This window comes from Dama dama, chromosome 5, assembly GCF_033118175.1.
Source record: "Dama dama isolate Ldn47 chromosome 5, ASM3311817v1, whole genome shotgun sequence".
NCBI lineage: Eukaryota > Metazoa > Chordata > Mammalia > Artiodactyla > Cervidae > Dama > Dama dama.
This window is the reverse complement of record NC_083685.1, coordinates 113950883-114209301: the sequence shown is the minus strand read 5'-3', so window position 1 is coordinate 114209301 and position 258419 is coordinate 113950883. Positions and strand designations below refer to the sequence as shown.

Below are 258419 nucleotides of genomic sequence, written 5' to 3'. Positions count from 1 at the left end.
AAGGAAGGCAAGAAGAAAGAAATGAATGAACCACGACAAGTGGGAGATATTCTGGTCCCCATTCTAGGGCTGGGAGGAAGGACAGAGCAAGGCGACCAGTGTGGGAGTTCCAGCGGTGAGTGAACAGGCAATCCGCCGTGTGCATGGCCCATTGGACTGGCGAGCAAAGGGGTAAGCTCCTCCCCTTCCCTCTGTAGGGAGAATATGGCGGGACTGGTCCAGGGAATCATGGGAGATGGGGTGGGCCGGGCAGGAGAGGGTGGGGAGGATGTAGCTCTGGGGTCCTGAGGCTCCTTCAGGGGAGACAGGAGACCTAGCGGGGAGACAGAGCACTGGCTGGAGAGTAAGACCTGGCTGGAGTCCTAGCTTTGCTAAGCCGCTTGGTAGCTTTTGGCTACGTGGTCTCCCCAGTTAGGCCTGTGAACTGAGAAAGTCTGATGACGTGGTCTCCGGACCTGTTGTCCTCTTGTTGTGGGCTGGGAGCCCTGGGCCCTCAAGAGACATCAGTGGCCACAGGAAGTGAGTGAGATGGCGGGGGACAACAGGAGCGGGGCTTGTGACACCCCAGCTGCTGCGGTGGGAGGGGCGGTCACTACCAGGAGCCTTTGATTCCCCAGGAAGAGCGCCCCTCCCCTCCACTGCCCCCAGCCCCTCTGCTATTGCCGCTCCTCAGGTTCAGTTACCAGTTCACCTTTCAAATCGGCCTCCAGCCCGTAACTTTACTGGAGAAAATGATTATGTGATTATTTCAACCTTGCTCCAAACACCGTTTTAATTGGTTCTGGGAAAAGGCGATTTGGGCACTGGAGGGGCCATGTGGGGGCAGGCAAGGACGCAGCGGCAGACTGGGGGAGTCGGGCAGCAAGCCCACCTGCCCCTGAGCCTTGAGTGGCCATAGAAGCTTCTCAGCCACTGCCCAGACCCCACCCTCTCCCTGATGCTCACCCTGCATCCTGGGTTAGCCTCAGCCGGAAAGGGGACATTGGTGCTGGTGTTAGTGGGGGGCTTCCCAGGCAAGCATGCTGGGGGAGCAGACAGGATCCCACACCCCCATTTCCTGCTCAAAGCACCCCCCTGAGTCTCTTAGAAAACTGCTTTTCTGCCAACCTTCTTTCTCTGCCTCCAGCTCCAGTCCACCTGGGGATAAACTTTTGCTCCAGTACTAGCCCTGAGGAAGCAGAATTGGAAAGAACACCTGATTCTTCAGAAGCCTGCAGAGCCTTCTAGCGGGATTTGGGATTATCTGCTCCAGGGATCACTCGGCCAATTTTCCGCCTGTTAAATAGTTGAGATTTGACTACCGGCTAATCTTTCTGAGCCTCAATTTCCCCAGCTTGTCAAAGAGACAGTTGGTCCCAGGTGGCCCTGAAGGTCCCTCCCAGCTCTGAAGCTTGACGTTGTGTGCTATGCTAAGTCGCTCAGTCATGTCCCACTCTTTGCGACCCCATGGACTGTAGCCCACCGGGCTCCTCTGTCCATGAGATTCTGCAAGCAGGAGTACTGGAATGGGCTGCCGTGCCCTTCTCCCGGGGCTCTTCCTGATCCAGGGATTGAACTGGCATCTCTTAGGTCTACCTGCATTGGCAAGTTGGTTCTTACCACCAGCGCCGCCTGGGAAGCCCTTTCAACTAATCCTCTGTGTGTGTCATCCATGAGGCTGGGGAAGTCCAACCCTAGACACTCGGTGGCCAATTCCAAGGGAACCTGTGGGCTCCTCTAAGCCTTGCAGAGCCCTTCTTCCCCAGAAGCTATAAGGTCCCTCTCCATCCCTGGGCCAGAGCTCAGCCAGGTGCCAGGGAGAGAGATGGAGCCTGGGGTCGGAGCAGGGGGGCAGGGACGGGTGTGCCCACAGTTGAGGGGTCTGGAGGAGGGACATGGGAAGGTCCGCCGTGTTAAAAAGTGATTTATTTATTATTTATTTTTGACTGTGCTGGGTCTTTTGCTGTGTGCAGGCTTCCTCTGGTTGTGCTGAGCAGGGGCCACTCTCTAGTTTTGGTGTGCAGGCTTATCACTGTGGTGGCCTCTCTGGTTGTGGAGCACAGGCTCGAGGGCTTGTGGGCTTCAGTAGTTGTGGCACGTGGGTTCAGTAGTTAGAGCTTACAGGCTCTAGGGCACAGGCTCAGCAGTTGTGGTGTTTCGTTGGCCTATGGCATCGTGGGATCTTCCCAGACCAGTGACGAAACCCGGGTCTCCCGCATTGGCAGGCAGATTCCTTATCAGTGAGCCGCCAGGGAAGCCAGGCAGGTAAATGCTCAGTCACTGGACCAGCAGGGAAGTCTGAAGGTCCACCTTTGACTCCATCTCCATGTGTCTCAAGGAGGAACTTTTACCCGTTGCCTTAACAAACAACAGGTTGGCACTTTAAAAAAAAAACTGCTTCCAAGCTGCCATTTTGGAGACAGCACCCTGGGGAGCTACTCACAGCAGGAGTGAATGTGCCCCCCTGCACATCACCCCCAAGACGTGGGCACCTGGGATGCAGTGAGGACTGGCCAGGCCATGGTGGAACCCAACACCTGCCAGTCATCAGTAAGCATTCTCCGGGCACTTGGTGGGCACAGGCGGAGGAACGGTGAGGCAGGTGCAGAGGATATAGAAACTGTCCATTAAATCCATTCACCAGTTATTAATCACCTACTGGCTATTAGGTATGGGACCAGTTCCTCCTGGGGGAAGCTGACAAGCTTCTGAGAGACAGGACATCCCTTCCCAGAATAACCTGGAGCTTTGAGACTTCACAGAAAAGATGGTGGGGAAGAAAAGGCCCCAGGTACTCAGGAGCCATCAGTCTCAATAGGATGAAGCCAGGTGGACTTCCTGCAGGAAGTGTGTCTGGGCGTGGTTTGGCTGTGGGGAGGTTGGTGGGCTTTCTGAGGGACCACCCAGCTGAGACGCACTGGGAGAAGGGGCAGGGAGAGAAAGAAGGTAGGCATCATGTTCATGTTCGCATTTTGTGCCTCACAACTCCCTACCCCAGGGGAGGGGGTGAATTTTATGATCTCCATTTTACAGATTAGGGTCCTGAGCTGAAAAACAGGTTCAAACACTTCCGGGGTCATGCAAAGCTATAAGGGACAGGAAGCAAGGTCTGCCTGTGCCCCACAACCTGTCTTATCTGGGGTCCCCTGGGCTGCCCTCACACTGAGAGCACCAGCAGGCAGAAGCCCAGTGCTCTGTTGGAAATCAGAAACCTGGCTCCCGGAAGCTTCTGGGATCCAGGAGGCTGAAGGAATGAGATCTGAGACAAACAGGTCCCCACCCTCCTGCTCAGGAATGGAGTTTCAAAGGCGCAGATCACAGGGGAAAATTATATTGTCAAAGAGGAAAACCGGCGCTGCCATCCCTCCTTCACTCATTAATTTCTGGGGAAGTATGAGCTGTCAGCAAGCAGCGGCCTCCAATTCAAATTACAGAATTTGAATTCTTAATTTCTCCTAATCCATCAGTGAGCTGCCTTCCCGGGCTAATATTAGCAGCGCTAGCGAGGCTTGTCGCGGAGTCACTGATGTCTCCCCTCCTCTGAAGAAACCCCTAATCGATAGGGCTGGCCATGGGGTGGGCCCCTCAGAGGCAGGCAACCCCCCTCCCCACTCCCTAGCTGCCTCCAGTCCCAGCGAGAGGGTGCGGAGTTTGGGGAGGCCCCTGGAGAGCAGAGGAGAGGTAGAGAAGATGGAAGAGATTTGGCACGCGGGAGGGAGGGTGAGATGGGAAGAAAGACAAAATTAGTGAGACTCAGAGACGCAGGGGCAGAGAGTGATGGAGAGACCAAGCCAGAGGCCCCAAGAGATGGATGGAGACTGAGGTGGAGAGGAGGGAGGGAGCCCTCGAACCCAGGGCCAAAGCGCACACTTTGACTTTCCTCTGGGAGAAAACACAGCAAATCCAATGCAAAGCCCCATAAGATTCTCACAGTGCCATGGAGAGCATTGTGTCCCAAGGAAAACAGAGCCCCCAGAATGCTAAGCCCACTTGTACCAAGGAGTGTTGTGAGACACAAGATGTGAACATGAACGTGCCAGTTCCCTTCTTTCTCTCTCTGCCTCTCCTCCCCGTGCATCTCAGCTGTGTGGTCCTTCAGAAAGACCACCAACCTCCCCATGGCCAGATGGGTTCAGACCCCCTTCCCGCCAGAAGTCCACCTGGCTTTGTCCTCTTGAGACAGATGGCTCCTGAGCGCTTGAGGCCTTATTTCTTCACCATCTTTTCTGTGAAGTCTCAAAGTTCCACTTTGCCTAGAGGAGTTCTGGAGTCAGACGCTTCAAATCAAATCACAGCGTGAAGGCCTCCTCTGCCAGGAAGCCCTCTTGGTTTCTGTCCAGCAGCATCATTTCTTTCCAGATCCCCTGGAGAAGGGAAAGGCTACCCACTCCAGTATTCTGGCCTGGAGAATTCCATGGACTGTACATAGTCCATGGAGTCGCAAAGAGTCGCACACATGACTGACTTTCACCATCTCTTTACCTTTGGGTAATAGCGCCCTCCCCTGGTCAACTACTTGGGTGCTGGAGGCACTCTGTACCACTACTCTGGACAGGTGGGGGAAGCATGGGAGATGACCACCATTTGTACATTTCTTCTTCTTTAAAAAAAGTATTTTTTATTTATTTGTTTGTTTTCTTTTTGGCTGCACTGGGTCTTTGTTGCTGCACTGGCTTTCTCTAGTTGTAGCAAGTAGGGGCTCCTCTCTAGTTGTGGTGCCTGGGCTTCTCATTACAGTGGCTTCTCTTGTTGTGGAGCATGGGCTCTAGATCTCGGGCTCAATCATGGTGGGCCATAGGCTTAGTTGCTCCATGGCATGTGGAATCTTCTTGGACCAGGGATTGAACCTGTGTTCCTTGCATTGGCAGGCGGATTCCATACCACTGAGCCACCAGGGAAGTCCCATCTGTGCATCTCTGATTTATCTCTTCAACAAGGCCAGGAGGTGAGTCCTATTATTACCCTTGTCACTGGTGAGAAAACAAGCACATTTATGCCATTCACCCAAGGTCATGGGGCAGTGAAGTAGCTGTGTCAGAATTTGAACGCAAGCAGGCTGACTCCAGAGCAAAGTGTTTAACACCATGTGACAGAATGTTGGGCGAAAATCTTAAGGAATTGTACTTGGTGTGGTCCCTGTCCTTGCTGAACTACGGAAGGGTGAAGGATACGCCAGGCTGGCCTTGTGGTGTCCTCACAAGACCCTGGTTCCATCAGCCAATCGTCTTATTAACATCCAGACAGCCTCATACCTTCCACCCCCTCATCCAGCTCACACTACCGCCTTCTGCCTTCCTGTCTCCCCAGATCTGACCCTTCATCCAGGAGGCCTGATTCATGTCGGCCCTTCAGCCAGTCACCTTCCTGCAGCCCTGTCCCTGATCCCGGTGGCCTGTCCCTCCCTGACTGTCCTTGTTCTTTCTGTGAATGTCCTGCCTTCTTGGCAAGTTGTGAGCCTCTCTGTGCACAGCCTACATACCCTCTGATGTCCTAGGGCCCAGCCTTGCCCGCTTGAGGACTCAGTAAATATTTGTGGACTTATCAACTGATTGATTGGTGCGGTCAGACAGGAGGCCTGGGACAAAGATGCCTGAGAACTAAGAAGTGTCCCTCTCACCCTGGGCCCAGTGTCAGGGAGCGGGAGACACACAGGTGGAGACTCCAGGGCCCAGCAGGTATGAATGGCCTGATGTGGACAGTGAAGCTCTCTGCTGGCCCTCAGGAGACCTTGTCTCCCCAGGCTGGAGGATTTGGGGGTGTGAGAGGGGAAGGGAGAAGAGGGGCCCCTCACCTTGGGAAGGGAAACTTACAGGCAGCCCTTGAAGCTACCCGCTCTCTCCAGGAGGCTCTGCCCAGGATGGGAGGCAGACTCCAGACTCTTCCTCAGGGTCATTGTCTCCACCCCTTTCTTAACTCTTGCTACACCTGCTCTCCTACCTAGCAGGCTAAACCTGAATTGAACTATTTTGAGCCAAACCTCTGAATTATAGATGGTCTGGCCAGTAAGCCCGCCACTCCAGATCAGTGGCAAGGGGAGCTGGGAGGAGGTGGTCGCTGCTTTCCCTCTTAGTGTCAGTGAGTCTGTGCAGGTGCCAGGTGGAGTTCGAGGGGGTGGCATGCCTGGGTGGGTGTAGATTTGGTGACTAAGGAGTTGTGGGTGTGCATGAACAATTATGGGTAGGAGTTGTGGGTTCTCAGACGTTTTCCTGCTCTCTGAAGTTCCAAGATAGTGGATCCCTGGGCTCTGAACCTTGTGGACCCCAAATCTTGTATCTGGCCAACAACCAGGATGAACGGAGGCCCAGCTTCACGTGGGATGATGACACAAGTCATCCCGCCCTCATCCCGCCCCTGCCTTGGGATCCTCAGGGGTCAGATGGACAGAAGAGATGACACTATCAGGGCCAGATCCAGGAGAGGCGAAGGAGGGGCCGTCGACTGCCTGAGGACAACAGCAGTAGGAGCATCAGGACCTCCTCTGGGTTCCAGCAGCACACACACCGGGACTCACTTATATGTCACAACACTTGCGTTGTTGCTGTTCATCGCTCAGCCAGGTCCAACTCTTTTCGACCCCATGAGCTGCAGCACGCCAGGTCTCCCTGTCCTTCAGCATCTCCTGGGCTTTGCTCAAGTTCATGCCCATTGAATTGGTGATGCCAATTCAACACTTCTGTACTCTACTCCTGTTATCCCCATTTTACTGATGCCAAAACTGAGGGTCAGAAAAGACTTCCTTTCTCAAGACTGCACACATAGAAATAGCAGAATCAAGATATAGACAGCTAAGAAAATAATAAGGCAAGTCACAGCCGAGGAGAAAATATTGGCAATACATATATCTGACAAAGGTACAAAAAAATACACGTACACGTGACAATACACGTATATCCAATAAACGTTCACAACTCAGTAACAAGAATACAATCTAATTTTTTTTTTTCTTTTTGATCACACCAAGTAGCTTGCAGGATCTTAGTTCCCTAACCAGGGATGGAACCCAGGCTGCATTAGTGAAAGCATCGAGTCCTGAGCACTGAACTGCCGGGGAATTCCCCACAAACAATCTAATTTTTGAATGGCCCAAAGAAGATACAGAATGCCCAATATGCACACGAAAGAGATATTTGACATCACTCATTATCATGGAAATGCAAATTAAAACCACAACAACTACCACCACACATCCATTAGGAGACTAACCATGCTAAGTGTTGGTGAGGTTGTAGAACAACTGGAACGCTCATAGGCCAACAGTAGAAATGTTCAATGGTACAACCACTCTAGAAAAGTTGATCAGTTTCTTTAAAAGTCAAACATACAATTACCATAGGATCCAGTCATCCCACACACTAAAGAAACATCTTCACACACAGATTTGTACACCCATGTTTGTAGCAGCTTAATTCACAGCAGTCCAAACCTGGAAACAATGCAAGTGTCCATCAACAGGTGGCCAAATTGTCATATATTCCAACAGTGGGACCATACGCAGCAATAAAAAGGTATGAACTACTGGCAAAACAACAACGTGGATGAATCTCATAAACATTATGAAAAGTGAAAAGCAGCCAGGTGCCAAGAGTACATATTACATAATTCCATTTATATGAAACTCTAGAAAAGACAAATCTAATCTATAGTGACAGAAAGCAGATCAGTAGTTGCCTGGGGCTGGGGGGAGGGTGGGGATCGACTGGGAAGTGGCACGAGGGAGCTTTTGGGGATGATGAAAGTGTTCTATATCCTGATGGTAGTGGTGCACATAAATTTGTCAGAATATCAGACTGAATACTTCAAATGTGTACATTTTATCATATGCAAATGATACTTCAATAAAGTTGAAAAAAGAAACCCAGGTAAGCTGAACTAAAATCCACACCTATAACTATTATACCCTGTGTCTCTCGAGGTCATAGCGGTTCAGTTAGCAGGCCACTCAGGCTTCCCAGGTGGCGCTAGTGGTAAAGAACCCACCTGCCAATGCAGGAGATGCAAGAGATGCAGGTTCCATCCCTGGGTTGGGAGGATCCCCTGCATGAGAAAATGGCAACCCACTCCAGTATTCTTGCCTGGAGAATCCCATGGACAGAGGAGCCTGGCAGGCTACAGTCCATGGGGTTGCAAAGAATCGGACACAACTGAAGTGACTTAGCATGCAGCATGCAGTGGTCACCTCAGGCCCCTTTGGGCAAGAGAAAGGGCCCTAGTTCTAAAATTGATTACCTGCCCCCTCCGAAAGCAAGCATCCAGCTTTCATTGGCCTTACTGTCCCTCACCCTCCCACCACCATCCCAGGTGCCTTATAGCTTTCTCTGTTACCTTGGGAACTGACCACCTGGGAGTCTCTAGTCTCCCCTTGGGACCCCTCCTTGAGCCATCCAAAAGGAAGCATCTCTGTAGCTTCCTAAAGTAGCATCCTGATGGGTGGACTGGAAGCCCTCAGAGAGACAAAGCTTTTGTTTCCTTCCATATCAAGAGGTCCAGTCCACCCCTGTATATTCCCTCTCCCATCCACCACCCAGGGACTGGTAATGAGCCTTCAGTGTAGTGGGAGGGGGCATGGGCACTCTGCTCTGGGTCAGGTACCAGGCTTACCCACTCAGGGTCCCCCAAGAAAGGCCAGTGTCCTGGTGCTCAGAGCCCTCAGACTTGCTTGCTATGGTCATCAATCATTTATTGAATGCCTATTAAGTACTAGGCTTTGAATTAAGCCCTGTGCCTGCATTTTCCCTGTTAATCCTCTGGATAAGCCTCGGAGGCTGGAGCTACTGTTGCCCTCATTTTACAGATGGGGAGGCTGAGACATCGAGAAGGTCAGTGAGACCACACAGCTAGCAGGTGGAAAGGAGGCTGACAATGGCCAATGCTGTTAATTTCCCAGCAATACCTGTACCAGCCCCATCTGAATCCCTTGGGGGCAGTTTAAAAATACAGATTTCAGGGCTTTCCTGGTGGCTCAATGGTCAAGAGTCCGCCTGCCAGTTCAGAAGACATGGGTTTGATCCCTGATCTGGGAAGATCCCACCTGCCACGGAGCAACTAAGCCAATGTGCCACAACAATTGGACCTGTGTTCTAGAGCCCATGAGCTGTAACTACTGACCCACGTGCCACAACTACTGAATCCCGAGCGTCCTAGAGCCGGAGCTCCACAGCAAGAGAAGCCACCACAATGAGAAGCCCGCACACCACAGCTAGAGGGGAGCCCCTGCTTACTGCAAATGGAGAGAAGTCCTGCACAGCAGTGAAGACCCAGCAAGTAAAATAGAAATAAATAAACAAATACAATTAGTTAAAAAACACAAAACCCAGGATCCAGTGGCTAAAACTCCATGCTCCCAATGCAGGGGGCCCAGGTTCGATCCCTGGTCAGGGAACTAGATTCCACAATCTGCAGCTAAGAGTTCACCTGCCATAACTAAAGATCACACTTGTCACAATGAAGGCCCTGCACAGCCAAATAAGCAAAATTAAAAAAAAAAAAAAAAAAAAAAAACAGATTCCTGGGCCAATCAGTCCTTTGCTGTGTCCTTATTTCCTCTAGATTCTCAGGAGTTTACGCGGGGAGAGAATCTACTCTGCCCGCCACAGCAGCCTCCAGACTGTGATCCATTCCCACCCCTACCCCATCCCCACCCCCAGGTGCCAGGTGTCAAGTCCCACGTGGCTGGGGGCATTGCCAGTTCATCTGACTGAAGAGGGAGGCAGGGCCGAACCTGGTCAGGGCTGGCTGGGGTCGGGGGCCGGCAGAGAAAGGAGATCTACAAATAGCAGCAAATTGCTCATTGATTTCTGTCCTGTTGGGGGGAGCCCTGGGACCAGCAGGAGCGGGATTGTGTTTTAACTAGAGAAGTGGAAAGGGCCGCTCGGCTGAAGGCAGGCTGGTAAAGCCAGGAGGCAGGCCCCCGAGCCTCAAAGGTACCAGGGCCTTGACTGTGTGCCTGGGAGAGTCACACCCCCACTTCTGTCTGTCCCTGGGGATGGGGTTTCCTGGAAGACAGGCCCCAGAATCTAACTGGTGTGACCTGCCGCAGGGAAGAGTGGGAAAAGACACAAGAAATAAACATCCCACAGCCAAAAGTGCCTGCTTTGCCAAGATGAGCCATATTTCAAACATCCGGCCCCATCAGGCCCTGAAGCACACTCGACTAATCACACCAATGCTCTGATTTGGGGATTAGGAAGTAGTGTTCAGGGACGCTCCTAGAAGCCTAGTGATTAGGATGCCAAGCTTTCTCTGCCGTGGCTGGGGTTCTATCCTTGGTTGGGCCGCAGGCTGCATGCCACCGCCAGAAGAAAGAAAATAACGTTCATGCCGTGAAAGAGTATTCAGGAGGTCCCCCACCCACTTCCTTCAGTTTCGCCTGCATGCTAGGCTTCTTAGAACTGGTTCCAAGTTCCCCCCAGGGTCTCCCAGCTTCCCCTCCTTGTCTGTAAAGCTGTTTCCTTTTCTTGGAGGGTCTTTTCCATCAACTCTCCAGGAATCCATGTCTTATGCAGTCCTGAAGACCCAGACTCAACTAACTGCTGCCTCCAGCTAATACCTCCTGGCTGTTGGCAGCCTCCTTCTTTTCTTGACCTCCTATGGTCAGACCCACACAAGACCCACACTTCACTCCTGCCATCTCCCTTGAGTGTGTGTGAGTGTGAATGTTCACACACAGAGGTTCATAGGAGGCTGCACTCCTGTGGTTTCTTCACCAAGAGAGTGGGAAAGGAAGGACCTGACCATCAGGGGCCAACATCTTTTTTTTTTTTGACTATGCTGAGGGGTTTGTGGGATCTCAGTTTGCCGACCAGGGGTCAATCGAACCTGAGCCCTCAGCAGTGAAAGTACAAAGTCCTAACTGCTGGACCACCAGGGAATTCCCAGGGGCCACGTTTTAACCACGTTTAAGGGCTTCCCTGGTGGCTCAGAGGTTAAAGCGTCTGCCTCCAATGCGGGAGACCCGGGTTCAATCCCTGGGTTTGATCCCTGGGTTCAATCCCTGGGTTGGGAAGATCTCCTGGAAAAGGAAATGGCAACCCACTCCAGTACTCCTGCCTGGAGAGTCCCATGGTTGGAGGAACCTGGTAGGCTACAGTCCACGGGGTCTCAAAGAGTCGGACACGACTTAGTGACCACTTTCACGTTTTGACCATGCCCATCATCCTCATCCCCACAGCAGATGGCACAGCGCGCGTTTGCTCCTTGCTCAGTCTTAGGCCTCAGAGAGTCATGGAGCTAGAAGGTACCACAGCAGCGGGGTTTCCCCCCACAGTTCTGCAGTAAAGACTCCACCTGTCAATGCAGGAGATGCGGGTTCGATCCCTGGGTTGGGAAGATCCCCCGGAGAAAGAAATAGCAACCCAGTCCAGTATTCTTGTCTGGAGAATTCCATGAAGAGAGGAGCCTGGCAGGCTACAGTCCATGGAGTCACAAAAGTCAGACACGACTTAGCGACTAAACCTGCTCAAAAAATTCTAGTGATGGAAGGAGTCCCGGCATCACCCTAAGAGTTTCTGCCCCACCGTCTGGGGGTGATAGGTATCTTGACTCCTGCTCAGCCTTCCGTTTCCTTCAGTTCCAATTCCTTCAGCTCAAAAAGACCCCCATGTTTTCCCTGATTTGCCCTCTGTTCCGAGCCAGCAGACCCTGGGCAGCTTTCCACCCCTGAGAGCCCACCCTCCTTTCAAGCCATGTCCCAATCCCCTCCATGCTCACCCCTCCAACCTCCTGGACAGGCAGTGACTCTCCTTGAGTCCCCAAGATGGGGCTAGAGAGCGGAAAAAGGGTCCAGAATACAGGAGACTTTACCAGGCTCAACCTTGGGGCCATGCCCAGGAAGGGAAGGGAGGAGCCCAGACATCACCCCTCAGGGTGCCTGGGGCAGCAACGTTCCTTGAGGGAGGAACTGAGCCTCCTCATTGGGATGACGGGGAAACTGAAGGACATGGACTTCCCTGGTGGTTCAGTGGTTAAGAACCCTGCCTGCCAACATAGGGGACACGGGTTCGATCACTGGTCTGGGCAGATCCCACATACCGAGGAGCACCTGAGTCTGTGCACCACGACTGCTGGGCACTCGCTCTACAGCCCCGTACTCTGCCACAAGAGAAGCCACCACAGTATGTAACCTGCCCATCACAACTAGAGAGTAGTCCCTGCTTGCCGCAACTGGAGGAAGACTGCGGGCCGCAATGAAGACCCAGAACAGCCATAAATAAATAAAAATTTTTTAGAAAAGAAAAACTGAAGGACGTGACTTCACCGTGGATACAACAATATATCAGAGTCAAATCCAGGATCTGGTTTACCATCTGGGGTATGGATTCTCCTGGGCCCTGGTACCAAGGATGGTAATAGGCAGGGATTGTAGTTGGCTCACGCGGGTCCCTGGATGGGCCCTGCAGAGGATGAGGATGGACAGACAGCCGCCCAACCCTGAGGCCAGGGCTGGACCAGAGCTTCCAGGGACAGAGTGATTTCCTGTCACTTGGCCCCAGAACAGCTGCTCCCTCAGCTAATTAATGGCCCCAATTCTGAGGATTTGATGAAGGGGGATCACACGCAGTGGCCTGTTGGAATCTCTGCGGAGCCTTCCATTAAGTAGGGGCAGCAGGACAGACAGGAGGGGATGGGCAGCACACATGCCACATGCTGATAACTGTGCCCACTGCCCCCTCTCATCTTCCTTCCTGTCCTCGCCGTTTCTTAGCTCCGTGCTTCCTCCTCCCCTGGTCCAGGTCAGCGCCCATCCCCTGCCCTTACAGGCCCCCTCTGCATCTATCCTCCTCCACCCCTTCTCAGAGCCTTCCCTGACTTGTTCTCCTTGGAGTCTGGGTCTGGGAGGAGGTGGGCATGGAAGGCGCCCCCTTCCAGCTACAGGTCACATCAAGGGCGGAAATCTTTTTTTCTGAATATTTATTTATTTTTTGTTATTTTTAACTTGGCTGTATTGGGTTTGTTTCAGCACAGGGGATCTCCGATTTTCGTTGAGACAGTCATGATCTTTGGTTCTTGTATGTGGGATCTAGCTCCCTGACTAGGGATCGAACCTGGGGCCCTGCATTGGGAGGGCAGAGTCTTAGCCACTGGACCACCAGGGAGGACCCAAGGGAAGCAATCTTGGGACTTCTCAGCCCAGCCCCAAGCCATGACCTTCCATAGATGGTCACTTCTAGCAACTAACATCCTAACTTGGGAGTTGGGAGGTTGATGGAGGTGTCCAGCAAGCAGCAGCCAGACTTCTCTGAGGATGGCTCAGGGACACTGAGAAAAGCCCTTCCCAATCACACTCTGCAGTGCTGGCTGGGAGGAGTCGTTGGACTGGTCAGATGGAGAGGAACAGGACAAGACAGCCAAAGGAGCCATTGCGGGCCTGACCGGATGGGTCCCAGGAGCTGGCTGCAGTTCAGATTAGTGCTGGTCAGGGTTAAGGCAGTCTAGCTGTGACCAGTAGACATCTGAAGAGCTGCAAAAGCACAGAGTCCAGCAGAAAGCAACAGCAAGTAATCAGTGATGGGGTGGGGAACTTGTTAGGGAGCATCTTACATGGTCAGTGAAGAGGGGTCAACCCAGGTGGTTAGTTTGAGAGATCTGTACAGAGGGTCATTCCTGGATGTTGAGGTAAACACGTTGGTGATGTGTGGCCAGTATTAAAAGAATGTATTAGCTTGCCTGTTTAACTTACATGCAGAATACATCATGCAAAATGACAGGCTGGATGAAACACAAGCTGGAATCAAGATTGCCTGGAGAAACATCAGTAATCTCAGATATGCAGATGACATCACCCTTATGGCATAAAGCAAAGAGGAAGTAAAGAGCCTCTTGATGAAGGTGAAAGAGGAGAGTGAAAAGCCTGGCTTAAAACTCAATATTCAGAAAACTAAGATCATGTCATCCGGTCCCATTACTTCATGGCAAATAGATGGGGAAAAAATGGAAACAGTGATAAACTTTATTTTCTTGGGCTCCAAAATCACTGCAGATGGTGACTGTAGCCATGAAACCAAAAGACGCTTGCTCCTTGGAAGAAAAGCTATAACAAACCTAGATAGCTTATTAAAATGCAGAGACATTACTTTGCCTACTAAGGTCCGAATAGTCAAAGCTATGGTTTTTCCAGTAGTCATGTACAGATGTGAGAGCTGGACAATAAAAATGGCTGAGCACCAAAGAATTGATGCCTTCAAACTGTGGTACTAGAGAAGACTCTTGAGAGTCCCTTGGACTGCAAGGAGATCAAACCAGTCAATCCTAAAGGAAATCAACCTGAATATTCATTGGAAGAACTGATGCTAAAGCTGAAGCTCCAATACTTTGGCCACCTAAGCAAAGAGGAAAAGACCCTGATGCTGGGAAAGATTGCAGGCAGGAGAAGAAGGGGACAGCAGAGGATGAGATGGTTGGATGGCATCACCAACTCAATGGACATGATTTGAGCAAGCTCTGGGAGATGATGAAGGGCAGGGAAGCCTGGCATGCTGCAGTCCATGGGGTCGCAAAAGTTGGACACAACTGAGCAACTGAACAGCAAAGCACATTGATGTCAGGCTAATAGGAGTGGCAGATATTGGACAGTTGGTTGGGTCATCAGTATTCAGACCCTGGGCTGGGTTGACAGGTGGTCAGTACTGCTGGGGATGATCATTTGATTAGTCAGTGTTAAGAGGTAGATGTTGGGATTTCCTTGGTGGTCTAGTGGTTAAGAATCTATCTGCCTGCCAGTGCAGGGGACACAGTTTTGATCCCTGATCTGGGAAGATCTCATATACCTCAGAGCAACTAAGCCTGGGTGTCACAACTACTGAGCCCATGCACCACAACATGAGAAGCCACCACGATGAGAAGCCTGCACACCGCAACTAGAAAAAGCCTGAACTCAGCAAGGAAGACCTAGTGCAGCCAAAATGAAAATAAATAAAAAAAATAAAGAGTAGATGTTGAGAAGTCAGTATGTGAAGTGAAAGTGAAGTCACTCAGTAGTGTCCAACTCTTTGCGACCCTATGGACTATAGCCTACCAGGTTCCTCTGTCCATGGGATTTTCCAGGCAAGAATACTGGAGTGGGTTGCCATTTCCTTCTCCAGGAGATCTTCCCAACCAAGGGATTGAACCCGGGTCTCCTGCATTGTAGGCAAACATTCTGAGCCACCAGGACAAAGTGGTCAGTTTCTACAGTCTGAGGGCATGGCACATTCTGTGTGACTTTGCATGGTAACTGATAAAGCAGCCAAGCTCAGCTCCTGGCTCCCTGCCCCAGGGCCTCCTCCAGCCCCAGGCTATACTCCTGGTTCAGTCATAGCAAAGCTGTCCTGGGGTTGAGGTGGGGGCTTAGTCTCGTGGGATTGTGGCCAACCTAGAAGCGATGCCTGGGGCGTGGGGGATGGAGAAGGTTGGCAGCTGGAGTGCTTAGGGATGCAGCAAAGCTCCACAGGGGCTGTGGGCCTCAATGCCAGGATGCTCATTGATGAATCGATTCCCATTATTGATGCTGCTGGGAGAAGTTTCAAAAGATGGAATCGGAGGAGAGGATGGGGTTCTCATGGAGAAAGCGATGGCGTAGCCTGGCCACTCAGAATACAAATGAGACCATCTGCTCACCTGGCCCTTCACAGCTGCCCCTTACAGTGCTGAGGGGGAGAGGAGGAGGATGTGCTCCTGGGCATGTAATGAGCTGCAGATGTGGGTGTTGGGGGACCCCTGGTAGGCCGTGAGATGCCATTCTTGAATGGAGCACCCCAGCTTTGGAAAAGCCACAGATTTGCAGGCAGACGTGAAGGGAACACCAGGTTCGCATGGACCAGTCACAAGGAGATGGATTTTGGCTTCCAGTGGGGAGAATTTCTCCAGAGGAGCAGGCTGTCTCCATAAGAGAAAGCTTCCCTACTTCCGGAGGCACTGAAACCATGGACTGGAGGTGTCCAAGTAGAGTTTGGAAGACCCTCCTCCCAAAAAAGATGGTGTCTGGGGCACCCTCCTCCCACCAGCCCTGCCCCTATATGGTCATCAGGGTCCCCTGAGTGATGTGAATGGTGGGAAATGACCATAACCAGCCAGGGGCATTTGGATGGTTCCCGTGAAGAGCAAGGTGTGGTGGCTCTGTTGACCATCCTGGCTAAGGGACCAGGCTGAAGGAAGAGTGATAACTTGGGAGAGCTGCTCCCATGGGTAGCAGGTACCTGCAAGGAAAAATCCGGTGGGTCCTCGGGCAGAAGCCAGGAAGGGACAGGATAACTCACTGCTGGGAGGTGGGGCTGGGGGTGGGGTTCAGGATGGAGCCGAAGCTAGAGCTGCTGCAACCATCAGATCACAGAGCTGGAGAGGGAGGAATCTGATGGGGGGAGCATGATCTCTGCCTTAGGTGAAGGTTGGTCTAATGGGGAAGACTCAGTTCCTTCCCTGGAAGCCCAATTTGATGAGAGAGATATAGTCTCTGCCTTGGGGAGCCCGCAAGTCTAAAGGGGGAGACAGTGCCTAGCCCTAGAGTATCCATCCCTGGGGAGGAAAACAAGAGGCAAGTTGTCTGATTGGAGCAGACAGGCAGTGCCCCAGACCTGAGAGCGGAGGCAGGAAGGTGGAGGCCAGCATGGCCCCAGGTCTGCAGCTGACAGGGCTCAGGGTGAGACCAGGCATGCTGACTTCCTGTCTCCACCTTTCCAGTGCTGGCCTAAATTCAGCACTGCTGGCTGTGCCACTCCCCACCCCATCCTCTGCTCACAGTTCTGTCCCTGATGAATTAAAGATGTTCAAACCAGCAGGAGGCCAGGGCTGCCACTCCCTGGCAGAGAGGTGGCATTCTCCAGGTGTGTCTCCTTTACGGAGCACACGTGTGCATACCACACCTGCTTGGGGTCCATGCCCTCTTCCCAGGGAGGCCCGTGGGTCTCCCTCATCCCCTGTCGCCTGAGCATCCCAGCCACAGGAAATCTCCAGGGGGACAGGCTTAAATGGGGAGACACGCCCTCTGCATCAGACTCAAATCCTCAACCCAGCTGTGCTGACAACTTGCTCTGGGACTCTGGGCAAGTCCCTTTCCCTCTGTCCCTCTGGACAATGGGTGGATTGGACCCAAAGGCCCCCTGGGTCCCAGTAAGCACTGACCCTCTCTGAGCAGAAGGAATGATACAGAGCAGTATCTTGGGGCTCTGCCACTAAGTGACATGTGACCTTGGGCAATGATTTTACCTCCTGGAGCCTCAGTTTTCTGTAAAATGGGCACAAGAAGATAAAAGGACACAAGAGCTAAACCGCCTCCTGGGGTTGTCGTGAAGACCAGGGCGATAAAGCCAGTAAAGTGCTTGGCACGCAGGGAGTGCTTGGGAAACATGACTCGTGACTCCTGATTTTTGTTTCTCAGTTTACTTTAATACTTATTTTTATTTATGTATGTATTTGACTGCATCGGGTCTTAGTTGTAGCAAGTGGGATCTAGTTCCCAGACCAGGGATCGAACCCTGGGCACCCTGCATTGGGAGGTCGGACTCTTAGCCACTGGCCCACCAGGGAAGTCCTCATGGGACTTTTGTTATTGTTGCTATTATTTCCTGCCCAGGAGCAGCAAGGTCTCTGACACTCTTCTCTGGACCCATTCCCCCCTTTCCAGGCAGCTCTGCCACTGCTGGGCCTTCTGCCCAATCCTTGCCCCATGTGATCAGCTCCCAGACAGCCCACCATTCCATTCTCACAAGTGCCACCTGCCCACAGGCCCCCCTTCCCAGGAACAAGGCTGCACAGCCCCCTCCCTCTATACCGGCTACCACTCAGAGGGTCTGGTCCCCCTCCCAGCCCCCTTCTTCTGCAATTATGTAGAGCAAACAAGAGCAGCTGATGGGAAAGGAGCTGCTATTAGCTTAACCTTTCGGGACTGGAGCTGCTGGAAGGAGATGGGGAGGCCCATGGGAGGGGGCTTTTGAAGCAGGTGGGGCCAGGGAGAGGAAGGGAGGCAAAGGCGGGGGCACTAGCTCTGAGCTCCTAAAGGGTAGGATGCAGGCCCTGAAAAAGTAAAGAAAAGGGGGGGTGGCTATAGAGAAGGAAAGGAAGATGTAGAAGTGGAATTAAGGAGATGAACGAAGAAATAGTAGAAGAGGAGGGAGGCAGAGGAAAGGCGAGGAGACAAAGCCCAGCCCAGAGAGCTGTGGCAATGGCCCCTGTAGGCTCACCACAGTCCCCCAGTCTCAGAGGCTGCAGATAGGGTTACTCCATCTGACACTACGGAGAATTGTAGGATGAGGATTGCTGGAGCTGTCAGAGACTTCAGACACTGCACAGTCCCACTCTCCCATTTTACAGATAGAGAAACAGGCTCAGAGAGGGCTTCTGCATTTCCCAAAGTCACAGTGAATGTTCAGTAAAACCAGGTGAGCATTCAGGCCCCTGACTCATGACCCTGAGCTCCTCCTTTCACATCACCTCCCATCTGTCCATTCTTCCAAGTGGGCAAGGCCCACTTCGCAGCCCGAACAGGCTTAAATAGGGTGAGAGCGACCCACAGAGGTGAGGAAACAAAACCCAGAATAGAGAGAGTCCCACAGAGAGACCAAGTTCCCATTGGGCAAGACATGCAATGGCCTCTTGTCTGTACGTTTAATATTATTAAAGTGTGTACAGCATGTATAGTGAACAAGCAACTCCTTCCCTGTGAATCAAGGAGGCTTCACGGAGGAGGTGACTTTGGTCTGGGGCTTGAAGGATGAATCGGAGAATGTTGTGACAATTGCAGCTTGCCCAGCAGGGTTGGCTCAGGTACAAGTAGAAGCTGGGGTTTCAGGGGAGTCCCTTCCTCCTTTCTCCTCTGGGAAGGAGTCCTGGGGAGCAGAGTGAGGCAGGAGTGCAAGGAGGTGGAGAAGGGACCTCGGCTAAGTGCAGGCCTCTCCCTCAGAGGTGGGAGAGGTGATAAAGGGGGTTCCTGTGAAATTGGTCTGGAGCTAGGGAGGTGGTCAGGTACCAGGGGGCAGCTCCTGCCTGTCTTCCCAGCTGTCTCCCCTGCCTCTCCCTGCCCCGTTCCGGTGGCCGAGCTAGGAGGGGGTGGAGAGTAGGGAGTCAGAGATTTGGGGAGGCTTCTGGGGTGCATGAGAGTTCTTCTGCCTGACCTTGGCTTGACCAGGCCCTGAGATTGCCCTTGACCTTTCACCCTGCAGCCCACCTAGGGGATCGGGGGAGGAGGGCAGGGGGTAGGGAGGCTTGACTCACACTTAGCCCACAGCCTTGGTGGCGGTGGCGAGACAGCAAGGAATATTTTTAGGAGCTCATTAAACAGGGAAGAAAGAAAGGGAAGGGAAGGGAAGGAAGGAAGACGAGGATTATGCATTATTTTTCATCCAAGTGACAGCTCTGAGCATCTCCACTGGAACTGTCATGCAAAAGAAATGGCATGTCTAATATTATTACGGAACGGGAGTGAGCGTGCGTGTGTGTGTGTGTGTGTGTGTGTGTGTGTGAGCACGCGTGCCTCCGGTGTGCACCTCTGTGGGGTGGGGGGCCAGCAAGTGAGCCTGAGAGTGACCACGTGTGTGAGAGCGTCGGGTGGAGGGGGGTGTGTGGATGCAGGAGGTGGCGTGTGTCACTGTGGGAGACGAAGCTGGAGCTGAAACTGTGGGAGAAACTCTGTGAAACTGTGTGTAATGGGGCGTGCAGACTGTGTACAACTCTGTGTAATTGGCTGTGTGTAACTCTGGGTGCGTGAGACGTCGCCGGAAAGCTTGCACTCCTGAAAACAGTGTGGGGCGGGGGCGGGGACCAGGGGTCTCGGTCATCTCAGGTGAGGCTGCACAGATGGGAGGGGGGAGTGGGCGTGACTCAGAGTCAACCCCCCAGAAGGTGATGGGAAATGGGAGGGTGAGGGCAGCACTGGGACCCCCAGCCCCCCACCCCCTCACTGTCCCCTCTCTGGTCCACCTGACTGCCCGACTACACCTGCCCCGTGGGTGTGAGTGCCAGGTTCTCTCTGAGCCTCAACTCTGCTAGGTGCTTCAGAGGGTCTCCTAGAATTTTCACCCCTTCCGGTGAGGCAGGTACTGTTATTACTCCCATTTCATGAGTCAGGTGCTCCCCAGGGTAACTGAGGTTCAGCAGGGTCAAGAAACTTCCCTGAAGTTGTTGGAGCTGGCAGGAAGCAAAGCTGGGATTTGAACTGGCCTCGGCTGAGTCTCCACTTGGCTTCACAGGACTGAAGAGCTGAGTGCAGGGAGTCGAGGTTAGAGGGAAAGGGGTCAGCCTGGGGGGCTGTGACTGTGAACTTGGGGTTCCAGGAGCCTTCCCAGGACTTCTTTGGGGCTCTTGTGGGGGCCTGTCTCGACCACGGGTATTCAGTTTGGGAAGGGGACCCCGGAGAGCTGGTGGGATGCTCTGGAGCGGCTGGTCAGGCGGGGAGTAAGGAGATTCGCGTCCCTCAAGTTACTGAGCAGTGGCGCAGTCCACGCCGACTCGGTAACTAAAGCCAGCCTCGTAAGTGGCTAATTGATTTCTGTTCTCTGATTAAATGTGCAGCGCTTTACATGGCAGCAGAAGGAGGTCAGCGCTCCCCCCACTTCTCCAGCGCCGCGTGCGGAGAGACAAAGAAATTGATTTTCCAATCGATGCTTTGAGCAATGATTAAATGTTCTCTGCACAGCGGGCCTAATGAGTCCCCGAGGGGCGTGCCGGTCCTTTAATTAGAGACTCCCATGGGGGCCAGGGGTAGGGGCTGCCCTAGAGAGAGGATCGGGCCAGGGGGGGCGGCCTCACCACCCCTGCACGGGTGGGCTGTGCCTCTCGGGGACCACCCTCACCTAAGAGATGCTCTCTAGAGGTCCCTTAACATAGACTCTCTGTGGAGGGGTCCCTGGGTGCTCAGGCCCATGCCAAGGCCTCCCTGCTTCCGCCTGCCCCCAGCATCCTGGTAGCCAGGGTTCTTCTTTCGGTCAGTTCAGCTCCTGCGTCCCGGCAGAGACCCGGACCGGACAGGAAATGCACACCCCGTAAGCGGCTGCGTTTTCATTGCGCAGCCGCCCCATTGGAGGAGCGGACTAAAGACTTTAGAAATTCAAATGAGGCTCTCGGGGGAGAGCGGGGCTTAAACATTCCCCTGCGCAGGCGGCTTTATTGAAGGAATAAACTATATTTGCAAAGTAAGATATTGAGGCTGTCAGTTTCTCTTAGGGATATAATGAGATCCTGGGAGGGAGAGAGGCCAGCAGGATGGAGCTCCCGAGGGCGGGAGCCGGAGTCAGGAGCTGGGGTGAGCCGCCTGCCGTGGACCAGGCAGAGCCCCTCATCCTCCCCAGAAATTCTGTGACTGCTATCTGGTGAAACTCAGCCCCTCTCCCACCCCATGATCCTCACCTCCCCTGTCAGGGCTCCTGAGAGATGTTAAGGCAGGAAAATAGAATGGCCCTGCTGGCCATGGAAACCCCAAGACAGCAGAGCCCCCCAAAGTCCCAGACATACACACATGCTTATCCACCAGCTCTCCTCCCTTGTGTAGAGCGCTGCCCTCTGAAAGCAGTAGAGGGCAGGAGTCAAATCTCTGGTGGGGCCAGTCAAAATGGCCATCATCAACAAATCCACAAAGAATAAATGCTGGAGAGGATGTAGAGAGAAGGGAACCCTCCCACACTATTGTTGGTAATGTAAATTGGTACAGCCTCTATGGAGAACAGTATGGGGGGCTTCCTTAAAAACTAAAAATAGAACTACCATATGACCCTGCATTCTCATTCCTGGGCATGTATCTGGAGAAAAGCATGATCCAAAAGGATACATGTACCCCGGTGTTCATTGCAGCACTGTTTACAATAGCCAAGACATGGAAGCAGCCTAATGTCCATTGACAGAAGAATGGATGAAGAAGATGTGGTACATATATACAATGGAATATTACGTGGCCGTTAAAAAGAATGAAACAATGGCATTTGCAGCATGCATGGACCTAGAGATTGTCACACTGAGTGAATGAAGTAAGTCAGACAGAGAAGGAGAAATATTGTGTGACATCCTTTAAAGAAATGATACAAATGAACTTACTTGTAAAACAGAAACAGACCTAGACTTAGAGAATGAACTTAATGGTTGTGGGGGGTGAGGGGAAGGATGGGGGCAAGGGATAGAGAGTTTGGGATGGACATATACACTCTGCTATATTTAAAATGGATAACCAAAAATAATAATAATAATAAAATGGATAACCAGGGCTGCCCTGGTGGTCCAGTGGTTAAGAATCTACCCTGCAATGCAGGGGATACAGGTTTGATCCCTGGCCCAGGAAGATCCCACATACCATGGGGAAACTAAGCCCCTGCTCCACAACTACTGAACCTCCTCTCTGGAACTCAAGAGCTACAACTACTGAGCCCATGGGAAGCAACTACTAGAACCTGTGTGCTTCACAACAAAAGAAGCCACTGTAATGAGAAGCCCACATACCACAACTAGAGAGTAGCCCCTGCTCACCAAAACTAGAGAAAGCCCAAGCACAGCAATGAAGATCCAGTGCAGCCATAAATAAATAAATAAAATGGATAACCAACAAGGACCTACTGTATAGCACATGGAAGTCTGCTCAATGTTATGTGGCAGCCTGTGTGGGAGGGGAGTTTGGGGGAGAATGGATACATGTGTATGTATGAGTCCCTTTGCTGTTTACCTGAAACTATCACAACAGTGTTCATCAGTTATGAGTTCAGTTCAGTTCAGTCACTCAGTCATGTCCGACTCTTTGCGACCCCATGGACTGCAGCACGCCAGGCTTCCCTGTCCATCACCAACTCCCGGAGCTTACTCAAACTCATGTCCATCTCACCAGTAACGCTATCCAACCATCTCATCCTCTGTCATCCCCTTCTCCTCCTGCCTTCAATCTACCCCAGCATCAGGGTCTTTTCCAATGAGTCAGTTCTTCCCATCAGGTGGCCAAAGTATTGGAGTTTCAGCTTCAGCATCAGTCCTTCCAATGAATATTCAGGATTGATTTCCTTTAGGATTGACTAGGTTTGATCTCCTTGCAGTCCAAGGAACGCTCAAGAGTCTTCAACATCACAGTTCAAAAGCATCAATTCTTCAGCGCTCAGCTTTCTTTTATGGTCCGACTCTCACATTCGTACATGACTACTAGAAAAATCATAGCTTTGACTAGATGGACCTTTGTTGGCAAAGTAATGTCTCTGCTTTTTATATGCTGTCTAGGTTTGTCATAGCTTTTCTTTCAAGGAGCAAGCATCTTTTAATTAGTTATACCCCAATACAAAATAAAAAGTTTAAAAAGAAGACTCTGGTGGGGGCTGGGTCTGAGTCAAGGCTCTGCTATTTGCTAGATGTTGATCTCAGGCAAGTTACCTAACCTCACTCTGCCTCAGCTGTTTCATCTCTAAAATATTAGTACCTGCCTTATTGGGTTGTTGGGAAGGTTAAATGAACTGTTACATATAAAGTATTGATAAGTACATATAAGCACCTATTTTGTGAATGACACTCAATAATAGTAGCTATTACTAAAGAGGTGGGGAAGATGGAGAGGAAGGTAGTGACCAGTCAACCCCCTTCCCTCCAGGAGGCCCTGCCTTACTCTGATCACCATCACCACCATTGTGATCACCACCTCTTTCATCACCATCACCAGCATCTCTACCACCATCATTGCTGTGACTCAGATAGAGTCAGACACATAGCTTTGAGATTGAAGGGATGATCAGAGGGGTCAGAGAGAGTGGAACTGTATGGAATGAGTCCTTCCAGGCTTCTTGGGGGAGGGAGCCTTGGACAATGTGCCACCTGGGCACCATTCTTTGTCTCCTCTTCCCTTTTTCACTAATTCCTGGGGATCATGGTGGAGCTACCCATTTTTTTTTTCCCCAAGCAGGAGACTAAGATCCAGGACCAGGAAAGGATGAAGACCAGACCCCCAAGCTCACCACCTCAGAGCTCAGACAGGGGTGAGGGTGGAGGATGTCAGTTTCCATCCCTCCAGCTCAATGCCAGTCAGGGTGGCTGCAGCCCAGTGAGCAGGCCAGAGGAGCCCACGGTCAGATCTGCGGGAGGGGTGTCAAGTGTAACGGGTCAGGCAGCAGCTGGGCATCTGTCACTCTCACTCTGAGGCTGGGGAAGCAGACTGGAATTGACAGTGTAGAGGGTCAGGAGGACGGATGGTAGATACAGAACCTGCCCTCGGGGCCTGATGAGGGCTGGATTCTGTGCCTCTGTCCGGGCTGCAGGGGGATGGACTGGAGGTCCTTCCATCCTCCTGAGTGAGACCTCTGCCCCTGCTGAGATCTGGAACAGAGAAAACAGCTAGGCTCTGATTCTCACTGCTGCATGACCTTGGGTAAATCAATTAACCTCTCTGGGTCTTCATTTCCCTATTTGTCCATGTGGCGTAAGAAGGAACCTGGGCCTAGGAGTCAAAGGACCCAGGGCTTAAGTACCTTTCCATGTCTTACTAGCTGTGAGCTGGTAGCCAGGTCACTTGTTCTCTCTGAACTCAGTGTCCTTATCTGTAACAGGAGACAGCGATCTCTGTGCTCTGCTGTGGAAATGAAGTGAGCACCACAGGGCCTGGTACGTAGTAGGCCCTCAACAGATCAGCGGGAACTGAGCTTCTTCCAGCTGTCAAAAATCTGAGCACAGGATTCTGAAATGAGCTCCTACTACTATCACTACCTCTACCACTCAAACTATTATTACCTCCACCACCACTTCCATCATCATCACCCCACCCCCACCAATACCATCTTTACCTCCACCGTCACCTCTACCATCACCACCATCACCCTCCATCACCACCTTCACCATTACTGCACCATCCCCATCAATACCATTTTCACCTCCACCATCATCTCCATCACCAACTTCACCAGCATCACCATCCCCACCGACACATCATAGCCTCCACCATCACCTGCATCACCACCTTCACCATCACCACCCTCACCAATACCTTCATCACCTCCACCATCACCTGCATCACCACCACCACCACCACCACCCGCCAATACCATTATCACCAGAACTGTCACCTCCATCACCAACTTCACCATCATCACCACCACCACCATCCCACAACCACCACACACACAGGAATGCTTGTTTATACTTGAGAGCCAGAGAGCGGGGACACAGAATGAAGAAAGGAGCTGTGTTCTGGAATGTGCAGGTGGTCCAGGAGGCAAAGCCAGATCTCTCCAATCTTCTTAGCTGCAAATAAGAGGCTTCCCTCAGAGTAGAACTGGACTCCCTGGGAGGACTGCATGAAGTGTAGATTCCTGGTACAAGGACTGTCAGGACTTCCCAAGCCGCAAACCTCCCCTCAGTTTCCTCTCCCTGCCAGCGAGGAGAGAAGCAGTGCAGACTTCTGGCAAAGGAGCAGAAGAAGAGGCTAGCATGAGTTGAGGCCCCCACAGTGTGCCAGGCTTAATATACTTAATGTTAGCTGTATTGGTGCTTTATACACTTAATCTTTGGTGTTTTATATACTTAAACTCATTTGATGCTCAGGGTACCCCTGTGACAGGTTTAAGTCACTGCATTTTATTTATTTATTTATCCATTAGTATTTATTTAACCATGCCAGGTCTCAGTTGCAGCACACGGGGTCTTCGTTACATCATGTCGTTGCAGTGCAGACTCTCTGGTTGTGGTACGTGGGCTCGGTAGTTGTGGCATGGGGGCTTAGTTGCTCCGTGGCACATGGGATCTTAGTTCTCCAATCAGGGATCCAACTGGCATCCCCTGCAGTGCAAGGCAGATCCTCAACCACTGGACAACCAGGGAGGTCCCTGCATTTTAAAAAGAGAAGGAAACTGCGACTCAATGAATTATTTGCTTGAGGTCACCCGGGCAGTTGTTGTCCAAGCTGAGTCAGTCTCACATTTACACTCTTTCCGCCATGCTTAGAGGGCATGGCTGCCCAAGAAGGCAGACCTGCAGAGGTGGAGAAGGATGAGAAGGGTTTTGATCCTGGAATGAGAGAGGGATTCCAAATGTAGTGTCATTTTCACAACATTCGGCTGCAAGAGCAGGACATCTGGATTTGTTGTTGTTGTTTGTTTCTTCAGCTTTTTTTTGGCTGGGCTGGGTACATGCATGTGAGAGCTTAATTCCCCGACTAGGGCTCAAACCCACGCCCCGTACATCAGAAGCACAGATTCTCAACCACTGGACCACCAGCTAAGTGGTGACAAGAGCAGGACATTCTGGGTTGCCAGGTGGGATCCCTAGATGTTACTTCCTGGCCTCCTGGGGGCACCAGGCTTTGTTGTGCATGTGTTTATCTTCTTTGATTGACTCTAAACACACATGTGGGTTTCCCAGGTGCCTCAGTGGTAACGAATCCGCCTGCCAACGCAGGAGACTCAAATTCGATCCTGGGGTCAGGAACATCCCCTGGAGGAGGAAATGACAACCCACTCCAGTATTCTTGCTTGGGAAATCCCATGGACAGAGGAGCCTGGTGGGTCAGAGTCCACAAGGTCACAAAGAGTCGGACACAACCGAATGACTGAGCATGTACGTATTCACGCAAACACCATGCAGGTTAGAACCTTGCCTGGCATTTGCCCTGACTCCCAGGATGCCGCACACAGCCTGGCACCTGCGTGAATAATGGTTGTTGAGCAGATACATGAATGAATCCATGAAAGCATGAATTAACCAGGACCTCAAAACAGGGGTGGAAAGCTGCACTGACGATTAAAAAACAGGAAAACAGCAGTCGGCCTAAGTTTCTCCGTTTTTCAAGCTTTTCATTATTATTATTTGTTTGCCTTTCTAATTTTATAGAAATGGTTGCTCCCAGATGGCAGAGCACAAATTGACTGATTGATGCCCCAGAACTAATACCCTGAGACGGACCCATGGCGAGCAGGATGATTATTTAACTCAGCACCAGGGGCAAAGTGCGGGGACGTCATTGTGCGAGCGGGAAAGCAAGTGGAATACAAGTTTATGCCAAAGATATGTTTAGTTCCTCCCCATGACTTTCCTCCCCTCAAGCCCCTGCCTCAGGTGCGGGTTCCTGTCCACGTCTGCTGGGTCCAGGGAATCCCGGGAGCAGAGTAGGCCCTGCTTCCCAAGCACAGGCCGGAGGGCCTGGGCAAGGTTCGGTTTCACTGCCTGGTTTGGGAGCAGGGGGATCTGGTTGCCTCCCTCCCCCTCTGTGGCCCTGAAAGGTAAGGACAGCCCAGCAGGTCACTGGCCTCATCTGGGTCCCTGTGGGTGATGAGATGGGCACTGATGGGTGAGTTGGCAGCCAGGCTGGAGTGGCACAGCTTGCTGCCCTGGGCACTGTCTTCCCTGCTTGTCACCACTCCCGGCTGCCCAAGCAGCAAAGCAAAACCACAGTGACAAGATCCAGAGGGGAGAGGCCCAGCTGGGGGTTGGTGCTGGTCTCACAGGCCACTGGAGCAGCAATGTGACAGCTTCTCACAGAGGGAGGGGGCCCTCTGTTCCCAGTTCCCCACCCTGGCTGCCTTGACCCTTGTCCATCTCCGTTCCCTTGGCCTGCCTTTGCCTCTGTCTTACTTCAGTTACGGGCTGTTAGCAGCTCTGAGGGGCTGTTAGTCCACACCTACTCCCTCTTCCTCACCCCCTGACCTCAGGGCGTATTCCCTCCTGCTACACACACACACACCCACACACATATACACACACACACCTTAGACAGGAAACAGGAGGCTCTCTCCCAGGACCTCTGATTAAGACTTGTGAGGAGTAACTGGGATCTGGGACTCCAATGGGTTTGTGAGTGTGAACCTGTGTGTGTGTAAAGCAGGTGTGTGTGAAAGCAAGCATCAACATGGATGTGGGAGTTAGAAAGTGTGCTTGTGCATGCCTGCATGAGATACTGAATGTACAAGTCTTGCAAGACTGTGTGTGAGGGCAGAGTCAGCGTGGTGATGGCTGCGTGGATGCACCAGTGGGCTGGGGTGAGGGTGGTAGGATTTGATGATGAGGGAGTGACTCTGAGGGTGGAAGCAGAGCCCAGAGGGTGCGGGTGGGCAGATGGGCAGATACATCCTCTGAGGTAGGGTGTCTCAGTGTGGAGGCGGCTGCCCCCCACCCAACGTGATCACCACCATCTCTGCCACCCCGGCTGGGCTTCCTCAAATCAGGTCAGGGGGTGGGGAAGGCGGGGTGAAGTCGCTGAGCTCCACACAGGGCCCCTGCCCGCTCCTTGGGCCTGTCAGCCACTGATCAGTTCCATGTTCCTATAAATATTTACAAATCCCAGCTGCTGAAGAACAAGACATTCTCCACCAGCTGGGGCTCCCAGCCTGGAAGCTGAAGGGGAGGGAATGTGGGGGAGGAAGAGGGGGCTGCCTTGGAGAGACAGGACCCCCAGGACCCCCAATTTCAGCTCCTAGTTAAGCCACAGGTTAGCCTAGGCACCCCAGTGTCTTCCTCGGGGAGTATGGAGCCAGAAATCCCCTCCCTGAGGCCTCAGCCTCAGGAAGCCTGTACCTCCCCCACCAGATGGAGAGGGGGGCCTTCACAGCCAACCTGCTGCCTCCTATTCAAGTCTCTCATTCGAGGTAAGGGGAGGGTGCTGTTCTATGCTTAGTCGCTCAGCTGTGTCCAACTCTTTGCGACCCCATGGACTGTAGCCCACTAGGCTCCTCTGTCCATGGGGATTCTCCAAGCCAGAATACTGGAGTGGGTTGCCATGCCCTCCCCCAGGGGATCTTCCCAACCCAGGGATCAAACCCTGGTCTCCTGTATTGCAGGCAGATTCTTCACTGTTTGAGCCACTAGGGAAGCCCAAGGGGATGGGGGTCTTACTTTTTTTTTCATGTTTTGGCCACTGTGTGCTCATTCAGGATCCTAGTTCCCCAACCAGGGATCAAACCCGCACTTCCTGCCTTGGAAGCACAGAGTCTTAACCACTGGACCTCCAGGGAAGTCCTGAGGGGCCTTACTTTTTAAAAAACACAGAGAATTTTCCCCGAGTCCCTGGAAGGTATTTTTTCTCTCCACTCAAAATCTTCCCCAGGACAACAACCTTATTAAATCCATCTGGATCTTTCTAAATTGAAGGTTGGAGGACTCGCTGTTCAGTCACCCCTCCCCATCACAAGAGCCCCCTCAGTAGCCCCTGAGGACAGCTGAAGCATGCTCATCTGATCTCACGTGCCACCCATTGTCACTTTCAGAGCTGGGCTGCTTGTGGGAACTGGGAGGAGGAGGGGCTGGGTGGGACCTGTCGACATCATGGCTCAGGCTGGTGGTCAGCTATCCTGGTGAACCAGCTCAAGAGAGTAGCCCTTGTCAGGCAGAGATTGATTATTGATTACTGAGAGATTGATTATTGATTGTTGTCTCTATACCCAGCACCCAGCAGGGGAGTCAGAACACCACAGGTCTTCCAGCAATTGTGTGGAGTCATCAGTCATGTGCCTGGATGTCCAAAGCAAGTTTTCCCAGCTTCCAGCTCCTAGTCCTACAGGGCATGTGCCTGAGGAGTGGCCCTACAGTCCTGGGTGTCTGGGGCGTCCCAGCACAGGCAGACAGGAACTCCTGTAAGCTGACCTCGCTTCCTCATCTTGGCTAGAATTTGAGATTTGTTCCTACTGGACCTTTCTGGCCTGTGGGACTCCCCTTGGCCTTGCCCAGGTAATACCTACACCCTGGTGTAGGTTTGTCCAGGAAGTCAAGACACTGTAGTGGGAGAAAAAGAAGGACAGGGACCCCCACAATATTGTGGGGGCTCTGGCTGCTGTGTGGAACACCCGGCTGGAAACACAGACCTAATGCAGCGTTGAAGTCAGGCTGGCAGGAACTGCTGCTGTGTGGCTTCCCATCTCCCCCTTGGGGGCCCAGACCAGCTGTTTTCACTAGGATCGGGGAGCCCAACTATCCCAATTTCACGAGATGAGAAGAAAGGGCTGGATGATGCTGAAAACGGCCAACCTCCTTAGGCCAGAGCTGTGATGAGGAGGAGGGGGAGGAGTGCAGGGTTCAGGGGCCACAGATGGGCACTTTTCTGGGCAAAAGGCACCCGGCCCCACCCTCAGAAAACTGTCTTTCCCAGCTGCCAGAAAGGAAGATCAGGGGCCAGGGTGGTGGCGAAGGGAACAGAAGGAAGACAGCCCGGAGCTGGCATGCCCTCTGGAAGAGAAGTCCAGTGTTGGCAGTGGTGTGGGAAGAGTTAAGAATATTCCTAAAATAGTCCAGCCAGAGCCTAAGCCAGCCGGCTAGTGCCTCTCCCGGAGAGCAGATCTATAGCAGGAAAAGTCAGCCTGCTCTGTGCCCACCGCCTGCTGCCTGGCTGGGGTTGCTAATTAAGCCTCCCTCTCTCCACCAGTTCCTCCTACTTTAGCCGGTGGGGATGGGACTAAGCGGAGGGGCCACATCTTCCCAAGAGACAGGGAACTCCTGATGGGACCAGGAGTCTTGTGGCCAGACATCCCCCTCCAAACACGCCCCAACCTGGGGCACTGAAAGGGTCAGCCTTTGAGGGGGTGGGGACCCCCCAGAAGCTCATCGAACACCAGCTTCTCCTAGCTCTGTGCTCCCCTCCAACTGGGGCCTCTGAGAGTAATGTTGGGGCAGGGAGGAGCTGGGCTGCCTTGTTTCAGGGCAGGACCAGTTGCAAAATTTACCAGCCCCAGAATGAAATGAAAATGTGGAGTTGCTTGATTAAAAATTGTTAAGAACTTCAAGATGGTGCTAGCAGAGCATTAACCCAAGTGCAGGTCCCTTCTGAGTGCAGGCCTCTGTCAGTAAATAAGTTGCATGTCCACGAAGCTGGCACTGTCAGGGTGAGTTTAACCAACATTTCCTAAACACCCACTGCTCTGTTCCACTGCCCTTATAGCTCTGCCACCTCAGAGATCCCCTCTCAGTCACTCCTGTTCTCAAATGTACAAAGATGAGGTGCTCAAAGACCCCTCTCTGAACATAGAAGAGAGGCTGGGTCACCTCCCACCCCTGGCTGACTTAGACTCTCCAAGAATACTGCAGCCAGAGTTCCACCCCCTTCTCTGAGCTCCACCCTCCACTACTACCCTCAGAGGGTCTTTGGGGATCACCCAGGATGTGGGTGAGCAATCAATCCTCTTCTCCTTGCTCCCTGACCCCCACCAGTGGGGTCCTAAAAAGAGCCCTTGCGGGTCCCATTTGACTCTGTCTCAGACTGGCCGATGACCTTGGGCCAGCCAGTTCCCCTCTTTGGGCCTCAGTGTCCCCATCTGTCGAAGGAGACTTCTCTAAGACCTTTCTAGACCCTAAGTTCTAGTTCTCCTGGGTGAGAATGCAATGAAAGGTTTTTTCTAGGAGAGGGAGGGCTTCCCAGGAGAAAGCCCTCCACAGTCTTCCTGGGGAGCAGGAGGCTTTCTCCCTTACACCCCCATCTTCAGGCCTGGGGGTGTCTTCCCCAGGAGGCAGGAAAGCCAGCTGACCCCCATCAGCCAGGTTCCTCCTCCTCCTCCGCCCTCTCCCCAGGACTCCTCCTCCTCCCTGCCGTCCCCCACCTGGGTCTGGGGGATTTGGGGGCTCTGGGGGAGCTGAGGCCTGCCAGAGGGGGTGGGAAGCCCGTGCACTGTGCTGGCCAGGCAGGGCCTTCCCTCTGTTGCCTATCCAAGAGGCTCAGCATAATTGCACTGCCTGTCACTCCCGCGTCCCGCTATCTGTCTCTCAGGCTGACCCCGCGCACCCGCCATTATATTGGTTCCTGTTGGGGCTGCAGAACCTCATTACTTATACATGCAGCTGGGAGACGCAGGCTGGGCTGAGGGGAGACGGCCCCTCCGATTAGGTCTCCCCTCCCACAGCCGAGGCCTTTTCAGCGCTGCCTCCCTGGAGCAGGATTGGGATGGCCTGCCCGTCAGAAAGGGAGGGCAAGGGAGGAGGCCCAGGGCTGGGCAGCTCCCTAGAATCTTCGGGCAGGAGAGCCAGAGTCCTTTGGCAAAGGAGCATCTGAAAACCTGCGTGTGACCTGGGTACCTGGGCTCAGACCACTTCATCCTACTCTCTCCTCCTAGGATACGGGGCTGGGAGAGGGGCTCCTGAAGGAGGTGCCCACCAACCCGAGTCCCAGCCTGGTGTGTCCTGCCTCCCCACCAAGTGATAACACAACTTCCATTCTCCCAAATGCCCCCTCTCTAAAGAGGGGCTACAATTATGGAGGCTTTTCCCCTGAAGGATCTGCAAGTGCCTGAGTTGAAATGTCACAAAGGGATTTTAAATATTTTAACAGATGACAATGAGGAGTTTTCTTTTAGAGAGAACCACAGCCTCTCAGAGCTGCCCTGGACAATTCTCCAGCCCACAGAAAGAAATGGAAGCCCTAAAATGTGATAGACTTCTCCAAACACACAAGGCAAGTTGGTGGCCTAACTGGGCATCGAGAGCCAGTCTCTGCCTCTTGTTGCCCAGTTTCCCATTCTGCCCAAGACAGGACTGTAGACCAGTGGCATCAACCAAAAACCAGAAATATGCCCTTTTATACAACTGAGACTTAACTCGAGCTGTTCTTTATCCCTAAAGGATCTATCCTTGCTTTATCCACCAGGTGTGCACCCGCTGGGCCGAGTGGTGAGGAGCCCCCACTCAAGGTCAAACAGACCCAAGTTCTAATTCTGACTCTCTCTCCTCCTAGCTGTGTGATCCCAGGGAAATACCTTCACCTCTCTGAGCCTCAGTATCCTCATCTCCAATGTAAAGATGACAATGCTTATTCCTTACACTTCCAGTGAGTATTAAGTGAAAGAGTACATAAAGTGTCTGGCACATGTTGGTACCCAGATAATGGCAAAAACACTCATCCACCCTTCATTAATTTCATAAACATTTCCTAATCTTTCCAGAAATCTGCAAGTCTCCTGCTCCCTGTTCCACCCCCACCCCATCCAGATCAGGCCACTATCAGGTCTCACTTCTGTTTTAATCCCTCCTCCCCACAGTAGCCAATGTGATCCTTCTAATCTGAAAAAATCTGATACCACTCACCCGACGCTCTTCAGTAGTTTCTAATTGCCCTTAGGATAAATTATACATCTCTTGTCACAGCCCATGAGGCCCTGCGAGCTTGTCCTTAGAACATGCTGTTCCCTTTGCTTAGAATAATCTTTCCTCCCTCCCTCCCTCTCTCCTCCGTCTCTGGCAGCCATCCTCTTCACCAGAGCTATCCTTTAATCAGGGTTTAACTTAAAGATCACCTCCTCCAGGAAGCTTCCCATGATTCCCCACCTCCAGATGAATTTAGGCATCACTGCTGCGTGTTCCTATAGCATCTCACACATTCCCAGGCAGGACATCCAGTTAGATAGCAGTAGTTTGTTTAAGTGTCCAAGTTTCTACCATATGCTGTAACTACACAGGGTCAGAAGACTTTACATGCTCATCACTAAATCTTGTGATAATATGAGATTAACTAATATGGGCTTATAGAATAAATGGAGGATGGACAAATGGATGAATAAACAAATGGGAAAAATAATACCTCTCCTATAGAGTCCTCTGGGCAGGGAGTTTTCCATGGGTACTTCAGAATACCTAGTGCAATCCTCTACCCAAGCCTTAGTTTCCTCAGCTATAAAAGGGGGGAAATAATAGTATGTACTTGGTGGGGTTATTGATACAAGCTATGTAATAGTTAATATAAGCTATGTAATAGTTCTTAACTTATGATTAATAGGCTGTTAAATTTAAATGAGATAAGCCACGTAAAGTGCTTAGAACAAGATCTCATACTTAGGGATGTCCCTGGTAGTCCAGTGGCTAAGACTTTGCTCCCAAAGCACGGGGTCCTGGGTTTGATCCCTGGCCAGGTAACTAGATCCTACATGCTGCAATTAAGAGTTCCCATGCTGCAACTAAGACCTGACCCAGTCAAATAAGTAAATAATTTTTTTTTTTAAATCTTGTACTTTACGCATGGCTGATTCATGTCAATGTATGGCAAAAACTACCACAGTATTGTAAACTAATTAGCCTACAATTAAAATAAATAAATTAATTTAAAAAATATCTTGTGCTTAGTAAATACTTTTTTAATTTTTTTTTATTTTTAGTAAATACTTTTTAAAAAGTTAATAATTATCATAGTGTTTATCATTTCTTTCTGCCTGTTTCCCGTGCCAAAGTGTGAGCGCCTCAGGAATACTGCTTAGGTCTTGATCATCTGGGGACGCGCCACCACTACCACCTCCCAGGGCCCAGCTAGTTGCTTTCAGTAAGTGTTTACTGAGTGAACAAATGAATGCAGATTTGCCAGCCCATGAGTCAGGGCACTGCACTCCCTTTCATCACTCAGAAACCCAGACACACACGAACGTAAACAGTCTCTTACACATTCACACCCACTCACATTCATTCAAAGAACCCCAAAATACCACAGAACAACCAGCCAGCTTCCTGATGTCAGCCTTGCATCAAAGAAGAGCCTTACCCACTTTCCTGCATCCACCATACTCCCCCACAATGCCCAGTACTCCCGCCTCACCTCTGGAATGATGGGGTCTGTAGGAGGAAGGAAAGCCAAGCTGGACCTTTAGCTCCCAGCATGGGCAGTATCCCAGCTACAGATGGCACTCCCCTCCTCCCTTCCTTGGGGCTCACCTCTTTCCTCTGCTAAAAACCCGGATCCCTGGGCTTGGCATGTGGTTGAAGAAGAGGCCTGGGAGCCAGAACTCCTGGGTTCCTTCCTCATTCATCTAGTCTTGTCTCTGAATCCAGGTGCATAGTAGGCCATTATCCTCCTCTCCTAGCACCAGCACAGCAATTTGTAGGAAAAAAGGCAAGAAGAGTAGACCCCACGCCCAGAGTGGTAGAAGGGCCTTAACATGAAATAATTATATTAGCCACCCTTTACTGGGTGCCTAATAAGGGTCAAATACTGAGGCCAGTGCTTTGCTACCTTCATGATAACTCATTTAATCCTTACAACAATCCTTTTCCAGAAGAATACCTTTGAGGCGCTGCTAGTTAGCCTAAAATCACCAGCTGAGACTGGCACGCAGGTCTGGAACCCCAGAATCATCAACTGTCAGGATTTAGAGGGTTGGGGGTGGGTGGGGTGGAAGGGCTGGAGGTCCTTAGGGATGAACCTGGGGAGAGGGGTCCCCAGGCAGCACCTGTCCCCCAATCAGCCAGGCCCTGGCGTTCCGGTATGAAGGGGCTCTGAGCGCCACGGCGGGGGTCCCTCTCCTGCCGGGGCCGGGGCGGGGCCGGGGCGGGGCCGGGGCGCGACCCGCTAGCCCCGGGAGGCACGGGGCGGTGGCCCAGGCTCACAGGCCAAGATGGCTGTTAATTAAAGTGCTGGCACCAGCTCCTCTCTGCAAAGTTTGAAGCCGTTATTTTCCACTCCAGCGAAGCGGGGAGAATCCGGCTGGGCTGACAGAGACGCCACACCGCGCCGGGGGAGCGGGCGCTCTTTTGGGGCGGGGGGCGGGCCGCCTTGCCACGCCGATCGCGCCCTGGGACACCCGGGCGAGGCCGGGGGGTGAGTGCTCCCGCCCCTCCGCTTCCTCGGGCGGCCAGCCGCAGTTTCACCGGCGGATTCTGGAAGGACTCCCGGTGGCGGACTAGCCCCAGTGGCATAGCGGAGGAGGGACCCGTGTGCGCGCGAACTAGGGGGCGGGGGGAGGGGGGATTGTATATATCACACGCCGATGACCGCACACTTGTCCCTCGGGTCACCAGCTTGTCACTCTTGGGGGGAGTCATACTGGGAAAACCTCCGTGGGAGACGGGAGGCCAGACAGACAGCAGAGAGTCAGGACTACTCTTCCTGAGCCTGGGGAGGTCTCACTGACTTCCTCCTCCTGCGCTCGAAGTCTACCTCCCTTTGGGCAGTAAATGCTATCCAAAGACCCAACAGGAGGGTTGGAGGGGCTTGGGGTCAGGCTGCCAGTTTGAATGCCGGCTCTGTCCCTTAATAGTTGCCTGACTTTGGGCAGATCTCTTAACTTCCTAGAGCCCCAGTGCTCCCTCTGAAATGAAAATAATGATGGGCTTTTCCTCTTTGAATTGCAGTGGAGATCTGCTGTGATGGCGTATGTAAAGCATTCGACACAGGGCCTGGCACACTGTCAGCTCTGAATAAATGCTATTGATTGCATTTTTAGCTCCTTCCATGGTGAGGGGATCACTCTAACCAGGCTCAGCTGTGCTTGAAAGGTCCTATCTCACCACCCCTGAGTTGACATCCTCTTGTCCCTTTCCTCCTCCCGGCGCAGGTGGGGATAATCAATCCCAGCTTTGGGAAGGAAGAAAGGAAAGGGGCTGGAGGGTCATCTTTTAGCAGCAGCTAGTGGCCTCTGAATGGCAGAGCCCACCCGGGTAGACTGGATAGAGGAGAGTGAAAGGAGCAGTGGAGCAGCACGAACTGGGCTTCAAATAATGTGACAAATATTTTGATGGAAGCAGACGCCTTTTAGTTTATGCAACCTAAACACTTTACTGCACTTGAGGAAAAGGATTGCCTCATACAATCTGATGGAGAAAAGAGTTATAAGCTCAGGAGGCTGGAGGTGGGGAAGGAGGGTGCAGAGCCGAGGAGCTGGGTAAGAGCAACCCCTCCTCTTGGAGGCCGGGATTGGGGGGGTCACCACCCAGGACATGTCTGTACTGGTCAGAATGGAGAAATTACCTGGGGTGCCCACTTTCTCAGTGCTCCACTTTCCCCCTTGTCTAAAAGCAGGGAGGAAGGAATTGATCAGAGGAAGATGGAGGAGTCCCTGGCCCCATCCCCAGGAAAAAGCAGCCTGACCTGGCCTGGAGCGCAGGGAGGAAGAAGCAGAGGTTAAGGAGGTGTGGGTAGAAGATCACGCTCCTGCTGGGGTAATGAGGTCCTGGGAACATCCAGGTGCAAAAAAAAAAAAAAAAAAAAGAGGAGGGAGCAGCCGCGGTTAGTACTTGGAATTCTGTGGGCACCCTGACAGGCGTACCGGCCCACCCCCATCACCCAAATGGGCGATCTGCGAGGCCCGAGTGCGGACTCGCCCCATCGATGCCCTCCTGCCTTCCCCTCTTCTCCCCGCTCATAACACTCTTCCTTGTCCTTCCTTCTGGCTCCCCACTCCGTCTTCCTCTCAATCGCTCTTTGTCCCCTGAAGACCGAGGCGCCCTACTGCATCCCCCGCCTCCTGCGGGCAGTGGCCCCTCGCTCCTCTCCCTCTGTTTCTCACGGTTTTCCTCATACCCGACCCTCGAGGCCTCTCCTCTCCCAATCACCCTCGGCGCTCTCTAGCTCTCCCTATGGCCCCCTCTTCCACTCGTTCTTTGGTCCCTACTCTTCCCTTCTCTAGGGCAGCCTCTCCTCTGTCCCGGACTCTAGCCCCCTCTCCATCTCCGACGCTCAGTCTCTTGCTCGCCTTGGGTCTCGCGGCTCCAGCCCTCTACCCGGCGGCCCCGCCCCGGGCCCCGCCCCTCTAAGTGGGCGGAGCCACACATCTCACGACCCAATTAGGCGCCGGCCCAGCCCTCAGCCCCACCCCTCGCGGCGCAGAGCGGGCGGGGCTGGACCGCGCGGAGGGGGCGGTGGTTCCAGCACCGGGAGGCGGGAGGAATCCAGCAGGAGGCGGCGGTCGCCGCGCTCAGTTCGGCCGCGCAGCGGGAGGGAGGCGCGAGGCAGGAGCCGGCGGCTGGGCTCGGCAGCGCATCCAGCGCAGCGCGGCGCCCCCGGCCCGGCCCCATGCCCGCAGTCCAGCCGGACCGCCCTTGAGCGCTGGCGCCTCGCCCGCGCCCCCCGCCCGCCGGCACCATTGCCCCGACGGCGCGGCCGGGCGGCCCGGCGCTCCCCAGGCTCCGTGCCGGCCGGAAGACGCTGCTAGCGGCCGCCGCGGGCGTGGTGATGCTGTTGGTGCTGGTGGTGCTCATCCCCGTGCTGGTGAGCTCGGGAGGCCCGGATGGCCACTATGAGATGCTGGGCACCTGCCGCATGGTGTGCGACCCCTACCCCGCGCGGGGCCCCGGCGCCGGCGCGCGGCCCGACGGCGGCGACGCCCTGAGCGAGCAGAGCGGCGCGCCCCCGCCCTCCACGCTGGTGCAGGGCCCCCAGGGGAAGCCGGGACGCACAGGCAAGCCAGGCCCTCCTGGGCCCCCCGGGGACCCAGGTCCTCCGGGGCCTGTGGGGCCACCCGGGGAGAAGGGTGAGCCCGGCAAGACCGGCCCTCCCGGGCTGCCGGGCGCGGGGGGCAGCGGCGCCATCAGCACGGCCACCTACACCACGGTGCCGCGCGTGGCCTTCTACGCCGGCCTCAAGAACCCTCACGAGGGTTACGAGGTGCTCAAGTTCGACGACGTGGTCACCAACCTCGGCAACAACTACGACGCGACCAGTGGCAAGTTTACGTGCAATATTCCCGGCACCTACTTTTTCACCTACCACGTCCTCATGCGCGGCGGCGATGGCACCAGTATGTGGGCGGACCTCTGCAAGAACGGCCAGGTGGGCCCGCCGGGGGCATGGGGCTGGCCTGGGGGCAGGGCACCCAGGGAGCCCGGGGCCCACGGGTACGGACGGGCGCAGATGGAGACCCGGAGCGGCTTAGGCGTTACAGGCGGGGATGATCCAGGCTAGCGGGCACCCCTGACTCCTCGGCTCCTGGGCGCCGGCTCCAAGGCAAGTGCTGCTGGGCACCTGCGGCACGGAAATGCGGGAAATACATCCAACTAATAATCAGAGCGCAGGCCGCGCGGACTGGCCCATGGGGGCTTGGCCGGTGGGAAACAGCATCTCAGAGCTAGGATTCTGGTTGATACCAGCTAGCGGTGAGGGGCCGCATCAGGATGGGCTCTGGGGAAAGGCAGCGTCTGCGCCCGCGGGCCCTTGGGCGCACCGCTAGGCGCGCAAGCGGAGAAGGCGAGCTGTAGGGGATGTTTTGCGCACAAAGGCAAAGGGAGCCAAGCGCACAAAGCCTTAGCTACAGTACGTCCCCCGCCCTTAGGAAGGGACCATTGGGCAGATCTGCCACCCTCTGCAAAACCCGGGGCTGAGCGGCCCCTTCCCACTGTGTCAGAGCTAAGCGCCCCAAAAGATGGCCAGAAGGGAAAAGTTTTTCCTCCTGAAGCAGGACAAAGAGGTGGAAACTCCCCCTCCTCTTTGCCTCCCAGCTGCAGTTCCTGATTCCTGGGGTGTCAGGGGATCCTCTTCCTTCCCAATCCCCATCGGAGAGACCAGAGTGGCAGGCACCAAGCTCATGAAATCTTTGGTACCTGGGACCAGCGATGCCTGGTGTTCTCCTTGGAACTGCTGCCCCAGGACCAATCTTGACCTAACCCTGCCCCAGGGTGACAGTTTTACCACCTCCTTTCGCTTTGATTCCCTCTCCCTTCCCAGTGCTCCCAGACCACAGGTGACCTGGGGCCCCTGCAGTAGTCAAGCAGAGCATCCTTGTGGAAGCAGGTGCCTGTGAGGATCAGAACTAAAGCTTTAGTGGGAGTTGGGAGGGAATCTCCTGTGACTGAGACCCAAGATCCTGCTGGAACCCTCCCACTGCAGCACTACCCGAGGTGGAACCTGTTTAGGGGTGGGGAAAGGACAGGCCTGAGAGTCAGCTAAAAGCCTACCAGGTGCTTGTAAGTCTGCCCGTCTCCTCCCTCCCCTGCCTGCTCTCCCTCTTGTTTCTGCCTCTCCCCTTCCTCTTCCTCTTTCTCCCCTCTCACCACCTCTTGTACTTGCCTCTCTCCTGTGTCTACCAGTCCGATCTGTCTCTCCCTTGGTTTCTGGTCCCCCACTCCTGTGTTTAATCCCCCTCTTTAATCCTTGGGTGTATCTCTCCCACTTGTGTCTGTCAGGCTTCCTGTGTCTCTCCTCTTTGTCCTTCATTCTTGACCAAATGGGAGGCCCCAGTATCCAGTAAGGACTCTCTCTGCAGATAGCCCCACAATTCCCCTTATTAATCACCAATAAGGGATTCAACAAAGTCACCTTCATCAATGGAATTTCTTCCTTTCCCCAAGAAAGTTTGGGCTGGCACCAAGTCGAGGTTTCAGGGGGCTGGGACCACAGCTTGCCTGGATAGGGAGGTGGTCACCAGGCCACCAGTGGGCCCTACTGGGCTCCTCAAGAAGGTGCCACAGGGCCCCAGAGGGGAGACAAGAGGAGGCCCCAAAGATGGTGGGTGCTGGGGGCAGGTGTGCTTGCTTCAGTCACTGGGAGGTAAAACTGACTCAAAAGGCTCTTCCTACCCCTCTAGTAGGGGCAGGGCACTGGCAGAGCCTGACAAGGAGGTGGCACCACAGGCTGGTAGAAGAAAGGAGGTGACTTTAACCAGGGGTTTCAGAGACCCAGTATTTTAACAGTTACTCAGACCGTTTCCTGCCCCCCTCCCTCACACACAAATCCAAGACAGACAGTGGGGTGATAGGCCCTGGACCTCCCCCACATCCTTTGTGACTTCTTCCAGATTGTCCAAGAGACTCATTTCCTCTCACTAGTCATTCCATATGACTAGTTCTGAGCTCCGAGTAGGAGCCAGGTTTGGGGTTCCAGGGGTCCAGTCTGTTTGCCCTCCAGGACCTCATGGTCTGTGCAGGGGAGACAGTAGTGACCACACAATAACATGCCCCAGGCATTATTGTGAGGGAGAGGAGACCGGGAGCCCACTGACACTCCTGTCCTCAGATATGTTGGCTGGAGGGAGTGAGACAATGGGCCCTAGCTCAGACCAACCTGGTCAGGGGAGAGGATGATGAACCTAACCTGGATCCCCCAGGGGAGAAGACACAGCTAGGGAGAAAATGAAAGGTCAAGTGTGGGGACAGGCCGGCTCAGAGGTGGAAGAGGACAGTCAAGCCAGCAGGGAGCAAAAATGACAAGGCTGGGCAATGGGTGGGAACAGAAGGGAGGAGCCGGCTCCTCCCGCGCCTTCAAGACCAGGGGCAGCCCTGGGCTCTGTGCTTTTCCTTCCTGGCTTCCTGCCTGCAGAGAGACTTCCAGAATTTCCTCTAGAAAGCAGAGCCGCATCTGGGCCCTGGTCTTTCCCTGGGCAAGATGGGGAAAGCGGGGAGTCAGCACCTTCCTGCTTGGTGCCAAGGCCCTCTCCCTAGGGATAACTCTGAGTCACCGCTGCACAGCCAGATGTCAGTAAGGCTGGGTCATTACGACACAGGGCCCTGAGGAGCCTGAGGAAGGGACTCTAGGCTGGAGCCGGTGCCCTGAGTGAGATAAGCTCCCTGGGGTTCCTTCTAAGATCCACAGTTCAGATGGGTCCCAGAGGATGTGAAACTGATACACCAGGCTAGGGAATGGGGGCTGTGGGAGGATAGTCAGGGCCTAGGGAAGGGGTGTATTGCAAATGGGCAGGGACTTGGACACCAGAGTCTGAGTGAGGGGGGAGGTGGTGGGGTGTGTAAACTTGGGACTGTGGTTCGAAGATCTGACTGGGGATCAGCCTCGCTGGTGGGGGGATATGGTCTCCCTGCCCCGCCCCCCCCCACCATCTCGCCGCTGTCCTCTCTGGCCTCTAATGCCTTTCACAGGACAGAGCACAGCGCCTTGCACAGTAGGAACTCAGGCATTGTGTGAAAGCACACAGGGGCCAGGCTGGCTGCCCGTGGGAGCCACACCTATATACCCAAGACCCCAGCTTTGCTCTGGGGGCAGCGGCACATTTCCTGGGTTCTTGGCCCCTATCCCACCCCCACTCCAGACCTCTAATCAGACCAATGCCTCAGTTTCACTTATTGGCAGCCCTTGAGGAGGTGCTTCTATCGCACCCCCACATGACAAGTCCCACACTTGTGTTCCCACTTCCACAACAAAATGAAATCCCCAGACTTCCCCTCGCCCCCCAGGAGGGACTGGATGCCTCTGCTGTTTCCAGTCTTGGGCAGAGAATCAGGACCCCTGGGTTCCATTGCTGGCTCCCCCACCGTCTACGGATGGAAGAGCATTAATTCTCCCTGCCTCCATGGATAATTAGGATAATCACAGCAACAATCATGGTGATGAATAAATAATAAACATAAGCATAACAGTTCTGATGCCTGTCACATCACCAGGAGATTCCTGATGACAGATAACTGTATTCTAATGGATCTGGCTATTAAGAAGCACACTGTTTTAATGAGTTAAGGCTAAATTAATCTGGGTAATAAAAATAATTGTTATTAGAAGTAATTTATTAGCAAAGATAATGAAATGCATGTGTAATAATAAATACCACCAGGATTAGGGCCCAGGGAACAATACAGAAGTTGGCTGCTTGTTTTCAGCTCCTTCCTAGTAGCTCAAAACCCCATCAAGATTAAAAAATTTTTTTCCTTTGCCATCAAAAGGCTTTTACAATGGTGGCAGTGGGTGAGGGAGGATCTCATCCATTTTCTAAACAGAGAAACCGAGCTCCTTAGACGGCATCTCTCCCTCGTTTGATTTCCCCTCACCTTTAGCTGGACCAGGAGTTTTCCCAACTAAGTGCCCCCAAACAATTCCCTCCCAGGTTGGATGAGATAAGCTTGAGGGGTGAAAAGGGGCTGAAGGGATCTGGGCTTTCAGTGGCAGACTGCACTCAAATATGTCGGGTCCTTCCAGTGCAACATTGTTGCTGACTCAGCAGCTTTGGCACAGCAGGCCTACAGTGCTCCCTCCTGCCTAGAAGGGGGGATGGGTCCCTCTCCTGATCTGGCTTGGTCCAGCCCTGACTATCAGCCTTTGGGGGTGCTGCCTTCGGGGAAGGGGCAGGATGGATAGGGGCTGTTGAGGAGCCTGGCTGACAGGACCCCACTCAATGCAGACTCTCTGCCCATCCTCCACTCAGAATATCCAGGAGAGGCCCCAGATCAGAGGGCTCAGGACTTGCGTTGGCCTCAGCAGTTGGAAAGGAATGCCTGGAGAGTATATGTCCATCACCCCACATCCTCAATATCTTACGATTATAGCTCTCCCCCACCAATGATGTGTCAGGCTTCAAATCCAAAGGCTGGCACTCCCCTGCCCCTCCTGATGCTCCTGCCTGTCCCTCCCCTCCTCCATCGAAACAAGGACCAGCAAGGATATCAGAGCAGACTGAGGATCACGGAGGGATTTAAGGTTTCAGAAGGGATGATTCCCTTCTTCCCATCCACTTCCTTTCTACCACCTTCTACCACTGTGGGGTGATGCTGGAGGAGCCAGAAGTCCTCTTGGGATGGGGTAATAGTCACAGGTGTAGCTATAACTCCTTGAGGTGGGATGCAGGCCCAGCCTGAGCATTGGGTGGGGAAATGATTCCCAGGCCTTCCATCTCACTGTTCTGGTGTGAAAGACTCCAGAATGGACTTCAGACAGGGAGTCGACACAGAATGGACCTCAGACAAGGAATCCACACAGAAGGTCTCAGTACTAGGATTGTTGCTTACTAGCACCTGGTATTGATCCAGGCCTGGACCTATAAGGCCAAGGGGCACCCTCCTGTCCAGCCACTGACATGAGAATGGGTGGATGTGACTGAAATGTAAGCATCATTATTGCAATAAACCAGAGGGTGGGTGGCAGGGCAGGGGGATTTGCTTGACTGTCAAGTGGTCAAGAATCCATATTCCCATTGCAGGGGGAATGGATTTGATTCCGGGTTGGGGAACTAAGATTTCATGCCACATGCCCCCCCCCCCCCCGGCCCAAATATATATATATATAATTTTTAAAAGAAGAGAAAAAGGAATGATGAGAGGGGGTGGCCCTCCATCCCTTGGGAGTCCAGAGAATTCCTCTCTGCAAGCAAGAGTTCCAGGCTGGGGAGTCCTGAAAACACTGCTGAGGTCCTCAATGGGCCAGACAGTGAGTGGGGCTTTCCCAGTGGCTCAGACGGTAAAGAATCTGCCTGAAATGCAAGAGACCCGGGTTTGATCCCTGGGTTGGGAAGATGCCCTGGAGAAGGGAATGGCTACCCACTCCAGGATTGTTGCCTAGAGAAATCCCTGGACAGAAGAGCCTGGCAGGCTACAGTCCATGGGGTCGCAAAGAGGCAGACACGACTGAGTGGCTAACACTTCAGTGGGCCAGACAGTGAGACCTAGGGGAGTTAAGGAAGCCAATTACACTGAATTACATTGCCAGTTCAGACCCAGATTACACCTGCCCTAGAAATCCAAGGCTCCTCTCTAACCCCCTCCCAAAACACACAGGATTGCAAAAGGGCAGTGCTGGGATGATGGGAGGACAGCAGGCTGAGAGCCCTGATGGTGCTGCAGGTGGGGCTCTGGGACCCTTCAGATTCTCTCCCTGCCTTACCTCTGACAATCCCCCTCCCTCCCGGACCCACTTTTCTCCCTTCTCCTCCCCTACCCTCTCACACATACCCTTACTCTCCTAACGGCCCAACCCCCGCAGGTGCGGGCCAGCGCCATCGCCCAGGACGCAGATCAGAACTACGACTACGCCAGCAACAGCGTGATCCTGCACTTGGACGCGGGGGACGAGGTCTTCATCAAACTGGACGGGGGCAAAGCGCACGGCGGCAACAGCAACAAGTACAGCACCTTCTCCGGTTTCATCATCTACTCCGATTGAGCTCCTCCATCCCCTATCCCCCCGGGGATCCCCCTCCGGGTGGGGTAAAGGATGACCCGTCCTCGCCCACCCCCTCGCAGCCCTCCCGGCTCTGACGCCCCTGGCCCGTCCCCAACACCTTCCGGGCCGCAGCTAGCCCTCCCGCCGGCTCACCGCACAGCCGGGTCCAGCGCGCCCTTGTCCTGGTTCCCCGGGAGGCGGTGTTGACCGTCCCCGCCCCGGCCCGCGCTGTATATTTGTACAGTAGGATTGTTTATTGCCCACCCTACCCACCAGCCCGCCCCAGCAGGGGTGGGAGAGAGGCCTCGGCGGGTTCCTCCCTGTGATGCGGATGCTGCCCACCTGCTCTGGGGATGCGCCGCCTGGGGGAGGGGTTGGTTGGGGGCTGGATGGCTTCCCAGCTACAGCCCTTGGCCGGCTGCTGCCCGTCTGACCAAAGCTATAATAAAACACTTCCACCCCGCTGGCTTTCTGACTGTGCCCTGGAGAGGAGTTGCAGGAGGGGACTATGAACCCTGCACTCCTCCAGACGGGGAATGAGTCTACTGGAAGTTTCCCGTGGATCTGGGAAAAGCCAGAGTCAGAGGTGCTCCAGGAAGAGGTGGGCCAAGGGGCCCAAAGCCCACCATGGCCCAAGAGGGTCCGGGCAAATGGAATAAGAGGCATAGGAGATAGCCTAGTTACATCATCATTTTCCCGGGTGGAAAAGCTCCATCTCTTTGACCTTGAAAGTCTATCAGCATTGCACAGGCACAGCCAGGTTTAAATTGGGAGACCTGGGTTCTGGCCCCAGTGCTATCCTGTAGGATGCTGGCTAAGTCACTCTCTTCTGACTCAGTTCTGGGTTAGTGATAGCAATGAAAGAAACAAGCTTAGTATTAAATGCTGGTTGACCTTGGCCCAAGCACTTCACCCCTGGGCCTCAGTTTTCTCATTATAATGAGAACTATCTCACTTGATTGTGGGTTAAAGAGGTATCATGTATGTGCTCAATAAACACAGCTTTTATTATTTATACATCACTTTAAAATTTGCCAAAGGCTTCCTGGTGGCTCGGATGGTAAAGAATCTGCCTGCAGTGCGGGAGACCCGGGTTCAATCCCTGGGTCGGGAAGATACCCTGGAGAAGGGTATGGCTACCCACTCCAGAATTCTGGGCTGGAGAATTCCATGGACTGGCAGGCTACAGCCCATGGGGTGGCAAAGAGTCCAACACAGTCCTTCCAACACACATTTTCACATACCTGAAGTGAAAGTGAGTGACACTTTCTTCTCATTCAAGTCTTCTCATCCAAGTCTTCCAAGAGCACTGGGAGGTTGGATGGGTAGATTTTATTCTTCTTCAAAAGAGGTTAAATACCTTTTTAAATAAGACACAATCACTATGTTCTTGATTACACTTGAATTCAAGAAGCCCTTGCTCGCTGGAGACAACACACCAAATCTCTTTGCCTCGTCACTGCCTTCCTCATCTCCTATAACTGGGGCCATGATGGTTGCACACAGTTAGGGCATTGCTAAATTATAATAGCTAATACTTAGAGAACATCCACTTTGTGTCTGACACCATATAAGAACTTTATAAATATTATCTCATGGAAATGTGTATGGGGTGGGAGTGGATTGGCAAGGAATACTCCCAAGCCCTTTAACATGGATGCTGTTTTTATATCCGTTTCAGATGAAACTGAGGCTCAGAGGATAAATACTTTGTCATAGTCACAGAGCTAGGAAGGAGCAAACATCAGTATTTGAACCAAAGACCATCCTCTTACCCAGCACACCATATATCATAAAGATTTGGGGTTTCCAAAGCAGAACCAAGGAAGGGGGGCTTGGAGGCAGCCTAGTGCTTCCACTCCAGTGCTGTCCTGTGGAGGCTTGATGGGATTTACAAGCATCTGCCCTGGGCGGCAGCCATGGGTTGAGCCTCTTGGAGAATCCCAAGGCTCTACACTGAGGGAAAGTTCCCATCTGGCTTCCCCCTCCCACCCCCTGCTGGCTCAGCTGGAGAGACAGGAAGGAGGGGTGGCCTCCCTCCCAGCCAGGCCCCATGTATGGACCCTTGTCATGGCTGGCAGACTTGAATGACTTTCTTTATCCTCTCTCCTCTCCCCTACTTCCCCCTACTGCCAGCTGTGGCCATTTAATAAAATTAGCTTAATACTTGTTCCTCCCCTGTGGGGTCTGGAGATTGAAATCTGCGGGTCCCCACAAACCCAATAAAACCCCTGGCAGGTCTGGCTGGAAAGAGAGTTTCCTTGGGAAGCCTGATTAGATTAGCCAGCAACCCCCCACTCCCTCCCCCCCCGCCCAGTGCCACCCACAGCCTCTTATGGTTCTTTAATGGCCGCGCTGGCCCCAAATTATCCAGTCACTGCACCTGGGAGGCTCCCCAGCCCTCTCCCAGAGACCACAGGTACTGGCCTAGGACTCTGCTACAGCGAAAAGCATGTTAATCATTTCTGAAGGGAGTGCCTGGCTGACTGGCTTTTCTTTCTGGTGACTGGCCGATCCTCACGTCACTTTGAGATGGGACTAAGATCTCCACATTGCAGATGAGGAAAGCATGGTCTGAAGAAAATCCGTGACTTGTCTACGGTCAGGCTGCAAGTTTGTGACGCAACTGGGACAGGACTGAAGCCAAGGACTTTTTTTTTTTTTTTTTCTGTGCAGGGCACCAGGAGTGTCTGGCAGTGCCGGCTGGTTGGGGAGCATCTCCCCATCAGACAGGGGCTCCCTAAGGGCAAAGTCTATTTTTGTACCCCTCAGACTTGGCCAACCTGATGACAATGACTTTGTCTCTACCCTCAGAATGGGAAACTTGAAGGCGAGACTGTGCCTCTTCCATCAGACCGGGAGTGGGGGGTCCTCAAAGATAGTGCTTTGGGTGAGTTGAGGGTGAGGTGCGTATCCCCAGAGACTGGGGATGGAGGGGGGACAGTTTCCCAGTTGCAAAGAGTATGGCTGCCCTGTCAGCGGCTCCAAGGGTAGACGCTGTGCTTTTTCTATATAACTGGGGCTTTCTGAGACCAGCCCTGGGACTGGGGGTTCCCTGAAAGCAAGCGTGTGTCTCCCCTCTTCCTCAGTCAGGGGCATTTCTGGCACAGAAACATTCCATGGGGCAGGGCTGGCAGGTGGGAAGGAGGCTGGATAGGCAGAATGGCGGTTCCACTCTAGAAGAAGGAAGGAAGACTCCTCCCCAGGCCGCCTCCCCTTTAAAAAGATGTGTGATTAATTAATGAATAATCTCCCTGCCAAGGGAGTGTGAGGGTGGCAGTGCCCCCGGAGCTCACCCTCATGACAAATGGCAGGCCATCCTGTGCCCAGACGGCTCTCAGCCCTCGGAGTCCATGCCACCCTGGTTTCTGGGGTCATGGGGAGCAGAGGAGGCAGCAGGAGCCCACCGCTGGGGGCTACCCTAATTGGATGACTTTGCAGGAAGGCCAGGCAGGTGCGCTCAGCTCTCCGCTTCAGCTTGCTACAAACACATCTGCCAGGGTGAGGTCTAGGGGTTAATTGCCTCCCGCCTCACTCCTGGTAACCGATATTTCATTTACTGCTCGGAGGGGAAGCTGCCCAGAGAATCAATCGTGGACAAGCGTCCAGGAGACAGGGGAGCCTCGGAGGCATGGGAGCTGTTTCCTGGAGGATCTCAGCACCAGAAGAGGAGGCAGGAGGCAAGGACCAATTGCTCAAGGCTACTCTGGGGCTCACCCACATCCTACTGACCCTGACAACAGCTCCAGGACCCCCATGAGCTGGGAGAACACCACAGGGGTCCAGAGGCTGTGCTACTTCAGCTAGCTGTGTTGTTTACCCTGCTGTGGTCCCTTCTGCATGTACTTATCTAGGTGCCCCCATAAGTGGTAGCAGGTTAGATGCTGTTAATAAGGTTATTTTCACAAGCGATGAAGGTATATTTGAAAAGCGGAACTGGAGGTGTGAGTGCCTCGCTCCCTTCCAGGTAACAAACCTTAAAATCCTACAAATGAAGTGATAATAAAGTGGAAGTGAAAAGTCTACACATGTTTGGGACTGGGAGCGCGTGGAAGGGTTACTGAGAGGTGGCAGCTGGGGGGCTGAGGGAAAAGGGACCAGAGGGCTCCCCACCCCTGTGCTTTTCACATGCTCCCTATTTGCCCCATCTGCCAGAACTGAGAATCAAAGCCACAGAATGGGTAACTCCCATTACACAGCTGGAAAAACTGAGACTCAGAGAGAAACTCCAGGTTGCTCAGGCTAGTTAAGGGCCGAGCTAGAACCGAAGACAGCAGGACTCAACAGACATGCAGCAACTGGAGTTAGAAAAACTGGGCTCAAGTCCTGGCTATGTTTCAGGAAAAGACACTCACTTTTCTGAGCCTCAGTTTCTCCACCTGAAAAATGGGCCTAATAAAATCACCCCTTGCATTAGAAGAACAGAATTTCAACCACTGGATGACCGGGGAAGTCCCATGAGAAACTATTTGTATGTTATTAAGCAAATTCTTTTCTCTTGACCTCTGTGATCCATTTGTCAAACAAGCTCACTCCCCCTTTAAACCCCAGCTTCATGTCACTTCCTTCTGACATCCTTAGATGTTTCCATTATAGCCCATCTCTCACGTCATTGTTAGTCCTTGTTTAATAGGGTGATTTCTCCATAGACTACGTGCTCTTTGAGTGTAGGAGCTGGGTGTTTATCAACCTCCCTATCTTCTTAGCCCACTTGTCTCATATTAGTAAATGCTTGCTGAATGAATAAGAACCCCCATTACCACTTCATTGAATGTCTGCAAGTTGCTTTACCTATATTATTTCTAATCCCTGTAACAAGCTAAATGTTATATTCTTTTTTAAAAAATAACTGCAGAAACTGAGGCTCTGAGAGGCTAACTGACTTGCCCCAAAAGATCAAGCAAATAAGTGTCCCCTTTCCACTGCCCATAGGAGGGCCAGCCTTGGCTCCTTGCCTCACTATGACTCACCTCATCCTCTCCAGCTAATTGTTAGGGGCAGAATAGGACCAGGAAATACTTGGCTACAGGGCACAAAAGGTTCCTATTCCCCTGGTGGTTCCTGAGGACCCCAAGCCTTCAACCACACTCCAAAGTTCTGTAAAAACGCATATCCCTGTGAGGAGGGAGGGTATCCTTAAGCTGGAAGTCATTCCTGCTTTTTATTGGCTGTACTGTGTGGCTTGTGGCATTTTAGTTCCCCAACCAGGGATGGAACCCAGATCCATGGCAGTGAAAGCCCTAGTCTTAACCACTGGGCCACCAGGGAATTCCCTGAAAGTCATTCTTTGACAGTTTTATTTCTTTTGGGTAGCAAAGATGGCAAGAATATCCTGGTTTTCTTGTAGCTTTATAATAACAGCATCTTTGCCCTGTTGTCTCATTTTATTCTCACCAAACCAACAGTGTTAACCCACTGAACAAAGAGTAGTAGAGAAGTTCAGGTAGGTGAATGGAATTTGGGTCAGATCAACCAGTTATTATATAGTGACTCTACCATCCTGATCCCAAAAGAAAGGCAAAGAAAGGCAATGCCAAAGAATGCTCAAACTACTGCACAATTGCACTCATCTCACATGCTAGTAAAGTAATGTTCAAAATTCTCCAAGCCAGGCTTCAATAATACGTGAACCATGAACTTCCAGATGTTCAAGCTGGTTTTAGAAAAGGCAGAGGAACCAGGGATCAAATTGCCAACATCCACTGGATCATCGAAAAAGTCAGAGAGTTCCAGAAAAACATCTATTTCTGCTTTATTGACTATGCCAAAGCCTTTGACTGAGTGGATCACAAGAAACTGGAAAATTCTGAAAGAGATGGGCATACCAGACCACCTGACCTGCCTCCTGAGAAACCTGCATGCAGGTCAGGAAGCAACAGTTAGAACTGGACATGGAACAACAGACTGGTTCCAAATAGGAAAAGGAGTACAATGAGGCTGTGTATTGTCACTGTGCTTATTTAACTTGTATGCAGTGTACATCATGAGAAACGCTGGGCTGGAGGAAGCACAAGCTTGAATCAAGATTGCTGGGAGAAATATCAATAACTTCAGATATGCAGATGACACCACCCTTATGGCAGAAAGTAAAGAAGAACTAAAGAGTCTCTTGATGAAAGTGAAAGAGGAGAGTGAAAAAGTTGGCTTAAAACTCAACATTCAGAAAACAAAAATCATGGCATACGGTCCCATCACTTCAGGCAAATAGATGGAGAAACAGTGGAAACAGTGGCAGACTTTATTTTGGGGGGCTCCAAAATCACTGCAAGGAGATCCAACCAGTCCATCCTAAAGGAGATCAGTCCTGGGTGTTCATTGGTAGGATTGATTTTGAAGCTGAAATTCCGATACTTTGGCCACCTGGTGTGAAGAGCTGACTCTTTTGAAAAGACCCTGATGCTGAGAAAGATTGAGGGCAGGAGGAGAAGGGGATGACAGAGGATGAGATGGTTGGATGGCATCACTAACTCAATGGACATGGGTTTGGGTGGACTCTGGGAGTTGGTGATGGACAGGGAGGCCTGGCGTGCTGTGGTTCATGGGGTTGCAAAGAGGTGGACATGACTGAGCAACCGAACTGAACTGAAAATCACTGCAGATGGTGATTGTAGCCATGAAATTAAAAGACGCTTACTCCTTGGAAGAAAAGTTATGACCAACCTAGACAGCATATTAAAAAGCAGAGACATTACTTTGCCAACAAAGGTCCAACTAGTCAAGTCTATGGTTTTTCCAGTAGTCATGTATGGATGTGAGAGTTGGACTATAAAGAAAACTGAGCGCCGAAGAATTGATGCTTTTGAACATTGATGTATTGAAGAAGACTCTTGAGAGTCCCTTGGACTGCAAGGAGATCCAACCGGTCCATCCTAAAGGAGATCAGGTTGAAGGTGGGAGGAGAAGGGGACGACAGAGGATGAGATGGTTGGATGGCACCACGGACTCAATGGGCATGAGTCTGAGTAAACTCCAGGAGTTGGTGATGGACAGGGAGGCCTGGCGTGCTGTGGTCCATGGGGTCGCAAAGAGTCGGACACGACTGAGCGACTGAACTGAACTATCTTCGTAGTAGATCTGCTAGGAAACTATGCCTCCTGCTTTCTTGCATGCCTCGACCTGCTTATAGTCCTGTGTCGGGGCAGATCAGACTAATGAAAGGGTGGAGCAACTAGCTCCTGACAGCCACCACTGCTTCATCCTAATCAGACTAGATAGCTATCCCCTTACATATGATGACGCTTAAGACGGTTTTCCATCCATGCTCTGATAAATCGGAAGGGCAGGATATTTGTCCCATTTTATAGATGAGAAAGAAGCAGCCAGAGAAGCGGAAGTGACTTCCACAGTCTCAGCACTAATTGACGATTCCGTCACTAGTGTTTGGAATCAGACTTCCTGACTACAATACAAGGCTCTCTCTTCCACCTCCACAGAACCCGGGGTTGGGGATCCGCTTGAGTGCGGCCCACCAGAATCCAAGCAGCTGGCCGCTGTGGAGGACGGAGACAGTGCTGACCAGCGGTGCCCTGAAGTGTCGCTACTCATATTCAACAGTCTGTCCATGATAATCCTGACACTGTTAAAGCCAAGTGGGCCATTCTCTGCCTCCGCCGGGTTGAAGTTCATTCTTCGGATGGTCGCGGAAGAGAAGAAACCCTGGAGAGCAACTGAAAATCCCTTTTTGGATAAGTGGACGCCGACTTAGACCACAGAAAATGTAGGTTTGAAAACGTGTTTGACTTCTGGCTGCTGCATTTGGTGACGAACTCAGTCCCAGGGGCAACTGAGACAGGCCGTAACTGGCCCCCTAGGTGCCCCTACCTCATGCTGATTTCTGCTGCTCCTTCCGACAGGTCCAGCCTCAGGCACTCAGCCTCTAACCTCCAGCAAGCAGGAAGGCGAAGTGCGCAAGCGCATTGTGGACAACGGTCGCCGCCGCCGAGCTGTACTTTTTTTCTTAGGAAACAGCCAATCAGCGATCCGGGCGGCGACCAATGGGAAGCGCGAAAGAGCAGACCCGGCTAATTTGAACACGCGGCGCGGGCCGGAGGTTGGCGCGGGTGGGGTACTTGGGGAGGGGGCGATCTCCGGTGGTCCGGGTTTCCGGTCTGCTGCGGTGGGACCCTGCAGCGAGCGGCGACACCAGCGACGGAGAACCGACGAAGGGTAAGCACTGGCCCACTGCTGAGCCGGTTCCGCGGGCTCCTGCGCTCAGGTGGACGCGCCGACCGAGCTGCTGGCGGCGGCGGAAGCTGGAGCCGGGCCTCTGTGCTGTACACGGAGGTGCAGCCTGAAGACCAATCAGGTCCTGGGTGGTCCTCTCCGAACACTGCGTGGGGCGCTGCGGGGAGAAGTCGCTTCCTTCGATGCCTGCACGGGAGATCTGGACCCTCTGCTTATTTGTACGGGATCTTGACTGGGGTCCGCATGTCTGCACCTCCGCCCAGCACTCTGTACATCCGCTCTAGGAAAGGTCTTCTTACTCACACGTAAGGAAGAATTGGGTCCTCCCGCGCGCTAGGACTGGAGACGTGGGACTCTGCACATCTGTATGGAGTAGCTAAGACCCTCGCTGTACATCTATGCAGAACTGTTTGCAGAGCTGTGCCAGGGGCCGTAACTTAGTTACTGGGGCACCTAGTAAATATTTGATTGAATAAAGGAAGGGGTGAAAGAACGTCCGCATGACAGAACACCAGGCGTTCTGCTGTTGTTTCTAGGATGCCCTTTCTCTTAGCTTTGACTCTTTAAGGTACTGAAGTGACACGGAAAACATAAGCTTGGTCTGTCATGGGAAATAGGTTTTTTTGTTTGTTTGTTTTAACTTCAGACTGTGGTTCTTCTGGTATCAGGGGGAAATGCCAGTAGGTCATATCAATTCTGGTTATGTTGGCTAACATTTATTGACTTACCAGGTTTGGGTTAACTCATTTAATCCTCACAACAAACCAATGGCAAAGATACTTATATTTTACAGGTTAGGAAGCAGAGAAATTAAGCTTAGCTCTGAGGAGAACATCCATAACATTTTTCTGTATAAGCTTCTCCTGGATGTTACCCTGCTTTCTCCAGTCTCATCACTATCCTTTCTGGTCACCAAATTCCATGCTTCAAACAACTACCAACATATCCAGTCCTTCTCTGCCTATTTCATGATTGAATTCTTCCACCCTCAGAGAGATTTTAAAGTGTCTCAATTTGTTGCTCTTTATATTTGTTATCCAGCCTAGCTCCATTTTTTTTTTTAAGAAAAGAGTATGCAAGTAGCATATATTTAGAGGTCTTTATAAAAATTGTCTCTATCTGGCCACAAAGTGAATCTAAAGAGTTTTCAGAATACTGTACAAACCATATTCTATTTCCACAAGCAGTTAAGCTTAAGATACAAAAGAAAAAAGAATAAACCCACAGTTGGATTAAAAAAATTTTTTTTAATGACTCGGTCAAATAGGATATCATTATTGTAATTAAAAATAACTAGCATGAAACAGTGATAATGCTATTTATAAAACTTGGGTGATGCAGTTAAAGAACACTTAGAGGTAAATTTATAGTCTTAAATGCTTATATTAGAACATTTTCTTTTTCAAGCTCAAAGTGAGGCAAATATCCAGTTTTAATAAGATAGAACAGAACAACAGAATAAAAGTGTAGAAAATAAAACGAGTTAAGGGCAAAAATTAATGAAATAGAATTTTACTATATAATAGAGATGATTAACTTAGCCAAGAACTGTATCTTTGAAAAGACTAATTAAAAAAGCCAGACCTCTGGTAATATTAAGACTAAAGAAGAGAAACATGAAAAAAATGACCTTAGGAATTAAAATAGGGACATAACTTTGGTTACTCAAAGATTAAAAGAGAAAGACTTCAATGGGAACCGTTTTTGATGATGCTTTTGGGCAAATTTCTAAGAAAAACAACTCACCAAAACTGATTCAAGAAGCTATGAAAATTTTCAACAAACCTAGGACTACAGAAGAAATTTAATTAGTTTAAAAACTACCTTCTGTGCCATGCCGTGCGGTGCTAAGTCACTTCAGTCGTGTCCGACTCTGTGCGACCCTATGAACTGTAGCTCGCCAGGCTCCTCTCTCCATGGGATTCTCCAGGCAAGAATACTGGAGTGGATTGCCATTCCCTTCTCCAAGAGATCTTCCCCACCCAGGGATCCAACTGGCTGTTTACCTCTAACCTAAGCTGGCAGGTGGGTTCTTTACCACTAGCGCCACCTACCTTCAAACACATCAAAAAACCCCACCAAATTCCACCAGAAATATACAGGCATCTAAACATGTAGAAGCTCTCTCTAAAAAAATAGAAAACATTTCCAGTCTATTTTGTTATACCAAAAATGAGGCAAAGAAAATTTCAAGTCATTCTCTTTTATAAATGTAATCGTAAAAATCTGAAATAAAATATTAGTAATCCGAAGCCAACAATGTATTAAAAATATATTATGATCATATTGGATTTATCACAGGGATGGGAGAATAGTTCAGTGCTAGAAGATCTATTCATACAATTTACATATTTACAGATAAAAGAAAAAAAATTCATTAGGTACAAAAGTATAAGTCAATAACCATTTATGTTTTTTTTTAATGGTAAGCTGGAACTAGAGGCAGGCTTCCCTGATAGCTCAGTTGGTAAAGATTACACCTGCAATGCAGGAGACCCTGGTTCGATTCCTGGGTTGGGAAGATCCGCTAGAGAAGGGACAGGCTACTCACTCCAGTTTTCTTGGGTTTCCCTTGTGGCTCAGCTGGTAAAGAATCTGCCTGCAATGCAGGAGACCTGGGTTCGATCCCTGTGTTGGGAAGATCCCCTGGAGAAGGGAATGGCTACCCACTCCAGTATTCTGGCCTAGAGAATTCCATGGACTGTATAGTCCATGGGGTCGCAAAGAGTCGGACATGACTGAGAGATGTTCATTTCACTTCGCTTCAGAAATAGAGGCAAATCTCCTTAAACCAACAAAAAAGTGAAATAATAGGAACATTGCCTATAAAATCAGGAAAGAGACCAGACTGCTCACTATTGCTGCTTTCTTTTTTTTTTTTTCAGTCTGTATAATTGTATTTATTTATTTACTTTTGGCTGTGCTGGGTCTTCTTTGCTGTGCAGGCTTTTCTCTAGTTGTGGCAAGCAGGGGCTACTCTCTGGTTGCGGTGCGGTGGCTTGTCTTATTGCAAAGCACAGTCTCTAGGGCTCAAGGGCTTCAGTAGTTGCAGCACATGCATTCTATAGTTGTGGCTCCCAGGCTCTAGGGCACAGGCTCAATAGTACAGGCACGAGGGCTTAGTTGCTCTGCAGCATGTGGGATCTTCCCGGACCAGGGATCGAACCCGTGTCTCCTGCTTTGCCAGGTGGATTCTTTACCACTGAGCCACCAGGGAAGCCCCTATTGCTGCTTTCAAAATTGTACCCAAGGTCCTAGCTAGACAAGAAAAATAAATGTCCTAGCCTGCAAGACAGTAAGAATAAAAAATGATTAGAAAACAATAAACAAAACTGTCCTTAGTTACAGTTTTGTCTATTTAAAAAAACAAAAGAACACAGTGCTATCTCTGCACTACCACCCATAGAAAGAATCAGTCATCTTTGGACGTTTTTCCATGGTTACTAAGGTGAGGGGAAATAGGACCTGCAAAAGCCCAGATAGAGGGCAGAACAGCCTTGGATGAAGAGCAGTGCCTCTGATGACAGGACAAAGTCAAGTTCTGGCCTTGCCACTTACCACCCATGTGACAATGTTCTTCCTGAGCCTCGGCTTGCTTTGTAGAGCAGGGATGTAACAACTGTATCAATAACTACAGAATGAGATTCTTGTGAAAGTTAAATGAAACACTTGTAAAGCACTCAGCATAGTGCCTGACACACAGTAAGTGCTCAATAAATGTTAGCTATTATATAATCGTAATTATTTCTAGGCTTTTGGCTTCAGCCTGCTTTTTCTGGCCTTTATTCATTCATAGGACAAATATTACACAGTAACTACTGTGTTCTGGATTTGGTTCCAAGTTATCTGGGGGTGCACAGACTACATCAGCAGAGGGTACTAATCTCTTGGAGTTTAAGGACAAGAAACACTGTTAGAGTTGTGAAAGAGCAATGAAGGGAGCCACAACAACTGCTATAAAAAGTACAACACCCAAGGTTAGGCACCTGCCTTCTGAGCTCCCAATGTCTGCAGGCAGACCCCCTCAAGTCCTCAAGCATTCTTCTTCAGGGGCTTCTGAGGAGCATGGGTTTGTTTGTTCTATCCGTCCCTATGGTAGTAGGCAGAGGAAGCTACCCTGAAAACAACTGAATCTTGGCTTCCCAGCCCCAGCTTGGCAGCAAACTAGCCTTCGGGTTTTAATGAGCTGCCCCGGGTTAGAAACAGGACGTGACTGTGGCTCGCTCAGAACCCTGAAGATCTTATTAAAGAATCATCTCCCTTGTACTTTGGGCTGAAATGCTCTTTCCAACTGAGGATCAAAGCAAACTTAACAAACGTTCTCTCATTAATCTCCCATCCCCCTGGGGCAGGCGCAGATCAGTAGCTGTTCTCTCCAGCTCTCAAAGGGGGAAGCTGATGTGACATCCACGAGGTGTGGCTGGTGGAAAGACCTCCCCAGCAGTCAGAGACCAAAGCAGAGACCAGGACCCAGGTGTCCTGACTGCAGCCATGCCAGTGTCACCCTCCTCCTACCCCACGCCCCCAGCACTTTCTCTGTAAGAAGGAAAACATCTCATTAGGCAGTCTGCCTCTCTGGCCCTCAGGAGGCGGAGAGGAGAGAACTGTAAAGGTTAGGCGCACGCTGCTGCCAGTGCCCTTTTTAATTTCCTGCTTTGAATGTGACGCTGCTCTGTGCTTCCTCCTCAGCTAATACCCTCTCCACGGAGCTGGGACTGGCCTTAAGGCAGCCAGTGTAGACTTGGACAGTGGGACCAGGCACCCTCTTCCTTCACTTGCCTGGTCACAGGAGTAGGGTTCCTAGGAATTCCCTGGCAGTCCAGTGGTTAGGACTCCATTCTTTCACCTGCCAAGGGCCAAGGTTCCATCCCTAGTCAGGGTACTAAGATCCTGCAAGCTGTGTGGTGAAACAAAAAAAAAGTGAAGCTCCCTGGAGGTGGGAATGTGAGAATAGGAAACAGGCATTCTGAGTGTGGAAAATTAGGTCCAGTCCATTTATCTGAAAGTGTTTGCAGAAGGCATAATGCTAGTTACACGAAAGGGATTATAATTATTATACAAACATAAGGGACTGTTAACAACAATGTGAGCATGAGAGCGTAGTATATAATGTCATTATGAGGCAGTGTAGCAGGCTCTATGGCCAGAATGCCTGGGTTGGAACCGGGATTCATCACTCAATACCACTGGGATCTTGGGCAAGTTTCTTAACCCTTTCTGTCTCACTTTTGTCCTTGAAAAATGACTATGAGAATAGTATCTATTAGGACTTGCCTGGCAGTTCAGCAGTTAAGACTCTCTGCTTGCACTGCAGGAGGCGAGGTTTTGATCCCCTGGTCTGGAAACAAAGATGCCTCATGCTGCCAGGTGTGGCCCAAAAGTAAAAAATAGATAAATAATAATAATAATAGTACCTATCTTGTGGGGTTGCAACAGAGTCAAAAGGAGATGAAATGTGTAAGGCGTCTAGAACAGACAGAATGGACACTTACCTATTATGTTTATTATTGTGATGGCCTGATGGCTGAGATAGGACTAGAATTAATTAGACTCAAAAAGATAATCATTGGTTGACATCTCTGTTCTGTGTGGGGAAGAAGTTGGGAAGTTTAGAGGTGAAGGACAAGGGTTTGAAATCAACTCAGTTCTGCCTCTTCCCCCAAGGAAAACATGAGTTGTTTGCTGGAGTATTAGGTAGAAATCCCACGTTTCTTGGCTGAATGACCTTGGTAATGGTGACCCGTTGGCAGAACCTAGTCTTTCCTGGGAAAGCATTCATCTATTCCTATCCCCCCGACTTCGAACAGCCCCCCCACTGTTTCTCATCCCTATTAATATATTCCTAGACTTGAGCTGAACTTTTCCAGGAATATCTGTGATTCCTGCATTCCAGAAATTCCATCTCGACCCTTGGTAGGCTGGCTTGAAGGAGAAATGAAAAAAGCACACAGAAAGGTCTGAGGGGAATTCAAGAGGGAATACATAAATAAGCTTTTGGCATGACTACCAGGGCAACATTAGGAAATCTATGCATGTCACCCTCTACACTAACAGACTAAAGGAGAAACACTGTGTGATCATCTTAGCAAGTGCCAAAAAAGCATTCCATAAAATTTAGCACCCATTCCTAATGGGTAGTGGAGGGTGGGGAACTAAATATAGAAGAGCTAAAAATAGAAAGTAACTGTCATTATTTGCAGACTTATCATCATTTAATTGAAAAACCTAAGAGAATCAATGACAATCTAATAGAACTCATAAGGGAGTTCAACAAGGTGGCCAGATACAAGATCCGCATATACAAGATCCGCATACAGAAATCGGTAGCTTTCCTTCATTCTGGCAAAATGAATTAGAAAATGTAATTTTAAAAAGAGCCTATTTCCAATATAGCAAAGACTGTACAGTAACTATTTGTAAATCTATCAAGAAATTTACAGAACTTATGTGAGGAAAATAATAAAATTTTACTAAAGATTATAAAGTTGTGAATGATGAAAAGAGATACGATATTCCTATAGGGGAGACTTCATATTGTAAAGGTGCTAATTCTCATATTAATCTATAAATTCAAAATAATCCCAATTAAAATTTTAGCAGGATTTTTCATAGAACTTCATAAGCTGACTCTAAAATCATATAAAGATAAGCTGCCCAAGAATGGCCAAGAAAAAGAACAGTAAGGTGGTAAGAACCACAATAATTACAACAGTGAGTTACTGGAAAAGGAGAACAGAATGGGAAATCCAGAAACAAGTTCATGTTTATATGAGAATTTAGTTATGTTAAATGTGGCATTTAAATTAGTGGAGAATGAATGCACTGTTTAATAAATGATCTTGAGATAATTCCTTGCCATTTGGAAAGAAAAGATATTTAGAAATATTCTCATACCATTCGCACACACAAAAATAAATTCCATCTGGATAAAGACCGAAATGTAAGAAAGGAAAAGTATTAGAAATATTTTTAAAATGTGTTTATTGCTTTGGGGAAGGACTGTCTTCTTATATGTGACATAAAAATGACAAAAGAAGAGGTTGACATATTTGACCATTTGAAAATTGGAAATTTCAAGTATGGCCAGAGAAGGATATTTCTTCAGGAATGCTTGGTTGGGGTACTTCCCTGGTGGTCCAGTGGCTAAGGCTCTATGTTCCCAATGCAGGTGGCTCAGGTTCAATCTCTGGTCAGGTAACTAGATCCCACATGCGGCTAAATAGTTTGCATGCCGCAACTAAAAATCCCACATGCCAAAATGAAGATGGAAGATCCTGCATGCTGCAACTAAGACCTGACGCAGCCAAATAAATAAATAAAAACAAATATTTAAAAAAAAAGAATACTTCATTGATTTGATGCCAAGAATAATATCAAGTAATTTACCACACTAACAAAATAAAGGAGAAAAAAAACATATAATCGTATCAGGAGACGCTGAAGGAACATGAGATAAAGTTCTAGATATTCCTGATAACAACTCTGAGTAAAAATAAGAACAGATGAAATTACTAATATGATAATGACCTATTTGTCTAAAAGTCAAAAACTAATATCTAAATAGTGAGGCAGTAAAGATCAAGATCCTTTAAGATCAAAACACGACAGGGGTCCCTATTATCATTGTTATCATTTAACTCAAGGGAATGCAATAGACAATAAATGAATTTATTTATTATTATTATAATAATTATTATAATCATGGAGAAGAAAGGGTAAAAAAACTTATTTTCTGATATACTATTGTGTACTTAGAAAACTCAATAAGCTCTAATAAGAAAACAGTTGGAATTAATAAGAGAGCTTGAGGATTGTAGGTAAAAGGCAAATATGTAAAAATCAATCATGTTTTTCCCTACTAGTGTTTACCACCTGGAAATGGAGATTGGGGAAGATATTCCATTCATAATAGCAATTAAGTCCATAAAGTACTTGGGAATTATATTAAAAGAACAATGACATTAAAAAAAATATGACGGAAAATATCTGAATCTACAAAAAATACCTGAACAAATCAAAAGGTAATAGCTATGTTCTTATATGAAAACATCTAATATAAAATAAATATGTAAATTTAATATTAATTCCAATTGTAATCCCAACTGGGTTTTTTGAGGAGGAATTGGTTCTGAGATGGAGATGGAATTGATAAAGATATTCTTAAAGTCAAATAGAAAAAAAATGATTGAAAATAGCCAAGAAAATCATGAAAAAGTAATCTGGGGGTAGGATTAGGTTTTGCCTTGCTGGATAAGAAGCAACTGTGGGGACTTCCCTGGTGGTCAATGGTGGGTACTCGATGTTCCCATTGTGGGTGGCTGGGTTCGACTCCAGGTCAGGGAAACTATATCCCGAATATCACAACCAAGACCCACTGTGGTCAAATAAACGAATAAAAAAAGCTTTTTTAAAGGAATGGTGTTCCTTTTAAAAGGAACTATGGTGTTAGCACAGGAATAGACAGATTAGTGGAACATAATAGAGGGCCCACCAATACAGTCACTTGGATATGGCAAACGTGGTATTTCAAGAGAAAAAGAGATGTGCTGTGCTGTTCTTAGTCACTCAGTCGTGTCTGACTCTTTGTGACCCCATAGACTGCAACCCGCCAGGCTCCTCTGTCCATGGAGATTCTCCAGGCAAGAACACTGGAGTTTCTACACCCTCCTCCAGGGGATCTTCCCAACCCAGGGATCGAACCCAAGTCTCCCACTTTGCAGACGGATTCTTTACCGTCTGAGTCACCAGGGAAGCCCAGGAATACTGGAGTGGGTAGCCTATCCCTTCTCCAGGGGAATCTTCCCTACCCAGAAATCAAACTGGGGTCTCCTGCATTGCAGGCGGATTCTTTACCAGCTGAGCTACCAGGGAAGAAGAAAGATATTTGTTAGTAATTGGTGCTGGCGTCAATATTTTTATTCTCTCGAGGTATAAAACGGAGATGAGCTGTAGAGGAGGTGGGAGAAGACCCCTGAATACTAGACTGAGGGATACCCTGTCAGGCCTGAGTCAGATTGGTCCTCATCTCCATCGCCTCTCTGCCCAGGTGTTGCCATGGTGATGGCGGTGGAGGACAGCATGTTGCGGGTCGTGGTGCGGCTGCGGCCCCCCACTCCGAAGGAGCTGGAGAGTCAGCGGCGGCCTGTGGTTCAGGTGGTCGATGAGCGGGTGCTGGTGTTCGACCCTGAGGAGCCCGATGGGGGCTTCCTTGGCCTGAAATGGGGCAGTGGCCAAGATGGCCCCAAGAAGAAGGGCAAAGACCTGACATTTGTCTTTGACCGGGTCTTCGGTGAGACGGCCACCCAACAGGACGTGTTCCAGCACACCACCCACAGCATCCTGGACAGCTTCCTCCAGGGCTACAACTGCTCAGGTGAGCCGGCCTCCCTTCCCACTGGGTACCAGATGAGAAAGGCTCTGGCCCTGCCTTCTCTGTGGGCCCCTCACTCAGTCTTCTCCTGTGTGGGGGCCACTCTGCTGGGCCCTGGGATACAACAGGTCAGACAGACAAGGATCCTGCGCTCTGGATGCTTACAGTCTAGAGCGGGGAGAAGACACGTCACAAAATCACACTTGCAAGTAGGTGCTTGTCAACTGAGCTCCATTAAGTGAGCGAAAGAACTGTGGGCCTTCCATAGAGGAAGCTACCCAGGCTGGAGAAGGTGCTCCGAGGAAGGGACGAGCTTCCACCCATGGTGGAGACCCCCATGCCCTCAAGTCCAGAGGCCTACAGGGGGACCAGGTGTGGACATGGAGAACTGAACAGCTGGGAACGGGGGGCTGCGGGTGAGTGGGAGCAGTGCAACTGTGCATACAGAAGGAAGGAAGGAAAGGGGTTTGAGGAGGAAGGAGGGGCGGACCGGATGAAAATGTACCGGGGGAGCCCGCTCACCACCCCGCTCCCGACTCTGTCCTCTCTAGTGTTTGCCTATGGGGCCACCGGGGCCGGGAAGACACACACCATGCTGGGAAGAGAGGGGGACCCTGGCATCATGTACCTGACCACCATGGAGCTGTACAGAAGACTCGAGGCCTGCCGGGAGGAGAAGAGATTCGAGGTGCTCATCAGCTACCTGGAGGTATGGCTCTTGGTGCCCCAGGACGGGGCAGCCTCATCCCTCATTCTCACAACCACCTGAAGAGGGAGTGGGGTGGAGTAGGCCGGAGGGGCAGAGGGTAGTAGGAAGTGGGAAGACGGGGGCCCAGAGGGCGGACACAGCTCCAAGAGACTGCGCATGAACTGACCCTACTCGTCACGGAACGTCATCTCACAAGGGCCACTCACCAAGCTTGTCTTGTCATTGTCTCTGGCCCAGGAGCTCTGCCCTCCCCCAGCCCCCTAGGGGAGAGACAGCCTTTCCACCACGCCCCTCCCTGGCTTCCTTTCTCAGGTGTACAATGAGCAGATCCACGACCTCCTGGAGCCCAAGGGGCCCCTAGCCATCCGTGAGGACCCCGACAAAGGGGTGGTGGTACAAGGACTTTCCTTCCACCAGGTAAGACTTGGGCTTAGGTGGGATGGGCAGCCCCACTGGTCGTCCAGGATCTCCTCACCAGGCAGTTTGGGGACGTCCTGGATCCTATCAGGGTGGCATTGGTTCCGAAGAGCAGCCCTTCTGTTGGGGAAAAGGCCTGGTTGGAGAGACTACAGCCCCCTCCCCTCATGTCTCCTCTGCAGCCGACCTCAGCTGAGCAGCTGCTGGGCATGCTGACCCGGGGGAACCGTAACCGCACGCAGCACCCCACAGACGCCAACGCTACATCCTCCCGCTCCCATGCCATCTTCCAGGTGAGCAGGGGCCACAGGCCAGGACCTGAGTCTGGACTCCTGGTGGCCAGCACCCCCTCACCCCGGCCATCTGCCCCCAGATCTTCGTGAAGCAGCAGGACCGGATCCCAGGTCTGACCCAGGCCCTTCGCGTGGCCAAGATGAGCCTCATTGACCTGGCGGGCTCAGAGCGAGCATCTAGCACCCACGCCAAAGGGGAGCGGCTGCGGGAGGGAGCCAATATCAACCGCTCGCTGCTGGCCCTCATCAACGTCCTCAACGCCCTGGCGGACGCAAAGGTAAAGCCGCACAGAGCCAGGCTCCTCCCCAGGGCAACAGCCCAGTGCCAAGGACGAGGGTCCCTCACTCTATCCCTGGGTCAAAATTCCCTGGTGGTCCAGTGGTTAGAACTCGGTGCTTTCACTGTAGTGTTCAGTCGCTCAGTCGTGTCTGACTCTTTGCGACCCCATGAATCGCAGCATGCCAGGCCTCCCTGTCCACCGCCAACTCCCGGAGCTTACTCAAACTCATGTCCACCGAGTCAGTGATGCCATCCAGCCATCTCATCCTCTGTCATCCCCTTCTCCTCCTGCCCCCAATCCCTGCCAGCATCAGGGTCTTTTCCAATGAGTCAACTCTTCACATGAGGTGGCCAAAGTATTGGAGTTTCAGCTTCAGCATCAGTCCTTCCAATGAACACCCAGGACTGATCTCCTTTAGGATGGATTGGTTGGATCTCCTTGCAGTCCAAGGGACTCTCAAGAGTCTTCTCCAACACCACAGTTCAGAAGCATCAATTTTTTGGCTCTCAGCTTTCTTCACAGTCCAACTCTCACATCCAAACATGCCCACTGGAAAAACCATAGCCTTGACTAGACGGACCTTTGTTGGCAAAGTAATGTCTCTGCTTTTTAATATGCTGTCTCGGTTGGTCATAACTTTCCTTAACTGTAGTGGCCCGGGTTCAATCCCTAGTTGGAGAACTAAGATCTTGCAAGCCCAGCAGCTTAGTCAGAAAAAAAAACAAAACAAAAGCAAAAATGGGGACTTCCCTGGAAGTTCAGTGGCTAAGACTCCACGCTCACAATGCAGGGGACCTGGGTTCCATCCCTGGTCAGGAAACTAAATCCCACATGCCACAACCAAGACCCAGGGCAGCCAAATAAATAAATAAATATATATATAAAAATACCCCCAAAGAACCCCAAAGCTACTGAGTCCCAGCCTGGGTCTGTCTAGTCTAGACACTCACTCCACGCCCACCCACTGTCCCCAGGGCCGAAAGTCTCACGTGCCGTACCGGGACAGCAAGCTGACCCGCCTCCTCAAGGACTCCATCGGGGGCAACTGCCGAACCGTGATGATCGCTGCCATCAGCCCCTCCAGCCTGACCTATGAGGACACCTACAACACCCTCAAATATGCCGACCGGGCCAAGGAGATCAAACTCTCGGTGCGTGCCAGCCGGGACAGCCAGCCTGGGGTGGGGGTGTAGGGGTGTTGGGGAGCCCCCAGACTGGGAGGAGGAGGGGACAGGACCCACCGGCTTCCTCCAGTACGTGGAGCGAGCATTCCCACAAGGCCCAAAGGAGAGGTGACCCAGTCTTCATCCTTCAAATACCACAGCACTGGGATGGCTGCAGCTGAATTATCTCAAGAGGAAGGCAACAGAAGGGAGTGGCCGAGTGTCAGCCAGTGATCTTTGTCAGATTTGTTTTTAGCAGCAGGCCCTTATTTTTGGTAAAACAACGTATAATGCAGATAGAAGCAGAGTTGCCCAGTTTCCCCTGCCTCCCCCAGGGAGCCCTGGGCCTCCCAGATCCACTGCTGCAAAGCCCCTGGGCTGAGGAGAGCGTACGGGTCAGGGAGCCCGGGGTCTTGGGGTCAAATGCAAGCTCTCCTCCTGCTGTGTTACGTGAGCCCCTGGCCTCCCCATTTCCTCAGTCCTGAGGGTGAGCAGCCGGGGTGTGAGTGAGGTGCCTAGCAGTGTCTGGCCGTTGGAAGTAGTTGCCAAAAGCTGCTTTGAATAAACAAACAGATGTCTCTCCTGTGTCCCCACCTCAGCTGAAGAGCAACGTGATCAGCCTGGACTGTCACATCAGCCAGTACGCCACCGTCTGCCAGCAGCTCCAGGCTGAGGTGAGGAGCCGCCTGGGGAGCTCGGCTGGGGGGCAGGGCACTCGGGGGGCAGGTCAGGAGCACTGGGGTGTCACCAGGGTGCTCTGCCACCACCCTGCACCCAGCCGGGGCTCTGAGGGGTTGGGCCGCTTTGTTCCAGGTGGCCGCCCTGAGGGAGAAGCTCCAGGTGTATGAGGCAGGAGCCCAGGCCCCACCGCACGACCCTCCACGGTCCCCCAGGCCAGGCCCTCCACATCAGCCGTGAGTTCTGCCACCCTATCCTGCCCCATCCTTACCCCAGCCTGTGGAGGGCTAGGATTCCTCGATTCTGTTCTGGCACCTGGGGTTAGGAATTCTCGTTCAGTGCTCAGCACTCTGATTGTCACCTAGAATGTTCTGTGCTGGAGGAGTAAATCACACCCCAGTCCATATAAGCAGCATCTGCTATTCACAAGAAGGTGTGTTCAAGGGGTGGACGTCATTGTTTTCTGGGCTTCCCAGGTGGCACTAGTGGTAAAGAACCTGCCTGCCAATGCAGGAGATGTAAGAGAAGCAGATTCGATCCCTGGGTTGGGACGATCTCCTGGAGGAGGGCATGGCAACCCACTCCAGTATTCCTGCCTGGAGGATCCCATGGACAGAGGAACCTGGCGGGCTACAGTCCATGGGGTCGCAAAGAGCTGGACATGACTGAAGTGACTTAACGTGCCCGCACGTCTTTTTTTTCTAAACCAGAAAATCCTTGACTCCTTCTTCACCCTCAGCTACTACCCACCTGTTACCTGAGCATCCAACCCCTTACAGACTCTACCACCTGAAGCCACAGAGAGCCTGCCCCTCCCTGCTGTTCCCACCTGCCCCTGCTTCACATCTCGCAAACCTCTCCTTTCCTCCTTAGCCTCCCCAGCCAGCCCTGCACCCCAGAGCTCCAGCCAGGGTCAGCAGTCCTTCAAGAGGAGAGCCTGGGGTCAGAGGCCCCAGGGGAGAAGGTCATGGATGGGAACTCCTCACATAGGGAGCAGCCCCTGGAGGACAAGGACGAAGGCCTGGCCAAGGAGGTAGGGCTTGGAGCTGGTGGAATATTGGAAGAAAATCCTCTCCCCCAACTCTTGGGTCCCTTCAGCCCTGGCTTCTCTGCTTGGATGGCTTATATCTCAGTCATCCAGAGACTTTCAGATTCTGTGCAGGAAGAACTAGTCAGATCCGTTGTGTCTGAAAGCAGGGAGCCTGTGTTTCCAGAAGGGGAGGAGGGAGGGAGGACATGAACTGGGAGAGAGAAGGACCCTTCTAGGACCAGGTGGTTCCGGGAGCTGTCATTCCCGCTCTCGGAGGATGGGTGGGTTTCAGGAGCTATGCAGGTAAAACGAGGGAGGCTGCCCTGGGCTCTCTACCTGTGACGCTCTTCCTCTCTAGATTCCAACCCAAGTGCCGGAACAGAACCTCAGATGCCCATCGCCCAGGTCCCCTGACCTGACCATGCAGCCCAAGCCAGTCGTGGACCACCTCCCACCACCAAACCTGGACAGGGATCATTCTAAGCAGTAGGTATTTTCTTGCTCCTCTCCAGGCTCTGAGGCAGGAGGTGATGGGTCCAGGCACCCTGGAAGGAGAAAAGTGAAAGTTGCTCAGTCATGTCCAACTCTTTGCCACCCCACAGACTGTAGCCTGCCAGCCTTCTCTGACCCTGGAATTCTCCCTGTAAGGAGAAGTGGTGCCAAGCATATCATAGAAGCTCTGTTTGTGTTTTAGTTAAAGAGGCAAGTCTTTTTTTTTTCAGCTGCCCATTGCTGCACATGGGTTTTCTCCAGTTGTGGCAAGCAGTGAATATTCTTCATTGCAGAGGCTTCTCTTGTTGTGGCTCATGGGCTCTCAAGAGCAGGCTCAGCACTTGTGGTGCACATGCTTAGTTGCTTCAAGGCACGTGAGATCTTCCTAGATCAGGGATCAAACCCCGTGTCCCCTGCATTGGCAGACGGATTCTTAACCACCACACCAGGGAAGTCCAAGAAGCAAGTCTTTTGTCATCCAATTGTCCCATACCTGCTGTCAACAATTTGATATTATCGCCTACTCTGTTTATGTAGCAGCCTCTCTATTTATTACTCTGTGTAGCTGGCAGTTTGACAAGAGGGAAGCAAAACACCAAATTCCATGCAGACAGCTGGCGGATGCCAAGGTAGGGCAGGGCTGCCTGGGGCTGGAGCTATGCTTTCCAGTCTAAGGGCCAAGCTGCCCGTGCTCAGCCAAGAGAAGCTGGGCGGCCACTGAGGATGGGAGAGCCTTCCTGAGTCAGGTGTTCGTCGTCTGTCTCATCGACAGATTGACTGAGGCTATTTCTCCTCAGAAGTAAATACAAACCCAGAGAGAAATGGCTTTTGGACCATTCTTTCTGTGCTTAATAGAGAGGTGCTGCTAGTATTTTCTTCCTTGGCCCCCAGAACATAAATCCTCTGCTACTTAGCTTTGCTGCTGCCAACCCAACACCTCCCTCCACAGCACGCCTCACGCTAGGCTGTGTATTTAAAGCTTCTGGACAGAAGGGCCTGTTTAATTTTATTTCTTGTTGAGGAGTGTCTGTTCCCGACTCAGCAAAAATGCTGCAGCCTGAATAATCAGTGGCTTATTATCTGTCTCCTGCTGCCGACTCCCCAGGGCCTAGGAGTGGCAGGAATGGACTGGCGGGATGCCCCCTGGGCCCTCAGGGAACAACCACGGGCTGCCACTGATGACTCGGGGTCTCCTGGCCTCCAGGGTTCTCGTTTCTGCTTTGCCTCTGATTTTGTGGTTTCTGACAAGTGGCTTCAACCTTGGCTACGATTTGGGCATCACAGTCCAGAGCTAATAATGTTGTTTAGTCGCTAAGTCGTGTCTGACTCTTGCTCCCCCATGGACTGTAGCCCACCAGGCTCCTCTGTCCATGGGATTTCCCAGGCAGGGATACTGGAGTGGATTACCATTTCCTTCTCCAGGAGATCTTCCCGACCCAAGGATCCAACGTGTGTCTCCTCCGTTGGCAGGCGGGTTCTTTACCACTGAGCCACCAGGGAAGCAGAGCTCATAACAGATACTAATAAAAGTGATGGAAGACCCAAAGTATCAGGGGTTGCAGAACATTCTAGATCCGCAGCCCCTGATACTTGGGAACACCCTAACAACCAGATAATCGAAAATAATTTCACTTTGACTTTAGAATTTAGAATCTTAGACCACCGGGACACTGAGTAGATTTTAGATTTTCCAGTTCAGTGGTTTTTCAGAATTTTTTTTAGCGGCAAAGCCCTGTCTTCAAATGAAATCTTATCCTGAGGTCTAATATGTAGAACAGATAAAGCAGAGCTGTTCCATTAAAAATGTCCTCTGATGGATTTCTTGAAACCTAAATTGAAAACTCGTGATATAGACCAACTCCCCATTTGCCGGGGCTACAGGACGAGAGGGACAGAGTCAGACCTGGGTCATCTGACAGCCAAGTCAGAGCATTTGTCCCCAGATGCCCACTTTTCTCAGTTGTCTTATTTTCATATAATTTGTGGCTCAGGCAGATATAGAATGAGTTTCTGCGGTGTCCTTTTTAATTTATATCCTGCCTTCTTTCAAAGGGGCCTGGAGGCTGCTTTATAAAATGAGTTTGGGCTCCCTGTGCACACACTGAGGGCAGAGGAGGGGGCTCAGAGATGCCCAGGCAGGTAGTGCTACCCAAGGATGAATGATTGGCCATGAATAATCCCCACCGAGATAATTGTGTTTATTCTTTTATCATAGGTGTGCCTCGCAGAAAGAAAATTTGCTTTATTAGAATCTAAATTTACAACATCAATAATCACATTACCCTCATAATTTCCTTTAAATAGCCCCTCAGTGCATGCGAAGTACATATTAATACACACACACTCTTTCAGGATCCCAGTTGTTGAATAGAAAGTGCAGGCTGAATGCATTTTTGAGGGTCTCCTCAGAACCAAGATCAACATGGCCTGTCTTATTTAATTCTCCTCTTATCCTAATGAGGTAGATGGCATGATTATTATTATTACAGAATATAATAATTAGCTAACCTTATAGTGCTGAGTATGTACCAAGTACTCATTAAATGTTTTATATCCAAAATAACCCACTTGGGGACTTCGCTGGAGTCCAATGGTTGGGACTCTAAATTTTCACTGCTGAGGGCCCGAGGTTCAATCCCTGGTCAGGGAACTAGGATCCCGCAAGCCTCCAGGCATGACCAAAAATTTTAAAAATAAGCCATTTCATCTTCCCAGCAATCCTATGAGGTAGCTGCGTGTGTTATCCTCATTTTAGGAATGTGGACACTGAGGGTGCGAGGTGATCCAAGGTCACACAGCTGGGAAGTGTTGGAGCCGGAATTTGAGCTGTTGGTCTGGCTTGAGCCGGCCTCTTCCCTGCGACCTCTCATGGTCCCTGGGAAATGGACTTACTCAAGACCACAGCACTCGCAGGTGGCAGAGCTGAGAGGAAACTCAGACATTCTGAGGCCACTTAGTGCCCTTCCCCTCCTTCCTGAGCACTGTCTTTGTCAGGGCACATATTTAGTGAGTGAAGCTCCCACCATGACCCACGGTCATCTCCGCCAGCCTTGGTCTTCAGCACAACTGGGAGGGTGATGAGGCTGGCCAGGCAGTCCCGTCAAGGCAGAAGGGGTCCAGTGCACGTGTGCTGAGGCGGGGCGGGGACCCCCTTGCCTCTCTTCCAGGTTGGCCCTGAGGGTGCTGTGCCTGGCCCAGCGCCAGTATTCCCTGCTCCAAGCAGCCAACCTCCTGACCCCCGACATGATCGCAGAGTTTGAGACGCTGCAGCAGCTGGTGCGAGAGGAAAACGCTGAGCCTGGAGGGGAGGCTTCTGGGGAGGCTGGCCCAGCCAGGAAGGCACCTCTGGCTCAAGACCTGCGTTCAGAGTCAAGTGAGTCTCAGCCCTGCTCTGCCTCCTTCTGCCAAGGCCAGAGCCTCAGATACATGGTTTGGTGGGAGGCTGGACCTCTGGGATCACGGGCATCTGCAGAGAGAGGCCCAGGAGTCACTCAGACCTGAGGAGTCAGGCACTCCTGCCTGTCTCGTGTCTCCCCAGATTCTAGAATCTCTCCTCCCTTCAACCCCTGATCCCTCTCCACACCCTCCTCCTCTCTGCCCAGAGTCTGCAGGATACTCGGGCCCCGTGACTTGGACCATGGCAAGGCAACTGAGTGGACTCGCACACACTCTGGGGGTCCCACCCAGGCCAGACTGCACTCCTCCCCGGGCATCTCGGGAGGCCACAGAGAAGAAGAGGAGGAGACCGAGCCCCTCGGAGCCAGACAGCCCCCCAGCCCCAAAACTGGGGACCAAGCGCCAGCGCCAGTCCCTCCTGCCCTGCCTGAGGAGGGGGACCCTGCCTGAGGCTCGGCTTCCATGTGGGCCCAGCACCCCCACGGGGAAGAGGGCCCCCTCCCCCTGCCCATCTCCTCGCTTCTGCCCAGCCACCGTCATCAAAAGCCGGGTGCCCCTGGGCCCTTCCGCTCTGCAGAACTGCTCCACTCCTCTGCCCCTGCCCTCTCGGGACCTCAACGCCACCTTTGACCTCTCCGAGGAGCCCCTTGCAAAGTTGGGCTTCCACGAATGCATTGGCTGGGACAGTGTGCCCCAGGAGCTGAACAGGCTGGATCAGCCCTTCATCCCCAGGTGAGTCTCCCTTCCAGCCTCCCAAAAGGGGCTAAGGGGTTAGCGAGGGCCAGAGGTGCTGCCAAAGGGAAGAGGAGACAGTCCGCTCTTGGACTTGACTCTACGTCTCTCTCCCTTGGGTCTGACCAGCATCCAGGCCCAGGGGAGCAGAGGATGAGTTTCTGTCGAGGCATGGCTTCTCTTGGGGGTCCTGCCTTGTCTATACTTCAGAGCCGCCAGCTCTGTGCTGGTTTGTGACGGACCCACAGTAGCTCAGAAGCCCCCTGCCAGCAGGGAGTAGGAACTAACCCTGGTGCCCACCCCACTCTGTTTTTCTGCATCACTCAGGCCTGGCCTGAGTTCTGTGTTCCTCTGAGAAATACGCGTTTCCAACCCTTCACCCCAGATCCAGCCCAGCATCTGGAACTGGAAAGGGAGGGGGATCCTGAGAAAACTTTATTCAGCATTTTCCTGTGGAAAGCTGCTCTACCCCTCACCCTCTGCCCGCATAGCAGGGCGGAGGAGCAGCGGCCAGCTCAGGACCGCAAACAGGCTGCAGACTAACCTGGACTCGGGAGGCCAAGGGTGGCAGGCTGCCCACTCCCCCATCCCTCCCACAGCCCGAACCCCCCTCTTGGTAACAAGCTCAGAGCCAGGCAGGTGGAAGGGTGAAACTGTCTGAACTCCAGTTCCCCGGACACGCCACAAACTGACACCTGGATGTTCTCCCAGAACAGGGCTGTCACTCAGCTGTCAGCCGAGGCCGAGTGAGGCAGGGAGAGGAATCCGCCTCCTAGGAGGAAGAAACCTCAGAGGTCATCCTGTCCACCCTCCCGGCCCTGCCAGCCCGGGCGCCGGAGGGGGGAGTGGCTGGCACCCATTTCTGGTTCCCTTCTGATCTCTTTGTCTCCCTCCCTCCCCAGCGGCCCCATGCCCCTGTTCACCATGAAGGGCCCCAAGCCAGCATCTTCTTTCCCTGGGACCTCAGCCCGCAAGAAGAGGCGTGCTGTGAGGTGAGGTTGGGGGGATGTGTGGGGTGGGGGCAGAGAAGGAGCTTTTACCGGGGCAGCAGATGCCCAGGCAAACTACAGGCCCTGCACGTGTGTGTGTGTGTGTGTGTGTGTGTGTGTGTGTATGTGTGTACCCCTGGGAGCCAGTAGTGTGGGGGGGTCTTGTGAGCAGGGCCAGCATCTGACTGTCTGACTGAGGGTCCCAGGTTCCTGCTATTACGGGATTATACTAGAGGTGGGTATCTCCCTCCTTTGGTAAAGGCTGCAGGCCCCCTCCCCACGAGGGAGACGTGGAGTGTTCACTGGATAACCCAGGCAGTGGACTGCCCACTCCCCACCTCTACTTCCCTCCCAAACCCCACTCAGCTCCCCTTCCTTCTGATGCTCAGTCTCCCCCTGCTCCCAAGGCTCGATGTCTAGCTCTCACCACCACCCATCCCCCCATCCCTGCCCCTCCTAGTCCACAGACCTGGCTGTGACCTTCCCACCCTTCTTTCTTGCTTCCTTCCTTCCCCGCTGCAGTTCTGCTGTCTCCCGCTCACTGGGAGTCGCCCGGGGCCGCAGCCGCATCGCTCGCCTTCCCAGCACCACCCTGAAGAGGCCAGCTGGGCCCCTGGCAATCCCAGGTGACTGGCATTTGGGGGCAGGATGGTCTGGGCCACAGTGGCAGATGGAGACAAGAAGTAGGAGGGGGCAGGGTGGGCCGAGACCCGGGCGAGAGGAGGGCCTAGGGTCCTTCCAAGCATCTCAGGGACCCTGGTAGGAGGGGAGATGTGGGTTTTGGGGTGGGGGAAGGGAATGGTGGGATGTAGCCTCATTTTCTCCTTCCTCCCGACCTCCCCTCATCCAACTGGCCTGCAGAGCCCCCCTCCAGTCCTCACTACCCTGGAAACCAGAAGAGCCAGAAGGAACTGATGGGGGTTAAGGGAGCGCTGTCAGCTGGGAGCTGCTCCGTCAAGGTGTCCTGACCGCCTGGCCCCTCTTGGTCCCTGGAGCCGCCTGCATCAGGAGCCCTGACCTGCCTTCCTGGCTCAGAGCAATTAACGCCAACACCCTCTTCCTTTATTAACAGTCCTCCCCCAGCCGTTCATTCTGCTACTCGCCCTCTTTATTAATCTCTTGTTACACTCAGCTTCTCAGCGTGTATATATTCATTTGTGAGTGTTAACGTGTTGCTATTTTAAAGGGTGCTGTCATCATCCCCCCCTAGTTTATAATGCCCTCCAGGCAGGAAGCTAGCTATGGGGGGCTTTGTTTCCTACCCTCCTTCCCCCACCCCCCAACCCCCCATCTAACACAGGGCTCTGTGCAGTGGAGGAGGGGTCAGCATGGGAAGCGGAGCAGATGGGGGAGAGTCCCAGCTTGGCTCTTTCTGGCTTTTGAGAGAAAGGCCTCTTCAGCCCCATCCCCCCAGCCAAGAGCCCAGCCCCGACGATGATGCCGATAATGGTGACTTGATTTCCAAATAAAAAGAGTTAATCATTTTTACCCTATTGTAAACAGGATACACACTCAGTGTAAGAAGAAGTGTAAACCTTAATGCTACCACCTCGATGTAAGAGTTATTAATACTTGGGTTTATATCCTCCAATCCTTTATTTCTGCATATACACACACACATATATATTGGTGGATATATATATTTTTATTATAATGATCAATAAACCATCTCCATCCTTGATGTGTTTTCCTCTCTGTATACCTAGCTAGAACAACAACCTCTTCTGACTCTTTAAGGTCTCAAGAAACTCTTTTTTGGCTGTGTGGCCTAGGGAGATGTGGGATGTTAGTTCCCCGACCAGGGATCGAACCCTTGCCCCACTGCAGTGGCAACGCAGTCTTAACCGCTAAACTACCAGAGAAGTCCCGAAACAATCTTTTTTTAAATTTTTTTAAAGAAGCGTCTGAGTATAACAAAATCCCCCCTCTGCCTCCTTTAGCATCCTTCCTGGTGGGACCTGCCCCTTATTCTGCAGCACCACCCTCTACTAAAGGTCTCTCTTAGTGAGTGAAGATGTGATCGTACTTGAAGGCTCGTTCTATCCTCCTACAACCTGGGTGTGGGTTGCCCGGAGTTCCACCGTCAGGGAGAGCGTCTCAGTGGACCCCAGGTCTTAGTAAGACTCCAGGCTGAGCCCCCACCTGCTTGAACCCACCACAGTCCTCCTCCCTCCAGCTCCAAAAGTCCACTCCCCATGTCATTTGTGGCTCTCCTCTCTACTTATTCGGATTGCGACAGTTCAACCCAAGTTTACCTAGTCTCCCCAGGAAGACGCGGCTGACTGCATGAATGAATAGCGTAAACAAAATTACAGGAATCTTGTGTTTAAATTGCTTCTGAAAACAAACATGTTAAAGGCATTTAGCACTTTGTGAGTAGTGTGTAAATAATGCCGCTAATTTCAAACTGCTCTGGGGGTGCCTCCTCCCCTTCTACCTGGGGCACCCCTCCCCGCTCAGTTTCCATGCCTTTTTGGAGGAGCGGAGCATGCAAAGGGGTACCCTGCATTCCTACTGGCTGCAGACAGCTCACAACTTCACGACCTTACACGGTATAATGAGGAAATGGACAGAAAGGTTAACAAAACGTGCCCGGAGTTAGATGGCAAGTGGCAGCTTCAGGACTCAGACCGGGGTCTGGTTAGATCTATGCATGACAACGAGCTGCTTCCCTTTAGAAGTGAGCAGACATCATTTCTTTCTGCAAGCCGGGGATTTCCTCCTCTCCAATTAGTCTTAATGAGTTTTTTCCCCCTGTGTGCCTTGATTCCCACAGAAGCAGTCACTGCCTCACATCTGGAGCCCCCAGCAGCGTGGCATGACGCCTTGACCTCAGGAGGCCTCGCTTCCTGATGGTTGGATCGACATTGAATAACTTCCCCATTTCCTGGGGCCTTCACACACATTATCTCATTTGATCATCACCATCACCCCTGCAAGTGCAGAGGCGCAACGGGCACAGAGCAAAGCAGCTGGTAACCAGGGCCAGGAGGGCAAGCTTCACACAACAGGCTCTGTTGCAGGAGGCGGAAGTCACTTGGGCTGGGGGCCGTTGACAAGGGGAAGGGGTCACTCTTGACAAGGTTGTTCTGCAGCCAACCATTCGCTAGGCAAACACTTGTGGCTCTGTGGTGCAAAATGTGCTCTCAGGTGACCCATTAAATGTACAAAGACTCCACAATGGAGTTAAGCACGTGCCCTCAATCACAGGGGGTTGGGCTGAGGTGTCCAGCTCAGAAGGAGGCAGCCTGGCTGGTTCAGGGAGCTGGCAGGGGCTGGAGGGGGGCAGGCAGCAAGCCGACAGCCAGCTCCCAGTTGACCTCCGTGGGCAGTGATGACACTCTGAGATCGGATTGTTCTCGCGTAGAGCCATCCATGAGAGGCAGCAATCGATGGCTCCCCCATCCGCTGCCCTAAGGCCCCCTCCCGCTTCAGCCTACCTCTTCAGCCTTGGTGGGGAGTGGGGGCTTGCTCTACTTCAGGGAGTTCAGAAGTTTTCTCTTCCCCTGATCTTCACACCCACCCCAGGCCCCGCAGCTCAGGACTGGGTCCCACCCTAGGGCACGAATTCCTGCCCCAGTTCAAAGACCCAGACTCAGTGCCAGGAAATGCAGACACAGAACAAGACATGTCAGGATAGAGTCCTTGTCAACTCAAACCTCCATCAGTGTTGGGACCTGTCAGGAGGGAGGGACTGGGCTTTTTCCACTGGGTCCTCCCCACCCCCAGCCATTGGCTTGGGACCCACAGGGAACTTCATCACTGCATGGGGATCCTCTTTGGCAGCTGCTAAACTCAGGCATCCTGCCTCCCAGACCCCTCCTCATCGGTCTTCAGACTCCTCCAGAATGTTCCTTTGGCTCTTGGCTAAGTTTGGGGGATCCTGGTTCCCAGATAGAATCTAGGTCATGGCTGCCTTCTCCTTCTCCATGTTTTTTTGTGACTAGGGACCAGGAGGCCTTGGGATGGAATTTGTGGGAGGGAGGGGGTAGGAAGGAACCAGTCTTGCTCAGGAACCTGGAGACCATGGCTGTATCTTCCAGCTCATCCTGGGGCTCTCCCCAGCTTGCCCGCAGCACTGCCCTCTTAGCTCATCCTGTCCATTTGGAAGACCACTGGATTGGAAATAACACGCTGCCCGCCAGCCCTCTCCTCCCTCCAGGGACACATATGGTCTCCGCCTCTCACCGTCTCAAAGGGACGCAGTCAGCCAGGGAGACGGAAGGGAGCATGGAGCAGAGAAGATCAGGAAAAGCAATTAAAGAGCTGGTCTCAGAGTTAGAGGCTGGGAGGTGGGGGGCAGGCTGGAGCAGGTCCTGGCTGGGTGGGGAGATGGGGGCAGAGAAGGGCCCAAACTTATTAACCCCAAAGCAGCAGCCTGGCCCCTGGGTCTGTGAAGGTGAATGAACTAATGCCTCCGAAGGCTGAGGGACCAGAGAAGAGAAGGGGAAGAAGTCTAGGTGTTCAGCTGAGAACCTTTCTGCAGCCACAGGAGTTGGATGTTTCTAACCTGCAGGGCCAGGCTGGGCACAGGCTCAGGATGGGAGAAGGAACTGTCCCTGGCCCAAGCAGCTGTCCTCCAACAGAAGGACATCGCCTGCCCCCAGAAGCTCCCAGCTGACAGTGAACCATGGATCCTCTGATCAGAGAGCTCCCACCCAAGGAGAGAGGCAGCTTCTGTCTGTGGTTGCCTGAGTCTGAAGTGGGAGACAGACCCTACCCTTAGATGCATCCCAGTCTGATGAAGACATAGATCTAGCACTGGGAAGACCCCATCTACTGGGGGCCTTGTCCTTGGGAAGCCTCAGGTTCCAGTGTAGAAGAGACCCATCCCCGTGGGAGATGTTTGCACACCAAGAGGTTCTCAAGCCAATGGAACTGTGGGGCTCAAGTCCACAAGGGCTGGGAAAGGGCAAAGATGGAAGGATAGAGCCCACTGGGGGAGTCAGGGAGATGAGGAAGCAGGGTGGGAAACAGCCTCTCTTCAGTCTCCGCTAGGACAGTGGGACCTAACTCTCACATGTTCCCTGGGAGACCCAAAGCTATAAACAACTAGTGGTCTGGGGGTGAAGAGTGCTGACTCCCACCTTCTCTTGACTGGCCGCCTCCTCCTCCCACATCCTGTCCACACGACCCTTTGTGGGGTGCCCCTGCCCACATGCTGTCCCTGCCCCAACCCCAGTGGAGTTGACAGGATGTGGCAGCTTCCCTAGAAGACCCAGCTCCCACCCGTCCAGGCCCACCCCATCAGAGATGTGCTAACATGGAGACAGGTAAAGCACCTGGTTGCATGTGTGCTAAGTCACTCAGTCGTGTCTGGCTCTTTGCGACCCCATGGACTGTAGCCTGCCGGGCTCCTCTGTCCTGGGATTCTCCAGGCAAGAATACTGGAGTGGGTTGCCTTTTCCTCCTCCAGGGGATCTTCCCAACCCAGGGATTGAACTCGTGTCTCAGGTACCTCCTGCATTGGCAGGTGAGTTCTTTACCACTAGCGCCACCCGGGAAGCCCCTGGTAGGTGTTATTAAACGGAAGCCAGGATTTGTTGAGCACCTGCTGTGTCCAGCTTTCACTGATAGTTTTTCTTACAACTACCTTGGAAGTAAGTTTGTCTAGACCTCATTATACCGATGTGGATAACGGAGACTCAGAGAAGGTTCCTGAGTCATCCACAATCACACAGCTACTGAGTGGCCTTGCTCTCTCCCCTAGAGGGCGCTGCCATAGCAGTCAGAGGCAATTCTAGTGACCCCTCTGGGTGACGCACTTTTGGGTTTTAGAAAGCCAGAGACCAGCTTTCTTCCTGCCTCCAAAGAGCTATGGCCACCAGGCCGCGCAGATCTGGGCAGCTCAGCACTGCCATCTAGTGGTCACTCAGTTCCCTTCCTCAGGGATGGGTCACAGAGTGGATGGACTCTGGCAAGGGGTTGGCCAGAGACCCATGTTCCCTCCATCCCACTCACGCTTGCCAACCACCATGCTGTGTCAGGCACTGGGAGAGCAGCAGGGAGTCAGTGGGCAGCAGTCGAGGGACAAAAGAGCCCCTTGAATTGGAGGCTGGCAAATTTGGAACCCACTGGGCACCTTCTGTGTGGGTGGAGGCCAGGGGGAGGGTTGATCTGTCCCGGAAGGTACTTGGGCTGTAGACAGGAGGTCATCCTGGAAGATTCTGATGTAGAGGATGGGCATAGTGAGTGGGAGGTCATCTTGTCCCCAACTCAGCTTGAATTGTCCCCAACTCAGCTTGAAATAGGACCTGATTTGGCTGAAAGCTGTGGGGAGGGGTGTCCAGGTGTCCTCTTCCCAGAGCCAGCAGCATTCTGCTGTCCAGTCCAGAAGGCCATCCAGGGACTGGTCTGAGGCTTTGGATGACGAGGCTTCAGATTAGGGAAGCAGGAGAGGAGGTGCCATGGAGAATGAGGCTTCAGCCAGACTGGGAGGAGGCAAGTAGAGGTAGAGGCTGGGAGCTATGTCTACCTGGAGCAAATGTGCATCACAGTGTAATCTAGAACAAAGAGAGAGAAGGGACAGAACTGTGCAATGATAGGGCCTGGTTACATCCATGCATGGGCTTCCCCGGTGGCTCAGACAGTGGAGAACCTGCCTGCAATTCAGGAGACAGACCTGGGTTTGATCCCTGGCTTGGGGAGATCCCCTGGAGACGGGAATGGCTACCCACTCCAGTATTCTTGCCTGGAGAATCCCATGGACTGAGGAGCTTGGAAGGCTATAGTCTATAGGGTCACAAAGAGTCGGACACGGCTAAAGCAATTTAGCAGTCACGCATATTCATGCACATGGTAGAAAACCATGCAACTGTTAAAATAATGATGGAGATAAATATTTATGGATATGAAAAGATGTTCACAACATATTGTCGAGTGAAAAAAAGCAAATTACAAAATAATTTGTATAGCATGCGCCTACTTTTTAAAAATGAATTTATACGTGTAGAAAAAAAAAATCTGTTTATATCTCCAGGTGGCAAAATGATGGCTAATTAATTTTTTTGTTCTGCTTATCTGTATTTTCTGATTTTTCTACAATGCATGTAAATAAAAATTAATGAAGTTTTGACAAACGACCATGGCCAAATCTGTCCACCACCTCTTTGCTTCTGTGTGTGAACATCAGATAGATAAGGGCTGAGTGTAGGGATGGGTTTGAAGGAGAGATAGGGGTTGAAGACAGAGGGAGAGGATGCAGGCAGGTGACGGGGGCCCAGTGAGGTGGCTGAGGCGGGTGAAGAGGGGGGCCTCACCTGCTGCTGCTGAAACAAGCCTGTGTTTCACAAAAACAGTTTACTGAGCGTTCCTGACAAGCCCTTTCTGCTCTATTACAGCTTTTTCCTCCAGGACAGCTTCGCACTCATTTCAACCAGATTACATTTGAACAAAGAGAGAAGGCCACACTGTGACTTGCCTGGCAAGCTGGAAGCACAGCCACTCCAAGCCACAGAGAGGAGTCGGGACAAGGGTTTGTCCCCAGTCTTGTTCTTCCTTTAAGGTCACTCCCCAACCCCATCCTTCCTCAGCTCCCCAAACCACAACATGATCAAGGCACTGGGTGCCCCCTTCTCATGATTCCCCTCCCCATGATACTACTCAGGCTCAGCATCAGACTCTGCTAAAGAATTAGGCAGTCCCTGGTGGTCCAGTGATTAAGACTGCACTTCCAATGCAGGGGATGCTGGTTCGATCCCTGGTCGGGGATCTAAGATGGCAGATGCTGCGAGGCACAGTATCCAACCCCCCAAAAATTAGGAGTGGTGCTCATCTCCTCTCTCTGCCTGGGACTAACAGGGAAATCTCGTCAAGCAGCCTGTAAAACATGCCCAAATGAAGAGCATCTCCCCTGGTGTGGAGGAAGGGGTATTGCTGGGACAGGGGCTCAGGGGCTGAGCTGGCTCTGAGAGCAGGGGAGGGGACTAGCAGTCAGGCCTTGTCTGCAGTGCTGGAGCCCTGGCAATACTGGGCCACCCCCCAGGGCCTCTCCTGGTGCCCACTGAATGACTCACCTTGGCACAGACACAATGGTTGGGGTGGGCACAGAGCCTGCTCCCTGCGGCACCCCAGGTCCCCTCAGATGCTTTCCGAGAAGCTCTTTGAGCAAGGGGCTTGGGCTGCGCCCTGCCAATGGGCTGGCATCTTGGGATGAAAACAGCACAGCCCCCCGCAGGGGCTGCCCTCGCTGAGCGACGCCCTCACCAGTGGTGGAGAACAAGGGTCCATTCAGCAAGCGCCCAGGAAAAGGGATCGGAGGCCCAGGCATGGACAGTGGGCAGCAAGAGGGGGTGGTGCAGGAGAGGAAGGCTGCCCGCTTCCCAGAAGTCCAGGGGCACAGATGGGCCAAGGGCCTGGGTGGACCTCCAGGCAACCAGATAGAAGGGGTGGATGGATCTGAAATCTCAAGGGGCCACAGGGCACTGGGCCCAGGCTCCCTGTTCAGAACCACTGGCTCCTCACTTCCCAAACCCACTCATCCCCAGAAGCCTTTCCCAGCCTTTCAGCCTGATGTGTGGGAACTTGAAGGAGATAAATCTCCACTGTGAAAGTGAGGTGAGGGGGGGCCAGGGGAAATGGGCTGTTACAGGGACAGAGATGGGAGTTGGGACAGCCAGCTCATTCATAAGTGCTTTGTGGAGCTGTCAAGGCCTAGGCTCCAGGAGCGGGTGCAGAGAGGCTGGGTGAGCCCAGTGAGGCTGAGCCCGGAGCTTCAGGGTGGCCCGAGGAGCGTGGGGAGGGCCTGGGAGTGTAGCACCTGCCCCCTCTGGCCCTGTCAGGAGCCCCACATTCCTTCCATCATCCCCTCACTGCTAGATAGAGGCCTCGATTGACCCTCCAGACAAAGGGCTGGTTCTAATTCCAGCCCACAGCCCCGCAACTCCAGGGGATGGGGAGACAGCAGGAATGTGGACGCCTGCCTCAAGAGGGGAGGATGGCAGGAATCTGCTGGGACTGAGGCTGTCAGGAAATCTAACACAGGCTGTTTCTTGAGAGTCGGGAACAGGTTTATTCTTCATCAAGTTCCCAGTGCCTACCAGGCACTGGAAGGAGAATGCTGAGGGAGGGCCTGGGTCATGGGATCTAAGAGTTAGAAGACAGGTCAGGGGTCATCTGGTTCAGCCCTTCCCTGACCCACCGTCCCAGAGAAAGGGTCTGCTTGCTCAGTGGTCAGGGTTCAGACACAGCATCAGCCCCAGGAACTGCCCACTAGCAGCTCTGTCTGGAGCCAGACCGGGGCTGGCATGCTCTGGTGGCCCTGCCTTGGGGCACAATGGCCTCGGTGGGGTGAGAGGCGCTCTCCCCGTGGCTGGGCTGTGGCCCAGCACCACCCCCTCAGGCTATGCCAGGGGGCGTTGCCAGGGGCAGCCTGGGCCGTGCCAGGCCGGTCCCTCCTCCTTAAAGCCCGCACATCTCAGGAGCGGGCAGAGCCAGGCCAGGATGGAGAGGAGACGGGTCACCTCAGCCGCTCGCCGCTCCTACGTCTCCTCCTCAGAGATGGTGGTGGGGGGCCGCCGCCTGGGTCCGGGCACCCGCCTGTCCCTGGCTCGAATGCCGCCTCCACTCCCGGCCCGGGTGGACTTTTCCCTGGCCGGGGCGCTCAACTCCGGCTTCAAGGAGACCCGGGCCAGCGAGAGGGCAGAGATGATGGAGCTCAATGACCGCTTCGCCAGCTACATTGAGAAGGTGCGCTTCCTGGAGCAGCAGAACAAGGCGCTGGCTGCCGAGCTCAACCAGCTGCGGGCTAAGGAGCCCACCAAGCTGGCCGACGTCTACCAGGCAGAGCTGCGCGAGCTGCGCCTGCGACTCGATCAACTCACCGCCAACAGCGCCCGGCTCGAGGTGGAGAGGGACAACCTGGCACACGACCTGGGCACCCTGAGGCAGAAGTGAGGAGGGGAGCCGCAGAGGGGCCTCCTGAACCAGGAGGACTGGGTCCTGGGAGGGGGCGCCTGCAGGTCTCAGGCAGGGGCTCTGCCTTCCTGTTCCCCGGTTTCCCGCCTCTAGGAGGGAGGGCAATCCTTGTTCCCAGATGATGGAGGGCCTGGGACAAGGCCCAGGGTCTGATTCCCGGGGATCTGATTCCCTAAAACTTTCTGCCAGAGAGCCAGGGTACCGTTAGCACCTTCTTGATGGGGAAAGCTGTGGACAGTCAGGGACCCCAGCAGGCAGGTTCTCTGAGTTTTATTCACTGCGGGGCCTTGTGACTGCACAGGGAATACACTTATTCTCAGCTCTGTCTAGAAGAGGAATTGGAAGAGAGGATGGGGGTGCACCGGGAGGACTGGGCTGGGGTACAGGCAATAGGGGAGACAGCAGGCAAGCCTGGCTTCAGAACACAGGTGACTCTGCCTGACCCCAGCTTATGACCCTAGTCAAGGTGCTTCGACTTCACAGCTGTAAAGTGGAGATCATAATAAACCCATTTCTGAAGGTCAGAGGAAATGCCAGGGGCATGGTCCCTGCCAAGCTGGCAGAGTATGCGTGTGTGACTTCGAGTGCAAGAAGACGTGTGTGTGTGCGCGCGCGCGTGTGTGTGTATGGCAGGAGTGAGTATAGGTTGATGGAAGCGCCTGTGTGAGCAGAAGCAGGTGCAACAAGCCTGATAAGGCACCTTGGTAATGACTTAAGCACAGGCTCTTGTCTGCTCACCCTTCTGGCCAAGGCTCTGTCTAGAATCCTTCTGTCCCTCACTCCTCCTTCTGCTCCACTGGTCCTGGGGGTGGGGGAGTATCTCTCCGGCAGGGAGATTAGGGGAGGGGTCCCCATAGTCGTCAGAAGAGCCCAGACCCAGAAGTGTGTCTCCCTACCCCAGGCTCCAGGATGAAACCAACCAGAGGCTGGAGGCTGAGAACAACCTGGCTGCCTATCGACAGGTCAGGGTGGTGGGGAGGGATCGGGGAGGGGGAAAATGTTGATGGCAGCCCACCCAAACACAGTCCCTAAGCCCAGCCCTCCAGAGCAACGTGCTGCTCCACAAAAGGAGGGATCAGATTAGACCAGGGAGCAGAGAGGACAAGTCTGGGGTCAGAGTGGCCCTTTGCCCCGCCCTGCTCCAGGAAGCAGATGAAGCCACCCTGGCCCGTCTGGATCTGGAGAGGAAGATTGAGTCTCTGGAGGAGGAAATCCGGTTCTTGAGGAAGATCCATGAGGAGGTAAGATCAGGAAGGAGGGGCAAAAAGGCCAACACAGAGACTGGAACTGAGGGAGAGAGATGGGGAGACAGAGACAGATATTCAGAGAGAGAAAGGGACAGACTGACAGAGAAAGAAAATGAGAGAGAGACAGAGAAAGAGAGGCAGAGAGAGACGGAGGGAGACAGAGCTAGAGACAAATAAGAGAGCACCCCCAGCCCCTGGTAAAATGCACCTAGACACACACTGCACTTAAAGTGGGCCCTGTTGCCTCATTCTTCTTCACTCCGGCCCTGTGAGATAGAGACTGTTCCAGTGTTATCTCCTTTTCACAGAGGAGAACGCTGAAGCCCAGAAAGGTTAAAGAACGTGCTAAGGTCACAGAGTTGGTCTCTGTGACTCCACTCCCTCTGCCATCTGTTTCCATTGAAATGACAGCCATACATTAAAAAAAAAAAAAGACCCCACTGAGCTCTGACTTCAGATACTAGATTCAGAATCCATGGGCTCAGGGAACCCAGGAATCTATAGGCACACCCACATCGCAGGGACTCAGACATTCTTTCACGAGAACACAGACATGCTTCCAGCGCTCCTGACTTCCGGGCCTGGGAGGAGGACACCCCAGGGCCCCCAAACTAACCTGCTTCTTCCCTTATCCTGGACAATGCCATTTCCTCCAACTAGGAGCATCCCATCTCCCCTAGTCAATGTCTGTATCCAAGGGGCAGAGAGAAGAGGGCATGATGCTATGGGGAAGCCCCAATTGCAGCTGGTCCCTGAGGCCTGGCAACCCTTCTCTCACCCTGGCCAGGAGGTGCGGGAGCTCCAGGAGCAGCTGGCCCAGCAGCAGGTCCACGTGGAGATGGATGTGGCCAAGCCTGACCTCACAGCAGCCCTGAGAGAGATCCGCACACAGTATGAGGCAATGGCGTCCAGCAACATGCATGAGGCGGAGGAGTGGTACCGGTCCAAGGTAACCCTGACTTTGGGGCAGCCTGCCTCCTCCAGGCAGCCCTCCTGGCTCCATACAAAAGAATCAGGGAAGGAGGGTGGAGGAAGCTGGGAGAGGATCCTCTCTGAGTGACTGACCTTCACCAAAGAAGTGAGGCGACCTGCCCAGGGTCATACAGGCACTATTACTCCCAATAAGTACTTATTAGTATCTGTTGCTATTGACTACTAGCCAACACTCTTGTGTTTTAGGCTCTGTGCTTTGCAAGGATTATCTTACCATGAAGTGGGTACTGTTCTTTGATAGACAAGAGAACTAAAGTCCAGAGAGGTTAACCAATTTGACCAAAGTCACACAGCTCCTAAGCAATAAAGCTGGATTTCTAACCCCAACTGTCTCATTTAAGAGCCTGTATTTTTTTTTTTAAACTGTTTATCTGGGGGGCTTTTTTTGGTCATGCCTCAAAGCATGTGGGATGTTAGTTCCTTGACCAGGGATCAAACCCATGCCCCCCTGCATTGTAAGGGTGGAGCTTTAACCACTGGACTGCCAGGGAAGTACCAAGCCCGCATTCTTGATGCTTCTGCCATCTGCATCCTGGGTTATTGAGCATCTACTGCATGCCAGGCTCTGCCCAGCATACAGAGACAGGTCTGACCAGGGAGATGAGATGTCACTCAGTCTAATGTCTATGGAGAACACAGCAGGGCAGGGTTTATATGCAATGTAGGGGCAGGAAGGATTTCATGGGAGGGCAGTGGGGCCAAGCAGGACTGGCAGTCTATGAACATAAAGAGAAGACAGAAAGGGCATTCACGGTGCAGGACACAGCCTGAGTAGAGGCCATAAAGCACAGAAAAGTGGGGGCCTGGTGATCCCGGCCCAGGGCATGGAGCTGAGGAGTGTGAGGGGCAGAAGTCAGTGATGGTTCTGAGCAGGTTAAGGCGTGATGGAGCCATGAGGGATTCAGTGCAGGCTGAGGGAGAGAGGGTTATTAGAACCTGGTCTCTGCTCACCAGAGCTCCCTGTGTGTGACGGAGGAGGACAGGGTTCAGTTCCGAGGATGGAGCGGCTGGAGAGTCTGGGCTCTGTGGCACCCTCTGCTCATTCATGCGTTCCCTCATCAGGCACTGGGCTAGATGCTAGAGAAGCAGCAGTGTCGTCTGTGTCCATGGGCCACAGTGACTGTGAATAATCCCCCCCCCAGTGCAATGGCGTGGGGTGGGCTGGAAAACAACCCGACCGTCTGGCCCATCTCCCCGATCCTCCAGCCTCGTCCCAACTCCCCGGGCCCACCAAGCTCCCGCGATATGAGGCCCCAGATCGCTCCTCAGCATAAAGCCCTCTCCTCATCTAGTTTGCGGACCTGAACGACGCCGCCGCCCGCAACGCGGAGCTGCTCCGCCAGGCCAAGCACGAGGCCAACGACTACCGGCGGCAGCTGCAGGCCTTGACCTGCGACCTGGAGTCCTTGCGCGGCACGGTGAGCACCGGCGGGGCCGTATGCGGGGAGGGGGACCGGGACCCCGGGCCGGTGCCTGGCACCTACAGCCCTAGCCGATGCTGGAGAAGGACCGGCTGGGGTCGGAGCTCTGAAAAGTTACTTGGGGCGGGGCCTCGGGGAACTGTCCGGCTCCACCCACAGAACGAGTCCCTGGAGCGGCAGATGCGCGAGCAGGAGGAGCGCCACGCGCGGGAGGCGGCGAGTTACCAGGAGGCGCTGGCCCGGCTGGAGGAAGAGGGGCAGAGCCTCAAGGACGAGATGGCGCGCCACCTGCAGGAATACCAGGACCTGCTCAACGTCAAACTGGCCCTGGACATCGAGATCGCCACCTACAGGAAGCTGCTGGAGGGCGAGGAGAACCGGTGAGCCCAGACCGGCCGCCTGCCCTACTGCCCCGCCCGAGTCGTCTTGCTCCCTTCACACGTGTATGTGTGCTCGGACATGTCCAACTCTTTGCGACTCCCATAGACGGTAGTCCGTCAGGCTCCTATGTCCATGGGATTTCCCAGGCAAGAATACTGGAGTGAGTTGCCATTTCCTTCTTCAGCGGGTCTTCCCACCCCAGGGATAGAACCCGCGTCTCTGTTTCCTGCTTTAGCAGGTGTGTTCTTTACCACCACGCCACCTGGGAAGCCCCATCAGGGACTGTCTTATTCAGCCTCGTGACCAGCCCCCTCCTATCCCAGTGCCCAGCACAGTGCTCGCCTAACATACAGTTGGTATTCATAAACGCCTGATGAATGAATGGATGGATTCAATTCAGCCAATGTTGATCAGGTCCTAGGGTAAGGACTTGGGTTATCTTCCAAACTAAGAGGCTCACTCCCCACCCTCCCAACAAAGACTGGACTTCTTTTCTGCTGACCAGTCTCCTCTGCCTCCTGGCAACTCTCTTCACCACTCTCCCCTCCCCTCTGTCATCCTCGGAGCACTCACTCTGTTTTGAATGGAGATGTTCCCCTTGCTTATAACATCCAGGGCTCTTACAGCCCAAGGGAGTGTGTTGGCTGCTGGAGAAGCTAAGATATGGGGGTCCACCTTTCCTGGCAAGGAAAAGGGCCTCAAAGCTATCATGATGACCCTGGACCAGGATCTGGCCTGGGGATGTCCTCCAGCAAGCTGGTCACCCCTCTCCTTCTGCTGTTTTTCAGCATCACCATTCCTGTGCAGACCTTCTCCAACCTGCAGATCCGAGGTCAGTAGAAGAGGGTTTTGTGGGCAGAGTGTTGGATTCCTGCCCCCTCCCCCAGGCCTGTGGGTTGCTCTTCTGGTCTGAGGCCAAGGACCAGGGCAGAGGAGCCCATTGCTCTCTGTGGGGACCTTCATTATTCCCGGCAGGACTTCCAGCCAGAATATACCATCCCAGAGCATTCCAGGTGGGGCTTGCAGCCACTCCTGTCCTGCTCTGCCCTTTGTCCCTCCTCCCATGCCCACTCCCCATTCCACTGCAGAACTGAGGGTCTTAACCTCTCTCCTGTCTGCAGGTCCCTGTCCAGCTGAGTGTTTGATGTTTGTGTGTTTTTTTAACTGCTTGTCACTACAGGGGGCAAAAGCACCAAAGAAGGGGAAAGTCACAAGGTCACAAGACATCTCAAAAGCCTCACAATACAAGTTATACCAATTCAGGCTCACCAGGTTGTAGATGGAGCCCCGCCGGCTCTCGGTTAGCTGCCTGCCTTTTAGACATGGTGCTTTTCTCAGCTTGATAGGGAGCAAACTCACCAAGCCCACTTTCCTCATCTTCTTGGTCTCCCTCCTCCCAGGTTTCCCTAAAGGGCCAAGTCTGTTGTCATTTCCCCAGAAATCTCAGTGCCCGGTCCAGGGCCTGGCACAGGGTAAATGTTACATTAAAGTAGTAGAGTTGGCTCATGTTCAAGGTGCTAAGTCCTCAGGTACTCAGCTGAGATGCTCTGGGCCTCTAAGCAAACACCAGCTTCTACCTCACCTCTTCTCCATCACCAGGAGGGCCCCTAGAGTCTCGTGGTGCCTGGCGGCCAGGCTCTTGGCTTGATTCCTCTGTCCCTGAGGCTCAGTTGTTCAGCTCAGGGCTGATTCAGCCCAGAGGATTATTTCCCTCTAGACTGCTGCTCTTGGAGTAAATAAAGTTTTATGTCCCCTGCTCTTAATATTAAACATTAGTGAGTTTGACATGTTATATTTTTCTCTCTGCAGGGGGGAATAAATTACTTCTTACTTGTATGTGGCCCTCAAATAATTCTCCGCTGAGGGAAAAAATATTTCTTCTGGACTAGAAATTTAGGAACACTAGCTATGCATGTCCTAGGGCTTAGTTCAGCATCAGAAGAGTTAACCAGCAGACCAGGTAGAGGCAATACATGTCAGACAGAAGAGAGTCCTAGAAAAGTGGCAGAGAGAAGCAGGAAAAGGGAAGAGGGACGGGAGAGGGACCCATGTGTATAGAACACGAATATGTGCCCATTGTTTTACACACATTATTTCAGTTAACTGACTCATTACTTCCACCTAGAGAAGTAGGCAGCAGCATCCCCATTTTGCAGATGAGAACAGTGAGGTTGGAAGAGGTAAATTAACTTGCCCACAGTCGTGTGGCTGAGCTGGGACTCGGAGCTTTGGCCTGCCTGGCTTCAATAACCACATGCTCTTCCCTTGGCATGATGCTGGGTTGTCAGGGAGCCAGGGGCTAGGTGAGGGACTGCAGAGGGGCTGAAATGCAGCCAGGCCAGGACAGCAAGCAGGGCAGTGAGGGCTTGCTTGGCACTGTGGGGACTTAGGAGGTTGCCAGCCCCTCTGGGAGAGCCTAGGACTTCTCCGGTTGGATAGGCTTTTGTACTTGCGATTAGGAGTCTCAGGGGGAAACTGAGGGTGGGAGAGGATGTCTAGGGCCCTGAGAGCCTACGGATGCCTCCTCTCCTCATATCTGCAGAAACCAGCCTGGACACCAAGTCTGTGTCAGAAGGCCACCTCAAGAGGAACATTGTGGTGAAGACCGTGGAGATGCGGGATGGAGAGGTGAGGATGGCAGGTCCAAGATTCTGGCCCCAGCAGGCTCTGGGAGAAAGCCTGGACTGGCGTATAGAAGGTTCTTGATAACTCCCAAGAGTTCCTCTGGGAGGCTCTGCTAGAGGGGAAGGAGCCCGGATATAATTCCATTCCCCAGTCCCTACACTAAGGGGAGCCTAGATGCTTAGGCCACTGGACGGGGTCCTGACTCTGGCTTTCTTTCTCCCTTTCTCACCCTCAGACTCAGGTGCCCCCACAGCAGGCCTGGGGCAGAGAGAAAGAAAATTAAATTTAGTAACTTTCACTCCCAACTTTCAACTTTCAGCTTGGTGAAAGGGACCTGGCAGAAGAATGGGAAGAGAAGATTGGGCATATCCCCTCCCCACTGTACCAGCAACAGAACTAGCTAATCTTACAACAGCAGCTCACCACATGCCAGGCAGATGTTTGCTAGATGTTTGACAGAATTAGCTCGTTTCCCCCTCTGACTGCTGCATGGCGGTTACCATCATAGAAAAGTTGGAAGGCTGGGAACTTGTCCCGGGTCACATTGCCTAGCCGTGGTGGACCTGGAGTCTGTGTGAGCTCCTAACTGGCACGTTCTCTGTCCCCTGCAGGTCATTAAGGAGTCCAAGCAGGAGCACAAGGACGTGATGTGAGCAGGACCCATCTGGTGGTTACTGCCCCACCGTTTGAGGGGTCTGCAGCAGGAGTCGGGGTAGCTGTCCCTTCTCTGCTAGTTAATTTCCCCAGAATTGAGTTCCCACCCAAACCAGTTGCTCCTCTTCCTGCTCCATCTCTATGCCAGCTTGCCACCCTAGGCTCCATCAGCATTAAGCCTGTCAGACAGCACCCACCCCACACCCAGCAACACTAACAGGGCACTCACCCCAAAGGGCGGCCTGGAGGGGCACAGCCAGCAGCTTGAGTTAGAATTGGGAGGGAGGAGAAAAGGCGGGGAGGGCAGGGAGACCTCATAAATCACCCTACCCTCCGTATCCTGAACCTTTGTTGTCATGGCAACTGTTGCCAGAGCCGGAGGTGTCTGGGGGTATCTGGGAATGGGGCCTTTGAGTTTCCTTGGGCTGCTGGAGGAAAACTGAGAGTCTGAGACAAGCAGAGGAAGTCCCCAGGGCAAGGTGGCCTTGGCTAGAGGCTTATTCTTCTAGACTGACTCTGACCAGTCTGAGGGTGGGTGGGGCTATCCTGCCAACTGGGAGAGTCAGCAGACAGAATTCCTGGCCTGCTCAGATCACAGAGGGGCCTCCTGAGCAATGCATGAAGTGTCTCAGCCCCACTGAGCTGCCACGTGGGCATGCCGTGGGCCCATGGGAGCTTGATTCTCTGCACTTGGGGGAAGTATAGTGTAAGTGCAGAGGAAAGGGGTGCTGGGAGGGAGCAGAAGGGGGCCTTGCCCATTGCTGTGGGTACAGAGAGGTCAAGCCCAGGAGGACTCTGGTACAGGCTGGAGGGGGCAGGTAGAGATGGTGGGGGCAGAGCTTGGGATGATGCTAGACATCAGAGTGGGGGTCGTGGGTGAGTAGTTACACTTGGCCTTTGGGTCGTGGGAATCAAGAAAGTGATTCATCCTCAGGATGACACAGGAAAGGAAGAGGCTGATGTTCATGGGAGCAGGGCCTGCTATGTCCCAGCTCTCAAGGCCCTTCCCTTGCTGCGTAAACCCTGTCCACCCAGGCCTGTGAGCCCCTACAACTGCCACCTGACCCCAGGAAACACTGCTAGGCGAAGCCTCTGTTGCCACCCAACCTCCTCTCCCCACAGTGATCACTGCTCTTCCCTAAACCAAGGCCCCTGTAGTCCCCTCTTAGTCAAATACAAAACATACCCCCCTCCCCATGTTTTAGGTAGCACTTTATTTTATGATTTGGAACCTGAGGCCCATGCAGAGTGAAGACACTGGTTTGTGTTCCCGCAGCCTGGAGGCAGGAAAGCTTGGGGCAGACACTTTCACCCTGAGCACCTGTTCTGCTGTTTGCAGGGAGACTGGTGGGCATGAGATGATCAGTGCCCACAAGTGGGGCTCTGAAGCCCACTCCAGGGGCCCCATCTCCCTCCAAGTCAGAGGGACTTGACTGCATACCCTTCCCCCACTCCCTCCTGCCACCCACTGCTGCTAACCTTTGGGGCACTGTGGCGGGCTTTAGTCACTGACATAAATGCAACAAATAAAGACAACTGCTGTGGCCTTCCCCAGAGTGGACTCTGATCTGTTCAGCAGAGGCTGAGGCTGGGGCAGAGGACAGGAAGTAGCCTCAGGCAAGACACAACTTGCTTCTTATCACTGATCATCTTGGGGCCCCCAGCATCCCCAGAAGTGGCCACATGACAAATCCCACCTCCAACCCTGCTCTGCTCTCCAGCCCTGGTGCCCCACGCACCCACTGCCTTTGCTTCTGGCTCCTCTTCTCACCCCCAGCTCCCAGGCTGGGTGCCATCTCTCAGGAAAGCCCTGAATTCAGTCTCCACTTTCCTCGCCCATTTCCCCTGTCCTGGTCTCTACCTTTATTCCCCAAACTCACCATTTCTACCTACTGGTCCCGGGATGAGGCTGGGAAAGAAGGCAAAGAGGATATATACTAGGTACCCCAACTCTTTTCTTCCTCTCTCTGCTACCTTCAGTTCAAACAGCACCCACTTGGCAATCCACGAAGGCAAGAAAATAAAGCACATCAAACACAGTCAACACCAGATAGGTGATAAATATTAGGTTCACTTCTTCCTCCTCTGAGCGTGAAGTCAGAAGACACATGCACTCAGACTACTTCCATCCTGGACTCAGTTCCCCATCTCCCACCTGCTAAGGCTTCCCTGCTTCCCAGATGAGGTTCCAGACTTGCTCACGAAAATGGGGGGCAGGTTCACATGCCCCGCCCCCAACCAGAGGCATCTGGTACCATTTAACAAACACATTTGAGCACAGCTGGTCTTCAGAGCTGGGGGAGAGAGAGCCTGGGGGAGAAGTTGGGACAAAAGCGGAATAAGTAACAGCAGCAACGACAAAGGTGAATGCTGATAAAGATGACTGTGATGAGCATGTAGCCTATCAGAAAGAGCCCCAGGGCGGCCCGAGTCTCGGGGTCGGAGAAGGAGACCGGGTAGCGACCTGGAGATGTCACGCCCAGTCGGAACCCCGCAATGCGCTCGCCCTGCCGCCAGCAATAGTAGATGCCCCGGTCTTCCAGCTGGGTGAAGCGGATGTGGAGATGGTTGCCGTGGTCGATGAACACCCTCATGGACCCGTTGACGCCCTTCAGGTACTGCGTGCGGTAGAGGTACTGGTGGTCCTTGTCCCAGGCCACGGCGTGCTCTGGTCGGGCCCCGGGGCAGGAGATGATGAGTCCGTGGCCCAGCCTCTGCTGGTGGAACTGAATGGGCACCTGGGGCAACCAGGGCCGGCTGCCCACTTTGGACACATAGTTGAAGATGGCCATCACGCCCTCCTGGACCTTCTTCTTCTTCTTGCAGGGCATCAGGCAGCTCCGAACCAGCAGCTCGGGGTTGTGGTCGCTGGCCTTGGCCCGGAGCTGCCTGGGTACAGCCCTCGAACCACAAGACACCACGTTGGGCAGTATCTTGCGGTAGCGGGGAGAGAGGTCCGGGCTCTGCAGGTAGCACAGACCGATACGCCACTGCTCCCCGCGCACCCCGCAGCGGTCGCAGGGGGTCCACTCCCAGAAGGTGGTGAAGACACGGAGGCTCCCGTGGTACTCGTCTTCCAAGGGCTCCTGGCCCTGGTCCTTGAAGGTAGCCACCATCCCCTCACTACTCTGGATGTCCACGTCGTAGGCGTAAAAGTAGTCCCCCTTGCGGGTGCCGCAGAAATACAAGCCCGAGTCCTCTGGCTGCGCCCGGAAGACCAAGAGGCTGAACATGCGGATGCTGAAGCGGAGCAGCATGTCGCTGCCCACGTGCACCTGGGCTGCCTCCGTCAGCACCCGCCCATCGAAGTCCGTCAGCACTTTGGTGTGGCTGCTGCCCAGGTGCTTCTGATAGTACCAGACGACAGCGGACACCTCCTCCGGCTTGCAGGGGCAGGGGAGCTCGAAGCTCATGTCGGCCAGGTAGGCCGCGTTGTCAAACATCAGGAAAGCCGGGCAGGGGGTCCTCTGAAAGATGTTCTCTTTCTCCACTATTTCAAAGGCCTGGAGGCTCCCCCACACCCACAGGAGCACAGTGGTGTGGGCCAGGCTCATGTCTGCGCAAGGGAAGGGTCAGAGTGGGCAGGGCAAACCCGATGCACTAAAGGCCTATGGGGCTTCTAGAAATCACTGCTGGGAGGAGGCATCTATATCAGGAAAGGATTAAGCAGCCAGGAAAAGAAGCAACAGTCTGCAGAGGAAGCTGCCATAGGCAAGGCAGTTGATTCCCAGTTAACATACAAGATGCCCTTCCATGTTCCAGATGTGATCTTGAGGAGAAAACCATTCTAGAATCTTGCTCCCTCTCCCCTTTCTAGAACTCTAGCATTCTAGAACACTGGGTCAGGGGAAGCCAGAGAAACAAGGGCCCAGGTACAAGTTCGGGAAAATCTCTGCCCTTCTGCTTCAGGCTCTGCCCTGCCTGCCTGCCTGGTGGAAAGGTCTTCCCTTTGGTTAATCTGAGAGTTGAAGGAAACCCTCCCACCTGCACGTCTGGCCATCTGAAGATAACTGGGAGGCTGGCCAGGCCTGAACTGAAGGCTTGGGGCTTTCTCAGGCCCAACCTGCATGGGAACTCAGCCCCTGGAGAAAAATATTCCACCTCAAATGAGGTAGCATTTGATCATTTATTGACTAAATGTTCATTCATTGGTTTCTGATGATGAATACTCTTGTTTAAGGGCTATGGAAGATGAACTGGGAGATTGGGATTGACCATATGTACACTACTATGTATAAAACAGATAACTAATGAGAACCTACTGTATACCACAAGGAACTCTACTCAATGCTCTGTGGTCACCCCTAAATGGGAAGGAAATCTAAAAAAGAGAATATATATATATGTATGTGTGTGTGTATATATATATACACACACACATATAAATTATTCATTTTTCTATACAGAAGAAACTAACAACATTGTAGGGCAACTATACTCCAATAAAATCAATTTTAAAAAAAGAACTATGGAGACCATGGAGGATTTGTTAACCATGGAGGATTAACAATTTTGTTTTTCCCTTGTTTTGAGTGGAGGCTGCAATGGGTGGTACCAGTGTTTGGTTGGGTACTCACCCATATCTCAGGGCCATGGGCTAGCACACTGGCAGACTCTAAGGGTGGGAAGCAAAAAATCTTTCAGCTTGGCCCTTGACCATCCTGTGGATCTACAAAGTTCAGAATATGAAGCCCCCAAGGGGCTGGGGAAAAGGGAAAATTCAGTTCCTGCTTTGGTTGTGAAAATTCTAAATCCAAAAGGGAATCAGGTGTGGGCTTCTGATTAGAGTCCTGCAGAGCCCCCAAGACCATCAAAAAATGCCTCTGATGACCACTGGGGGCCTCTGAAGGTAAATGGTCCCATCAATCCATCTGGTATAGCATCAGCAGCTCTTGCAGCAGACTCTCCTCCTCCTGAAGCCCACCCGGCTGCTCCCCCAGACCTTGCTCCTCCAGGCTGGGGGTGCCCATGGCCTGCAACTTCTGAAATAAGGCTCTGCAGCTCTCTCTCTCCGCACAGCTCATCAAGCTCAGGTTCAGGGTGAAGCGCCTGGTGCTGGCCAGGCTGTGCAGGATCCCCAGCACCGCCCAGCGATCTGCAGGCCTCACGTGATCGGCCAGCGCCACCAGCATCTCCCCTAGAAGCCCGAACCCCACGTCCATCTGGAAGAGGCGGCCCAGCTTCAGACCCCCGAGCTGCAGCAGGGCCTCGTAGCGCTCTGGCCCACTGCGCAAGTGTCGCCGCCAGTCGCGGTAGAACTCGGCTGAGGTCTCAGGCTGGAAGAGCGTTTTCTCCTGGATCACAAAGGAAGGGAAAGAGAGTCCAGAGCTCTTCCAGCTGCTCTATGACAGCGAGAGTGAGGGGAACCCATGGGTTTTCAGCTCTGGTATTGGTCTCTGAGCACTGGCAAGGCCACAGTCCTTGTAGGCCTCATTTTCAGATGAAGGAACAGGGGATGGGATGGGAAGGGAGGGTCCCAAGAGGAGAAAATGCAGGCCATGATGTGAGAGTCTCAGCTGTACCAGGACTTTCCTACTGATGAGTGTGGACATAGCCCTGTTCTACAAGAGTAAGTCAGACTTCACTCTGAGCAGGGTGGGGGTGGGAGGTATTTGGAAACCTCAGGAGGAGAAAAAAGAACTCAAGTGTTCAGGATCTGACAGGCTGTATCTCCTTCCTAACCCTGCCAGAGGATCAGACTCTCTACCATCTGACCCAAGGCAGGGCACCCCAAATCTGATCTGGGAATGCAAGCCAAGGGCTGATGGACAGGGGCCTGTCAAGTCCACATTTCTGACTTGATCTGGTAGGTTTTGGCCTCATCACCCACTGGTTGCTTTTCTTTCTGGAATTGGAGGGAGAAGGTTTGCTTCTGTTGGGTTTACATGAGACACAAGGAAAACATATGTGTTGTAAGAAGACAGGATGGGAGGGTGAGGGCAGAGACTCCTGCTGGGCCTCACCTACCAGGGAGATTTCAGTGGTTTCATCCTGGGAGGGCCTTCCCTGACTAGTGTGACAGTTCCAGGGCACAGGCCTCTTTCCTCCCATCTTGTCCTTCCGTTCCAGCGGCTTCAGATGTGATGCAAGGACGATACCCCTATGGGCAAAGGCCAGAGATTAGGGGATGGACCTTATGCTGCCTGTAAGTATGAGGTGGCTGGACTCTGCATGAAAACAGGCTGGACCTGTTGGCAAGCCCATATAAGAAAAATAACAACAGCAAAAGTAACTGATAACTTTTGAGCACTTCCCATGTGTTAGGTATTGTGCTCAGAATTTTATGTGCAATAACGTTTAATCATGACAATGGTTACTTTTTCTTACAGATGAGGAAGAGTGGCTCAGATAGCGAAAATAATTTGCATAAGATCACACAGGTAGCAGAAGGTAGGGCTAAGACAGCCCAGAATGGTCTGACGCCAGGTGTATGCTCTTATCCACTATAGTAAACCAGAACAGGAGAGCCTGAGAAAAATGGCATTAAGCTGACCTGAATTCCTCATAGGAAGCTACCTTCTGTTCCACTGCCCGTAACTTGGCAGCATTCTCCCGTTTGTACTTCTCATCAGCAGCGAGTGCAGCCTGCAGCTCTTTCTCCAAAGCCTCGAAGTTGATGACATCATTCCTTTTCATGGCCCCTGCCTAGCAAGGCAAAGGAAATGAACGTCAAACAGAAGACGAACATCAGGGATGAGGGGGCGGTGGGTGTTTGCATCTGGATTCTTTGCCAGCCAACAAAATGACCCCAAAGCACTCTGGACATCGAATCACTCATCTTGGGGGGTGTTACAAAAATCTAGTTCTCTGTTTTACAGAGGGGAGCTGAGTCGCACAGTGAGGTCTTGCTTAAGATTTGTTGTCGCCAAAAACAGTCCTGACTTTCAATTTAGTGCCTTATCTTAATTTTGCTCTCTGCCTCTGAAAATATTTTTTAATTGGAATTTAATTGACATTAAATGTTATATTAGTTTCAGGTGTACAACACAGTAATTCAACATTTATATACATTACCAGATGATCACCACAATAAGTTTAGTTACCATCTGTCATAATTTAAGAGTTATTACAATATTATTGACTTATTCCCTATTCTGTATGTTGCATTCTCATAACAATATATTTTATGGCTGGAAGTTTGTGCCTCTTAATCTATTTCATCCATCCCCCCCGCCCACTTTCCCCTGTAGCAACCACCAGTGTGTTCTCAGTATCTGTGATTCTTTCTGTTTTCCTTGTTTTTAGATTTTGCATATAAGTGAAATCATGCAGTATTTAACTTTCTCTGTCTTAAAATACCCAGTAATACTCTATAACACCTTAGCATAACACCCTCTAGGTCCATCCATGTTGTTTTAAATAGCAATTTTTCATTCTTTTTTATTCTGCCTCTAAAAATACTTTAGTATTGGTGCTTTGGCTGAGGAAGCATTTCGATTTCAGAATTTAGTTCCTTCACATTTCCACAAGGACTCACTATATACAAGTTGCGATAGAGGCCCTCACACAAAATCAGAACTACTGTAAGCTATTCTTGAGCCCAGGGATAAAAATTCACCCATTGCTAAGTTAAGTATTAGTCGTTCTGTCCTGTCGCAGCTGAGACCCCATGGATTGTAGCCCACCAGGCAGCTCTGTCCATTGAATTCTCCAAGCAAGAATACTGGAGTGGGTTGCCATTCCCTTCTCCAGTGTATGTTCCCGATCCAGGGATCCAACCTGGGTCTCCCACACTGCAGGCAGATTCTTTATGATCTGAGCCACCAGGGAAGCACCCACCCTTAAATGTCCTTTAATGAGGAAAGATACTTTCCACCTGAAACCAGATGCAATGACTGAGCAGGAAATCAAGTAGACGCGAGAGAGGAAGGGGCTTAATGATTCCCGTACTTAAATCCCTCTGTCCAGCCCAAGGCTGTAGCATAAATCTCTAGGTACTTGGGCAACCTCTTTAGTTCTGTCTATGTACTTCTGCAACTTCCGCGTATCTGAGGCTGATTGATTCGTTCTATAAGGAGATCACTTATACGAATTTTAATCTTGGATCCACATTTACCGCTGTGAGACCCTTCTGAACCTTACTACTAGTGCTCCGAGCTATTAGCTAAAGATCCCGTGGCGAAGTCATCCCCACCAAGCTCCTCAGTCCCTGGGATTTCCCAAGGCAAGAATACTGGAGCGGGTTGCCATTTCCTCCTCCAGGGCATCTTCCTGACCCAGGTCTCTAGCACTGCAGGCAGATTCTTTACCGTCTGAGCCCCCAGGGAAGCCCCAACACGGAAGCAGGAGGTCTAAAACCAACTCTCCACCCTAACATGGGTAAGCGAAAGACCAAGAAGTAGGGTGGGCTGGCCAGGAAGTGAACTCAGGTGTCCTGACTTCTGCCTAGTTCTGAGCCTTTCCCAGTCACTGAAAATCTAGAACATCTAATCCTCCTGCCCCCTGACCTTCACTCGAGCAGCCGGTTTCCTTTCTTTCTTTGGGGATGCCCAGATACTGCCGGACGAAGTTAGCTCAGCGTAGACCACGCCCAGCAGCTGTGGTTGCCCAGCAACTGCTACAACAGCCTCCCACGTGACTGTCCCGAAGGTCCCCGGTCAGGGTGGCCCCGAGGCGCCTGATCAAATTCACGCCTCGCTCTCTTTGGAGCAGACCACGCCGTGGTTTGGGGACCCACAGTTCGCTTCTCAGGCTCCTGTGTCCGCAGCTGGGATTCCTCCGAGCTGGTCCACAGGCAGAGGGCTGCCCTCCCAGGAAGAAACGCGACCGCGGCGCCTGTGGGGTCCTCCCGGACGGCGGGCGCAGGCGGTGAGGCGGCGTGGGGCGGAAGCACGGTCTCCAGCGGCCGACTGGGAATTTTTGGCTGAGCAGCGGGAGGTGAGTGGTGTTGGTTAGCGTCAGGGGAGGCTTGCTCTGGTGAAATGAGAAATTAAATGTCAGATCTGGAGGAGATGCTGTATGTTATATGCCACTTTCACTTTACAGATGGGTAAATTGAGGCGTGGAGTAGGATAGAGAATGAAAGCCCGCCCCTGCCCCCCTCCACCCCCCGCCAACCGATTCCTGGGTTCCCTGCGTGTCGTCCGTCTATAAAACCCTTTCCCTGGTCAGGGGTCGTTCTTGCAGTGTCTATTCCCCTATCTTACTCTCTCTTCCAACTTTGCCGCCTTCACTTCTCTATCAAGCTCCCTCCGTCCTTACTCTGTGTTCCTTTGAGAGCCAGCATTGTAGCGGGAAGCTGCAGTGAAGTTTGGTACCGAAATTCACTAGTTTTGTGCAACTGTGGGCAGGTCGGCTGTCTTCTCTGTGCCTTGTTGGAGCCATGCATTTCGTCATTCAGCAAGTGCTTCTGTTTTGTTCCAGGCACCCTTTTAAATGAAAACAAAAACAGCCCTTGCTTAAACTGCAGTTGGAGAGGTGAGGGTAAATACATGAATAGATACTTGTCAGCTAATGATAAATGTTAATAAAAATAATAAAACATTTAAAATAGGCGTTGGAGAGTGTGTGTTGGGGGTAGTTTTTTAGAGTAACAAGGGAAGGTTTCTCAGAGAAGGTGCTGTTTTAGTAGAGACCTGAGTGAGATGAAGGAACAAGGTATATATGCCCAAGGGAAGAGCATTTTGGAAGAGAAAAGTAAGTGCAATGGCCCTGAAGCAGAAATGACTTGGATTATTTCATGAACAACCTTGTATAGAAATTTCTGCAGTCATTTCATGGGTTTCTTGGGAGAATGAAATGTGCACAGAGATGATAGCTCTTTGGAAATAAAAAGAATATACATATGAAAGTTTCCGTGATAATTTACATTTACTTATTAGTAGTGGAGCTCTTAATTCTCTGTTTTGTCCACAATCAGCACTCAACAAGGGGCACTGAAGGAGGTGGAGGGATTACCCTTGTGGAAGAAATACCAATATCTCAAAACTGAACGTTCTGGTCCGTCAACATTTATCCAGTGCCTACTTATGTGAACTGCTGTCTTGGGCATTGGCACATGGGCACAAGGAGCACAGGTTTCCTGTAGTCAACAATGGCCAAAAAAGTTTTTTTTTAAGCTAAAAAATACAAATAGAACAGACAAAAAAATGGCTAAAAAATAATGCCAGCTGACATTGATTGATCCTGGAATCGTGATGAATTCTTTACACAGCCTACTTTGTTTAATTCTCAATAACGCTTGATGTGATGAAAATTAATCACTTTATTTTCCAATTGAAGAAACAGGCTTGAAGAGGTGAATAACTTACTTAAAGTGACATAGTTGTCATAGTTATTAAGTGACAAAGTTTGGGTTCAAATCTAGGTCTACCAGTTCCAGAGCCCTGACCAGTAACCCATGCTCTGGTCTGTTGTCTATTACTTGTAAGCTGTAGAGTTGTTGTTGAGGGTAATTAATGCAGTTAACTACCGTTAATGACAGAAGTAAATGCTGATAGAGACACAAAAGGCTGTAGCATCATAGGTGAGTAAGAAATTGAGGCTCTAGGAAGACTTGAAGGAAATGGTCTTTGAACAGTTATTTTGAATAGAATTTCAATACTTGAAGTGGAGATAGCCCACAGTATATTTATTAACTGCAGAGAGAAAACAAGTAACTTTATACTGTGGAAAGGCCTGGTAGACACCACCATAATCAAATGGTTAAGTTAACATCACTGATGGAAGAAATTAAAATCATATGCCACTTGTTAGGAGTTGCACTAAACAGAGCACAGCCTCACTACTGTGATATTTTTACCAAAAAAAGAAGAAAGAAAAAGAGCAAAGCTTGACTCTAATCATGAGGAAACATCAGACAAACTTAAATTCAGGAGCATTGTACAAACTCAATAGCCTATAATCTTCAGAAGTGTCAAGTCATAGAAATCAAGGAAAGGCCAAGGATTGTTCCAGATTGAAAGAGACTAAAGACATGATAGCCAGGTGCAAGCATGGGATCCTTTGCTGTGAAGGACATTAGTGGAACAATTTCTGAAACTTGTATGGGGACCTGTGGATTAGGTGTAGTAATGTGTTAGTATTTTCTGATTTTGATGGTTGTATTGTGGTTATGTAGAAGAATGTCCTTGTTTGTAGGAATCACATGCACTAAGAGCAGGGGTTGGCAAACTTTGTCTATTAAGGGCCAGATAGAAATATTTTAGGCTCTGAGGGCCATATAGTCTCAGAGGCAGCTACTCAGCTGTTACAGGGTGAAAGCAGCCACAGACAGTATAAAAAACAGCCCTTGCTTAAACTGTAGTTGGAGAGGTGAAGGTAAATACACGAATAGACACTTGTCAGCTAATGATAAATGTTAATAAAAATAATACTGGAACATGTTCCAGTAAAGCTGTTTTCATAGACACTGAAATTTGAATTTCATAGAACTAATTGTCATGTATCATGAAATACTATTCTTTTGATATTTTTTCCAACTGTTTAAAAATATTAAAAAAAATCATACCTTCCAGGCCGTTATGAGAACAGCCAGATTTGGCCACAGGCTATAGTTTACCAACTCCTGCACTAAAGTCTGAGGAGGTGATGAGACATTGTGTCAGCAACTTATTCTCAAGTAGCTTAGCAAAAAGTGATGTGCACTGTTTTTGCAACTTCCTGTATTATTTTAAAATTAAAATTCTTTTAGTATTAAAAAAAAAAAGTGGTCTGGGACTTCCCTGGCAGTCCAGTGGTTAGGACTCCATGCTTCTACTGCAGGGGGCATGGGTTGGAGCCCTGGTGGAGGGGAGGGGAAGAAGTGGGCAAAGTGTATGTAAACAGACACAGGATTAAGACAGAGAGGAGGGAAAAGTACAGGGCTTTAGAGGAGCAGTTGGTGGGTTGATGTAACTGGAGAGGAGAGCGTGTGAAGGGATATGGTCAACCGTAGGCTAGGGTGGAGGCCTTGGTTCCCTCACCAGCATCTGACTTTTCTCTTGTTGAATTTTAGCACCATGGATACTGACTTGTATGATGAGTTTGGGAATTACATCGGACCGGAGCTTGATTCTGATGAAGATGATGATGAATTGGGCAGAGAGACCAAAGATCTTGATGAGGTAAAACAAATATATTACTTTTCCTCACCTCTGTTTTTAAGAAAGCAAGGAAGTAGTGAATCTTCTGTGCTCCCGTAGTAACCTGTATTTCTCTCTAACGTTGTCCTTTTTATAATTATTATGATTTAATTTGGTTCTTACACTGCCCCTAAGGAAGCTTGAAGTTCCAAAGGAGAACATAAGGTAATTTCATTGGTAGGGTGGTTTTATATTCTGAGTTCTAGTTCTTCAGGTAGTAGCTCTTCTTCCATTTGCTTGAAGTGCATTTTGGCTATCATGAATAGTTCTAACCTAGAAAAGGTAGTCAGCTCTTTCAAGGGCTGCTGACCTGGGAGCTCTCTCATAAGCTCAGGTTTTAAAGATGCATAGGGATTTCCCTGGTGGTCCAGTAGTTAAGAATCACCTGCTAATGCAGGGGACATGTGTTTGATGCGTGATCCAGGAAGATTCCACATGCTGTGGAGCAACTAAATCCGTGCGCCACAACTACTGTGCCAAAGCTCAAGGGCCCTTGAGCCACAGCTAGTGAAGCCGGCCTGGAACAAGAAGTCTCTGCACCACAAGGAAGAGTAGCCCCCACTCGCCGCAACTAGAGAAAGCCCGAGAGCAGCAACGAAGAATAAATAAAATAAAAAATACATAAAAGCAGTAGAAAGGGAAGACACAGATTCCCGTGCTGCCTCTTCAGGAGAGTTACAGAGGAGGAGGCTCAGAATGGTTTGAGGTTTGCAGAAGACACCAAAGGCGGCTTTTATGTTGTAACAGTGTTTAGAACAAAATGAGTAAGAAGTACACTGATGAGTCCACTGCCCCTTAGTGGAGGCTTGATATTAATGGGACAGCAGAAGAGCAGGAGACAAGTCCTGACTGCCATTTGTCATCATCAGAGAAAGTGTCCTTCAAACCAGAGAAAATAGAATAAACACTGGAAAAAGAAAATTGAAACCATGTAGGTGAAAAGGGAGTAGCTCGCACCTTTAGATGAGTTCAAGTCTCCAGGCCCCAGATGAATTGTATCTTGGGTGGGATGGTGGGGGAGACATTGCAGAGGTAGGCTGGTAAGCTTAAGAAAATGAGGCGTGGTTGTGGTGCTAAAAAGTGAATCGGGCAACTCCTACTTTTCAAAGAGGAAGATGAGGTACTGCCTTCAGAAACTACAGACCAGTGAGTGCTATGCGGCCATGGTAAAAATTATAGAAGGAATTTTAGAACAGATGACTATTGAACACTTAGGAAGCCAGGATGAGTTTTATACTAATAAATTTCTCTTGATCCCATTACAGATATAAGTCATAGGTATGTTGTGGATATTATGTGTATCCTGATTTGGGCAAGGCAGTTTTTTTTTAATAAACCAGTTTTTTCTTTTTAAAAATATTTTAAAGAGATTATTTTTCATTATACAAGTAACTCACGAATCCAGTTCAAACTAAATAGGAAGACTTCCTTGGTCCTCATTTCATTTCACTCCCTTTCCCCACTGTAATTCATGACGTCCTTATGGAAAAAGACAATGGACTGAGTTACAGTACAGTTTGGAGAGGTCCAGCCAGTTAACAGTGGAATACTAGTTACTGGATCCAGAGAATACTAGTTACTGGATCGCCACCAGAGCTCTCGCGACACGCCCTGGGCACGCATGCTCGGTCCTGTCCTTTTCAATCTTTTTATCAATGATTTAGGTGAAGATAGAGAAGAGAGGCATATGAGATTGGCACATGACATAGCCAGTGTACTGGCTGCATGCTCAGTTGCTAAGTCACGTCTAACTCTATATGACCCTATGGACTACAGCCCGCCAGGCTCCTCTGTCCATGGGATTCTCCAGGTAAGAATACTGGAGTGGGTTGCCCTCCAGGGGACCTTCCCAACACAGGGACCAAACCCGCTTCTCTTACGTCTCCTGCATTGGCAGGCGGATTCTTTGTCTCTGAGCCACCTGGTATAATATATATCCTGGTGTGTGTGTGTATATATGTATATATGTATTCTGGTATATAATATACTGGATAAGAGAATCTAAGGTCAAAGATTCTTGAACTTGAATCTTTGAATACTGAGCTAAATGAAGTCCACGAAGTCTTTCAGTATTTGTTAAGCACTTACTATTTGCAGAAAATCCTGATGCACAAGGGAGCCAAGGCACTATCCATGCCCTCCAGGCACAGGCTCCTTGCCAGGAGAGATGAAGTACAAGCAAGGTTTATGATAGGATACAGGGAAGGACAAGCACTGTTTAAGTCCTAGTAACTTGATTCTGTAGGGACGTCTCTGGTGGTCCAGTGGCCAGGACTCTGTGCTTCTAGTTCAGGGGACCCTGGTTCAATCCCTGGTCAGGAAGCTACATCCCACATGTCACAACTAAGATTTCACATGCCCCAACTAAAGATTGTTCAGTTGCTGAGTGGTGTCCGACTCTTTCAGACCCCATGGACTGCAGTACGCCAGAATTCCCTGTCCTTCACCATCTCCCAGAGCTTGCTCAAACTCATGTCCATTGAGTCAGTGATGCCATCCAACCGTCTCGTCCTTTGTCATCCTCCTCTTCTCCTCCTGCCTTCAATCTCTCCCAGCATCAAAGTCTTTCCCAGTGAGGTGGCTCTTCCCATCAGGTGGCCAAAGTATTGGAGCTTCAGCATCAGTCCTTCCTGTGAATATTCAGGGTTGATTTCCTTTAGGATTGACTGGTTCAATCTCCTTGCTGTCCAAGATCCCTCATGCTGCAAAGAAAATCCAAGATCCCTCCTGTGTGCTGCAACTAAGACCTGGCACAACCAAATAACAATAATTTTTAAAAAGCTCATATTTTTAGTAATAATAAGTAAGGAAGGGTCATACCTGGCTAGATTGACCATGAAAAATACCTGAAGAAGTCACGTTCAGAGTGGACCTGAAGAATGGGTAGGCATCTGTGGGGAGAGAGAGAGTAGAATGATTAGAATGATTAGTGATCTCCCAGTCTGGGGGCAGGAACTAGGGGGCTAATGACTAAAGGGTACAAGGGTTTTAGGTGGGGGGTGATACAAATAATTTAAATTTGATTATGGTGATGGTTACCCAACTGTGAGTATACTGAAAACCATGGAACTGTAGGCAAATTGTGTGGCATGTGACTTATATCTCACTAAAGCTGTTAACAACAACATAAACTAAAAATAAAAGCGGGGGGAATGGTTAAGCGATGTTTGAATGTTTTCACCTCAGTCCAGAGGGTTGAGGGAGTCATACTCTAGTTGAAGCTCCTCAGTATCATGGCTTGGGCAAGGCTCTCCCCTTGTTGAATGAACTCACGAATTCCTTTCTGTTTGATTCTTACACCCGTTACCACACGAATTCTAATGTACACATGCTTTTTTTATCTGTAGAAGTTAGAAAGTGTGTATAGTTGCATGGTGCGCATGAATTTTTCTTTCAATCTTTGTTTCTTTGGCTGCACTCTTAGTTGTAGCACAAGAGATCTTTGAGCTGTGGCATCTGGAATCTAGTTCCCTGACCAGGGCTCGAACCCAGGCCTCTTGCACTATGAGCACAGAGTCTTTGCCAGTGGACCACCAGGGAAGGCCCTGTGCACATGTGTTTTTAATGTAGGCAAATGGTATCGTGTTGTCTACATCATTCTGTTTCTTGCTTTTGCCGCTCAGTCTCGTGGTGAGTGATGTAGTTTTAGGATCCGTCCCTGTTGGTATGTGTCTGTCTAGTTTGTGGCATCTGATTGCTACTCCATTCTCCCTGGTGTATATCACCCAGGATACCTGCCAGCAGCTTTCCCTCGTCACAGATAACACTGCAGTGAATAGTCTCAGGTATATCCCATTGTGCTCCATGTGACCATTTCTCTGGGTTATATTATATTCCCCAAAGCAGAGTTGCTGATGATAGGATTGTATATATGCTTAATGTGTTTATACTGTCAGGCTACTCTCAGCGTGGCTATACTCGTCCATATTCTTTATAGCAGGGTGAGAGTCCTATAGCCTCCTAGTCCACATAGGTGCGTAGACTTTTTAAAAAACACTTTTTATGGAGGTGTGTAACAGTGAAGAGCTTCCCTGGTATCTCGGCTGGTAAAGAATCCACCTGCAATGCAGGAGACCCCAGTTCAATTCCTGTGCTGGGAAGATCCCCTGAAGAAGGGATAGGCTACCCACTCCAGTATTGGGCTTCCCCAGTGGTTCAGATGGTTAAGAATTCCCTGTGGTGTGGGAGACCTGGGTTCGATCCCTGGGTTGGGAAGATACCCTGGAGGAGGGCATGACAACCCAATCCAATATTCTTGCCTGGAGAATCCCCATGAACAGAGGAGCCTGGTGGGCTACAGTCCATGGGGTTGCAAAGAGTTGTACATGACTAAGCGACTAAGCACAGCACAGCAGTGAAGAGATACATAGGATTTTAATAATGGAGACAGGGAAGAAGGAAGGCTGTTCTAGAAAGGAGTGGAGTTTTCAGGAACCAAAAGGTTTCGTTATTTCATCGTAGTCCTTTCTTGACCCCAGAGCTCCCTTCCATTACCTCCCATTTCCCTATTTCCCAATTCAGCTCATCTCCGAAGAGTTGTTACTTGCTGTCTCCAAATCCTTTTCTCCCTTTTTTTCCCTCAAACCCACCTCTGTTCTTTGCCTCTCCCATTCCACAGAGAAGGCTGTCGTCAAGGTTATCAGTGACCTCTGCATCAGACGCCATCCTTACCCTACCTGACCTGCCTGCAGCATCTGACCCAGCTGATTACTCCCTCTTTAAAACACTCTTCCCTGGACTTCCAGGGAACCTCTGGACTTCCCTTCTCTCTTCTGCCTGGTCCTTCTCAGTCTTTGCTGCTGGTTTCTCCTCATCTCCCTGACCTCTTCACTGTCAACAGGTCCCAAAGCTCCATTACTGATACCTGTTCTCTGTCTGCACTCACTCCCCTGCTCATCTTATCCAGTATATCAGATACCTTCTGTTAACTGAGGACTCTCAAATGTTATCTCCTACCTGGACTTTGCTCTTGAACTTCAGGTGGTATGTCCAGCTTCCTATTTGGCATCTCTATTTGGTATCTAATATAACATCTCAAACTTAGGATGTCTAAGACCTAAATACAGAACTTCCCCACCCCCTGTCTCCTGCTCCTGCCTCCGATTACTCTTACTGTCTTCCTCATCTCAGTAAAGACAGTACATTCCCCAGATCAAAAACCTTGCCTCTTTTTTTTTCACTCCACTTTGAATTCACTAGAAAATATATTTGACTCTATCTTTAAAAATATATGCAGAATCCAACTTCTCCTGACCACCTTCCCAGCTGCTTCTCTGATGTAAGTCACTGTTAAGTGCCATCTCTCTCCTACTTCACTGCAGTAGCCTTCTGTCTAATCTCCCTCCTTCCAGTATATTCTCAGTATGAGAACCAGAGTGATTCTTCTAAAACAAAAGCCTGACTGTATCACTCTTCTGCTCAGAACTTCTGCTAGAACCGGATCTCTCAGCCTTGCTACCATTGACATCTGGGGCCAGGTAACTCTTCGTTGCAAGAGCTGTCCTGTGTTTCATAGGATATTGATCAGCATTCCTGGCTCATGCCCACTAGGTCCCACCCGACACACACCCAGTCCTGAAAACCAGAAATGCCTTCAGATGTTGCCAAAATTGCCTTTGTTGAGAAGCACTAACATAAAGTCAGATCACTTAGAATGATCCAGAGGATCCGACATGATCACCTGCTGTGTGATCTCAGCTCATACTGTTCTCCCGTTATTTACTGAACTCTCACCATCCTGTCTTCCAACAGGAAACTGGGCTGTCTTGTGAGTAAGTGCTATTATTATTGGAAGTATTCAGCGGGGGCAGGAATTTGTAGAAAGACTCCCTTCATTTGATGGAGTTGGCTGCGTGCCAGGCTATGAATTGAGCACAGAGTTGACTAGTTCTTACAGGGCTTCTGTCCTGTAGGATTCCTGATGTGAGGCGTGGGGCAGGGTCCAGAAAAGTGCCTTCCAGCTGCATCCACTTGTGACCAGTGGCCCTTAAGAAAGGGTTAGTTTTGTTTTTTTTTTTTCTTGGTTAGGATACATAGATTTATTTCTTTGTTATATCAGCTGACAGGGCCTCTAAGCAATTCCCTGGTGGCTCAGTAGTAAAGAATCTGCCTGCCAATGTAGGAGACTCGAGTTCAATCCCTGGGTCGGGAAGATACCCTGGAGAAGGAAATGGCAACCCTCTCCAGTCTTCTTGCCCGGAGAATCCCATGGAAGGAGGGGCCTGGAGGGCTTCAGTCCATGGGGTCACAAAGAGTCAGACTTAGGAACTAAACAAGAACAATCTAGCACATGTCTAGTGCCCAGGTCTTGGTTCCGTAATACCACTTTCCAGTGAAGGAACTGTGACTCCTTAGATAAATGGCTAACTCTGGACAGGAAAAATATAAGATGAACCTGGAGCATCTTCTGGTGCTGTAAAGTGAGATGTGTTTAAAAACAACAACCACACAACAATAGAGACATATTGAAGGGACACAGGAGCCAATTGTTAAGAGCTCCCAGTGACCAAAGATGCAACAGTTTGAACAGAATTGAAGTATTACTGGATTCTTCCCCAAAGTATAAAATGAATATTCATGAGCTCATAATGGTAGAAATTAATAAATGAAGAGACCAGTTTCTTTCCATAGAATTTCAGTTAACTGATGTAAACATTCCACCCCTAAGAATACCACAACTCTGCACTACTCTGTATAATATAGACACCCAATAAGAACCCACTGTGTAGCCCAACTTCACCCAGTACTCTGCAATGACCCGGATGGGGATGGAATCTGAGAAAGAGTGGATTTGTGCGTGGGTGTAACTTACTCACCTTGCCGCACGGCAGAAGCCAGCACAACCCTGCATTCAGCTGTACGCCAACAAAAACTTAAAAACGCAATTCCACTCTTCTGAAGTGTAGGCTGCACACAGTGACTTCATTCCAAAGAGCACAATATTGGGGAAAGAGGGTAACTTTACAGTGCAAAAGCCTGCAAACAAGACGGCTCAATGATCAAGGTTAACATCAACAGTAATAAGTCATGTTGAGAATATATATCTTTGATGTGGGGTGAAAATGGTGCTGTCCTCTGTGGTCATCCTTTCAAAATCCCTTAAGGTTTTAAGATCCCCCGATCCTACTTATGAGAAAAACTCAATCAGATATATTGAGAAACTTTCTATAAAATGCCTTACTCAAAACTGGAGGCCATCAAAAGCAAGGAAAGTCAGAGAAGCCTAAGAAGACATGATCAGTCAATGTAGTGTCCTCAGTGGGATCCAGATTGTTTTTCTTTGTGTGACTTCCTAGGCACTGAGCCACCTTTTTGTGTCCCTTTGGTGCTTGTAGAATTTATTCCCCTGGGGTTTTGTTTTCATTACTTGGTAGCACAATGGCTGTCAGACCTCTGAGGTCCCAATGAAGGAAAGTTTCTCACTCAGATCAAGGCGTCTAATAACTCTCTGCACAGACTATCTGCCACTAATTTCCTGTCTTCAGGGTTAAGGGTTAAGAATGCTCTACTTTCAAGTCCTGCGGCTGCATTTGCCCAGAGTCCACAGCTGGCCCCTCCGCACATGTCCCAAGAAAGGGTTCATTTGAATCAGGAGAGTCTATGCCCATGACTTACAGTCTTCTCATTTTGGAGGATCACGCAAGAGTAGAACCTGCCTTACTGACTCCTTAGTGCGGAACTCAAGAAGCTGTCAGGCGTGTGACGTTATTGCTTTTAACTTGGGTATGGTAGTCAGTCACTACCAAGAGGGCATGCCTCTTCCAAACTCCTTCCCACTTGTGCTTTCAGATCGATGAGGACGAGGACGACGATGATGTTGGCGATCACGACGAAGACCACCCTGGGATGGAAGTGGTGCTGCATGAGGACAAGAAGTACTACCCTACAGCCGAGGAGGTGTACGGTCCTGAAGTGGAGACCATCGTTCAGGAGGAGGACACCCAGCCTCTCACAGGTAAGGCGGAGGCGTTGGGCTGTGAAAGGTGAAATCAAAATTGGAAAACTTCATTTGATAGCCAGAAGCAGTCTGAAAAAGTTCAGTGAATGAACTGACTAATTTTTCTTTCAGGTCCTATTTCTGGATTGAGATTCAGTTAACCCTGCTTTGATATTCAATAAAACAGCTCGTTACTAAACAAATATGAGTTACTTCTTTATCTAATATCTGTTTAGGTTCCCCCTCCAGTCTGTTATGTTTTTCTTTTCCCATCCAAATAATGCCAGTTCCTTTAACCAGTCCTCTTAATGGTTATATTCCACTTCCTTAATAATTTCCATTGATCTTCTGGAAAGTAGTTGCATTTTATAAATTCAGGGGGAGTTCTGAGCTGCATCCACCTCATCCTGTCCTGTATCCAGTCCCTCTCCCCTTCTCCTACAAAATGAAGTCCAGACACCTCAGTCCACAGCTCAGGATCCTTCACTGTCTGGTGCCAGACAGCATTCCCAGAACTTTTGCAACCTGAGTGGTCCTCGAGAATAATATAAATTGGTGTCCTGTATCATCCATTCCAAAAGCTGAGTCTCATGGAATAGGGCCATTTATTTTTATGCTTTATGCCTACCTGTACATCACTCCCTTTTTTTGTTTTTCCCTTCCTCCTAGAACCCATTATTAAGCCAGTGAAAACCAAGAAATTCACTCTGATGGAGCAGACATTACCTGTCACGGTGTACGAAATGGAGTAAGTTACAAGGTCTTGCGGCCTCTGCACAAACATCGTGGGTTCATTTTCTCACGGAGGTTGGAGGTAGTTTGTGGTTGAGTAGCCAGTGAGTTGGGGGCCAGAGGCGGTGAGAGCAGCGGCATCCATTTGTGCCCGAGTCACTTTACTGACTTCTCTCGGTGGCCAGGTCAGCTCTGTGGCTACCTGCTGCCAGATCTAGTCTGACAGCTTCCAGCTTTATTTGGTAGGTAAAAGGGCACATCCCTGAACTGTTCCTTATTTATTCATTAGTTTATTGTTTAGAAATTGAGGTACAGTGTTGTGTTAGCTTCCAGTGTATAGCTCAAGTGATTGAGATTCTTTTCCCTTGTTTGTTATCACAAAATACTGAGTATATAGTTCCCTGTGCCATACAGTAGGTCCTTGTATAGACTAGTGTTTATATGTTCATCCCAGACTCCTCTAATTTATCACCCTCTTCCTGTTTGGTAACTGTAAGTTTGTTTTCTATATCTGTGAGCCTATTTCTGTTTTGTAGATTCTGTCTGGCTTACTTCACTTAGTATGGTAATCTCTAGGTCCATCTGTGATGATGCACCAGTGAATTATTGTGAAAGCAAAAATCACTTCCTACAATTTGCCAAAATTTTCCATCATCTTATATGGTTGCTGAGATATTTAGGCTCAATCTTAACTTTCTTCGTGGCTCTCCTACAGATCTCAGCTGTTTTCTGTTCTTCCAAACCTTTAGTTTGGTATTGGAAGCCTGCCTCTGAGACAGACTGGGTATTGTAATTATCATTGTTAGGGCCACCAGAGCCTATTTTGACTTGGTAAGGTTGCTAAGTGTTTTGGGAACATAACAACTCTTTATTTTGAAAAGGAGGCACAAGTAGGTATATGTGTGTAGAATAATTTAGACTATTCATACTGCAAACTGTTTGAAAATATTTTTTTTTAATATTTTCATTGATGAAATGCACTTATAAGGCCGTCATATTGAGACGCCTGTGACCCATTATTAGATTATGAAACTTTATAAACAAACAAACAAGCATGTTGACATCTTGTCTGAAGGAGTGAGGTCCCTTCTGAAACAGTTAGCTCACTTGCCATTGTTCATACTTTTCTTTTTTATTTTCATTTATTTTATTTCTGGCTGTGCTGGGTCTTTGTTGCTCTGTGTGGGCTACCTGCTGCCGGTCTAGACTGACAGCTTTCATTTTTATTTTGCAGTTGGTCTGAAAGTCGCCCCTGGCCAAAAATACCTAACACACCTTTGTGCCACTCGCCCGTTTGAAAACTTGCCAAAGCCCCCTTTTCTCTTTTCCCTTGTCCTTTCAGCTTCTTGGCAGATCTGATGGATAACTCGGAGCTCATCAGAAATGTGACTCTCTGTGGCCATCTGCACCATGGCAAGGTAAGCGGGCTTTTGGCTACTTGGAACAGGGTTGCTCTTCGTTTCTGCTCATTTTTTTCGGCCCTTGGAGTCACATGTTGGGATCTGAGGCCTGAAGGCTGGACCTCCTGACTCTGGGGTCCTCTGTGCCTGTTGTGAAACTGAGCTGTGAAATTCCAGCTTTTTCTGAGCAGCAGATGGAAAACTAAGCCACTGGCATGCCTGAGCCTTATGTCTACATCTGGATAGAAGAGGAGAAATTGAGCCTTACTTTGATTTTGATTTTATAAGTTTTTATTTCCTGGGGGATACTTGTCTAAGAAAGATTTCATCTTTCATTTGAAAATAATCCTGTGGCTTCATTGTTGATTCTTTTCTGTGCCATAATCCTCCCTGCTCTCCTCTTCCTCTCTCTATTCCTAAGTTATACAGTGTACTAGGGGGAGGGTAGAATAGATTTTCCTTGGTGGGTGGCAGAACATAACTTTCTCTTCCCTTTCAGACATGCTTTGTAGATTGTTTAATAGAGCAGACTCACCCGGAAATCAGAAAGCGCTATGACCAAGATGTAAGTAGAAATCCTGTTCAGGGTTTAGGATGAACCATTCAGAATATACAGGGATGGGTGTTTCTCTCCTTCCCCTTCCTTCCACCTTGCCACTCTCATTATAAATATGATGCCCTAGGATTGTGTGCCCTATAATGTGCTGCCTTATAATTATAATTTCTATGACTAGCCCTTAAGAAAATGATTTCAGCTTTCTCAGGAACATAGAGAATGTTAACCTGCAGTATTTTGGGGTGATCTGTTCTTCACTTGGGATCGCTTCTCTGTTCTGATATATCCTGACTTTTATAGCCTATTCTTTCCTGTCATAGTATTAATAGCCTACTCTATAAATATAATACAATTGGACCTTGTTGCTTTCATGATAAATTTAAATGCCTGTGAATGAGGCCAAGTGTGGCTGCAAGTCTCAGTGCAATAAATGTTCAGTCTCCACCAGACTGACTGTTTTGATGTGCTGGGGCTCCATGAAGGGCAGCTGTATCTCTTTGTACCACTGTGAAGAATTCAGTGCATTTGGTATAATTTAGCTCTTCAGCCGTACCTGGTCTTTAATGACTTCCCCCACCCCCCAAGAAAACACATCCAGGAGCATTTTCTATCTGGCAGGGCGCCAGTCTCATTGTCTGAAATGTCTGTAGGGACACCATGTTATCTTCCATCTCTTCTCCTGAGGGAGAGACCCTCGAGCAGGGAGGTGGTGAGGGAAAGTGATTGATGGTTTGTGTGGGACAGGAGTCTGAATTCAGGTGATTACCACAGTTCTTTATTATTTTTATTTTTAGCTGTGCTACACTGACATCCTCTTTACAGAACAAGAGGTAAGTGTGCCTTTGGAAATCTGATTGTTGTTCACAGCAGTAGTAGTTTTGTAGGGAATGTAGAGGAGCCTTTATGATAATGGTAAGGTCCATACCACTGCCCCCTCTCTCACTCCCACCCCTCACCTCTTTATCTCCTTGCTTCTCCTAGTCATCCCAAGATCTGTAACTTGAAAGAGAGTTGGGTAGGCAAACTGTCGGGTACAAGGGGGACCTTCGTATCCTTGGCTGGATATATTTAGCAAGTGCCAGGAGATGTTGAGAACATTTATGCTGTAAGTTTTGCAGAAGCTAAACAGGATGTTTCGAATGACATCATCCTTAAAGTCTGCTGTAAGATGACTCCGTCCGTATGTTGATCTCTCTGGGAGTAGCTTCTCTTAGTGAATGAGTTCGTCTGTCTTTGTGCTTTTCTGTCCGATTAAAGGAGTGAGTCTACATCTTTGTCTTTGCCATCCCACCTGGTTGGGCTTTCTTTCCATCTGGATCTTTGTCCCTCCCCTCCAACCCCTTCTGTTTCCCTGTCTCCTTTATTTCTATCTCTGTTAAATGACCACATGGAAAGCACAAGAGTATAAGTATGATTAGCCAAAGGAACTTTAAACAGTCCTGGCATATGTTAAGCACTCAACAGATATTAGCTGTTGTTTTTATATATATGAATATATTTATATATTTTTGTGACTGAAGTTGTTTTAATACTTTCTGTTACAGCTTTTATTATATATATCTTATATATATATGGTTTGGTTTAGTCACTCAGTTGTGTCCAACTGTTTGCGACCCTACAGACTGTAGCCCACCAGGCTCTTCTGTCCATGGGATTTTCCAGGCAAGAATACTGGAGTGGGTTGCCATTTCCTTTTCTCATATATATATATATATTTAAAAACCTAAAATACCCCAGATGATTTCTTTTCACTTATATGGATGGTGCTTAATTATTTCTGCTCACACTGTATGAGGAGGGTAAGATTTTAGGACTCTGGATTCTCTACGAAAGTTTAATACTGCTTTGCTGGACTTCCCTGGTGGCTTGGGCAATAAAGAATCTGCCTACAATGCAGGAGACCCTGGGTCAGGAAGATCCCCTGGAGAAGGGAATGGCTGCTCACTCCAGTATTCTTGGAGAAGCCCATGGACAGAGGAGCCTGGCGGGCTACAGTCTATGGGGTTGCAGAGTCAGACACAACGGAGCGACTAACACTTATTTACTGCTTTGCTAGCTTGTTCATTTATTTTTAGCTTTTTGTACTTGAACCAACTCCTCCCCATCCCCCGCCCCTAATGCTGTTTAACACCCAGGTAGTTCATCTTCAAGGTCATTCTGGTTAGAGGCCTAGGTAAAAATCACACCCATTACAAGGAGAGACATCAGTATAATTTACTAGCACCTGGAAAGACCCAGGAGCACCATGAACCCCTCTTGCATAGGAAGAAGCCTTGGTCACTCTTGCCCTCTTTCTCTGCCTTTCAGAGGGGTGTTGGCATCAAAAGTACTCCCGTGACAGTGGTCTTGCCAGATACCAAGGGAAAATCCTACCTCTTCAACATCATGGACACTCCAGGTAGGACATCCCTTGTCCTTTTACCTTCAGAACCTTGTCCAGTTTGTTTCTCGTGGTCCCACACTTTCCAGAACAGAGTGTTACATCTTTGTTTTTATATTTCCTCGCCTTCATTGAGATAATTTTCTTTTTTTAACTGTCTCTTTTGCATCTAATGAGTTAATTAGCAAGCACTGTACTCCAGACCTTCTGTTTTGTTCCTCTCTTGACTCTGCTCTACAAGATTTAAATTTGGGGGAATCTTACAGTCATGTATTCATTGGGGCAGCAAAGCTGAGTCACACATGGTCCTGGGCTCAGGCAGCCTCAGTCTTTTGAAAGAGACTGGGGGAGCACACACCAGTGGCTGGGGGACTTGCAGGTTACCATGGGAACAGGTTATCGTACATTGCCCTGTGGCTGACTTTCTCTTTGGAAAGGCCCAGCTCAGGGTTTCCCTTTTTTTTTTTTTTTTAAATTTTTGTCCACAGCATGTGGGACCTTAATTCCCCTACCAGGGATTGAACCCACACTCTCTGCATTGGAAGGTAGAGTCTTAACCACTGGACCACCAGGGAAGTCCAAGGCTTTCCCTTTTTTAAATAGGAAAATTTGGGTCTTGACAGATCGGCCTTCTTTGCCCCATCAGATGCCCACTGCCCTCATACCTCTCAGCCCCTGACTCCCGGCCCGCACCCACCAGCCACCTTACCAGCAGCCAGCTTCCGTGCTTCAGGCCCTCCTCTGCCCTTTTTCCTACCTCCAAGTTGTCTTCTGTCTCAAAGAACTCAACTCACTGCTGAGACTGGTTTAGTCTATGAGTGTGAATGCCTTATGCCCTCCTTGGTGAAATGCTTCCTTTGTGTTTGAGGGTCTCCTGGATTAAAGCTTAATCCAAGCTTTTAGTGACTCTGATGTGGAATTTTATACTCTGCAGGGAGCTGTGGGGAGAAGAGAAAGAGAATATTCATGGGTTCGTGTGCTTTGCAGCCACACCCCGCCCCCAACCATGTACAAGTTAATTGTGCCTCATCCTGCCACCACACAAATTGTGACTTACTTGGTATTTGCTTTCCAGGACACGTGAATTTTTCTGATGAGGTCACGGCTGGCTTGCGCATCTCAGATGGAGTGGTCCTTTTCATCGACGCTGCTGAGGGCGTGAGTCTGCCTCTTAGACCCCTCCTCCCTGTTATATTTGCCCCGCATGGTGCCCAGAGCTCTGAGTGAGCTGGGAGCTAGAGAATGTGAGAGGCTGTGGGATTAAAGTTAACGTTTGCTGTAAAAATGAGGGCAGCAGATGAAAGTCAAAATTGGTTCTCAGGAGTCCCTCATTCCCTACCCAGTGAGACTCAAAATGATCCCCAAAATGGCAAAGATAAATAAAAGGGAGGGAGGAGAGTTTGAAATGTTAATGAGCTTGTCTAAGGTAAAGAGAGTTTGAAGTTAAGAAATCCAGGGTGTCTTTTATATTTCTAAATAGAAAGATTCGGTCATTTGACTTAACCTCATTCATGTTGTCATCAGTGAGATAGCCAGCAGAGGGAGCCAGAGTTGCCCTTTTTTAAAATTGACTTCATTCTGGAATAATTTCAAACTTGCTGAAAAGTTGCAGTAACACAGAGAACTCACCCTCATTTGTAATTCTCTCTCTGTACATATACATATGCACTCACATGTGTATGTGTTTTTCCCTTGTACCATATGAAAAGGAAATATTTCAGAATATATTTCCTAAGAACAAGGACATCACTTAAGTAACCATAATAGGCTTACCAAAATCGGGGAACTTAACGTTAATACAATTGTTGTACAGAAATTTTCCTTTAGACCTTAGTCCCAATAAATGTCCTTTATAGAATTTTTTTTTCCTAATCCGGGATGATGCATAAGATTTCATTTTCATGTGTCTTTAATTGGAATGGTTCTTTTATCTTTCTTGGTCTTCTATGACATTGGCATTTTTGGAGAATATAGGCTATTGATTTTTTCAGTTGTCTTTCAGAGTATGTTCATGGCTATTGGGGTACATTACTTCTAAAACTTCTCACTGAACACAGATAATATACACCCATACATAACTGTTTCTATACATACATATTAAAAAACATTAATGTAGTAAAAAAGGAAAAAATCAGTTTATCTTCATACCCACAATTCTTTTTTGTTTGTTTGTTTCATTTGAGCCTTGAGGCTTGTAGGATCTTAGTTCTTAATTCCCTGACCAGGGATTGAACCTGGGCCGACTAAGTGAAGCACCAAGTCCCAACCTCTGAACCATCAGGGAATTTCCCTAACACCCACAATTCTATTTCAGCCCCACAGCTTCCTCAGCCTTTCTCGGTTCCTTCTCTGGCAGTGAGAAACTTGCCTCCCAAAGTCATCAGTGTATTTATTCACTTCTGAACCCTACAAGGTCACCCTTAAAATTTCTGACTCAGTTGTTGAACAAGATACCCTCTGCTTCCCCCTCATCATGTGTTTCCTCTCTTCCACAGTCTTCATATTTTAGAATAGAACTTTCTTTGACTCTGCGCTGGCCTGTTCTGTCCTCTTTGCACTCATCCCCACCTTCTGTGTCTCAGGTGATGCTGAACACAGAGCGGCTGATCAAGCACGCGGTGCAGGAGAGGCTGGCGGTCACCGTGTGCATCAATAAGATTGACCGGCTGATCCTGGAGCTGAAGCTGCCACCCACGGATGCGTACTATAAGCTGCGTCACATTGTTGATGAGGTCAACGGATTAATAAGGTAGAGGAGCCCCCGGAGTAAACCTCCTGTCCCCGGCACTCTGGTTTTTATAAATCTTAACCTTGAACACCTCTGGGGGCAACTCTGAGCTCTTGGCATGCATTGATGAGCTTGTTGGACACAGCTGGAGGAACACTCTGTGACTCTGCAGGGACTGACGCCCCAGCCTTTACCTCATTAACGCTGCTCCTTAACCAGATCAGCAGCTCGCCGCACATCCTCGGTTTATTACTGCGGTCAGTTCCCTGAGCTCTGGAGTCAGTCTCATCTTCACCAGCCAACCATGTAAAGTTGGGCAGATTCCTTAACTTCTCAGAGCCTCAGTTTCTGCTTCTATAAAAAGAGAATAGTAGTATTTGCCTAATGAGATGTTACAAGAAATTAAGTAGATAGCCGACCTGACATACTTAGCACAGTGCTCAGTGATAATAGCTTATGGGCGAATAATGTCAGCTGCTATTATCTCATTAGCACAGACTCAGTAAGAGAAGGAACTGTTGGCTTTTGTTTCTTACTGAAGCTGCTTTTCAACAAGATGGATTTGGGGTTTAGGTTAATAAGTATGAATGGTGGTTGGGAGACCTTGGAATACAGTATCATGGTGGCTTTGAAGAATAGGTTAAATATTTCAGGACAGTTTAACCTGTAGCGGAAAGATGTACAGGATAACTTCTTGAGGCCCCTTGCTTGGGAGGAGCCTGTCCAGCTGAGAAAACTCCTCTCCACCTGAGGATCCAGGACAGACCCCTCGTGCCCTGGGACAAGTTCACCTTTAGGAACACCCCCAGTTTGCAGTGCTGGTTCTCAACAGGGATATCTTCTCCCTGACACTGGAGAGGCTGAGAATGACTGGAGCCCAGTGTTATAGCCAGCGTCCGAAAGATGAAATGATCCACTTGTCTGAAGACAGGGCAGGGGTTGTGTAGGACTAAATCATGATCTACTAGAATAGGAAGTCAAGAAGTCACATCTCAAGTCCCAAACAATATGAAATATCACCATAAATTATGAAATATTCATAAATTATGAAATATCACCATAAATACATTGTTTAGAAATATGGAGGTAAATGCTCCAGAAGCAGCTTTTAAAGAAGTTGAAAACACTTGCCTCCGGGGAGCATAACTTGGGAGTGTGGTAGGGGAGTGCTGTGTAGAAGCCAGTACTTGTATTTCTAGATTAAGAAATTCCATAAAGCAGTGTGTCAAGAAGGCTAGGGTTGATTCCTGTGTGCTGTTGGTTTTCTTATAAATGCTAGTGAACTTGGGGTACTGTGGCTTCTGCACGACTTTTAAGACTAAATGTTTTAACGGGAGTTTGTAAAGCAAAGCCAGACAAGACCATATGAGAGTGGGGAGTAGAGTTGCTTTTTTTTTTTTTTCATTCATTTATTCATTCATTTACTTATACTGGTATTTCTGTTTGTATTTGTGAAATTGAGATTTCTCAAATGTACTCCTGTCTTATCAAAGTAGCTTCATTTCCTGTGTTCTGAGGTGTTTGTCCTCCAAGTTTCCCTTTGTCTGGCGCAGTTAACTTCTCCAGGATCGTGCAGTGTGTTTCCAGCTCTGGAAAATCATCTTGTTACCCAGAGTTAGGGAACAGCTCCATCATGTCACTTTCTTGGAGCCGGCTGTTGGCGAAGCTGTGTGTGTTATGCAAACCCCTTCTGAGGCGGCCGCTGGAGAGAGGCTGTGATACCGAGCCCTGCCCTTCACCCTTTGCCTCGTGCCCGCACTGCAGCCCAGCCCAGCCCCACACTCAGGGTCATCTCTCTTTCAGCATGTACTCCACGGACGAGAACCTGATCCTTTCCCCGCTCCTGGGCAATGTCTGCTTCTCCAGCTCCCAGTACAGCATCTGCTTCACGCTAGGCTCCTTTGCCAAGATCTACGCTGACACCTTCGGTAAGCGCTGGCTGGCAGTCTGTCTCCCCAGCCTCCCCAGAGTCCTGTGTGCGTTTCCTGCTGAGCAGTTCAGAAATGGGCCGCACGCCAGAGTCCCTGCCAGGGGACTGTATCAACTGTTACCAAGTCACATTTGGGGCTCTTTTTGGCCCCGAGACTCTCTTCTCAGGCTCAGTGGTCTCCAAACAGTAGAAGGATAAAGGTGCCTGGGAAGAAATGGGTGAAGAGGGGGCTCATACCAGGAACAAGAATCTCCTCAAGTGAGACAGGTTTTGTCAAAAAGAAATTATCCATGCTCCCAAAGCCATGCAGGCCTCTTCTTCAAAGATGGAATCTCTCTCACCAGTGGTGCTTCAGGCTGTCTTTCCAACCGTATCCAGGCACATAAGGGGCTTCTTTGGTGACTGAGTCAGTAAAGAATATGCCGGCGATGCAGGAGACCCGAGTTCAGTCCCTAGGTCGGGAAGATTCCCCTGGAGAAGGAAATGGCAACCCACTCCAGCATTCTTGCCTGGGAAATCCCATGGACAAAGAAGCTAGGCGGGCTACAGTCCTTGGGGTTGCAGGAGTCAGACATGACTTAGCGACTGAGCCACCAGCACCACCAGGCACATGGATGTTTCACAGGCCTACTTGAGAACTCGGATTGGATTCACAGCCCCTGGGACACCCAGCAGAATGACTTTATATGTAGGTCCCTGGAACTGGAGCTCCCGAGCCCTGGGGCCAACTTCCCAACCCTCAAGACGGTCCCACGTGCCCCACCTCTGGGCCTCCTGGGGCGCCAGTGTTTCTGTTCACACAGGCCAGTGGTCCTGCCTCACACAATGTAGAAATGTTTGCTCTGGTGAAAGTAAGGGGCCAGCTGAAACTTGGTCTTTTTTTTTTAACGTGTACATGTTTACTGCATCCTTATTTGGGAGGTGAAAAATACAGTCAAATCTAGTCAAAGAAACAAAATTCACCCATAACCTCATTACCATAACTACTGCAAGCATTTAGATCCAGTTTCTTCTTTCTCTGTTCAGTGTTTTACATCTGTGAGATCTTATTTCATATAATATAACTGCATAAGATAAATATTTACTTAGTATTAGATCATAAGAATTTGTTAAATCTTACCCATAAATACTATTTTGGGACTTCCTTGGCAGTCCAGTGGTTAATACTCCATGCTCCCAGTGCAGGGGATGTGGGTTTGATCTCTAGTTGGAGAACCAAGATCCCACATGCTGCACGGCACGTCCAGAAAAAAAAAATTTTTTATATAACTGCCCATTGGTCTGCTGTATGGATGTCTACTTTCTCATCGTTAGACATATATTTTGGTTGTTTCCAGATGGCTCTTCCTAAAAAAAATTGTTAGATGGACAGTAAATGAAGATCATCTGAGCAGGGTTCCAGTTTATGTTTCTGAATGATCTTTGAATCAGCATATGAAGCAAAATCCAAGACTGTTTATGTAATTATATTACATTGATGATTCAGTTTCTGACTGAAAATGGCCCTGAGCCTCAGGCGAGATTTATTACTCATCCTTTGAACCCAGTGTTTATGCAGACACCAGCTCTGGGCCCCAAGATCATTCTGAGACACCATGTATGGGCTTGTAGAATGTCAGCCCTGGAAGGAGTCAGATCATTGAGTCCTTCCCCATCATTTTCCATGTGGGAAAGCTATGCCCAGGGACACAGAACTTATTGGTGGGCTTGGAACTAGAATGCACCTTATGCTTTTTCTGTCACACCATCCTGCCAGAATTGAAACCATGTCCTCCTACCAGGATTACAAGGCATGGTGAATGATCTCTGACCTCAGGGAACTTCCTCCAGTGGGTAAACAGAACTCCACAGTGATGATCGACAGTAAGGTGGTGCGGGCAGAATGCTGGTGGCTGCCGTAGGCAGCTGGGGCTGAAGGAATTCAACTCCAAAGGCCCAGGGGTCTAAGAAGGCTAAAGGAGAGGGGGCTTGGATGGTAGAGAGTAGGGAACCAGGGGTTCCAGACTCCCTGGGTTGGAAGAGGAGGGGAGGATGCAGGAGCAGCTGTTTGGGAACAATGGATTCTTCATCAAGGAGAGGCATTCAAGCAGGCCTGGCAGCTTGGGTTGGGAGCACATGGAGGAAGTTTGGAATGAGGAGTTAAGGAGTTTAGACTTTATCCTGTAGGGAATTAGGAGCTAATAAAGATTGGGGTGGAGTGGTGTGTGCAGGGCTGGCCTATCTTTGGCCAGAGAGGAAAGGATGTGGGAAGGGACGTTTCTTTACACATTGTCACCAGTATCAGATAGAGGGTTGGGAACATTAGCTTGGTGTTGACTGTGAGATTGAGGGTGGGGGGTGGGGGTGGATTAGAGAGATGTTCACTCATTCTTTGTGTCAGTGTTTGTTTAACTTCTGTCACACACTGTGCCTGGTTCTTTGCCTACACAGTTCAGTCCAGTGATTATCGTATAGTGTGTGTTAAGTGCAGGAGTAGAGGCGTGTAAAAGACGCAGTGGTTCACAGGAGAGGGAGAGTTTCAGTAACTAATAACATGGAAAAGAAAGGAAAGTGTGGTCAGCGAGCCCTGGACTTAGAAGATCTTGAGTTTTAAAAGCCACAGTTGCATTCTTATTCTTACTCTTGCTTCTCTTCCTGGGCTTCATGCTGGCTCAAACGGTAAAGAATCTGCCTGCAATTCAGGAGACCTGGGTTCCATCCCTGGGTTGGGAAGATCCCCTGGAGGAGGGCATGGCAACCCACTCTGGTATTCTTGCCTGGAGAATTCCCATGAGGAGCCTGGCAGGGCTATAGTCCATGGGGTTGCAGAGTCGGTCACGACTGAGTGACTAAACACACATAAAGATTCGGTTAGGTAGGGATATAGAGGGATAAACCATATATTTCCTGTTAATTTTTTGAGGCCTTGTGGGATAAACAGTTTTTCTTTAAAAAAAACATAAAAGCCACAATGGCTTGGTTCAGTCTGGTGAGGATTAGCAGTTGCAGTCAAGCTAAAAATTAAGTGAAAATAAAAAGATGACACAAAGGTGGCCTTGGTGTCTTCTCTCCAGAGAGTGGGGAGCTAGTTGGAGCCTCGATATGGTGCTGCTGCTGGAAGGTTGCCCGTACCTGCAGTGGCGTAGAGCTTCCGTGGATCAGGAAGGAATGCAGGAACTCTCAGCATCACTGCGGAAGGGACATGTTTAGGTGCATACAGAGGACAGAATTTAGGCAGTTGAGCCTGTTCCATTAAAGGGAAGAATATAAACTGTACCTTTGTCCATAGCTCAGTCATAAGCTGCCTGGAGATGGAGCTACCTGGGTGCTCATTTTGGCTCCAGCATCACCTTGTCAGCTTCGGGCCAGTCCTGTCCCTTGTGCTTCAGTATCTTTACCTGCCTGCCTGGATAGAAGCGGATGTCTGGACCTTGGAGAGGAAGGTGCTAGAATTCCTCCTATGGTTTTTCTTACAGGTGACATTAACTACCAGGAGTTTGCTAAAAGACTCTGGGGTGACATCTACTTCAACCCTAAGACGTAAGTAGAGTGTGGGAAGTGGACTCTCTGGAGGCGTGATCCATCCTCCCAGTAAGTGAAAACAGACAGAGAACGAGTTCCTGCCACGAAAACCTGCTTCTTAATTAAACATGAGCTACCTTCTTGCCTCCTCTAAGGCTCCGAGTGCTGCAGCAGGGTTTGAGGCATTTCCCTTGAGGTCCCCACAGCTCAGCCCAGGCGTGTGGGAGGGTCGTGACCCATGCCCTCTCAAGGTGTCCCTGTTTGGAGGTTTGATGACCACACTCATTCTTTCCTTTCAGCTTGGCTTTGCTCAAATTCGGAACTTAGGAAGTACACCCTTGGGGTTGGTGACACTGCCTTCTCCCTCCTAGATCTCCCGTAACTCTTGATCTCTTTAGGCGGAAGTTCACCAAAAAGGCCCCAACCAGCAGCTCCCAGAGGAGTTTTGTGGAGTTTATCCTGGAGCCCCTCTACAAGATCCTTGCCCAGGTGAGTGTGTCGGGTTCCCTAGCTCAGGTCTGCCCTTCTAAGCACAGGTGGAAAAGCTGATTCTCCCTGACCCTGCTTAGTTTATATTACTCAGCGTGAGGACGGTCAGTCAATCTTCTGGATCTGGAACACTCCAGTCCTTTTAAGTGCAGTTGAGATCAGAGTAAAGGAGGAAGATAGAAAAGACAGCTTAGAGAAATTTACAAAAATTTTGACTATTCCAAAGAATGTGATACTTGAGAAATAATAGTTTCAGTTACAGGGCTTTGCCTTACAGATATAATTGTTTCTCAAAGTCCTCCAGTTCTTATTTTTATACATACATAAAAAATACATATGTATTAAGATGTATATATACGTTATAGCATTATAACATCAGGAAAAGGGGGAAAAAAGCTGGCGATAAGGGTTCATCGGTGAGAATCTGTTGAAAGAATTATGGTACATCCCATAAAATTAACTATTTTATAGCCATTAGATGAATCATTGTATGAGCTTGATTTTAATGACTATTTTGGGCATGTATGTATGTGATGTTTGTCAGATTGAAAAGCATGCATCAGATGGTGGTAAGGATGTAGTTAAACGCATGGGATGCTCCAAAGAAAAGAATATAATGTTGGCATTTGTATGAATTTGTGCTCTCTGAAAGGCAGAACTAAAAGGGCAATAACGTTGGAGAGGAATTTTTCATGCAGACCTTTTCTCCCAAGACAATTACACTTTATAACTGTGTTATGTGTTTATGCAGGTGTTTAATAAGCACTGTGCACAATGAACACACACATATACACAAAATGTGTGGGGCCATTCCAACTGACAAAATAGTGAAAACATAGCAACAAGACAAAATAACACGATTAAATTTATTAGTGCTGGAAAATACTTCGTATCTTGTGTCAGACCAGAATGGATTAATAAAAGAAATTTATAGCGCCTGTCTGCACAGAGACCTTGAGTCTGCTGGAGATGATTTAGCTTGGCCCCATCCTGACAGCCGATAGACTGCTAGGTGACCTTTTTTGGTTCCTTCCATTGCAGTGATCCTCTAAATCTAAGAAGTCTCTAAATAGGGAAGGAAGGGTATGGATTCCCCTAGTGAGATGAGATGATGCTTTTCAGACACCAGAGGGCAGCACACACACCGGTCTGTCTGAGAGAGCCAGGTTTATTGGCTGGTGTGGGCATTTAACCAAGCTTGTACCAAGATTTCCCTGAAACCCAATCGGTATCCTTGCCCAGAGCTCTCCGTGTAGAAGAGAACGCAGTGCAGTGACCCTTCCTATTGCCCTTTTGCCCTCCCTTGTCCTCTGGGTCACCCAAGCTGACGTGTTGTCTGATGCCATCACAGGTGGTGGGTGACGTGGACACCAGCCTCCCGAGGACCCTGGATGAGCTTGGCATCCACCTGACCAAGGAGGAGCTGAAGCTGAACATCCGCCCCCTGCTCAGGCTGGTCTGCAAAAAATTCTTTGGCGAATTCACAGGTAAGGAGCTCGTCGTCATCACCATCTCCTCCACGTGTATCATGGGAACTCTTCTTTAACCCACGGTCAGGATACCCGTCACCTGGGTTTTTTTCCTGAGCTGCTTTACTTAGTGGATGGTACCAGGAATTCTATCTTGGGAAAACAAAAGCAATTAAATTTCCCTTCCAGGAGGAACATGCAAAAGGGAATGGAGAAGCAGGTTCTGAAGTTGTGGTATTTTTGCCAGAGGGCAGTCGAGAAGGTAGACTCGTAGGTGTCATGAAATGGTGGGGAAACCCCCCAGCTAGGACTTGGGAGATGAGTTATAGACGCAGATCTCTCTTTCCCCAGAGCTCCTCTTTATGGTGTTTTAGTTATGCAGGAGGCAGGTGCTGTAGGAGAACAAGGCCTAGACTGACTGGGAGATGACCTGAGTCTTGATCTTCCTCTGGCTCAGTCCCCTGGGGTCATCCCGGGTTAGCCACTCAATCCTTCTGGGACTGATTTCTCTTCTGTAAAATCACGGAGGCAAAAAAGGTGATGGCGCAGGGCTCTCTTAGCAATCGCTTGGTTCTAAGTCTGTTGGGAATTAGGTATCTGAATCCCTCAAAGTGTATAATTTTGATGGTTCATTCTGGGCTGGCCATCCATCTGACAAAGGAGATCCCAACTAAAAGCAGATGTGCTATCACCCCAAGGTGCTAATGGAGGTTCTCTCTTGTATGGCTTATTGGCTGTTAGGAAAAGAAAATAGCTATTTGAACAGAAACACATGCAGTGTTTCCCGGAGGGAAGAGTTAATTCGGAGATTGTTCTAAGCACATCTGTAAAGAAGAGATGAGGTACTTATTCGTGTAAGTGCTCAGCAAGTGCCTATTCACTGAAGGTCATGGACTGATACGGATATTTTCAAGTTTTTGTCAGTTCACTTTCAAGGAGCCACTTAGACCTGCTTCTTGCTCTTCCCTGGCATCCATGTGACTCCAAATCCTTTAGCAGCGTGCGCCCAGGAAACAGGGTATTGTGTCTGCCCAGAATCAGAACCGTAGCTTTTAGAGCTGAAAGTCAGTCTCTCACTGTTAGTTTTCTGACCATCATGAGTGGATCAGAACTCCCCACTCCCTTTCCCTGTGAGAGTTCATACTAATGGCCATCTCTTCTCCCTCCGCAGGCTTTGTGGACATGTGTGTGCAGCATATCCCCTCTCCAAAGGTGGGCGCCAAGCCCAAGATCGAGCACACCTACACCGGTGGTGTAGATTCCGACCTTGGCGAGGCCATGAGTGACTGTGACCCTGATGTAAGGAACATGACCCCCCTGTTCTCTGATTTCCATCCCTCCTTTGTGGGAACTCTTTTTTCAGTTGCAGGAGTAATCCCTTCTCCATCCTTGCATGGCCCTCCCCCTAGGCATAGTCAGACTGACCTGAATTCAGAGCCCAATGTTACCACTCCTGGTGATGAGATCTTGGGAACGTTGTTAAGGTTTTCTGAGTCTGAGGGTTTTGGTGTATACAGTGGTAATAATTTGTATGTGGAAGTTATGAGAAGTAAGTAAGATTTAAGAAAGGGTTGTGATTGTGTTTAGCATGGTGCATGACAGATAGGAAAGATTGAGCAAATGGTAACTAATCTCACTGGTCCTGGCTTTTAAAACAATCTTTCCCAGTCATTCCTCAGGCATTGTCTAATTTCTTGGCATAAACATTACAGCCAGTTGAGAATTATGAGTTTCTTCTTTGAAGAAATCTGGGACCAGTTAGTGTTGTAGTCTTGCAAGTTGACAGTGTTAGTTTGCCATCCTAAACCTGCTTCTCTTCCCCAGTGCCCTCATCCCCCGCAGGAAGAAGGAAGAGGTTTTTTTTTTGCTATGCCTATGACATGTCTTAATTCAGCTAGGGCTAGGCCTTGGTTGTAATTTTTTCAGGAGATCACCACGTTATCTTCTCAGTCTGGGCTGCTTCCCCATGGAGCTCAGGTCATTGCTGACAAGGGAGGGGGAGACGGTGGAACTTATCCAGCGTGTGTGTAGTTGAGGCGACCCTCTGTCCCCATCTCCAGGGTCCCCTCATGTGCCACACGACCAAGATGTACAGCACAGATGATGGAGTTCAGTTTCATGCCTTTGGCCGAGTGCTAAGTGGCACCATCCATGCTGGGCAGCCTGTGAAGGTACTGGGGGAGAACTACACCCTGGAGGATGAGGAAGACTCCCAGATATGCACCGTGGGCCGCCTTTGGATCTCCGTGGCCAGGTACTGCCATCCAGAGCCCCTAGACGCATGCCTGGGCCTCTGCACTGGGACTGCCCCGGCAAGCTGGAAGGGGTGGAGGGGTGGTCCTCCTTGGACACACAGAAGCTGCTGGCTGCCTGTGATGGGGGTAAGGTGACCCTCCCTCAGCAGACGTGTTGACTTCTAGCTCTTACTGTCCGAGGTTGCTGGGGTCACAGGGCAGCTACTGTTAGGATTGATGCCAAGACTGATGCCAGGAGACCTGCCTTTGCCTTTGGGATGCTTTGAATGAACTCCTGTAGCAGGATTTCTGTGTTTACTCATCTCAAGCCTCTCTTCCTCTTTTGTGTTCCTTAAATTGTAACCTGCATGTCTCTTCCCCAAGAGACATTATTTCCCAGCCTCCACTGGCTATTCTTTGACCAAGAGAGACAACTTTGCTGAATCCCTTGGAGCATCCCAATCTGCAGAATTAAACTTCACTTGGACCTGGGGTCTGCTCATCAGTTCATCAGCTTAGCATTATAGCTAGAGAGCAGAACCGAGCCTGGCCTGTTTCTAGGGTGGCTGTTGCGTCTTGCCAACAGCCCCTTCCCCCACCCCCTCCAGATGTACTCCATTCTCTAGAAAATTAAAGAGTTAGGGGGCGACAGAGGATGAGATGGCTGGGTGGCATCACTGACTCAATGGACATGAGTTTGAGCAAGCTCCAGGAGACAGTGAAGGACAGCAGTGCTGCAGTTCATGGAGTCTCAGAGTCAGACACAACACCTGAACAGTAGGGGAGTTGCAGTATGCTCTTTGGTGCTTTTGGCTTCTCCTTACATTCCACCCCTGAGGCAGTGCTTTGCTTACCACACACATCCAGCTTGAATTAGATTTGCCTGTGTTACGCTCATGAAGTACCTTGCCCTTTTTTTTTCATGGCACCTTCAGTTTGTAACTACACATATGTGTGGCTATATGGTTGTTTAATCGCATCCCTCCCCTGGTGGAATGTATCTAGCTTTTTTGTTTTTTTTGCTGACTCTGCTCCTGGCTCAGTTTCTGGCACGGAGCTGGTGCTCAGTTAAGTTTTCTGGAATGAACACCCTGCTCCCAAGTTTCATTGCCACTTACTGGAGGCTGTTCCAGGTACCACATCGAAGTGAACCGTGTTCCTGCTGGCAACTGGGTCCTAATTGAAGGTGTCGATCAACCAATTGTGAAGACGGCGACCATAACTGAACCCCGAGGCAACGAGGAGGTAGAGTTTCTGAAAAGGCAACTGGGTTGGCTTAAGCTGGAGAATCACAGGGAGCCCCAGCACATGTGAACGACAAGCCGCAGAACTCGAGGGGGGCGTGAACCAGAGTCACTGCTGCTTCCTGCTGCCAGGCCTCAGCATGGGCTCCACCTTCTAGATCCTGTCCCCCTGGATTCTCCTTGGACTCAGCTCCTAGGAAGTAGGAGGGGGGCTCTCTCTTGCTTTTTTTTTTTAATATTTATTTATTTGGCTGCATCAGGTTGTAGTTGCGGCATGCAGGTTTCTTGTTGCAGCATGCAGGATCTTTTATTGTGGTGCATGGGCTTAGTTGCCCTGTGACATGTGGGATCTTAGTTCCCTGACCAGGGGTCGAACCCATGTCCCCTGCATCGCAAGGTGGATTCTTAACCGCTGGACCACCAGGGAAGTCCTGGAGGGGCTCTTTTTATTCTACGTCTCCTTTTTCTGCCAGCATACATGGGAAGACATGGCCCTGCAGGTTGCCTCCAGGCACCGCCCTGGCTCCTGGTGGGGGGTATAGTTCACCCCCCAGCAGGCCCTCAGCTTCTCCCTGACCTCTGCACCATCTGCACCTGCTCAGGCCTGGTGTCCTCATGGCTCTGCTGTATTTTGGGTCTCAGGCTCAGATCTTCCGGCCCTTGAAGTTCAACACCACATCAGTTATCAAGATTGCCGTGGAGCCAGTCAATCCCTCTGAGCTGCCCAAGATGCTGGACGGCCTGCGCAAGGTCAACAAGAGCTACCCGTCCCTCACCACCAAGGTAGGCCTGAGGCCACAGCTGCTGCCGCGCCCCAAGAGCCCTGGCAGAAGGGCCTGCTGGTGCCACCGCTGCTTTGCATTTATCAGGTGACTCTGATGCCTAGAAATCACACTTTGAATTGATTTTCCAAAAGATATACAGGGAAGAGTGAATCATTCTGAGCCTGCCAACATACCTTTTAGAGGAGTTGGCCAGGGCTAAAGGGTTAGCTTATATCCACAGACACTAAATGTTTTTTCCTAAATGGCTGTGATGAGAATTCAGTCCATGACCTCACACCCAGTAGCACTGTGCTCGGTGGTCCAGGTGTCTTGAGGACTGACTCGTAGGTCGCTGCTCCCCACTAATCCTTCCCAAGGGGAATGGAACCAACACAGTAGTGGCTTTTCCAATAGTGGGCTCAGCACCTCCTTCCAGCTTCTAGCCTCGATTCTGTCTCTGTCTGCTGTGGCTGGCACAGGAGAGTCCAGCCTGTGACCCCCAGGGTTGTCGTGTTTTCAGGTGGAAGAGTCTGGCGAGCATGTGATCCTGGGCACTGGGGAGCTCTACCTGGACTGCGTGATGCACGATTTGCGGAAGATGTACTCGGAGATCGACATCAAGGTGAAGCAGCTGCTGCTGTCTTGAGCGCCTGCTTGGCCACGAGCTTGGCTCACAGCTCCAGGCTAATTGTTCAGGCAGCCAAACCCGTGATTCCCTGGGAAGGTCCAAGGGGAGAGGGGTGCAGTATGGGAGGTGGTCTGCGTGGGAAAAGCAAGAACTTGCTCCCGGCATGGGAAGGATTTGAGATCTGGTTTGCCTTCTTCGGGGGGTATTATTCTCAATGTCTGCGTTCAGAGCCAAGGCTCCCAAGCCGAGTTATTCTTGGTCTTTCTTTTTTTTTTTTTGATTAGTTGGAGGCTAATTACTTCACAACATTTCAGTGGGTTTTGTCATACATTGATATGAATCAGCCATAGATTTACACGTGTTCCCCATCCCGATCTTGGTCTTTCTTTAAGAAAATAGTTGCATGACTAACCCATCTGTGCTGATCAGGGCTCAGCATGTATGGTTTCAAGGAGGGAGCGGGGACTGGCTCTTCTGGATTCCCGTGAAATCTTAATATAGCCTCTGAATTAAACTGCCTGTCACACAGCCTTGGTCTCCCAGTGGACACACTGTCTCCAAGGCTGTGGGGGCGGGTGCGAGTGAGTGCCCTCAAGTGCCCCCTCTTAGCCAAGACTGGTGCTCTGAAAGACACCGGGTCCCGATAGGGGGACATGTGGGCGCTTCCAGGAGGAGCCATGCTGCCCGGGGTCGTTGAAGATGGAATGGGCGCTCACCAGTCAGTCTCTCGAGCCAGTGCTGACAGACCCACAGGTGTCAGTGAATGCTGGTGGGACAGCTATATGGGTGTTGAAAGATACTTTGAGGGACTCTTAACTAAGGCCCTTATTTGATCCTCCACTTGCTTTTGGCTCAGGAACATGAATTATGCACTACGCTCAATTTTCCAGGCTTCTCCTCAAAGGTACAGACTTTTAGTCTGAGCCTGCTACGGTGCTTGTCACTAGTTCTGATCAGGACGGGTTCTCACAGAGATAGTATGAGGGGAGGGGAGCCTTGCAGTCCCCTTTGGCAGGAGGTTGTCCTTCCAAGAAAGTGACACCTTGCCTGACAGTGTATCTTGTGTCTCAGGTGGCTGACCCTGTTGTCACATTTTGTGAGACGGTGGTGGAAACGTCCTCCCTCAAGTGTTTCGCTGAAACTCCCAATAAGAAGTAAGTTGCAGGGGGACTTCCCTGGCGGTCTCGTGGTTAGGACTCCACACTTCCATGGCAGGGTGTGCAGGTTCGATCCCTGGTCGGGGAACTAAGATCCTAGATGCCACGCAGCACGGCCAAAAATAAAAGTAGAAGAAGGACGCTGGGGGTCCTAGTGATCCTGGGACTCCCAGGGTCGCTTTCCCCTCCCCCTAAGCCCACCCTAGCCACAAGCACTGTGAAAATAGAGACCCTGAGTCTGGAGATGAGGGTGTCAAGTACCTGAGTTTTATCCCAGCTCTCACATCCCTTTTGCTTTTGTTCACAATACTGTGGAATTACTTGCCTTAGTTTCTCCCAGGGTGAGTGTCTAAATGGCCACTTCTCCTCTCTGTGTAATGTGACTATCTTAAAATCTCCCCTAGCAGCAACTCTGCTGTTTGGCTGGTTAATATACTAATACTGCTTAAAGCTTTAAAATAGAACATTTCTCCCCAAGCCTTACTTTTTTTCAAAAGTGATGGATTCAAGTGAAAGAAGACAAGCCCTTTCTGCTCTGCTCTGCCCCCACGGCTTTCCCTGATGTCACTGCCTTCGCTCCTGCCTCTGTCACCCTCTTCTTGGGGACGACCCTCCTGCCAGTCCTGCTGACCCTCCTCATTACCTGTTTCCTTTCTGACCAGGAACAAGATCACCATGATCGCCGAGCCCCTTGAGAAGGGCCTTGCAGAAGACATAGAGAACGAGGTGGTCCAGATCACATGGAACAGGTGAGAGCTTGGTTCCGATTCCAGGGCCAAACAGCTTACCTGATGAGCCTCTAACGTGACACATCCCCCTCTCTGGGGAGTGATTTTGCCTCCCCCTTTTTGTCCCGGGCAGTGTGGGTAGCTGAGGGCACTGTTGCCCAGAAAGGCAGGATCCGTGGCCCGGGAACTGGCTGTCCCAGGCTGTCTGACACCATCATTCCCCTCCCTCCCTCTCCAGGAAGAAGCTGGGAGAGTTCTTTCAGACCAAGTACGACTGGGATCTGCTGGCTGCCCGTTCCATCTGGGCTTTCGGCCCCGATGCCACCGGCCCCAACATCCTGGTGGACGATACCCTGCCCTCGGAGGTACAGCAGGACTGGTGGGGACCCTGCGGCCCTTGCTTATTAGCTCTTGAGTGGAAGAAACTCCAAAGCGTTCTTCTTTTCCCGGAAGTACTGTGTGTCTTCTGGTGAAGAAAAGGATCCTTTTACTAGTGTGCTGACCTCCTCCTCCCTGTAAACTGCCTGTGGCCGGGGTCAGTGCTGAGGGGCCCTCCCGTTCTCTGCAGGTGGACAAGGCTCTTCTCGGCTCGGTGAAGGACAGCATCGTTCAAGGTTTCCAGTGGGGAACCAGGGAGGGGCCCCTCTGTGATGAATGTAAGTCGACCAGCACCTCTGCCTTCTCCACCCTGTCCTCTGGGCTCCTTGTTTCCGGGTGTATCAGTCCGGGTGGGCTAATCTTTGGGACCTGGCAGGAGACACGACTTGGGGCCACCACGACCGTCCTGTGTCCTGGGCCAGCTTCCTCTCGTCTCCTTCCCTGCCCTGGTGGCACGGCTTGGTACATCCTAGAAATGGAAGTCATGTCTAGGTGGGCATTTGCTCTTCATTCCTGGAATGTGTTTGAGGACGGATATCAGCTGGATGGGATTGGAGTGGTTTATAGAGCAGGACTGGACTCAGTGGGGACAAATGTGCAATTCCTAAAACTTACTCTACACCCCAAAATAATCAAATATCTGGAGAAGAAACACAGACTTCTCGAGACACTTTATGTGGTCTGAGTGTGTCCTGAGAGCAACACTGCAAATGTCTGCCTACTCTCTGACCTCCATATACACTGTTAGGATACACACCTGCAGGCTGATTCTGTACCACATCCCTCGTGGCTACAAAACAGCTTCAGTGCCGCAAGAGGCTCCTTGCTGCTCGCCCCCTGCGCCCTTGACTAGCGCCAGACCCACTCCCTAGGCAGCTCTCCCTTTTCCTTTTCAGTGATTCGAAATGTCAAGTTTAAGATCCTGGATGCAGTGGTTGCCCAGGAGCCCCTGCACCGGGGCGGGGGCCAGATCATCCCCACAGCCCGGAGAGTCGTCTACTCGGCCTTTCTCATGGTGAGCGAGGGGGGCTGTTCTGACTGGGGGCCTCAAGACTGCTGTCCCCCGGCCCTGCCCAAGCTGAGGAGCCCTGTCTTCCCGCTCTGCTGCAGGCCACCCCTCGTCTGATGGAGCCCTACTACTTCGTCGAGGTCCAGGCCCCCGCAGATTGTGTCTCTGCTGTCTACACGGTCCTGGCCAGGCGCAGGTGAGCCGCCAGGCACCTGAGGAAGGGGGCGGCAAGCCTGAGTTCCAGTGAGAAGGAACTCAGAGGGACTGGCTTCCCTACACCCTCCACTCCTGAGGCCTAGGTTTACAGAAGGAAGCAGGAAAGGAATGAGGCATCCCCAGCCTCACTACACATCATAGTTTGAGGTTTCTCCTCGGACCCCTCCTCAGAGAGCTCCTGGGGGATGTCAGTCAGTGGTGGGAGGGTCTGTAGGGCCTTGTCCTGTCAATCTTCCACTCTTGCCCACAGGGCGCTGCCCCTTTGACTTCAACGGGGAGCTGTGGGGAGAGCCCGAGTCGTTTCCGCCCTCTGTGGGGCACTTGCCGTTATTCTTTTCTCTGATGGTCAACATTTGGGGGTACATTGCTTCTCTGCTTTTGGCCTCCACGGGGGTAGGAATTCAGCCTTTATTTTTCTTTCTCAGGGGACACGTGACTCAGGATGCACCCATCCCAGGCTCTCCTCTCTACACCATCAAAGCTTTCATCCCAGCCATTGACTCTTTTGGCTTTGAGACTGATCTGCGAACTCACACGCAGGGCCAGGCCTTTTCCTTGTCTGTCTTCCACCACTGGCAGGTAAGAAGATGGTGCAGCCTGGCCACTGTGGTCTCCCACCTCTGCAAGGCCGTCCCCTCTGACCTGCCCACCTCCAGGCCTCCAGGGGGATCACCAGCATCCTAGAGAAGCATCTTGCTGCCTGGCAGCTCTGAAACCACTTTGCCTTTCAGATTGTACCTGGTGACCCTCTGGACAAGAGCATTGTCATCCGCCCCTTGGAGCCACAGCCAGCTCCCCACCTGGCCCGAGAATTCATGATCAAAACCCGTCGTAGGAAGGTACGTGTCCTCAGGCCCATGGCCGTCCCTCCACGCCCAGGTGGTCTTACCAGGAGCTGGATCGCTCTTTGTTTCTTGCTTCTGGACCCTCCTCCCAAAGACTGAGAGCATTTTACTGCACAGTGTGGGGAAATGTGGTCTTCCCAGGCTCCAGGCTCCCAGGCCTGGGGCCACACGCCTGGGAAGGGAGAGCCTTCTCCTGCCCTGTGATGATACCCTAACGGCAGGACTCTCAAAATAGCTCAGCCAACACATCCCCCCCGCCCCCCCCCCCCCCCCCCACCAAGCACAACGCAGTCACACAGGACTCATCTTTGCTTCTGCCCCCACTCTCTGCAGGGTCTCAGCGAGGACGTGAGCATCAGCAAGTTCTTCGATGACCCTATGTTGCTGGAGCTCGCCAAGCAGGATGTGGTGCTCAACTACCCCATGTGAGCACCAGGCCACCTGGCAGCTCCCGCTCCCCGCGCTGGGCCACACCCTGGACTTAAACCTGGGCCCTGGTGGGACTCAGACTCCACGTGGTCAGAGCGTGTCTGGGGCTGCTGTGGCCGTCCTCAACAAGCCCGGAGCCCTCAAGCCTCCAGCCCAGAGGGAGGAACATTGGGCCTCCTGGTTCTTCCTATGGCCTCAGCCTGGCTCCATTGCCAGAGAACAGAGAGGAACTCAGGGTCCTGGAAGGAGAAGGGGCTGGAAGTGTTGAAGCCCGAGGGGCCCTGTCTTCAGGATTTACGTGAAATCTTTTTTTTTTTTTTAGTAGAAGTTTGACCTTAGACATGTTTTATAAGTGAACAGAACATTCTGACTGCTGCCTTGGTCCGTTCCTTTCATCCCCGCTGCTCTACCCTCTTCCCTTCAGCTCAGGCTCGTCCTGGCACTTGGGTTCTGGGTCTCTGTCATCTCCCACGAGGCCTTCCTGTCTCTGCTCCCAGCTGCAGCCTTCTTCCTGCCTGGTCCCCAGGGAGGAGCGCCTGCCTCTCCACTTGGTGTTCCCATGAGCACTGAGGCCTCTTTACCGCCCCCACTCCCACTCCTGTGGGTGGCCCTTGAGGGGGCTGGGGAGTGGTTGGGTCTCTGGGGTCAGAGGTCTCCTCTGCCCCAGAAGGCTCTCCTTGCCTTGGAGTTGGGGACCAGAGCCTTCCCTCGCTCTGCTGTCCACTGTGTGAAGAAGAGACCAGTGAATTGCCTCAAACTCCTTTATTAGGTGCATACCCAGATTGACTGACGAGGTCCAACTGCCTCAGGCCTGTAGGACTCCTACTTCTCCCTGGTATCCTGTGCGGTTCTCTTGATGTAGTCTCGGTACATCGTGTACACAGCGCCTGTGTGAGGGAGAAGGGAAAGCGCCCCATGACATCGCCCCTTCCACCCATTGCCTGGCTCTCCCGGGTGTCTGGGCGGGGGGGGGGGGGGGGGGGGGGGCGGTTGCTGACACTAGCCGTTCCCTTGAGAGTCCACCTCCCTGCTCATCTGTCCGCCCCAGGTCTCGACAGCTGCTACAAACACTTGGCTGCACAGCCTGGGGAGACAAGCCATGTGACAGTTGACAGAGCCCTTGCACGTATATTGTCTGAGAAACCTCACTGCAGGGAGGGAGGGAGGCAGACCCCGGTGGGTATTGTCATGTTGCACACGGGGAAACAGTCTGAGAGAAAGGGACTTGGCCACTGTCACACGGCGGGGAAGTACCACTCTGCCTTCTGATCCGGAGAGGAAGAGAAACCGCTGCATGTTCTCTCACCTCAGGACAGACTCATGAAACAGACTATGTACCTTCCCCTGAACAGGGGAGAATAAACAGGAAACCCAGAAAATGTTTTCCTTATGAGGGTTTCACCGAGGCCTTGCTGTGGAGCCTGGTGTAGGGAACAGGGACTGAACTCTTGTCCTGTAACTGTCAGGGCTCACGGTCAGATTTTGCCTCATCGGTTTTGCCCACATTGTCCCCCGACCCCACCAGCTACTCACCCAACATGATCGCACCCACAGCACAGGCCTGTGCCGCCACTCGGGTATGAATCAGGTGAATGGACATCTTGGTGGAACCACGAGCCTTCAGCCGGGAGATCCGGTATGCTGCCACCAGCAGGCAGCCTCCTAAACCTACAGAGGCAGAGAATGTGATGCTTGGGCCTCAGTCACCAAGCACATCGCTCTCCTGAAGAGACACTCACTAGGCCGACCGGGCCTCTGGATAACCAGCTGCCTTCCTGCTGCTGCTTTGGGGCAGGGGGCACCTGAGGGGACTGGGGAGTGGTTGGTGGAGTAGGGGCTGTCATTAGAAAATTTAACTGTTCTCAATGATTTTTTCAAAGTGACTGCCTCCTTCCAATACCTCGCCCCCCTCCACCTCCCTGTACAAGTAGCCCATCATCATGACTGTCCCACCTCCCTGAGCTCTTCTCCAACCACTGCCAGCCCCCATAGCTGTTCTCTTCCCCTCCCAGGGCCTTGGGGCAAGGGAGCCCAAGGGGACCCCAGGCTGCTCCTGCCCATCCTGACACTGGTGTCAGCCTCCCATGCGCTTGGTTGGCCGCCACCTCCACCCACCCAGCTGGCCTTGTTTATTGTCAGATGTGTCACCTTTGCTCTTGATTCACTCCTCTTCTAGCTGTTGATTAGTCAGTGGGCAGGACCACTCGAGTTCAGGGCTTCATTCTTTGAAAGGACCAGGAGACACGTGCTCTCCAAGAGAAGGCCCCCTCCTCGCCCCCCCATTCCTTCCCTTCCCACTCACCTATAGGCACCAGCGGAGACTCCCTCGTCTTCCTCAGGAGCTTCTCAGACACACTGTCCTCGCCCTCGGGTGGCGCCCACCAGCCTCTGTTAGCAGACATGATTCTGCACCCAGATGTTAGCAGCTGGGGCTCCTAGGCTTCAGCCCAGTCCTAGAAGGAGGCACCCGCAACAATAACTCCAGTTCTCCTCAGTCTGGGCTGGGAAGGAGGAAGTTGCCTGCTGAGACCTCTCTCACCATGCCCGACATGGCTGTCCTGTCTCAGATGGCTGGACCGTTAGTGCCGTTTCTCCCATCTCTTCCTCTCAACATCCGCCTCTCCCCAGCTCGTTCCAACTTCACTGTTTTCTCTGCCTCCCCCTCCACCATCTGCATCCCTACGGGTATGAGCCTTGGGCCAAGAAAAGCAGCTGAGAAAATCCTCAGATGAGGGTGGGAGGAACAGTCCTTTAACCTTGGGCCCCCCACGGGCCTTAAGTCTGTGATGGTTGTTCCCAAGGGAGGTGCAGAGGAAAACCTGGCCCTGGGCAGCCAGAGCCATCCCAGTGTTACAGCCATGGTGACCAGACCACCAGAGCCGGAGACTGAAATGATTAAACGTGGACTTGTGTATAGTTTCATGCAGATTTTGAACATTAATGTTAATGGAGCAAATTCTGGTCCCTGAGCTATTCTCTGTCTCCAGGTCCATCTCTTGCCAGGTTCTTTTCAGTTGCCAACCCCCTGCCTCCCTGTCCTGGGGACCCTTACTGCTCTACTTGTAAACCCCTATAAATGTCTGCTCTCATCACAAACTAGACGGAGTCCCAGACCGGGGATTCTGCCTGCTGGGTGCCTTCTAAGTCTAACCCCAAGACAAAAGTTCCTGGCTTGAGGCAACTTCTTATCCCTAGTTGCCTCTCTCCTCCTGGAGAAGCAAGGACTACTGGCCCCACAGGTCCACAGCATGCCGGTGCTTACCCTAGGAGATGGCTAGAAAGTGGAGTGCAAGCAGTCCGGCTAAGGCTCAGCGTCTGCTGTTTTGAATTGGCCAAGAGCTGATGATGGAGCTGCCACTATGGGGTCAGGGACACAGTGTCCGGTTTTAAGGAGACTTTGAAGTCAGGAATGGAGAGGGGAGGAGATAGGTCAGGACATCAGTCTTAACCCCCCATCTGCTGAGTTCCAGGCTGGAGCTCCAAGCACTGCTCAGATGCTCACTCGTGTCTGACTCTTTTTGACTGTAGCCTGCCAGGCTCCTCTGTCCATGAATTTTCCAGGCATGAATACTGGAGTGGGGTGCCATTTCCTCCTCCAGGAGATCTTCACGACCCCAGGGATCGAACCCTCAACTCAGATTTCCTGCATTGGCAGACTGATTCTTTACCACTAGCGCCACCTTGTGAAACTCCAAGCACTGTAAAGTAATAAAAGATCAGACGGAGGGGATCCCCTATCTCAATTCAGTCTTTTAATCCTGTGGAGGTTCATGGCTGGATCAGAGGTGGACTTGATTTGGAGAACTGAGATAGGAATATACCGGCAAAAATGGGCAGAGATCCTGAGTTTTCCCCCAAATTATATGGCCTCAAATACTCTTAAGAGGGGGACTTCCCTAGTGGTCTGGTGGCTAAAACTCCACACTGTCAATGCAGGGGGCCAGGGTTCAATCCCTGATCAGGGAACTAAATCCGAAATGCTGCAACAAAGATGGAAGATCCTGCATGGCTCAACTTAGGCCTGGCAGAGCTGAATAGTTATTCTAGAGCTTTGCTGGTGGCTCAGTGGTATAGAATCCGCCTGCTAACGCAGGAGACAAGGGTTCAATCCCTGGTCAAGTAAGATCCCACAGGCCACAACTACTGAGCCTGTGCTGCAGAACCTGGGAATCATAACTACTGAACCCATGTGCTGCAACTACTGAAGTCCGAGTCCCCTAGGGCCTGTGCTTTGCAACAAGAGAAGACACCGCAATGAGGCACAACCAGAGAAAAGCCCGTGCGGCAGTGAAGACCCAGCACAGCCAAAAATTAATGTTTTTTAAAAATACTCTTAAGAACAATGTGGGATGTAAATAAAATGCCTTAATTGTGGGAGACAGGCTGTCTGGTGTTGGTCTTGACCCCTCCAAGAATGTTTTCTGGACCCAGGAGATTTGTCCAAGAGTTTGAAACAGTTGTGACTTCCCTCACATCACCAGAACACTTTCTACTGCCTGCGGGTTAATACTTAGGTTATGCAGAGGACCATAGCCAGCATTAGCACCTATTCTGTTTCATGTATTCATATTTCAGAACTTTCCACCATTCTACACAGTAAGTAGCAGCTTGTTCCTGGACCAGGAACTGAGCTTCTGAGAGGCTAAATGAGTTATCCAAGGGTACACAGTTAGTGAGGGCTTCCCAAGTGCTTCAGGTGTAAAAAATCCGCCCACCAATGCAGAAGCCACAGGAGACGAGGGTTCTATCCCGGGTCGGGAAGATCTCTCAGAGGAGGAAATGACTACCCGCTCCAGTATTCTTGCCAGGATAATCTCATGGACAGAGGAGCCTGGCGGGCTACAGTTCACGGGGTCGCAAAGAGTCGAGTATGACTGAGCAACTAAGCATGCACACACACAGCTAATGAATGTCATGATTTGAACCTGGGTCTGGCTGGCTCCAAAGAACCTTCTTGCTAAGAAATGGAGAAAGACCGGGTGCACTGCAGATTCCCATTCCATCCCAGGCCTTTGTTTCTCCCCCAGATTACTCTCTGTCCTAAAGTGACTTTTCAGCACTGGAAATGTGTCCAGCAGCTGAGGTCTCTCTTCTCTCCCCAGCCCTCACTGCTCCAGGGAGAGGCCCAGGGTCACAGTCACTCCCCCGGGGCCTCTGCGTATCCCCAGCGTCCCTGGGAACTCTCCTCCCAGGCATTCACACACACTCCTGTGCTGCCTCTCCTGGTCCCAACGGTGGCTTGAATTCTCCAGAGATCAATGGTCTAGGCCAGAAGTGGGAGAGTAGAAATGTCTGGCTGAGACAGGGCAAGAATCAGGATCAACTCCGAGTACTTTAGAGAACAGGGGCCAAGTTAAGGAGAGCGAATTTCAACTTCTCCCTGTTGAGATGAGAGAAGGCAATGGCAAGACACTCCAGTACTCTTGCCTAGAAAATCCCATGGACGGAGGAGCCTGGTAGGCTGCAGCCCATGGGGTTGCTACGAGTTGGACACGACTGAGCGACTTCACTTTCACTTTTCACTTTCATGCATTGGAGACGGAAATGGCAACCCACTCCAGTGTTCTTGCCTGGAGAATCCCAGGGACGGGGGAGGCTGGTGGGCTGCTGTCTATGGGGTCGCACAGGGTCGGACACGACTGAAGCGACTTAGCAGCAGCAGCGGCTGTTGAGATGACCTCCTTGCTGTCCAAAGGACTCTCAACTAAGATCCCACAAGCCTCGAGGTCAATATATAAATTAATAATTAATTAACAAAAAAGATGAAAAACCAAGGCTTGAGTTAAACATCTTGCTCAAGGTCATAGTAGGTGACAGCAAAAAGCACTAGACTTCTAACCATTTCTAAAATCAAAGCTGGAGAACACCTAAAAGGTGGAGGGAAAGTTTTGAAATAGAAGAAATAAAATTGCTTTTTATTTCAAAAACCTCTGAGGACACACAGTAACCAAAACTTCAAAGAAGAGATTTCTGTAGAGTCCTGTTTTAGTAAACAGATAAGATAAAATTATGATACCGTTTTTGTTAATATGCCAAGTCTTTAAATAATTACTTTGATTTAACCTTTCTATGTTAGTAATTCGCTTAATAAACCTCTTTCTTCCAGATCAGGTCACACTAATATAAATTCTAATTTAGAGGGGTCTAATTGAATGATGCAGACAGACTTAATGGACACAGAGCGCAGGCCAGAGTCAGACATGGGGTCAGCTGCTTAACTGACTGCTCTCTAAATACCTGGTCTTATACCACTCAACCTCTTTTGAGTCTATGTCATCATCTGTAAAATGGAGGTAGCATCTACCCATAGGATCGATGTAAGGGTTAAATAGGGCTTTCCAGGTTGCTCAGTGGTAAAGAATCTGCCTGCCAGTGGGTTCAACCCCTGGGTCCAGAAGATCCCCTGGAGAAGGAAAATCACACAGACAGAGGTTGGACCCCACTGAGTGACTGAGCATACACACAAGGGTTAAATAATATGATTGTTAAAATTCCCGTCCCTGCTGCCTACTCCCTTTCTTCCAGAATGAGCAAGGTGGGGGGCGGGGGATGGGTAGCAGGCTAGGGGAGAAATGGAAAGTCCCTGACAACAGATGGGAAGCTTGCCATCTTCTGGGTGGTCCTGAATTCAGCACACTCGCATCCCTTGGCAACCCCGTCCTCCCTGTTGGAGGTGCTTCCCTGCCCTAACTGAAAGCTTCAGGTTTGTTCTCCTGATTGTGTTGGGGGAAGGGAATGGTTGGGGGTGGGGGACTTGGACTTGAGGCTGTACACAATCTAAAGACACAGCTGTGCTATATATAGCCTGAGGGAGCTGAGTGACAAGAGCGGGGCAGCGAGGGACGTGCAGCTTTTGCCTTGAGCTAAGCAGTGCTGTGAGTGAGGGGGTGATGATGAATGAACTGGACAGGGAACAGAGAATGCCCCGAGTTGGGGTAGGAATGAGAAAGACCCAGGCTGAAGGGCTAGGGTAATTACAGGGGAGAAAACTTGGGGCCACACAGTAGTGTCTGGAGGGCTTGAGGAGGAAAAAGAAGGCAGCAGGAACAGGCCAGGGCAGTGGAAGTTTCCGGATGAGATGGCTAGACTGAAGCAGCCTCTAGAAGGTACCTGGGGGAGGGGGAGGGTGGGACATCCCCTCTCTTTCTAAAAACAGGCACTGGTTCCAAGGACCTCGCAGCATTTGTTCAAGGACAGCCTTAAAAGCTACAGGCTTGGGCCAAGAAAGTGCCTTTGGTACCCACTAATCATTCTGGAAGAATAATCTCCTTGGAAGAAAAGCTATGACAAAGCTCAACAGCATTTTAAAAAGCAGAGACATCACTTTGCTGACAAAGGTCCATATATTCAAAGTTATGGTTTTTCCAGTAGTCATGTATGGATGTGGATGTGGATGTGAGAGTTGACCCATAAGAACAGCTGAGCGATGAAGAATTGATGCTTTTGAATTGTGCTGGAGAAGACTCTTGAGCATCCCTTGGACTTCAAGGAGATAAAACCAGTCTATCCTAAAGGAAGCCAACCCTGAATATTCATTGGAAGGACTCATGCTGAAGCTGTAGCTCCAGTACTTTGGCCTCCTGATGTGAAGAGCTGATTTACTGGAAAAGACCCTGATGCTGGAGAAGATTGAGGGCAGGAGGAGAAGGGGGCAACAGAGAATGAGATGGTTGGATGGTATCACTGACTCAATGGACATGAGTTTGAGCAAACTCTGGGAGATAGTGAAGGATAGGGAAACCTGGCGTGCTGCAGTTCATGGGGTCACAAAGAGTTGGACATGACCCAGTGACTGAACAACAACAATAATCATTCTGGAGAGACTGCTCACATATTTTTAAAGATTCTAAGAGGGTGTGTTGTGGATAATGGTGATGGGAAGGCTGAATGAGAGTGTAATGATAGAACAGAATCATGTCTCACGAAGGAAGAATTTTGAGCTGTGGAAGACACCAGCACAGACCCCAGTACTAACAAATGGATGCGCCAGAGGACTTGAAATGTTTTGCTAAAGTTCTGTGTTGGGTGCTTCTGAATACCCAAATTCCCCAAAGCACACTGTGAGAGGGGACTAATGTCTTGAGAGCCTACAAGATTTAGGTACTTCACATATTTAAGCTTCACAACTGCCCCAACTAGTAGATATCGTTATCCCCACTTTACAGATGAGGAAATCAAGGCTGAGAGAGGTTAAGTAACAACCATATCATACCACAGGTAAATGGCTCCGCTATCCAACCAGTAATGATAATCACTATAGACCACCTTACAATGAAAATTTAACATATGACAATGTGGTTACCTGTACATTTCATCACATTCTCACACCATCTTAGGCAAAAATCAGGCAGCACAGTGGTAAAGGGTCTGTGAGCCAATACAGGAAACACAGGTTCAATCCCTGGGTTTGGAAGATACTCTGGTGTAGGAAACAGCTAACCACTCCAGTACTCTTGCCTGGAAATTTCCATGAACAGAGGAGCCTGGGGGGCACAGTCCACGGGGTCTCAAAGAGTCGGACACAAATGAGCGTGTGAGTGCTTAGCAGATTAGAAATTAGATTAGAAACATGTGTAAATGGGGGGCTTTCCTGGTAGTCCAGTGGTTAAGACTCTGTGCTTCCAATGCAAGGCACACAGGTTGGATACCAGGTCTGGAAACTAAGATTCCACATGCCAAGTGGCCAAAAAAAAAAAAAAAGAGAGAAAGGGGATATACATAAATGAACGTAAACAGCTGGGCAGGACAGACCTCTGAATCCAGAGCCTCCAGACTTCCAAGGACTCTCACCAAGGCAGGGTAGCTCAGCCCACTGGGTTCTAGGCGTGTTCAAAAGTCCCTGTCTGCGTGGTACCAGAGGAGTTCTCTTCATCTCCCATATCCTTCTCCCCACCCCCAACTCCTGAGCATATTTCACACATCCTTCATTTGCAAGTAAATTGACCTTAACTTGAAATCCAGCATTAATACTCAAAAAACTGCTAGCTGGGCTCTGGGAAACACTGGTAAGGAGTCATCTTACTGTTTCTTTTATACTACTTGTATTACCCATTCAAAAAATTCTTTGACAAAAAAAAATCTGCTTTAAACAAAACCCCTCTGGCAGGAAGGAGTGGTATAATGTATGTCTCGGACAGGATTTAGCCACAGAACAACAACAACTACAGGTTAACTGAGACTTCTGGGGATTATAGCGGGGAGGGGGTTGTGACAGGAACATGCCCCCTCCCAGTAGCAGAAGTAATCAACAGCTTCTCATTCAGCCAGTCTGTGGCAGGCAGGGCTTCATATTGCCAACAGGGAGCTTTCCCAAATCCTACCTCTCTAGGCCTCTGGTCCCATCCCCCAGGACGGAAGAATGGGCTCTGAACCTACCAGCCAAGTGGAGACCCTGGAAAATGTGTAATGGAAATAATGACACACTGCAGCCTTCAAGTTGACCCTACAGTTCCCAAACCACAGAGCCCCAGGGTGACTCTCAAGTTCTCAAACTGGGTTTTGATCCTTTCCTGCCTGAGCCCCATGTGAATAAAAAGTGATGTGGTTCTCACAGCACCCGGCTCCCCTGCTCCCTGCCAGAGGCTGGAAACCAGACCCATTTCCCCATCATTTCCCGGTTTGAAACTTGAGGATTTTTTTTTTCCCCCTTCCCGCTGGTATCCTTTTTATGTTTCCTTCCCTCTGGTAGCATTTTTATATTAGCCACAGTGGCGAGCCTTCCTTCACGCATTCACTCTGTATACAATTGCCAAGCACCTACTATGTATTGGGCTGGGCTCTGGGAGCTGTGATATAGCTTCCTTGCCTCTAGAGAACTCATATTCTAGCAGTTGCCCTGATTTGCTCAGACCCTGGTCAATGCCTGGACCGCTGGCTTAGGTTTCTGGCCTCAGCTCAGCTCTAACTGGAATAAAGGATGTCTCTAGCTGGCAAGGTTATAGAGGAGAGGAAGGAGTCCTGACCAAGAGACAGAGTACTGACTTCGTTTCTATTTTTTAAACTATCTGCAGGTAAAACAGCTTAGCTTCCTTGGGTTTCATTTCCATCTTTAAAAGGTTGCTCTAGGGAATTCCCTGGAGGTCCAGTGGTTAGAATTCAGAGCTTTCACTGCTGAGGATGCAGGTTCAATCCCTAGTGGGGGAACTGAGATCTTAAAAGCAGCATGGCAAAAACACAAAAACCAAACAAAAAACTGGTTGCTCTACCTGGATAGAGACAAGCTGCATGCTTGAGAGTAAGATAACAAATATAGGAAGTGTTTGGTTCTCAATCTCCATGAAGAACGGGTAATGCTAAAAGATGGAGAGGCTTCCCGGGCATGTCCATCCATGAATTTATAGAAAAAGAATACCTAATAAACATTTGAGTGTATATATATATATATATATATATATATATATATATACATGTATAATTTACATGTATAATACACAATACATATTTGTTTATATATATACTTACATAACCAAATGTCTTAAAAGGTTATTAATTGGTCTTAGCATACCATAGAAAAGTAAACTACCCCTATTGAAAGAGAACAGCTCAAATGTGGCAACTAAACACACCTGAGTATCTTGTATTCAGCATTCAGATCAAGAAGAGAACAAGATCAGCCCCTCTCCCTCTGGTAACTATCCTTTCTCTAGGATAACCACTATCCTTACTTCTATCAGTACAAATCAGTTTTGCCTGTTTTTGAACTTCATATAAATGGAAAGTTTTGGGAAATTCATCTATCTTAAAGCTGCCTGTAGAGATTGTTCATTCTCAATGCTGTGTATTGTATGAACGTAACATTTTGTCTATCCTTGCTGTGGTTGATGGACATTTTGGGTAGTTTCTAGTTTCTTGGCTGTTACAAATAGTGCTGCCACGAATATTCTAGAACAAGTATTTTGTACATATTTCTGTGGAATTTCAGTAGAACTACAGATTCATAGTGCATTCCTAGGTTCAGCTTTAGCAGACATTCATTGCCAAATAGTTTTCCAAAGTGATTTGCACCAATTTATACTTGTACTAGCAATTGTTGGGAGTTTTAATATTGTAGTCAGTTTTACAACGATGCTCTCTCCTGTGTTATCTGTACTTTATTCCTATTTTCACATATTTACAGGGTCTTCACACTTGTCATTTTAATTTTTAAATATTTTTATTTATTTAGCTGCACCGGGTCTTAGTTGCAGCATGAGGGATCTTTACTTGCAACATGCAGGATAATTTTAGTTGTGGCATGCAAATTCTTAGTGGCGGCATGTGGGATCTAGTTCCCTGAGCAGCGATGGAACCTGGGTTCCCTGAATTGGGAGCACAGAGTCTTAGCCACTGGACCACCAGGGAAGTCCCCACGCTTGTAATTTTAAATACATCTGTAGAGAAGTAACAGTGACAGTGGGGAGGGCATGTGGCTCTCAGGACACGGCAAGTATAGGGGGAAGATAATTTAAATACCGAGGCCAAGCAGCTAATGAAAATGATTCAAGCTGCTGAGTGGAGAGGAGCTTGAGCCTGGTGGACAGACGCTACTCAGAAGGAACTGCCAGGAGAAAACAGAGGCTCAAAGTGAGTAAAACTTTTGACTTTTTAGAGAGAAGCCAGAAAGACAGATTTTTAAAATTTGGCAACTAATTGACAACTTTGGAAAACGTCCTACAGGCCAAACAAAACATCTGTCAGTGGGCCAGATGTTCAGCCCTCAAGTTTGTTTTCAACCTCTCCACTGGCCATAAGGGCTTGGCTTTCCGTCGGCGGGGGTGGGGTGGGGGTGGGGGGAAGTGTTTTATTTATACCAAGTCATCTCACTGGTTAAGAGTTTAACTTCCTCTGTGATCAAAAGGGTAAAATAAAAACCCATCCTTCTGTATGGTGATGGTCAATAAGATAATTTAGGAGCACTTTACAAAGTAAAGTACTCCCCCATCTCCTGAGTTCGACTTCCATTGTTATGCAGGTACCTCTCCTCTTAAAGCAGTTGAGGAGTTTTCATAACCCTACGGTGCAGTTCAAGGTTCGAGTTACCTATTCATACAAGTTTTTAGAAAGTCCTTTGAAAATGGGATCCTGCCGGGATGCAGAGGGTTAAGAGGAAATGGCCTATTAGGGTCTTGCTAATTCGAGAAGTCCAGGACCTCAAAAGTATCTAGAACAGTTAAGAGCCAAGCCTCGAAAGAATGAACGACCATTAACCTGACGAAGGCCAGTAGGATCTTCGAGTAACTGCAGAGCAGAACCTAGAACCGGGAATTAGAGTCCGGTGTTACATCCCCTGGCCTTGGCCGAGGACAGCACAGAAGACAACTCAGGGGCTCATTTGGACCAACCCAGGATACCCAGGTAAGGCGTGTCTTCAAGGGCGCCGTCAGATGCCCGCTCGAAGTGAGGCGCGGCCGGCCGGGGGCGGTTCCTGTCCCGAGAAGCAAGCTGGAGGAATGACCTGCCCCGGAGGCGAAGTCTGCGCCCACCCGGGGTCTGGATTCCTAGATGGTGGGTCGCTCCTACACGTGCCGCGTCCGGGACCGCTGGGGAGCGGGCAGACCCGACCGCGGAAAGTTGAACACTCGCGCGGCCGCCCGCGCGCTCCAGGCGCCCCTTCCCATCCCAGCGCCGCTCGCCTCTCGCCCCCCGCTCCCAGGCCGCGGCGGGACGCCCCCGCCCCCATCGCGGCGCGCAGTGCGCAGGCGCCTCCCCGTGGCTCCGGGCTGCGGGAGCGGGAGGAGGCGGCGGCGTGAGTGGCTTCGGCCTCGGCCGGAGACTGAGGCGAAGGCGGCGGCGAAAGAGGTGGAGGAGGAGAGACGACGGTGGCGGCGAAGGCGATGGCGACGCGGGGCACATGAGGCGGCGGCCGGCGGGACGGGCCGAGGCCCGGCGGAGGAGGCGGCTCCGGGGGACCCCGCCGGCCGGTGAGGGGCGGCCGTAGGGCCGGCTGAGAGGCAGCGGGCCAGGGGCGGGGCCCGAGGGGAGGCGGGAGAACTTGTGAGGAGGCTGGAGAGGGGTCTGGGGCCCAGCGGAGAGTGCGGCGGGGGGCGAGGGGAGGGAGAGGACGCCACCCAGGGCTTCCCGCCGAGCCCCGAGGGGGCGTCGCGACCGGCTGTCCGCCGCTGCCCCCGGCGCGCCCTCCCCCTTTGTCCCCGGGCGCGCGGTTCCCAAATTGGGAGGGAAAACGGCTCGGGGGTGGGCCCGGGCCGCGGCGGTCGCGCCGGGTGGGCGGGGAGCCCGGAGGACCTGGGCGCGCACTTCGGCGGTGCTCGCAACTCCTCGGGCGGTTAGGGGCGCAGGGCCGAGCCGGGGCGCTTCGCGGGCTGGTCTTTGTCTCCGGATGCTCGGCCCCTGACATCTCTCCGGGCGGCGTGCCGTTCGTCTGGCTCTTTCCTCGAACATCCCTGCCGGGGCTCCTGTCTCCGCAAATGTTTGAGAGATGTAGTTCGCGGGCTTGGAAGTGAGGGGACCGGGGAATATGGTAATCGCCTCTCGGTTAACACGTTTTTGTTTTGTTTTGTTTTGTTTAAACTTAAAATGATTTTTTCCCCCGCTTGGTGAAACTTTGAACGACCGGTATGTTGTGTTTTTTTTTTACCCCCTTTCTGTCTCCAGATTCAAAATTACGGGAAGGCGCTAACGCTATGATTGTGGCCAGTTGTGTGGTTGGCGGCTGCTGTTGGAGCTTTGAGTTGAAAAGATTTACGTGATTGTGTGGTTTAGAATTGTTTGTTCTTTTTTTCTTTTTTTTTTGCGACTGTTTCTAAGATTGGGATTACTTTTTCTTTGGGAAATGGGCGGATTTGATTTACCATTTGAAGGAATTTTTGTTCATTGAGGACCTGCAGTAGTACAGATTTCATTGTGCTCGCTCTTTACTTTGTTAGCATCAAGACTACTTTGTGGGATCGAATAAATCAAGTTACAATAAGTTCTGGATGAGCGTTATCTTGTATGCCTGATTAGTCTAAAAATTATCATACGTTCGTGTTGTATACACGTTCCAGTGAATATATGTGAAAGTGTTGTAGAAATCAAACTATATATGTGAAAAGGATTTTAATTCCCTTATCAACGGAGTACATTAACATCTGTAGGAAAAAAAGACGATGTAATTTAGGAATCAAATCCTGTACCCCCAAAGAGGGCTTTAGGTATCATTCAGAATAAGAACGCAGAAAAAGAAAACTTTAACTCTTGAGCTCCTGACTAAAAGTATGTGAATTGTGATTATGTTTGCTTCGTTTGTGTGTGTTTATTTTTTGGATTTTACCATAGTTTTGTGTGTTGCAGTTGCTTTGGATTTCCTAAGTGCTATGTAATAGCAGAATTAAAGAAACATGAACTAAGTCTTCTGGGTAAAAGGTAAAAAGCACTGGTAAACAAGTCTGTGTCTTAGTTTTCACCAGATCATTGTGAGCCGAGTGTTGTAGGAAAAGGACATTTTGAAGAGAATATATGGTAGTTAATATGAAATTCTTCTTTTATTATTTGTCCTAATTTGTAAAGAATGGTTTGATGCTATTTACTAATAAACTGTTGTGTCTTTTTCCCAAGCATTTCAAACATCCTTTCCAAATGTCAGTGTTCTTAACTTTAGGTTGTGTGACTTTTGAATTGGTTTTCTTTTTTTATTTATTTAGCTGCACTAGATCTTCCTTGCGGTGTGTGGGGTCTAGTTCCCTGACCAGGTACCTAACCCAGGCCCCCCTCGTTGGGAGCTCAGAGTCTTAGCCACTGGACCACCAGGGAAGTCCCTTAAATTGGTTTTCTACTTGTGCTAGCAGCCACAGTGCTCTTAAAAAGGAGCGAGGGACTGAGTAACTTTCTATTCAGTCCATGAAGGTAGAATTGAGTTTCAGCCTTTAATTGAAAAGGTTTAAGAAGTTAACATATTTTAGCATAATAATCTTATTTATAAATGCTGCTGTCCCTTACTAATTTTTATTATTTCATATCTGTATAAATTAGCCAAGTGAAAGGATTCTGGGTAGGTCTCTGATTAGCTACTCCTTTCCTCACCGCCACCTTCAGGATTCACCTATCAATTCATTAATTGGGATCTTAGACTACAAAATAGATAATTAAAATTCAGAGCATCTTTTTCTCAATAAATACCTAGTTCGACGATTTTATTCAGTGCAAAGTGGTGAGTTCCAAAAAAGTTGAAACTTTTTTTTTAAGTTCACATTTCAAAGTAAATGAAGTGTTTTCTTTTGTATTTTGTTTTTTTAAATATTAATTTGGATAGTTGAGTGCAGGTGGAAGTATCATTACTTATTTCTGAACTTGTGCTTTTTTTTGTGGCATAGAAGTATGTGTGGCTCCTATCCAAAATACCTAGCAAAAATTTAGGTAAAGATAGGATGGAGTTACTTTTTTTTTTTTTCCTTTTGGGGACCATTTCTTTGAGAATACATATAAGATAGGTTTTAGCCCATACCATTAACCTGAAACTTACACGTAGAAAACAGTTTTGAGCTGTTATCAGCAAAGTGTCAGCAGTTGTTTTTCAAGCATAATACTGCAGCTGATGAATTTAGTTTATGTGGAAGTAAGGACCTATTTGGTTAAGTCTGAGCACTGCCATTTTCTACAGCTGTCAGGAATGAATGATCAGTCATCCTGGCTGGCGTATGGTAGAGAACACTTGGGTTTATCATTCAGGTCAATAAAGTGTTGCCCAGTGAGGTTTTTTTTTTTTCCCCCTAAAGACAAGGATCAGATCTTTATTTCTGTAGAATGAGTAGAACTCTTAGTTAAAGCCTGTTCTGTAAGGCTGTATTGCTGTGACACTAGCAGAATTTGGACAAAAGTGTTCTGGTGCCCGTTTATTTAGTGAAGTTCTCTTCAGTTGTGTACCTATGGTAAGCCCTGAACTAGATGCTGAAGATTCAAAGATGATGTTGTGTGGATTTTGCTCTCAAAATGCTTAGCGTTTAACATGCTAAAAAAGTTTAGCAATATGGAAATTATGTAAAATCTTTGAAACAAAAAAATGTATAGGATTTCAGAGGTTTTGTTTTTTCTCTATAGAGATGGAATCAACTTCACATCCTATTTTCATCTAAATTGTAGTTAAGTCTCAAATGGTCATAAATATTTTCAGCTACATCTTTGAGGGATTTATCAGGTTTGATGGAATTTATTGTTACTTAACCAAGTTACAACATTCTTTTTGGGAACCTTCCGAGTGAAGTGGGTCTGGACTCTTGTCTATTTTTAGGGAATTCCCCTTTACTCATTCTTGGACCTTAGATTCCTAATTGCCCATCTAGAGTAGGTGTTTATTTGGATTAGAAAATTTCCTTCCTGAAATAGTTTCTTCTCTTAGTTTTCTAATTTTCCTTCCCTGCTGTCTGGCTATTCCTTCAGGTTTCCTCCACCCCCACCCAGATCTTTAATTGATGGTCTCTTTCAAGCAAGTCTTGGTCCTTAGTCTGCCTCCCTTCTCTAATCTTAACCATTCTGTGCCTTCAGTTACCACATATATTTTGTTTTGTTTTGTTTTTAATAGTTTATTTTTATTTATTTGGCTGTGCCAAGTCTTAGTTGTGGCACACAGAATCTTAGCTGCAGCATGGGAAACTCTTAATTATAGCATGTGGGATCTAGTTCCCTGACCAGGGATCAAACCTGGGCCCCCTGCATGGGGAGTGTGGAGTCTTAGCCACTGGACCATCAGGGAAGTCCCACCATATATTTTTAATACAACCAATTTTTTATCTATAGTTCAGACCCCTTTTCTGATCCCAGCTGTCTGCTCAGTCAGCATCTCCACTTAGATACTCAGGTAGTTTGAATTGAGTTGCCCAGAGTGAACTTTTGGTCTTGGTTCCAAACCTACACCTTCTTCACTGTACCCTGTTTCATTAAGTGGCTCTGTCAACAACTTACTGAAGCCAGGTTCTTGCAGTTTTCTTTCCACCTCTAATTTCCCCATCCTAGCCTTGGCCATCTTTTCCTAAGACAATTATTATAGTCGATTTTAAATGGTCTTTCCTTGTTTTTTTCACTCCTGTTTAAAAAAGTAAAAAATGCAGTATTACCAGTATAGTTGAAGTCTTCTGTTTCCTTACCTGATTGCACCTCCTCTCCCCTGACAACCACTGTTGTAGGCCTCCTAACCAGAGGTAATCACCAACCTGAATTTATTATTCTCCTGTGTTTCTTCATACTTTTACTATGTATGTATATACTTCTAAGCAGTATACTCTCATCTACTCCTCTCACATCAGCTAAAATTGTCTTTAAAAAGCAAATATAATCGAGTCACTTATCTGAAAACTTCTGTTGTTCTCCCTTTAAAGCCTTCAGTCTTCATTTTTAACAGGGTGTGATCTGGCCTTGCTACTTCTCCAGCATCATTTATTTTTACTTGCTTTCTTGTAGTATATGGTCTAGCTATACAGATCTTTTTTCCCCCGCTTCACTGAAGCTTCAGAGCTCACCCAACAGCCTTTCTACATACTTTAGCTAATCTGTCTGCCTGGAAGGCAGCTCTTCATTCTTCAGAACTTGCTTAAATATCACTTCTGCAGAAAAACTTTCACTGTGTGCTGTGCTGTGCTTAGTCGCTCAGTCATGTCCGACTCTGCGACCCCATGGACTGTAGCCCTCCAGGCTCCTCTGTCCATGGGGATTCTCCAGACAAGAATACTGGAGTGGATTGCCATGCCCTCCTCCGGCGATCTTCCCAACCCAGGGATCGAATCCAGGTCTCCCGCATTGCAGGTGGATTCTTTACTGTCTGAGTCACCAGGGAAGCCCATATTAGATTAGACTGTCTTATAGCATCTTGCACTTCCCTTCTGTAGGATAGATCACCATTTTAATTAGTTTAATTATTTGTATAGTACCTATTTCATCATTAGACTATACTTTTTTTTTTGTCATGCCTCCTGGCTTGAGGGATTTTAGTTCCTTGACCAGGAATTGAACTCAGGCCCCAGCAGTAAAAGTTCAGAGTCCTAACCACTGGACTGCCAGGGGGTTCCTAGACTATACTTTAGTGCCATAAAGTCAAGAGAAATGTCTGTCTTGGATGGCTGGTATCCCTAGCACCTAGCTCATAGTTCATTTATGTATTCAACAATTATTTGGATGTTTACTAATTTCTTTTTTATTTGTAGTTACTGGTGGCAATGAAGTAAGTTCTGTCAGAGTTTTTGTTCTATTATTATAGAAGTCTTATTATTGTATTTTTTTTTTTTTTTTTTTGCATTTTTGGTCTTATATGCCAATACAGTGCTAGATTTTTAGTAAATACCTACTGATGTAAATTTACTTGTATCCATGGCCTGATCAGTCTTAAGTGGTTTTAATAAACCAAAATACTATGATCACCTATGGTGTAATATACATAGTGGAGACTCTTGCCTCACAGGAAGATAATCACAGCTAGGCTTAGGCAGGTTGTCAGATGGAATAAAGAAATTGAAGATTAGTTTTTTCTTTTTTTTAAAACATATTTTATTTATTTATTTGACCGTACCAGGTCTTAGTTGCAGTATGCAAGATCTTTAGTTGCAGCACGCGAAATCTAGTTCCCTCACCAGGGATGTAACCCGGGGCTTTGTGTTGTGCAGCGACTGGGACCACCAGGGAAGTCCTGAGATTAGTTTTTTTTTTTTTTTTTTAACATAGTTTATCTATGTAAAAAGTTCTGGTTTTGATTTCTTCCCGTTTGCTGGACCAAGACTCAGTATAAATAATGTCCTAAGAAACTTGGACATGTTATGTGATTATACATTAAGGCTGGCACTGATAGTTTTATACTTGAGTATTTCACTTCACTGAATTAAAAAAAAATTTTTTTTAATAGGTAATTACATAGTACAAAATCAAAGGTGTGAGAGGATTTACAGTGAAAAACAAGCCTTCCTCTGTTCTCTTCTCAGTTACTCAGATTTCTTCTTTCTGCTGAAGCGATTACTGTTTGCTTTTTTTGTGTGTGGATTCTTTCAGAAATAACCATACACTCAGTATCCCCTCCCAAATAGCATACTCTACACACTGTTCTGTATCCTCCATTTTTCACTCATATATCTTAGTTTGTTTCTTATTATTACCGATACAGCTGACTCTTTTTTTCGTTACTAGATGTGCTGTAATTTGTTTATGGAGCCTCTTACTGATAGCCTTTACATTGTTTCCAGCCCATTACCAACAGTAGTGCAGTGAATATTCTTGTGCAATATTTTGTATATCCGAACATTTCATTAGATAAATGTTGAGCACTGGAATTGCTTGCTGGATCAGAAAGTATGTGCATTTTCAATTTTGATGGATATTCCACACCTCACTTCTAGTAAAGCACAAAGAATGCCTATTTATGGGCTTCTCTGGTGACTCAGTCGGTAAAGAATCTGTGTACAATTCAGGACACCTGGGTTCGATCCCTGGGTTGGGAAGATCCTCTGGAGGAAGGCATGGCAACCCACTGCAGTATTCTTGCCTGCAGAATCCTCATGGACAGAGGAACCTGGCAGGCCACAGTCCATGGGGTGACAAAGAGTCAGACACGACTGAGCCACTAAGCGTGCACACACCTTATCAGTGATCTGTTATCAATTTAAAATTTTTTTCCAATTGGACAAGTGAAAAGTAGTATATTGGTACAGTTTTAATTGTAAATCCTAATTACAAGTGATATTGAATATCTTTTCATGCCATATTATTAAAAGCCATTTACATTTCTTTTTCTGAGAATTGTCTCTTCATTGCAGATTTTTTTTTTAATTCAAGTGTTGTTGATTTACAATGTTGTGTTAGTCTCTACTGTACAGCAAAGTGATTCAGATATATGTGTATGTGTGTTCTTTTTCAGATACTTTTCCATTATGGTTTATCATAGGGTGTTGAATATAGTTCCTTGTACTGTACAGTAGGACCTTGCTGTTTATCTTTTTTATATATAGTAGTTAGTATCTGCTAATCCGAAACTCCTAATTTATCTCCCCTCCCTTTTCCCCTTCGGTAAGCATAAGTTTGTTTTCTGTATCTGCATTGCATATTTCTATTGAGGTTGGTTGTTTTTTTTTTTTTTTTAATCTGTTGGAGCTCTTTATGTGTTAGAGAATTTAGCCTTTTCTTTTAAGAATTGCAAATAATTTTAAGCATTTAGTATATCTTTTGAGTTCTGTATAGTGTTTTCTAGCTTTCTAGAATTTATATTTAATATTAAATTTGTCAATTCTTTCATTTGATGTCTAAGTTGTTTCATTTTAGAAAAGTCTTCACTAAGCTTATTAAGAAAAAATGTTCATCTAGCTTATTGCTTTGCTTTCAATTTGAAATCTTTATCTATTTGGAACCTAAAGATCAAACTTTTATGTTTAATTTTTTCTAGATAGCTACCCATAGTAGTTCAATATCGTTTATTGAATGTTCCATCTTTTTCCTGTTAGTTTGAAATGCCACCTGTATCATACATTTTCTCAGATGTATTTAGGTCTTCTGAGCTTTATTCTGTTCCAGTCTTCTAATCATTTTGCCAATTCCACCTTAAGTTATAATAACTTCATAACATATATCTAGAGAAACTTGTGTGCCCTTGTTTCTCTTTCTGAAACTTCCCAACCATTCTTACTATTACTATGAGTTTTGTAACATTTTCACATGCCAAGCAAACATTTAATAGAATTCATAATGGACACTGGAACGTTTTTGGTGGCTGTTTTAATAATCATTTTCTCAAATAAAGGTAGCTCCAATTATTCGGTATCAGACACTCAAAACCAGCAGGTAGCAATGGCACAGTGCCAACAACTGCGTTTCAAGGAAGTATTGAGGATGTTAATTTTCTGTGTTGCTTCTGGACCACTTTAGAGTGCATCTCTAAAGAAATGAGAAGAGCAGCATTATGATACTAACTGCTATATAAGATACGTCAGAGAACTAATAACTTTTGATATATCCTTGCGAATTAAGAATTACCCTGTTGTCTCATCATCCTATATTTTGCTCTAGGGTGAAATTTTATATAAGTTCTTTCCTGGATCCCTTTATGCAGGAGCAGTGTAGTAATTGTATCAAAGATTCTATGAGATAGTTAACGTTTCTGTGATATATTCATTATTTAATTAGGTCCTTATAAATGTAAAATATGTATGTATGCAAATATTATGAAATTTGTACCCTGACCTATTTTTTAAAATTTCTCTTGGGGCTTTTCTTGCATACGAAAGCTTTGCCAGCATCATTATTACATGTTTATTGTAGAAAATACTGAAAAGCAAATAATACAGAAATCATCAGATATCCATCCATGTTTCTATTCATATATTATTGTGAATTTTTTTTTGTTTTATTTTTTTTGTTTCTCTACTATATATGAGCATTTTCCCACACAATGAAACATTTTTAAAAAACAGATCGCAAATTCGCAGGCTTTATTCAGCTAATAAGTATCTGGCTCGGTATTACTTTATTTATTTTTCTTATTAGTTGCCAACATGAAAAAAGGGGAAAAAAGAGACAGGTAGAAGTGCAAATTGATAAACCCCCTTAGGAAAAGAACTAATCTACTAAGGCTGACATATGTGGACCAAACAACTAGCAATTCTGGGTCTAGGCATTCAACAGAAACATACATATATTCACTGGAAGACACATTTGGTATGTTCACAGTAGCATTATGCATAATAGCTTCAAACTGGAGGCTACTCAAATGCCCATCAGCAGTAGAATGGATAGATTGTGATATATACACACAATGGTGAAATAATAAAGCAAAGAAAATGAGTAGACTAGAGCTAAATGCAATAAGATTGGTGAATTCATTCTGTGAGTCCATTTATGTAAAGGTCAAGGACAGGTTAAACCAGTGAGTCTCCATGTGGTATAATATTGTTTCCCAAGGGGCATCTGACAATGTCTGGAGACATCTTTGGTTGTCACAGCTGGAAGAGGCCAGGAACACTGCAATCCATTCTGCAATGCATAGAACCATCTCCCATAACAAAGTATTACCCAGTCTGTCAATAATGATTTCTCTTAGGTAGGAAGGGGGCATAATTATGGCTGGTAATGCTTTGTTCTTGATTTCAGTGCTGGTAACATGGTTATGTGAAAATTCATTGAGCTGCATAGTTCTGTTTGTGTATCTTTCTGTGCTTCCCTGATAGCTCAATTGGTAAAGAATCCGCCTGCAATGCAGGAGACCCCGGTTCCACTCCAGTATTCTTGGGCTTCCCTTGTGGCTCAGCTGATAAAGAATCCACCTGCAATGTGGGACACCTGGGTTCGATCCCTGGGTTGGGAAGATCCCCTGGAGACGGGAAAGGCTACCCAGTATCCTCCAGTATCCTGGCCTGGAGAATTCCATGGACTATATAGTCCGTGGAGTTGCGAAGAGTCTGACACAACTGAGCGACTTCCACTTTCACCTTTCTGTAGGTATTTTATACTTCAGTCAGAAAATTATCCCCAAATCAGGCTTCACATAAAAATCCAGGTTAAAGACTTATTTTGAAAGCTGTGACAATCTGATGACTTCAAAGCCTGGAGCTGATAAGCAGTAGCCCCTTTAGTTGGTCCTTATGTTGTCCAGGCCCCGCTGTTCTGTTTGTTACTTGTATCACTTGTATTTAGCCGTACAGAAAGTGTCTTAAACGGCTTTTCTGAGGTATAATTCACACACTATACAGTTCACCTGTTTAAAATGTACTTCAGTATTTTTAGTAGACTCACTGGGTTGTGTAGCTTTCATCACAGTTTAATTTTAGAATATTTTCATTCCCTTCAAAAGAAACCCTGTACCTGTTACCAGTTACTCTCTACTCCTCCCCATCCTTCTCAGTCCTAGGCAACCACTGATCTACTTTTTGTCCCTGTGTAGTTGTATGAATTTTGTAATCTCTGTCCTAAAGCAAGATTTTTGGAAGGACTGATGTTGAAGCTGAAACTCCAATATTTTGGCCACCTGATGCGAAGAGCTGACTCGTTGGAAAAGACCCTGATGCTGGGGAAGATTGAAGGCAGGAGGAGAAGGGGGCGACAGAGGATGAGATGGTTGGATGGAATCACCGACTCAATGGACATGAGTTTGAGTAAACTCCAGGAGTTGGTGATGAACAGGGAGGCCTGGTGTACTGCAGTCCATGGGGTCGCAAAGAGTCGGACACGATTGAGCGACTGAACTGAGCTAAAAACAAGATTTATAATGGTTGTGCAATATTTCCTCATAGAGATTATATCATAAATTACATAAAATTCTTCTTTTATAGGGCATTTGTTTAAGTTAAATTACTAGATGTGTTACTGATTAAAGGACATAAAACATTTTAAAATTTCTGGTGAATATTATCATAATACCTTCCAAAAAGGTTGTACCAGTCCAGCTTCACCATCACTGTATGATAATGCTTTTTGCAAATTTTGTATTGTGACCCTAGTCATATCAGAAATGTTATGTTTGTTTATTTTTCCCTAGACGTGTCATTTTCCTAGACTGTTTGTTGTTCATTTGATTTGACCTAAGCTTTAAGCTGTTTTGGACTAGTGCACCAATACTGCTCTTTTTTACATGAAGACAGTACCACTTACGATGCACTGTGAATGAACATATTATCCCAGGTTCCCGGTACTTCTCCAGCTGGTTCCTGAAGGCTCTTACATTCAAATACAATGGCTTTTTGCCAGCACAAATTGACACTTCAACCCACAGTGGTGTATTTTGTTTCCTTGTTAGTTAACAGGCCGAGATACTTTCTCTCCTTTATTTTATAATTTAACTTACAACAAATTTTAAATATTTGTTTTTCAAATATGGTTCATAGCCAAGAGCTCTTTTGAAAAACACGTTGTTTTCCTGTTTGTAATACATAGATTAAAGCTCCCATAATGCTTTTGCTGAGAAATTGTCACTAGCTAGTTATTAAATATCTATTATCACTCATGCAGAATTAACTTCCATTTAAAACGTTCCAGTTAAACAAAACTTCATTGTAAACCCTTTAATTGATTCCTTGTGTCTGCACATAAAGCAGTCTCATTCAGGAGTGTGAATCACTAGCACAGTTCTTAATGGATCACTCAGCTCATAATCTGGGAGGGCCAGATAGTTAATACTTGAGAATCAGGATGAGTCAATATGGAAATTTTTCAGTTTAGTCCAACCATGGATTTTCTGGGATGACTTTTTGGAAAATGCCTTTTTGAAAATTTGATGTCTTAATATTATTCAATTTCACTGCTTGTTACTTTGCTTCTTTCCTGTCCCTGGAGTTCTGAATTCCACATAATTTATTGGTTGGTTTGTGAAAAGTGCTCTGCCTGAGTTGATTTTCATCAACTGTTAATGGAAAGGACCTTAGTAATGATCTGATGTGATATTTTTCACTTAATTCACAAATGAAAAAGTGGAAAGAAATATTTATTCCTGAAGTGCCTGTTAGAATCTCTTGGCTCTCAGGTCAGTGCTTACTCTCAGTTTCATAAAAGTCAAGGTTAGAATCACTTTACTTCCCTGGTGGCTCAGACGGTAAAGCATCTGCCTACAATGTAGGAGACCTGTGGGTTCAATCCCTGTGTTGGGAAGATCCCCCGGAGAAGGAAATGGCAACCCACTCCAGTACTCTTGCTATTAGTTCATCCTGGATATTTGTTTAGAAAAGGAATTAAGGTTTTCAAGTGAAAGTGTTAATTGTTCAGTCATGTCCAACTCTATGATCCCATGGTCGGTAGCCCACCAGGCTCCTCTGTCTATGGGATTCTCCAGGCAAGAATACTGGGGTGAGTAGCCATTCCCTTCTCCAGGGGATCTTCCCAACCCAGGGATCGAACCTGGGTCTCCTGCATTGCAGGCAGATTCTTCGGAGCCACCAGAGAAGCCCAAGTTTTTTTAAATTAGAAGGAGATTAGGACTCCCCTGGTGATCCAGTGGCTAAGACTCTGCACTCCCAACACGAGGGGCTCCAGGTTCGATCCCTGGTCAGGGAACTAGATCCCACACGCCGCAGTTAAGACCCAGATTAGTTAAATAGATATTAAAAAAAAAAAGGAGGTTAAAACTGGGCTCTGACCCAACTTGATTGTGCATTTGCAAGACATTTAAAATGGCACTACTTATTTTAACTTTTTAAATTTCCTAGTTATTTCAGTTTACTGAGCATTTAAAAACTGACAAGGGAAAAGTTATATACTTTTTTAGTTCATCTCAATCCCTTGGGAGTTTTTTTCCCCCTCTACATGAGTCAATGAGAAACTTTCCCAAAGAAATATATAAAATTGATATTTTTGGATTAATGGTGTTTTTGTGACCAACATTATAGTAAAGAGATTGTAATGGAAAAAATGAGTCAGATAAACTGTAAAGTGAAGCATTTCCCTGTAGAGTCACTGAGCTATAAAAATGTTTAAACTTTTAACAGATGATCCAAGTTTTCTTCTAGTCTTTTGTTGTATAGCACATATAACACTGAATAACTCTTTATATATATATATATATATATATATAAAATTTTATTTATTTGGCTGCACCAAGTCTTAATTGTGGCATATGGAATCTAGTCCCCTGGACAGGGATTGAACCTGGGCCCCCTGCATTGGGAGCTTGGAGTGTTAGCCACTGGACCACCAGGGATGTTCGTAAATACCTCGTGAATATAACTGTAGTTTTATTAAGTGTTTGTAATTTCTTATAAACTATTAATACTTTATTGAAAGCTTCTTGATGGTAGTAAATACTAATTGCATGAGTGAATTTTAGTTTTTTTTTTTTTTTTACTTTTTCATTGTGGTAAAATATCCATAACATGAAATTTACCATAGGTCTGTAGCATTAAGTACATTTACGTTGTTGTGCAGCAGTCATCTACATCTGTCTCCAGAACTTTATCTTCCCAACTGAAACTCACTTCCCATTAAATGCTAACCCCCCTTTCCTTCCAGCCCCTGGCAATCACCAGTCTACTTTCTCTATGAATTTGACTATTCTACGGCCCTGTTGTGAGTAGAAACGTGTAATATTTGTCCTCTTGTGACTGACATCTTTCACTTAGCCAACTGTCTACAAGGTTCATCAGCATTGCAGCATGTGTCAGAATTTCCTTACTTTTAAGGCTGAATAACATTGTGGGCGTATACCATATTTTGTTTATTTGTTAGTGGATACTGTGTTGCTTCTGCTTTTTGGCTGTTGTGGATAATACACTGTGAACACGGGTGTATAAATATCTGTCTGCATCCCTGCTTTCATTTCTTTTTAGGTAGACATCCAGAAGTAGGATTTCTGGATCATACGATACTTCTGTATATAATATATTAAGAAAATCATAACCGTAACATTTTCTGCAGCAGCTGCACCATTTTACATTCTCAGCAGTGCACAACAGTGATTCCAGTTTCTTCATAACCTTTTCAGCTCTTGTTTCATTTCTTTTAATAGTACCCATCCTTTTGGGTATGAAATGGTACCTCACTATGCATTTTTTGTCTCATTTGCATTTCCCTAATGATTAATGACAGTTTAAAGCTTCTTATAATTTAAACAAAGATTAACCCAAGCCTTGTTTGTTTAAAAATGCATTAGAATCATTGGTAAGGGGGTGAGGAAAACAGCATTCTCATATCCTTGATGGTGGAAATATAAACAAACAGGTACTGGCTTTTTGGAGGGGTCATTTGGTAATACATACTAAAAATTTTTGGAGAGATAATGCATTTAAAAAAACTGACTTTTTCTTAATAACACACAAAGTTTTTCACAATTTATACAACTTTGTACAAATTTCTTTTGTACAAAGAAGTTCTTTTATAAATTTATCCTCAATCTGTAATTGGAGATGTGCTTCCCTTTAGCTCATATGGTAAAGAATCTGCCTGGCATGCAGGAGACCTGGTTCAGTCCCTGGGTCAGGAAGATTCCCTAGAGATGGAAATGGCAACCCACTCCAGAATTCTTCCCCGGAGAATTCCATGGACAGAGGAGCCTGACGGGCTATAGCCCATGGGTTCACAAAGAGTCAGACACGACAAAACGACTAACACACACACACACACGGTTTTAAGTATTATCATAAATCATTGTAAACAACTTAAACGTTTAACCGTAGATGTGTTAAATTCTGATTCAGTACGCCTAGGAGTGGGACTTGGGTAAGTAGGACCTGGGAATTGGCATTTTCAGCACGCACGCTGGATAATTCTGATGCAGGTGGTCTGTGGACCACATTTGAGGAATTGTTTACTCATCACATGCTTTGCTTTCAGGTTTCACGGTGTGCTCAGCCCCTCTGCAGACTGGTCTCTGACCTCCCTGTTCAGCCTTCTTTGCAGCTATTTCTCAAACATCTTCCGTCATGTTCCAGTCTAAGAGCCTTGTGTCACTTTTCACTCACATCATGTTCTCCAGCTGCCTGCCCCACCCCAGCTCTGCCTGGTGAAACCATACCCATTCTTCTTTTTTTTTTTATTAGTTGGAGGCTAATTACTTCACAACATTTCAGTGGGTTTTGTCATACATTGATATGAATCAGGCATAGAGTTACACGCATTCCCCATCCCGATCCCCCCTCCCACCTCCCTCTCCACCCGATTCCTCTGGGTCTTCCCAGTGCACCAGGCCCGAGCACTTGTCTCATGCATCCCACCTGGGCTGGTGATCTGTTTCACCATAGATAATATACATGCTGTTCTTTCGAAACATCCCACCCTCACCTTCTCCCACAGAGTTCAAAAGTCTGTTCTGTACTTCTGTCTCTTTTTCTGTTTTGCATATAGGAGCCATACCCATTCTTCAGAGATCCACTTGTCTTCTGCAGCAGGCTTAAACTTTTTTTTTCCAGCTTTATTGCGGTATAATTGACAGCTTATACTTTTTAATCTATAGGAATTAGTCTCTTTTCCTTCTCTGAGTATTTTCACATTTTCTACTTCTATTCCATTCATTGTATTCTGCCCTGAAATGATTGTGTTAGTGGACAGTGGACATATTTTATATTTTCTGCCTCCTATAAATCAATTTAGATCTTCTGTTAAATGTAACACACATATATTGAGTTATATATGAGGGCTCAGAGGATTTTTAGAAGCACGGACTTTCCTCTCAAGAAACTAATATTCCAGCAGAAGAAACTGACACCACTAACCTCAGTTTACTAGATTAAGTCCTGATATTGGTGGAATAAAAATTTATTATGGACTTTCTGAGGAGGAGATTAAATGAGGAGGTCTAGAAGACTTGAAGTGACCCTTAGGCTAGATCCTAAAGGATAAAAAATTTTCCTAAGTAGGAAATTGTGGAAAGACCATATAAAGTATAGGAAAATCAATGAGCAGAGATTCAAATTTATTAAATCTCTCAGTTAATAGTTTTTCTAAGTGCCAGGGTTGTAAGAACAAAGTCTTTATTTAATTTGAGGTGACAGATAATGAACAAGTTAACAAATAAGTGTTTGAGGTAGTATTGAGTGCTCTAAAGGAAAAAAGGCAGAGAGGATGAAGGATTTTATTTAAGTTTTTTTAACTTTAAAAAGTTTACAAAAGATTTATTTAAGAATCTCAAGCAAACTTTATTCTCTAGGACATGGAATGTTTTTTGGGGTGTTTTCTTCAAAAAGACAATGTATTCCTTTGGTTCACAAAATAAGACTATAAAAGGATATATAATAAAAGTATTAATTCTATCCCATCCCTCTTTGTCTCCTCCTCCACTTGTATTCGTTAGAAAGAAAGGTATCCTTGTGTTTCCTTATAGAAATATAAGCAAAAAACACAGATTGATATTTTTTCTCTTTATAGAAAAGATGTATACATATATACACATATACATTGCTGTTTTCACTGTTTGAATGTCTTGAATATCTTTTCTCATGTTTTACAGCCACGTGGTATTCTGTTGTGTAAATAGGCCATGGTGCATTTAACCATTCCCTTGACAGTGGACACTGAGTTACATAGAAACAGTGTTCTACTTGGATCATTCCCAAAAGTGAAGTTACTGGGTCAAAGGATACAGATTCATGTATAATTTTGTAGGTATTAGCAAATTGCCCTCCCATCAGCAGTATTTGAAAAGGTCTGTTTTCCATAACCTCTCCCACTTCAGGATTTTTGCCAGTGTGATAGAATTGTATCTCAGCTTCTGCTGCTAAGTCACTTCAGTCGTGTCTGACTCTGTGCGACCCCACAGACGGCAGCCCACCAGGCTCCCCCGTCCCTGGGATTCTCCAGGCAAGAACACTGGAGTGGGTTGCCATTTCCTTCTCCAATGCATGAAAGTGAAAAGTGAAAGTGAAGTCGCTCAGTCATGTCCAACTCTCAGTGACCCATGGGCTGCAGCCCACCAGGCTCCTCCATTCATGGGATTTTCCAGGCAAGAGTACTGGAGTGGGTTGCCATTGCCTTCTCCATTGTTTCTCAGAGTAGTTTATTATTGAGATGTAATTTATATACCCGAAAATTTGTTCTTTTACAGTATACAAGTTGGGGGTTTTAGTATATTCACAGGGTTGTGTGACCACCTCCATTGTCTTAATTCCATTTTCATTATCCCCAAAAGATAGCCTATACCATTAACAGTCACAATCCATTTCCTGTAGGCCCTGAAGTGAAGCTCAGTTGTGTCCGACTCTTTGCAACCCCATGAACTATACAGTCCGTGGAATTCTCTAGGCCAGGATACTGGAGTGGGTAGCCTTTCCCTTCTCCAGGGGATCTTCCCAACCCAGGGATTGAACCCAGGTCTCCTGCGTTGCAGCCAGATTCTTTACCAGCTGAGCCAGAAGGGAAGTCCATAGGTGTCAGGGAATGTTTGACGTGAGGATTCCTACGTGCTGTCTCTCAGGAGTCCTTTGTCCCTCTTCAAGCGGAACAGCACGCTGCTCCCAGGGACTGAGGTCATTGTGTGAGGCAAGCATGAGTCTCCTTTAGTAAACATTCTCCTTAGGACAAAAACAGCTTAATCTCCTTCCCCTTACTTGAGATATAGATTGTCTCCTGACCTTGTGACTAACGTTACCCCTTGTTCCCTTGGTAACGGTTGCTGTACATTTGGTTTTCTGATCTCTATCATTCCCGAAAGAAGTTTCTTGTACTGCAGCCTATATATACTCATAGAAAAATCATTAAAGCACCTTTGCTCCACCAGAGCTTAGGTCCCCGGGTCTTTTTTGTCTCTCTCTCTCTCTTTCTCTCTTTCACTTTCTTATCGTCAACTCCGTACCACAAGGTTCCGGTCCATTAAAGGACCCCAACAAATGGCGCCCGAACAGGGACACTGGTATACGTAGAATATCGGGCGGAATGACTCAGGGACCTATTGAGGTCGGTAAGTACTAAGGCATGAGTTAAACGGCTGGCCAGCCCCATTATTTTTCTACTTTACTTCACCATTTGTTTAAATTTCAGGGACTTCTGGCTTCACGGCAATGAATAGAGGCTTGCCTTCAAACAGTAGTTAAACATAATCCTTAGTTTCCTGATAAATGCAGTTCTAATTTAGAAATTTGGCTCCAAGTCAAAAAAAATGTTAAATGAGCAGCCAAACAAAGAAAAAATATTCCAATTGATCTCTAGCCCCTATGGGCTCTTATTAAAGCTGTAATTCTGCCATTTCAAGGTACATTCTAGCCCTTCCAATATTCAGCAACAGATAAAACACTTATTACATAAATATAAATTAAATGATTAAACTTTACAAAAGGCCCAATTAAAACAATACAAAATATCTCAAAATTTTCTTACTAGCCCTGCCCCGGCTGCTCCAAATGCTTCTCCTCTGCCAACAGTCGCAACTCCAAAAGTCTCTCATTTATTGAAAGCTAATAAAAAGTTATGCTAATTTTTAAACTAGATTAAAAGCTGCTATTTCCCATACTATAATCGGAAAAAAAACCAAAGAACAGCTAGAAAAATTACTTGCTTATGAAAATACAAATCAGAGATGTCAAAGAGCTATAGCTGCAATTTGTGAGACTAGGACTATTATTGATTATTTAAAAGCTTATTGCAATCTAGGATCAAAAACTCAAAAGATGCAAATACTGATTGAGGCAATGGCTACTACCTTTAAAAAGAAAAATAAAGGATGCTTTAATTGTAAAAATAAAAATCATTTAAAAAGGGACTGCCCTAAAAAGGCTAATAAAATACCAAAAAATTTGCCCTCGCTGCCGTAAAAAAATACACTGGGCCAAAAGTTGTAAATTTAAATTCGATATTGATGAAAAACCTAGTCCAAAAAACTCCAAACAAGAACAAATTCTATCTTTTCCCTCAAACCCTCAACATCCGGCAGTACTGCCGTCTATATACCAGCCCTAAATGATTTTTTTCCTTTACCTTCAAAACATTCCCTACTAGAGTGCCTACTGGACCTTTTAGACCCCTGCCCCCACAAACTTTTGGTCTTTTGCTTGGCCGATCTAGTCTGACTTCTAAAAAAATTACTGTTCACCCTGGAATAATTGATTCAGATTATAAAAGAGAGATTCAAATTCTGATGTCATCTCAGATTCTATGACAATTCAAAAAGGGGGACAAAATTGCTCAATTACTTCTTTTACCTTACATTTCTATTAATTCCTCTAATAATGTACAGACAGATGGGTTTAAAAGTACAAATCAAAAACAGTCTTTATAGACATCATTAGTATCTGAGTATGCCCGACCAAATATAAATATCAAAATTAATAGTAAAAGATTTTCTGGTCTCCTCGACACTAGATCTGAAATTACTATTATTTCCAAACATTTATGGCCCAAATCCTGGCCTGTACAAAAGGTCTCCTGCCAAATTACAAAAATTTCTCAAACTAAAGTACAAGAAGTTTATCAAAGTGTTCAAATATACTCATGTGAGAGACCAAAAGGCCAACCTGCAACATTAAAACCTTATGTGATAAATGTACCCTTTAATCTAATAGAAAGGGACTTACTTATACAATGGCAAACTCAGATATGCATTCCACATTTTTCCTAGGGGCCACTGCTCATTTAACAAACAAAACAATTATTAAAATAACTAAAAAAAATTATGAGCCTATTTAGACAAAGCAATGGCCCCTTACGAAAGAAAAATTACAAGCTACTAAAAAACTTATAAACACACAATTAAAATTGAAACATATTAAAAAATCTTGCTCTTTTTTGCAACCAGAGATCCCATCACCTATTACTATTCCTCAAAATTGGCACATTATTATTACTGATTCACAAGATTGCTTTTTAAATATACCTTTACACCCTTTAGACCGGGAGAGATTCACTTTCTCTCTCCCTTATCCTAATCATATCGGGCCTCATAAAAGATTTCAATAGACTGTGTTACCTCAAGGTATGCTTAAAAGTCCTGCTGCTGCTGCTGCTACGTCACTTCGGTCACGTCCTACTCCATGCGACCCCATGGATGGCAGCCCGCCAGGCTCCCCGTCCCTGGGATTCTCCAGACAAGAGTACTGAAATAGGGTGCCATTGCCGTCTCCATAACAGTCCTAGTATTTGTCAGAATTTTGTAGCCAAGGCTTTACTTCCTATGTGACAACAATTCCCTCATGCATATATCATTAATAATATACTATAGCTACAAAAAAAAATGATATTTTTGACACTAAATGGCTATTATATTCTTTAGACTCTGGAAAAAACTGATAAAAATAAAATATTTTTTTAAAACTGCAAAACCGGTTCTTCTTACACGTGCAGTTAAAAAAAGGCTAACTTGTTAAAAAAAATTTTTTTGAGCTCCAGTTCTGCCTAGAAAACAAAAATAGGCCTAAGAAAAAACCTTAAGTTAACTCTTATCATGTCCTTGGGATACACAGCCCACTCTATCTAGGACTCCAGCCATTAACAAATTGGTGGAGCTCAAAATAAATAAAACAAAAAGATATTTTAAATTTCAAACGGAAAACTATGCCTATGTATCTAAAATTATCTATGTCTCAATGTATGTCTTTGTTTTTAGATAGTGTGGAGTTAATGAGCTCTATTTAGATTCAGCTTTACATAAACTAAAGGGTATTCAATGTTGGGTATAATGTTTATTTAAATGTAAATATGATTTAAATATAATTATTTGTTAATCTAATTGGGACATGTCTTGAGTCATCAACATTATATAATACTTTTATTATGCCTTGGTTTAAGGTAAACTAAGTTTGTCAACAAAAGGGTAACTCTTTATATATATATATATATATATATATATATATATATATATATATATATATACACACACACACACAAACATATAAATGAGATAAAAACTTTTAGATAAGCTCTATTAAAAATAATCATATTTTTGATAAAATGATCTATTATCTATAATCTGGAGCCATCTCTTGGGATTAGAGTGACTTAAGTTTCTAGAGTTGTGCTAAACTAAGTAATAAAAGTTTGTTAAATGGCTGGGTCATTTCCAAATAAAGTAAGATTTTAAAGCGTTAATTGTTAAACATTGGCTTACTCTTAAAAGAGATTTTTCTTGCAAAAGAGCTAAAGAGATTTTGAGCTGTTAATAAATATAAATATATATTTATATATAAATGGATATATATATAATATAATATGATTTAAAAAATATGTTCAACGGTCTATAAAATGCTAACATACAAGACATTTCATGGTTGCTATAAAAAAGTAAAATATATGCTTTTAATAGAAAGATATAAAAAATGGCAAATAAAATGATAAATACAAAAATATTTTTTTAATTGTTAAAACATTTATTATAAAATAAAGTGGTACTTTACTAGACTAGTTTTTCATTGTCGTTCTAGCTACAGCAAATGTTCTTTCTCCAAATTAAACCAAATTAAAAACAAGAAAAAAATTCTAAAAAAACAATATTTAATAAAATTAACTTTGGTCAACAGATACATTCAGACTGCAAATATATTAAAAAATGCAGTTAAAATGCTTGGGTAGATCACAATAAAAACCACAAAGTATAATATGTTTATTTAAAATAAACATTGGATTTGTTTATTATGCTATCATACTTTGTTTTGGCCTTTTAACTTTTAAAGATATTTAGTGCTAAAATTTTAAAAAGGCTTATGACAAATGAAAAAAAATTTTATGGCAAATTGATATAACTCATTGTCCTAAAGTTTCTTCTTCTTCCTTCTTACATGTCTCGATCAATACAAATTCTTCTTTTCTAGGGGCAACACCTCTCTAAGGTAAGACTACACAACATGTTATAACTCACCAATCAACTTACTTCACAATAATAAAAACACCTAATTCTATAAAAACAGACAATGACTCTGCCTATATTTCTAAGCAGCTCAAACAATTTTTACATTCATTCTCTATTAAACAGATTGCAGACATTCCTTATAGTCCACAAACACAAGACATAATTGGACAAACACATTACACACTGTAACTACAAATAAAAAATTAAATAAAAAAAAATACACAGAAACACTTTCGTCTTCCTTGTCCAGAACAAACTTTGCTAAATTCTGGTGTAGTATAGTCTTTAAGCCTATAACTATTGTTGGTGTGACTATTTCTGTTCCCAATGTGTAAGATTCTTAAAACAGGGCAAAAAAAAAAAAAAAAAAGACAGCATTTCCCAAATAGATTATTTGTTCCTAAAAATATCAAAAATATAAAATGTTTGCCTTCTTTTCAGGTCTGTCTTAAAAGTGTAATCATCCTCTTTAACACACTGAACAGTGAGATTCAACAGTTGCTAAGCTGCATTTCTTTTTCAAAAACAAGGTCAAATATATTTGGATGTGAGCAACATTTCATTTGTCAAGTTGTTCTACATCACCTTTTCAATAATTTCACTTAGAAAAAAATATTTAAATGGTTACTCCTAATGCTTTGCCCCAAATAACACAAACCACAGCCAAATACCAGTCTCAAACAGATTTCTAAATGATTTTTTTTCTTTTAGACTAAAATATTTCCTAAAAATGTTTTAATCGTTATCGCTTTCCTCTCTTTTTATAACTGTTGTTAATATAGTCTTATTTGTTTTAAAGTTTTTAAACTTACCACAAAGAGATGTTTTGACAAAAGCAAAAAACAAACAAACAAAAAAAAAAGTTTTAAAACATTATAGGACACTTCCTTTCCTTTGCCCATTTGATATCAAGACGGGTTAACTAATCAATAAAAATCTAAAAAACTAATCTTACAAGAAAAGGATATGCTTCTATTTCTCCAGATAGATCCAACAAGCTCACATGACTTCCTCTTCAAAAGATTCAACCTAAGGGGGCCCCCAGCATTCAGACTAGAGATAAAGCAGCAAAAAACCCAAAAAAAAAAAAATTCCAATATAAGCCATGGCAACATTAAAAATTTCCAAAAAACGCCACACTCGACGTCATCAACCTTATGATCTCACTACTTAGAGACAGATAAAAACCCTTACTAATTAAACTAAAAACCTGATTTCTCAACAAAAAATGCCTCAAAATCCTAAAAATATTTTTCTTCGCTATGCTTGCTTTGCTTGCTTTTGCTTCCCCCGCTCAGGCTGACTTGATTGATCACACTTACTGGGCTTATATACCTAACCCCCCTTTTTTATTGTAGGTTATAAAATGGACAGATATAAAACCAATCATATCCACTAATGAGTCAACACATATGCCTCCTCCTTAAAACTTAGAGGGGCCCTCTCATCCTAAAAAAAAAAAAAAACTAATTAATATCGTTCTAGGTTATAAAGTCCTTCCTTTATGTATGGGCCCAGCAAAATTATATATAAACTTTAGTCAACAAACTTGGGCTTTCATCCTGCCTCCAAAAAAAAATTTTCAAACACTACTTAAATTATTTACTGCCCTTTCTTTGTCAGTAAACCATGTTTAAAATTAAAAAAAAAAACAAAAAACAACATGCCAAAGGTTTACTAATAAAAACTTTAAATATATTCCTATTCACTGAGACAAATGTCAGGCCAAACCAAAAAAATTAATGTTTATAGCTAATCATACAATTATCAATTGGGGACCCCATAGTATGTGGTTATTAAACTGCTCAGATGATATTAACAATACTATGTATGATTATATTACTCAAGTAACATAAAAGGTTACTAATACTACAATAAAACATTACCATGACAGGACTTCTTGGCTAGCTTAATGATAAAATGGCCCCCGCCTCGTCCTAAAATCACCCTTGATAAACAGATTGGGCCTAAACAATGGGACATCTAAAAACTTGCTACATTCACCAAAGAACTTGAGACTTAGACCAGACATTCCACGGGGACCAATCATAGCTATAGCAATTATTTCTTTCACTATAATCAATCATATTTTATACAAGCCTATGTTCCACTTCCTTTTGTTGTAGCTATAAAAAATTTACAATTCAATAAGACAATACGTTTTATAACTTACATAAATTGCAGATTATATGCTTGTCTTAACTCCTCTATTTCCTTAAGATATGATTCTCTTTTAATTCTTTAATCTCGACTTAGTCTATGGTTACCAATAAATCTCCAACGGCCCTGGAAAAAAGGTCCCATGGCTAGACTTGCTTCCCGGTTGCTTACTAAATTGCTCTAACAATGTAAACGATTCATTGGATGGCTGATTTTTGGCATTATAAGATTAATAACTATTTGCACCATTGCTGTCATCACTAGTGTTACTTTACAAACCTCAATTCAAACACATAATTTTATCCAAAATTAGACTAAAAATGCTCATACTATGTGGGCCACTCAGTCTCAAATAGATAAAGATATTCAAAAAGTAATACAAAAACTAAAAACAACCATCAAATGGGTTAAAAATCAATTAACAGATGTACAAAAACAGGTGATGCTAAAATGTGACTAAAATTCTACTCAATTTTGTGTTACTCCTGTTCATTTTAATAACAGTGCCTACAACTAAAAACAAATCAAGTTTCATTTACAAAACATACATGATAATGCCTCTCTAAATGTACAATTATTACAAAAAAAAATATATAAAACCTTTTTTAATAATCTGCCCTCTTCCACTAGTATGAAAACTTTAGCTATACAATTGGCTAATCAATTATCTGGGCTAAACCCACATAGATGGTTTCAAAGCCTTACTCATAGCATTGGGTCTAAAACTATAATTTTGGTGATTGTCTTAACAATTATATTTGTTGTCTACTGTTGCCTTCATGCAAAGATTGTCAAAACTAAACAAACTCTGATGGTCAAAACTCTTCTTACAAATATTATAAATAAATAAGGGAGAATTGTCAGGGAATGTTTGACGTGAGGATTCCTACGTGCTGTCTCTCAGGAGTCCTTTGTCCCTCTTCAAGCGGAACAGCACGCTGCTCCCAGGGACTGAGGTCATTGTGTGAGGCAAGCATGAGTCTCCTTTAGTAAACATTCTCCTTAGGACAAAAACAGCTTAATCTCCTTCCCCTTACTTGAGATATAGATTGTCTCCTGACCTTGTGACTAACGTTACCCCTTATTCCCTTGGTAATGGTTGCTGTACATTTGGTTTTCTGATCTCTATCATTCCCGAAAGAAGTTTCTTGTACTGCAGCCTATATATACTCATAGAAAAATCATTAAAGCACCTTTGCTCCACCAGAGCTTAGGTCCCCGGGTCTTTTTTGTCTCTCTCTCTCTCTTTCTCTTTCTCTCTTTTACTTTCTTATCGTCACCTCCGTACCACAAGGTTCCGGTCCATTAAAGGACCCCAACACATAGGCCCTAACCACTAACTAACCTGTCTCTGTGTTTTGCTTATTCTGGACAGTTCATATAGAGTCATACAATTGGTGGCTTTTGTGTCAGACTTCTTTCACTTAGCATTATGTTTTCAAGGTTCATCCATGTTGTGCCTTTTTTAAGGGGAATTTGTGTTTTTCTTTCTGTGTAATGTCTGTTTTGAACTCTTCGTATACTACAGATTAGCTGTTTGCGTATAAAAGAATTACTGAAACCTCTTTCTCCAGTTCATTGTTTTCCAGTATTGTTTAAATTGTTTTTCCTTTTATCCGTGGAGACACTTTTTCTTTTTTTGCACTCAGATTCATCTTTTCTTCCCATGTCCAGAGTTATAACAGATATCAACTATGTTTTATTCTAATACTTTAAAAAATCCATCTTAGCCCCACTGATTTGAGGGACCACTTTCATTAGTGGCTTTTCAGCAAAGGAGTAACACATCCATTTTAGAGAATTCTAGTGGAGATGCAGGAAAAAGGCTAAAGAAGGGGGAGAGTGGGTATTCATTTATATCCTTTCAAGATTTCTTTTTTTTCTTTTTTTTAACTTTTTTCTTCTAGGGTTTTGTAATTTTATTGTTTATTGCATAAATTTTATTTGTTTTCACAGTATTGTGATAATATTGTCCTGAGTCCTATATTTCCAGTTAATATATCAGGGACATTTTTATTGAACAGATATTTATTGAGAGGGACTTCCCCAGTGGCACAGTGGTAAAGAATCTGCCTGCCAGTGCAGGAGACTTAAGAGACATGAATTCAATCCCTGGGTAACCCTGGGTCAGGAAGATCCCCTGGAGTAGGAAATGGCAACCCACTTCAGTATTCTTATCTGGAAAATTCCATGGATAGAGGAGCCTGGCGGGCTACAGTCCATGGGGTCACAGAGTCGGACACAACTTAGCAAACACGCCTTAGTGACTGAGCACAGTTTATTGAAAACCTACTACCTTTTGTCAGGCTGTGGGGTTTTAGGTATTGGGGATAAAAGAACAAAAGCCTGCCTTCAGGGAGTTTACCTTCTATAAACAAATTGTAAAATAAAAATTATGTGAGGGGTAAGTGCTATAAAGAAAAATTAAAGGGCTGGAGAATGAGAGATGTTATTTTAGAGGAAAGTGGCCTGAGCAAAGTCATTAGGGAGATGACTTTTGAGCTGACTTGAATAAAGTGAGCGTGTGTTCTGCTAATATCTATGAAATTAAATATTTCAAAGCAGTGAAAATAACAAGTACAGTAATCTTGAGGCAAAAGTATGGCATGACTGGTGTGAACAGGGGATTGTGAAGATGTAGGTTTTCCTTATTCAGAGTGAGCAAGAGGGAGACGGAAGGTGAAGAGACCAGAAGTGTCCCAGCAGCTGTGTGATAAAGGATGCCATCCATAGACTGTGGTAAAGATTTGGGGTTTTGTTCTGAGAGAATTTTGAGCAGAAGAGAGACATGATCTGACTTGTTTTTGTAAAAGGTTTACTCTGGTTGATTTTTGGAGAAGAGACTCGGAGGGTTAAGAGGATAAGCTAGGGAACCAATTAGAAGACTCTTACTTTTATAGTAATCTTGGCTAGAGATGAAGGTGACTTGGATCAGTGTGATAGCAGTGGAGATTGAAAGAAGTGGCTGGACTATGGATATATATTTTGAAGATAGAACTGACAAGATTTGCTGATAACTTGACTATGGAGTGAGACAAAGGAGTGAGGTTGTCTTGAAAATTTGGCCTTAAAAACGTCATGAATGACAAAACTACCTACTGAGTTTGGGAAAACTGCAGACAGAATAAGAGTAACTCTTTGGAGGAGGGGAGGATTGGTTTGGGGTATATTAAATTTCAGGTACCATTTAGACTTCCAAGAGAAGATGTGGAGCAGCAGTTGAATTTCAAGTCTGAAATTCCAGGGAGATGTTGGGGCAAATGAGATATCGTTTACAGCTTGAGTTCTGGTGAAGGAATCAACAAAGAGTGCTAAAAAGGATAGGCTAATAAGATAGAACAAAAATCAGGATCTGTATTTAGAAGTTTGGAAAGGAGAAGTGAGACAGAAATAGAAACTGAAAAATAATAGCCAGGAGAGTTGGAGATCAGGCTGGCCAGTGCCTCCCTGCATCCCACTATAGGCAACTGCTGATATGCTTTATGTCATTATAGGTTAGTTTGCATTTTCTAGAAATTTTATAAATGGAATCATAGAGTGTGTCCTTTTTTTTTTGCCTGACTTTGAGATTCATCCATGTTACACATATCAGTAGTTTATTGCTTAGTATTCTATTGTGTGAATATACCACAATTTGTTTATTCATCAACCTGATGATGGACATGTGTGTTGTTTCCAGTTTTTGACTATTACAGATAAAATTGTTGTAAACCTTTATGTTCAAATCCTTTTATAGGCATAGGGTTTTACTTCTTGCCTAGGATCAGACTGGCTGGATCATATAGTTGATATATGTTTGCATGTGTATGCTAAGTCGATTGAGTCATGTCCGACTCTTTGCAACCCTATGGACTACAGCCCACAGGCTCCTCTGTTCATGGATTTCTCCAGGCAAGAATACTGGAGTGGGTTGCCATGCCTTCCTCCAGGGGATTTTCCCCACCCTGGGACTGAACCTGTGTCTGTTACGTCTCTGTTATTGGCAGGCAGTGCTTTACACCAGGCTCCACTGCCGGACTGCTTTGCAGAGTGATCAGTGTTCTAGAGCGCCAGCTTCTCCACGTCCTCACCAACACGCGGTGCAGTCATTCCTACCCAGTCAATGTCTTTTTTTTTTTTTTTTTGGCTTTTCGGAATCTCAGGGATCTCCTCCCATGGTCATTCTTTTTAATTTTAGCCATTATAAACCTTTTTTTTTTAATTATTTTTTGTTTTCTGTTTGTCCACTCTGGTTATGTGTTTTCTTTTTTCCATTTCCTATAGTTACGTGAACATTCTTTAGAATTCCGGTTTGACTTATTTGCAGTATTTCTGAGCACATCTGAGCAGATGTATATCTCCCCTTTAATAACTCTAACCACTCCTGGACTGAGTTCACCTTCTGTAGTCCCTATTCTCAATGCCCAAAGAAGTTACCTTAGTGAACTCATTATTTTTCTCTTCCAACTGCCAAGAAACCTTGAACTTCTTTGGGGGCTTTTTATTTTGTTGTTTTTGGGGGGTTTGTTTTGTTAACTTGCAGTTCATTCTGTGTATAAGATCTTAAACTCTGAAATTTCCCCCTTGATCTTTGTGAGTTTATTATTTAGTCTAATTCTGATCCTGACGATTGGGATAAGGTGCCCTCGTCTGTGTTCACATGGGACCTGTACCTTGTTCCAACTCATCTGTAATGTAATTCTTAACTAGTGGTTAAAAGCCCAGAATCTGGAGTAAGACTGATTTCAGATTCTAGCTTCACTAGATCACAACTGGGTGATCTTGGGGAAATTTTAAAACCTTTCTGGGCCTCATTTCTTCATTGTTAGGTAGATCTGATCATATAATCTATCTCCAGAGATAATCCAAATAATGAGGCTTTTACATTTGATCTCCAGAGATGCTTTTAGTTTACAGAAAAAGGCAGTAAACTTTGACTTGATCCTGTTTAGGATATAGCTGATAGGAAACTCTTCAAATATAAATAATTTGGGAGAGGATTACATAATTTATTACCATGTTGATACCAAGTAATATTTAAAATTCTCTTTTCTAGTGTAAGACAAGGTAGATTTGAAAGTTTATTTGGAAAACAGACTAAAAATAGCACGTTTGATTTCTGTCCAGTACATTTTATGTAAGCAAACATGATTTTCTTCAGTATGTGTTGTGTTGTGGGGTGGGGATAGAGTCAACAGTCCTTTTGAGTTATGGGCTACCAAGAATTTTGCAGATTATTTAAAAAGCTATCCTAGAAAGAATATTTATTTAACGGATTGGTGTGACTATATAAAGTAGTAAATTTTGGAGGAAAACAAACAGGAATTTATAGTAAATGTCAAATGCAGAATACATTCTGCAGATAAATGGGCAAAAGGATAGGAATAGTTCATGAAGAAGGAGGACTATAGGGGGAATGTATCCTATTATATTAAAAGCATACAAATTGAGATGCTTTTGAAATTCCATTTTGCATCTAGCAGGGTAGCATAACAGACAGTGCTGACGGGGTTGAGGTAAAATTGTACTTCATTGCCAGGCAATGTAAATTGCTAGAACATTTTTAGAAACTCAAATGACAGTACAGGGCAAGAACCATGCAGATTTACATTTGTTGTGTCCTAATTCTACTACTACCTAGATTTGTCTATAGATAAATTCAGCCAAAGCATAAGGGATATATTCAAGAAGATATTAAGTGTCAAAATACATATAAACCTGTTGGCTCTCCTAGTTGGCAAAAAGCATTTAGTTTTTCAGCATCCCTCCCCCCATCCCCACCACCACTCATCACATGTTCCCTTGTCACTTTCCATTCATAGATAGAATACAGAAATGATTTTTATTCTTTCATGAGAGCCATTCACAGTTAATTGTACATTCTCACTCCTCACTGTTTAACCGAGTTTGTTTGCTGAAGCAGGGATGTCAAAGAAGACCATGTTCTGCCTGTTGTTGTTCAGTTGTTAAGTTGTGTCCTACTCTTTGTGACCCCATGGACTGTAGCCCCACCGGGCTCCTCTGTCCATGGGATTTCCCAGGCAAGAATACTGGAGTGGGTTACTGTTTCCTTCTCCAGGGGATCTTCCCGGGTCAAGGATTGAACATGCATCTCCTGCATTGGCTTTACTCCTGAGCCACCAGGGAAGCCCTGTTTTTTATCTGTTAGAGCAAAAAAGTGATAATGAGAAAAGGGAGTTTTAGTGGTGCAACAACGCAGTGAGACCACACTTGGCAGTGACACAGTTTTGCTTAGAAATGCCAATTCCAGAACCCACAATTCTACCAATTGACTTTTTTCTCCCCTCTCACTTCCTCCCACTTTCCCTTTCTACCCTTCCCCACAAATTGGAGTGGTGTACTCTGATATTTAAGCCTTTCTCTTAATGCTTACAAGGAGAGGAAAGGGATTTGGAAAGGAAAGAGTATCGAAGGAAAAACCCACTGACAGCTCAGTAAATCCAAAGAGTGGTGATGCTGCCATTCGCTTAGGAAGCCTGTGGTTACTTTAGAAAGAAAACCATCCATCATCCATTTTATGAGATGCTGAAGTTACAGTACTGTACACTTCATTTATACTCAAGGTTTGGGCATAGGCTGCTGTAGTGCTTATAAAACCTTTGGAAAACCAGGCTCTTAAGTGTAGGCCTGCAGCTTAACCAGTATGAAATGTGTGTTTCTAGTTGTGTTTAAATGACTGCTTTATAACTTACAGGTTTTGAAGGATTTGCCATTGATCCCTTCCCCCCAAAGAATTAAGATTATTGTATGAAATACTGAACTGTTGAGAAATTATTTCATAGCAATAATTGTTAAAAAGATATCCATTTGTTTTTGGTACAGATGGAAGTGTAGAGAATGAGTTTTCTTTTTTTTTTTTTTTTTTTTTTTTTGAGAATGAGTTTTCTAACTAACAAATGATTGCACCTTCATGATTTTGGCTTACTGGAACAAATACAATTTCAGGTTTTAAGGGAAATGCTTTCAGTTCAGTTCAGTTCAGTTGCGTCTGACTCTTTGCGACCCCTTGAACCGCAGCACTCCAGGCCTCCCTGTCCATCACCAACTCCCGGAGTTTACTCAAACTCATGCCCATTGAGTCGGTGATGCCATCCAGCCATCTCATCCTCTCTTGTCCCCTTCTCCTCCTGCCCCCAATCCCTCCCAGCATCAGGATCTTTTCCAGTGAGTCAACTCTTCACATCAGGTGGCCAAAATACTGGAGTTTCAGCTTCAGCATCAGTCCTTCCAATGAACACCTAGGACTGATCTCCTTTAGGATGGACTGGTTGGATCTCCTTGCAGTCCAAGGGACTCTCAAGAGTCTTCTCCAACACCACAGTTCAGAAGCATCAATTTTTCGGCACTCAGCTTTCTTCACGGTCCAACTCTCACTAGACATGGCATTTTGGAAAAGTGTGAGTCTAGACTTGTGGATGTGATTCATTATGGAAACCTGGCTTACATCACCATTTATAGATTGCTTATTATTTACTTTTGGCTTTATAACTTGTGTGTAGAGTGAGAGGAGAACTGTTGAGCTCAGTTGGACATCAGTGCTGGAAATGAGAGTTGTGCTTGAAGTCCTGTGGTGTAATACTTGCGTGATTGGATTCTTCTCTATGTAAATCTTGATACTTGCACGTTATGTAGATGCCTCTGAACTTTTTTTCTTCTTAAGTTATTTTGAACATATAATAAATAACTTTGAACACTCAGGGTTTGTTTTACATTTTATTTATTAAATGATAGCAAATAAGGATGATTCGTGACCATGGCTATCCCATAGTTGGCAGAACTTGATAATGAGAAGTAGTTTGTCCTATGTATATACACTTGTAATCACAGTACAGGTGCAGATGTTTTCTTTCTGTGAGCAGTTGAGTCTGTGAATCACCTCCTGTGGATATGGGTGTCCCAGTGACAGGGAGCCAGCTGTTGGGTGTTGTAAATAACCAGCTTGCTCCTAGTTGGCTGCACCAGAGAAGAGGGCAGAAATAGAGCACTCGGGGTGAAGATTTTCGCAATGCCTATAATGACCTGGCTTAAATTTGTTGAGATTTTCTGCTGTGGCTTTTTCCTGTAGATGCCAGAGTTCATCTGTTTCAGATTTTCACAAATGATTCATCTTCCTGTTATATTTTCTTAGACTACGGTGACTAAAGCATCTTCGAGTCACTTTTAGGTATTTTCTCCTACCACGATGTATTGGAGAAGAGAACAGTGATATTCAAGCTCAGTCCTGTTTCCATCTCATGCTGATTGATTCCTCTGGTACATGGAAAACTGTTTCTCCCTGAAAATGGCATTCTGGTGATTTACTCTTTTCTGTGGGAGAAAACTTATGGCCTTCTCTTCTGTTTCTCTTCCAGAGAAAATCTGGAAAAGTTGTAAACAAAGCATCATTTCTCTAAGAAAATTTTGGATAGCAGAAATTCTGGATAACAGGTAAAAAGAATATTTAAATTCTTTGATGATACTGATAATCAACTGTTATCTGCAGAAGTAAACCAAGAGAGGAACGATAGAGGAGAAAAGCTAGGTGTACCTTGTGTCAGAGGTTGAATTAGGGACTTTACATATATTATCTTGTTTAGATGGTTTTTACCAAGATTCTGAACATAGATCTAAGAATCTCAGAATAAAACTATCATTTGAAATGATGTTTTAAGTAGATTTACCTATTGATTGGATTTTCTGTCTGCAGGCATTTTTTAACATCAATCATAAATAAAATACAGAAGGATAATACAGAATGCTAGAATTCTACTGCTCTGTGATGCACCCTAGCTAAGGCTTCTCAGTTTCTGTCTTTTATTTTAGTTCTTGGTCTTTGCCAGTTATTAATATTTGCAGCTATACCATCTCCTTAATTCTTTTTAATACTTTGTTACCAGATCCAGCATTTAAGTTTGCTAATCAGGTACCTCTTCACAATGGAGTCCAGCCCAGGCGTCCCCATCATGTTCTCAGTGGCAGTCTTACTGTGGCTGAATAGGTGTACCTTTGTACTCTTCCCTCTATCTCACAAAATTCAGAAAGTCTAAGAAATAACACTATATGTAAAACATCCAGTATACTTTAAAAATTGTATCTCAAATGACAGCTACAATTTTACCTTTTAAACTAGAGAAGACATGAAAAGAAATCAGACTTCCTTAAGACCCTGTCAGCATAAACTGGTGCTCATAGACTGAGGTGAAAGGCCTTTCCTGATGGTGGTGTGGCGGGTGAGGTGCTGTTTATTCTGTCATTCTGGTACGAGCCTTGAAGTTAGATTTCAAGTATCTAGAGAAGTAGTTTCTAAAGATATCATCAATTTTAAAAAAAGTAAGATTTTAATATTTGCTGATCTTCCTTTGGTATTTCTCATTTTTGTCAGGGCGGACCAATTTAGTCACCATGAGTTGGAGCTTCCTCACCCGCCTGCTAGAGGAGATCCACAACCACTCCACGTTTGTAGGGAAGATCTGGCTCACGGTCCTGATCGTCTTCCGGATCGTCCTTACAGCCGTGGGAGGGGAGTCCATCTATTACGACGAGCAGAGCAAGTTTGTGTGCAACACGGAGCAGCCTGGCTGCGAGAACGTCTGCTATGACGCCTTTGCACCCCTCTCTCACGTGCGCTTCTGGGTGTTCCAGATCATCCTGGTGGCCACCCCCTCCGTCATGTACCTGGGCTACGCCATTCATAAGATTGCCAAGATGGAGCACGGTGACCCGGACAAGAAGGCCGCTCGCAGCAAGCCCTACGCAATGCGCTGGAAACAGCACCGGGCTCTGGAAGAAACAGAAGAGGACCATGAAGAGGATCCCATGATGTATCCAGAAATGGAATTAGAAAGTGAGAAAGAAAATAAAGATCAGAACCAATCTAAACCTAAGCATGATGGCCGGCGGCGGATTCGGGAGGACGGGCTCATGAAGATCTATGTGCTGCAGCTGCTGGCACGGACAGTGTTCGAGGTGGGTTTCCTGGTTGGGCAGTATTTCCTGTATGGCTTCCAAGTCCACCCATTTTATGTATGCAGCAGACTCCCTTGCCCTCATAAGATAGACTGCTTTATTTCTAGACCCACTGAAAAGACCATCTTTCTTCTGATAATGTATGGTGTTACAGGCCTTTGCCTATTGCTTAACATTTGGGAGATGCTTCATTTAGGATTTGGGACAATTCGAGACTCACTCAACAGTAAAAGGAGGGAATTGGAAGATCCGGGTGCTTATAATTATCCTTTCACTTGGAATACACCATCTGCTCCCCCTGGCTATAACATTGCCGTCAAACCAGATCAAATCCAGTACACCGAACTGTCCAACGCTAAGATTGCCTACAAGCAAAACAAGGCCAACATCGCCCAGGAGCAGCAGTACGGCAGCCATGAGGACAACCTCCCACCCGACCTGGAGACTCTGCAGAGGGAAATCAGAATGGCTCAGGAACGCCTGGATCTGGCCATCCAGGCCTACAGTCACCAAAACAACCCCCATGGTTCCCGGGAAAAAAAAGCCAAAGTGGGGTCCAAAGCTGGGTCCAATAAAAGCAGTGCTAGTAGCAAATCGGGGGATGGGAAGACCTCCGTCTGGATTTAATCCTGGCTGGGCTTAAAGCTGTGCTTTCATGGTTCACGGTGAGCAGCGGCTGACTGAGTAATGACTTCCGCTGAGTAAACAGGTGGCTCTGCTTATCTTCAGGGATGCTGTTGGCTCATGATCCAAGCTCAGGGGATTCTGACGGTGGGGCTGGGACAAGGGGGAGAGAACGGGAAACACAGCGTTCCTGGACACGAGCTCCAGCAATAATACAGTTGCAGAACTTTACATTTGTGTCTTCCAGATCTGGAAAAGAACAGATATATTTAAATCATTCTTGTTGAACAGTTTTTGTATGTACAGTATTATGGTACTTTTTTTTTTTTTTTAGTATGAGAACTTTTTTTTGTATTTGTACATTGGACCACTGTAGTTATACTTTTATATTAAAGGGGAAAAAAATCCTTAAGGTAATGCCTATTAGGCTAGTGTTATTACTTTGTTCAGCAAACTCTACCTGGGGTTTAAAGTTTTAATTGATGCTACACACCTAATAAAAAGTGCCTCTCGTGTTACAGGGACGATTTCAGATATGTGAGGAGCCAAACGGGGATGAGTCAGTTCTCAGCCTTGGCGAGGAAGTCCACAGTAGAAGGAGATGGAGATCTCTCTCTGACTTGAGAAATCTTTGAATCTTATTCATATGCCCAGAGTTGTATCTAGTCTTTGAAATACTATTTTTGTTTTCAAGTGATTCACTGCAGGAGTCCTTTAAATACCAAGCCTTGCTTTGATGGTGTGTATATAACGTCAGTTGTTTCAAAAGTCTGATGCACAAAGGTGTCCTCAGCCAATAGCAGTGTGGAGACCGTGGCTAGAACTGTCCTGAGATTCCTCTATCACCAAGCAAAGCCATGCCTAGAAAATAAGCCCTGATGTTTAGTTGTGGGCCTGTTTGATTTGCCTTAAATCTGAATCCAAAAATCTGCCTCTCTCTGGTTTCTTAAGATGCTAGTGATGTTTTTCTTTATATGTTAACAGTAAAAATACGAAAATTCCCTTCTAGGCTAAAAATTAATCAAAGCCACTTATACTGCATGTGGTAGAAGGCCTAAATTCAACTTCCTTACTTCTTATCATTTACCATGGAATTTTTATAATTGACCTACTTCTGCCAAAGTAGGTTTCTGCCTGGAAGACCAGTTCAGACCTGGGATTCTATCTGTAAATAGTCTGAAGGAGAATTTCAGTATTTATTCACTATAGGCATATCTGTTTGTCAGTGACAAGCATTCATGATCCCATAACTTTTGCCGTAGTATTTAACTGCCATTTTCAACCTTCTGTTGGATAACTTTGTTCTCTCTGTCATGTTCACATCATTTGTCTTACAGTTTAAGAGCTTCTGAGTAAGAGCTTGGTAAAGATTTAAAGGAAGGAGTGTTTGCTTCACCAGGGAGCATTTTATTTGGGACATCTCACTCTTCTCTAACAGAAAGTTAATTGCAAGCCACCTGTAACTTTGAAATTCCAAGAGTGTGGGTTTTGTTTTTGCTCTTAATTTTTAAATGTCAGTTCTTTATTATTTAGGAGGGTCTTAGAACAGCATCCTGTATACAGTTCTTTTTTCTTTGTTCTCCATTTCTCCCCCTTCCCCCAAAAAGAAACGCAGTTGAAAATTTAAGCTTATCTTCTAGCCATGCATTTACATTTATTTTGCTTTTTTTAATCTGTAAATTTTACCCAAGAGAAGCTCCTCAGGATCTCTAAACACTTGAGCAAAAGGTCAACTCCAGTGAGACTGAAGGGAAAATTTCAGAAAATGCCTTACATGTGTATGTATCCTGGATAATTACCAGATCTGCACAGTTTCCTTCAAACAAAGTGTTTAATAAAGAATTTCAAGTAATTATTCTAAAACAGGCAAGATTTTCAATATCAAGCTGGCTAAGATAAAGAACTACCAATAATTCTTACGTCAGTAGAACTTCATGCATACTTCTGAATTGAAGGACAGAAAAAAATACACATAGGTTCATGTCCATCTATTCAGAGCCTGAGGGAGAACAGAGTGGCTTTGCCATTGGGAGGGTTGAGAATTCGAACAATAGCGCAGGGACGGAGTCGAGCAGAAATGCCGGGCAGACATTCGGCGCCAGAAGCAGCCACTTAGTTTCAGGCAGGGCCTCCGGTGTTTCATCTTGGCTTGTTCTGATGAGAATGTTATCTTTTGTGGCTGGATAATTCTTTAACTTCCTCAAGTACATAGAAAGATATTCTGGGTCACCTTCACATGTGTTCAAATCTATTTTTATTCTCTCACTAAAGTTCTAATTATGACATAGATTTCCCAAGTCTGACTGCTTCCTTAGTCCATTTCTTTTAGCCTTTGAACATACAAGTTTGCCAAAACCATTCTCACCTAATAACATGTCATGGACCTACATTAAGAAAACAGCCCTTTCAGGATCTGGCTTAACCCACTGAGTGAATAAAAATATTGTTCCAGTTACCGTTCTGGAACTTGCAAGTGTTTGTATAAACAACATTTTTTTTTTCTATCAAAATCACATTCCTTTGAATTGCTGCATAAGACATGCTATGTCTTATGACATGTGCTTCTCTAAATAGTAGCTGAGTACTTAGTCCTTCACATACTATAATCAGGATATGGTCAACAACATGTTTATAGTCCTTAATATACCATCAGATTTATTCAGATGTGTGTCCTTTATAAAGCAAACATGCTTTTTTTTCTTAGTTCAAATTTGAGGGAAGAATTAGATAGCATTTTCCTCTAAAGAAATGTTAATGTTCATTTTGTGGCTTCCTTTTGCTTTCTGCCTTAGTTTTGCTAGCTTCTATATTTGTTCATTTAAAACCACAGGGGTGTTATTTCATTAGAAGTCAATTTTTCTGGGGATTTTCCTTGACTAACATATATAAAATTACTTTTGATAAAGATCAACTTTGTCATCTAAAGTGGTTCTCACAGGTTAGAACTCCCACACACCTGTCTTTAAGAAGGACACCTATGTCTTTAAAAAGAAAATTGTCATCATTAGGTACCTTAACTGTCATTTCTTTGTGGTATGAATCGAAGCAATTCCCTTTATTTTTCCAAGTTCCAGTAGCCACCTACCTCTCAGAAGTGTTATGGAGTAGTTAGAGAAAGCCTCTGGTGAAAAGTATTAAAAGACCAACTGTTGGTCATTATCTGAGCTTGGAGCTTCAAAAAAAATCGTTGAAAGAACTATGTGATATAATAAGATGTCCTTCGGTGCTCTTTATCACAGGAATCAGTTGTTGAAGACACTGAACTTGCTCTAGCAGCTTACTCCGAGAATGGACTTAAACGTTATTCCTATTAGTCATATCTACGGTTTACCCGTTAAGCTTATAAATGTCCAGGCTTTGTGCTTTCCATCTCATTTATGGGACTGTACACTTCTAAAAATAATACCTATAGTTGAGGATAAATTTTTGGCCAGTCAGTGTTTCGTAAAAGGCAAATATGTTATACTTGAACCTACTTCAAGAAATGCCTTTTTATAAAGGAAAAGTCTTTCCTGACTGTGAAGTAAGTACCTGAAGTCAGAGATACACAGTTGCTGGTCATTTTGCTTGGAAGTTTCCAGATATTGATTTTATCTTCATAAAATCATGTAATTTCATGAAGAGTCTTACCACCTGAAGATAATAAAGCCCCTGCACTTATACAGTGCTGAGTTTGGAAATAAAATTTCAACTCACCTATGTATCATAAATCTGTAATAATTCACAGTCAACATCAAATGTTAGAATCATTAGGTTGACTTGCATACTTGTCACTCATTCTGGCCATATATCATGGAGAGTTTAAAAGATTTTATTTGTTGTCTCTAATGCAGTTGTGTTGTTTTTGTTGTTTTTAATAATGGTGTTGAGTTTGGTTCATGCACATTTCATGTTAAGAATCATACTTTTAAAAGAAGCAATCTGTGTATTCCAAAATGCAGGAGTGCAAACAAAAGAAAGCCCTACCCCTGTACAAAGTCTCTACAGAAATGAAAGAAGTAAGAGATCTGCATTTCAGGCTTGGCTTGTTGAACCAGCAGAGACTTTGGCTATAATATGCTTCCAAGACCGGAAGTGTTTTTCTTCATTATACTCTCAATTGTGTTCTCTTCAAGAAATCTCTTACAGAAGTCTCTACCTCAGGCACTGTTAGATATGATTAGCATATTGATACTGAAAAACTTAGCTAGGACTTCAGACTTTTAAAGGTAATTTAAATGTAAAATTCAACTGTTAACTAGCAATTTAACGTCATGTAATGTGCAGTTTGGATACTGTATGAACAACTAAGGAGTTACCCATTCTAGTGCCAAAGATTACTGGTTGCTAATTTCATTCTGTACAGTTAATGTAAAACTTTACACAGTGGGGACAGACTCCTCTCAGGGCCTTGTCTCTAGGAAGATTTTTGTCAGTTCTGAATGTTTCTGTCATTTCCAAATACAGTTTAGAAGATTCATTTGTGGTCTGTGCATCTTTTTCCAAGCTTAAAAACTCAACTGCCAGGAAGTGTCATATTGAGGATTTTTACCTCATCCTTTGTATAACATAGTGCCCAAGAGCTTAATGGTTCACACAGGAAACCTGATATGAAAATCTCTTCCAGTACATTCACCTGCAAGTTGATCTCAGTGGGAATACAGGAGCAGGAAATTTTCAAAGTAGAGGCTTGGGCTCAAAAGTTACCCCCTGATTTTTCATAGCTGTGTTAGAATTTCTCTGGGATTGCTGTGGCTGAAAGGGTTTGGCATGTTTGTGGCATCTCCATCTGGGGAGGGTAGGTGACCTTGAGAGGGTGGGGGTGAGGTCTAAGCACAGCCCCTGGGAACACACCCCATCTCTGGCTGCCCTTGGTTCTGGACTCCTGGAGAAGAGGAGTGCCTTCCGAGAGCGCTGCTTACAGATGTAGACCAGTCTTGGTGTGACTCATCCACTCTTTGAGAAGAGAATGGTGTGGGGGAGGGCTGAAGAGAGGGTAGCCTTTACTGCAACAATGCCCTCTGTTCCCCCAGACACAGAATCGCTGACAGACTGACAGAACAGGTCATGCATTGAGCGCACCCTCAGCAGCACAGATTGTAAACTGGTCAGCCAGCCATATTTGGTAATAAACGTGTGAGCCATTTGAAAACTGTTAGAGCCGCTAGTTTGGAGAGAGGTTTCTTCGGCAGATTTGCCATCAGAATAGAGACTACTAGTACCTGGAAACAGTGTTGCATCCAAGTTAAAATTTGTGGGTTTTTTGCCATGTAGAGTTTAAAACAGTTTTCTAAGATTTTGAGGGCTTATACCAATTTTAACATGTAATGCTTTTAGGGTTGGAAGCATTACCCAGGAGCGCAGAGCATACAGAGGTCGAGGCAGAACTGAGAACAGACTTGGGTCTGCACACTGATTGCCTAGTGGCTCGATCCAGCGTCCTTTGGTCTTTTCCTGGAGAAGTGCAAAAGCCACTGTTTGTGGGGCTGTCATGGTGGCTGGGGGTGGACCCTGCTTGGTGGACCTCGCTGTGTTCACAGCATTTTTTCCTAAATGTGACCATTGGACCACCTATGAAGAAGTAACAAGGAATGCCCATTCAGATGCTGGTTCCTTGGACCCATCTCAGGCTCAAATAGTCAGAATTAAAAAGTTTTCCAGGTGATTTTTTTTTTTAAGAATCTTTTATTAAGGTATAATTTACACGATGTAAAATTCATCCTTTGAGCGTGTAGTTACAGATTCATGCATTGAGTAGCTACCACTGGAAGATACAGAAGTTATATTTTCCAAAATTCTCTATAGGTTATTCTTATATTAAGAATATTAAGGTGTGAGAACCACTTATCTTAGGAAAACAATATAAACATGAAGTGTGGGCCAGAATGAAAGGGAGAAGGGGTTTGTTTTGAGTGATCACTGTTCAAGGAGGTTTATTTTTATTTTTTTTAATATTTTTATTATGTTCAAGGAGGTTTAAACCAGACAGGTCATGCATTGAGCGCACCCTCACACAAGATGAATGTCATCTTGTGTCATCTCAGAACTATGGCTGTCTGGAGTGGAGGACTGGAGATGATTCAGAGACTGGAATCAGCTGAATAATCCATAAGTGATTTGGGAGAGGGGCATGGGCTACCAGGAAGAATGCTGTCTCCAACTAGATGTTTAAGCATGTTTTCTAAATTTTTATTGGAGTGTAGTTGACTTACAATGTCTTGTTTCTGCTGTAGAGCAAAGTGAATCAGTTATATGTATATGTGTGTGTGTGTGTGTGTATACACACATACTCTTTTTTTTTTTTTTTTTAAATTCTTTTCCCATTATAGGTCATTATAGAGAACTGAGAGGGCTTCTCAGGTGGCTGAGTGGTAAAGAATCCACTTACCAATGCAGGTGACATGAGTTTGATTCCTCGGTCAGGAAGATCCCCTGCAGAGGGAAACAGCAACCCACCCCAGTATTCTTGGCTGGGAGATCCCATAGACAGAGGAGCCTGGTGGGCTACAGCTTATGGGGTTGCCCAAGAGTCAGACATGACTTAGCAACTAAAACAAGAGTATTGAGAAGAGTTTCCTTGTGCAGGAGGTCCTTGTTATCTATTTATATAGTGTAGTGTGTATGTGTCAATCCTAATCTCCCAATTTATCCCCCTCCTCACCTCCACAAAGCATAAGTTTTCAAAACATCTTCCGATAGGCATCCCGGACTTCCACTTTATCACTATGACTAGACCCAGAACCATCCCACCTTGTATGTGAACGAGTTGGTACCTCTGCTTCGGAGTTTCTCCACCCTACATTTTATGACTTCTTTGAGCAAAGTAGAAACAGGAAGTGACTCAGGGTTGGAAGACAAAAGGGAAAAGAGATGATGGTGGCAGGCATCCGCTGTTGGTTTTCTCTCCTGCCTTCTCAATTCCAAGGAAGTGAACAGCATTTCCTTGCTGTGCCCTTGACATGCTGTGCTTACTTTCACTGAGATTTGGGGATTGTGAAAAAAAGCCCATGGAAGCCCACTGCTAGAGCCTCAAGGAAAAGCTGACCGGATTCCCTCTTTACCCTCGGCCGAACCTTCCACAAGTAGCCTTGTCTGCTCTGCGGGGCCATCACGCAGGGCATGGGCTGGCTGACAGCCTTAAACTCCAGGCAAGGCAGAGCCAAGCAACTGTTCATAACCGATTTCAGTGCATAGCCAGTGACCTGAATGGGACCTGACCATGGGGAAAAATGATACAGAACTAGATCGCTTTTTTCAATTTTATTTTTAGTTTGTGTAGTCCAGTGAAAGTGAAATTTTATCTTTGCTCTGGAAACACTGAAAAACACTGACAGGGAGCTCCTTTGGCCTGGCCCATTTTCCGGAAACCGTGTTGCAGCTGTGGCTTCTGCCCAACGGGCAGAGACTGATGTTTGATCCTGGACCCAGGTGCTGCCAAGAGCAAGGACAGGCCTCAGCCTCTGACTGCAGAACCCTCTGCACAAGGATTGGGACTCCTTAAGACACTTTTAATGCCAAAAGCCATGGAAACAGGGTGAGTGTGAATTGTCAAAGAATTATTTACTCCACATTCAAATGGGAAGATAATCACAGACAAAGGAGCTATAGCCTTTGAACCAGCTGTAATTACAGACCAACTTGTGACTGTGGTGTTGAGTTCCAGTGATCTGCTTTGGGGTCTCGACCTAGAAGAGACAAAGTGTGGAGGTGGGACTGCTTTTCCTTTATGTTAATTGACCCTGGGCAGTGAGCAGCTGCTCAAGCCAGCTCCTTGAGTTGTCGGCTGTGATCCCAGGAAATAGCTGCAGGAAAGAAGGGTAGAGCATTCAGCATAGACCCAAGCTAAGGGCATGGAGGGGAGGGGGAGCGAGGCAGGGGGAGGGGCTGCTGTGTGGTGAGGAGAACTGTGAACACAGCTGGGTACTCCCAGAGAAGGTCGGTGTAGATTGACCTGGAATAGATGTCCTGGAGCCCATCCCCTTGATTTAGGATTGCCAGGTAAAACACAGATGCCTGATTACATTTGAATTTCAGGTCAATAGTATATATTACATGGGACATGCTGATATTTAAAAAATTATTTGTTGTTTATCTGAAATTCAAATGTCACTGAGCGTCCTGTATTTTTATTTGCTAAAACTGGCAAACCTACCTTGATGCAACTCAGACATGTGTTCTGAGGCCTGATGGAGAGGATGGAGAGGTTTCCCTGGTGGTCCAGTGGCTCAGAGTCCAAGCTCCCGAGGCAGGGAGCCCAGGTTCGACCCCTGGTCAGGGAACTAGATCCCACATGCTGCAGCTAAAGACACTGTGTGCCAAAACTAAGACTTGGTGCAGCCAAATAAAAATAAACATTAAAAAAAAAATAGAGGATGGAAAAAAGACTTTAGTCAACTCAGAAAAACTGAGCAAAAGCCATATGCTAAGTCTGAGCCACTTCATATGGAAAGTAAGAAAAGACCAATGAGGTGTGCTTTTGGTCTTCCCTCTTTATAGCAATTCTCTTGATGCACACCATTTGGGGGGTTTATAATTTTATTAGTAACAATTTAATAACCATGTCAACCCAAGCTCAGGCCAGCAACCATCTGCCTTTAAACACACATGCACACACAAGCCATCTATCAATCCCACTTCTGGGTATATACCCAAGAATTGAAAGCAGAATAGAAGAGATGTTTACACACCGATGTAATCTGTCAGCATTTTGTCTCCTGACAATAGTCAGGAAATGAAAGCAACTCAAATGTCCATCAACAAGTAAGTGGGTAAAGAAAATACATATATATAATGGACTAGTTCAGCCTTGAAAAAGGAAAGGATCCTGTCACATGCTTGAGCCTTGGGGACAATATGCTAAATGAAATAAGCTTGTCACAAAAGGACAGATACTGTATGAGCCCACTTCCATGAGCTATTTAAAGTACCAGCATCAGGGAAACAAAGTAGAATAGTGATTGCCAGGGGCTGGGAAATGTTGAGAGTTCCGGTTTTGCGAGATAAAAAAGTTGCAGAGATGTGTCACACAACAGTGTGAATATAGCCATCACCACTGAACTGTACACGTCAAAATCACTGAAGGTAAATTTTACATGATACGTTTTGTAACTACCACAATTGAAAAAGGATAAACCTACTGAATAAAATAATAAAAGAATTTTGACCAACACTAAAGGATCTAAAAAGGAGAAATGTCGAGACTTCCCTGGTGGTCCAGTGGCTAAGACTTCCCGCTCCCAATGCAGGGAGCCTGGGTTCAATTCCCAGTCAAGGAACTAAATCTGTGTGCTGCAACAAAGACCTGGTGCAGCCAAGTAAATAATTTTTCTTTTTTAAGTTAAATGCTCCCTCATATCCTATTCACATTCCTCAGAGAATATCACTGTTTAGCATTTCCTTCCAGAAATGTTTTTGCACATACAGGCATATACATGTGCCTTAGCCAACCATTTCTTCAACAGAATTACAATTGTCTTTATTAATAGACGATTGGACCTCAAATCTAAAACTGGTGGCACCAAAATTAGAGAACTTAGTTAAATTTAATTAATTGTCTGGAAAGGGAACACTTTGAAATTTAACAGAAACATCTGCTAGTGTACATGAATTAATCTATGAAGGTGATAACATGTACTATCATACAGACTTTGAAATGAAAGAGCTCTAAAATTTTTTAAGCTCTTAAAATTAACTTTATGGAGCATAATTAACAGACAATAAATGTGCCCATTTTCGGTGACTTGTGTCTTTTTTTTTTAATTGCAAATACCGTTGCCTGGTGTTTTTTGGTTATTCTGGGTTCTTAAAAAATATGCATTTATTTATTTGTCTGCACTGGGTCTTAGTTGTGGCATGTGAGAGCTAGTTCCCCAACCAGGGATCAAACCTGGGCCCCCAGCATTGGGAGTGTGGAGTCTTAGCCACTGGACCACTAGGGAAGTCCCTGGTTACTCTGTTTTAATGACATTTTTCCCAGTTATAAAAGTGTATTTACACACTCCTTATAAAACACTTGTAAAATTAGAGAAAATGAAAAACATTGACTGTTGCCCGTCCCTAAAAAACCATTATCATTGTCTCTCTTCAAAAGCACGCAGGCACTTGTTCATCTTGAAACACAGAAAAGTATGAAGGAAATAAGAATAGTCCATAGCTTCCACACTCAGATTTTCCTTGCTGGTATTTAAAAAGGAATATACATGCTTGTGGGCTTCCCTGATAGCTCAGTTGGTAAAGAACCCACCTGCAATGCAGGAGACCCTGGTTCGATTCCCAAGTTGGGAAGATCCCCTGGAGAAGGGATAGGCTGCCCACTCCAGTATTCTTGGGCTTCCCTGGTGGCTTTGTCGGTAAAGAATCCGCCTGCAATGTGGGAGACCTGGGTTTGATCCCTGGGTTGGGAAGATCCCCTGGAGAAGGGGTAGGCTACCCACTCCAATATTCTTGGGCTTCTCTGGAGACTCAGACAGTAAAGAATCCGCCTGCAATGCAGGAGACCTGGTTTCCATCCCTGGGTTGGGAAGATCCCCTGGAGAAGGGGTAGGCTACCCACTCCAATATTCTTGGGCTTCTCTGGAGACTCAGACAGTAAAGAATCCGCCTGCAATGTGGGAGACCTGGTTTCCATCCCTGGGTTGGGAAGATCCCCTGGAGAAGGGGTAGGCTACCCACTCCAATATTCTTGGGCTTCTCTGGAGACTCAGACAGTAAAGAATCCGCCTGCAATGCAGGAGACCTGGGTTTGATCCCTGGGTTGGGAAGATCCCCTGGATACCCACTCCAGTATCCTTGCCTGAAGAATCCCCATGGACAGAGGAGCCTGGTGGGCTGCAGTCCATGGGGTCATAAAGAGTCAGACATGACTGAGTGACTAAGCACAGCATACATGCGTGTGTCTTAAAAATTCAAGTACTAAAATATCTTAAGTGGATGAAGAGTAAATATCCCCTTCTCAAGTTTTCCTTCCCAGGTGTAACAGCTGGTCCTTTTTTGTGAAATTACCCCTGGTTTCTCCTGTGCATATGTCAGCTTACATGTGAGGTGTCATCCTACAGACAACCTCCATGTCTTGTTTTTTCACTTCCTACATCTTGGAGCACTTTGCACATCATTTGTAGACCTGCTTCGGTGTTCTAATGACCACTCTACTTGGCACACCCGTGGATGGATGCCTTTAGCTTCCTACTTTCTGCTCCCAGCAGCCCTCAACACCGTGTTCTCTCCACAGGAGAGATCACTTCCCAGAAGTGAATTTGTAGCATTTACCAAAACGGAGGACTGTGCAGGTGCTTGATGGGGGAGGAGGGAGTGTCTTCAGCTGTCTCTCCAAGTGTACTGCCTTAACATCTTTGTGTAATACATTCTATGAACAAGGACTGACATGTAGGTTTGGCTCCTTCCTAAAAACTAAAAGCTGTGTTAAATTTAGCCCACATCACTTTATCAGATTTTACATCTACAGATTTAAGCCAAATCATGGCAGGATGAAGGTCAGTAAAGGCATTCCTAGTGTGGTCTGCTCAGAGCACAGTTACTGCTTCTGTAGATGTGAGGTTTCCTCATCAAGGATGGGAATGGGTCTGCTGCTCTGGCTCTCTGGTCATGACATGCTAGAGTATTCTGTTTCTAGGCCACATGCTTTAGGAGGAACATGGGTAGGCTGAAGGATGTCCAGAGGAGAGTAATAGGACAGGGCAGGACCTGGGTCCCTGGCCTCCGAAGGACGTTTCATGAATCCAAAAGGGTCTTTAGCCTGAGGGAGAGAAGGCTTGCACTGAGGAAACAGCAGTGGTCTTCACAGTTAAAAGACTGTCCTGGGAATTCCCTGGCGCTCCAGTGGTTAGGACTCTGAGCTTCTACTGCAGGGGGCACAGGTTCGATCCCTAGTCAGGGAATTGAGATGCCACAGATCTCGTGGCAAAAAAAAAAAAAGACTGTCCTAGGAAAAGGACACTAGTGGGGAGAAACCAAAGAGAGGCAGAATGTGGTTTCAATTTTTCTGATAAATTTTCTCTAGGGTTTTGAGGCGGTGTGTTTCCCATTGTAGGAATTCACACAAAGGCTAAATTGGGGGTTGTACAGGAGGCATCCAGCAGGAATTTGGACAGATATTTTCTCAGGTCCCTCTCATCTCCACATTTTACAATTCTGTCTGAGTAAACAGGATTTTAGTCTCCACCCCCTTTTCAACAACACTGATTGTTAGTGTTTGTTTCTTTTTCCCTCTGAAGCTCCTGGAAAGGCTGGAAAGTATTTTAGTAAGTAAACACTATAAATCTTTGAAGCTTACGAATTGTTCAGAAAAGGGAAGAACCCACAGAAGTCCTTTGAAGCAAGTGGCTGGCTCTTGTGTTGGAGCGGCAGGCCTGTCCTGCCTCTCAGCTCCACAGCTCTGTCCTGGGCCTCAGGAATGACGCAGGGTGTCATGCGTTAAGAGTCCTCACCTCCGAGGATGTGAGGTGGCCCCACATAAAAACTGGAAGACGCAAAAAGAGGGAAAATGAGACTCTCTGGGTGCCATCACAGAACCGCAGAAAACAGGAACTTTACATCAAACTTAACAGAGACTTCCCTGATGATCCAGTGGCTAAGACTCTGTGCTTCTAATGCAGGGGGCCGGGGTTCGAGCCTTGCCTGAGAGCTAGATCCCACATACCGCAACTAATACTCAATGCAATCAAATAAATAAATAAAAATTTTAAAACAAACCAAAAAACAGTGACAGATGAGTGTTACAGGCAACATAGTGAGTGAAAATCGTTCAGTCGTGTCTGACTCTTTGCGATCCAATGGACTATACAGTGCATGGAATTCTCCAGGCCAGAATACTGGAGTGGGTAGCCTTTCCCTTTTCCAGGGGGATCTTCCCAACCCAGGGATCGAACCCAAGTCTCCCCCATTGTGGGCAGATTCTTTACTAGCTGAGCCACAAGGGAAGCTCAAGAATACTGGAGTAGGTAACCTATTCCTTCTCCAGCAGCTTTTCCCCACCCAGGAATCGAACTGGGGTCTCCTGCATTGCAGGTGGATTCTTTACCAACTGAGCTATCAAGAAAGCCCAACGTAGCGAAGGGATATCAGGGAAGGCAACATAGTGGGTTCAAGTGGGCGTGTCCTCTAAGCCTAGGTTTCCATGTCAGGTTTCCATCAGGTGGGGCTAAAATAGCTCTGCTGCATTTGGTGAGTGTGCATACCTGCTGAGATGCCTGGTCCACAATAAACACTCACCGACTAGGGGCTGTGAGCTCTCAGGCTTCACACGTGAGGGTGCTTGACGGCAAGATTGGTGTTTCCACCAATAAATCTGGAAAGGCTCAGAGGAAAGCTGGTTGAGGAAGAGGCTGTGAAATTGGGAATATAGTCCCAATTCTTTCTTTACAGTAACAAGTCAGTTATTCTTTGTGTTGTATGTTGGAAAAGAAATTTCCAGAATGAGCACATCCCATGGGTTATGTCTCAAATGAAACTGTTTTGCTTCCACACCCCAAAGATCACTCAAATTCCAGATTAAACTTCGGTTAAACAGGACACTTGTGAGCCAATCTAGGCTTCCCTGGTGGCTCAGATGGTAAAGAATCTGCAAAGCAGGAGACCTGGGTTTGATCCCTGGGTAGGGAAGATCCCTTGGGGAAGGGAATGACTTCCCACTCCAGGATTCTTGATTGGAGAATTCCATGAACAGAGGAGCCAGGTGGGCTTCAGTCCATGGACTCGAAAAGAGTCAGACACAACTGATCGACTAACAAACAGGACAGTTGTGAGCCAGTCTGGATTTTCAGGTCCAATTTTATGTTTCCCTATTTTCTGTTTTTTGCCCCCTACTCAACCATCCAACCCAGCCTTTGGATGGCACTGCTTTTTTTTTTTCACTTGACAAACAGTAAGTACCATGAATGTTGCAGCTACTAGATTACATGCTGGGAATATGACATTGTAAAAGGCAGGTTCCACCCACCCATCAGGGAGCTGATGCTGTCTGGGGGAGCAGGACAAGCTTCATGATGGCATGTGCTGCATGCTCTGACCTAGAAAACGAGAACTTTAAAATCTTCAAAAACATTTTGGGAAGACAACCCAACCCAGGCTGGCTTTCTGGAGCAAGCCTCATACTTTGAGACCTCAAGGATAAATAGTCATTAGCTGGATAAAATGAGGGTCAAGACAGTAGGGAGAAGTTCCCAGGATAAAAAAAAAACTTCAAGGAACTGAAAGAGATTCCCAAGGTTGGAGTCTGGGGGAAGGTGGACCCAAAATGAGCTGGAGAGGCAGGTAAGGGATGGACAGGTGAGCCAGAACTCTGGGTTGAGGAGGGACTGGAGAGGAGTTGAGAGCACGGCTGGAGGAGTGGAGCTGGCCGTCACCAGGATCCAGATGATGGGATGGAGAAGGAGATGAATTTATAATTGACAACCTCCAGTGTTTCCTCCAAGGACTGAATGATTGATGAGGAAGTGTGATGGTGGGATCAGACAATTCTCCCTGGTGGTCTAGTGGTTAAGAGTATGCACTCTCACTGCAGGGGACATGGGTTCAATCACTGGTCAGGAAACTAAGATTTTGCATCCTGTGAGACGCGGGGAGGGCTGGGGAGGGTGGTGGAGGGTAGAAAAGAAGTGTGGCTATGAAGATGCAGGACTGGTGGCCAGGGGTCTTCTGGTGGTGGTGGTTTTGTTTTCAAAGGTAGAAAGATCTTGGGTTTGGGAAGAACTAGAAGATATCAGGGGAGTGGGTTAGGAAGTGGCAGAATAATGTCCTGAGAAGGCAGGAGGGGTTGGTGTTCAAAGCAAAGAGGGATTGACCCTTGCGGAGAGGACCCAAGAGCACTGGTAAGAATGCAGGTGAGACTCTGGCAGGGTCTTAAGAGAGGATTTCAGACTGAGTGTAAAGTAGGAGGGGAGCAGAGGCAGGATGGGGTGAGTTTTGTAGGGAGCAAAGGAGATGGGATTAAATAATGGGGAGTGGGACGAGCACTGACCAGCTAAATGCAGGTGTGTTTGTGCTGTTTTCTTGAGCGCCCAGCTGAGGTTAGAGGCCACAGGTCGTTTTTTGGTTTTATTTTGGTTTTTGTTTATTGATTTCTTTATTTTTAAATTGAAGTATAGTTGACTTATAATGTTGTGTTAATTTGTGCTGTACAGAAAAGTGATTTAATCATACATACATGTACATTCTTTATCATGGGACACTGAATATGGTTCTCTGCGCTATGTGGTAGGACCTTGTTGCTTATCTATTCCATTTATAATAGCTTACATCTGCTAACTGTATCCCATCTCATCACTTCATGGCAAATAGATGGTGAAACAGTGACAGACTATTTTTTTGGGCTCCAAAATCACTGCAGATGGAAAGACGCTTGCTCCTTGGAAGAAAAGCCATGACCAACCTAGACAGCATGTTAAAAAGCAGAGAGTCCGTCTAGTTGAAGCGATGGTTTCTTCAGTAGTCAGGTATGGATGTGAGAGTTGGACCATAAAGAAAGCTGAGCGCTGAAGAATTGATGCTTGTGAACTGTGGTGTTGGACAAGACTCTTGCGCGTCCCTTGGACTGCAAGGAGATCAAACCAGTCAATCCTAAAGGGAATCAGTCCCGAATATTCATTGGAAAGACTGATGCTGAAGCTGAAACTCCAATATTTTGGCCACCTGATGTGAAGAATGGACTCATTTGAAAAGACCAAAGATTGAAGGCAGGAGGAGAAGGGGACAACAAAGGATGAGATGGTTGGATGACATCACCAACTTGATGGACAGGAGTTTGAGCAAGCTCCGGGAGTGGGTGATGGACAGGGAAACCTGGCATGTTGCAGTCCATGGGGTCGCAAACTGAGTGACTGAACCAAACTGACATCTGCCAACCCCAGCCTCCTACCCTATCTCTTCCCCAACCCCCTCCCCTTTGGCAACCACCAGTCTGCTGTCTACATCCATTTCTATTTTGTAGATAGGTTCGTTGTGTCATATTTTAGATTCCACGTATAAGTGATGTCATATGGTATTTGTTTTTCCCTTTCTGACTTTCTTCACTTAGTATGATGATCTCTAGTTGCAGCCATGTTGCTGCAAGTGGCATTGTTTACGGCTAGGTGGTATTTCATTGTATATATGTACCACATATATCCACTAATCTGTTGATGGACATTTAGGTTGTTTCAAGACTATGGTTTTATAATGAGGTCAATTTAGACAAGCCTGGGAGTCTCTCTCCCCCTAAGATCAGCCCTGCCTCCCACCACCCTACACATGTACCCTCAACCACACCTCAACCTGGGAATGACCCCCAGAGAAGTGACAGTCATCTCATGAAGAAACAAGAGTTTTCTGGTGTCAACTTCATACAGGCTCTCCTCAGTGAAGACGCCAGAACACTTTCCTGACATGGCCTCTGGGATGATGGTAGCCCTTTCAGTGGCAGCCAGGATCAGCGGCTCAACCTGGAGGAAGTTGCAGGGGTCAGGCTGAAGAAAGGCAGAGCGGGAGTTTATTTTTAAACCCAAGTGGGCACTCCAGCTGCCAGGGAGGAGCAGACGGCTCTTGGGGAGAACAGAGACTGGCAACTGGTCAGACACTTGTCAGGAGTGCTGCAGGCTGCCAAGTGGGCAGGGGTTCAGCTGGCTGAAGGCCAGGACTCTGCCTGAAGGGTCACACGGTGGGAGCGGGAGGGGAGCAGCAGTTAACACTTTGGAGCCCAGGAAGGCAGTGGGGACTCGAGGCCCGATCCCAGGGACCCTGGGGCTGCCCTGGGGCCATCAATGTACTGAACACTCCCGGCGTCCCTCCAGGGTGGGGTCGAGGGGTCACGGGGGAAGTCTCAGTCAGATGGATCATGTGAATATCTTTTTGCAAGAACAAAGGGCAGTCAAGCATCAGGGCTGTTCTGCCGGCACTCGGGGGGACCAAGTATGACTTATGCCCTCACAGCTCATCTGGAACGCAGAGGTGGCCAGCCGCCTCATCAACCTCAGGAAGCAGGGAGAGGCTTCTGCCAAGTTCAGGTGACAGTGAGCCCTCCCGACGACTCCTGCCCCGAGGGCTGGCAGTGCACGTTTCTGGGGCTGTCACCAGGGGAATGGCATCCAGGTCATGATATCATAAAAGGACAGTGACAGCTTGAGTCACAGCGCTGACCGACATTTATTTCCCACCTTGCTTTCAACATCAGGAGGCCCGAAGAGCCCCCATGAATGTAGAGCTAAGGTCAGATTGCAGAGGGTCTTTGGACTGAGTGGGAACTCCTGGGGGCCTGAGCAGACCTCAGTCCCTTAAATGTATCTGTGGCACCTCAAGAAATGAGACTTCCCTGGTGGTCCAGTGGCTAAGACTCCACACTCCCAATGCAGGGGGCCCCGGTTCGATCCCTAGTCAGGGAACTGGATCCCACATACCACAACTAAGACAAGGGCAGTCAAAGAAATAAAACTTTTTTTAAAGAAATGAGAATAAGTCTTCTTCTTCAAAGGCCAAATGCTGAAGCTGAAGCTATTACTGACAGCCTGTGAACTCCGTTCGGCAAGAAGAGGTGTCCTCAACACCAAGCCTCAGGCCCAGGGGTACCTCTCTCCCGCTGACCTTCTAAAAATGTTGATAGAATTTGGACTCTCTGCTTACAGCAAGTTCCTGGAGGCCAGAGCCGCTCAGAGGGCAAGACACATCCAGAACGCTCAGTCTAGGTCAAGTTAAAATTTCCCAATCCTGTCAAAGTCCTCTTAGCCCTTCTTTTGCCTTCTAGAAAGGTACACCCAGGATCCCTTTGAGCTTCTGTGAGCTCTTACCTCTGGCAGCTGGTTCAAGTCTTTCTGGCTGTAGTTTCTTTCATCTCTCCTGCTGTAGTTTGTTTCATCTCTGGGATCCTTGCCTGATTTCCAAGTTGCCTGGGTTTGATACTGCAACTTAGTAGCATTAGTTATTGTCTGAACCTAAGCCTTCTTTCTGGTGGCTACTGGCCACAGGTGGCGATTGAGTGCTTGAAACATGGCTCGCCCACACTGAGATGTGCTTTAAGTGAAAATACATTCCTGATTTCAAAGACAGAGTGCAGAAAACAAATAACCCCTCCCCCCCAAAACCAAAGAGACCAATGTAACATCTCAGTGATTATGTTGATTGCATGTTGAAATGAAATTATTATGGATAAAGTGGCTTTGTGTGCTAAGTCACTTCAGTCGTGTCCAACTGTTTTTGACCCCGTGGACTGTAGCCTGCCAGGCTCCTCTGTCCATAATATTTCCCAGGCAAGAGTCCTGTAGTGGGTTGCTACTTCCTACTCCAGGTAATCTCCCAGACCCAGGGTACATCTCCTACATTTGACAGAAGGCTTCTTTACCACTAGCGCCACCTGGAAAGCCCATATTGGATTTAGTAAAATGTATTAACTTTACCTACCAGAAATTTTTATTTTTTAATTTTATTGAATTTTTTCTCTGTGCTATGTTTTCATTGCTGTACTCAGGTTTTCCCTAGTTGCAGCAAACGGGGGCTACTCTTCATTGTGGTGTGTGGGCTTCTCACTGCGGTGGCTTCTCTTGCAGAGCCCCAGCTCTGGGACACAAAGGCTGCAGTAGTCGAGGTTCCTGGGCTGTAGAGCCCAGGTTCAATAGCTGAGGCAGAAGGGCGTAGTTGCTCCACGGCATGTGAGATCTTCCCAGACCAGGGATCGAACCTGTGTCCCCTACACTGGCAGGTGGATTTTTATCCACTGTGCCACCAGGGAAGTCCAGAAAGATTTTAAATGCATGCATAGCTTGTATGTGTAGGCTGCCTTCAATTCTGTTGGACTGCATTCAATTCTGTTGGTTCTAGATACTGGGATGAGCCAGAATGAATTTGCAATCCTTCCTTCAACTCCACGAGTAGACTCTAAACAACCACAAGTTGCCAATGTCCCCAGCTTTGAATCTTGGTCACGTCCAACTCATGAGGACACTAAGGGGACCCACACATTAGCCCAAACAAATAGAACTGGGAATTGAAATCTGCACCCATGATCCACCCAGAAATCCTCAACAGGGACTTCCCTGGTATTTCAGTGGTTAGGGCTCCCTGCTTCCACTGCAGGGGGCATGGGTTTCATCCCTGGCAGGGGAACTAAGATCCTACATGCCGAGTGGTGTAGCCAAAATAAATAAATAAATAAGTACTCAGCAAGTAGGTCCTGGTTTAGAGAGGGAGACTCAGACACAGACTCGGAGTCATTTTATCTACTTTTTTGTTTCTACATTTGAAAAACCAGATACCCAGGAATTCCTTCAATAGGTGGTCTTCAGAGCAAGTTTAATTTCTGGTTCCACATCACACGTTTTAGGCACCACTCTGTCAGAACTGCCTGACATATTCTAAGCGAAAGTAAGTACAGGTTTCCCCACTGTCCAAATTAGAGCACTCCTAGGAGAACTTTCATAAGTGAAAATGGTGTAAAGTGAAGAAGCAATTACCTTAGGAAATGTCTTGCTAACAGATGCACAAAATAAATTGAGATAAAGTGCAGATGTTCACAGTTCAAAGCTATGGCGGTTTAAAAAAAGAAAAAGGACTTCCCTGGTGGTCCAGTGCTTAGGACGCTGCGCTTCCACTGTAGGTGGCATGGGTTTGATCTCTTGTCAGGGGAATTACTATTCCTCCTGCCATGCATCATGGCCAAAAAAAGAAAAACCCAAATGAACAGAAAAAGCTATGGCCGTTAGTTGCTGAGTGTGGTTCCTTCTCTGTCACTCTCGCTCCCTCTGGTGCTCGAGGCCTCTGTAAGAGCTGCTGCAAACAGATGCTGAATGCTATTTCATTAAATCAAAAATCCTCTTCAAATTTCTTTAGTCAGGAAAACAGGTACTAATACAGGTCTCTTGTAAAAGCAAGAGGGCATAAAGTGAACTTTCACAAAACAAGGGATGCCTGTAGTTTTCCAATTATCTTGTCTGGGCCAGGTCTGATTGTTCCATGCCAGCCTACAGAGTCTGACACCTAGGCAGATTGGTGGGGGGGCGGTGCTGGCATCAGAGGTGCTACCTCCCTGGCATTCCCACTGCACCCCCTCGCACCTGCTCCCCTCTGTAGCCTCCTGCATCACTGTGCACCCATGTAAATAACAGGGAGCTCTGGGGGCTCCTGAGGTTGAGAAGCAGGTGTGAGTGGCGGAGCACTGACCTGCAACAGCCAAGTGCCAAGGCTCCCCTGAGTCCCCCCCAGCTGTCTGCCAACAGCCACACTTTATTTATTTTTAATTTATTTTTGGCTGCACTGGGTCTCCATTGCTGTGCTCAGGCTTTCTCTAGTTGCGGTGAATGGGGGCTTCTCTCTGGTGAGCTGGCTTCTCATTGAGGCAGCATCTCTTGTGGAACATGGGCTCTAGAGCATGGGCTCAGTCGTCGCGGCACACAGGCTTAGTTGCCCCTCGGCATGTGGGATCTTCCTGGACCAGGAATCAAACCTGTGACCCTCGCATTGGCAGGTGGATTCCCAACCACTGGACCACCAGGGAAGTCCGACAGCCACACTTTACTATCTGATGTGTCAGCTGTGTACATATCAGACCAAGTTTGAAGGTCACCATGGATCGGGAATTGATAAGGGGTATGGACAGGGATGGAAGAGTTGAGAGGCAGAAGCGATGACACTATAAGTAGGGTTTGAGCCCAGAAGAGAGGCCAAGCCTAGACTTCAGGTCATGACTGAGGTTGGAGATGGATTCTTGTCGGGCTGCCTCACCTGTGAACCCACTGGGGGAGAAGCTGACCTTCGGCAGTGGGTGAGTCTGGGGGCAGAGGTTCCAGGTGTGCTGGGGGACTGAGATGCCGGAACAGGGTGGGGACCAGGAATCCAGGTCAGCACTGCCCAGGTCAAGTCCTGCTCTGTCTGCATGTGACCAGAGGGGTCCTGGGGCCTCCGTCCTGGTGAGCAGCTTCTAGCTGCTCACTCTCCCCAGGTCCCTACTGCTGCTGCTATTTCTTGCTCTCGTTATCTCCTCTCTCCCATTCCCTTCCTTCCTCCTCACCCCAACCTCTCATCTTATCTTTCCCCTGAACAAGCAGGACTTTCAGAGCCAGATATCTCCAGGCCCAAAGTGCTCCGGAGGCCAGGATGGGAAGACTAGGTTCTTGGCTCAAACTTGGCCCCCAGTGAGGGGAGGGCTCTTGGCCTTGGCCGTGCTCAGCCCCTTCCTGCCCCAGGCACAGTGAGGCAGGAGCCAATTCTCTGAAGGCCTGAAAGCACAGCACCTTGGGACCAGAGAGCGGTTTGATCCAGCTTTCTGGACTCTCTTGGGAGGTGAGGAGAGTCTGGCTTCAACCATAAAAGGGAAGTTGAGTCTTCTGACTCTTGCTAAGATGCTTTCCTGCTCAACTCCCATCTACTTTGCTGAAACCGGAAAGGACAGTTCTCTTTGTTGGGAGAGTGAGGAAGCGGAAGGGCCAGGCCCTCCACCCAGTCGGTGCCTATTTCCTGGCCGTGAATGGAAAACTACGCCCGTTCTTCCCAGTCTCCCAGCACCCAGTCCTGGGTGCTCCCTTCCCGCTTTTGGTGTCCAGTCATCACACTCCCTCCAGGGCCACGGAGCATGGGGGAGGGTCCTGGGCCACAGTGTATTCATTGACAGAAAGGAGACACAAGCTGCCGTGAGTTCCATGGAAGCCCTGGGACGTGATCTTTAATGGACGCTCCTGTCCCTGCCTCCCCACCCCGAGCCCCAGATGACATATTTACAGGATGCTGTTTGGAGCCAGTTCCAGGCCCACGTCAGTGTGCCTCTACCCCTCCCTGGGCACCGCCAGGGTGGGGGCTGCCAGGGTGGGGCAGGAGGATGTGGACAGCTGGGAGCCAGGTGGACTGGTCACAGGAAGTCTTGGGTTCTCTACACCCCACCCCCACCCCATGTGCACGCACACACAGACGTGCCCATGTGTGCAGAGGTATTCACACTTGTTCGGAGATGTGGATCCAAATGCTTGTGCCAGATGCATCGCCACCTGTGTGCACGTGTGTACCACCTGTGTGCACGTGTGTACCACAAAAGGATGCCTTAAGGTACCGCCGCAATAGTGCAAAACCCAGCCCTTAGCCTCCTGCCCCCGCCTCAGCCTGTGTGGCTGGCTGGTGGGGCAGGACTGGCCAGAGGGGTACCCCACCCACCCCCTTGCTTGGGCAGTGCCAGCTGGAGCTCAGTATCGAGGACCCCACTGCAGCCGCATCCAGCTGCCTTAAAGGGTGTCAGTGGGCCTCCGTCCCCAGTTTGCCCTGAGGGGTGGTACAGATAAACAGGGAGCCATTTCTTCCATGAATCCTCCTCACAGATACCCCAGAGGAACTAAGACAGGCAGCTCAAAGACCCTGGGGGTGTTTGGAAACCCCTGGGGAGGCTTGGGGGTATCCCTGGGTAGAGGAGCTCCATTCATTTGTGGCTTTCATCCAGAAGGTAGCTTGATCCCCAGCTTGCCCCTGCCAGCTGGTTTTTAGCAGTCAAGAAGCCAGAGCTCATGTCCCAAATGAGGGGCATGAGGAAAGGCCATGGGCAGGGACTGAGGAATTCTGCCCAGCCTCGGCCTCAGGTTCGGCTGCAGTGGGGATCAGATCAGAGGACAACCAGGAAAATGACTGTAAACTTACTACCCGGCCCTGGAATAGGGTTAAGGAGCAGAATGGACTTGACAGGGCCTTAAGGACATTTCTGGAAGCTGAGGATCAAACGGGAGACTTGCCTTTTCCTACCTCCTCCTGTACATCACAGGCAGAGCCCCTAACCCTCCACTGGGCCACCCCTGGCCTTCCCTCCTGGGGAGAGTGCTCCCCCGGCAGATGGCCTGCGACCTCCAGGCCATGCCAAGTGGCACCTAAACCCTGAGTCAGCCCCAGCATCACCCTTCTTTAAAGGGGGAAGGTGCCATGTTATTTCAGGGACTATATATTCTAAGACCCTACCCTTCTCCCAAATACATGCGTCCTGGCAGGGAGAGCAGGACGACTGTTTTGGAATTGAAGACAATCTGGGACGTGTGGTTGCCGTACCCATAACCTAGGCCTCGGGCACGGAACAGGCAGCTTTGGTTTGATTCAGCACTCGGACTTGTCTCCAAGCTCAGCAGGGCTGGGCGGAGGGGGCGCGCAGGGTTGCCAGGCCCCTGCCTGGCTTAGGGACTTCCACGTTCAGTGAGAAGATGCCAGGTGTGACCACCCCCGCGGGGAGGGCCAGAGGGATGGCCAGGACTCACAGCTCCTTCAGTCCCTCCTGCAAATGTCGAAATATCCCCACAGCTGCCTGGCCCAAGCACCCCCAAAGTTACATTCATCAGTTGAGATTCAGTAAAAAAAAAAAAAAAAAAGAAAGAAAGAAAGAAAGAAAAGGTTGATGTCAGCTCCCTCCCCCTAGGTCCCAGGAAGGTTAGACCCTCGCTGGTCCCAGTCGCCTGGCTTGGAGGCGGGGCCATCCCAGGCCACGCCCATCGCTGGCCGCGTGCCCTCCCCCCGCCCAACTTGAGCTGTGGCAATCTGTGATGATGGAGGCTACATTCACAGGAGGAGAGTTGGTGTGCAAGGCCAAAGCCGCATGAGGTGGGGTGGGGGACCATGAGGGAAATGCCCTCCAGGCCTGGTCCACCCTGGTGGTGTGAGGGCAGGGCCACGACCCGGCCCCAAGCCCCTGTGGGGCCAGGAGTTGAAGGGCTGGGCCCGGAAGACGTTTGCATGCTGCCTCCCTCCGTGGCTGGGCGGGGGCAGCCTCCTGGTTCTGGGCGGAGATGATGGGCGCCAGACTCGGAGGGAGGTGGGGGTGGCACTTAGGCCCCTCCGGACCTGGAACGGAGAGGGGGCATCAGGGGAGGGTATGAGGCAGGGTCCAGAGGGAGAGCACCCCCACCTCAGCCGGCCCCGGGAGGTCAGTGCTGGGCCCTGGAGGCAGCGAGTCACAGGCTGGCCAGGGAAGGGGGTCTGGCGGGAGGTCAGACAGTGGCGACATGAAAGACAAAACGGATGGGACGCAGAGGTAGGCTCCCTTCCCCGGGAAGGAGTGGTGGGGGCGCGCGCACAGCTCCAGGGTCCACGGGGCCAGAGGTGGGCTGACCATTGGAAGGGCGGGAGTTAAAGGACCAAGGCCTGAGGCGGTGAGTGGGCTGGAGAAGGGGGCAGGGGCACGTTGAGGACTCTCTTCCTGGAGCGGGGTTCTCCCACCCCGGGAGTGACAGCCGTGACCGCAAGGGTGGGGGAACCGGCCCCAGCTCCCCATCGACAGAATGCGAGGTGACCAATGAGATGGAGGAGACAAGGACAGCGGGAGGGAGGACGTGGCCGGCGTCACACTGCCCCCTGCTGGGTCGGGTCGTACCTTCCTCGGCGGATGTTTCTTCAGGAGCCAAGGCGAGGGGAGGTAGAGAAAGGAAAAGAAGCCTTCTGTGACCCTCCCCTTCTTCCAGGGAGGGGCCTCTGGCTCCCAGGAGACACCTTGCCCCAGAGATGCTAGACATTTCTTTGTCCCTAGTCGCTAATGACAAGCCCAGGGATGTTTGTCTCATGTTCAGAGAAAATAAGAAAAGAACTGGTCCAGGAAAACCCACCAAAGTTGAGTCCTGCATTTGAGTCACCACCTGACCCTGGGCCTCAGGTGCCTCGTCTGTACAGTGAGGGGTTACACCAGCTTGAGGGCCTCCAATGTGAGTGCCCACAGAACAGCCACAGCTGGTTAGGGCCTGGGGACTCAGGCAGCCCCTGCTCAGCTCCACTCTGTGGCCAAGCTGGGAGACACTGAAGAACAGGGGGACCCAATCTTCTCATTTTTCAAAAGAAGCTGGAAATCTGGATTCTTAACATAAAATCCCTGGGTTTTAAAAGTCTGAGTAACTGATTTTTTAAAATGTAAAAACAAGACCCTGTGGGCTGGCTTGGTTTGCAATGTGTGAGCTCTGGTTTACCTAACCTCTCAGGGGGGTCCCCTCAGCTCCAAAAGCCTGGGGCTCTGATAACCCTGGGGGATGCAGGGGGTGTAGGGCGCGTGTTCGTGTCTTACTTAAATCCCCAGCCCGTGCCGCCCAGGACGATGGCTGCAACCAGAACAGCCCCGGCGATGGAGCCAATGATGATGTTGGTGCCGCTGGGACCTGGGGAGGAGAGCAGGGTGGGGTTGGCAGGGGCAGGCATGGAGAACGGGAAAGACAGAGCCCCACCCTGGCCAGTTCCAGCCTCACCCTTATATCGCTCTGTCTCCCCTGTGGGCGGAGACGTGGGCAGGGGGTTGTGGATACTGCAGTCTTTGCCTGTCCAATCTGGCTGACAGATGCACTTCCCTTCGTTGCTGCAGACCTAGAGGTGGGGTGGGGCCGGTACAGGTAAGCAGGGCTCAGTACCCTCTTAGAAGCCCCTCCCGAGATCCCTGGCCTCCAGGCACCCACCCCGTGGTGGGAGCAGATCCGGCGCTCGCCGCTGCCCGGGCAGGTGCTGAAGTTGAAGGCAGAGGCTGGCAGGCAGCGATGGTCCAGGCACAACATGTTGGGCCCACAGGCTGTGCCGTCCTCCACATAGCTCAGGTCTGAGCCATCAGCCAGCTGCACATGACCGCCCCTGTGGAGATGGCACAGCCAACCTCTGTGCTTGCCATCCACCCCCCACACAGTTGCAACCTCCTCTTCCCCAACGATGGTCCCAGCCACACCTGCAATCCAGCTCCTTGCCCTGGTGGTAGAAAGTGACGCTGCTGATGTCTCCCCCTAGATCCCCCAGCCGAGGAGCTCCAGAGATGTTGACACAGAGGAGGAAGCCACACAGCACATCCCTGTTCATGTGGAGATAGTGGGCCCCAAGTCTGACCTCAGACCCAACTACAGACCTCATGTCTGCCCTCTCCCCATCCCCCGATTTTTCAGTCTCCCATTAGGACTCAACAGCCTGTCCCATCTCTGAGAAAACCCTGCCCTGCCCCAGAGCCCCAGCCCCCAAACTGGGATGGCCCAACCAGAAGCTTTGACAACTCACTGTTTATTGCACTGGACCCAGCCCGACCCCTTGCGCCCACAGTTGCCACGTTCTGTCCCCTCCACATTCAGCTTCTCATAGCAGAAGCGATCAGCAGCCGCTGTAGGGAGAAGAGGCCAGCGTCACCCTAGCCACTCCAGACCCCACCTGGGACTTCAGGCCTGCATCTCCAACAATGGCCTGACTCCAAGTCCAGCTGAGTCGCTGAGATCCTGGGGAGCTGCATGTCTGCTGGAGGGGTTTTCAGCCAGAGCCTGCCCCCCGCCCCCAGCCTCTCAATTCCAGTCTTCCAGATGCCTTCTCCCATCTCCAACAAAAGACTCACCATGAAAAAAAAAAAAGACTCACCATGGCCCCAAAGGGCCTGACACTGCCGGTCCCGGGTTTTGCAGCGACCTCCGTAGCAGCGGCCCTGAAGGACAATCAGGAGACAGGGGACAGAGACACTGAGGACAAGACAGGACACTGGACTGAGCCAGAGACCGAGACGAGGCGGAACCTCCATCCTTTCATACCTGTTCATGATCACAGTAGTAACCGTCCAGCTTGTGCAGGTTAGGTGGACACTGTGGAGAGAGGCACTGGACTGAACAGAGCTGCCCCAGGACTGGGGGCCAAGTTCGGCTCCAGGGAAGAATAAAGGCCTGCCAGGTGGGGGCTCTGGCCCCAGGGCCCCTCCATGTAAAAGACAAGAGCAGAGAACTCAGATCACATGGCTTAGCAGGTCCCCAAACCTCTCCAGTCTCCATCAGTTTTCTGCACCTACTTCACAGGACTGGGAGTACTTGATGACTGGCAGGTAATAAGGATTTAGACATTAAATAATATTATTACCCACTGTTATCCCTAGTACACACCAGGCACCTAGCCAGACTATAAATACTGGTCGAATGATTGGAAGAGCAAAGCCAGGAGGCATGAAAGACTCCTATCTCAGATGAGAAACAGCCTAATCAGCGGTGGCGACGCCAGCAGCCGAAAGGACGGGCGCGGAGAACAGTCACCCAGGAGAGGGATAGTGGCTGCCTTGTTCGGGGGTCCGCAGGGCACCCGGGACGGGCGGACCTGGCTCGAATCCCCGGTGCAGGTCTCCGCGATGTCGCACTCGTTCACAGCTTCTCGACAGGACACACCCCGCGGCTCGTACTAGAGAAGGCATGCATTGCGGGGTTCAAGCAAGAACCACGCACTCCCGCGTCTTCGCGCCTCCTCGGCCCCACCCTCTCCTCGGCTTCGCCCCGGACCTCTCCAGCCCACTCGCACCGTCCCCAAGTCCGCTCACGGTTCCGCCCACACCACCACTTACCAGTAGGTGCTCCGCCCCAGTCCCCGTAGCCCCGCCTTCAATAAAACGTAGGGTGCCGCACACTCCGCCCCTCTCCTTTCCCATTGGCGCTTTCTTCGCGTTAAGCCCCGCCGCCCCTACGGCCCCACCTCCCTAAGTCCCGCCCCCTACATGTACTCTGCCCAGTACCTCCCGGTCCCGCCGCCTTTCCGCCCCTGCGGCGGGTACCGCTCACCTTGCAGCGGCGACAGCAGAGACCGTCGCTACACATGGCGTCGTGAGTCAGGGTGCATTTCTTGCAACAGTTCCCTCCCGCGCGGCTGCACTCCTGAGGGACACAGAGAGAAGGCGAGCCCTGACCCTCCCCACCCAGACCTCCCTCGCACCCACCCCCGCGTCCCCCACCTCCCATCTGGCGCCCGCACCCGTCTCGCACCTGCACCGAGCCGCAGTCGCACTCCTCCCCCGCCTCCACGAAGCCGTTCCCGCACTCAGGCGGGTCCAGGAGCTGGGGGGAAGGGGTGTCGTGTCGCGAGTCTGGCCGGGACCCTGCCCGAGCCCCGCTCCCACGTTCCTCGCCCTGCGGCTCGTATTATACCTTGAGGGGCTTGTTGAAGAGGCAGCTCCCGCCACCCTCCTGAAGAAACTGGTTGTACTCGTCGATGCTGCAGCGCGAGAACTTGCGGGGCAGGTAGAACCTGGGCAGGGGTGAGGGGACCGTGCTGCTGAGTGCCCGCTGGTGCACCCTCTCGCCCCTTCTCAAGACTGGGATGGGGTGCACCGGAGGACTCGGTCACTGTCTCGAGGAGGCTGAAGATCTATGTGCATGGACACTGCACGAAAATCCTCCCGCCTGCCCATCAAAGGGCAGTGGGCGAGGAACGCCGCTCCAGTTGACTCGCCGAAACCTCAGGACTCCGAGAGTCGGAGCGAGGTTTGTGAGCCGAGGAGGGGAGAGGCCTCCAAACGAGGCTTTGGCGGCGCCCAGTGGCGACTCTGCGCATTGCGGTCTGGACAATTCTGGCGTCCGGTTAGGGAATGTGTGTCTCCCTATACAGTGTCCACAGACAACTGCGTTTCTTGGCATTCTGAGTGGTCCCGAGAGCGGGGTCTCTTGAGGCAGCCAGGTCCAGAATGTCACCCAATGCTCACCCTGCGGCTCCCTTTGCCCAAGAACTCACCCAGTGTCCTCCATGATGCAACCCAGCCAGTTGTCCGGACATTTGCAGTCCCCTGCAAGTTGAGCCAGGTGAATGTAAGGGAGGGTGAAAGACGGTCCCCCTTGTGTGGACACCCTCTTCATTTCTAGAATGTGGGTCTGGGCTGCGGGTGGGGGTCTTCACTGATACCTGCCGAGCTCCGGTGTTTATTCCACATCATGCCCAGGTTCTGCCCCAGCGTCTGGGCCAAGGTCACCGCCATGGCCCCCATGTTGTCATACTTGGGGTGAAGAAAATGGAGCACAAAGATGTCTACATCCCTCCAAAAGGCACAATGCTCATGCCTTTTGCAGCCCCCTCCCTCCAGCCCCAACCCCAGCCACACCCTCCCCCAGCTTACCTCGTTCACGCCCCCTCCCCTGGACAGCGAGCAGATGCCCCCCACGTAGGCAGCCCCGCTGCTGGTGCTCTGGAAAGTTCTGCCCCTGGAAGAGAGAGGGTTGCCAGGCTAGCCTGTTCTCCCTGATGGCTAGCCTGGGCCATGAGGGGAGGTAGGCGAACCTCCATACCAGAGCCTCCCCATGGGGAGGTGATGAGCAGTGCCCTTTATGTCAGCCTGTGTAACTCAAGCAGGCCCCTTTCCCCTTTTGGGTTCATTTGCCCATAAGCCAAACGAAGGATTTCTAATAGGTCATCTCTAATTGCAAGGACCTTTTATCAGATTTTTCTCCTGTACCAGGGCATCTGGTCCCTGAGAAAGGGATGCTGGGACCATCTGAAAGAGGGAGCTGGGTGAAGGGGAGATGATGGGCAGAGGAAGGTCACCAGGGTAGGGAAAAGGGGCCTCAGCCTAAGAGGCAGGGGAAGATGACCAGCCACTGTTGCAAGGGCAGGTACAAGGGGATCCCAGTCCCCTCCTCCTGCAAGAGCAATTGGCCCAGAGCCATGTTCAGCAACTCTGTGACCTGCAATGACCAACAGAAGCTGGCAGGGTCCATGGAGTGGGGGACTCACGAGAAGAGGTGGGTGGCATCACTGGGCTCCAGCAGGCCCTCCCGCCGGTAGACCATGAGCCTGGCCAGGGTCTCCAGGAGGTCATCCTGCACCTGGATCTTGTCCCCATCTGCCCACGTTTCCATGGCAACCAGCACGATGCGGGTATTGAGCTGCTCCTTGTACATCTGTGCCAGGAAGAGAGAAGATGAGGAGGGGGCTGGAGGTCAATCTGTCCCTCCAGGAAGTGGGGGTCAGAGGATGACTATGCCATTGAGCGCCCACCCCAAGGATGTGTGCATTAGTGTGGGGTGTGGGAGGAAAGGGAAGGGGAGGGAGGGCTGCTCACCACATCTGCCAGGTTCACCACGGACTTGGCAAAGTTGCTGGTGAGGACCACTGATTGCCGCATCTGCTCAAACTGGGAGAGAAGAGAGTGGGCAGAGGGGCAAGGTTGCTTCCAGTCCCTCCTCCCAAAGTCACAACCCCACCCTGCCTGGGAACGTACCAGCTGGTGGTCATTGATCACGATCAGCTCCACGTACTTGGTCTCACTGTGCACTGTGGGGTGGCCCCGGCGGACCTAGGGGGTGGGTGGGCACTTGGAATCAGTTCCCTCCATGTCTGGTCAAGCCATAGACAGACTCGAGAGGGGCTGGGCTCCAACCAGGAACAGTACCAGCTCCCCACTGGTGGGGGTCCCATCCAGCCTTGGTACGAGGCAGGCAGCCTCAGTTTGCCCAGGCTGGGGATGTGTGTAGACACTAGCCTTAGGGAGTGGGGTGGGGGGCTTCCTCCCAGGGGTGTTCTCTGACCTCCAACCACATCAGTCAGAGCCCTCCTTTGCCCCGGCTACAGAAGGGGATGTTCTGTCTGGACCACTGCCTGGGGTCTCTGCAGTGGGAGGTCTGTACGGGCCCCCGTACCTGCCTTTTCCTTCTCAGCCTTGGCCTGTCCGGAGGAGCAGCATGGTCCAGCGCAGCAAACAGGCAGCCTGGGGGAGGGTGCCGGTGAGGGGGGCACAGCCGGTCCCCTCCCTAGCCCTGCTTTCCCTCCCTTACCTGGTTCCCTGCATCCGAGGGGGGCTGGGAGGAGAGGGGTCCGGTAAATGAGGTGGGGAAGGGGTCCCTGCAATGAGGGGAAATGAGTTCTTGGGGGGGCCGGCCAGGTCTGCTCTGAGCCCCAGTATGGGGAGACATCTCCAGCCCTTCACCCCAGCCCACCCCAGGGTGACCCAGCACTGGCCGGAGCTCCCAAGTCGGATCTGGTCTCCCAGATGCTCAGATTCCGGGGTCAAGACCTGGGGGTGCCCTGAGAGACAGGGGCAAAGGACACTGGAGCCTGGTGGGAGGTTACTTGGAGGACAGAGGGGACATTGGAGCTGGGGGGCATAGGAGGAGGGAACCAGAGCTGGGGTCGCTGCAGAGGGCAGTGAGGCTGAGGTTACCAAGACAGAGGGGGGTGGGAGCGGGGGATGAGGCAGCCGCAGCCACTGAGATGACAGCCACTGGGATGACGAGCGGGGAGGGCCTTCGGGGGGGATGGGGAGGGGCTCACCTGGGCGTTTTCCCGAGGCCCGGCCATCTCTCGGGGCTCCACGATGTAGGTGAAGTTCCCGTCAGAGAAGACCCCACTGCAGTGAGAGAAACGCGGCTCCCCACCGTCCCCACCGTTCCCAGGCCTGGAGGCTCCTCCCCTCACCCAGCTCCCCTGCACACACTCACTGCAGCCCCTGGCAGGTGGAGAGGGCAGCAAAGGAGTGGGGGTTCCCTCGGAGCTTCCCCTGGTAGTAGCAGTGGTCTCCAGCACCCTAGAGGAGCAGAGAGTGTGATGGATGTGCCCCCTTCCCAGCATGAAGGCAGGAGGACGCGTGAGGGCTACTGAAGCTGCCCCGTGTGGTGTGCAGGTGGCTGGAAATCTGGGGACCTGGAGCCTGGCTCTGCTCTGGCTGTGCTCCTAATTGGCTGTTTCACCCTGAGCAAGTTCCTAGCCCTCTCTGGGCCTCCCTTACCTCATCTACAACATGAGGCCCCCACATCAGTGCCTCTTAACCATGAACTGGGGCTGGTACAGGGGTCATAGACTTCTTTAAGAAGACTGACATTCACATAGCACCTACTGTGTGCCAGTCAGGGTTCTAAGCACTTACCATGGATCAGCTTGCTTAATCAGATGAAAGCTATGGGCTCACCCCCAACACACACACACCATTTCACACATAGTGTGTTCACAGATGCCACAGCCTCCGTGGACCACCCCTGGTCACGTGGTCTGCGGCTGAGGAACTGAGCAGCGCGTGTCCTCCCAGCCTGGCTCGCGGGTCAGAGGGGATTGACACCCCCTCGCCTCTGCTTCCTGCAGAATTACTTGTGCTCCAGTTACTGAACAAGCTGGAGGGGGAGGGCCGAGGCTATTTATAGACACTCATTCATCTTTGCTCACACCCCTGGGACTTCGGGCCTGGGACCCTGGGGTCCCAGGGAGCCAGGAATTCCTGGGGCCTTGGTGCTGAGCAAGATTCTGGCCATTGAGCACTGGGGGGTCCTGAAATGTCTTCAAGCTGGCAGACAGACCGGCTGGGGGTCTGTCCCCTGGAGTTGGGCAAGGGGAGCTTAGAGCTCCACACCATTTGACAAGCCGCCCTGACTCTGATCCTGGAGGGGCCAGGCCCATCCCCAGTGCAGAGTATACCCCCAAGCCCACCTCCACCGACCACCTCCCCCTTCATTCCACCTCCCTGGCCCCTTCCAAAGGCACTCACGGTGCTGTGCTGGGTCAGCCCCTCCCGGCTGAAGTGGCGCTCCACGTATTGTGAAGAGAGAAGGTGACTGGAACAGAGTGGGCAGGAGGAAGAAGGGGGTCAAGGTGGGGCTGGGTCCTGCTTGGGACCCAACCCCACTCAGATCCGGGCCCCGCCCCAGCCCAGTCCCCAGCCCCGACAGCCAGACAAGCCCAGGCCATGCCTTGCCTGCCCGCAGGGTGCTCAGCCCCTGGACTCCAGGCCACACTCACTGGTTCAACTCCAGATCCAGAGTGAAGTTGGAGTTGAAGGCTGGGATGACGAAGCTCACCTGGGCCAGATGGACAGGCTGGGAGAAAGGAGGGAAGGCAGAAGGGGAGTTGACCTGGGGAGGCCTAGAAGTGGGAACTGGGGTGCCAGGGAAGCCTGGGTATCGGGAGCAGCCTTGGGGAGGGGATGGCCCAGCCCCAGCAGCTGTGGGGACCATTGATTAGGAGGGAAGATGTTTTCCTCCAAGCTCATCTTCCTCCAAGACCCTGTTCCTTTCCTGAGGTGGAGGGGCAGGCGTGGGCATCCCTGGGCACTGACCTCCCTGCTCTGGGTGCCAGCCCACCCTCTCTGGTGTAGGTGCCTCCCTGGGGCCAGTCTATAGGAGCAGCAAGGAAGGACCAAGGCAGCTCAGCCTGCCTGCTGCCTCACAGCAGACCGTCCCTGCTGTTGGCAGGGCCACCCCGACTCCCAGGTGGACTAAAGGGAGGCCCCTAGAAGTATCATGGGGAAGAGGCAAACAGGAGATGCGGTGCAGCGTGATCCCGGGGCCCTATGAAGCAGGCCCCCCACTTCCTGTCCCCCTCCCTACATTGGCCCCAGCCTCAACTTATGGAAGAGGCCTTGTACGCTGCAGACAGGGTTAGAATTGATTGAAAGGCCCCTGGAAGCTGCGGTGATGGGCGAATACCAGCCCGTCAGGAGGAAAGAACTTGGCTCCTCTACCCTCAAGTCCATTGCCCTCTGCCTCGCCCAAAGCAGCTCATCTTTAATATTTCAATCCCATGGTTAATTTTTAAACACGGAAGTTTTCCCGATAAATTTTTCAGAGGGGCCTTTGCAGTGGGGCTGGGAGGCTCCGGGTTGTCATGGCAACGTACCAGGACTGAGCAAGATGGCTGCCCTCCCAGGCCTGGGCGCCCAGCTACTGTGGGGGGTGGGGACTCCAGAGCTGAAGCTAGTGAGCCTGGAAGGAAAGTGACCCTGAGATAAGGGGCAGGAGAGTCTGGGCTGAGTGGGAGTCGGCCTTCTCAGCTCCCACGCCCACCGCAAGCCTTAAGTCTTACAAAAGATCTGGAAGCAGGAGAAGGGCCTACTTGGGGCCGGAGCCGTCTCACCCCCGTCCATTCAAGAAGGCTAAAATCCAGATCGCCAGATGAGGGGCCCACCACCAAGCTGTACAGATGTGAGGAAGTTTGTTGGCTGTCTTTTTTTGGCGGGAGTAGGTTACAAGAAGGAGGGGAGCCCCAGTGTCACAAAATCCCGTAGCCTGGAGCGAGGCAGCTTCCTGGTCAACTGCCTAGGCTACTACTCTTCATGAGCCCTTAGTATGTGCCAGGCACCGTTCTGAATACTTTACGTGCGTGCGTGCTCAGTCGCTAAGTCATGTCTAACTCTTTGCAGCCCCATAGACCGTAGTAGTTGGGTGGGTTGCCATTTCCTCTTTCAATGGATCTCTCCAACCCAGGGATTGAACCTCCGCCTCCTGAATCTCCTGGATTGGCAGGCAGATTCTTTACCTCTTTGCCACCTGGGAAGCTCAAACTACTTTAAATATCATCATATTTGCTCTTCTCAACAAACAACCCAACGGAACAGATACTACTGTTATCCTCATCTGACATATGGGGAAACTGAGGCACAGAGAGGCTAACTAACTTGCCCATGGTCATAAGAATAAGAAGTGGTAGAGCTGGGACACAAGCCTCAGGAATCAGCTTCTGGGGCCTTTTTACCCTGAAGGTGAGGTAAGGTGGAAATGGCCCAGTGTCCATAATAGGCCCTGGGAGTCAGGGTGAGAGTGCAGAAGGGCCACAGCCCGGGTCGGCAGCCCTCTGAGCTCCAAGGACACGGACTCACCCCATCCCACATTGACTGAAGCTCCAAGCTCCACCCTGAGCCCCTACAGCATCGATTAGACTTGAAATAGAAAGTCAAGGACAAGGAGGAGCTTCCTCCTCCCCACCTTGGCCTGGATCATCTCTGCTTTCCCCTGCCCCTGGGCCCTGACCAGCTCTGTCCCCAGTACCCTACCTCCTTGGTCTGGCCCATCCCTGCCCTCCCTCTCCTCTTGTGAGACTTAGACTATCTCTGCCTTCCCCACCCTTCCCTGTCTGGACCACCTCTTTTCTCTCCTGCCCTTGGGTCTGTTTCTACTTGTTCGTTCTGGCCCCAGGGACAAGCCTCTGTCCCTTCCCCTATGCTGGCCACCCAGGTGAACAACCTGTCCAGGCCCCTTGCCTTGATTCCACTCTCGGAAGCTGGTGGTCTCAGGGATAATCCAGCAATCTCTCTGAGTTCAGATTTTTTTCCCCCCTGAAAATGGTTAAGAGGAGCCTAGATGCAAGCCTGTGAGGTTGGCTTGTGTGGCAGAGGCTGTCTGAGCTTGGAGGATCCTGGAAGGGGCGACCCTGGTGCTTGCAGAATCTCCCCCACTTAGGAAGTCGGTGAGCTAACCCACCAGGCTCCCCGCTCTCTGTGCGGACCAAGCTGACCACCCCTTCTGGAGAAAGTCAGATCAGTGGGGGAGCAGACGCCAGGTCCCCTGTCCCCAGCCCTTCTGCAGCCTGCCGAGGCCTTGGCTCCCTCCCGACCTGGCAGGGCCTAACTGGGGACTGGGCGCCTCCCCAGCAGGACACAGGGCTCAGGCCAGGAGGGGTCCTGGGGCAGTGCAGGGGCTGCTGTGGGGGCTGGGAGGCAGGCCCAGGAGAAAGGGGAGGGAAAGTGCATAGCTGTGTAGGTCTCCCTGACCTGGCCCGATGTGGGGTACACAATGGGGACACCCCTTGTCTGCAGGAAAGGAAAAATCAGGCAAACCCACCTCAGTCCCCAGGACCTCTGTACCCCAGGTGGCTGGAAGGAGGCTTCTGCTGGCACCAGTGTCCTAATCCTCCCACCCCACCCCCAGTTAAGCTTTCAGCTCATGTTCTATTAACCCAACTGTTCCTGGCGTGGCTGGCCTCCTGCCCTGGCCCGGCCCGGCCCTGACCTCTCCTGTGATCCCTCGGTCCCTCCCTTGGGAGCCCCTAGTGTCCCTGACTGCCGTCCTCCCCTGCACCCAGCTGCTGGTGACAGCTGACCGGGCCTCCACCCCATGCCCTGAGCTTGCCTCTTGCTCCCCGGCCACCGGCTCCCATGTGCTCAGGCTCATTTGATCTCAACCCGCCCAGGCTGTCTGGTGCTCATTTTATAAGTGCCAGGGAGGGACACTTGGAGGTGACTGGCCCAGGGCCACGCTGGGGAGGCGCTGGGTCAAGGCTCACCCTCAGGCTGGCCTTCCTGTCTCTCACAGCCGCTGTGACCACCTGGCTGCGGTCACCTTGCCCACCCCGAGGTTTCCCTGTCGCCAGTTGGTCCACTCTCCAGGCATCTGCTTGCCCACCACCAGATAGGATGCAGAGGTCAGGAGGTAAAGACCCTGCTGAAGTTCTAGAATGACAATACTAGTGCCAGGGCTCCTCTCTATACCTATGGGGAGGTGCAGAGTCGGGGAGGAGTCCTGGGGAGTCTTGGAGAGGAGGAGGTTAAAGACCTTTCTTTAACCAAATGCCCCAAAATTCGAACATTGAGGCGCTACTCCTTACAGAGCAACCTGAACCCCTCCCTCCGAACCTCCATCTCTTCCAGGACCTCCTCTTCCTCACCCTCGTCTGTGACCACAAGCCTCCACCCACCCACCCAACAGGGCTCTGAAGTGAAGTGAAAGTGGCTCAGTTGTGTCTGACTGTTTGTGATCCCATGGACTGTACAGTCCATGGAATTCTTCAGGCCAGAATACTGGAGTGGGTAGCCTTTCCCTTCTCCAGGGGATTTTCCCAACCCAGGGATTGAACCCAGGTCTCCCACATTGCAGATGAATTCTTTACCAGATGAGCCACAAGGGAAGCCCAAGAATACTGAAGTGGGTAGCCTATCCCTTCCCCAGCGGATCTTCCTGACAGGGCTCTGGCTCCCCTCTATTCCTGGGCCCTCAGGCACACTGATTTCTTTGGTCACTGATTCAACTTTTCACAGGGGTGGTGCATAGGTCCCTGGGGCTCCAGCTGCACCCGCCCTTGTTCCTGCCTAGGAGCCACTACACTTACGTTGTAGGAAAGGCATCAGAAAGAATGACTGAGCTGCTTACCCTCTCTGAGCCTCAGTCTCTCCACTGGTAAAATGATGTTGTCATGAGGACTAAAGGAAAGCCCTCTTTAACGTGTTATTCTCACAAAGGTTGTGCTTAGTCGCTCAGTCATGTCCGACTCTTTGCGACTCCATGGACTGCAGCCCTCCAGGCTCCTCTGTCCATGGGATTCTCCAGGTAAGAATACTGCAGTAGGTATTCTCCAGATGATCTTTCTCCAGATGTTCCCTTCTCCAGATGATCTTTCCAACCCAGGGATCGAACCCAGGTCTCCCGCATTGCAGGTGGATTCTTTACCGTCTGAGCCACCTCACAAGGGTTAGTAATAATAAATGAAGAAAGAAGTGTAAATGTTCCAGAGGAACTGAGCTTTGAGGAAGTGGATAAACCATGTGGGCTGGTGGTGGTAGATGGGGAGGAGCCAGAGAGGGAGGAGCCAGAGAGGCAGGAGCCCCGACCTGGGAGAAATCCCCCCGCCCCCCGTTCCCTGCCCTGGTCCCTCAAGATGTAATGAGGCTCACTTTTCAGCAGGACCATGGGAGTCCCAGGGAGTGAGCCCAGTTGGACCAATATCCGATAATGGAATTTGACCTAAATGCTTGAAGACAGAGTCACTTCCTTACAGGGTCATTAGTCTCTCTGGGGACAGAGTCTGGGCAGCTGGGTCCCTCTAGGCAATCAGGAGGGGTGCTTAGGTGAGGCCAAGTCCACAGGCTAGTCTGGTTGGGGAGGACTCAAAACGCCTGCCATGTTGCCCCCCGACTCCACCCCACCGCAAACCTGCCCGGAGTCTGACAGGTAACCCTAAACACCCTAGCTCCTGTTTCTGACACCCAGTGCTCCTGCCATGCCTGGCCCTGGAGGGAGGGTAGGCCTGACAGATGTTGAACATCTGCTCTTGCCGGATCCCAGGCAGGACACCTGACACCCATCAGCTCCTCTAATCCTCCCAGCAGTCTGGCAAAGCAGGGACCACTGTCACCCCCATCTCATGGATGGGGAAGGTAGGGTTCAGAAGGCTTGTCCAGGTCACTCAGTCAGAAGCAGGGGAGCCAGGACCCACTGAAGCTGTCCTGCCTCAAGCCACAGGCACAGCCTTTCAAAGGGAAACTGAGCTTCCTGAATGAATTCTCTCTCTGCCCAACCTCAAGGCAGGGCTGGTTCATGGCCCTCCCTGGAGCAAGCTGGACTCAGCGCAGATCCTAGCCCTGGCTTCCAGCCACCAGCCTCCTCCAGGAACCCCCTCCTGCCTCTGACCCCAGGGCAGAGCTGTGACCTTGGCCGCAGAAACCACAGCACAGCCTTGGCCCAGGACGGGTACTAGGGCTCCAGGCACAGATCCTGTGGCTCCCTGCCTGTGACTGCCATCTTACAAGGGTGGGGGAACTAAGGCTTGCCTAATTGCCCCCCAACCCTCTGCAGCAAGACAGCATGAACACCGCGGCACACACCCTTGGCCAAGGGCTTCCAGGTGGCAACTGTTGGTTGGGACAGCCCTCACAGGAGCAAAACCCAGTGACTGAGGTCCCCTCCCCCAGCTGACTCATGGCCCTGGGACCCTTCACCCCTCTGTTCACTAACTCACATCCTGCCCTCTGTTTTGTTCTGAAGGGGGCTGGTTTTTTCCAGGGGGAGGCACAGCCCACATAGCAGCTTGATCCCTTCAGAACACATATAGCCTTCAATTCATTCAGCCCACTGACCCAGGTACCCTTGTGCAGTGAACAACCAGCTCGACTGTACACTGTGGCCCAGATCACTCTTTCACCTCACTCCCAGCTGCAGCCTCCCACTGATCACAAGTTTCTGCACTTCCAGAAGTTCCCCCACCTCTTGGCCTGAGGCCCAGCCTGCTTGCAAACTGGACAGAAGTGAGGTGTTGAAGAGAGCTGTGGCAAAGAGGGCAGAGTCCCCTGGCTCCCTCTTTGCTGCACCCCTGAGGAGAGGCCAGCATGCACTGGCTAAGAGGGGTGCCCTGAGAATCAGTCTGGACCATGCTACTTAAGTGCTGGGGGACCTGGACTCAGCACAGAGAGGTGAGCCTCTCTGTGCCTGTTTCCTCATCTGTGAAATGGGAATAATGATATCCTCACCTCCTGGAACTGGGTTGAGGATGTAATAAATGAATAAGACACAAAGGCAGAACAGTGTCTGTTCCATCAAGAGCCCAGTACATTTAAGCTTTAATTTCTCTAGCTTCTAATTCCTTCCTGGCCAGCTTTCCTCTCCCTGGTCAGCTTCCCTCTCCCTGGTCCCCGCTCACAAAAGTCAGGCATCTTTCTCCATCACCACCTGCTGGCAGTGGGTGGGTCTGAGATGAATGTTGTCATCATCTTGATTTGAGGGATCCAGAAGCTAGGGCTCAGAAAGATGCCGTGGCCAGCCCAAGGCTGGAGCAGGTGAGCACCCCGGATCCCCCTATCCCACCTTGCCAGCCAGCATGTGTCCCCAAACTCACCATGTGACCCATAGCAGATGGAGATCTTGCTGCTGCCCCAACAACAACTTGCTTGGCTTGAGGTCCCAAACGGGTGCAAGTGGCGGGGGTTGGGGGGCACTTCCTTTGGGACACTGGGCTTAGGGCTGCACAGGCTCCACCAAGAGCCCCTGAGGTTCTGAGGCCAAAAGTGCTCCAGGGAGAGATGTCCAGCGGGAGTGGGAGGGGCTCCTTCCGGTGAGGAGGGAATATTCCCGACATCTCATCTTGTCTTCCTTGGTCCTCCTCCACCTTGTGCTGGGTGGGGTTGGAAAGTGCCGCCTGTGCCTAAATCCAGTGAGTGCAGAACGGCACCATGGGACGAGTCCTAGTCTTGGAGGAAATCACTCCACTGATAAAGGTCTCATTGACTGGGACTTCCCTGGTGGTCCAGTGGCCAAGACTCTGTGCTCCTAAAGCAGGGGGTCCTGGCTTCGATCCCTGGTCAGGGAACTGGATCCCACATGCCGGCACTAATAGTTCTCACGCTGCAACTAAGACCTTGTGTAGCCAGATCAATATATATATATATTTAAAGATCTCATTGTCTTTGGGCAAGTTACTTAACATCTCTGAGCCACAGTTTGCACATCTGCAAAATGGGCAGACATGAGTTACCCGCCTTGCAGAGCTGTGAGAAGTCCACCTCAGGGGAAACAAGAGCACGCAACGCAGGGCAAGGAGTTGGGTCTCCTGGGGAGGCGGAGGTGAGGTCCAAGGGGACGGAGGTCCCCCCTGGAGGTGACTGTGACCACTGCCCCACAGATCCACAGAACCCTCCACTCCTGCCCTCCAGACACCCTGTTTGGCTTATTCAGACTTGGTCACGCACACATGCCAGCCATTCGCCCAGCAGAGCGACACCCAAAGAGATTCTCCTATCCTCTGTGTATCCCATCCAGTCTAGTTGCACCCGTCTTGATCTCCTCTCCATCACAGGCACCACCATACCTCAGAATCCTGCCCATGACTCTTCTTCAGGAAGGATTAAGCTGAAGGAGCACCCACTTTTCATTCCTCCCTGGCCCCCCAGCTTTCCCTCATCCTGTCCTCTGATCCCACTGTGGTGACACCCCACCCTACAATCTGGACATCCCCTAGGATACCAATCAGGAGACCCAGAAGCCTGCAACGGAAGTCAGCTCCCAGTCATGGTTCACAGGCAGGGGGGCACCAAGGGAGAAAGTCGGCCTGAGGACCAAACCCAGCCAGGATGACCACATCCTTGGCCCTGGGACCATCCCTACTGCCCATCTACCACCTTCCAGGGAGCCTGGGCAGCTTCCATCCCCTTACCCTCCCTCCTAGCCCACCTTCCTCTCCCCCTCCCCTCTCCCCCTCTCCCAGGCCTCCCTGCTCAGGACCATTAAACACCCCCTCCCCTGCTCTCTCAGGCACTGCCCTGAGTGATGGTCCATCTATTATGCATGCTGCCTTCCTGCTCCATTCCATTTCCCGAGTAGCTCCCCCTGCACCCCCACGGCCCCCTCCACCCCCCCTAAGGGCTTTTAACCAAGTACATTAGGCAGGGCCAGATGCCAGTCTGACAGATGTCCATAACGCTAGCCTCCGTTTCCCTCCTTCCTCTCTCTGCCCAGCTCGATTCACCTCCCACCACTCCCAGCTGCCAAAACTTCCCAGACCTTGGTGGTACCCTTCCTCTGAGTCTCTCTACTCCTCCTGTTTCTGCCAGGCCTCGCCATCCCGCCCTCGCCTCCCCCGGTGGCCTGGCTAACTTTCAGCTTTGAGCTCCTGGAGAGCCGAGGCGTGCTGAATGAATATTCCATCTGGGTGATTATTATTCACATGATATTAATTAATTATTAATTGCAATTAATCTCCTTCATTTCTAACCTTCCTCAGGGAGGCAGGAGGGGCCTGGCAGCTGAAAGGGACAAGGGGTGAGGGGAGTTGGCATTTGTGAGTGAGCCTGGGGCCTGGAACCTTTTCCCAAGGCCCCACCCACAGTGAGAACGGAGAGGAGAACAGCAGTTCTATCAGTGCATAGGGGGAAACTGAGGCAGAAGCAAGCATTAAGTTGGTCCCTCCAAAAGCCCATTGACAGTGGCTGTGGCGGAAACCCAGGAGCCCTAACCCCTGACTTGGTTCTTAGCTGCTTCTTCCTGCCTCTCACTGCCCTCCCCGAGCTCCATGTGGTGTAGGACCACTTCTTTGGACAGGAGAGGGGGCTGGTGGAAGGCTGACCAAGGCTGGACTGAGTCCTGGGCCTTCTGGGTCCTCTGAAGGCAGGGAATCCCCACCCTGATGGGAGGGGGCCTGGAGAGGGGCAGGCGGGTGCTCCCACTAGCGGGTTCCAGCACCCTCTGGGTAGCCCACTGCACGGAAGGGGAGGCGCCCAAGCCCAGGCTGCCCCATGGTGGCCCCTGGGCTCTAAGGCCTGCCCCAGCCCCCTGCCCTCACCACCCGCCCCACTCACCGGGCCGCCCGGAGGCTCCTGGCGGACCCTGGTATCCAACTGCTGCTTTCTGACCTCTCCCCCGGAGCTCTCCCCCACCAGACGGCTGGGCTCTGTGACCTCCGGGGCTTCCGGAACCCCCAAGTGTGGAGAGACCCTCCAGCGCAGCGCTCCAGCAGGACCCCAAGTGCCCACACCTGGGGAGAGAAGGCCATGGCTGCAGACGGATGCCCACCGGTGGGGCAAGAGACCAGGGCAGGGGTGGGTACGGCACGCCCCTCCCCCACTCTGCTGTGGCCTTGGAGCCCGGTGCGGGGGGGGGGGGCGGGGGGGTTCTGGGTGGGAGGACCTGCTGCCCTGCAGAAGGGGAGAGGGGCCAGGAGCTGCTGCACTCCAGCCCGGCCGTCACGACTGCCCCCCCACCCCATCTCCCCGCAAAGCCGCAGAGACCTGCAGACTCCACGGCCGGCGACAGGGGGCTGGCCGCGGTGGGGGCCAGATGGGGACAGGTGGGTGACTGCACCCTCCCTCCTCCCCCGCCCCCCGTCCCCCGCCCCCCGCGCTCTGGACCGGCTGTCACCCCAAGCACTGCAGAAAAGGTGGCTGCAGCAGAAACTGCCGCAAAACCCGGGGCGGGGGCAGGGAGGGGGCGCCGGGGCCGGGCCGGGGGGGGGGTCACTCACCCGGCGAGGGGAGCAGCAGCAGCAGCAGCGCCGCGAACGCCCAGCGCCGCAGCCGCCTCATGGCTCGCTCATAATCCTTGGGGTCCGGGGGCTGCGGCGGCGCGCGACGCGGGCGGGCGGGAGGAGCGGAGGGCGGGGAGGCGCGGGCTGCGGGCGGCGCGGGCGGGGGCGCCGGGCGGCCGGGCTGGGGGCGCGGGCCGGGGGGAGGCGGCGGGGAGGGTGCCCGGCTCAGCGCGCTCCGGCCGCGGCCATCCCGGCGGGGCGGCGGGCCGGGTTAAGAGCCGAGCGGCGAGCACGTGAGCCGAGGGCCCGCCCCCGCCCCCCGCAGGCCACCCCCCCCCCCCCCCAGCCCGGCAGGGCCGGGGCCGCCGCGGCGCGAGGACAAAAGAGGCGCCGCCCGCTCGGGACCGGCCTTCCCGCCCCTCCTCGGCCCCCTCGGCAGGTGCAGGGCGGGGCGCGCCGATGTCCACCTCGTGGTCCCCTCCTCCTCGCCCTTGCTTGGGGAGCTGCGAGGACCCGTCGGTTCGTAGGGGGCGGGAGGCAGGGTACAGAGGGACCCCCGGCCTCTGAGCCGGAGATGGCCCCTCTGGGGCATATCCATGGCTGCCCCCCCTCGGTGCTCCCCGCTCTGGCTTCGAACCCAGGAGGGGGCTTCCTTGGAACCAGCCCCAAGCACCCTGCTCCACCGAAGGCTGGGGAGCCAGGGACAGAAGTGAGGGGCAGGGACTCTTGTGGCCCACAGCCGGCTCAGGCCTTTGGGATCTCCGGTGGCCGAGCAGGGCACTGTGGGTCTTCTCAAACCAGACCCCTTTCTATCCAGCAGTTTCCTTCTCTGGGTGGATGATACCCCGGGGGCTTCTGGCTTTGCTGCTGTCCTCTGAGGAGGTTGGCTTCCCCTCTCTGGGCTGAGTGCCTCACACATACCTGATATTTTCCCCGTCCCCAAAATACATAAACTAGCCAGGTAATTTACATGAGGGTAGCATGTCCCATTTCTGTCCCTCCCTTTTGGCAGTCCACATCTTTGAGGAGCAGAAGATACCTCTGGAGCCCGCAGCCTCCCCTCTCTGCCAGACTAGGTTGCCCTGGCTACAGACCATCTGGCCTCCCTGCCTACCTCCCCAGCTGGGCCCCAAGCTCAGCTCCCAGACTCCCAAGCAAGATGGGTTCCCACAGGGGCTCGGGATGTCTGACCCCTGCTACGGGGTCCCGGGAGCCAAAGATGGGGTAAGGTGAGGTAAGACATGAGCTCCGCTAGTGAGGCCTCACCTTGACTTTGTGCTCCAGGCCAGAGTATCCTTGCACCCACAATGGGCGACCACAGGTCACTGAGGAAGGAACAGGAGTGGACACAGGGTCCTCTGCTTCCCTGAGGACCCAGGGCCTCTGTCAGGGAGGGTGCTGCCTTTAGCTTGTGACAGCACCCCCCCCCCCCCCCCCCAGCTCTATTTTAGGCCCAGGAGAAGTGAGAAGGCGATTTCCCAGGAGGCTCTGACATCAATGCTGGGAACAGGGCGACTCCCCTTCCCCCCATCTAACCACCTGCCATTCCAGACCCAGATGCTCAGCAAGCCTGAGCTGATTGTTCCTTCATCCTGGAGACATCTTGGAAACCTCCTCCAGGATGTAGAGGCTCTGGGGAATTAGGACCTACTGTGATATTCCCTGGAAACCTACAATTATCCAGGATGGGGAGACCATGCTTCTCACTTTACAGGTGGGGAAACTAAGGCTCCAAGAGGCTACGAGAGTTTCCCAAACAGCTGGGTGGTGAGAGGCACATCCCATTCTCCAAGGTCCCTGTATCCTCACCTCTGCCTTCTGTCTGGGACTTAGAAGGGACTGGCCCATCTACTCCATTTAGCCCTCCCTCCACCCCCACTCACCAGGGTGAGCCTGTCATACCCTACCCTAGCCATGCTACGGGGCCTGCCTGGAGAGGTGGGGTTTGTCATTTCACACTGGAGGGCCTTGGGCCTGTGGGAGTCTGGATCCCCTCCCCAGTCTGTGGCCCTGACCTCCCAGGCTGAGGCACATTCTTAACTGTGTGGCCGTGGTTCCTGGGACTGTTTGTTGTGGGGAACTTGCTGACCCTGAGTGACACATCTTTGGCAGCTTTCTGGACCGGCTCCACTGGTGCTCAAGTGTACGGCCCGTTGGTCTCCAATAGCCCCTTATCTCCCTGGGTTCCGAGCTCTGAACAAGCCCAGCTGGACATCTTGACCTTCCCTTGACCATATCCCACTCCCTGCCCTGAGGCCCCTCCCTGAATCTTGTCCTCGGGGTTGGCTCTGCTGCCAGCTGCCCACCTCGCCAAGCAGAAGGCTTGTTTCAAATCCCTCACCCAATTTCCCTGCTGAGGTCGGGGGCTGTAGGTGGCCTTTCCTCAGGCTGGGAGAGAAGAGGTGGGGTGGGGATTGTTGCCAAGGACGGGTTTTCTCCTTAGCCTGGGGGCCCTGAGGGCAGGGAGGGCCTGTGTGTCTCCCCCTCAAAGAGAGGTTAGTCTTCCTGGGGGAGTGCCCCCCCCCCCCCTCACCAACCTCACAGCTGTGGCGGCTCCTTTGGACTCTGCCCATGGCTTGTCTCCCCCGCTGGGAAGAAACCAGAGGTTGGTGGCCACTGTCGTCTTGACACCACCCTTGGGCCACCCTCTGGGGGAGCTGTTAGGCTCTGGTTCCCCCCTGAAGCCCTCCCTCAGGAGCCCCTGACTGTCAGGAGGCTGGGGCCTCCTTCCCCTGTGCAGTTCTTCCTGCCCTTCAGCCAATTTTTCCTTCAGATTTTTCTGCAAAGGGGCCGAGCTGGGCTGAGGCGGGGCAAAGTCCTAGTCCCACCCAGCAGCAGCTGCAGGTAAGGGAGGGGAGTCTTCTGCCCTGGCCCTGGGGTGGCTCAGGGGGCAGGGATCCTGCTGACAGAGACCCCCCAGACCCCCGCCTAGCCTGAGAGGCCTGCAGCAGAGGCCGTGCCTGGCAAGGAGGCAGGGTGTGAGGTGGGAAAGGACTCCAGGAAACCCACTGGGGTTCCAATCCTGGTTCACAGCTGTGTGACCTTGAGCAAGTCCCCCAATCTCTCTGAGCCTCCTTGACTTCACCTGGGAAATGGGGCTTCAAAAGTGCCCCCCCCCAACAGTGCTGCAGAGGGATAAATGTGTGGACAAGCCTCTGGAGCTCAGAAGAGCGCCTGGTGACAGAAGGGTTCACTCACCCTGAGCTTGTGCTGTTCACGTCACCCTTACAGTGCCAAGGAAGAAGCTAGCTCCTGGCCGTTGTCCAAGACCCAAGGGACTCCTTTATGGCTTGGGGGCCTCAGTGTCCCCTCTACCCAGCACGTAGGGAGACTGATGACATGATTCTGAGGGGTTGGGGAGTAGGGAAATGCCCACAGCACTAGAACAAGGAGTTCCTTCTGCCGCCTCCCACGTCTCATCCAGCACCGTCCTTTTCAACCAGGAGAGGACTGCTATTGTCATCTGAGTATCTCTTGGAGGGGAGCCTCAGTCTCCTCCCTCCTGGCTGTCTGGATGGCCTCCTCCTTTTGATTTACTTATTTATTTACTTATGGCTACTGAGTCTTAGGTTGCTGTGTGGGCTTTTCCCTAGTTGCTGCGAGTGGGAGCTACTCTCTAGTTGTGGTGCTTGGACTTCTCCTTGCGGTTGGCTTCTCTTGTGAAGCACAGGCCCTCGGGTACTCGGGTTTCAGTTGTTGTGGCTCCTGGGCTCAGGAGCACAGGCTATTGAGCACAGGCTCAATAGTTGTGGCCCATGGGCTTAGGTGCTCTGAGGCATGTGGAATCTTCCTGGACCAGGGATTAAAGCGGTATCTCTTGCTTTGGAGTCATGCATTGTGGTCATACACCCAAAGGCCCAAAAGCACAGTGTCCCACTGCCACTTCTGCCCAATGCAAGGGGTCCTCCTGGAGTTGTGGGGAACCAGCTGTTGGAAAGTGGGGGGAGCTCAGGGATGGGGTGTCTCATAGAATCCTTTAGCGGCTTCATCCACAAATTTACACTGGAGATGGGGCTTTGGGTCAGCAAGCCATTAACAAGAGGGAAATGAGTGAAAATCAGCTCCATTGAAATTTCTAGAAGAGAGGACTTGCAGGTGTGTGTGTTGGTAGGGGTTGAAATAATAGTTTGTTGAGTGTTTACAACGTGCCACACACCTCGCCAACATAATATTTAATTCTTTTAAAATATATTTTTATTAATATTTATTTTTAACTGCGCTTGGGTCTTTGTTGCTGCGTGGGCTTTCTCTAGTTGCAGCGAGCGGGGGCTACTCTCTAGTTGTGGTGTGCAGTCCTTTCGTTGCGGTGGCTTCTCCTGTTGCAGCACAGACTATAGGGCACGCGGGTTTCAGTAGTTGTGACACATGGGCTCAGTGCTTGCAGCTCCCGGGCGATAGAGCGTGTGCTCAACAGCTGTGGCCCACAGGCTTAGTTGCTCTGAGGACTGTAGGAGCTTCCCATGTCTCCTGTACTGGCAGGTGGAGTCTTTACCACTGAGCCACCAGGGGAAGACCAAGGTTTCATTCTGACTCCCTAGTAAGGTGGCAACGACTCTTACTTCTATTCTTTAGATTTAGAAAGCTGACTTTCAGGAGTTTGCCCTGGGTCACAGAGTGGCAGGATCTGGGTTTGAACTCAGGCCTGCATGACTTGAAGTCTATAGGATTCATGGAGAATATGGAGGCTGTGCCTTGAAGAACATTCTGGCTGTTGTCAAGGGTCAGGTCAGGGCCTAAGAGCAAGCACACGGGGGCTGGATGGCCCAGGGTGGTCTGGCAGGAGGTGGCGGAGAGGACAGGGAGGCAGGGTGGGTTAAGGGGAGGAGGGTCAACAGGGAGAGAGAACAGGAGGGCCTGGGGCTGCTAGAGAAAAGTGGGAGAGATGTAAGACGGGGCGGGCCGGGGAGTGGTTCTGGGACAGGGACTGAGTTCTCGGTGAGTCCCTCTGAGGCAAGTAGGACAGGAGGCATACAAGGGATTCCCAGGAGGTGGTGGTTTTTTTAATTATTGGAGAAAGGACCCTTGAAGTTATCTCACACGAGCCCCTCACTTAAAGATGAGGAAACCAAGACCCAGGGTAGTAAAGGGCCTTGTGTTGAGTGCGGCTAAATCTCCTGCCTTCTCACCCAGCATGGGTGAAGACTGGAACTCAGAAGGGAGTCAGGGGTGGAGCTACCAATTCACTCAAAGAACCAGAGCTGGGAGGTGAGCACAAGGGCGCAGACTCACATCTGGAGAGGCAGTGAGGGCAGGGGGGCTGGGGGCTGGGGCTGCTGAGGGAACCCGTGCCTGTGGTAGAGAGGGCAGAGGCTGGGGAACCTGAGGTCAGCGGGAGGAGGGGAGCCAGGTTCCAGCAAGGTGGAAAAAAAGAAAAGGATGCCAATTTTGGTCATTATCAGGTTCTCCGGTGACCTTGGGAGGGACGATCCCGGTGGAGTGCTTTGGGTAGAGCCACCGCGGAGGTTTGGACGGGGCAGGAGGTTCGGGCACGGAGGCAGTGGCTGTAGACCGCAGGATGTAGCCAGAGAACAGAAGGGAACTCTCTTTAAGCTGCTGAATCAATGCAAGTGTTCTCCAGGCTGGAGTTTTCGGGCAGAAGGAAGGAGAGGTGACGAGCCGGAGGAGGACACTGCCAAGGCTGGTGGGGTGGGCCGGAGAGCAGACGGCGGCACACAGCATCCTCTGAGACGAAGGGAGGGGAAGGAGGTGTGAACAGTCCCCGTGTGGAGGAGCCACTGAGGGGCTTGCGTCAAGCAGCACCTCGCTGTCCTGGCTCTGGGCTCAGGTGGCCTGGGTTCCTCTCTCAACTGACATCCTAGAAGATGGGACAGAGACCCGGAGGCAGGGAGATGTAACGCTGGGGCTTGACATGGTAGCGATGTGATGTCCAGATGTCACGTCAAGTTGTTGAAATGGGAGGGGAAGGCTCTATAGTTGGATGCGAGGTCCTGGGCAGACGGTGACGAGGGCGTCAAGACCTGGTGTGTTGGTCTTTGAGTGAATAGCACATGAAGCTCTCAGAGGTCTGAGGAAAGGGCGGGGGAGCTCCCTACTCAAGTGGCAGTGTCGCGGGAAAGGCCGTGGTGGATGAGGCATGCCCCTGTATTGCAGAAGAGATGCACCCATAGGACCTGGAAAGAAGCTACTCTCTGAGCTCCAGGCAGAGAGGAGGACCTGGAGCCCTGGTTCCTTAGAGCAAAGGCATTTTCCTTGGGAGTGGGTGGCAAGTGCGCCCCCTTCAGGCAGCTACGAGGTGGGCAGCAGGGCCAGGGAGTGACTTGCAGAATGGACAGGCATACCCCCACCTCCCGAGACCTCTGGAGCTAGGCCCGCGGAGGGTGGTGGCACCCACACACGCTCCCCCACTTGCAGGTGGCACCAGCTTGCTACCCCGTCGTTCTGTCTGTATCTGCTGGGCTGTCAGCCTGCGTGGGTCCCTGGAGGGCAGATCAAGGCCCTGAAGGGCAGATCAAGACACATCACATGCCAGCCCCATTTCTTTGCTATTTGTTATTAATAAATTTATTTTACATCTCCTGAACCAAGATTAATTGTGAAATTTAACGGGATGGCATGAAAAGGCCAAACCTGATTTCTGTGAGCATTGTACACATAGCCATTCTATTTCCAAACTAACAACTCAGGTCCTCACCTGCATCTAGGGCCCCCCCTCCCTTTCTTCCTCCAAAATGAGATACAGAATAGCACCAGGCTTCTGGTAGCTTCAACATTTAAAGAGACAAACACAGAGGCAGAGAAGGGTGAGAAGAACCACAGTACAAGATGTAATAATAAAAAAAAAAAAAAGTGGCCAAAGAATCGATAGCAAACTCATCTCTGTCTCCAGATTAATGGCTCAGCTGAAAGAAATGGGGGGAGGTCCTTGGGGAAGGAGGGGGATGCAGAAGTTGGCAGGTGAGCAACTCACCCTGGAACAGAACTCTGGGTGGGCAGCCGGAGCTGAGGCGGCAGGGAAGAGCTGAGAGGGGTCCCCAGAGGGGGCTCAGGCCATGTCCTGGGCTCAGGGGAGGGGTCAGTGCTGGGCCCCCCACTAAGTGCAGCGGGGAGGGAGCTTTGGAAGTGGCGCAGCCGAGCCCCTCCTCTGCTTCATATGTTCCTGAGGATCTGGGTGCACCAGCGTGGGGGGCTGGGGGAGGGGACAACACGCAGGCATCTCGGAAAGCAGGAGAGCCACACGCTTGTGGGAAAGGAGGCTGGGGTGGGGGTGGGGAACACCGACAACTAACCCTCTGGCTGAGCAAGTGCCTGCAGAGGGACAGGAAGCCAGGCCAGGGCTCCTGATGCTCTGGCTTCTCTGTGGGCCCTCCCTGTGCCAACCTTGCCCCTGCCTCCTGGCCTGAGCAGCTGGCCGCGGCTGCACAATCCACCGCTGGAGAGGGCAGCCCCCAGCCCCGAAGACCTGGTGGCTGGGAGGACTGGCTCCATCTAATGCACCTAGAGCTCGGCCATGATTGTCCAGGGCCAGACTCCGCATTGGCTCCTCCTTGTGTCTGGTCGGCCTGGGCTGGGTGTGCAGCCCTCAGCTGACATATAACTTGCCCTCGAGTTGGGAGCTGTCAGGCTCCCGAGCTGCATACCCAGGGGTGGGTGGGGACTCATAGAAGTAGTTCTCTGTTGGCAGTGGGCTGGGGTTGGGAGTCAGGGGCCTGGAAGAGGCTGGGAGGTCCAGAACCATTGGGAGCAGCTGGTCTCCCCGCTGGCTGGCAGAGTGTGGCGGGGAGAGGCAGCCGGGCTCTCTGCAGGTCCTCCCGGGGGCTCTGTGCCTGCAGCTGAGGGCAGGTGGGCTGGCAGCTGGCCCGGAGCTGCTCAGCCTACTGGGAGACAGGGCCAGAGGCGGCATCCTCAGAGCCCTTAGATCCTGGAGGCCTTCCTCCCCCAGGCCAGGGGGCCTGTGTGGCCCAGCACTCTGCCAACCTACTTGGGGGCTGCCTGGGAGGGAGAGGCAGGTCTCTTCCTGTGGGTGGTGCACAGGCTGGAGGGAGGCCAGAGACCTGGGCTCATGGCCTGGAAGGGGAAGGTGCTTGCTGCTGGTTGTCCTGATGCCATGGGAGCTGGGGGTGCCACAGGGGCTGGGGGCTCTCGGGATAAAGAGTGAGGCTTGTGGCCAGGATGCACCCGGCCTCTTCTCGGCATTGCCACTGGGGAACTGAACCTTCCGCTTGTGGCCAAAAAGAGGCAGGTCTGGGCCAGAGGAGAGTTCAGCAAGTCCAGAGCTGGTTAGGAGGCCCTGGTGAGCAGGGCTCCCAGACCCTGGGGTGTCTGGGGGGTCCACAAAGCTGTCAGCTGACCCCTTCAGCTCCTGGCAGCTTGCTATCGGTCCAGGAATCTCGCCAGCCTCCACAGGTTCTGCCGCTGCCTTCACGCCGCCCACTGTCCCACCATGCTCGGAGGCACCTGGGGCCTGGTGATGATCGTCTTTCCTCCTCCAGGGAGACGCTGCCTTGAGAGGGGAGGGCCAGAGGGGAGGCAGAGGCTCAGGACACAGAGGGTCACAGTCGGAAGTCAGGGAGCCTGGCTGCCTGTGGGGACAGAAACACCCAGTGGGTCACAGAGTTCAACTCCAGAGCAAGTGGGGGTCCTCCTGGGCCGGGGGCACAGTGGAGGCCCGTATGGTGCTACCCTTCTGGGCTTTGTTGTGCAGAAAAGAGCTGCCATTCTGGGTCCCAGGTGAAAGGCCTGTTCTTGGCTCTGCGACCTGCGGTTGGGGCTGGCCAGAGGAACAGGTTAGAGGCCGCTCTGTTTAATAAGGCAGTCATGGAGGAGGCTGCCCTTCGGTGGCTAGAGAAAGCAGCACAGGTCCTGGCTGTGCACCCCGAGCCCAGTGAGGCTGCCTGAGGTGGAGGCTTTGGGGTGCGGGGGATGAAGCTACAGCTCCTTGGTGGGCAGCAAGAGGGGGCGGTGCTCAGAGGGCCCTGGGATTCTGCCAAATCCTCTGCCATCCTTTCTGGGGTAAACTTCTAGAGAAGCAGGAAGACCCTCCTCTTCACCTACACAGGAAAGACCCAGGAATTCCCCTCCCTATTTCTAGAAGGCCAGACAGGCACGTGACCAGACACATGCCAGGAGCAGCGACAGCTGAATTGCTCCCCCTGCGCCCCCAACTGTGGTGTTAGGAAGGGAGCTCTGGTCGGGGTCTGTCCTGATCTGATGGGCTGAGGCCCCAAATGGAGGCCTTCCCTTGACTGCCCCCCCAAAAGAACAGAACAGAAGATGGCAGGAAAGAAAGGGAAGGAAGAAGTAAGAAAGGTGAGGGACCACAGCCTGGTCTCTGCTGTCGCCAACCTGAGGGTTCCTCTCCACCTCAGGGCAACAGCAGGAGAGGTGAGAAGGCAGTCGTGCCCGCCACCCACAGTGGGGTGGCACAGCGGTGCTTACCCGGCGAGGCTGGCCTGGAAGGGCACGTCTGCAAAGCTATGGGTCAGCTGGGCGATGATCCGATCGACTTCGGCATACAGGTGGGCTTCCAGGGCAAAGTCCTGGTGCTGGGGGCTCTGGAGATGCTGCTCGGGTAAGAGGAGGCAGGGGGCATTAGACTAGGCTGGGATGGGACACAAGCAGACCACCCAGCCTCACCAGGGTGGAGAGACCGTCTGGGAGCAGCTGCGTGGTGGGGAAGGAGCTCACCCTGTGCAGCTCCTCGAAGGCTTCTTGGCAGCACTCACAGTACCCTTTCCTCCTCCTGGGCACAGTGCAGGCGGCGGATCGCCGGCTTGGCTCCTGGTCCTTGGCTTCTCTGCGGAGAATACAGGGTGGGGGAAAGTGGTCACCGCTGGAGCCCTTAGAGCGAACTGTGGCCCTGCGGCCTGGACTCCAGGCCAGTGGGGGAGGAGGGACCAAAATGGCCAGAGCAGGGCAGGCACGGGCTGGCCTGCCTACAGTTGGCACCACTCGTACAAGGGGGGCAGGAGAGGCAGCAAGGAAGGAGAGGCCTCTCTGTGAGTACCCCATCTTAGCTCCATCCTGACCCCACCCACACACCTCAAACCACAGGCAAGAATCCCTGACGATGTTCCAGCTCCGTGCTCATACCCAAACCCAGGGTCATTTGACCCACACAGCTGTACCTTCCCTGAGGACTTTCACATCTTTCTCAAGCCTGACTTCTTTGACTTTCAGTCCTGCATGAGTTTTGATTTGTTAACTGAAGTATAGTTGATTTGCAGTGTTGTGTTCGTTTCTGGTATGCAGCAAAGTGATTTAGTTCTATATATATATTTTTCTTTCTCATATTCTTTTCCATTATGGCTTATTACAGGATAGTGAATATGCTTCCCTGTGCTATCCAGTAGGACCTTCTTGTTTATTTTATATATAGTAGTTTGTATCTGTTAATCCCAATCTGTTAATCCTGATTTATCCTTCCTCCATCTGATATATCTATCTGATATAGCAAGGAAAAATAAGAAAGCCTTCCTAAATGATCAATGCAAAGAAATAGAGGAAAACAATAGAATGGGAAAGACTAGAGATCCCTACAAGAAAATTAGATACCAAGGGAACACTTCTCGCAAAGATGGGCACAATAAAGGACAGAAACGGTATGGACCTAAAAGAAGCAGAAAATATTAAGAAGAGGTGGCAAGAATACACAGAAGAACTATACAAAAAATATCTTAATGACCTGGATAACCACGATGGTGTGATCACTCATCTAGAGCCAGACATCCTGAAGTGTGAAGTCAAGTGGGCCTTAGGAAGCATCACTATGAACAAAGCTAGTGGAGGTGATGGAATTCCAGCTGAGCTATTTCAAATCCTAAAAGATGATGCTGTGAAAGCGCTGCACTCAATATGCCAGCAAATTTGGAAAACTCAGCACTGGCCACGGACTGGAAAAGGTCAGTTTTCATTCCAATCCCAAAGAAAGGCAATGCCAGAGAATGTTCAAACTACCATACAATTGCACTCATCTTACACACTAGCAAAATAATGCTCAAAATTCTCCAAGCTAGGCTTCAACAGTACGTGAACCGAGAATTTCCAGATGTTCAAGCTAGATTTAGAAAAGGCAGAGGAACCAGAGATCAAATTGCCAATATCTGTTGGATCATAGAAAAAGTAAGACAAGTCCAGAAAAACATCTGCTTCATTGACTAGGCCAAAGCCTTTGACTGTGTGGATCACAACAAACTGTGGAAAATTCTTAAAGAGATGGGAATACCAGACCACCTGACCTGCCTCCTGAGAAACCTGTATGCAGGTCAAGAAGCAACAGTTAGAACTGGACATGGAACAATGGACTGGTTCCAAATTGGGAAAGGTGTATATCAAGGGTGTATATTGTCACCTTGCTTATTAACTTATATGCAGAGTACATCATGAGAAATGCTGGGCTGGATGAAGCACGAGCTGGAATCAAGATGGCAGGGAGAAATATCAATAACCTCACATACACAGATGATACCACCCTTATGGCATAAAGTGAAGAGGAACTAAAGAGCCTCTTGATGAAAGTGAAAGAGGAGAATGAAAAAGCTGGCTTAAAACTCAACATTCAGAAAACTAAGATCATGGCATCCGGTCCCATCACTTCATGGCAAATAGATGGGGAAACAATGGAAACAGTGACGGACTTTATTTTCTTGGGCTCCAAAATCACTGCAGATGGTGACTGCAGCCATGAAATGAAAAGACACTTGGTCCTTGGAAGAAAAGCTATGACCAACCTGGACAGCATATTAAAAAGCAGAGACATTACTTTACTAACAAGGATCTGTCCAGTCAAAGCTATGGTTTTTCCAGTAGTCATGTATGGATGTGAGAGTTGGACCATAAAGAAAGCTGAATGCTGAAGAACTGATGCTTTTGAACTGTGGTGTTGGAGAAGACTCTTGAGAGTCCCTTGGACTGCAAGGAGATCCAACCAGTCAATCCTGAAAGAAATCAGTCCTGAATACATTGGAAGGACTTGTGCTTGAAGTTGAAGCTCCAATACTTTGACCACCTGATACAAAGAACTGACTCATTGGAAAAGACCCTGATGCTGGGAAAGATTGAAAGCAGGAGAAGGGGATGACAGAGAATGAGATGGTTGGATGGTATCACTGACTTAATGGACGTGAGTTTGAGCAAGCTCTGGGAGTGGGTGATAGACAGGGAAACCTGGCGTGCTGCAGTCCATGGGGTTGCAAAGAGTCGGACACGACTGAGCGACTGAACTGAACTGATTCCATCCTCCATCTGCTTTCCCCTTTGGTAACCATAAATTTGTTTTTTATGTCTGTGAGTTTATTTTGTAAATAAATTCATTTGTATTATTTTTTATGTTCCACATATAAGTGATATCATATGGTATCTCTCTTTCTCTGATTTGCTTCACTCATAATTTCTATTAAATCCACCCATGTTGCTACAAATGGCATTGTTTCATTCTTGTTTATGCCTGAGCAGAGCAGTATTTCACTCTGTGTGTGTGTGCGAGTGTGTATATATATATACATATATATATATACACACACCACATCTTCTTTATCCGTTTATCTGCTGATGGACATTTAGGTTGGTTCCGTGTCTTGGCTATCGTAAATATTGCTGCTATCAGCACTGGGGTGCAAGTATCTTTTTGAATTAGCATTTTCTCCAGATATATGCCCATGAGTGGGATTGCTGGGTCATATGGCAACTCTAGTTTTAATTTTTTAAGGAAACCCATACTGTTTTCCACAATGGTTACACCAATTTCCATTCCCACCAACAGTGTAGGAAGGTTCGCTTTCCTCCACATCCTCTCCAGCATTTATTATTTGGAGTCAGTCCTGCATTTTTAAACGGCCTGTAGGGTACTGGTATTTGACTGAGCAAATTCAGTGGGTCCAAAATATTGCCCTAAGGACTTTCTAAGTATGACACAAAACCCAGGAAACAGTAAAAAAGCTGGTAAGTTCAACGACAAACCATTAAAAAATATATATGCATGGTAGAAAATAGAGGCAAACTCAAAAAAACACACCAGAAACTGGGGAGGATATTTATAACTAGTAACATAGCAAAGGGCTCCTTATAAATCAATAAGTGATCAATAACTGAATAGAAAAACTGGCAAAGGGTATGAAAAAGGTTCACACAAAAACAGATTTTAAAAAAGAGAGATTCAAATGATCCAACATAGGAAAACATACTTAAGCTCATTCATAAAGAGAAAAATGAAAATTATATTACACTGAGATATGGTTTTTGATCTATCAGCCTGGCTGAAGTCACAAGTCTGACAGCTCACTATCTTAGCCATGGGGATGGGGAAATGGGCTCTGGTCCACTGCGGGTAAAAGTGTATCCTGGCATTACCTCCATGAAAAGCAATTTGGCTGCGCTTCTCAAAATTATAAATGTAGGCACCCTTTGACCCAGCATTTCCACTTTTAGGAATTTGTCCTGCAAATATACTTGAACAATCATAAATTTACTCTGAACAAGACTATTCACCACAAAAGACTGGAAATCATCCACACATATGTTAAATAAAATACGGTAAATCCATACCATGGAACACCCTACAGTCATTAAAGGGAATGAAGACGCTCTTCAGGTACTAATAGGAAATTAAGAAATATTCAGTGGGAAAAAAAGCAAGATCCAGCACAGTGAATATCTTGCTACTCTTTGTGAGAAGAGAGAAAAAAGGGTACACGATGTACTGTCCATAAACTCTCTCTGGAGAGACTCATGGTCTAGAGGTTGGAGGATGGGCACAGAATACAGACATTTCACTGTAAACCCTTCATCTTCCCTTTATCAGCTCCTGTGCCATCCCCAGGCCTTCCCAGGCCAAGCACCCCCTGCAGCCCCAGCCCAGGCAGCCTCCGGGCTGCCCCTCTTGTGTCTCTTGTATCTTCTGGGAAAGGGATGAAGGGCCCCCGGACTTCACCCTGGCTTGTTCTCGCCTTCCTCCGCTCTCTATCTACTGCGACAGTCCCTTTCTGTTTTTCCTCCATTCGCACTATTTCCTGACCCCTTAGCCCCTGTCTGCTGGTGGAAACCACAGGTCCTCCCTGGTACTGGGGACCCTTGGGCTGGGCATCTGCCCTCTATTCTCCAGGCCCATAAGTTAGAAAGGTCTGGGAAGGTGTCCAGGTCATCCTCTGAACCGCATGCCTTCTGCACGCTGGTCAATGAAGGGTCAAACTCACCTATCTGCAGAGTAGGAGTAAAAAGCAGCCTACAAGTCATTTCAGGCCACACAGTGTGGCAGGTCCCCCAGACCCTCTGCCTGCTATGTTTAGCTTCAAAGGCCTCAGATTTGGACGTGCATTGAAACCACATGGGGAGCCTGGGAACACGGAGCTCAGTCTCATCACCAGAGACTGTGATTCTGCAGGGGTGGAGTCCAGGAACCTGCATTTTTAACGGCCCCCCAGGGAGACTCCCTTAAGCTACAGTCCATGGGGTTGCAAAGAGTCAGACATGACTGAGCGACCTCACTTTCACAAGGAGACTCTAAGAAAGGAGGTCTATAATCCGAGGTTCAGAAACCAGCCTCGTGCCCTCTGGACACAAGTCAAGTTCTTCAGTACGGATGGAGAACACCAGATAAAACGGATGAACACTCCCGGTGTCCCTCTTCTCTGGGCTAAGTTCCCAGAATAGACTTTGCCTAAGGAGCTAACACATGGCCATTCCCCAGTCTGACCAGCAGGCCCCCAGGGGGGAGGACTTTGGCCTGGAACCAGCCCTTGTACTCAGGAACCAGAAAGACCCACCTGGTATGGTGCGAGCTGCTCGGAGTCATCGGGGCCTCAAAAGGACTGGCAGCTTTGGGTCCCAGAAAAGAAATTTCAGGAAAGGATTTAAACTGAAGGTGGAAAGGACGAAACTTCCTGAAACACACAAAACTTCCATTTTGACTCCAGCGGGGAAGGGAAAAGGTGAGGAAGAGGGGCCAGCCCAACTCCTGAGAATTCCCATCTTGATAAAGAAGACTCTCACCTGGCCCATCTTTTTTGGGCCATGTCGCACAGCATGTGGGATCTTAGTTCCCTGACCAGGGGTCAAACTCATGCCCCCTGTATTAGAAGCTCAGAATCTCAACCACTGGACCACCAGGGAAGTCCCTCACTTGCCCAGCTTTTAAATACTAGAACAACATTCTTATCTGCCTTACCGGGTTAGATTAATATTTTAAATTAACACTCTTACTGTCCACTTTCCAAGCCTGTTTACAATCACGGCCTCCCCCATATCCTGCAACCTCTGAGCTGAGCAGAACAACAGTGTTTTCATGTTTTATATCATAGAAGAGGAAACGAAGCCCTAAAGGCTCTGTGGCTTGCGCGAGGGCTCATGACCTATATGCGGCCAAGTCCAGATGGGAAGCCACGTCTCCCAACTCCTGATCTAGTTCCTCCCACCTTTCCATTTTGTTTCTCGACCCTCAAGTGACCTCTGAGAACTCTAGCCTGGCAGAATCTAAACGCAAGGATGTTAAGACCAGATCAGTGATCTTCCTGTTCCATGAAGAGGGATATTTTTGCTATGGGCTGGGCCTTTGTACTATCTGAGGGGTGGTGCTCTGAATGGAAAAGAGAGGCGCAGTGAAGGTTCTGGGCAGTCAGACATACACTGAGTCATTTGCCTTAAATGGCTCACATTCAGGAGACTTTTGGAGCCAGGGATAGTGATCTGTGGGTACTCGGCAGCCCCTGACCACACCATGTTGGGGTGCAGTGGACGGTGCTCCAGGGGAAAGCAGGCCCTGGGTTCCAGGGGCATATTGAGACCCTGCAGCCTCAGGAGTAAATTAACCAATGAGTCTTCTTGGGGACTTATCTGGCAGTCCAGTGGCTAGGACTCCGAGCTTCCACTGCAGGGGGCCCAGGTTTGACTCCTGGTTGGGAACTAAGATCCCACAGGGTGCATGGCACAGCCAAAATAAAAAGTCTTCTTGGATCCTGAAGGAGAAGCAGGCGCCCTTCACAGCCCTGGTACCCTACCTTTCGCCCTCCTCCGTGTTATTTTGTTTCTGCTGAGAAGGTTGAAAAGTTGAGGCTGGTGAGGCTAAGTTGGGCTTTGAAGAGCGCCTGCTTTAGGACAGCACGTAAAGAAGGATCGAGAGAAAGTTCAGCTCCATGTGCAGAGATACTAAGGCCCTGGTGGTGTCTCAGCAACAGCATCCCAGTCGTGACTACTTGTACTCAGCTGGTTGTGAAGGGCGGGCTGTGAAGGACATGCCCCTCCACCCCACCCGCCTGTAAGGGGAGAGGAGAGGGCCTCCTTCCAGCCCTGGACTCTTTCTACTGGCTTTTGGGCCACCAGCACCAACTCTGTCCTGTGTGCCACCGTCATGTGAAGGATGGGCAGACCTGCCAGGCTCCTGGGGCTGGGTCTGTCGGTAGCCAGCCCAAAGCTGAGGGACACAGAGCATTCTGGCCCAGGAGTTTCTGCTGGGGACACATGGGCTTTAAAAAAACTTCTGCAGTTAATTCTAGATTTTCCGGTACTTACCAAAGAGTCAGGGACAACCCAGGTGGCTAACAGCTCGTCAGGTTATCACTGATGTGACCCTCCTGCTGTAGGTAAGAAAGGGCCCTCACGGGGACAGACGGGGCAGAGGGGAGAGGGTCCCAGGCTGGATGTGGACTCTAGCCTCAGACTAAGGGTCACTAGCAAAGTGGCTGTGTTCATGTCCCTTAACGTCTCTGACGTCAGTTTCCCCACTGGGAAGAGGATGGACTCTTCTCATGGCAGTTTTAGCCACAGCTATGAGGAGATAACACATACCAGGAAAGGGTTTTACACAGCAAATGGAAAGGCTTGGTCAAGTGTTGAGACAACGTGGTCCAACAAGGGAACCCCAATAGCACCTCACTTTAGCAGAGACCCTCACTTTAGCAAAGACTGTACCAGCACTAATACCAGCAATGATTTGGTATTGAGTGTCAGCGTACACATGGGGGAGATGGGGAGTCAAACAACCTGGAAGCAACATCACAGACTCAAAAAAGCAGAGCTTTGAAAGGAATGAATTAAGGGACTTCCTTGGTGGTCCAGTGGCTAAGACTCTGAGCTCCCAGTGCAGGGGGCCTGGGGTTCGATCCCTGGTCAGGGGACTGGATCCCACATGCTGCAACTAAGACCTGGCACAGCCAAATGAATAAATATCTAAAAAAAATAAGGAAGGAATTCACACACAGGATTATTAACCTCTGACTCATGACCGAGAGGAGTGCCAGCTGGGCATGGCTCCTCTGATCTATATGAGACCTCCCCATGGCAGCCTGGGGCCCCCGAGTACCTCTCCTCCATGTAGGTCTGGCGGTCCACTCACCTGCTCTCATCTTCGACTTTGAGGAAGGGTGCCTTCAGTCTGGCCACTGGAAGGAAGAGTGCACCCGTCAGCCATCTGTCTGCCCTGGTGCAGAGCCTGAGCTCCGCCTGCAGGAAATGCTCAGAGAGACAAGGCTCTGCCAAAGCCCAAGAGGCTCTCAGAGCCAGAGCCCTCGCGGCCCCAAGGTGTGCCTTTCCTTTGGCTGAGTGAGGCCCCTGCTCCCATCTCCTCTAACCTCTACCACCCTTGGGGGGAGAGGCTACAGGGTGCCCCAGGGTCCTAAATGCACCCACCCTCAGCCTCCTGCATATGGGTGCTAAAGGCTGTCAACCTTGAGAGTCAGGAACCTGGCCGGGTAGCAGAAACCCGGCCCCTGCTGGTTTCTGCTAACAGCCTCAGCTCCTTCCCAGACCTTAACTCGTGGTGTCTCAGAATCCCAAGGGGGCCTGAGGATGGTTTTTTAGACAGAATTCTCCATGAGGAGCCTGGGGTTTTGGAGGGGAAGAACAGCAAGGAGGAGAACTGAAGAATGTTTCGAGGTCTTGGCAGAAGGACAGTTAAAAAAAAAAAAACACCAAAAGTGAAATCTGGTTCTTGAAAAAAATAGGGCAAAGGGGTGCTGGGAAAACAGATTTGGAGTCAGTTAATCAAGAGATTTGTCCCCTACTAGCTGGCTATCTGCACAGTTTACAGATTCTCTGAGGCATTATAAACCCCTTCTGCCCTCCCACGACGATCAGAAGTCCTGTCAAAGGGGCAGTTGAGGCACCGATCAGAAGTCCTGTCAAAGGGGCAGCTGAGGTACCGAAAGGCTGGGCACAGCTAGCTGCCACCAAATCCCCAAGAAGCTGGCGCTTCTCAGCTCCCAGTGCTCAAGCAGAAGCAGCCTTTCTTCCTTAATTACTTTTTTGGGGTGACTCCTCGTCTTTCTAATTAACTGACACAGTGATTAAAATCAATTCTCCCACAGACTTCCTTGATTTGCAAGCGTGAGAGGTGCCAAGTGACTTTCCTTATTAGTTCCCGCTTGTGCACGAATAAGTGCCACCGACAAAGCATCTTTGGGAGAAATATCCAGGGGGAGAAACTCCCCTGCTGTCCAAGAGGAGCCAGGAGCTGGGCCCGTCAATCTGCCTATTTGTCAGTTTCAGGGAGTTTGGCATTTCTGAAAGTAGTAGGCAGCTGTCAAACTGCCCACCCCAAACTGCTCCTGAATCAGAAAGCAAAGGATGCTGAACTTCCATCGATGCCCAGGAACAGCCAGAGGCTGCAGGAGCCAGAGCGACTGCAGGAGGTCTTGGCTCTACAGAGAAGGCCCGGCCCAGCAGCCCCGGACTTGCTCACAGACGTCCCTCTCCCACCACCCTCCTCTCTGAAGCTCTGGCAACAGGCAGAGCCCTGGCAACAGGATGAGGCTGTACACAACCTGGACTTGCTTCCTGCTGCAGAAAAGTGAGCAGATGCTGCCACAGAGGGAGTCGTGGGGAAGCATTTAGGGAGGGAGGGATGGCAATTAAATGAGGAAGAGCTCTTGCACTGACCTTTCCGTGTTCTTGACTCTGCTGGACATGTTCCCTGAATGGAAAGGAAAAATAGGTTAAGGATGTGAGGGAGCTAGGGGGGTCGAGGAACTGGGCCCGGAGATCCGAGCTGCTGCTCTGCTTTAGCTTTCTGCCCGACTTTAGCTTTCTGCCCACGGCTGGACCCTGAGCTGGCGCAGACCTGAGCACCATGCTCCCTGCATGGTGAGCTCTATGCGTGAATCTCAAGGGCCCTGACTTTGTGAAGGGAATGCAGGGCAAAGCAAAGAGCAAGCAAGGGCTGGGGAGCACCCCCCACCACCGTGGGAACGGGGCCCGTGCCGCCCATGATGTTCGGGGTTCCCACCTAACACCTCGGATGTGGCACAGATGAAATTGCAGCCGGGGACACACCTGACGCGGGGGAGGGGCTCACTGACGGCAGCCCGTATATTCTGGGCACGCTGGCATTCCAGGGCAGCCGACAGGATGAGGGTGAAGACGGTGCCTTTTGGTTTTCAGTACCCTATCTTACCCACCCTGACTGTGTTTGTCAAAATTGGCTTTCAGGCCAAGGTCAAACAAAGCTAATGTTACAAACCAAATGAAACACTTTTTAAAAAATCAGCTAAAGAGTTGGGAGGGTGTGGATAGATTGAGAGATCCAGTGGCTACCTAACTGTCTGGGCCTCTGGGCCCAAGGGGATTCCAGATTCTCTTCCAGGCCACGCCACCAGGGCCAATACAGCCCAAAGAAGCCTTCAACAGGCCCTCCCCCATCAGCAGACTGCACCCAAAACTTGCCCCAAAAGAGTCCCAAGTAGCTACAAAAGAGATTATTAAGCGAACAAAGCAAAGTAATAATATCACACATTTGCGTAAAAGGGAGGAATTTCGATGTATTTGCTTATAGATGCTTGGGAGTCCTGGAAGGACATTTGCGCAACTGTTCACACTGTTGACCTCAGGGAAGGAGCTTGGTGGTTGGGAAGCAGAAGTCGGAGGGGAAAGAGACTTTCAATATATGCGACCCCATGGACTGTAGCCTGCTGGGCTCCTCTGTCTATGGGATTTCTCAGGCAAGGATACTGCAGAGGGTTGCCATTTCCTCCTCTAGGGGATCTTCCCAACCCACAGATTGAACTCAGGTCTCTTGCATTGCAGACTGATTCTTTAATGCTTGGGCCATCAGAGAAGCCTTGTATACATTACAGCAAAACCTTAAAGATGCCCAGACCAGAGCGGGTGGGGTGAGGGGTGGTGAGGCTGAGTGTTCCACCTGGTTTGGATGTGGTCCCTCTCCTGGGTGCCAGGCCCTGGACGGACTTGTAGGGCCCAATTCTTCCTTGAATTCAGAGCTGGGTGAAGACCCTGCGGCTTTAAATCAGCCTGGGCTCTCTTGAGGTGGTACACAGTTCTAACCCCAGCAAAAGAAGGAAAAGCCAAACAAGAATTTGGAATATAGCAGCTATTTCAAACGCCACCACCCCCCAGCCACCACCCATGCAATCGGCAGGCTCGTTTCCAGGCCAAGAACTATCCCCAGACTGGCAGCCTGGGCAGCAGGCCATGAAGACTACCTGCAGGCAGTCCTTGGCCCCACACAGGGCTTCGGGCACCAGGGCTGAGCTGAGAGGCTGTGTTCCTCTCACCTTTCCCAGCAAGGCCAGGAGGAGGTGGCTGGGGCAGGTCATGGATTTGCCAATGCCGTCACAGACTTTCCCGTTTCCCTTCAGTTTGGGAGGGGATGACCTACCTCTGGCTTCTTCAGCCCTTGTTTCTTCACACGTGGAGCATCAAGAGACAGTTGCTGCACCCGTATCAGCATTTCTGGGGAGGAAACAGAGGGCTGTGGCCAAAGGCTTCCTCTTCTCGTTTCCCCAGCACAGCCCTGTCCTGGGGCTGGGGGACTGAAGGTCCCACCTGGCCTGGCTCACTGGATCACACCAGCCTTGCCTGCCACCTTCTGGCTACATGTCATCTCTGCACCTGCTGATAATAAAAGAGAGCGCAGGGTCCTCTATCCCTGGAAAAGTACCCTATGCTGGCTGCATGCTCCTTTGAAGCACTGAATACAAGTCTTGAACAGGAGGTGCCTGATGACCCATAAAGGGCTTTAAGGTGCTACTGAAGAGCAGTTTTGTGGGGGAGACCAAGCCATGGCATTTACTCAGTTATATCCTTAGGTGGGAGACCCAGCAGGAGCTATACATGCTGGAGCTTCTCTAATACATAGAAAGGCAGGAAATTAGATCAAGTCTCTGGAAATGGTTTTCCAGAGACGATGGAACCTCCCACCATCCCAGACCAGGACCTGCCCTGGCACAGCCCCCAGCCCTCTGGCAGATCTCAGGCTGGATCTAGACCTGCTCCCTTTAATGTGTCAAAGAAAACACCAGACTCAAAGTGGAGCTGGGTGGGAGGGCTGACCACTGCCAGCAGACCCAAAACAGCTACTCTCATGTAAATGTATTACAGCCAGCACACCGGTGGTTATGACGTGTGGCAAACCCTAGAGGAAAGAAAGAACAGGAAATGCAGTTGAGCCAAACTAAGGGGGAATGTGGGCCTGGTGAGACTATGGGTCATTTACTCAATCTATTCCCTGAGGCTCAACTTCCTCATCTGTACAATGAGACTGTGGTGAGGATTAAATGAGGTGCTCCCTAGCACAGAGCAAATACCTGATAAGGGGTAAAGGATATTAGGATCGGTTCTTATTCAATCCTGCTGAGGAGAGCTGGCACCGGGGTTAAAGGAAACAGCCCTTCCCAGCACATGTGCTCTGCTATTGCTGCGGCTGCTCTCCACCTCTGAGGACCAACACAGTTACGTGACTGAGTACATCTGGCTTCAGCCAGTACATGCCTCGGACCCCTCTCACAGCCCAGGTTCCCAGGCAAAGTTGCCAACCCTCCCCTCTGCGGCCCCAGGCAGGAAGGGTACCGTCCACGTGGAGAATCTGCACTCCCCAGGAGCGGGCGTTGCTCAGGAGGCTGCTGCTGTGCCCACTGCCGCCTCCGCTGCTGCTGCCCTGGAAAGACAAGCGGAGTCAGGCGGGAGCACGAGACTCCCGCCCGAGGCTCGACCACCTGGGGACAGGCCGGCCTGGCTTCTGGGAGCTCCGGGTCATCCATGTGCGGGGCTGTTGCGAGAAGGTGGGCAGGGGAGCAAGCACAGAGCCTGGAGAGTCGACTCCAACCCCTGGGAGGACCCTGTCCTTCCGCACGGGCTGGCCACCTTGGGAGGGGACGGACGGCTGATCTGGCTGGTGGCTCTGCTCCGGCCACCTCGGGACCAGGAAGGGATATGTGTGTTCATGTGAGCAGCCTGTCAGGAGAGCCTCTGCGAGGAACGCTCTGAGCCCACAGGAGGGACACAATAAACACCACTGACAGTCACCCTCATTGAACAGGAAGCTACGCTGGCCACACCACCCTCCTGCGTCCCAGCCCACGGCCGGGGCACCCGCCTGACGGCACTGGAACTACTCCTCTGCAAGATCAGCTTAACTCCTCCTGCTGCCACTCAACTGTGATGGCCCTGGGTCCTCACAGAAGGGATAAATAGCTACGTGCGAAAGACGCCCCGCTGCATTTCTCCCAGGATCTTAAGATCATGGAGTCAAAACCTGGCTCTTCCACCTCCAGCCCGGGTGACTCTGGACAGATGACTGAACTCCTCTGAGCCCCACTTCCTCGTCAGAAAGCAGGAAATCATGACAGTGCTACATGTCGGGCCGGGCGTGCCTTTGTGTCAGAGCTTCAGAAGAACCTTCGGAGGTGGGGCTCATTCTCTCCCTGCATCAGACACACCGGCCTCCAGCCCGGCCCCCTCGGCTCACCTGGTTTCTGATGGCCTTCTGCAGGAGCTCCTTCCCTCTGCTCAGAGGCACCTGGCGGAAGAAAGGAGCGATGGGGGAGCTGTGGAGACCACCTGCGCACAAACACTTTTCCACAGGGGTTGGCCAGGACGTCTGGGAGTCATGTCCCTTGGAAAGCTGGGAGCAGCTTCCAGAGGTAAAGGCAAAGCCAACCTCAGGTTTGAGTCACTCATAGGGAGCTGCAGCCTGGGCAGCGGCATTTTGAATTCACCTGAGGTCAAGTGTTGCAAAGGTCCTGAGACCTCTCTTCTTTGTTATTTTTTTAGACCTCTCTTTAAAAGCTCGCACTCCCCAGCAGACAAGTGTCGGTCAAGCCTAACAAGCCCTCTCTGGTTTATTCCCCTCCTGTTTCTTTCTTTTTCTTATTTTTTTAAAAAAATGCTTATTTATTTTTGGTTGCGCTGGGTCTTCAATGCTGCACGTGGGGTTTTTCTAGTTGTGGTAAGCAGGGGCTACTCGAGTTGTGGTGTGTGGGCTTCTCTTGTTGCAGAGCACAAGCTCTAGAGAAAACAGATTCAGTAGTTGTGGTGCATGGGCTTAGTTGCCCCGTCATATGTGGGATCTTCCTGGACCAGGGATCAAACCCATGTCCGCTGCAATGGTAGGTGGATTCTTAACCACTGAACCACCAGGAAAGTCCTCCCCTACTGTTTCTGAATCTCAGACTCTGAAGTCCCAGGAAAAGTGAATATTTATCACAGAAGGGAGGGCATCGGGACAGCATGTCGCTGAGGTGTGTGGATCCAGAGCTGTGATAAGATAGTTTCAGCCCCTGAATTCAAATGAGAGATTAAAATAAACCAGATGAAACTAAAACCAGAAACTGTCAGAGCGGGCTCACAAAGGCCTACTTCCTTCGTTTATAAGACACACCCTTCCCGCCCCACGAGGTTCTTACTGGGTCCATGGCCTTCTGTGCGGGCCTGGCACGGCTGGCTTTCGGCGGTGTGTCCACTGTGACCTCGCTGGGGCTGGGGCAGCCTCTGGGACTTGTCCTGCTGCTCTCGGCCTTCGCCTCCCTGCGGCTGGACACGATGTAACTTACTTCTTTGCTCAGAAATCCCTCAATTACCTGAAACCAGATCACAGGGGTGGCTGAAACCCAAAAGGCAGAAGTAGAATCATCAATATTGACAGGTCGAGGAAGGAAATCAGGTTGGCTCACAGAAGCTCCAGAATCAAAGTCCTTAAATAGACCAGATGCAATCCTGTGCTGGGCTCCGGAGAACACATCATTCCAAAATATAATAAGGCTTATGTACAGGACAGAGGTTCTTGACTCCAGAACTGTAGCTCCTCCCAGCAGAGCCTCGTGGGCTCTGATATTTGACTAGTTAGGCTTTGCCCAGAGTGACAGCACATTGATGGGACTGGAGGATCAAGAGCTTGGCTAAGCTGTGATTTTGCCGTGAAGATGCACCGGGCCATCCAGATGCTGCGTCTGTCATCTTGACCACACTACCAAGAGGAGCCTGAAATAAAATTGGCTTCTGGATATTACTCAGCTGCATAAGTATCCGCTCATCTTACCTGCAAGCCCTTTATGACACTGAGAGGGTCTGACTCATCCTAAGAAACCCAAAACAGGGCTGGAGACACAATGACACAACTCTTGTCTGGGGGAAGAAAAGATGGAAATAAGCAGCGGTGAGCTGCAGACACTTAATGCCGGACTCTTGGGGTGAAAGGGGAAAAAACCCCAAAACCCTGCTTTGTAGCGTTTGCTGGTTTCTGTGGGGTAAAATACTACTGGGGCCGACTTCAAGGTAGCCATATGACATCACTGAATGTAGAATTGGAAAGAGATGCTAAGAATTGGTTCTCATGGGCCAGGACCAGCCAGCTCCAGCACACCTGTGAAAGGAAGGACGGATGATCTCTCTGAAGTGTGACTGGAGAAACCTGGCACTTAGGTTTAAAAAAGAAGCTGAGGTCCCTCAAAAGCTAAACACGGATTACCACGTGACCCAGCAATTCCTCTCCGAGGTATACATCCAACAGAACTGAAAATAGGGACTCAAATGGACACTTGTCTACCCATGTTCACAGCAGCCTTATTCATAATAGCTAAGAAGCAGAAACAAACTGAGTGTCCATTTAACATATGAATGGATAAGCAAAATGTGGTCTGTCCATACAGTGGAGCACTGTTCAGTCATGAGAGAGAAAAGAAACTCTGATCTACTGTACAGCATGGGTGAGCCTTGAAACCTTTACCTTAAAGTGTAATAAACCAGAAACAAAAGGACCAACATCAGTGATCCCACTGATACAAGGTATCTAGAATGGGCAAATTCAGAAACATAATGTAGATCTGAATTCTGGGGAGGTAGGGGGAGGTGAAATGGGAAGTTCTTGCTTAAAGGTTACAGAGCTTCTGTTTGGGGTGATAAAAGTTTGGGAAACAGAGAGTGATGGTTATACAACAGGGTGAATGTAATTAATGTCCATGAATTTAAAAATAATTAATTTACAGGGACTTCTCTGGTAGTCCAGTGATTAAGAATCTGCCTTACAATGCAGGGGACATGGGTTCCATCTCTTTTTGGGGAACTAAATCCACACGCTGCAATTACTGAGCCTGTGTGCCACAATAAAGACCCATGGCAGCCAAAATTTAAAAAAAATAAAACTTTTTTTTTAAATTAAGAAGAATGAACCTATAAACAGTTACAAAGGCATATTTTATCTCATATAAATTTTATCACAATTTAAAAAAATCTTTAAAGCTATAGGTTGAAGGAGTATGTCTGTCTACCTTCTGTAATATGGCAAAAAGATAAATGATTTCATGGCCACACATTTCTCCTATCCCCACAAGTCCACTCCTTAGCAGTGCCACTCTGCTGTTCCAGTTCTCCAGAATTCTAGAATGAACAGAAATTACTTTTTTAATTAGGAAAAAAAAATTAACTTTACTTTTAAAAAATGGTTTACATTTAAGCTGCTTTGGAAAATGCAGTGATACCCCTGAAAATACCTGGAAGTCACAGGCAGAACCCCTCTCCAGCTCCGGCCCTATAATCCACGAAGGCACGTGGGAGAAGCAGGTTACCTACCCCACCCAGCTGCTGAATGGCCCCTGTCAAAAACTGGAGGTTCTTGCCGGCAGGCAGATCCAAGTAGAAGGACTTTCCAGAAAAGGGCTGCCTCCTGGCATCTGGTGAGCTCTCCTGGCATTTTCCCAGACAACTGGAAACTCCGAGCTGAGCTCCTAGAAAACAGCAGTAAAGGGGAAGACAGTGAAAAGCTTGAGGTAAGAGAGAGCCCTGGGGGTCAAGGAGCCTTCGCTGCTGACAGCCCCTGTGTGGTGCCTGGCCAGGCCCTGGGCACCAAGGTGGACACGAGGTTCCTGCCCTTGGGAGGCCCAGATGCAGAGAAACCCAATCCTCATACATGGATGTTGGGAAGGTAAAATGGTGCAGCCACTTTAGACAACAGTGCAGCTGTTTCTCAAAAGGTTAAGTATAGAGTTAACATAAGCAACTGGATTCTTAGGCATACTCCCAGGAGAAATGAAAACATACATCCAGATAAAGTTCATAGCAGCATTATTCACTGTAGCCCCAAAGTGGAAACAATTCAAACGTGAATAAAACAGTAAGCAAAATGCAGTATATTCATATGATGGAATACTATTTGGCAATAAAAACCAATCAACTATCAGGACTTCCCTGGTGGTCCAGTAATTAAGAGTCTGCCTGCCAATGCAAGGGCCACCAGTTCAATCCCTGGTTGGGGAACTAAGATCCTACATGCCATAGGGATCCAGTGGCAGCCAAATTAATTAATTAATGAAAAAAGTGAAAGTGAAAGTCACTCAGTCGTGCCCGACTCTTTGCAACCCCATGGACTATACAGTCCATGGAACTGTCCAGGCCAGAATACTGGAGTGGGTAGCCTTTCCATTCTCCAGTGGATCTTTCCAACCCAAGAAATGAACCAGGGTCTCCTGCATCACAACAAACTGTGGAAAATCCTTAAAGAGATGGGAATACCAGACCACCTGATCTGCCTCCTGAGAAATCTGTATGCAGGTCAAGAAGCAACAGTTAAAACCAGACATGGAACAACCGACTGGTTCCAAATTGGGAAAGGGGTATATCAAGGCTGTATATTGTCACCCTGCTTATTTAACTTATACACAGAGTACATCATGAGAAATGCTGGGCTGGATGAAGCATAAGCTGGAATCAAGATGGCAGGGAGAAATATCAGTAACCTCAGGTATGCAGATGACACCACCCTTATGGCAGAAAACAAGAACTAAAGAAACTCTTGATGAAAGTGAAAGAAAAAAAAAAAAAGAAAGTGAAAGAGGAGAATGAAAAGCTGGCTTAAAACTCAACATTCAGAAAACTAAGATCATAGAATCTGGTCCCATCACTTCTCGGCAAATAGATGGGGAAACAAAGGCAACAGTCACAGACTTTATTTTCTTGGGCTCCAAAATCACTGCAGATGGTAACTGCAGCCATGAAATTAAATGCTTGTTCCTTGGAAGAAACGCTATGACTAACCTGGACAGCATATTAAAAAGCAGAGACATTACCTTGCCAGCAAAAGTCCATCTAGTCAAAGCTATGGTTTTTCCAGTAGTTATATATGGACGTGAGATTTGGACCATAAAGAAAGTTAAGCGCCAAAGAATTGATGCTTTTGAACCTTGAACTGTGGTGTTGGAGAACACTCTTGAGAGTCTCTTGGATTGCAAGGAGATCAAACCAGTCAATCCTGAAAGAAATCAGTCCTGAATATTCATTGGAAGGACTGATGCTAAAGCTGAAGCTCCAATACTTTGGCCACCTGATGTGAAGAACTGACTCATTGGAAAAGACCCTGATGCTGGGAAAGATTGAAGGCGGGAGGAGAGGGGGACAACAGAGGATGAGATGGTTGGATGGCATCATTGACTTGACGGACATGAGTTTGAGCAAGCTCCAGGAGTGGGTGATGGACAGGGAAGCCTGGTGTGCAGCAGTCCATGGGGTCGAAAAGAGTCGGACATGACTGAGCGACTGAACTGAATGAAAAAAAAAAATCTCTTCCCAAAATGGTTCCTGGTCTAATGAAGTCAGAGGTGGACTCAAAGGAGAGAGTAAACAAGAATACGAGCCTGACAAAACTAAGAGGACAGACACTGACTGCGGTGGCTTCTCTTGTTGTGGAGCACGGGCTCTAGGGCATGTGGACTTCAATAGTTGTGGTACATGCGCTCAACAGTTGCAGTTCCTGGGCTCCAGAGCACAGGCTCAATATTTGTGCAGCACGGACTTAGCTGCTCTGAGGCCTGTGAGATCTTCCCAGATCAGGGATCACACTTGTGTCTCCTGCATTGACAGGTGGATTCTTTACCACTGAGCCACCAGGGAAGCCCCGGGACCTGATATTTTAAAAAATTTTCTAAAACTCTTTGATTCTATAAATTCCTGCAACTCTTCTATCTACCATCCAGTCAGGCTTTTAATCGGACCTCTTTAGTTAAACCCTGCTTGCCCTGATGAGATACTATTCTTCTTTTTCTGAGTTACAAATTACTTATTATCTGTCCTTGTAGTATTTTCAGCTTCACATTCTTGTTTACTCGCTCCTTTGGGTCTCCATTAGACAGAAAACTACTTGGGAAAGAGATTTTTTTTTTTTAAATTTGGTTGCACTGGGTCTTAGTTTCGTCAGGTGGGATCTTTAGCTGTGGCATGTGGGATCTAGTTCCCCGACCACTGACTGAACCCAGGCCCCCTGCATTGGAAGCTTGGAGTATTAGCCACGGCACCACCAAGGAGTCCCTGGGAAGAGATGTTTGACTTGCATGTGATTACCATTCCCATAATGCTTAAACTAGATCCTGCTTTCCCATCCTCAGCTAGCATCTGACCTTCAAGCATTCACCCTCTGGTCCTGTAAACCTCCCCTTTCCTAAAAGTCCTAGGTATACAGAGACCGAAAACTGGAAAGTCAGCTTGGCATTTAACAGAAGGGGCCTTTGTTCTGAGTCCTGCCTCCATCTCTTACTAGCTGTGCAACCCTGAAGTCACAGTAATCTCACTTAGGATGTCTCAGTCTCTATTTCCTCATTTCTGAAATAGTGGTAATAATAAACACCCACTCTCATGGGCAGTCGATATGGGATAAGTAAAATATCATAAATGGTGTCAGGTAATGGTATTTAGGAGCTATTCAAATACTTAATAAGCACTCAGGATGGAGACTGGCCAGAAACATCTGATCCAGCCATACCAGGAATACCAGCTGGATGTCAGGCCAGGGCATTATTCTAACTGTAGCCATTTTGGGTCCCTCCCCAAGGCCATCTTCTCCAGAAGGTGAGCCATGAAGGGTCGTAGCTCCCCAACCAGGGACTGAACCGGTAACCCCTGCATTGGGAGGTGAAGTCTAAACCACTGAACCGCCAGGGAAGGTCCTCTTTTTCCTTTGATTGAGCAGTCTAACTGATATACAACATTATATTAGTTCCAGGGGATATAACATAATGATTCAATATTTGTATAGAGGGCTTTCTCAGAGTAAGCCCTTTTGACATTCACACAGGCCTACAACCTTCTCCACAGGACCTAATCCTAGGGAAATCTCTGAAGAAAGAAGGAATTAGATGAGATGAACGGCAGAGTCAGACACTGGCGTGCGGGTGCGGGCGGCGCTGAGCTGGGTGAACAGCATGCCTAGAGCGGAAGAGTGCCGGGACTCGCAGGAGGGTGAGACTGGAGAATAGCTTCTAGTTGTGCTCAGCGGGTCCCTACCTGCCTGTAGCCAGTGCAGGTAAGCAGTCCAGCACCAACCAGAGACAGTAGGGTAATATCAGGGCAGTGGTGGAGTGTGAGTGTGAATGACTGTGTGTGTGTGTGTGTGTGTGTGTGAGAAGCAGTTAACAAAAGGTCAGGGTCAAGGGGAGTTGTGAAGTCAAGGAGGTCAGTGAGCTGGTTGGCACAAATGAACTTTCCTTCCTCCTCACTATTCATTTGGTGAATTAGGAAATTACAACTCAAGGAAAACAGCAGCTCTTGCAAATAAGTATTTGCAAAACATGCAAACACATGTATTGGGGGGGGGGGGTGGTGGTGACTGAGCCCACATTGGAACCAGGGGCTCCCCACCTTAGGGTGGTTTTCCTCCTCTAACCAAACCCCAACCCCTGAACTCAAAGGAGGAGCATAACATAGAACCTAAGCTTTTACATCTTCCTTCCAGGAGCACATTATCAATTAGAGTGGCTAGCAGTCTCAAGGGAACATTAGCTTCTAAGAAAGTATGAGGCAACGGAAGAAAGCAAGTACTATAAAAGAAGCTTTCTCTGGCATAGGTTGTCCTTCTGTCATAAGTAATGGACCAGACAGAAAGAAGAGTTTTAAAGCATAATAAATATCTCAAGAAGGCAAGGAGCATACCAGAAACATAAAAGAAGAACAGCAGGTAAATAAAATAATTAATTGAAGATAAGCGATATAAAAAAACACAATAGTTAAAAAAACACCTCAAATAATAAAAAAAAATTCAGTTTAAAAATAAGCAACAGATAGACATTTCTCCAAAGGTATACAAATGACCAATAAGCACATGAAAAGATACACAAGGTCATTAGCCTTGTTAGGAAAATGTAAATTGAAACACAAAGAGATACCACTTGAAACCCACTGTCCGTATGCTGAGTCCCTCAGTCGTGTCCATCTCTTTGCGACTCCACGGACTTTAGCCTGCCAGGTTCCTCTGTCCATGGTGATTCTCCAGACAGGAATACTGGAGTGGGTTGCCATGCCTTCCTCCAGGGGATCTTCCCAACCTAAGGATCCCACCCAGTCTCCTGCATTGCAGGCAGATTCTTTACCGTCTGAGCCACGAGACAAACCCAATAAGAGAATTGCTTAGCAGGCCCCGGCGAGATATGAACTCCCGACACCTGGTTTATAAGACCAGTGCTCTAAACCCTGAACTATAGGATCTTATGCCAAACCCACTAGGATGGCTTTAACAAAAAAAGACAGATAATAACAAGGGTTGGTGAGGACCCACAGAACTGGAACCCTCATACTTTGTTGGTGGGAATGTAAATGGTGTAGCCAATGGGGAAAGTCTGCCAGTTCCTCAAAAAGTTAAACAGAGACCTACCATAGGACCCAGCAATTATACTTCTAGGTATACATTCAAAGAAAAAAATGATAACCTGGAAACAAATATTTACAACAGTATTATTCATAATAGCCAGGAAACAGAAAACTCTTCTGTCCATCAACTAATGAATGGATAAAATGTGGTAATCCACACAAAGAAACTAAAGAACATGAGCCTCCAGGTTGAAAGTTTCCACCAGGTGCTAGCTCCATGAATGAAAGAAGTCCCATGGCACGCTATTCATGAAATTTCAGGACGCTGCAGACAAAGAGAGGAGTTTGGCTTCATTTCAGGTAATACTGGAGAGCAGGTTACCTAAAAGCCCTCCTAACACAAGTATCTAAAAATACCAGCTGAAATAGAAATACCAATCCTATCTAACTGCTAAGTCCACAAAATTAGTAAGAAGACAACAAAAGTGCCCCACATGATGAGCAAGTTGAAAACCACAGTGGTGAAAGTGAATGCTGACTGCCCTGAGGGAGTCTGTGGACTTAAAAGCAAACAGCTTGGGACTGAAGAGCCACAAGAGCCCTAGAGATGAGGTCTTATGCAAGCCTCAAGTGGGGAGTGAGGATTGGGAACTCCTGCATGAATCTAGGAGAAAAGGGAAGCCAGAAAAGAATCCATCCACTAGAAAAGACAAAAAAGGAATACTGCCTACCTTAGCCTGGGCTCCACATGAAAGGAAAATCTTCACTGAAAATCCAAAGTACAAGCCTCCCAAGAGACTGGAGTTCAAATTCATACTAGTCATGTGGATTAAGAACCCACTACCCCCATCACCCAACAGAGATTAACATTAAAAAGTAATCCCTGCTAGGGTTTCCCTGGTGGCTCAGTGGTAAAGAATCCACCTGCCAATGCGGGAGACATGGGTTCGACCCCTGATCCAGGAAGATCCCATATGCCTGGAGCAGCTGAGCCCGAGACACAATTATGGAGCCTGTGCTCTAGAGGCCGCATGCCCTAGAGACCGTGCTCTGCAACAGAAGAGGCCACTACAATGAGAAGCTTGTGCACGGCAACTAGAGTGACCCTCCTGGACGCAACTAGAAAGAGCCTGAGTAGAAAAGAAGACCCAGTGCAGTCAAAAATAAATAAATAAGAATTTTTAAAAAACAGAGCAATGTGCACAATCATTTGCAGATGAATGGTCGATGTTCAGTTGCTAAGTTGTGTCTGACTCTGCAGCCCCATAAACTGCAGCATGCCAGGCTCCTCTGTCCTCCACTATCTCATGGAGTTTACTCAAATTTATGTCCATTGAGTCAGTGATGCTATCTAACTGTCTCATCTCTGCCACCCCCTTCTCCTTTTGCCTTCAATCTTTCCTAGCATCAGGGTCTTTTCCAATGAGTCAGCTCTTTGCATCGAGTAGCCAAAATATTGGAGCTTCAGCTTCACTTATCAGTCCTTCCAGTGAATATTCAGGGTTAATTTCCCTTAGGATTGTCTGGTTTATTCTCCTTGCAGTCCAAGAGATTATCAAGAGTCTTCTCTAGCACCACAGTTTGAAGGCATCAATTCTTTGGTGCTCAGCCTTTTTTACAGTCCAACGCTCAAATCTTTACATGACTACTGGAAAAACCATAGCTTTGACTATGCAGACCTTTGTTGGCAAAGTAATGCCTCTGCTTTTTAATATGCTCTCTAGGTTTGTCATAGCTTTTCTTCCAAGGAGCAAGTATCTTTTAATTTCATGGCTGTAGTCACTGTCCATAGTGATTTTGGAGCCCAAGAAAATAAAATTTGCCATTGTTTCCACTTTTTCTCCTTCTACTTGGCATGAAGTAAGGGACCAGATGCCATGATCTTAGTATTTTGAATGCTGAGTTTTAAGCCATCTTTTTCAATCTCCTCTTTCACCATCATCAAGAGATTCTTTAGTCCTCTTCATTTTCTGCCATTAGAGGGTTGTCATCTGCATATCTGAGGTTGATATTTCTCCTGGCAATCTTGATTCCAGCTTGTGATTCTTCCAGTCTGGCATTTTGCACACTGTTCTCTGTATATACAGCCTTGTCATATTCCTTTCCCAATTTGGAACCAGTCAGTTGTTCCATGTCTGGTTCTAACTGTTGCTTCTTGACCCGCATGTTTTCAATTCTTGTATTTTCATTTTTATCAAAACTAAAACCCTCTGAAATTAACAGTTATGTTATTGTGAATGTTAAGAACAAATACAAAGAGAATAATCTAAAATCTTCTACAGGGAAAAGCAGGTCTTACAAGAATCTAAGGAACAAGAATCAGATTGACATCAATTCTCAACAACATCTACTTTTTAGCAAGAAGAGACCACTGCCACTTTTCAATGTGTTGAACAGAAAAAAACTGACTCAAGAACTTTAATACAAGAGTGAAATAAAGATGTTCTCAGGCATACAAGCCTCAAAAAGTTTATCACATAAAGCCCCCTTTTGAAAATATGCTTGGAGGAAGTTCATCAGCAAAAAGAGAACTAGAGCCAGAAGAAAGCAACACCACATGGGAAGGGAGAGTAAATAATTTAGTGAAATATATCACCATTTAAAAGGCAACAATGAAATGGCATATCTGTAAAAACCCAGAACTCAAACTAGACGATACTCAGAGGGCAGAAGGGAGCATTGAGAGAAGTGACTAGTGCTAAAATACTTATCTAATTGGGTGGGGCTCTTTAAGTTTATCAATAAATTTAAGAATTTTATGGTAAAACTAACCATGAATATAGGTTTATTATTATTATTTTTTTTTCCCAGTGGGTTTTGTCATACATTGATATGAATCAGCCATGGATTTACATGTAATTTTTATTATTATTATTGAATATAGGTTTAATAAGTTACTCCATCCTGACTCCCCATCTGTTCATAATATCAGAGGGAAAACTCTTGTTTGACCTTTATCATGACATCCCTCAACACAAACAACACCCTCCCAACACACACACACACACACACAGAGTAACTAGAAAACCCCAAGAGAGCTAACATTTCTCGGCCTTTTCTTCCCAAAAGACTCTGTGGCAGGAGTACCAACTGTGACCTCGAAACCCTCACTTTGGCCCTGTTACCTACCTGGGTCCGGAGCCCGTAGCTTACTCTCATCCATTGAACTCTCCAGTTGAAGGCGATCGTTGCCTGAAAAAAGACAAAACATCAGGTGAACCACCTCCACTAATCGTCGACCTTCCATCATCCCCTCCTCCAACCTCCCAAATCCTGCACAATTTCCATCGAGGCTCCCGGGAACCCCAAGACTCAACTCCATCCCAACCCACACCCCCTCTCAACTCCCGCGCCTCCTTCCAGGTTCTTGTTCCCCCAGATCTTCCGCCCCTTTAGACCTCTGTCTCCTCAATTCCTACGACCCCTCCCCGGTCCCTCTACCCTCCCCAGCTCCCGTAACCTATCTGCTTCCCAATTCCTGTGCCCACTTTCCAAACCCGAACCCCTCTCCAACTCCTTTGACCCGTTCCACCTTCCTTCTTATCCCCTCTTCCGCTTTTCGGCATCCGTACCCTTTCCCGGATCCCTCCTCCAATTCTCTGCTCTTTCTCGGCCTCCGTACTCCTTCAAGGCCACCGTATCCCAATCGCGGGCTCCATGGGCTCTTTCAGGCTCCCGTGTACCGACTGCTTCTCTGCTACTACAGAATATTCTCTAGGCGCCCTCGACCGCGGGTTCGGTTTAAATTTCCTGTTTGCCCCGCCCCTAAAATTACGTAAGAGCTGTGAGACTGCCATACGGGGGCCCTCGGAGGACAATATTAGCTAGGCCAACCTCTCTCTTCCCCTTCAATTTTCACTCTGCTCTTTCTGTCTCTTCATCTGTCCACTTTTCATAGGCTTGAGATCTTTTGGGGTTTAATAGCCAGCGAGCTGGGGACTAGCAGTAGCGTCTTAGTGATTCTTCACATTGAGCTAGTTTGAAATTCCTAGGGGTTCAATAATAACAAAATAAACCTAACGCTTATAGATAGAGCGTTTACAGTTTACATAAAGATTTCACATACATAGAATTTCATCTTCACATCTTTTGTCTCCCCTTATTTTCCACTTATCCACCCACCCAAAAAACAAAAAAAATATCAAAAGTGGTGGCTCCATTCCTCACTTGCATGTTTTCTCCAGTTCTCCTGATTAGAGCTTGATTCTCACCTCTCCATCAAAACCGTACTTACCCAGCCAACTGTGACTTCCATTTTCCCCTAGCTGACTTCTAGAACATTGAAACAGACTACTTCCTCCTTCTTTAAACACTTTCTTCCTTTTGCTTCCATTTCTACCCATTTTCACCTTACCTCAATGGGCTCCTTCTCCATCTCGTTTGCTGGATCCGATGCCACTTCCACTTACAAATGTTGGTGTGCACCAAGGCTTTAGTTTTTAGCCCTCTTCTCTTCCCTATTAACACTTTCTCCCAAGGAGATCTCTTCTAACTCCATAACTTTACAGTTCAGCTCTGTGTTAACGCCTGAGTTCTGACTTCTCCCCAGATCTCCAGACATATGGCCAAGTATCTACTGGATATTTCCATTTAGGTGAAGACTACAC

The 258419-nt window shown here is 49.1% G+C and overlaps 11 protein-coding genes across 23 annotated transcripts; 5 read left to right on the top strand and 6 right to left on the bottom strand.

Annotated features, from left to right (window-relative positions):
* The first annotated feature begins 37658 nt into the window (after positions 1 to 37658).
* C1QL1 (complement C1q like 1) lies at positions 37659 to 45357 on the top strand. Its single transcript, XM_061141230.1, has 2 exons — positions 37659 to 38323; positions 44186 to 45357. The coding sequence occupies exons 1-2, from the start codon at positions 37727 to 37729 to the stop codon at positions 44363 to 44365; spliced, it is 777 nt and encodes a 258-aa protein (XP_060997213.1). The 5' UTR covers positions 37659 to 37726; the 3' UTR covers positions 44366 to 45357.
* A 7038-nt stretch (positions 45358 to 52395) lies between these two features.
* On the top strand, positions 52396 to 79056 carry KIF18B (kinesin family member 18B). Of its 4 annotated transcripts, XM_061144246.1 has the most exons (17): positions 52425 to 52531; positions 60412 to 60570; positions 61596 to 61922; positions 62471 to 62628; positions 62941 to 63045; positions 63228 to 63338; positions 63419 to 63616; positions 64594 to 64770; positions 65382 to 65456; positions 65596 to 65696; positions 66334 to 66493; positions 66849 to 66976; positions 70150 to 70355; positions 70585 to 71110; positions 72013 to 72102; positions 72622 to 72725; positions 72961 to 74206. In XM_061144246.1, exons 3-17 carry the CDS (start codon positions 61604 to 61606, stop codon positions 73065 to 73067), a joined length of 2565 nt encoding a protein of 854 aa, XP_061000229.1. In that variant the 5' UTR covers positions 52425 to 52531; positions 60412 to 60570; positions 61596 to 61603; the 3' UTR covers positions 73068 to 74206. The 4 variants fall into 4 exon arrangements, with proteins under 4 accessions (XP_061000231.1, XP_061000228.1, XP_061000229.1 ...); XM_061144248.1 differs by lacking the exons at positions 60412 to 60570; positions 72961 to 74206 and adding an exon at positions 74876 to 79056 and having other exon boundaries at positions 52396 to 52531; XM_061144245.1 differs by lacking the exon at positions 60412 to 60570 and having other exon boundaries at positions 52396 to 52531; positions 72961 to 74205.
* A 997-nt stretch (positions 79057 to 80053) lies between these two features.
* GFAP (glial fibrillary acidic protein) lies at positions 80054 to 91222 on the top strand. 2 transcript variants are annotated; one of them, XM_061141229.1, is made up of 10 exons: positions 80054 to 81989; positions 82916 to 82976; positions 83160 to 83255; positions 84049 to 84210; positions 85547 to 85672; positions 85835 to 86055; positions 86845 to 86888; positions 87237 to 87356; positions 88599 to 88684; positions 89293 to 91222. In XM_061141229.1, exons 1-10 carry the CDS (start codon positions 81541 to 81543, stop codon positions 89332 to 89334), a joined length of 1407 nt encoding a protein of 468 aa, XP_060997212.1. In that variant the 5' UTR covers positions 80054 to 81540; the 3' UTR covers positions 89335 to 91222. The 2 variants fall into 2 exon arrangements, with proteins under 2 accessions (XP_060997212.1, XP_060997211.1); XM_061141228.1 differs by lacking the exon at positions 87237 to 87356.
* A 175-nt stretch (positions 91223 to 91397) lies between these two features.
* Positions 91398 to 93319, bottom strand: FAM187A (family with sequence similarity 187 member A). Its single transcript, XM_061144242.1, has one exon. It carries the CDS (start codon positions 92887 to 92889, stop codon positions 91624 to 91626), a length of 1266 nt encoding a protein of 421 aa, XP_061000225.1. The 5' UTR covers positions 92890 to 93319; the 3' UTR covers positions 91398 to 91623.
* Positions 93320 to 93447: 128 nt separating this feature from the next.
* Positions 93448 to 97845, bottom strand: CCDC103 (coiled-coil domain containing 103). Of its 2 annotated transcripts, XM_061144243.1 has the most exons (4): positions 97783 to 97845; positions 95829 to 95980; positions 95303 to 95435; positions 93448 to 94629 (listed from the first exon to the last, which is right to left on the bottom strand). In XM_061144243.1, the coding sequence occupies exons 2-4, from the start codon at positions 95969 to 95971 to the stop codon at positions 94198 to 94200; spliced, it is 708 nt and encodes a 235-aa protein (XP_061000226.1). In that variant the 5' UTR covers positions 95972 to 95980; positions 97783 to 97845; the 3' UTR covers positions 93448 to 94197. The 2 variants fall into 2 exon arrangements, with proteins under 2 accessions (XP_061000226.1, XP_061000227.1); XM_061144244.1 differs by lacking the exon at positions 97783 to 97845 and having other exon boundaries at positions 95852 to 95982.
* A 125-nt stretch (positions 97846 to 97970) lies between these two features.
* EFTUD2 (elongation factor Tu GTP binding domain containing 2) lies at positions 97971 to 134526 on the top strand. Its single transcript, XM_061144237.1, has 28 exons — positions 97971 to 98212; positions 101271 to 101379; positions 109186 to 109351; positions 110003 to 110081; positions 111408 to 111483; positions 111965 to 112030; positions 112816 to 112851; positions 114329 to 114419; positions 115477 to 115559; positions 116984 to 117150; positions 118933 to 119057; positions 122515 to 122578; positions 122959 to 123049; positions 124401 to 124536; positions 125690 to 125817; positions 126579 to 126772; positions 127886 to 127997; positions 128639 to 128779; positions 129281 to 129382; positions 130460 to 130542; positions 131208 to 131294; positions 131512 to 131638; positions 131842 to 131929; positions 132548 to 132666; positions 132762 to 132856; positions 133302 to 133455; positions 133608 to 133715; positions 134055 to 134526. Exons 2-28 carry the CDS (start codon positions 101275 to 101277, stop codon positions 134148 to 134150), a joined length of 2919 nt encoding a protein of 972 aa, XP_061000220.1. The 5' UTR covers positions 97971 to 98212; positions 101271 to 101274; the 3' UTR covers positions 134151 to 134526.
* Positions 134527 to 134905: 379 nt separating this feature from the next.
* On the bottom strand, positions 134906 to 137507 carry HIGD1B (HIG1 hypoxia inducible domain family member 1B). 3 transcript variants are annotated; one of them, XM_061144240.1, is made up of 4 exons: positions 137413 to 137507; positions 136453 to 136651; positions 135684 to 135818; positions 134906 to 135037 (listed from the first exon to the last, which is right to left on the bottom strand). In XM_061144240.1, the coding sequence occupies exons 2-4, from the start codon at positions 136550 to 136552 to the stop codon at positions 134973 to 134975; spliced, it is 300 nt and encodes a 99-aa protein (XP_061000223.1). In that variant the 5' UTR covers positions 136553 to 136651; positions 137413 to 137507; the 3' UTR covers positions 134906 to 134972. The 3 variants fall into 3 exon arrangements, with proteins under 3 accessions (XP_061000223.1, XP_061000221.1, XP_061000222.1); XM_061144238.1 differs by having other exon boundaries at positions 136453 to 136603; XM_061144239.1 differs by lacking the exon at positions 137413 to 137507 and having other exon boundaries at positions 136453 to 137225.
* Positions 137508 to 145635: 8128 nt separating this feature from the next.
* On the top strand, positions 145636 to 185461 carry GJC1 (gap junction protein gamma 1). Of its 6 annotated transcripts, none has more exons than XM_061144233.1 (3): positions 145636 to 145712; positions 178785 to 178860; positions 179795 to 185461. In XM_061144233.1, exon 3 carries the CDS (start codon positions 179815 to 179817, stop codon positions 181003 to 181005), a length of 1191 nt encoding a protein of 396 aa, XP_061000216.1. In that variant the 5' UTR covers positions 145636 to 145712; positions 178785 to 178860; positions 179795 to 179814; the 3' UTR covers positions 181006 to 185461. The 6 variants fall into 6 exon arrangements, with proteins under 6 accessions (XP_061000216.1, XP_061000213.1, XP_061000217.1 ...); XM_061144230.1 differs by lacking the exon at positions 145636 to 145712 and adding an exon at positions 146047 to 146483; XM_061144234.1 differs by lacking the exon at positions 145636 to 145712 and adding an exon at positions 146908 to 147049.
* Positions 146509 to 147483, bottom strand: LOC133055636 (basic proline-rich protein-like). Its single transcript, XM_061140771.1, has one exon. The coding sequence runs from the start codon at positions 147481 to 147483 to the stop codon at positions 146509 to 146511; it is 975 nt and encodes a 324-aa protein (XP_060996754.1).
* Positions 185462 to 205251: 19790 nt separating the features above from the next.
* ADAM11 (ADAM metallopeptidase domain 11) lies at positions 205252 to 223129 on the bottom strand. The gene is made up of 26 exons (XM_061141227.1): positions 223069 to 223129; positions 222407 to 222582; positions 213373 to 213449; positions 213122 to 213188; positions 212085 to 212170; positions 211918 to 211993; positions 211422 to 211488; positions 211287 to 211354; positions 210869 to 210943; positions 210710 to 210781; positions 210382 to 210548; positions 209768 to 209852; positions 209557 to 209647; positions 209389 to 209440; positions 208806 to 208905; positions 208644 to 208715; positions 208443 to 208535; positions 207988 to 208068; positions 207438 to 207488; positions 207271 to 207334; positions 206923 to 207022; positions 206603 to 206722; positions 206343 to 206511; positions 206139 to 206253; positions 205961 to 206051; positions 205252 to 205300 (listed from the first exon to the last, which is right to left on the bottom strand). The coding sequence occupies exons 1-26, from the start codon at positions 223127 to 223129 to the stop codon at positions 205252 to 205254; spliced, it is 2325 nt and encodes a 774-aa protein (XP_060997210.1).
* Positions 223130 to 227292: 4163 nt separating this feature from the next.
* On the bottom strand, positions 227293 to 258187 carry DBF4B (DBF4B-CDC7 kinase regulatory subunit). Its single transcript, XM_061140770.1, has 14 exons — positions 258167 to 258187; positions 257385 to 257526; positions 256942 to 257004; positions 248815 to 248969; positions 246654 to 246827; positions 245717 to 245767; positions 244819 to 244906; positions 243629 to 243702; positions 241894 to 241927; positions 240353 to 240398; positions 237789 to 237905; positions 232717 to 232825; positions 232468 to 232592; positions 227293 to 231611 (listed from the first exon to the last, which is right to left on the bottom strand). The coding sequence occupies exons 1-14, from the start codon at positions 258185 to 258187 to the stop codon at positions 230612 to 230614; spliced, it is 2199 nt and encodes a 732-aa protein (XP_060996753.1). The 3' UTR covers positions 227293 to 230611.
* Positions 258188 to 258419: the final 232 nt, after the last annotated feature.

Coding starts and splice junctions, on each gene's coding strand:
- C1QL1 (XM_061141230.1), top strand. CDS start 37,727: ATGCTGTTGGTGCTGGTGGTGCTCATCCCCGTGCTGGTGAGCTCGGGA. Junction 38,324..44,185: donor ACCTCTGCAAGAACGGCCAG/GTGGGCCCGCCG, acceptor CAACCCCCGCAG/GTGCGGGCCAGCGCCATCGC.
- ADAM11 (XM_061141227.1), bottom strand. CDS start 223,129: ATGAGGCGGCTGCGGCGCTGGGCGTTCGCGGCGCTGCTGCTGCTGCTG. Junction 213,189..213,372: donor CTGGATCTGGAGTTGAACCA/GTGAGTGTGGCC, acceptor ACTCTGTTCCAG/TCACCTTCTCTCTTCACAAT. Junction 207,335..207,437: donor ACTACTGTGATCATGAACAG/GTATGAAAGGAT, acceptor ATTGTCCTTCAG/GGCCGCTGCTACGGAGGTCG.
- GJC1 (XM_061144233.1), top strand. CDS start 179,815: ATGAGTTGGAGCTTCCTCACCCGCCTGCTAGAGGAGATCCACAACCAC.
- LOC133055636 (XM_061140771.1), bottom strand. CDS start 147,483: ATGTCAGGGGCCGAGCATCCGGAGACAAAGACCAGCCCGCGAAGCGCC.
- KIF18B (XM_061144246.1), top strand. CDS start 61,604: ATGGTGATGGCGGTGGAGGACAGCATGTTGCGGGTCGTGGTGCGGCTG. Junction 61,923..62,470: donor CCAGGGCTACAACTGCTCAG/GTGAGCCGGCCT, acceptor TGTCCTCTCTAG/TGTTTGCCTATGGGGCCACC. Junction 63,046..63,227: donor AAGGACTTTCCTTCCACCAG/GTAAGACTTGGG, acceptor TCTCCTCTGCAG/CCGACCTCAGCTGAGCAGCT.
- DBF4B (XM_061140770.1), bottom strand. CDS start 258,187: ATGGAGAAGGAGCCCATTGAG. Junction 257,005..257,384: donor GAGGAGGGATCCGGGAAAGG/GTACGGATGCCG, acceptor GTCTTTTTTCAG/GCAACGATCGCCTTCAACTG. Junction 232,826..237,788: donor AGCAGCTCGCACCATACCAG/GTGGGTCTTTCT, acceptor TATTCTCCGCAG/AGAAGCCAAGGACCAGGAGC.
- FAM187A (XM_061144242.1), bottom strand. CDS start 92,889: ATGAGCCTGGCCCACACCACTGTGCTCCTGTGGGTGTGGGGGAGCCTC.
- HIGD1B (XM_061144240.1), bottom strand. CDS start 136,552: ATGTCTGCTAACAGAGGCTGGTGGGCGCCACCCGAGGGCGAGGACAGT. Junction 135,819..136,452: donor GTCTCCGCTGGTGCCTATAG/GTGAGTGGGAAG, acceptor CTGCCTCTGTAG/GTTTAGGAGGCTGCCTGCTG. Junction 135,038..135,683: donor TGTGGGTGCGATCATGTTGG/GTGAGTAGCTGG, acceptor TCCCTCACACAG/GCGCTGTGTACACGATGTAC.
- GFAP (XM_061141229.1), top strand. CDS start 81,541: ATGGAGAGGAGACGGGTCACCTCAGCCGCTCGCCGCTCCTACGTCTCC. Junction 85,673..85,834: donor TGGAGTCCTTGCGCGGCACG/GTGAGCACCGGC, acceptor CTCCACCCACAG/AACGAGTCCCTGGAGCGGCA. Junction 86,056..86,844: donor CTGGAGGGCGAGGAGAACCG/GTGAGCCCAGAC, acceptor GCTGTTTTTCAG/CATCACCATTCCTGTGCAGA.
- EFTUD2 (XM_061144237.1), top strand. CDS start 101,275: ATGGATACTGACTTGTATGATGAGTTTGGGAATTACATCGGACCGGAG. Junction 129,383..130,459: donor ACTCGGAGATCGACATCAAG/GTGAAGCAGCTG, acceptor CTTGTGTCTCAG/GTGGCTGACCCTGTTGTCAC. Junction 133,716..134,054: donor TCAAAACCCGTCGTAGGAAG/GTACGTGTCCTC, acceptor CACTCTCTGCAG/GGTCTCAGCGAGGACGTGAG.
- CCDC103 (XM_061144243.1), bottom strand. CDS start 95,971: ATGAAAAGGAATGATGTCATCAACTTCGAGGCTTTGGAGAAAGAGCTG. Junction 95,436..95,828: donor GCTTCCTATGAGGAATTCAG/GTCAGCTTAATG, acceptor CTTTGCCCATAG/GGGTATCGTCCTTGCATCAC. Junction 94,630..95,302: donor AAACCACTGAAATCTCCCTG/GTAGGTGAGGCC, acceptor TTTGTGATCCAG/GAGAAAACGCTCTTCCAGCC.